The sequence below is a fragment of the Nuphar pumila genome, chromosome 7, assembly GCF_984573655.1.
Source record: "Nuphar pumila chromosome 7, dmNupPumi1.hap1.1, whole genome shotgun sequence".
Classification (NCBI taxonomy): domain Eukaryota; kingdom Viridiplantae; phylum Streptophyta; class Magnoliopsida; order Nymphaeales; family Nymphaeaceae; genus Nuphar; species Nuphar pumila.
In genome coordinates this window covers 98630187-98918544 of record NC_143255.1, presented here as the reverse complement: position 1 = coordinate 98918544, position 288358 = coordinate 98630187, and the positions used below count along the sequence as shown (strand labels likewise).

At 37.1% G+C, this 288358-nt stretch overlaps 5 protein-coding genes and 1 pseudogene across 5 annotated transcripts; 3 read left to right on the top strand and 3 right to left on the bottom strand.

Annotated features, from left to right (window-relative positions):
- Positions 1–61330: 61330 nt before the first annotated feature.
- LOC149832597 (pentatricopeptide repeat-containing protein At5g40410, mitochondrial pseudogene) lies at positions 61331–63640 on the bottom strand (annotated as a pseudogene).
- A 65700-nt stretch (positions 63641–129340) lies between these two features.
- On the top strand, positions 129341–131523 carry LOC149832596 (uncharacterized). Its single transcript, XM_090012521.1, has 2 exons — positions 129341–130730; positions 131070–131523. Exons 1-2 carry the CDS (start codon positions 129394–129396, stop codon positions 131383–131385), a joined length of 1653 nt encoding a protein of 550 aa, XP_089868647.1. The 5' UTR covers positions 129341–129393; the 3' UTR covers positions 131386–131523.
- Positions 131524–133203: 1680 nt separating this feature from the next.
- On the top strand, positions 133204–140321 carry LOC149832595 (uncharacterized). The gene is made up of 12 exons (XM_090014593.1): positions 133204–133613; positions 133798–134017; positions 134462–134662; positions 134918–134988; positions 135071–135233; positions 136414–137010; positions 137302–137682; positions 138246–138321; positions 138403–138466; positions 138702–138837; positions 139771–139884; positions 139981–140321. Exons 1-12 carry the CDS (start codon positions 133504–133506, stop codon positions 140044–140046), a joined length of 2199 nt encoding a protein of 732 aa, XP_089870719.1. The 5' UTR covers positions 133204–133503; the 3' UTR covers positions 140047–140321.
- A 2782-nt stretch (positions 140322–143103) lies between these two features.
- Positions 143104–174226, top strand: LOC149832594 (uncharacterized). The gene is made up of 3 exons (XM_090014599.1): positions 143104–143763; positions 143960–144079; positions 173920–174226. The coding sequence occupies exons 1-3, from the start codon at positions 143203–143205 to the stop codon at positions 173932–173934; spliced, it is 696 nt and encodes a 231-aa protein (XP_089870725.1). The 5' UTR covers positions 143104–143202; the 3' UTR covers positions 173935–174226.
- A 2334-nt stretch (positions 174227–176560) lies between these two features.
- On the bottom strand, positions 176561–179574 carry LOC149832593 (UPF0548 protein At2g17695-like). The gene is made up of 4 exons (XM_090012520.1): positions 179465–179574; positions 179179–179370; positions 178859–179075; positions 176561–176844 (listed from the first exon to the last, which is right to left on the bottom strand). Exons 1-4 carry the CDS (start codon positions 179521–179523, stop codon positions 176653–176655), a joined length of 660 nt encoding a protein of 219 aa, XP_089868646.1. The 5' UTR covers positions 179524–179574; the 3' UTR covers positions 176561–176652.
- Positions 179575–195359: 15785 nt separating this feature from the next.
- On the bottom strand, positions 195360–234609 carry ECH2 (enoyl-CoA hydratase 2). The gene is made up of 11 exons (XM_090014598.1): positions 234438–234609; positions 232618–232640; positions 232322–232427; positions 230591–230661; positions 230342–230414; positions 198405–198444; positions 198010–198082; positions 197779–197929; positions 196880–196950; positions 195822–195995; positions 195360–195702 (listed from the first exon to the last, which is right to left on the bottom strand). The coding sequence occupies exons 1-11, from the start codon at positions 234501–234503 to the stop codon at positions 195615–195617; spliced, it is 936 nt and encodes a 311-aa protein (XP_089870724.1). The 5' UTR covers positions 234504–234609; the 3' UTR covers positions 195360–195614.
- Between the last annotated feature and the right edge of the window lie 53749 nt (positions 234610–288358).

Here is a 288358-nt window from a genome sequence, read left to right as displayed (position 1 = left end):
TGAATCTGGGTCTCGTCCATATTCCGACTATGGCCATAAACATGGAGTCCACCGAGTTCGTCAACTCCCTAAGAGTTGGTGCACGTGCCATTTTTGTTCATCCATAGTGGTTTTCAAAGAAAAATGCATGATTCATACATCAGGGTATTGCAAAAATAAACTATATGCTATGCGCCCTAGTCTAAGCAACAAGATAAAATTTCTCATTAATGTAGAATTATTACAATTACAATTGAAATTGAAATTCCTAATCTAGCAAAAGAGAATTAACATCTACTAGAATTTTCCTGCAAAAGTGAGTTAGCACAAGGTACTAGGAATACAAGATATAGAGAGAGATTGAGAAATATCACATTGAAACTAAATGCATATGATCAGGCCTATGCCAATAAAGAAAGGCATATGCAATGCCAAAATGTTATGCTTATGTTAAATGAAGGATGCATGTGCATGTGCCTAAGGATGGTTGGTGATGCTGCCACAAATGCAGGGGATAATGTATGTTAATGGAGGTAATGAATACTGCAAATTTTGTGTGCAATTGATGCTGCGAGATACAATGATGTAAGGCATAATAGGTGTAACAGTGAGATGCTGAATGTAGAGACACAGGTGACGATGGTGAACAGATATACAATGGTAAGGTGAATATGTAATGTTGACATGTAATGAAGTGCTGGATTACAGGGGATAAATGTCCTAGGTGCAAAACTAAGTGTAGTTGAGGCATGGAACGAATGCTGCTAGACGGACTAGATTTTGGCAAGGCACAACCCCGACAATCTTAACAATCAACAACCAGGTGTCATTCCAACACAAACGAATTGTCCCCCTATAGATTTTACCATCATTAGTAATGATAAAATGAAAGCAAGATATATCTGCCAATTAACTTCAAAATGTCTTCTTGAACAAGTATTACACTAATTATAAGTAATACTTTGACTTATAACACAAAAATTTTCTTGAAAGTTTCTCAAGAGCACATCTCGGGCATAGGGTCTTCACAGCGAGTAAAAGTATCACAATGGAATCAGAAAATTTCGTAGTGACATAAATGTACATTTGATTTCAAATCAACAACCTATGTATCAAGACATCTACTGAAGCACCGGTAATACAAATAAAAGCAACAAGTTAGACAATAAAAAGTAAACAATATAACACAAAATAGTGTAGAGAAATATTGGCATGATATGGTAGACGAAAGAAGAAAAAAAGGAAAAAAAAACTTAAACCAAAATCAAATGCCTAGAATGTATGAGATGTAATGCTAATGACTAGTATGCAAAGGGATGAACACAATAGGTAATGAAAATCTAAGCATACATTCAATCATGTGAATCAAAATACAACAGACGATGTGGGCAACAATCTGCAATAAGCAAAGGCATCAATACTGGATCAGATAGGGATCTGAAAGCGTGAGGCAGTATGGCTCATATTCTGTTTCTCTGAATCTAGGCATGATGTTATGTTGTTGCTGCAAGTAAACCCGACAATGCTCAAATGATAGATATTATTAATATGCAATGATGATTGAACTAACACAATTTATATGAGATATAGTACAAAGAAATGATGAGGAACTGGAGATATTCAAGATAGAATGCGACAGATGATTTTACTCTGCCCGATATAGATAGTATGCCAGCGTGAACAAGTAAACAAGATGATGGCGATATATGTAACACGATGAATATTATAAATGTGATAAACATTACAGTGGTGAATACTGTGAACTGAAATATTGTGAAATGAGAGGTTATAAGAAGCAAAGTTAGAATTAATGCTGAATTTAGATATTGTGTCTAAGTTAATGGCACTATTTACTGTATGATAAATCCTTGCGGATATCGCTTGATGCAGTGAAATACGGATGCTTAACCAAAGCAATCTATGTATGCAGAAGAGTTAGACATCGCTGACATCAAACAGAAAACATATAAGAAGATAGGAGAAGGTATGTGAAAATGACAAAATTAACAAAGGGATTATAATGAAAGGGGATGCCACATGTGAACAGAAAATCAAATGAGATCTCATTCAATGCATTTGCAGAAAAATTAATGAAATTGATATTCCTTACAAAAGTAATTTTCAAATGCATAAATGGAATTAATGATATGCAATGTGGGATGACATAGACATGAGTCTGAAAAACAATGAGTGAAACGAAAATATCGTTCCATAGTGTTTATGATGCTGCGACAAATCAAGTAAAATGTCATGGAAGAGATGATAATTCAATCAAAACATGATATTCAAATGAACCGATGATGTCATTGCAAGGCATCATTGATCCTCAATGTATGAGACAACCATGGATGCAAACCACATCAACCAATGCAATGGATTTGCAATATATATGACAAAAGTATGATACCCAATTCCCCATAATTGCAGAAGTAGGTAACGAAATGATCATATGATGCAGTTATAGCAAAAAATGACAATAAATAGCAAAAGAAACGAGATTTTGCCTGTCAACTCTAATGAGATCATTAGAACCCGACTTCTCAGAGGATAAAAAAAAAAAAGAAGAGCAGCTCTTTACCTGATTACGCGAACTGGATATCTCGAGGATGCCGGTTCTGGGAAGTTTATTTGTTGAGAGAGACGATCTCAATGCCGAGGATCAATTGAGGGGAGATGATATTTCTTTCGTATGCTCTGCAGGTTCGATCGAGCTCTTTGGATGCTCTGTTGAAGGAGGGTGGAAGAAGGAAGCAATGAGGGGAGAAGGTCTGAGAAAAGGGCAGAATCCAGGAAGAAAAGAGGGATTCGAGAGATAGCGAGAGACCAAGAGAGAAAGTTGGAGCCTCTCCTCCTCGATCAAGAGGGGTCTTTTTAAAAGAAGGGATTCCTCCCTAAAAAAATCGGAGAATTTTGAAAGTTTTGATAATCCTAAAGCTGCCTTTTGAAAAATTTTAAAATGTCGCCATTTGGGAAAGGCCGACTCCTAGCTTTATTTTTTTTTTGTTTTACCTAAAGTTTAGGTAAAGTAGCTATTTTCGAGGAGGGGCTCAGATGTGGCACCATCTAGGACCACTTTTTAAATAAAGAGAAGATAATGAATAAAAGAAAAGATCTAATTCTGTGTGGTGCCACCCCACGATGGGCCCCACATCACTTTTTATTGGATAAAATAAAAAAAACGAAGCCTTAAAAGGTAAAAGGCAAAACCTCTTTTCAGAATTTTCATAAAACCTATATTAACTTGGCAAATAAGAAACAAAATTCGATCTAATTATGAAGATTCTTGAAAGAAGGTAGCCCCTCAGGGCATATTTGTAAAAAATGATTTTGAATTTAACAAAAGGGGTAAAATAAAAGGATTTCATGAAATTCAAAATCTCTAAATTTGAAGTTTCGTCCCCTTCTTCAGGCAGAGCTGGTCCAGCTAAAAAAATGATATTGAAAATTATCCAGATTGTTTTCTTGAGAAAATATTTTGAAACTCGGGGTCCTGAGGGTAAAATGAGAAAAGATAGCAATTTTGAAGACCCAGGGGTTGGAAATTGATTTCAAAAGAGTTTGAAATTCCAAAATGGATTGAGAATTTTAAAATCATGAGTTTCAGACCTCGAGATGACATGCTATGCAGTGAAATGATATGAATTGTTGTGCGATGATATAAAAAACATGTCTCAAAAAATGCAACTTTGAATAAGGAATTGGAGATTCCAGTTTCCTGTTATGAGTAAGACTTTGGAAATTCGTGACTGGAATTGAAGACTTGAGCAAAAATAGAGAAATTTTGAGAATCGTAGATGAAATTTTGACTTTTGCAGGGTCTAGGCTCAAAAAATGACCATTTTGCCCTCGAAAGATCTCGGAGGACAGGCTGTGATGATTGTATGGAAAGGTGAGTGAAAATTTGGGGTGTTTACAGATGCCCTTCTTTGCTACTAAGTCGGTTGAAAGCTGAGCTTAATGGCAAAGAAAAACACACCAAATTTTAGGCTATAAAAAAATGCCCCAATTAGAAGGATCCGACTGGGTGTGGAGGTACTAGCCTAGTGAAGATGGTAGATATGAAGTGGAGAATGAAGAGGAAAAGATTCACTCTATGGCAGTGAAGTTCAGGTTTTGACCTTAACCTAGATGTGGCAAAAATACCTCGTATGGAACGAAGCTCAAGTTTGACCCTTAACCTGATCGGAAAATGAAATACCTCATTAGAATGAGGCTCAGGTTTATACCCTTAACCTGATCGGGCAAAAATGAATGAAATCCTTGTAAGAAGAGACCATGATGGAACCTTCGGGCTTTGCACAATAAGTCCGATAGGGGTTTTGCAAAAGGAAGGAAAAGGATGACCCTAAAGCTTGAAAAGGGATTGATCTTGGGCATCTCATTTCTGAAACTAAATCAACTTTTGAAATTGGTGGCCTTTTGCTAGAGAATGATTGTTGGTTTGACCTCGAACCGAAATAGGACTGTCCATGGTTGAACAGTGGGGACACAGGGAAGTGTACGAATCTGAGAGCTCGTGCTCTCAAATTATAAAAAGAAGGGAAGGAATCTTGAAAACTCCCGTTAACAAGTCCTAAAGAGGGATTGAAATGGTGTCGGAATGTGCCAGACCGAGCCTCAAGCTCTCGTTTTCTGTCAGGATAGCTAGAAGTTGTTGCCAAAATGTTGAAAATTATTGTTGATTCAAAAATAATTGAAAATGATGCACGCTAGTGAGAAAATATTTCCTCTTTTCTACCTGAAGTATTACCTCCAATCGAGTTAACTTCGTAGAATCAATATTCGAATTCAAAGTGCTGGCGATTGGCTTTCTTCAAGGAAGCTATCAATTTCCTTGATATGAACATAAAAGAAGGAATTCTTATTGTGAAAGCGATTGGTAAAGCGATTGGTGAAAGAATATTGATAAAAGAATTTCACAAAATTTTAAAGAGGATTCTTGACATATTTGGCAGTCTGATATCCTGAGATTCTTTTCTCGTGATGATCTTTCTGCTCTCTTGAGTTTTTATTGGGGATCACATCATCTTTCATTTTGAAAATGTTCTGACTTTTCTCTCTCTTTTTTGGGGGGGGGAAGGGTACGTCACAAACTCCTTTAACTCAGAGATGCTCCGATCCTTCTTTGCCTCAGGGATTATCTTGACGGTATTGGCTCACTGGTTGGAAATTTCTTGGTGATAACAAAAATTAAATATCATTTAGGGTTTGTCGGGAGGCTCATCGCAGTCGCCTTCATCTTGATGGTGGTCTGAACTTTCCCTGGAAGGATCCATCACAAACTTATTCATCTTGGAGATGATCCAGATCTTCTTTGGCCCCGAGGGTCTAACTCGCATAATTCGTCTTCAACTTGATGACAATTGAGAGATCCCTTTTGCAGATATTTTAATTGCAGTTTAGGTGATTGGGGAGATATGAAAATTGAACGGGTTTTTTTTTATCACCCAGGATATTTCGGCTGCCTTATTTTCCAAGAATGATCTTTAAAAATGTGTCATTGACTACGATCAATATCGATCCCTTATGACTTTGCAACAACATTGAATTTTCTTTGCTGGCCATATCGAGAATTTATTCTTCATCCTTTTGGTTGGCCAATAAAAAAAAATTGAATTTTAAAGCTTTCTCCGCGGAGGCTTTGCTCTTTTGAAAGTAATGCTGAAGCTATTATGAGGTAAAGATTTTGTGCAATAAAGATTTTGAAATCAACAAGTATTTGACGACAAATTGGCAAAATGTTTCTGAAAATCTTTCGTGAAAGCCAGCATTTAGAGTTTGATTCGATGCTTTTATGACAAAATTCTCCTCTCCTTTTCCCAAAGGAGAAGATTCAAAAATAGGAAATAGAAATTACTCCTCTCTTCCCTAAAGTGGAGGTGCTTGCAAAATGAACTTTCAAAGAAAAATTAAGCTTTCGTCAAAGCTCCCTAATGTTAGGTTTCTCTTATGGAAAGGGGGGCTGATAGAAGTGAGGTCGATAATGTGGGTCATGAAAGAGCGAGTCCATCACACTCTCCTTAAAAGGAGGGTCTTTCATGACGAAATGACCTAGTATGAGAATTGGGGTGGTTGCAAGGAAAGCGAGCCTCCGTCGAGTCTCTCTCTATTAAAAAGGGTTCCTTGTGTGAAATTGGAAGATTGTTTTGCAAACGGTTCACAAAGACACGAGTCACTTCAAACTCTTTCTAAAAAGGGGCTATGTGAACAAAGAATGATAGCATGCGGAAAGAGCGAGCTCCCTCGAACTCTCCCTATAACAAGGGTCTTTCGCAAGAGAAAATGATTGAGATTGAATATTGGGTGACTAGAAGGTCGAAATTGGAAATGTATTAACCCTGAAGGTCGAAATTAAGAGTTGGGTGACCCGGAGGTTGAAATTTGAAATTGAAAATTGAGTGATTCGAAGGTCGAAATTGGAAATTGGATGATTGAGTGTCCCAAAGGTCAAAATTGAGAATTGAAAATTGAGTGACCTTAAGGTCGAAATTGAAAATTGGAAATTGGAAATTGGAAATTGGGTGATTGTAAATGGGGTGACCCGAAGGTCGAAATTGAAGAGTTAAATGACCCTAAGGTCGAAATTGGAATTTGGGTGACCCGAGGGTCGAAATTTGAAATTGAGAATTGATTGACCTGAAGGTCAAAATTGGAAATTGGTTGACCCAAAAGACGAAATTGGAGACTGTATTTTGATGAGAGGTTCGTGCGAAGACTAAACCTAAAAGATCGACCAATGCGACTGACGGGACCCTACCACGAGGGTTAGATTTTGGGAACATACTAGTACGAGCATTGGCTTTTGCAGACATACCAGCACAAGCACTAGAGCTCAGAAATGTATCAGTATGGGCATTGGATTTTGATTCAGTGCTAATGACTGTCTTTCAATTTTGAATAATAATTGGGGATTGTGATAGGACTAGTCGCCGAAATCTCAAGACTGACCAGGCAAATTAATATTAATGCAGTTGAATATAAATGGGTGAAAATTGATGCACATGGGTGCACAAGTGTATAAAATGAGAAGTTTTGTATATCCTGTCTGCAACTGGACATTTTGGGATAGAGACAACAATTTTAAAAATGCCCCAGTATAACCGGGAAAGAAAATTTTGATCATTATTGAAGCAAGTTGGAAAGTTACAAAAGAGTAGATGCTTTAAGTATAGAATTTTTTTAATTGTCGAGCATTTATTGGATCTGATAATTCTACTCCATCGGCATTGATGAGCCGATATGAATTATGGGGTAATGCTTCCTTGACGACATAGGGGCCTTCCCAATTTGGCGACCATTTGTCGTCGGGACGATGCTTGAGATAAGCCATTGATCGAAGCACTAGATCATTGATTCTGAATTTCCTTTCGATGACAGACTTCACGTATTGTCTGGCTATTCTTTGGCGATAGGATTATGCATGTTCTGCTGCTTTTATCCTTCTCTTATCGAGCAAATCAAGTTGTACTAGCCGCTGTTGCTGATACTGATCAAGTGGTAACTTCAAGAGTGATGCAAACTTCAGGGCAAGTTTCTGAACGTGTGGAGGCAATACCACTTCAGTTCCGTAGATAAGTTCTGGTGGAGTAGCATTAGTTGGAGTTCGAATGGTGGTTCTGTATGTCCACAATGTATCGTTGATCTTTTCATGCCAGTCGCGACCTGTTTCCAAAGTTCGCTCCAGGATTCGAGTCAGAATTTTATTGGTGGCTTTCACCTGACCATTCCTTTGAGGATAATAGGGAGCAGAGAAATGGTGATGGATTCTGAATTTCGAGCAGATTGTTCTCATTCTTGAAATGGCTGCCATTGTCCGACACGATATCGTGCAATATGCCGAAACAACACAGGATATTCTTGTGGTTGAAAGAAACCACATGTCGACCTTCTACTGTGCGTAGAGTAACAACTTCTACCCATTTGGTGAAGTATTTTGTTGCGGCAAGAAAATATTTGTGGTCGTTTGAAGCAGAAGGAGTGATGGAACCTATGACATCAAAGACACACATGGAAAATGGTCATGGAGAGACAACTGATTGCAGATATGTAGCTGACACATGGATAGCCGGTGCATGAATCTAGCATTGCACACAGTTCTTTACAAAGCGATAACAGTCTTGCTGCATAGTTTTCCAATAGTATCCTGCTCAAATGATTTGCTTGACAAGCGTTTGGTAGCCAACATGGCCACCACAAATGCCCTCATGTGCTTTACGCATGACTTCTTTGGCTTCTTCTTCGTCCAAACATCTGGAATACTCAGAACTGAACCCACGACGATAGAGAATATCAACAAGAATAAAATATCGAGCAGACGTACGCTGAATTAAACGCTGCTCTTTCTTTGAGAGTTCTGGAAGAAATTTGTCAGTTTCAATGAAATTCTTGATGTCATGATACCAGGGCTTCTTCTATTGCTCCGCCTAGTTTATCTGCTCTATTGGAAGGAAGGCAGGTTGATCAAGTCTACCAACTTCGAATGAACGACATGATTCTCCTTTTTTTGAATGTCATAATGGAGCCTAGATTGGCTAAGCTATCTGCAATCTGATTGAAGCCTCTCTTGATATGGAATATCTGAAATTCTTCAAAATTGTTGGCAAGAGCTGATACAATCTTCTGATAGGAAAGCAGTTTTTGATCCTTGACTTGCCATTCGGCTAGGACTTGATTGACGACGAGCAAAGAGTCGTCATAAGCATGTACTCTTTTGACATTCAAGTTTTGTAAAATCTTCAGGCCTTATATCAGAGCTTCATACTCAGCCATATTGTGGGTGCATGGAAAATCGAGTTTGAGAGAAAATAAAATCATCTCCTTCTCTGAAGCGATTAATAAGATCCTAATGCCTATTCCTGCCATGTTTTTGGAATCATCGAAGAATAAATTTCATACTGGTGAATGTTGAACATTACATATTTGTTCATCAAAGAAATCATCTTCGACTTTCACTTCTTCTGTCAAAGGAAAGTCAGCCAGTTGATCTGCGATAGCTTGGCCTTTGATTGATTGCTGAGAGATAAACTCTAAGTCATATTGCATCAGTAAGACTTGCCATTTGGCAATCCGTCCGCTGAGAAGTGGTTGCTCAAGAATATACTTGAGAGGATTTAATTTTGAAAGGATCTTAACTTCAGATGTCAGCAAGTAGTGCCTCAACTTCTGACACATCCAGACCAGGGCTAGGCAGGTCTTCTCTATTTGAGAGTATTTCTTCTCATAATCTATGAAAGTTTTACTCATGTAATAGATGGCATGCTCAATCAGGTTGCCTTCTTCATATTGTGCCAGGAATCTGCCGCAGGTGACTTGATTAACTGAAATATATAGCAAAAGGGGTTCTCCTAATTCTGGCGACTTTAGAACAGGAGGGTTGATGCAATACTTTTTGATACGATCAAATGATTGCTGACACTCTGGTCCCCATTTGAACTTCACTCCTTTTCTGAGTAAGTGATTGAAAGGCTCACATCTCATGGCCAAATTGGAAATAAATCTCCAAATTGATTGCATGTATCTCTGAAAGCTACGCAATTCTTTGAGATTAGTTGGGAGCAGCATGTCAATGATGGCCTTTGCCTTAGCGGGATCCACTTCTATCCCCTTTTTGCTGACCAAAAACCCAACAGTTTGCCTGACTTAACTCCGAAAATGCACTTCTGAGGGTTGAGTCTTAACTTGTAAAGAATGAGTCGTTTAAATACTTGATCAAGAGCTTCGATGTGATCTTCTTCCTCTTTGGATTTTACGAGGATATCATCGACATATTGTGAACACCCCAAAATTTCCAAAAAATCTAAAAATTTTCTTTTTGCCCCTGGGTCCATCTTCTGAATAATTGGGTCAATTTTTAAATCAAAATTTCTATTTATTTCTCGGATTCACTGGAATCTAGACTCAATTTTCATCTCTGACCCAATTTCTGATCCAAATCAGATATCCGGATTCGATTCTGATCCCAAATCTTCTATTCTTAAAAAAAAAAATCAATTTCTCCATATTTTCTCAGAGGTTTTCTCAATTCAGGGTCCAATCTCAATTTGAGATCCAAATTCTAAATGTTTGATCAAAATTCCTGGACCCAGATCCATTCCTAAAACCCAATTTCCAAATTTAACCCGTTATTTTCCAAAAACATCATTTTAGAAAATCTTGAATACTTTAAAATAATAATTTTACAAAAACCCTTCAAAAACTTCATTTGGGTCCCGCTTGCTAAAATTCTCATGCTTTCCTTATATTTTCGGTTTTTTTTTTCCAAAATTCAGAAAAAGAGTAGTTTTATCTACTTGTTGAAACCCTTCTTTAGCTAAAAACCCTATTTAAAATCTTTTCTAAAAACCTTTTATTGAAATTTCGAAAATGGCATGGGACCTCCATTATAAAATCCATAATGGATTTTCGTTATAAAAAGGAGCCGAAGGCTCCCTTCCTTCCTCACCGCATTTCACCCCTCCACTTCACGATTCTTCTTTTTTCATCTTCCTCTTCTTGTTTCTTCTCCTGGTTTTTCTCCATCGACTGAGGTAAGTCGACTCTACTACAGAAGCACCACCAAGGTAAGAAACCCCTCCCCCCTTTCATCTTTTATCTGTGAATTTCTCTGAATTTTAATGCATATTTAGAATCTGATTTCCTATATTTCCAGCTTCATCATCTACAATTTTGATTACTAGTGTTTATTTCTGTAGATTTTTTGATTTTTGGTTAAAACCTTTTCCTTACGTATCGATGATCGATGATGCCTTGTAATGGCATCGCCGATTTATCTAGATTTATTCTTTCCTTTCATATTCTTTGTTTCAATCTTGATTTTCTGGATTTTCTCCCATTAATGCACTCTCGAGGGAGTTGGATTGCATGTGCAACGTCAACCCCTCTCTCGTGCAACAACAAGAGGGACGATCCCGTTCTGACATTTTATTTTTCATGCTTTCCTTCATATTTCATTGTTTTATTTACAGTTTACACCATGTCATTTCTCCCCTTTTTCTTTCACAATTTTTCTCATTTTATTTGTTCATTAGAGGCAACCCTGCCTCATCTGTTACCCATCCGCTGTGTATTTCCTTCATTGCTAAATTTCATTGCCCATGGTCATTTTATCTTTGTTTCATTGCTCTAATTCAGCATCAATATTCTTACTTGATTTCCCCATCATTTTATTAATGATATTTCTGCTCAGCATCATTGCATTTCATATGCATATTTTTGTCTTTGTTGCCTTCTTACCAACGAAACTATCATCTTGATTTGATCTTATTCTCAGCATTTTATCAGTGTATTATTTTCCTTTTTCTTTTTTTTACCCTTATCTTTGTATCGGCATCAAGGTACCATCTGTATCAAGGTTTATTCTGCATATTCCCCTTCAACGTCCATTTTATTCGAATTATCATAAAATCTTTTAAGAGAGGAGTTAACGGAGCTTGCATCCTGTGATTATCCCTTGGAATGCTTTTAGCCTGAGAGATTTAAATCACACTTGTGGAATATTGTTCTCAAGATTCAGTTCAAAACCTTATCCTCCCCAACTATCACTGAATCATTCGAACAGAAGGTTCCCCTTTCCATTATCAATATGCATTTGTTGAAGGCAATTAAGGTTTTGAGCAAACTAGCTGTCGCTGAGCGTGACTGCGATGTCCACTCGAGGGAGCGAACCCACATATCTTCCTTTATATGATTCAAAAAGCTAAATGTCTGTGGCTGACCTTCCTGAGCATCCTCTTGTCAGCAGATCATTAATTCTGGTTGGTTGTGGAGCATATCATCAAGAAAGGAGAGCTAAACCATCAAACTTGTTTGTTTCAGGATTTGAACCAAGAAATTACGGGTATGGTGGACTGGTGACTGACAATCCACTAGAGGTATACTTGACTTCATTTCCAGCTAGATATAGCTTGTACATTCATTTTATTTGATTTCTGATTTTTGCATTGCTCCTCATTTGCATTCGTCCAATTCATAGGCATTCATTCGTGTCATTCCATTCACGCATCATCTAGTTTCATCAGATTCATCATACCAATTCTTGATTATCCATTTCCTGCATTTATGCTTCGTAAATACAGCATTAACATTTTATTTGAATTTGCTTTCTGATTCATATGCAATATACTGATCAAACGATCCAACTGGATTTAGTTGCCATAATAGATCTACTTTTGATAGTTGTCTGAATAATGGATTTGATCTGCTATGAGAATGAGCTCGAGTAAAAAAATCTAACTTACTGTGGAAAGCCCCTGTTGTGCCGCCTACAACAACTTCCAATCCCTTCATTCATTACAACAATCTTTGTTGTACCTTACCATCCATCTCTCCTGTACACTTCATCTCTCCAACATTGTTGAATGACAACCGAGGTCATGGCTCGATGGACTCATGTGAGATTTTACATTGCAACCTAATGGATGAGTCCCAGCCACAAGAGATTAATTCAGTTGTCGCCATCAAAATCGGTCTGCTAAAACTGATTTGCAGCTGGTAGCCCAGACTTTGTATAGCAGACAATTAGCATGTTAGGTCACAAGCTTTGTCCTTGCCACTTTGGCACCTCCATTATGAGCTCCCACTAGCTACACAACAACACTTTACTATTTTCATCCACTTACCTCCGTGCCACTGATGCTTCTATAGCAAAATTGTTATATGCACAACATTCCATCTTCATTCCTTCATTTCATTATCTCTATTGTACATACATTAGCACAACACTTGTGCACTGTGCATTTGCAGGCCAGTAAATGCATTTCAATTTGCATGGTTCCGTATAAATCTCAAGTGCCCTGCACTGATTTCCCTGCACTTTCACACAGTTACCTGTGCATGGATTCTGCATCCAGCAATACTCACTTCACTGCCCAGCCCTTGCCTGCTACACAGTGATTACATTCATCTGTAGCATCATTTGCACCACCTTCACTGCTTGCACAATACCCCACACCTACACAGCAACACCCATTGTGTTGCTCACACAGCAGCCCAGCCACCAACTTGCTGGTGCCTCTTATCCCCAATGTTATCTCTTGCAACGCTTAGCCCCCAATCTCAACATAACATTCATCGTTACATTATTGCAGCCACATACTTATGTGCTGCAATTTCACATCTATACACTACTGTTGCACCCATCTCGCTGTTATATCACCATCACTTATGCACTGGTGCCGCATACAGTGCCTTTCATGGCTTTAGGGTATATATATATTTAGCCTTCTCATTGAATCTCCACCCTAATTCGAGTTTATACACATGCTAGTCCCATTCATGCACTGTAGATCCATGTTTTCACATATTTCCATCTTAAATGCATGATCATAAGTAGCTTTTTCAATAGCATAAATATGGCATTTCATGCATGACCTAGGCATCCTCATATATATATATATATATATATATATATATATATATATATATATATATATATATATATATATATATATATATATATATATATATATATGTATGTATATATACACCCCCAACAACCCATGCATGGCATTTAGATGTGTAAACATTCTCTATTTAGATATATGCATTTCATCATTTATATCCTAGATGCAATATGATATCTCTTGCTATATGCATCTTTTTGTGCTAATTCTGTTTTGGCAGAAATGCATAGACAATTCAGACTCCTTTTCTAAGATTAAAGACTTCGATATTTTCAAATTTCCATTTCATAATGTAATAGCTAGATATTAATGAGAATTTTAATTTCAAGTATTAGAATAGAATGTATGAGCATTGTAAATATCATCAATTGTTTGTTTCATATTATTTTTCCCTTATTTCTCAAAAAATCATGAATGGAAACACGAATGGCACATGCACTATTTTATAAAAGGTGATTAAATCCTAAGTTGATGATTTGCATCAATGGCCATAGTCAAGGTGTGAACAAAACTTAGGATTTTCATCTTTTATGGAATAACACTGGATCTCCTTTCAAAAATCATCATATTTTTAAATATTTCCTTCCTTTATCAGAGTTTAACTAAAAATTAACTCAAAATGTATATCAATGGCCATAGTCAGGATATATTGAGAGTTAATTTCATTTTAAACTCTATAAAGGCACTAAAAATATGTTTTATTCTTCACTTGAATTTAAATACGATTATTATATGATACATTTTATGACCATAGTCAGAGATGTATTATAATTTCAATCTTATTTCAATTCATTTAAAGAATGTGATATGATTTTCAAAACAAAATTTCAAATTCTTTAATTCATTTCATATTTAGGATAGAATTATATCATATTTTCAAAATATTTTTTTCTAAAATCAAGTGATTTTGAGATATATTCTTCAAAAATCTTCTTCATCTCTCAGATCAATCTTCAATTCTCATTTATAAATTCAAAATCTTCTTTCTATTCTAAAAATCTATCTTACTTCGAAAATTCAAAACTTCAATTTCAAGGTCCAATTTGACTTTGAAATTTCAGATTCATTTTATATTCAAAATTTCAATTTCAAAGTCCCATTTGACTTTAAAAATTCAAAATTCATTTCTAGATTCAGAATTTAATTCCCATTTCAAATCAAATTTCAAAGTTCATCTCAAAATTCTCAAATTCATTCTTTAGAGTTCAAATTCAAATTCAAACTCAATATTCCAGATCACATTTCAAAATTCAATTCAACTTTGAAATCCCAGATTCATCAGCTGATTCCAAAAATCTGAATTTTAAACTAAGTCTATTCTCTTCAAATTCTCAAATTCCTTCTATAAATTTTCTGAGTTTAGATCTTCAAAAGTTCAATTTATTTTTGGAAATCAAGAATCAAAGCTTCTTAGGTTGGCTCTAAAAATCAATTTTGAAATTCAAAATCAAAAATCAAAATTCAATCTGGATTCTCAAATCCAAACCCATCATCAAGATTTATCTGGATTTCTTGAATCCAATTCCAATTTTCAAAGTTTCACCTTAGATTTTGGGTTTTCCAGATCCAATTCCATCTTGGATTCTAGACCCAAATTCCATCTCAGATTCCTGATTTCGGATCCCATTTCATCGTAAATTCCAGATTTCACACCCAATTCTAAATTCCAAATCCCATCTAGATTTCTTTCGCCTTTTATTCTAATTTCAAATTTTAAATCTAGAATTCCACTCTATTTTCAAATTTCATCTTGACTCTCAATTCTAGATCCATTTTTGAAGTCCATATTCCACTTTCAATTCTTATTTTCTAAATTCCCTTCTTCAAATTCAGGTTCATCTCAATCTTTGATTATTTCAAAACTCAAGATCTATGCTAAATCTTACGTTAGAAAATCTAACTTATCCAAAGTCCGTCTTCAATTTTCAAAAACCATTTCTTCATCATATTCTTCATAATTTTAAAATCACTTGGATAAAATTTCCAAAATTTCCTCAAAAGAGCATACATCTTTTTGCATTTACACAAGCATGATTCTTTGTGCATCCTTAGACTTAGAATAAATTCTTAGATAATATTTTAGCAAAGCAAAAGGCATAAATTCAATCCTTGGTTCGATTATCCCTGGTAAAGGCGCTAGGAACGGTCGAACCTCATACCGACGAGTGAGCCCCGTCTCCCTTTTCTCGCAAATATTTCAAAACGGAGGCGAGTAATCTTTTAAATCCTTTCAAAATTAAGGTCAAGTGAGATCTTCGCAAAAGAGTTCCTCTCTCTCTTTTTTTCTTTTCTCTTCTCTCTTCTTTTCCGTCTTTTATTTCTCCCTACAAAAAGGGAAAATATAGGTTAGAAAGGAAAAGAGAGAAGAATACAAGAGGAAAAATTTTGCGATGATCACAGAAGTGGCGACCGTGATGGGACTAGTCTTCGTCTGATCGAGTTTGTGCCTTTTGCTTTGCTTTGATATTGTCTAAATCTTTATTCTTCAAATGTCAGCTTCAGTTTCATGCAAACCTTAGGAGCCTAGACTCTGTCCTAGCTGACATAATGCATATAGGATTTAAGTATGGTTTGGTAGGACCATATTGAGGAGATTATTCCATGTTCACATTAGACTTAGGTCTGAAATACAACTCTTCTCAATTCTAGGGATTGAATGCAAACAATGTATGCAAGTGTGTGCTTCTCTTCATTTAACTTCTATCTCTTTAGGACTTGCATTAGAAACATCTGATTTCTTGCATGTTGAACATGTTTTCGAAAACATCCCTACCTATATTGTCCCGGTCTTCACGTTGCTGGGTTGTCTCACTGAACCATAGTTCAGGAGAGAGCCTCACAACTGGACCACTTATTTGGGTTAGCGCCCCCCTACCACGTACCTAAGGGCCATAGTCCGAGGTATATCGGTAGGTGCTCAAGGATGTTGGGAAGCCATTACCTTAGAACCAGAAAAATATTTTTATGTCACGTACTTCGAGCTTCGGCTTGAGTATATCGACATACCTTGATTGAAATCAGATGATCTGAACCATAGAGTTAGGATTAAGGTCCTACCAGCCTTCTCAAATGTTGCATTTAGAGTCAGCTTCTAGGGAGTGCTATTTTGTACATCATTGCTTGTATAATTTGATTCTTTTGTGGATGTTATCTTATAAATTCTTATTTACTTCATCTTTTCAAAACCCTGGATGTTTATTTCAAATTTTCCTTTATTTTCTTAAAATCCAGGATTTTGTATTCCTTATTTCTTTATTTTTTCACGAATTTTCTTAAAACCTAGACATTTTTTTAAGTTTTTACTCTATCTTTCAAAAGTCCAGGCATATTTTTCCTTTTTTCTTTTCTGATTTATTAAATTCTTTTGATCTTGCCTGCAATTTTTCAAAATATTCAGGTCTTGTCATCCATCTTCAAATATGTCTTCAAAATTCTATTTTCTCATCCAAGATCTCTTCTTATCAAGAGATCTCTTCTCAAATCTTTTTAATATTTCCTTTATCGTCTCTCTTTTTCGCAAAAAACTCCTCAAGTCTAAACCCTTCCTTTATTCCACAGAAAACATCGACATTTCATCATGGTTCAAACAAGAGCAGGAAGGAGGGCAACTCAGCAAGGTAATGATAGTGAAGTGGAAGAAATGAACTCTCCCAGATTGTCCCGAAGACATGATTTGGAAGAAGATGATGTTGACCCAACAATGTACAAGATATTTCAAAAGATGATGGCAAAAATGATGTCCGAACAAGCTGGGGTAGGTTCGAAGAAAACATCCTCTAAAAACAAGATCAAGAGAAAGCTAGTAAAGAAACATGTCAGGATCAACAAGAAGAAAATTCAGCAGGACAACACCTCTGAGGGTACAAAATCGACAGAGGAGGATTCCAAGGAAGAATAGTTTGTGTTCGTCCCAAGACATCTGCGACAACCCAAGAAGATGGCAGAAGAGCCTGAATCAGTAAACAATCCTAGAGATGGGGTCTCGACAGAAGATTTAATTCAAGAACTCACTAAGATGGTAAAGGATCTGCAAATCCGAGATAAGGGAAAGAGAGTATATATCAGGCAAGACTTCTACCTCGGTCTAGATGGGGACAACAACTTGGAAGTCCTCCCCAGAAAATTCATTAAATTTGATGAATCCGTCAACCCAAAGGCCCATCTTGCAATGTTCTTCTCAGAGTGTGCCAGATTCAGTGAAGACAACTGTGCTCTTTTCTTATGCTTTCCATGCAGTCTCGAAGGCATAGCAGCTAAGTGGTATGCAGAGCATGTCAACCCCGTCGAGCTGCGAGAATTTGACAAAGTTGTTAATCTGTTTGTGGAGAGATTCATGTTCAATACTGAGGCGCTGCCCACCCTCAATCACTTATATAATCTAAAGCAAGAAGATAAAGAAAAGGCCATAGATTTCATTCAGAGGTGGAGAGATACATGCAACAAAATGAGAATCCCCATCTCAGAGGAGCACGTGTTCCAAGTTATCCTGAACAATTCCTCTCAGCCTCTCAGGAGCCTTATTTTCACCTACCCGTCAAAATCATTCATTGAACTCATTGAACGAGCTGAATGACTCGAGATGGGAATGGATAACAGAGTCTATGATGGTATCACCCTAGCAAGGGGCAGTCAAGATGCGAAGAAGAAAGCCCATTTCACTCTTTCGACTAGTTCATCATCAGACAACAAGGGTAACAAGAATGATCATGACAACAATTCAGAAGGATTCAGAGGTCAAAAAGAGAAGTTTTTCAACAATAATAAGCCTTCCTAATCCAATCCTCAGCAGTGGGAAAAAGATCAGGAAAAACCAAAACGCAAGGACTGGAGTCCCGACCGCGAGTTCACCCCTTTGGAACTGACACTCGAAGAGGTTCTGGAATATATGCTCACGAAGAATATGATTCGTCTGCCAAAAGTTGCCGATCCTCCAGTAATCTTGGGCAAATTCAAGGAACAGTTCTGCAAGTTTCATCGAGCAGTGGGGCATGACACAGAGCACTGCTTTATTCTAAAAAATATCATTTAGGACTGCATCGATAAAAAACTTCTGATAAAGGACGAAGACGAAGAACAACCTGTCGTCCTGACCAAGCCTTTCCCAAATCATTCAAAAAACTGATGATGCTAGAGTCTTTCCGCTTTCCTCAATTTTTCTTTACCAACCACCTTGTAAGGGAAAGTCAGCCTGAGTCTTTTGTGACCTTTTGGTCAAGATGCTTGTAAATATTTCAGTCTTTGTTATCAGTTTTGCTTATAAATAAAATATCAATCTCCTTTCTATCTTTGATGTTCAATTCTTATATCTTTCGCCATATTGGGGCATCTCTTTAAAATTACATTTACATTTCAAAATCTTCTTTGCCATCAAATTCTTATTCTTTTCAGGATAAGGGACAATCCCAACATCATCCACGAGAGAAATGAAATTACCAATGAGAGTTTTTCAAAATTGTAAAAATTTTCTGCAAAATTTTCGTCATGATCACCAAAAGTTCAAAAATTTTGATCCAATCTTTTCCAAAATCAACCAGCGTGTTGATCCTCCTTTTCAAAATTGGTTTCAAACCATTGTTTTGAAAAAATCAACCCTCATGATTGATCTCTCTTCAAAATCAACCCTCGTGTTGATCCTTCTTCAAAGATCAGCTCTCGTGTTCTTCAAAATCAACCTCGCAATTGATCCTCTTTCTAAAAATGATTTTCTCATAAAACATTCTCATCTCATTTTAAAGATCCTACGTGCATGCATGATCAAACAAATTCTTTTCCTCAATCAACTCTTTTCATTTGTCAATTTTTTCAGTCTTATCAATTTTTATTCATCTTTATCGATTTTGTCAATTTTATTGATTCTTTATTTCAATTACCCTTTCAGGTTAAGGGATAAACCTGATGCCTTTTTACCATGAGGTATTTTTTTTTCCTTCTTATTTTCACTCAGGTTAAGGGATAAACCTAAATTTCCCTCTCAGGTTAAGGGATAAACCTGAACCTCGTCTTGCGAAGTCCTTTTTCCTTCAGAATAAGGGATAATCCTAAAGTCTTTCATCGTCTTCCGAATATCCTCAAATTTTTCACCAAATTTTACCAAATTTTACCAATTTTTACTAAAACTTTGTCAATCTTCGTCAATTCTTTAGTAATTCTTATCCTTTATCATTTTTTATCAATTTTATTGATTCTTTATCTTTTTTTTATCAATTCTTTTAATTCTTTATCAACCTTTTATCAATTTTGTCAAATTTGTCAATTCTATTCTTTTCTCATTCAGGATAAAGGATAATCCTGAGACTCCTCATAGGAGCAATAATGCTATCTATGAGAATTCTTTTGTAAAATAATTTTTCATCAATTTTCCTCGATTTTATAAATTTTTGTCAAACTTTTATTCCTTTTAAAATTTTCTCAAAATTCTTATTCATGTTCCCATTCAGGATAAGGGATAATCCTGAGACCACTCATAGGAGCTTGTGATCATCGCAAAATTTTTCCTCTCTTGTGGTTTCTCTCTCTTCCTTCTCTCTTCCTTTTCTAACCTCTATTCTCCTCCTTTTTGAAGGGAGTGGAATAAAAGAAAGAAAAGAAAGAGAGAAGAGAAAAGAAAGAAAGAAAGAAAGAGAGAGAAGAGGAACTATTTTGCGTGGTTTCACTTGACCTTGATTTGAAAATATTTAGAAAATCACTCGCCTCCGTTTTGAAAATATTGCGAGAAAAATGGAGAGACGGGATTCGCTCGTCGGTACGAGGTTCGACCGTTCTTGGCGCTTTTACCAGGGGTAATCGAACCAAGGATTGAATCTATGCATTTTGCTTTGCCTAAATATAATCTAAGAATTTATCCTAACTCTAAATACACAAAGAATCATACTTGTGCAATGCAAGGATGTATGCTCTTTTGAAAAGAATGTTTTGGAAATTTCCAAGTATTCTGAGATGAACTTGATAAGGGAGTGAAGAAATGATTGAATCTAACTTTAGAACTTGAGATAGATCAGAGAAGTTTTAACTCTTTGGAAGAATAAATCTTGACTTTGGAAAAAGAATAATTTAAAGCCGAGATAAAGGGGAAGGAAAGGAAAATTTTCAAGGTTTTTGAACTTGGATTTAGGAAAAGAGATAAGATAAAAAGTGGGATTGAATTTAAGATTTGAAATTTGGAATGGATCGGAGAAATCCAAATGGTATATAAATGAATTTAAGAAATCTAGACATGTTTTGTAAAGGGATCTGGAAATGAACTGAAATTGGATTTGAAAGTTGGATTTGAGAATAAAATTTGATTTGAAATCTGGAATTTAAATCCGAAGTTTGGATCTTAAGATGGATTTAGATCTGAAATCTAAGATCCAAAGTAGAATTGGATTGTGGATCCTAAAAAAATGGATTTGGATCTGAAGTCTAAGATCCGAAGTAGAATTGGGTTCTGGATCCTAAGATGGATTTGGATCTGAAGTCTGAGATCCAATGTAGGGTTGGACTCTGGATCCTAAGATGAATTTTGGATCTGAAATCTGAGATCCAAAAGTGGAATTGGAGTTTGGATCCTAAAGAGGAATTGGATCTGAAGTCTGAGATCCAATATGAGTGTTGAATCCTGGATCCTAAAAGGGATTTGGAGTTAAATTCAGAAGATGAATCAAGAATCTCAAAGTTTAAATCGAACTTTGATTTTGATTGGAGTTTTGAATATAAAATGAATTTGGAATTTCAAAGTCAATTTGAACTTTGAAATCGGATTTGAATTTGAATAAAAATGATTTTGAAATCTCAAAGTTAGATTGAACTTTGAGGTTGAAAATGAAATTGAATTTGAAAATGAAAAGGATGAATTGGATTGGATAAGGATTGAAGATAGATTTGAGAAAAGTATTTTCATTACTTGGAGTTTTGGAAAAGGAATTTTGAAAACATGATGCAGTTCTATCCTAAATGATGAATGTATTTGAAATTGGATTTTTGAAAAGCTATTCTATTCTTTAAATGAATTAAAATAAGATTAAAGATATAATACATCCTTGACTATGGTCATTGAATGTATTATATAATAATCTATATTTAAATTCAGGTGGAGAATGAAACACATTTGGTGCTTTTATAGAATTTAAAATGAAATTAACTCTCAATATACCCTGACTATGGCCATTGGTATATATTTTGAATTAATTTTAAGTTAAATTCTGATAAAAGGAGAAAATATTTAAGGAAATATGATGAATTTTGAAAATGGATCCAGTGTTAATTCGTAAAAGAAAAAAATCCTAAGTTTTGTTCACACCCTGACTATGGCCATTGATGTGGATCATCAACTTAGGATTGATTTACCTCTTACGAAATGGTGCACGTGCCATTCGTGTTTCACCAATGTGAGAATTTGAGAAATAAAGGAAAAATGCATGAAAATAAGCAATTTATGATATTTACAATGCTCATTCATTCTACCTAAAGCAGGAAATGTAAATTTTCATTCAAATCTAGCTATTACAATATGTAAAATCAAATTTACAACTTCAAATGAGAACTTTATCCACATATTTCCTGCAAAACAAACGGATTAGTAATGAAAAGAGAAGGAAAATCACATATATCATATGAATGTTAATGGTAAAATGCCAAGATATACATGGTGAAAAAGATGGGAAATGATATATATATATATATATATATATATATATATATATATATATATATGCATATATATTTATATATGCATATATGTATATATATATTATATATATAGAACATAAACAATATGAGAATTGGAGTTGGAAATGGGCACAGGTATTGTTGTAGGTAGTGGAGATGATGTGCAATAGACAACATGAGTGACTAAAGAAAATGTCGTGCAACTGATGTTGGCAGAGGTGTGGAGCTAGATGCTGCAGGGGAAATAGCAGGTAATGCCTAAAAGGGAAGGTGCTGTGAGGTTGATTGTGATTTACAACAATTAAACGTGAAGCTACAGCAACTCAGGGAGTTGCTGTAGATGCAGGAAAATCATCATAACGATGATTGTCTTGGCAGATTTAAGGAAGCTACAGCAGTGCTTAGCACTGCTGTGGCTGAATGGAAATGAAGGGATGTTTGACAGCAGGAAATATGACAGATGGTAAGGAGTAAAGGGGTGATAAGGCAAAAGGCAGAGCTGACTGATAGTGTTATTGGGGGGTTGTGTGTGTTGACAACAAGTATGTAAGATGCTGAAAAGGTGGGCTGTGGCATTTGGGAGCTAATCAGAGTGGGGAGGCTGCAGAACCAACTGATGCAACACGTTCACAGTGGGCAGACGCTAGGTTATGAAGTGTGTTCTAGGATATTCAAATTCAGCTGTATATCTGCAGCAGAGCACCTGCTCAGGATGATCCTTTTGCTATTAAAGCCCTGGACTCATCCATTACTGTCCATGGTAATGAATCGACAATGCCTTGCATGATTTATTACTTGAGAAAGTTTATACAACGATTTTCATGACTATCCATGAATCATGCCACAGGGAAGAGGAAGTTGTAGCTACCTTTTCAAATATGTCTTTCAAAGCTATTATCAGTTTCATTGGCAAAGAGGGGTGCCTTTCTTGGATCAATGACAAATATGAAAACATGTAATCCAATAAGTGAGCTAAAAACCATCATAAATGCACAGTGCCACCCAGGCACCCAAAAAAAAAATTGCCCAGCCATCATTGTTGCTATAACACCTCCTCCAATACCTCCAGTTGAACCAATAAGGCTCGAACACTAATGAGGACCTTACAAAAATTGATCTCTATCTATCTATTAAGGACATAAGGACAACTGCCTAATGGATATGTTATGGCCAAATACAGGTTATTTTGTATTTAGAGCAACTAACCTCAACGTGCTTAGTTCCCAAACAATCACAACTTCCTTCAAAATTGAGGAATGTTGATCTAATGCCATTGGCCATCATCTTTGCAACATGTTCAAGCCATTCGAACTATTCAACTAGTAAATTTCTTATTTCCCAAAATGAAAATTTGCAGTGCATATGATTGTGGTGAACCACTGTGACAGGTTGTAGGTGCATAGGTGCTGTGGAGGTAGATTGCTGAGAAGAGATATAGAATGTACAGGTGCAAGGCACCAGAGGTAACCTGCTGAGTAAAATCAAGCAAGGTTATACAGATGATGATGTAGAAAAGAGGAAAAAAAAAAAGGGGGGGGGGGGGGGGGGGGAACGCAGTAAGCAAAATGCATCGAGCTTAGGCACAGATAAAATGTGAAATCCTGTGAAGGATTGTTGTAGAGTGAATCCGATCTAATAATGGATTAGACCGGATGCCACAATGAAGGTCATTACATATATGATACAGATATTAATTGAATAATCATGATACAAAACAAGAAATTCAAATCAAAATAAGAATCATAGTTCAGAAAGAAAAGAAAAGGAATCACAAAGAGATAAAACAGGAAAATAAAATGACTATCAAAAGATGAAAAATAAGAAGCTGAGTTTTCGGAAATGTTATTGAACCATCCATCAATGATCGCAAACGAACCCAGCTGCTGAAGAAAAAAAAAATGAATCTCTGAACCTGCAGACAAAATCGAATCCTGATTTTCCTTGATTGCCATCAGCGCTGGTGGCTGTTTGATAATCCAGTGACGCAGAAAAAATTCTGTCTGGATATTTCCTCAGCATTCTCACGCATGTAAGGCAAAGAAATGTAGATATGGTGGGCAATGTGTGATATGTGGCCTTGATGACAAAGACCCCTGCCGTAATGGGAATTACTGTGCAGGTACAGGTGAAAGAATTTCCAGCAACCGAACTCGTAGTGCAGAACATACCAGGATGAACACATGTAACGAGATGAACCCATACTATGTAAACTCAAAATGATATATAGAAATAAAGAGATGATCTATAAAAAAAAAACGAGTAACACAATGGAACCTAATGGAATACTATGAATGAACTAAACTGACATTTGATGTTGTTGAATGCCAAAGACAGTGATAAAGTGGATAAAAACAAAGTATAAATCAGATGTTAATAGAATCAAACGCAGTTTAGATCTCAAAGGAGGAAGTATATAGCGAATTTCCTGCTAAAATTGTGCTCAATCCCAATGTGGGACATCAAATCGATGCACAGGTCCTGCACCTCCTCTTTAAATACTTCATCGTGTAGAGGTTTAGCAATGATAAGTTAGGCTTTTAGGTAGGCTACTTCTTAGTGATGAAGCCATAGCAGGATGCTGAAAGCCCAATAAATTGCAGATAATAGAATTTGCCATTAAAGGGAGGATCGAACACATGCCGAAACGAAAGATCAAAATAATAAAAAAAAATGGACAATTAATCGGAAAACCATATGATCCTGAGAAATCACTCAGGATAAATGAGAAAAGAGAGGAAAAAAAAAACTAAAAGAGAACTTAAATGCTAATCATGATCCTGAGGAAATATGAAGAGATGTTAACAAAACAAAAAAAATGTTGGGGTACGAGAGTTCCCTTTACTGTTGCAAAGGAGTGAATCGGTTCTGCTGCATACAGATCGATTGCACAATTTTGCTGAAAAGAAAAGGAAGTGAAGAAAAACGAGAACAACCGATGGATGAAACTTAGAAAAAGAAATTTCTATGAAGAATCGAAAAAGGGAGAGAAAAAAAATTCTTACCTGATATGAAGGAGGAAGGAGGAAGGAAAGGGATGGCACCGTGGAGAGGTGGGAGACAGATCCCTTCTTCACTCTGCGTGCTTTCCTTTTAAAGGGGAAGAGGAGCCTTCGAGAGAGGCTGTTGGTTGAAGATGAGGGGTTGAGGGAGAAGAAGGTGGTTTGAAGATGAAGGGTCGGCAAGTGAGAGGGAGGATGCGCGGGAAAGAGGTCGTTGCCTCTTTTCCAAATTTCCAAAAGAAGGCCCCCTTTGAAAGAATTTTTGTAAAAAGAGTGGTTCAAGAGAGGTTTTTGGCAAAAATTCAAATTTTCAAGTTTTAAAACCTTTTGTTTTTCCCAATTTTTTTGATTTTTGCATCATTTTCTATTTTTTGTAGTTTTGTAGTAGAAAACTAAGATTTAAAAAGAAAACTAAGTTTCAAACACTATTTTTTTTGTATTTTTTTGAGAAATATTTACAAAAGTATTTTTCTGAGAATTTCTGACCATTTCGGGGAAATTTCTTTAGAAGAATAGGTTTGGACCCAGGTTTTGAGAAAATGTTCAAGTTTTGACACTCGAATCGAGAAATATGATTTGATGGATCCAAACAGATGTCGGATGGACTGTTCGAGCTATTTAAAACTATTTTTGGTATTTTCTATAATTTTAGTTTAAAATTTGGACAACGAGGCTCAGATTTAGATCTGGACAATGGATCCAGACCCGAAATCAATTTAAACATATAAAATGAATTTAATTTCAATAAAGCTTGAGAAATATATTGGAATTTAGATTTAAAAGAGACTCAATTGCTCAAAAAATGATATTAGGGGCAAAAAGGGAATATTTAAAAGATTTTGAAAAATTTGGGGTGTTCACAGATGCCCCTCTTTGCTACTAAGCCGGTTGAAAGCCGAGCTTAGTGGCAAAGAAAACACTCCAAATTTTGAAAAATGCTCCAGTCAGCAGATCTGAACTGGGTGTGGAAGAATTTATTCAAAAGACATGATTTTTCAGGTTTAAAATTTTATCCTTGAATGGCTTGGGGGAGACAAAATCCTCGGAAATGATATGACTAAATAATAGAGATGAGGAAATCGTGATGGGATTTTGGGTGAAGATGCCGAAATGATGAAAGATAAGAATTTTGATCAAGTCTCATGGGTGAGACAAAATCAACTTTTCAGAATGACTCAGGTTTAGCCCTTAACCTGGATGGGATGGAGATATATCAAGATAAACTGAATGGGGAAAGGAATATGCGAGGACCTTGATGGGACATTTTTTTTGAAAAATGCCTTGCGAGATGAAGCTCGAGTAGGATCAAAGCATGAATTCCTCGATGGGAAGAACCATGATGGGACATTGAAGGAAACACCTCGTCAAAACGAGACTCAGGTTTAACCCAAACCTGAAAAAGGAAAATACCTCAAGGGGCGAGGTTCAGGCTTAACCCTTAACCTGAAGGGGACGACCATATGGAATCCTCGAGTGAAGAGACCATGATGGGATCTTCGGAGTTTGGACGAACAAATCCGAAAGGGGTTTGTGAAAGGAGAAAGGAAATGGGGTTCCCTAAAGCTTGAAAAAGGGATGAACTTGGACATCTCATTACTGAAATAGATTTTGAATTTAATGACCTCTCGCAGGAAGTACATGTTTTGCCCCTTAACCTGAGTGGGAACAACCATACGGGTTTCTCCAAACCGTGATGGGACAGGAGAGGTACTTCAGCTGAATGAGGCAACTCTTCTGGAATGTGAGAGATGGAAAATAAGGAGGTGTGAGGAAAAAACGAACAATGAATAAGGTAACAGGAGGCGAATCTTTCGATGGGGTGAAAGATGAATAAGGCGAACCCTTTATCAAGGAGACGAATCTCTTGACAAGGCAGAGGATGGAACGAGGCAAATCCTTTGAACAAGAGAAGGTAAAAGTGAAATATGAAGATGGCGACAAAGATGGCAATCCTTTTAGCAAGAAGAAGGTAAAATATGAAGATATGAAGATGGCAATAGTAAGGAGAAGGCGAAATGTGAAATATGAAGAAGACAATCTTTTTAACAAGGAGAAGGTAAAATGTAAGATATGAAGAAGGCAATGCTTTTAACAAGGAGAAGGCAAAATGTAAGATATATAGAAGGCAATCCTTTTAACAAGGAGAAGGCAAAATATAAAATATGAAGAAGGCAATCCTTTTAACAAGGAGAAGGCAAAATATAAAATATGAAAAAGGCAATCCTTTTATCAAGGAGAAGGCGAGTCTTTCGACAAAGCGAAAGATGGAGAAGGCAATCCTTTCATCAAGGAGAAGGTGAGTCTTTCGACAGAGCGAAAGACGACGAAGGCAATCCTTTCATCAAGGAGAAGGCGAGTCTTTCGACAGAGTGAAAGACGAAGAAGGCAATCCTTTTATCAAGGAGAAGGCGAGTCTCTCGACAAAGCGAAAGACGAAGAAGGCAATCCTTTAGTCAAGGAGAAGGCGAGTCTCTCGACAAAGCGAAAGACGAAGAAGGCAATCCTTTTATCAAGGAGAAGGCAAGTCTCTCGACAAAGCGAAAGACGGAGAAGGCAATCCTTTTATCAAGGAGAAGGCGAGTCTCTCAACAAAGCGAAAGACGGGGAAGGTGATCCTTTCAGAAAGGAGAAGGCGAGTATTTCGATCAAAGCGAAAGACGAGGGAGGCAATCCTTTTATCAAGGAGAAGGCGAGTCTCTCGACAAAGCGAAAGACAAGGAAGGCACCTCTTATGAAAGAGGGGAAGGCAACTCTTTCGACTACGCGAAAGAAAGAAAAAGGCAACACCCAGATATATCAATAACAGATGTCAAGTTCTCATTTCTCATCAGGAAAGCTGGAAAAATATTGCCAAATTGATAAAATTGTAGTTGTTTCAAGGTAATCTTAAGGTAAGCACTTTCAGAAGATGTTCCCTCTTCCACCTAGAGCATTACCCCCAACTAGGTTAACTCTATAGAATCCAGGATCAAAGTCAAATTTAGTTGTTGGTCTTCTTCAAGGATGCTATCAATTTCCTTGATATGAAAGGAGAGGAAATATTCTTAGCTTCATAAAAGCAAATAAATGAAAAGATATTGATAGAAGAATTTTACATAGGTAAAGAAGATTCTTTGCAGTTTGGGCAGTTTGATATCCTGGGCATTTTTTCCATGATGATCTTTTTGCACTCTTTTGAGTTATGGGGCTTTCTTGGGCTTTTACATCATCCTTCATTTTGGAGATGTCCTGACTTTTCTCTCTTTTTCGGGGAAGGGTACGTCACAAACTCCTTCATCTTGGAGATGTTCCGATCCTTCATTTATCTCAGGGATTATATATGATGGTATTGACTCAAAGGTATTTAGATGATAGCTGGAATCAAATATCTTTTAGGGTTTGTCGGTAGGTCCATCATATCCGCCTTCATCTCGACGGTGATCCGAACTTTCCCTGGAAGGATCCGTCACAAACTCCATCATCTTGGAGATGTTTCGAATCTTCTTTGGCCCCGGGGGTCTACTCGCTTAATTCGCCTTCATCTTGACGACAATTGAGAGATCCCTTTTGCGGATATTTGATTTGCAGCTTAGCTGACTTGAGGAGACATGAATTGGGTAGGTTCTTTTCTGACTGCCCAGGTTATTTCCACTGTCTTACTGCCAGAGAATAACCTTTAAGAATGTGCCATAGCTATGATCAATATCAGCTCATTTTATGACTCTTGAGCATCATTGAATATTTCCTTTACCAGTCATGTCGAAGATTTTTTTCTTCATTCTCTTGGTTGACCAACAGAAAATTTGGAGTTTGAGCCTTTCTTCACAGAAGTTTCACCCTTTTGGAAGGAATACTAAGGAGATTTGAGGAGATTCTTTATGTAATAAAAGTTTAAGATCAACAACTATTTTATGGCAAGTTGGCAATATATTCCTGAAATCCTTGATGATGAAGCCTTTGCTTAACATTGAATTTTGACATATCAGTGGGATTCTGGGGAAGAATCCAACGTGAGGCTGAATTCTGAAGGTAAATGTGAATTTAAAGTTTTGAAGGTAAGCTTGACATTAAACTGGATTTTGAAGGTAAGCTTTTGAAAGAGTATCCGAATCAGGACTCAGATTCTACAAGGAAAGCAGGGAAATTCGAGTAAAAACTCGAATTTTCAAAGGAAAACTAGGAGGTTCGAGTCGAGGCTCGAATCCCAAGGGAAAACTTGAAAATTCATTTATTGAAGGCAAGAAAACTCGAGATAAAACTCAAATTTTCGAAGGACAGCAGGAAGGTTCGAGTCAGGGCTCGAATCTCAAAGAAGACTTGAAAGGTTGAGAAGGGATAGAAATAGATGGAAGATTGACAGACTTTGAGGAAAATTGAGGAAAGATTGTGACCTGAGGACTAACTGATCGGTCAACCAGATACTAGCACGAGTGCTAAGTTTTATCTGTATGAGTATTGAATTTTTCAAAAAAAATGCCCCAGTGTAAGTACTGGGTTTTCTGATGGAGATTTGAAGAAAAAAGGGGACACCGACATTCTTTAAGATACTTGAGATTTGAGCAAGAATGATTGTCGGCGTTTTCAGGATTTTCCCTTATCTTGAAGGGGAAATGGAATAGACATTTGATGAGGATTTAGAAAAGAATGATTCAGGTTTACCCCTTAACTTGAAAGGGGAAAAAGAATAAAATTTATAAAAATGTAGAAGAAGAAAAGAAATTTATTTGAGAACTTATTTTGAAAAAGAATTCTCACAGGTAGCACTGTTGCTCCTATGAGGGGTTTCAGGATTATCCCTTATCCTGAATGAAAAAAATGATAGAATTTAAGAAAATTGTAATGAAGGGAAATTGATATAAATCTAGAAAATCAATAAAGATTGGCAAAACTTGTATTTATGAAAGAATCCTCATAGGTAGCATTGTGGCTCCTACGAGGGGTTTCAGGATTATCCCTTATCCTAAATGGGAACACCTCGGACAACGAGGGTCAGGTTTATCCCTTAACCTGAGCGAGAAAATAAGAATAAAGGAAATACCTCATGGGAAAGAGGCATCAGGTTTATCCCTTAACCTGAAGGGGTAGAAGATTTGATAAAATTTTAATGGAATTCGAGGAAATATTTGATAAACTTGATAAAATTGATATAAACTTGACAAAAATATGAATAAAATGAATGAAACTGATAAAAATATAAAATTTAACTGAACTTTTATAAGATTTAAGAGAAAAAGGAGTTTTTCTGATCCTGCCTGCATATGGGATCTTGAAAGGAAAATGTTCATTTAAAGATAAGTGAAAGATCATTTTGGGAAGAAAATCTACCATAAGAAGAATGATCAGTGCGAGAACTGATCCTTCAAATCAAACACGAGAGATCATCATGAGGGTCAAATTTTGAAGGCAATGGTTTTGAAAATCTAATTTTTGAAAAAGAAAATCAACAACAAAATTGATTTCTAAAAATAACAGTTTGAAACTGATAACAAGATCAATACAAGGGTTGATCTTTGAAGATAATGTTTAAAAATCAACCTTGGAAGATAAGATCAATCACAGGGATTGATCTTTGAATATAATGATTTAAAACCCATTTTTGGAAGATAAGATCAATGCAAGGATTGATCTTTGAATATGACGGTTCGAAAAACCAAACTTGGAAGACAAGACCAACACAGGGGTTGATCTTTGACTATAATGATTTAAAATCAATTTTTTGGAAGATGAGACCAATGCCAGGATTGATCTCTGAATATAACGTTTTGAAAAACCACTTTTTGGAAAATACGATCAACACAAGATTTGAGATCTATTTTGGAAGATAAGACCAACACAAGGGTTGATCCTTCAATGCAATGGTTCGAAAACCTATTTTTGAAAACATGATCAACACGAGAGTTGATTTTTGAACGAAGCTTGGACCGAAGAATATTTGAACTCTTTGGTCATAAGGAAGACTTTTTGAAATTTCATGATTTTTGAAAAGGCCCTCATAGGTAATATCATCTCTCTCATGAATGATGTCAAGATTAGTCCCGCATTCTGGAAAGAATAGGAATTTAAATGTGTTTTTAATAGAAGTCGATGAAGAGATTTTTGAAATATAGATTTTCAAAAGCAAATGCCCCTACGTAGCAGAGGAAGAAAGTATTGTGATATTAGAGATATAAAGGAAAATTGACATTTCATTGATGGGCAAAAACTGATAACAAAGGACTGAAATATTTACAAATACTTTGACCAAAAAGGTCACAAAAGGACTGGGCTGACTGGCCCCCTACAAGGTGACTGGCAAAAAAAAGGGGAGAAAAGTAGGAGAATTCTGGCATCTTCAGTCTTTTGAGTAGCCGGGGAGAGATTTGGTCATGACGGCTAGGTCATCTTCCTCTTCGTCTTCAACAAAGAGACTCTTGTCGACGCAATCCTGAACAATATTTTTGAAGACGAAGCAGTGATCGGTGTCATGCCCCACTGCTCGATGGAACTTGCAGAACTGATTTGTGAACCTTCCCATGACCGTGGGAGGATCCGCGACTTTCGGGAGTTTAACCAATCCTTTGGCCAGCATGAATTCAAGGGCTTCTTCGAGCGTTTGCTTCAGAGGAGTGAACTCACGATCATTACTCCAACCTTCGCGCTTTATCTTTTCCTTTTGCGGAAGGTTAGACTGAGACAACTTGTCATTCTGCTTGGAAGACTTTTCCCTTTGAGCTGCGCCATGGTTCTGACCATTTTTGTTGTCATTTATGTTTCTTCTGCTGTTATCATGATTATTGCCAGAGGTATCAGCTGCATGAGTGAACTGCACTTTCTTTTTCTGATCTTGGATATTTTTGGCAAGAGGCATGCCCTCGTAAAGCCCACTTTCTATTCCTGCCTCGAGCCATTCAGCTCGTTCAATTAATTTGATAAAGGATTTTGCAGGAGAAGCGGCAATGAGGCTTCTCAAGGGCTGAGAGAAATTGCTGAGGATTATTTGCAATGCATGTTCTTCTGGAATGGGAACTTTCATCTTGTTGCAGGTACTTCTCCACCTGTGGATGAACTCTCCTGCTTTTTTAATTTCATTCTGCTTTAGGTTGTAAAGGTGATTGAGCATAGGTGAAACCTCAGTATTGAATAGAAAGCGCTCAATGAACAAATTGACTACCTTATCGAACTCTCGTAGTTCGATAGGATTGATGTGGTCAGCATACCACCTGGCTGCTATACCTTCCAGACTGCAAGGAAAACAGATGAACATAGCCCTGTTGTCTTTTCTGAAACGACTGCACTCTGCATAAAATGTGGCCAAGTGGGCTTTAGGGTTGCCAGTCCCATCAAACTTGAGAAACTTGCGAGGAAGATTCTCGAGGTTATCATCCCCATCTAGACCATCGTAAAAATCTTCGCCGGTGTAGGTCTGCTTGCCCTTACCCTTGACTTGAATGTCCTTAATTGCTCGATTCATTTCCTTCATCTGTTTGCTCATCAGGTCCTTTGTTGGGGCCCCAGACTTGGGCTTGTTGACGGATTCAGGCTCTTCTGCAGCTATTTTTATGGATTGCCTTGGAGGATTCGTAGACAAACTGCTCTTCTTCTTCTGACTCTTTCTCGACTGACTTTGATTCCTCAGAAGCAGTGTCTGGCTGCACCTTCTTTCTGATGATTCTGACTTGCTTCTTTACAGGCTTCTTCCTCAGCTTGCTTTTAGGAACTGCCTCTTTCAGCTTGGCCTCGGCTTGCTGCGACATCATCCTTGCCATCATCTTTTGGAACATATCATACATAGTGGGGTCGATGTCATCTTTCTTGTTCTGACCCTGTCCCCTGACCGATTTAGGAGAGCTCATCTCTTCCGCCTCACTGTCGCTGAGTTGAGGAACTGTTTCTTTTTCCGCCCTTGTCGTAACCATTTTCGGATCTCAGTGATCTCTCTGTAGAGGAAAGAGGAGGTTTTCAGACCAGAGAAACTTTTTTGGAGAAGTTTTGACAAGAGGGAAGGATTTAAAATCTAAAAAGAATTGTATCCCATTACTAGGGATTGAGTCGCCACAAAATTTGCGACAATTGTGTTGCTTACTCTACGAGGGAGAGTAACCAACTAAAATATGAAAAGAAAATATTATTTTGAAAAGGATATCTGTGATCATCGCAAAATTTTTCCTCTCGTAATATTCTCTCTCTTCCTTCTCTTTTCCTTTCCAACCTCTTATTTTCCTCCTTTTTGAAGGGAGAAAGATAAAAGACAGAAAGAAAAGAGAGGAGAGAAAAGAAGAGAAAAGAAGGAGAGGAACCCTTTTGCGGGTCTCACTTGACCTTAATTTTGAAAATATTTTGAAAATAACTCGCCTCCGTTTTTGAAATATTTGCGGGAAAACTGGGAGACGGGATCCGCTCGTCGGTACGAGGTTCGACCGTTCCTGACGCCTTTACCAGGGGTAATCGAACCAAGGGTTGAATTTTATGCCTTTTGCTTTGCTAAGAAATTATCTAAGTATTTATCCTAAGTCTAAAAAATGCACAATGAATCATGCTTGTGCAAATGCAAAGATATATGCTCTTTTTGAAAGTATTTTGAAGAATTTCCAAGTGAATCAAATAAAGTGAAGAAATGTTTTCTAACTTAGAACTTAAGATTTGAAGTTCTAAGTTTTTAGAATACTCAGAGCTTAGGAAAAATGAATTTGGATCTTTGAGAGAAATGATCTTGAAACTGAAAGAAAGAAATTTTCAAAGTCATAAATGGACTTTGAATTTGGAAGTTTGAACTTGGATGAATATTTGGAATGGAATTGAATTCTAATTTTGAAGTTTTGAAATTAGAAGGAATTGAGGAATGGGATTTGGAACATTTGGAATTTCAAGATGAAATCCGAATCCAAATTCTGGATTCTGAATAGAGTTTTGAGTTGATTTTTGGATTTAGGATCTGAAATGGGAACTTGATTTGAATTTAGGAATGAAATGGAATTGGCTTCTGGAATTGAAGTGGAATTTAGATTTGGAATTTTGGGTGGAATTGAATTCAAGATTTGGAATCCATGAAGGTATTTGGGTCTGAAATCTGAGATCCAAGATAGGGTTGGATTCTGGATTCTAAGATGGAATTGGATCTGAAATCTAAGATCCAAAATAGAATTGGGTTCTGGATCCTAGAATGGATTTGGATCTGAAGTCTGAGATCCAAATGTAGGATTAGATTCTAGATCCTAAGAATTGGATTTTGGATCTGAATCTGAGACCCAAAGTAGGGTTGGATTCTGGATCCTAAGAATTGGAATTTGAACCTGAATCTGAGATCCAATGGTAGAATGAGGATCTGGATCCTAAATGAAATTTGGATCTGTGATTGGAGATCCAAAGTGAAATAAGGGTTTGGACCCTAAATGGAATTTGGATCTGTGATGGGAGATCCAGAGTAGAATAAGGATTTGAATCCTAAATGGAATTTTGGATCCGTGATTGGAGATCCAAAGTGGAATGGAGTTCTATACTTGGAAATATGGATCCAAGTTGAGACTAGGATTTGATTTTGGATTTGGGTTTTGAGAAGTCCAAAATAGGACTTTTAAAGATGATCTGGGTTTTTGAAGATCCAGATTTGAACTTGAGAAGGTTTGGGTTTTTGAGATTCAAAGTCAATCTCAACTCTGATTTAAAACTTTGAAAAAAACTGGATTTAGAATCAGAAGATAAATTTAGAAACTTCAAAGTTAAATTGAACTTTGAAATTGAGTTTTGAATTGAGTTTGGAAATTTGAAGTTTGAATATGAAATGATTTTGAAATTTCAAAGTCAAATTGGACTTTGAAATTGAGATAGGTTTGGAATTTGAAATAGAAAAGATGTTCAAAATCACTTGGGTTTTTGAAAGAATTTTGAAAAATATGATGCAATTCTACCCTATATGATGAATGAATTTGAATAAGTTTGAAATTGGACTTTAAAAAGCTATTTCATTCTTTAAATGAATTAAAATAAGATTGAAAATATAATGCATCCTTGACTATGGTCATTGAATGTATTATATGATAATCTATATTTAAATTCAAAAGAAGAATAAAATACATTTTTAGTGCTTTTATAGAATTTAAAATGAAATCAACCCTCAATATACCCTGACTATGGCCATTGGTATATATCTTGAGTTAATCCTAAGTTAAATTCTGATAAAAGAAAAAAATATTTTGAGAAAATATGATGGATTTTGAAAGTGGATCCAGTGTTATTTTATAAAAGATAAAAATGCTAAGTTTTGTCCACACCCTGACTATGGCCATTGATGTGGATCATCAACTTAGTATCAATTACCTCTTACGAAATGGTGCACGTGCCATTCGTGTTTCACCATTGTGAGAATTTGAGAAATGAAGGAAAAATGCATGAAAACAAGTAATTCAATGGTATTTACAATGCTCATTCATTTCTAATCTAAGACTGGAAATGTAGAGTTTTATTTATTTACAACAATTGGATTTGAGAACATCAAAAATATCTTCCTTATATTCCTACCAGAGAGAATATGCATAAAAGGGGATGAATGTAAATGACTATCCAAAGTCTTATACAAGATGCTTAGTTTATATTTGAAGGAGAAAGGCATATGGTCTACCCTATATTTATGAGAAAACACACATATATGTAGGAATATATCTCTGCACGTATATACAAAGAGAGAAGGAATTTACAGTGGTTCCTGTGAACCACTTGTAAAAGAATGATAAAAATATGATGATTATGATAGTTCAAGAATGAACTATCATAAAGAGAAGAGAAGAATTTACAGTGGTTCCTATGAACCACTTGTAAAAGAATGATAAAAATATGATGATTATGATAGTTCAAGAATGAACTATCATAAAAAGAAAAATTTACAGTGGGTCCTATGAACCACTTGTAAATGATAGCATAAAGATGATGGCTATGATAAACTGATGTGTCACGAGACAATGCCAAAAGAGCAATATAATTATATAACAAATGCAAGGGGATGGAAATGAATGCAAAGCTTGACAGGGGATGAAACGAATGCAACGAATGTGTATGTTACTAAAAAAAAAAATTGAAACACTATATGAGTGATGATGAATTAGATCATTATGCATACATGAATTAATCAAAATGAAAGTGTATAAGAAGTTAAATATAACACAGCACAGATAATGAACTTGAGCAACAAATAAAACACCCATGGGTATTGGACAATAAATACTCAAACCTGCAGGCAAATTCTTAGGAAATTGTGTAAATAAATCATCCTGAAATGCGCCAGGAATTTTCTCATCTAAGCAGCATTTGACTGCTGCCTTTGTCTGGCACAAAAAAAAATCCATTGTATTAATGCTGATGTGAAATTTGCCACTTGAAACACTCAAAAGTGATAGTGCTTTGATTTCCCTTAATGATATCCATGAGTTCCGACCATTTGAAATCAGAGATGAAACAAATACCTGAGGCTATGGTGAAATGCAGGATCATGAGATGTGGCGAGGGATAACCGATCATCAGAAAGCTGGAATGCCATTCGATGTGAATCAAGTATCTAACTTCAGACTGATTTTTATCTTTTTGCAGGAAAATAACCTTACACAACATATTGAAATGGTGTTGTCAAACAGAAATAATGGTTTCACAAGGAGTTAATATACATCCAGCAAGCCATGCATTTGCTGTTACTTTAGTCAATTCATCAAGATCCTTCCAACACAGCGGTTTGACAGATCTAGTCTGGGATGGTTCGCCAGCTAATCAACTATATCAAGCAACCAACCATGTAGCTAGTAATTTCATATTTTTCAACGAATAACAGAAAGTCCACATATAACTTGGACGAATCACCACAGATTAGCTAAACAAACACTATACAACATGAATTTAAGATTTCTTCAGTTAAGAACTTCAAATCACGTGTTCATCAAACCTGCAAATCCTACATGCCAACTTATAACAATACAAAAGGAGAGATGGATCGATGGTATATAAGTACAAGCTGTGAAAGTGGTGTGTGTGGGATGTGCTTAGTCAATAAGACAATAATCGTTATATGTGGATATTCACAAAGAAACAGGCAAAGGATATTAAATCTGCCACAGAACTCTATCACATGCAAGTAATTTAGAGGGAATGGTCCGGACTCAGATTCCAACTCATAAGTATACACCACTCAGGCTTTCTGTACACAGGTTGATGGTGAGCACCCAAGTAAATTTCTGCAGAGATTGGTGTTTCTGTGCCTAAGCATGGCACACATAAGCTGATCCACTTTTGCAGTCAGATGATTAGAACAACCAAGTAAATGTCATGTCATTCTGATTTAGGCTAAGCCAAGTTGGCTACCCAAATGAATTAGAACTTCAGGTATATACAGACTTATCCATTTCTATGTGTGCTTGAAATAGGGACAGTAAACATACTAGGCCTTGAGGTGGTAAGGTAATTCAAGAACTAAGGTTAAACCGTGATTGGCCTTCATAGCCATGATTTAGCAAAACATCTTAATAGTTTAAATAGCAGCCAACGAGCCCAACATTTAAATCTGGCAGGTGAACCCATGGATTTCCCCAATTATTAATAAACGAAATACCTAAACCCAGCATGTTGATCAATGAATCTCAATGACAGCCGATGTACCAACCAGTGAATCAATGGATTCCACCTATTGTCAGCAAAACACATACAAAAGCTAACAAATGAATCAATGAATTCAGACAGTTAATAAACCCAACACACGAAGCAGCAAATAGACCAACGGATCCTCTGAATAACAACTAATATATCAACCAGAAACATTTATACAGGAGTCGATGGTCAAAAGAACATGGAATTTGAAACTGTTTGCAAAAATAGAAACATGAACTTGAAATAATGCAGAACATAACCTATCCAACACCATTGTTTAATTCCAACGCATAATCAAGTCTGGTTGCTGGTATCTTTTCATGTTCAAACCAACAACATACAAAGAAAAGGAATGCCCAAACGCTGGATCGGATGGAGATCTAAAACAGGATGTATCACGGCTCTTGCTCTATTGAATCTAAGCATAATGTTGCATGGCTGCTGTAAACGAATCTGATGGTGCTAGTATAATCGATGTTTGCTGATGTGAATATCAATTAAAATTGCAGAAAGCAAATTGCATAAACAAACAAAAGCAGCAAAAAAAAAAGTAAAATAAAATAAAACCGATCGTGATCAAGATGAAATATGAAGGGGCATTAAATATGAATAATATGAACCGAGAAACAGATTGCAAGATCAGGAGAAAATGTTGGAACACAATGGTTCCATATAGCACATCTGTAACTCGATATCGCTATATGCAATTCGAGGTTACAGGCCATGCGTTAATGGGGCGATCGATCCAGAAAGCTCAAAATAAAATAAGAAGTGTTGGAATGATGCCATTCCGTTGATATTGCACAGGATGGATCAACCCTGCACAGATTGCAGGTCGATTCCCCCCTTTTCCTTTGTAATAAAAGGGAAGAAATAAAAATCATAATGGATAGATGTTGAAAACGAAGGGGAAAATGCTTTCCTGGAAAAGAAGAACAACCAGGGGGATGAGGTCGCTTACCTGTAGAGGAAGCGTCGTGGAGAGGGGTCGATGGCAGCCGCTTGCAGAAGAGGATACCAGAGAGGGGCATATAGAACTACAACGCTTTTAAACACGAACAAAATCAAAGAAAGAACGACTGGTTCAGCTTGTATTGTCGGAGCTGAAGATCTTGTAACCCTGCAGGGGTTTTGGATGAAAGGGGAGCCCGACTGTGAAACTCCTCTTAGAACCAGTGGAGAACAATAAGAAGATTGAGGCCTCCGTGCTTTCGGTCTTCGGCTATTTGGAAGGAGAAGCCTATGTAGTCTTGCTGCGGGGGTTTGCTTCTTTCAATCGAAGAGAACCAGTGGGAAGAACTTGATATAAAAGGAATCAAAGGAAAAGGGAGAAGAAGGAAGATGGTTGAAATGCAATCGATCAGAAGGAGATGGGGTGAAGGCGGATCGTGAATGAGAAGAGGCAATGGGGAAGGGTGATAACGGATCCCCGGAGAGAGAGCCCTGCGTGCTCTTTTAAGGGAAGGGAAGAGGATTCGAGAAGAAGGTCGTTGGAGATGAGCGGAGGAAGGAAGGGTTCGTGCGATGGAGGGTTTGGAGATGGAAACCGAGAAGGGGAGAGAGGCAAGAGTGAAAGAGAGGGGGGTGATTAGGGTTTGTTTTGTAAAAAAAAAATTGGTTTATTCCAAAAAGAGGCTCCCTAAAAAAAAAATCATAAACATGGCTTAAAACTGATTTTTTTAGCAAAATCGATTTAAAAAGCTTAAACTTATTCATTTTTCTTGAAATTTTCCATTTTTTGTATTTTTAAAAGAAATCCTAGAGTCTTACGAGAAACCAAAGGTCAAAAACTAATTTTTGGTGTTTTTGCAAAAATATTTACAAAAGAGAATTTTTCTGAAAATTTTAAAGCCATTTTGAGAAAATTTCTTCAGAAATGGGTTTGGATCCGGTTTTTGAGGAAATATGGATTTAAAATCCTAGATTCGGATCCGAAATTAATTTTGAATATACCAATGTGAAATTTAATTCAGAAAGACTGAAGAATGAGCTTTGAAACTGCTTTGATTTTCTCAAAAAATAGAGTTGGGGCAAAAGGGTCATTTTTTACAAAATTTTGAAAAGGAAATTTGAGGCCTCTTTTAGCTTGGCCTCGGCTTGCTCCGACATCATCCTTGCCATCATCTTTTGGAACATATCATACATAGTGGGGTCGATGTCATCTTTCTTGTTCTGACCCTGTCCCCTGACCGATTTAGGAGAGCTCATCTCTTCCGCCTCACTGTCGCTGAGTTGAGGAACTGTTTCTTTTTCCGCCCTTGTCGTAACCATTTTCGAATCTCAGTGATCTCTCTGTAGAGGAAAGAGGAGGTTTTCAGACCAGAGAAACTTTTTTGGAGAAGTTTTGACAAGAGGGAAGGATTTAAAATCTAAAAAGAATTGTATCCCATTACTAGGGATTGAGTCGCCACAGAATTTGCGACAATTGCGTTGCTTACTCTACGAGGGAGAGTAACCAACTAAAATATGAAAAGAAAATATTATTTTGAAAAGGATATCTCTTGACGGAAAGAGATTTTTATGAAAATATAAACAAGAATATAAAATCAGAAGAAAATAAGAGAATAAATGAAATTTTGAGGATAAATGGTAAAGATTTAAAATTTGAAGAACTTGCAGGCAGGATCAGAAGAATTTTTTGAAGATTTTTAGAAGGAGGAAAAGAAGAGAAGGAAAAATACACCTGGGTTTTAAAAACAAAGGAGAAATTTTGAAGAGATATACCCAGGTTTTTGGAAAATATAAGGAAGATATAAAATATCACACAATCATAGATATACAAGCAAGGATGCGCAAACAACACTCCCTAAAGCTGACTCTATATGCAATATTTGAAATGGCTTGTAGGACCTTAATCCTAACTCTAAGATTTATATCATCTATTTCCAATCAAGGTACGCCGATATACCCAAGCCGAAGCTCGAAGTACGTGGCATATAAGATATCTCTTCGGTTCTAAGGTAATGGCTTCCCAGCATCCTTGAGCACCTACCGATATACCTCGGACTATGGCCCTTAGGTACGTGGTAGGGGGCGCGAACCCAAATAAGTGGTCTAGTTGTGAGGCTCTCTCCCGAACTATGGTTCAGTGAGACAGCCCAGCAACGTGAAGATCGGGACAATATAGAGTTGGATTCTAGATCCTAAGATGGATTTGGATCTGAAGTCTGAGATCCAATGTAGGGTTGGACTCTGGATCATAAGATGGATTTTGGATCTGAAATCTGAGATCCAAAAGTGGAATTGGAGTTGGATCCTAAAGAGGAATTGGATCTGAAGTCTGAGATCCAATATGAGTGTTGAATCCTGGATCCTAAAAGGGATTTGGAGTTAAATTCAGAAGATGAATCAAGAATCTCAAAGTTTAAATCGAACTTTGATTTTGATTGGAGTTTTGAATATAAAATGAATTTGGAATTTCAAAGTCAATTTGAACTTTGAAATCGGATTTGAATTTGAATAAAAATGATTTTGAAATCTCAAAGTTAGATTGAACTTTGAGGTTGAAAATGAAATTGAATTTGAAAATGAAAAGGATGAATTGGATTGGATAAGGATTGAAGATAGATTTGAGAAAAGTATTTTCATTACTTGGAGTTTTGGAAAAGGAATTTTGAAAACATGATGCAGTTCTATCCTAAATGATGAATGTATTTGAAATTGGATTTTTGAAAAGCTATTCTATTCTTTAAATGAATTAAAATAAGATTAAAGATATAATACATCCTTGACTATGGTCATTGAATGTATTATATAATAATCTATATTTAAATTCAGGTGGAGAATGAAACACATTTGGTGCTTTTATAGAATTTAAAATGAAATTAACTCTCAATATACCCTGACTATGGCCATTGATATATATTTTGAATTAATTTTAAGTTAAATTCTGATAAAATGAGAAAATATTTAAGGAAATATGATGAATTTTGAAAATGGATCCAGTGTGGATCCAGTGTTATTTCGTAAAAGATAAAAATCCTAAGTTTTGTCCACACCCTGACTATGGCCATTGATGTGGATCATCAACTTAGGATTGATTTACCTCTTACGAAATGGTGCACGTGCCATTCGTGTTTCACCAATGTGAGAATTTGAGAAATAAAGGAAAAATGCATGAAAATAAGCAATTTATGATATTTACAATGCTCATTCATTCTACCTAAAGCAGGAAATGTAAATTTTTATTCAAATCTAGCTATTACAATATGTAAAATCAAATTTACAACTTCAAATGAGAACTTTATCCACATATTTCCTGCAAAACAAACGGATTAGTAATGGAAAGAGAAGGAAAATCACATATATCATATGGATGTTAATGGTAAAATGCCAAGATATACATGGTGAAAAAGATGGGAAATGATATATATATATATATATATATATTTTTATATTTATATATGCATATATGTATATATATATTATATATATAACATAAACAATATGAGAAATGGAGTTGGAAATGGGCACAGGTATTGTTGTAGGTAGTGGAGATGATGTGCAATAGACAACATGAGTGACTAAAGAAAATGTCGTGCAACTGATGTTGGCAGAGGTGTGGAGCTAGATGCTGCAGGGGAAATAGCAGGTAATGCCTAAAAGGGAAGGTGCTGTGAGGTTGATTGTGATTTACAACAATTAAACGTGAAGCTACAGCAACTCAGAGAGTTGCTGTAGATGCAGGAAAATCATCACAACGATGATTGTCTTGGCAGATTTAAGGAAGCTACAGCAGTGCTTAGCACTGCTGTGGCTGAATGGAAATGAAGGGATGTTTGACAGCAGGAAATATGACAGATGGTAAGGAGTAAAGGGGTGATAAGGCAAAAGGCAGCAGAGCTGACTGATAGTGTTATTGGGGGTTGTGTGTGTTGACAGCAAGTATGTAAGATGCTGAAAAGGTGGGCGGTGGCATTTGGGAGCTAATCAGAGTGGGGAGGCTGCAGAACCAACTGATGCAACACGTGCACAGTGGGCAGACGCTAGGTTATGAAGTGTGTTCTAGGATATTCAAATTCAGTTGTATATCTGCAGCAGAGCACCTGCTCAGGATGATCCTTTTGCTATTAAAGCCCTGGACTCATCCATTGCTGTCCATGGTAATGAATCGACAATGCCTTGCATGATTTATTACTTGAGAAAGTTTATACAACGATTTTCATGACTATCCATGAATCATGCCACAGGGAAGAGGAAGCTGTAGCTACCTTTTTAAATATGTCTTTCAAAGCTATTATCAGTTTCATTGGCAAAGAGGGGTGCCTTTCTTGGATCAATGACAAATATGAAAACAGGTAATCCAATAAGTGAGCTAAAAACCATCATAAATGCACAGTGCCACCCAGGCACCCAAAAAAAATTTCCCAGCCATCATTGTTGCTATAACACCTCCTCCAATACCTCCAGTTGAACCAATAAGGCTCGAACACTAATGAGGACCTTACAAAAATTGATCTCTATCTATCTATTAAGGACATAAGGACAACTGCCTAATGGATATGTTATGGCCAAATACAGGTTATTTTGTATTTAGAGCAACTAACCTCAACGTGCTTAGTTCCCAAACAATCACAACTTCCTTCAAAATTGAGGAATGTTGATCTAATGCCATTGGCCATCATCTTTGCAGCATGTTCAAGCCATTTGAACTATTCAGCTAGTAAATTTCTTATTTCCCAAAATGAAAATTTGCAGTGCATATGATTATGGTGAACCACTGTGACAGGTTGTAGGTGCATAGGTGCTGTGGAGGTAGATTGCTGAGAAGAGATATAGAATGTACAAGTGCAAGGCACCAGAGGTAACCTGCTGAGTAAAATCAAGCAAGGTTATACAAATGATGATGTAGAAAAGAGGGAAAAAAAAAGGGGGGGGGAACGTAGTAAGCAAAATGCATCGAGCTTAGGCACAGATAAAATGTGAAATCCTGTGAAGGATTGTTGTAGAGTGAATCCGATCTAATAATGGATTAGACTGGATGCCACAATGAAGGTCATTACATATATGATACAGATATTAATTGAATAATCATGATACAAAACAAGAAATTCAAATCAAAATAAGAATCATAGTTCAGAAAGAAAAGAAAAGGAATCACAAAGAGATAAAACAGGAAAATAAAATGACTATCAAAAGATGAAAAATAAGAAGCTGAGTTTTCAGAAATGTTACTGAACCATCCATCAATGATCGCAAACGAACCCAGTTGCTGAAGAAAAAAAAATGAATCTCTGAACCTGCAGACAAAATTGAATCCTGATTTTCCTTGATTGCCATCAGCGCTGGTGGCTGTTTGATAATCCAGTGACGCAGAAAAAATTCTGTCTAGATATTTCCTCAGCATTCTCACGCATGTAAGGCAAAGAAATGTAGATATGGTGGGCAATGTGTGATATGTGGCCTTGATGACAAAGACCCCTGCCGTAATGGGAATTACTGTGCAGGTACAGGTGAAAGAATTTCCAGCAACCGAACTCATAGTGCAGAACATACCAGGATGAACACATGTAACGAGATGAACCCATACTATGTAAACTCAAAACGATATATAGAAATAAAGAGACGATCTATAAAAAAAAAAACGAGTAACACAATGGAACCTAATGGAATACTATGAATGAACTAAACTGACATTTGATGTTGTTGAATGCCAAAGACAGTGATAAAGTGGATAAAAACAAAGTATAAATCAGATGTTAATAGAATCAAACACAGTTTAGATCTCAAAGGAGGAAGTATATAGCGAATTTCCTGCTAAAATTGTGCTCAATCCCAATGTGAGACATCAAATCGATGCACAGGTCCTGCACCTCCTCTTTAAATACTTCATCGTGTAGAGGTTTAGCAATGATAAGTTAGGCTTTTAGGTAGGCTACTTCTTAGTGATGAAGCCATAGCAGGATGCTGAAAGCCCAATAAATTGCAGATAATAGAATTTTCCATTAAAGGGAGGATCGAACACATGCCGAAACGAAAGATCAAAATAATAAAAAAAAATGGACAATTAATCGGAAAACCATATGATCCTGAGAAATCACTCAGGATAAATGAGAAAAGAGAGGGAAAAAAAAAACTAAAAGAGAACTTAAATGCTAATCATGATCCTGAGGAAATATGAAGAGATGTTAACAAAACAAAAAAAATGTTGGGGTACGAGAGTTTCCTTTACTGTTGCAAAGGAGTAAATCGGTTCTGCTACATACAGATCGATTGCACAATTTTGCTGAAAAGAAAAGGAAGTGAAGAAAAACGAGAACAACCGATGGATGAAACTTAGAAAAAGAAATTTCTATGAAGAATCGAAAAAGGGAGAGAAAAAAAATTCTTACCTGATATGAAGGAGGAAGGAGGAAGGAAAGGGATGGCGCCGTGGAGAGGTGGGAGACGGATCCCTTCTTCACTCTGCGTGCTTTCCTTTTAAAGGGGAAGAGGAGCCTTCGAGAGAGGCTGTTGGTTGAAGATGAGGGGTTGAGGGAGAAGAAGTTGGTTTGAAGATGAAGGGTCGGCAAGTGAGAGGGAGGATGCGCGGGAAAGAGGACATTGCCACTTTTCCAAATTTCCAAAAGAAGGCCCCCTTTGAAAGATTTTTTGTAAAAAGAGTGGTTCAAGAGAGGTTTTTGGCAAAAAATTCAATTTTTCAAGTTTTAAAACCTTTTGCTTTTTCCATTTTTTTCGATTTTTGCATCATTTTCCATTTTTTGTAGTTTTATAGTAGAAAACTAAGATTTAAAAAGAAAACTAAGTTTCAAACACTACTTTTTTTGTATTTTTCTAAGAAATATTTACAAAAGTATTTTTCTGAGAATTTCTGACCATTTTGGGGAAATTTCTTCAGAAGAATAGGTTTGGACCCAGGTTTTGAGAAAATGTTCAAGTTTTGACACTCGAATCGAGAAATATGATTTGATGGATCCAAACAGATGTCGGATGGACTGTCCGAGCTATTTAAAACTATTTTTGCTATTTTCTGTAATTTTAGTTTAAAATTTGGACAACGAGGCTCAGATTTGGATCTGGACAATGGATCCAGACCCGAAATCAATTTAAACATATAAAATAAATTTAATTTCAATAAAGCTTGAGAAATATATTGGAATTTAGATTTAAAAGAGACTCAATTGCTCAAAAAAATGATATCAGGGGCAAAAAGGGAATATTTAAAAGATTTTGAAAAATTTTGGGTGTTCATAGAGCTACAATGCTACCTATGAGAATTCTTTTACAAAACAATTTTCCTCAATTTCCTTAATTTTTCTTTTCATTTTTATCAAAACTTTCATCAATTTCTATCTCTTTTCATCAATCCTTCTCAAATTTTATTCTTCTCCGTTCAGGATAAGGGGTTAATCCTAAAAACTAGACCACATACAGCTAAATATAATGGTCCATTCAGCCCACGAGTTGAACCCTCCTTTCTTAAATTGTGATCTTTAGGTTGAACCCCTATGGAATCAATAGTTCGTAGGTCGAACCCCTGTCAAACCAATATGGCTCACTGGTTGAATCCCTTTGTGAACCAGAATTTCTTCTTAACCTAGTCGATCTTTAGGTTGAACTCCTACCGATCCGCAGTCCTTAGGTTGAACCCCTTTAGGACCCTTTCCTTCAGTTGATCTTTAAGTTGAACCCCTACTAATCCGCGATCTTTAGGTTAAACTCCTACAGGTCCGCAGTCCTTAGGTTGAACTCCTTTAGGACAATTCCTTCAGTCGATCTTTAGGTTGAACCCCTATTGATCCGCAATCCTGAGGTTGAACCCCTTTAGGACCCTTTCCTTCAGTCGATCTTTAGGTTGAACCCCTACTGATCCGCGATCTTCAGGTTGAACTCCTACTGATCCACAGTCTTTAGGTTGAACCCCTTTAGGACCATTCCTTCAGTCGATCTTTAAGTTGAACTCCTACTTATCAGCGATCTTTAGGTTGAACTCCTACTTATTCACAGTACTCATTTTTAACCCCTTTAGGACCATTCCTTCAGTCGATCTTTAGGTTGAATTGCTACTAATCAAAGCCCTTAGGTTGAACTCCTTTTGGACCAATTTTCCTTTAACAAGTCAATTTGTAGGTTGAATTCCTACTGATCTATATTCTTCTGCGGTTCTCAGGTTGAACTCCTATCGAACCAAATTCATTTCCTCAAAAATCTCATCTGTAGGTTGAATTCCTACTGATCTATATTCTTTTGTGGTTCTCAGGTTGAACTCCTATCGAACCAAATTCATTTCTTCAAAAAATTCCATCCGTAGGTTGAATTCCTACTGATCTATATTCTTTTGCGGTTCTTAGGTTGAATTCCTACTGATCTATATTCTTTTGCGGTTCTTAGGTTGAATTCCTATTGAACCAAATTCATTCTTCAACATTTCAATTTGTAGGTTGAGTTCCTACTGATCTATATTCTTTTGCGGTTCTTAGGTTGAATTCCTATTGAACCAAATTCATTCTTCAACATTTCAATCTGTAGGTTGAATTCCTACTGATCTATATTCTTTTGTGGTTCTCAGGTTGAACTCCTATCGAACTAAATTCATTTCTTCAAAAAATCCGATCTGTAGGTTGAATTCCTACTGATCTATATTCTTTTGCGGTTCTTAGGTTGAATTCTTATTGAACCAAATTCATTCTTCAACATTTCAATCTGTAGGTTGAATTCCTACTGATCTATATTCTTTTGCGGTTCTTAGATTGAATTCCTATTGAACCAAATTCATTCTTCAACATTTCAATCTGTAGGTTGAATTCCTATTGATCTATATTCTTCTGCGGTTCTTAGGTTGAACTCCTATCGAACCAAATTCATTTCCTCAAAAATCTCATATGTAGGTTGAATTCCTACTGATCTATATTCTTTTGCGGTTCTCAGGTTGAACTCCTATCGAACCAAATTCATTTCTTCAAAAAATTACATCCGTAGGTTGAATTCTTACTGATCTATATTCTTTTGTTGTTCTTAGGTTGAATTCCTATTGAACCAAATTCATTCTTCAACATTTCAATCTTAGGTTGAATTCCTATTGATCTATATTCTTTTACGATTCTCAAGTTGAACGAGTTTTTAAAAGGAGATTTTAGAAAAGATTTTCAGGGTCTCTTTTTTTATTCTGAAGAAATATAAGGGATATCAAAAGAAGGAAAATATACGCCTGGATTTTCTAAAATAGAGAGAAATTTTGGAAGGAATATCTGGGGTTTTGAAAATGTAAGGAAATACCAGAAATAAACAAGGGTTACAAGAGAACATCCACATTAAAAAGCAAAACTATACAAGAAATGATGCGCAGAACAACACTCCCTAGAAGCGGACTCTAATATGCAAATTTTGAAAGAGCTTATAGGACCTTAATCCTAACTCTAAGGTTTAGATCATCTGAATCCAATCAAGATATGCCGATATACCCAAGCCAAAGCTCAAAGTACGTGGCATAAGAAATATCTTTGGTTCTAGGGTAATGGTTTTCTAATATCCTTGAGCGCCTACCGATATACTTTGGACTATGGCCCTTAGTATGTGGCAGGGGGTATTAGCCCAAATAAGTGGCTCAGTTGTGAGGTTTTTTCCCAAACTATAGTTCAGTGAGAAAGCCCAACAACGTGAAGACCGAGACAATATCGGTAGGGATGTTTTAAAAAATATGATCAACATGCAAGAAATCAGATGTCTCTAATGCAAAGTTCTAAAGAGATAGGATTTTGAAAATCATAAAGAAGCATAAACATGTACACATTGTTTGCATTCAATCCCTAGATTTGAAGAGAGTTGTATTTCAGATCTAAGTCTAAGTGAACATGAATAAATCTCCTCAATTTGGTCCTATCAAACCATGCTTAAGCATATATGTATTATGTCAGTTGGGTCAGAGTCTAGGCTCATAATCTTTGCATGAAAAATGAAGCTGACATTTATGGAATACTGACTTAGTCAAATTTTAAACAAGGCAAAGGCATAAATTTGACCAGACAAAGATGGATCCCATAACGTTCGCCACTTCTGTGATCGTTGCAAAAAAATTCTCTTTTTCCTTTTTTGGAAAAGAAAGAAGAAAACTCTCGTAAGGTCTCACTTGACCTTTTTGAAAAAGACTTTAAAATAATTACTCACTTCCGTTTTGAAATTTGCAGAAAAAAAAATGGAGAAACGGGGCTCGCTCGTCGGTATGAGGTTCAATCGTTCCTAGCGCCTTTACCAGGGGTAATTAAACCAAAGATCGATTTTATGCCTTTACTTTCCCTAAATTTGTCTAAGAAATTATTCTAAATCCTAAATGCACACAAAATCATGCTTGTGATATGATTTTAAACTTGAAAATATGTATGTTTTTGGAAATATTTCAGAAATTTGGATTTTCCAAGTGATTTTGAAATAGATTTTGAAAATATCCTTTAGGAAGTGATTTAGAAATTGAACTTGAATTGGAAAATTGAAATTTAAATTTAAATTTTTTAACTTGGAATTGAAGTGAATTTGAGATTGAAAATGAAATTAGGAATCTGAAATTTTAAAGTTAAAAAGTTGAAATTGCAAATGAATTCAAAAGTTGAAATCGAATTTTGGTATTAAGAGTTTAAAATTTGAAATTTAAAATATGAATTGAAAATGAAATTTGAAACCGAAAATGGAATTAGAAGATAGTGAAAATGGAAAATAAAAGACTGAATTTGGAGTTTGAAATTGATAAGCTGGAATTTGAAATTTGAGTTTGTTTCTAAAATGGAACTTGAAATCGGATTTTGAAATGGAAATCAGAATTTGAAATTGAAATTTTGAATTGATTTTGAAATTTCAATTGATGTTTGAAATAAGAATTGAATTTAGAAATTGAACTTTGAAATCAGAATTGAAATTGAAGATTGAATTGAAAATTAAAATCGAAATTGAAATTTGAGTATAAAATTGAAATTAGAATTAAAACTTAATGTTGAATTGAAAATCAAAATTGAATCTGGAATTAATCTCAAACTTTGAATTTGTTTTAAAAAATGGAAATTCAAAATTGAATTTGGAATCGAAATTGGAAATTCAAAATTGAATTTGGAATCAAAATTGGAAATTTGAAATGGAAATTGAAGTTAATTTTGAAATCTGAAATAAAAATTTAGAATTGAAAATGGAATTGAATTTAAAAATAAAATTAAAATTGATAATCAGAATTAAAATGGAATTTAGAATTTGAAATTCAAATTCAAGGTTGAATTTAAAATTTTGAATATTAATTTGAAATTAAAAAGGAATTTGAAATTAAAATAGAATTTGAATTAGAAATTGGAATTTTGAAAATGAATTGAAATAAATTTTGATAATTACTTAGAAATTTGAAAATAATTTGAATAATTTAAAAGAAAAATATAAAATAATGATGTAATTCTATCTTAAATGATGAATGCATTAAAAGAATTTATTTGAAATTGGAATTAAAAATAAATTTCATCCTTTAATAGAATTAGAAACAAGATTAAATTTTAATGTATTCATGACTATGGTCACAAACATATTCTAACTTAATCTTTATTTAAATTCTAATAAAGAATAAAATAATTTTTGTGCCTTTATAGAATTAAAACAAGATTAAATTTTCATATATTCATTACTATGGCTACAAATATATATTGAATTAATTTTTATTTTGAATTCTAATAACATAAGAAAATATATTTTTGAAAATATGATGATTTTGAAATTGACTTAAGAGTGTAAGCCAATTTTTGTATTTTAATAAAAAATAATAATTTTAAGTATTATTCATATTCCGACTATGGCCATAAATACGAACTTTACTTAGTTTTATTTATCCTCTATTAAAGGGTGCACGTGTCATTCATGTTTTTCCATTTTATATTTGAAAAAAAAATGAAACAAGGTAATCATGAAATTAAACTAAATGCTCATTCATTCCTAAACTAAGCACAAAGTAAAAATTCTCATTAAGTATTTAATTATAACCCGTGAATTGAATACAATAATTGATAATGGAAATAACAAAGAAAATAAAATACCTACAAAATTGAGCAAACATATTAGTAATAAATGTAGGCTTAGTCGCATTTTCCTTCAATATTGGAAAATTAAAGAAAATCAACCAAAATAAGCCTTTCAAGCTCCAAAATAAAGAAAATTAAGCAAAATAAAATAAATGATGTATTAAAATGCTCATAATTATTATAAAGACCCTAGATTTATCTTAAAAACCATTTAAGATTGAAGATTTTTGAGAAATTATGGAAGAAAAAATCGAAATTGAAGCCTTTAGTAAGTAAAAAGAATGGAACTTTGCAAAAGTAAAATTCTACAGAAAACCAGTCAGGATATTTTGGCTTAAATGAAGTCAAAAATAGCTCAAATTGATCCCATGGATTTATGACACATCAAAAAAACTTTCTCTTTTTTATAGATTGTGCAAATTCTCTTTGAATCTCCAGATATTAATCAAGCATTGAGACTTAAGTTTTAGAAAACAGGAATTTGAGAAAAGTAAGCAGGCTTCTATAATATAGATATTTCAGAGGCCATATGAATTCAAATTGTACCAAATTTGTGGGATAAGTTTTCTAATATGATTAGGAAACTTTTCCAAGTTACAGAATGAGAAAATCAGTTTTGGTTTAGAAATGGTGACTTCGAAAAGTCACTATTCTATTTCAGGAAAATGAACCTGTTACAGAACTTAAAGTTCTGCAACCAGTTCTGATTTTTAATAGAATTAAAATAAAAAATTAGCATAAAAATTTATAAAAATTTACAAGGATAAACTAGACACATAAAGGAAGAAAACTTTTTTTACAGATCTGAAAAATGATCTCCCATTAAAAAGATATGACTCAGACAAAATGCGTTAAAATCTTAGTAACTCAAATGATACAAAATGATAGGGTTCTGGTTTTTAACCAAAACCAGACAAGAAATGACCATAGAAAAAGCTAAAAATAAACTAGATTTAATCACGAAGATACCGCTTTTTATGAATCATAAATATAATTTTCGGTTAAGAAGATACGCCTCTGTCAAGTTAGTCCTAATTCGAGTAGCGATTTACGCAAATCGCACAACGATTTGCTGAATAATATAATAAATCGCAATAGTGATTTGCTGAAGACACTGTAAATCACAATAACGATTTACTAAAGATATTGTAAATCGCAATAGCAATTTACTGAAGAAAATTATAAATCATACAATGATTTATTGAAAGACATTGTTGTGATCATCGCAAAATTGTTCCTCTCTTTGTGGTTTCTCTCTCTTCCTTCTCTTTTCATTTTTAACCTCTATTTTCCTCCTTTTTGAAGGGAGAAAAATAAAAGAGAGAAAAAAAGAGAGAAGAGAAAAGAAGAAGAAAAAAGAGAAGGAGAAATTTTTTTGCGGGGTCTCACTTGACCTTAATTTGAAAATATTTAAGAAAATTACTCGGCTCCGTTTTGAAATATTGCAGGAAAAATGGAGAGACGGAATTCGCTCGTCGATACGAGGTTCGACCGTTCCTGGCGCCTTTACCAGGCGTAATCGAGCCAAGGATCGAATTTATGCCTTTTTGCTTTGCCTAAATATTATCTAAGGATTTATCCTAAAGTCTAAATGCATAAAGAATCATGCTTGTGCAATGCAAAGATCTATGCTCTTTTTGAAAATGATTTTGGAAATCTCCAAGTGTTCTGAGATGAACTTGATAATGGAATGAAGAAATGATCAAATCTAACTTAAAACTTAAGATAGATCAGGGATTTGAAGTTCTAAGTTTTTGAAATAATCAGAGCTGGGAAAATAAATCTTTTGAACTCAGAGAGAATGATTTGAAGATGAGAGAAAGGGGAAAAGGAAGGAAATTTCAAAGTCAGAAAATGGACTTTGAACTTAGATTTAGGAGAAGAGATAAAATTTGAAATGGAATTGAATTTAAAATTCTGGCATCTTCAGTCTTCTGAGTAGCCCGGGAGAGGCTTGGTCATGACGGCTAGCTCGTCTTCCTCTTCGTCTTCAACAAAGAGACTTTTGTCGACTCAATCCTGAACAATATTTTTGAAGACGAAGCAGTGATCGGTGTCATGCCCCACTGCCTGATGGAACTTGCAGAACTAATTCATGAACCTTCCCATAACTGTGTGAGGATTTGTGACTTTTGGTAGTTTCACCAACCCTTTGGTAAGCATGAATTCAAGGGCTTCTTCGAGCGTTTGCTTCAGAGGAGTGAACTCACGATCATTACTCCAACCTTCGCGCTTTATCTTTTCTTTTTGCGGAAAGTTAGACTGAGACGACTTGTCATTCTGCTTGGAAGACTTCTATCTTTGAGTTGCGTCGTGGTTCTGGCCATTCTTGCTGTCATTTTTGTTTCTTCTGCTGCTGTCATGACCATTGCCAGAGGTATCAGCTGCATGAGTGAACTGCACTTTCTTTTTCGGGTCTTGGATGCTTTTGGTCAGAGGCATGCCCTCATAAAGCCCGCTTTCTATTCCTACCTCGAGCCATTCGGCTCGCTTAATCAATTTGATAAAGGATTTTGCTGGAGAAGTGGCAATGAGGCTTCTCAGGGGCTGAGAGAAATTGCGGAGGATTATTTGCAACGCATGCTCCTCTGGAATGAGAACTTTCATCTTGTTGCAGGTGCTTCTCCACCTGTGGATGAATTCTCCTGCTCTTTCAGTCTCATTCTGCTTTAAGTTGTAAAGGTGATTGAGCGTAGGGGAAGCCTCAGTATTGAATAGGAAGCGCTCAATGAACAAATTGACTACCTTATCGAACTCTCGTAGTTCGATAGGATTGATGTGGTCAGCATACCACCTGGCCGCTACACCCTCTAGACTGCGGGGAAAACAGATGAACAAAGCCCTGTTATCCTTTCTGAATCGGCAACATTCTGCATAAAAGGTGGCTAAGTGGGCTTTAGGGTTGTCAGTCCCGTCAAATTTGAGAAACTTGTGAGGAAGATTCTCCAGGTTATCATCCCCATCTAGGCCATCGTAAAAATCCTCGCCAGTGTAGGTCTGCTTGCCCTTACCCTTGGCTTGAATGTCTTTGATTGCTCGATTCATCTCCTTCATCTGCTTGCTCATCGGGTCCTCTGCTGGAATCCCAGACTTGGGCTTGTTGACGGATTCGGGCACTTTTGCAGCGAACTGTCTCGGAGGATTCTATTTGTAGACAATCTGCTCTTCCTCTTGTGATTCTTCCTCGACTGACTTTGATTCCTCAGAAGTAGTGTCTGACTGAACCTTTTTCTGATGATTCTGACTTGCTTTTTTACAGGCTTCTTCCTCAGCTTGCTTTTAGGAATTGCCTCTTTCAGCTTGGCCTCGGCTTGTTTCGACATCATCCTCGCCATCATCTTTTTGAACATACCATACATAGCGGGGTCAATGTCGTCTCCTTTGTTCTGACCCTATCCTCTGACCGTCTTAGGAGAGTTCATCCCTTCTGCCTCACTGTCGCTGTGTTGAGGAACTGTTTCTTTTCCAGCTCTTGTCTGAACCATTTTCGGATATCAGCGTACTCTGTAGAGGAAAGTGGAGGTTTTTTAGACCGAAGAAACTTTTGGAGAAGTTTTGACAAGAGGAAGGATTAGGTTGAAATCTGTTTAAAAATTGTATCCCATTACTAGGGATTGAGTCGCCATAAAATTTGTGACAATTGCGTTGTCTACTCTACGAGGGAGAGTACCCAACTAAAACACGAAAAAAATGCTTATTTTGAAAAGGATATCTCTTGACGGAAAGAGATTTCATTTATGAAAAATATAAACAAGAAAAATAAAATAAAAGCAGAAGAAAAATAAGAGGAAAAAATGAAATTTGAGAATAAATGGTAAAGATTTAAAATTTTGAAGAACTTGCAGGTAGGATCAGAAGAATTTTGAAAAAATTTAGAAGAAGAGAAGGGAAAATACACCTGGGTTTCAAAAACAAATAGGAAATTTTGAATAATATATACCCTGGGTTTTGGAGAATATAAGGAAGATAAAATATCAAACAATCACAGATATACAAACAAGGATGTACAAACAACATTCCCTAAAGTTGACTCTATATGCAATATTTGAAATGGCTTGTAGGACCTTAATCCTAACTCTAAGATTTAGACCATCTGATTCCAATCAAGGTATGCTGATATACTCAAGCTGAAGCTCGAAGTACGTGGCATAAAAATATCTCTCTGGTTCCACACGTGTTGGTTGATGGAGGTAGCAACCTCAATATTTGCCCAAAAATAACTACAAAAGCATTAGGTCTGAAAGAAGAAGAATACTTGACAGACCCAATTACCATATATGGCTTTGACAATCATGGTCAAACAATAAGAGGAAAAGTTTTTCTGGAGGTCTTCATCAACTATTCAGTTCATAACATTCTCTTCTACATGGTCAATGTATCGTCTACATACAATCTCTTGCTTGGACGTACCTGGATTCACAATACCAATGTCATTTCCTTAACTCTTCATCAATATATTAAGTGGTCGAGAGGAGGAACAATTACTACCATCATGGGTGAAGACCCCAAAGAAAGGTTGTCGTAGCCAATGATTCCTCGTCCAACATTTACAACAGATTTTCCCAGCATCAAGGAGAGTGACGAAATTAATCTCAGTGAAAGTTTAAAAATACTCAAACTAAAAGGGGTACAGTGGCGGAAAGTATTGCAGTAATGGTCCAATGGCAAGGGCCATATTTTTTCAAGTTGGGAGGATGTCTTGACTATCATCCTTTCAAAGATCATCCCCTATTTCCTCAGTTTTTTAAAGCTAAAAAAGGATTTGATCTTTTGCTAAAGCATGGATACCAGCCTTTCAGAGGTATGGGTAAGAATGAAGATGGCAGAGTAGAGCCAATCATCCCTGCTCAACACTCAACCAATGCAGGGTTGGGATTCACAGGTCGAGGATCCAACAAGGAAACCATATTCGTCAAAGGGGCAAAATGAGAAAGATAAATGCCAAAGTTTTTTTGCTTTCTTCCTTTATTCCAGTTACCTTGTAGGGACAAGATTGCCCCAGTCTTTGTGTCATTTTGTCAGACCCTGTAAATATTCAGTCACTGTTATCAGTTTTACTCATCAATGAAAGAATGATGTTCTCTTCATATTTTGATGCCACATTTCTCTTATCTCTATGTCATATTCTTTCCTTTCCAATAAATTTTAGTTTTGTGGTTTCTCTTAAAAACCCCTCTTTTCATTTTTAGGATTGCTAAAACATGCCTCCCAAATCAATGAGAAGGCTCATTCTCAATCCAAGATTTTCTCTAAATAAATCAAAACCAACCAGGATCCATAAGATAAAGGCAAGAGCAAAGGTCAGCAAAGCAGCAGAACAGACTGAAGAACCAACAAAATTTGACTCGATTATTCAAGAATTGTCAAAATTTGCTCATATTCAGAAGCAGGATGAACCATCATCTTTGGTGCAGGATTCGACCGAGAATGTTAATATTGGTTTCAGCCTAAATGAAGATGAGAAGGCAAAGCTCATCCATTTTCTCAAACAACACCAAGAAGTCTTTGCATTGACTTATAAGGATACGCCAGGCTTGAATCCCAAACTAGTTGAGTATCGCCTCATGTTAAAATTTGATTCTAAGCCAATCAAGCAAAAACTAAAGAAATTAGATCCCCGAATTGAGCAGCAAGTCAAGGAAGGACTTGAAGATTTATTAAAAGCAGGTTCATTCAAACTATTGATTATCTAGATTGGTTGGCAAACATTGTAACAATTCCTAAAAAGAATGACAAAGTCTGAATCTGCATTAATTTCAGAGATTTTAATAAAGCTACCTCAAAGGATGATTATCCACTCCCCAAATATTGATCTTTTAATCGACAGCATGGCAGGTCATGCCATGCTTTCTTTTATGGATGGATATTCTGGTTACAATCAGATCAAATTGTCTGCTCATGACTGCTCAAAAACCTCTTTCACCACACCTTGGGGTACTTTTTGCTACACAATCATGTCATTCAAGCTCAAAAATGTCGAGGCAACTTATCATAGAGCGATGGTCATTATTTTTCATGATCAAATGCATAAGATCATGGATACCTATGTGGATGACATTATGGTCAAATCCAAAGAAAGGGAGGATCATCTTGATGCTCTTTGTCAAGTTTTTGAAAGATATATTTTGTACAAATTGAGACTCAACCCTCATAAATATGTTTTCGGGGTAGAGTCGGGTAAGTTACTTGACTTCATAATCACCAAGAAAGGGATAGAGGTAGATCTCGCTAAAGCAAGAGCCATCATCGATATGCCACCTTCAACCAATCTCAAGCAACTGCGAAGCCTCTAGGGGCATATTCAGTCCATTCGTCGGTTCATATCCAATTTGGCAATGAGATATGAACCTTTCAATCATCTGCTCAGAAAAAGAGTGAAATTCGAATGGAGACCGAAGTGCCAACATTCATTTGAGTGCATCAAGCAATATCTCCTTAATCCACCAATTCTGAAGCCATCAGAATTGGGAAAGTCACTCATGTTATATATCTCTGTCAATCAAGTGTCTTACCCTCATACACCTCAACAAAATGGGATTGTTGAATGAAAGCATCGCTATATTGTCGAGAGTGCAATGAGCATGATGCATGATAGTAACCTTCCAGTTACTTTCTGGGTAGAGGCGTTCCATTTAGCAGTTCATATCATAAATCGATTGCCCATGAATATCCTAGAAAACAAATCACACTACTTTTCTTTACATGGTGTTTATCCAAATTATCATGATTTGCGAGTATTCGGGTGCGTATGTTATGTTCATATTGACAGATCAATGCGACACAAGTTTCAGGATAAGGCCTTGAAGTGCACATTTGTGGGGTATGCTGATGATTATAAAGGGTACAGATGTTATGATCCCGTGAGCAAGCGTATCAAAATATTCAGGAATATTGTATTTAACAAATTGAATTTTGACTACAATGCTAACACTCTTCTTGGAATTGAAGTTTATCATCTCTGGTTGAACTCTAATATCTTTTCTAGTATTGATGATGTTTGTCCTTTAGAATGTAATCAAAGAGATGAGGGGAACATGTCTGATGCTACATAAAGAACTTAGGAAAGTGTCATTTTCGATCCTCTCTTGCCTTCTAAAAGATATAAAGGCATTGTTTACTCTCGACATGAGAATGGAATTCTCCCTAATTTTGATCAGGAGATGCATTCTTTTGTTCCCAGAAGATCCACTCGACCTCGACATCTTATTGATAGATGGGTAAGTTATGATAATTTCACTATGGATTTTCAACTCTTGTTAACCTCTTTAAGTAAGGAAGATCAACCCACAATATCAAGCCGCAAATTCTAAGTGATGGATTGAAGCTATGAATGAAGAAATGGAGGTTCTTTATGAATGTGGCACTTGGGAGATTGTTCCTAGACCACATGATCGAAATGTTGTTGGGTCCAAGTGGGTGTATAAAATAAAGTATAAGTCAGACGGTACTATTGAGCGATATAAGGCTAGACTGGTTGCCAAGAGATTCACCCAGGAGCAAGAACAAGATTATGATGAGACCTTCAGTCCAGTTGTGAAAATGGGTATTATTTGCATCATCCTATCATTGGCTATTGAGCATCAGTGGATTATTAGTCAACTGGATGTAAAAAATGCATTTCTACATGAAACTCTTAAGGAGGAAGTGTACATGGAGCAGCCCACTGGGTATGCAAAAGGGAGCTCCAAAGAATATGTGTGTCGATTAAAGAGAGCTATATATGGTTTGAAGCAAGCCTCTAGATCTTGGTTTGACAGTTTTTCTCTTGAAAGAGAGAAATAAGGTTTTAGTCGATCTCTTCTTGATCATTTTCTTTTCATATTCAAATGTAAAGACACAGTTACCTTGTTATTGATATATGTAGATGACATAATCATTACAGGTAACTCCAATGAACATATTTAGCGGGTCAAAGAACTCCTAAACCACAGGTTCAAGATGAAGGACCTCAGTAAACTGCGATATTTTCTTGGAGTAGAAGTTGACAGAACTATTGAAGGCATGACACTTACCCAGCATAAGTATACTATTGATGTTCTCAACAAGGCGGGTATGAAAGATTGCAAGCCTCTGAGCACGCCCAGTGTACTTCATCAGAAACTCAGTTCCCAAGATGGAGATTTATATGAGGATCCTACAGGATATCTCAGGATAGTAGGGATGCTTCAATATCTCACCTTTACTCGCCCTGACATTGTCTATTCAGTCAATCAGGTATCTCAGTTCATGCATGAACCGCGTATTGGACATATAAGAGTTGTTAAACGCATTCTTCAATATTTGAAGAAAACTATTGAGGATGGTCTTTTGTACAGAAAGAGTATGAGTGAACATCATATGCATGAACTTTTTGTTTACACAGATGCAGATTGGGCGGGAGATCCAGATGAGCGTAGGTCAGCCTCAGGATAATGTATTTTCGTTAGCAAAAATCTTGTCTCTTGGAGCAGTAGAAAACAAAGGGTTATTGCCAGGTCGAGCACAAAAACTGAATATAGATCAATGGCAGCTGCTACAACTGAAGTAACATGAATCAGACATCTGTTAACAGAAAGTAAGAGAATCGATATCTAAATGTATTCTCTTATGCGACAATCAAAGTACCATCAACATGTCATTCAATCTCATCTACCACAGACATGCCAAGCATATTGAAATTGATCAACATTTTGTAAGACAGAAAATCGAAAAAAAGAAAATTGAACTAGAATTTGTTCGTATTGATCAAGTTGCTGACTTGTTTACCAAAGGGCTTATCAAGGACAAATTCTGGATGTTGAAAGGCAAGTTGTTCATGGTTCAAAACCATGTACAACTTGAAGAAGGATGACAAGAAGCCATCATTCATGATTGGGTTTAGATCTTATCCAAACCCAATTCGAGTTCATCTAATCACATATTTAAGCACATGTTCATTAAAGCCATTAATGACATATTGTAAATTACCTTTGTTGTGTGATGGGTATTTTCATACCCTAATAATTGTAACAACGTGTATTTAATGAGAAGCCCAATACTGCAGCCTCCAATTGAGGATTATGCAGTAGCTCTCATGTATTCTCCTTTCTTTGCTTATTCTTGTGTATGAGACAGAATTTTATCATATATATATATATATATATATATATATATATATATATATATATATATATATATATATATATATATATATATATATAATGTGAGTATGAACATTCAATCCAAAAGTCTCACGAAAACTTGTCGCTGTTCACGGTAGTTTCCAACTTGAGGGGAAAATCATAGGCTGCAAAGAGATTTTTACCAACCAAAAAGGTCGTAGCAGAGACTTCGACAATAAGTGGATCACGAAGCAATAAAGGTCTTGGTTCTTCTCAGATACCTAACAAAGCCATGGTACAACAAATGTTTTGCAGTAGGATCCTTACAGTTGAACCGACTTTCACCAAATAGAAAACCAGTGACATATCATACAAAAAATTTGCAAAAATGACGTAAAATCTTTGGTTACTCGCAGATGATTCGAACTAAAAGCTGTTCTTAGATTCCTAGCACAATCAACTGGCAGACAGCACGCCAGATCAACATGCTTGACGCCATTCATCAATCAGAAGAGACAACAAAACAATGATATTTGGTATCATGAATCATGTAACTGACTTGGCTCTTTAAACAGATGCAGAACGATATCAAATGCATCAGCAACAATCAATCTGTTGATCTTTATGGCCATTGTCTACAAGTGGCTTATCATCAGCGGAGTCCAACAAGGAAAAAACACAACTCAGGTATGTCGCCAGATAATCGAACTGTCAAGCATGTTAGATTATATGAATTGGGTTACCAGCAGTCTCCATATGACCAAAAGACACCTAACAGAAATGTGGAGGCACTAGCAATATCTTGCAACAATGATATTGACAATAGCTTCACTGCATACTTCTGATTCTGAGGCTTTTAGTTGGTTCAGCAAAGATGTATGAAGACCAGAAACGAGAGGCAAGTCTTCACTATAACTAGATTATATCCTTCTCAATTATCAATATAATTAAGCATAAACTGTGTTGGGGTCATAGCCAGCCGGTTGCTTCTTCCTTATAAGGACCTCCAGCTTTGCAATACCTCCTTTGCCAGCAGAAATGTAAAATTACCTTCCATAATTCATATCAAGTTTCTCCTAAGATACCCTGTATAACCAATCACAGAAAAAATTGATGATCCTTCTCATGGAAACAGTGGCCTTTACCAAGGAGGAAATCCCTAACAGTAGGTTCAAACTTTTTAGCCTCATGACCACTGCATTCTATGAATCCTTGTCTAATCACAGATACAACTGAAACAAGTTTTTGTTGGATGCTTTGCATAATTAACAGGAAGAAAGCATTATTGGTCCACAGATTTTGAGGCAAATGACAGAATAACTGTGGTGTCATAATTGCTGTCCTTGATGTACATGATAAGTGCATTCTTCTTTAGCTGCTTCAACTCATTGTCAGTCATGGCAGAACAAGGATACCAATAATGTTAATGATGTTTGTGATCTTATCATTTATCTAGGTTTTGAAGGAAAGAACCTCTATCAAGTAGGCTCTCCTTCACTAGGGCTCAACGATCCTGGTACCCTGTAGTAGGATTATTTGGACTAAAAAGGGTTTCAGGTACACTCGGGATGCTAGCTAGCGGGTTGCAGCTCGCTTTCAAATTAGAGAACCCTGTAACTATGTGTCGACCAATATCACTTCTCAAATAATGTTTTGATTGACAGATTTTACCAATAATCTCCGCATGAACAGGACCCATTTTCAAAATGATGGAACCGCTTGCAGTCTCTAACAATGATCAACTGTTTTTCTAACATTGATATGAACTTCGCTGCATTATGACAGTCACCGCAGATCCGGAGGTTTTTGGTTATCATAATAGGAACTCCAGCAGGGGTTGTCAAAAGACCAAATACAATGGCTAGTTTCTCGCTATGACTATACAGCATATCCTCTTTCAATTCTTCATCAATATCATGAAGCACAAACTCTGTCTTTGGCACATAGCCTGCTTGTATCATCTTCTTAGTAAGAACTTCTAATCTTGCATATATTTTTGCAGACTCAGGATGAGACCTATCGCCCACTGAAAACGTATGGATCTTGTTGTTGGATTCGATAAAACTATATCCAGGGTTCTTCTTCAGCCCTCTTTCCTTCATCAAGGTTCTCACTTTTGATGAATCTTTCCACTGACCAGCTGCAGAATATATATTTGACAAGACAACATAGTTTCCAGGGTCCAACGGGTCAAGCATAAACAGTTTTTCTGCTGCCAATCTTCCTAGCTCCGTATCATGGTAGATCCTACAAGCACCAAGCAATGCCCCCCATATAGCTGCATTAGGTTCAACATACATGCTCTTAATCAGCTCATGTGCTTCATTCAAATGCCCTGACCGACCAAGAAGATCAACCATGCATGAATAATGATCCACCCTTGGTTCGATCCCATAATCACTCGACATTCTATCAAAGTATCGTTTACCTTCCTCTACAAGCCCAGAATGACTGCACGCACTAAGAACATGAGTAAAGCAAACATGATCTGGCCTTATGCCCTCATTTAATATTTCCTCAAAAAGATGGATGGTTTCACTTCCGCATCCATGAACTGCATATGCTGAAAGCATGGCAGTCCACGCTATTATATCTGGATCTGTCATTTGATTAAAAACGGAGATTGACAGATGCAAACTTCCAGATTTTGCATATGCATCTATAAGTGCAGTACTAACAAGCATGTCAACTTCAAATCCATCTCTTATAATATATCCGTGGACGGTGTTTGCTAATTTTGGCACTGCCAATTGTGCACATGCCTGAAGCACGCTCACAACAGTGACACAGTCAGGCGATGCCACATCCCTTCTTCTCATCATGATGAACAAACCAACTGCATCGTCTGCGAGCCCATTTTGATTGCAAGCGACTATAATTGAGTTCCACGATACGACATTCTTTGTTTGCATCATCTCAAACAAATGGTGAGACAAGTCCGCAAACCCACATTTTCCATACATCGACACAACGGAGTTCATAACATTGATATGAGAATTCAAGCCAACTTTGATACTGTAACCATGTAAGCTCATACCAGCAAGCACAGCTTTCAATTCCGACAAAGCCGGAAGGATCGAAACTAGTGTTGCCTCATTGGGTTTCAACATTGTCATCTCCCTCATCCTCCGAAACAAAACGAGCCCCTCATGGTAAAGCCCACTGTTTACGCACCCTGCAAGAACCACATTCCATGAGACCAGATCCTTGTTCGGCATCTCTTCGAACAATCTAATGGAAACATCAACAGCCCCACATTTCATATACATGTCTAGAATTGCAGTTTCAACGAAAGCATCTACCTCAAATCCTGACGTTACGATGTAATCATGCACCGCTCTTCCCCGTTCAAGATCTCTCAGACAAGCACAGACATGAAGAACCTTGGCCATAGCAACTCTCGTGCTCTCCACCCCAGCCTCCACCATGCGCCAGAACATCTCCAAGCTAGTCCTGTAGCACCCACTCCGAGCGTACTCCACAATCAGCGAGTTCCACGACCTGGGGTTTCTCTCAGGCATTTCATCGAACACTTTCCGCGCATCGTCGACGCAACAAAGTCTCACATACATCGAAATCATGGAAGCACCAACAGACGTATCCGATCGAAACCCATATTTTATCACTTCGCAATGCACTTGTTTACCATGCCCCAGGCTCACGCACGACTTGGGCAGCACAGAAAAAGCGTAGGCATCCGGTTTTACGGCGGAAGAGCGCATTCTGCGATAGAGTTGCAATGATTCGAGGAGGTAACCAGCATTGCTCAGCTCTCTGATCATGCTGTTGTATGAGAAGAGAGAGACGGGGTCGATGTGATCGAGCAAGAGGCGGACGTACACTGAGAATCCATGGGTGGTGCAGATGGTGATGAATTCGACGACGTTGAAATGATGGTGGGCTTCTCCTGAGACGAGCAAACGAGCGTGGAGTTGCTTGCATTGCGATATGGTGGTGGGGACGACACGAGCATGCATCCGTTGTGATCGTTGCAGCAGGGAGAGAGAGAGAGAGAGAGAGAGATGGTGTCTTGTTCTCTTGCCAGTGGGAGTTTGAGTAATTTGTTCTTAAGGAATTATTTACCCGTCCGTTAACGCCGAACTTTCACAAGAAACCATTTATTTTCCTCAAGTGAGAAATTGGTTTGCAGGGTGCGTATGAGATAGGGATAGATATGGTTCCTCTCTCTCAAAAACTTGTGTTAACCTCCCTTGTTGCAAATATCTAATTTTCTCGGCAATAATTTCAAAAATCTTATTTTTATCAAAAAACGGTTGGAAAATATTGATATATATGAAAATACAATAAACATAAGATGGTATAAAAATATTCCCAAAACATCGTTTATTGCATTAAGAACTGATTAAAATCGAGCTCCTTGCAGAGTACCCGTATACGCGCCATGTCATACTCGGACGGTGGCTCCTTGGGGAACGAGATTGTAAATGGTTTTTCGTTTAGCTTTACACTTTTTCAATAAAAAGAAAGAAAAATAAAGCAAAAAAGAAAAAGAGTTGTCTTTCCTTGCTTAAAAATAAATAAAAAAATATTATTTTTTCCAATTTTAAGTCTTTAAGTTTTAAGTTTGGTGGCCTATTCCAATAAAGAAGTGAACTCTCATCTATTGCTAACAACGCTATACCTGGAAAAAATTGGTAGGATAAGCTAGTACACTTAATCTTGTGTTGAAAGGTTGAAAACCCAATGGTATAGTTGTATAACTCGTAAGGTTCTGTCTAACCCCAGCTTGCCTTTAAAAAAAACTCATTAAAAACACATTATTTTTTAAAAAACATTGCCCTTTTGAAAATATCACGTTATTTTTGTGTATAATAGTAGCCATTGGAAATATAGTTTAAAATCACACTTGAAATTTCCAGGGTCCTACCCATTTTGCCTACTGCGGCACCATGTGCAAAAATATTGCCCATATAAAAGAGGCAACTGCAAAAATATTGCCTATAGGGTTTTGCCAGACCCTATAAGGAGGCTGAATGCAGCGGCAAACAATGAACAGCCAGGAAAACACAACAATTTATTAGGAAAAGTGTGATCTCTTATGTGTAGAAAGCATGCAGGAGGATCATCTATTGGTGGTGCCCTCACCCTACTTCCAAAGCATACTCCAATTCTTCTGGTCCTCTTCCCACCCCATGAGTGTCCCTTCCTTGTCTGGGTACCAACATGTAGAAAGGGTCCCATAAGCTATCCCAAGGGCGGATGAGCTGGACCCAATCAAGATGGCGATGAAGGAAACCCAAAGAGGCACATCCCATACATGGTTTGTCTTGAGATGGTCAAGTAGGTAGACCAAGCCACCTCTGTCTCCATTGGTGCCCCTATATAGAACAGGATACGACCAATCATCTTTGTTGTCCCGGTGGCTGTTGCTGCTGCTGGTGGTGGTGGGAGGAGGATACTTGTTCTCTCTGCAAGTTGGCCAAAGCCTTTGCTTGCCGCATTGGCTTGGAGGACGCTGGTGGTATTGCAACGATGTTACCCATATGTTCAGCTTGCTGCTACAAAGTATGGAAGGAAAAGTTGGCTTCCTTGGGTGACCATCCTTTCTTGAATCAACTGCTGCCCATTGCATGGAAGGGAGTGAGTGCACTGTGTCACAAGCAAAAAGTCACCCTTTGTTTCATTGTGTAGAGAGAAAGCTTGGCTGACTCTTTGTATCATGATAACATGCAACTCTCTTTTGTGAAAGCGCAAAAGCTTTGGGGCGATGAGCTAAGTACGCCTTGGAGAAAGACTAAGTGAATGAGAGTTGTACATATCCCATGCATGTCACAACAAAAGTGTTTGTAGCCAAGCCGAGCAAGTCGATAGCAGGGCAATATTTGTCACGGGCTTAGAAGCGAAGGCCCCCGCGACATAGCTTCGGGTAATCGTAAACACCGAAGACAGGTCTTTTTAAGCGCACAAGCAACTTACAACACACGTGTATGAGCAGAAGCAAGAGTACGCGCATGCACAATTACAAAAAGAGCAAAGAGGCAATGATGCAAAAAGCTTCTTTATAGATACTTGAAAGCAAAAGAGGGGGAGAGAGGGTCCGAATACACGGAGTTCTTAAGCTGTAAGGCCTTGTGGGGCACTCGAGAGTGCCAAAGAGGTATATACATCAGAGCAAAAAGGTGAAAAACATGGTGGTCTGGAACACGCTTCTCCGCCTAAGTTGGCATTGTCCTCGATGTCAATTGTTCATGGTAGTCTTCTACAAGTTGTCGAAGCTGAAACATGTTGTTGGCCTTCTCCCAAGTGACTTCACATTCTGGCAATCCCTTCCACTGCACTAGGTACTTTTTTATTTCCTCTAGATAGTTGTTGGAATGGTTGAGGATCATTTATGATTCTCTGCCTGGTACACTGACCGTTGAGGCTGTCTGCTGCATGATCAGAGCACGTTGAGGCATGCTCCATTGAGGATCTCTTTCATCTTTATGTAACAGCTTTAGGTTACATATGTGGAATACCGAATGCACTTGAAAGTTTACAGGCAAGTCCAACCGGTAAGCCAAGTTTCTCACACGTTTGATAATAGTGAAGGAACCATCATACTTGCGAATAAGGCCTCGGTGGTGGCCCCAAAAGATAGTTGTGCGATCGGGAAAGAGCTTAGCCAACACCTTGTCTCCAACACAAAATTCTACTGAACGACGCTTTTCATCCACTCATTTCTTCATGAACTTGGTCGCCTTGTTTAGGTATGCCTTCGCCAACTTTGTCTGATCTTGTCAGTTCTTGACGAACTGATATGCATGAGGTGTTTTGCCACGTCCTCGCGTAGCAAGGGAGTGCGGAGTCTGCGGCTGTTGTCCGATTGCAACTTCAAATGGACTGTGGTCGGATGACTCGCTCTTTTGGAGGTTGTAGTAGAATTGAGTTGCATCAAGTAAATCAACCCAATCCCTTTGGTTGGCACTGACAAAGTGTCGCAGGTATTCCTCCAGCATACCATTAATTCTCTCTGTTTGTCCATCGGTTTGGGAGTGAAAACTTATGCTAAAATGCAAGTTTGTCCCCATTAAGCGAAACACTTCTAGCCAAAACTTGTCAGTGAAGCGTGCATCACGATCGCTGACAATGCTCTCTAGAATTTCCCAATGCTTGATTACATTTCACATGAACAACTTCGCAGTATCTGCAGCTGAGCAGGTGGCAGGGTTAAGCATGAAGACAACATACTTCGAGAACCTATCCACAACCACATAGATCAAACTGCATCCTTGTGCTTTCGGGAAGCTCACAATGAAATCCATGGTTATGCACTCCCACGGACGACTTGGCAATGGTAAAGGCTCCAGTAGTCCACCGAGTCTCTGATTGATGGGTTCGTCTTGTTGACAAATCACGCAAGTCCGCACATAAGCATCTACATCATCGTGCATCTGTGGCCAGTAGAATGCACGTTCTAACAATGTCAAGGTCCTTTGTTGCCTTGGGTGACCCACCTAGGTAGTATCGTGTCACTCGTGCATCAAACGCCTCTTCAAGGTATCCTGCCGCAGAATATATAGACGGTCGCCCACAGCACGAAGCAAATCATCCTCTAGCCAAAATCTTTGTGTCTTCCCTTCCTTCACCAATGCGACCAATTGTTGAGCCATCGTGTCACTTTTTGAAGCTTCTCGCACCTGTTCGAGAAGATCGCTTGTCAGTTGGCTCACACTGTTGTCTCAAGCGAGCAAAGCTGCGAGTTCTACCTTCCAACTCAAGGTGTCGACCATAATATTGGTCCTACCTGGCTTATACTCAAGGACCTTATCGAATTCTACCAAGAAATATTGTCGGCACGCTTTCCTTGGACTCAGCTTCTTCTGAGTCTGGAAGTAGTTTATCGCAGTGTTGTCAGTGCGCACAACGAATTATGATCCCAAAAGATAGTGTCTCCATATGTGGAGACAATACACGATCACCAACATCTCGTGCTCATGCACAGTGTATCGATGCTCAGTGTTGTTCAACTTTCTGCTTTCAAATGTGATGGGATGTCCTTCTTGGAGCAACACCCCTCCAATAGCAAAATCAGATGCGTCAGTCTGCATTTTAAATGGCTGCCGACAATCAGGCAACTTTAGTACTGGTTCCTTTGTTAGGGCATGTTTCAACCCATCAAAAGCCTTTTGGCAGGCATCAGACCATAGCCATGGTATGTCTTTTTTCAACAGATCAGTGAGCGTCGTAGCAATCTACGAGTACTACTTAATGAAGCGTCGATAATAATTTGAAAGCCCCAAGAAGGAGCGTAACTCAGGAGCCTTAGAAGGCGGCTCCCATGCTTGAATAGCCTCAATCTTCTTGTGGTCTATTTTTAAAGTACCTCCTTTCACAATATGGCCAAGAAAGTAGACTTTCTTTTGTCCGAATAGGCACTTTTTTCGCTTGACATACAGCTCATGGTCCTTCAGAGTCTGAAACACAATCTGAAGGTGTTGAACATGTTGCTCCTTTGAATCATTGTACACCACTATGTCATCCAGGTACACGATGACAAACTTGTCAAGGTGCAGGTAGAAGATCTTATTCATTAAGGCTGAAAGGGTAGCGGGTGTGTTCGTCAAGCCGAAGGGCATGACAAGGAATTTGAATGCCCCATATTGCGTTACGCAGGTAGTTTTTGTGTAACACCAAAATGAGATACATAGATGTACAATTCATTTTTTTACAAAATGTCTCTCAAAAGATGGGACATTCCCCCAAATAACTGTCAGAATCGCGAGAAGTTTTAGAAGTATGGGATCCAATCCTCGCAGCACATCGATCGTCATCGCACCACCTATCAATCACATGTATCTCCATAAAACGGAGTCAGTACTCTTGCGAGTTGGTGATAAACAATCCACAACTATCCATTTTATGAAAAACAGAAGCAGTAACAGCATGGTACATAACTATCAACAATGGCTAATCACAAGTAAATCTAACATAATGGAACAGTAAGAAACATTTGCAAAATTTAACAAGTGCAACTATAAGCCAGAGACAATAAGCAGAAAAAATACATCTTTAACAATATGATAAAAAATAATCAGTAAGAACATCATCAAGTGACTGACATTTTCATGAAATTATAGTTAACCTTCAAATACAACACGAAACAGCTCAACAATTATAACTATGAGCAGAGAGATATGACTTTAATTATAGAGTTATCACAAGGCAATGAGTGACAACTTCATGTAACAAGCATGCAACTGGATTCATAACCAATGTAATTACATAATTAAGCAATTGAACAGTTAAGCAATTAAACAATTAAATAATCAAGCGGTTGAGCAGGTAAGCCATTGAGCAATTACTATGATAGAAACATCCCGTTCATGAGTCAGCGGGTAGTACATTAATTTAATTTCTCCATCCTGATTACCCCTTTTGGGTATGCGAAGGAACCTCGCATTCTGCGAGAATCATCGACGGTGTCTGTTATTTTAACTTATGTGAATGTGCAACCAGGAGATTTCTCTTTGTTAGGCCTAACTAGCAGCATTCTCTTCTTCTAAGGTACTTAAGTCCATCTAGCCTTGTGTTCCCCATAGGGCAACACGATTAACATGATGAGGTCACACTCGTACATTGTCGTGCTCTAGCACGACACAACTAAGTAGAACACTTCGCCAGTGAAGGCGACATCAGTCGATCATCATTCAGGGGTGTATGACATTATGCACATGTAAGTTCAACTCACGAAGTGGGTCCATCGCCCACACATAACTCACCACGGAGTTTCATATTTCATCAAGACCATTATGCCCCTACAATGTGCCCCAAGTTCCCTTTGCATTTTCAGGATGAATCAAGTGTCAAATGTGTGTCATGTGTCAAGTGTAATCACACACGAATCTGTTTCATCGCGGCTAACAAACATCATTAAAGGTATGACACTGGATTTGCAAACATGCTCAATTCAACTAGTTTAGTTCAGTGACATGATATGCCAAAGGTGCATGTGAACTTTCGATATTGGTCTTAATTCGATTGAGCACTCCCTTATAGTGTGCATTCATACTCAAACTCTTAGGCACAATTGCCTTCATAAGTCGAAAGTCGGCTCAACTAGGAGTCAAAACTAAGTTTTGTCGTACGAGGATTCATTGCAACCATTCCCCTTGGGTATATATATATATATATATATATATATATATATATATATATATATATATATATATATATATATATATATATATATATTCACATGCATATAGTTTCCTAAATCGGGAAGTGCAATATAAATATTTTTGGTTGATTATGTGAGAAATCTTATGAGTCGACTTTGCTGAAACATTGGGAATTGGATAGTTATGCTAAACAGAAACTTATCGATTAAGGTGGTTCAATAAGAGCTAGTCAGCCAAGCTCTTTACCCTAAACCCTTCACGAAAGATTCTGCATAGGTACATATTACATATATACACATGTCAATTCGGGCAGACCACCTTTTCTGGTATGGTTTTCCCATGGACCACATTATGATTGGGTGTGTCTGTCGGTTGAATAACGAGTATGCAGAAGAAGACCGCAGTGCCCTACATCACCATAAACAACGAGGGTGTGGTAAGTAAATCGCTGCAACAGGCTTGCTGCCAAACATTTTAAGGATGATGTCCAACACAACATTCTAGTGTTGAAACGAAGGCCAAACATGCACCAGGATGCGGGAAAGACATAAGTTGTGCTCAAAGCGCTGCCAGCTATGTTCAGAAAATTGGGTATTCACAGTAGTAGGTTTGTTGTCAAGCACAACAAGAGATTGGCTGCAATACCACCTAGTACTGTAGGGTTTCGCAGCACCTAAGGTGGTGACACGAAGTGCTAGTCTGCAGGGGAAAAAACAGCACCTAAGGTGTTGTCACCTAGGAGCCATCCATGTGGGGATTGTGGTTGGTGAAGGGGACCGACCAAGGGTCCGATTCCCTAACTAAAGAACACACTGACATATGTCGGTTGGGCCTAAGTGGGGGTTCGGAGAAACTATTGGACAACTCGGGCTATCTCAACCAAGAACCAAATAGGGCAGTTGCACAGACTACACCCCATTCAACTTAGCCGAATGGGTGCGCCAGCAAGGCAGCAGCCCTCCGGCCTGCAACTCGGCTCTAACTCCCTCGGACAGGTAGGTGCAAAGAGCTGCAACAGCACGCCCAGACCAGGGATGCCTCTGCAACACCCAGCGATGCCTCTGCAACACCCAGGTTGCCAACAGAATAGGCCCGAGGTTGCTGCCAGAATAAGACATAACATGGGTCTGTCAATGCTAGGGGTGAGGGAGACGATAAGGGCTGCTGGGAGGGTAGCAGCTGATCCATTGCTGCTCCGGGGAACCGAACACCCAGAACGCAGGGTGTCCAGGCACTAAACTGCAAGCTAGACCCTCAACTGGTCCCTGTGACCATCTGCATGACCGGTCTCGACCGAGCATGGTCCAGAACTGGTCTTGCGTACAAGGCTACATTGAGGTGGTTCGGGTGCGCTGGCATGAACTGGTCTGATCTGAATCAGACCGGTCCATGCCTAATAAGGCATGGCTACAGAAAATTGTAGCAAGTCTATAATCCCGATTGGAAGGGGTTGGTGTAAACACCCCAAATTTTCACTCACCTCCCCGACATTTCCACCAAGCATCATCATCCATCCTCTGAGATCACTGGAGGGCAAAATGATCATTTTCTGAGGCTGGAACTTGCAAAATCCCAAATTTCATCTGCAACTCTCAAAATTTTCCTATTTTAGCTCAGATGTTCAAAGTTTTATCCCTGATAGGAGACGGGAATCTCCAAATCCTGGTTCAAGATTACATTTCATAAGACATGTCATTGCATATCATTGCATGAGCATTTCATATCACTGCACTGCACAGCATATCATTTCGAGGTCCAGAAATCTCAATTTCAAAAATTTTTAATTCAGATTCGAATTTTAACTCTTTTTAAAATCGATTTCAAAACCCTGGGTCTTTAAAATTGTCAATTCTTCCCATTTTACCCCCAGAACTTTGAATTTCAAAAGATTTTCTTAAGTAAACGAACTGGATAGTTTTCAATATGGATTTTAGCTTTGAACTCTATAATTTTATCCCAGATTTTGCCCTCTTGTCAGCAATTTCAACTATCATTCTTTTGCAAAATCGCCCTACAGGGGCCACCTCTTTTCAAAATTTCTGTAATTAGGTCAAGTATTTCTTATTTACCAGTTAGTATAGGTTTTTATGAAAATTTCAAAAAAGAGGTTTTACAGTCTTGCGTTTATTTCAATAAAAAAGCAATGTGGGGTCCACTCTGAAGTGATGCCACACAGCCTTTCCTTTTGAAAAACTCGAATTTTGAAAAGCCCAAAAATATAAGAGCCTTGTCCCAGAGGTGGCGCCACGTGTCATTTTCTCTCTCCTTCCATCCTCTGACATGTGATAGTGTGGGGCCTCTTTAAGATGGCGCCACATGTCTTTAGCCACCTTCTTTATTCCATGCCACGTGTCAATGTCCACCACCTACATCCCTTGCCATGTGTCATGCTGATGCCACCCTGAGCTGCCACATGTCATGCTCTGCTTTTTCTAGAAAAAGTGGAATTGTCTCCCCCTGAGGTGGCGCCATCTGAGGTGTTCTCTCCTGCAGTGGACACATGTCACTCTCTGCTCTTCTTAGAAAAAGCAAGTGACACATGTCACTCTCTGCTCTTCTCAGAAAAAGCAAGTGACACATGTCTCTCTCTGCTTTTCTCAGAAAAAGCAAGTGACACATGTCACCCTTTTGCTCTTCTCAGAAAAAGCAAGGGACACATGTCTCTCTCTACTTTTCTCAGAAAAAGCAAGTAACACATGTCACCCTTTTGCTCTTCTCAGAAAAGGCAAGGGACACATGTCTCTCTCTGCTTTTCTCAGAAAAAGCAAGGGACACATGTCATGCTTTGCCTCCTTCAGAAAAAACAACAATTCAAATATTTAAACCCCAGGCTGAGGTGGCGCAAATCCTGAAATTTACTTTTTCCATCTGAGCTGAGATGGCGCCACATGTCCCTTGTTCCTCCCTCCTGCCACATGGCATTGTGAGGCCACCTTGAGGTGGCGCCACATGGCCACCCTCCATTCTTCCAGAGCCCACCCAATTTGAAATTCAAATTCCCCCTGAGGTGGCGCCATCTGGAGAGCCTCCTCCAGCAAGCTGACATTTGTCAGGTGTGGAACCATCTTGAACTGCCACATGTCCAGATCTTCTTTCGTCAGAAAAAGTAGAAGAATCTCTCCTCTAAGGTGGCGTCATTTCTGAAAAGACCTTTTCTCAAAAATAGCTCTGCAACCTGCTTTTAGGAAAAGTAGAATTCAAACTTCTCTGAGGTGGCGTCTTCTGCTTCCCCAGCTCCTGCCTTCTGATACATGGCAGTGTGGAGCCACCTTGAGGTGGTGCCACATGTATGTCCCTGTTTCCTCTAGAAAAAGCAAAATTTCAAACATTCAAACTCTCTCTGAGGTGGCGCCATCTGAGTCCTCTGCCTTTCCTTCTGACACATGTCAGTGTGGAGCCACTCTGAGGTGGCGCCACATGGCAGTCTCTCCTTCTTCCAGAAAAGCAAAGCTTTGAAATTCAAACTCCAATGAAGCACCCTCTGAGGTGGCGCCATATGGGAAGCTCTTGCACAGAAAATCAAGCAAACCTCAATTTTGAAAATTTTCAAACTCTGTTGAGGTGTCTCACTCACAAAATTCGTATTTTATTTATTTCGAAATTCCAAATGGCATGCCCTGAGATGGTGCCACATGGAAGGCTAAGATTTACTCTATTTGAATTTCAAAATCCTTCAGAAAAGCTATAAATACCCTAGCCCACGCCCACTCAGGGGGAGGCTTCTTCTCTTTTGAATCTAAATTTCAACCTAAGTTCTGAACTCCATTCTTTTTCTTCTGAGTCCATGCCCTTTTTTATCCCACCTGAAGGTCCAGAGATACCAGAAGAACACAAGGTAGGCTCCTATCTCAGTCGATTCTATTGAAATGATGTTTCTATTTTGATTCACATACTGAATCACATAAATTTTTCGTTTTGCAGAAAGGGTTCGTCCGGAAGATGGATTGAACCATTCCCATAGAATGACATGTATTAAAATAATAAAGCTTCCTTGATGATTTTCTAGCATTCATGCATTTAGTTAGATTTAATTCATATTTTATTTCGTTAATTTAGCATGTTTTAGAAGTTAATTAGGTTTAACTCAGTGTTTATTTCAATTCTGTCTAGTTTCTGTAATTCTCTGTTTTTGTCAGTCAGTCCACTCATTATTTCATGTGTTTATTTTTCTCTAAAAATATCAAAAAAATCATATTATGTGCCCTTAGACGTCCCTAATAATCTGCAAAAAAATCAGAATCATTTGAATTTGTTTACTATGTTCAAAGTTTAAAATGCTAAGTCAGGTTTTGTGACCTAGGAAACGTTTTGAATATTTGGTCCCGACTTGTAAAATCTAGATCTCCATCATGTGAGATCCGATTTAGGATCCGAAAAATGCCCCGAACTAGGAATGGAGTCTAATATTTAATTTGATTTTGCAGATTTTTATGATTTTTTTCACTGTCTGACAAAAATCCGAGAGTTCGGGACACGTGTCAGAGCCTGATTTGAGTCTCTGAGACTCTGGATCGAATTACCTCGATGAGTTCTCTCTAGATATAGCTCTAAATCCGAATCTATAAAAAGTGAATGTCCTGAATGTTCTCTGTTTGATTCTGAAATTTTGCAATTTTTAGGACAGTTTTCATGTCCGTTTCGTATTTTTCATTTCGGTCTCTTGTTTTAGCATTTACATCTGTTCTTCTGAGTTATGCATATCATGTTGTATTTTTATTTCTCATCCAATTGATCAAATGCCGAATCCATACAAATGAAAGTTGTTCATATCATGTCAGTAGTTCCCCATTTAATTTTTGGAAGTTTTGATGGTCAGTTATTATTTTTTAACCATTTTCACATCAGATTATGTTGATTTTAGTCCCGTCAGAACCAAATCCCTGTTACAGAACTCACCGTAGTTCAAATTCAGAAGCTGTAAAAGCCAAAGATGTTTATTTTCATGTCCTTTAGCAGCATGCAAAATATCAGACATTTCTACAGTGAAATTTTGCATTGTTGCGTTAAATACTACATTTAGTTCGTGCTCGTATGCGAAATTTGCCTATTTTAGGATTTTCTTTGAAATTTTGCATCTAGGCCATGTCTTTTCATGCATTTTATCATTTTAGGTTGTTTCTAAGGGTATAGGGGTGCTCCCTACTGAATTTGGCATGATTTAGAATTCATTTGATGATCGGTTTAGTCGTATCATCAAAACACAGCCCCGCGGGACCTTGATCTGGGCGAAAAAACAAGCGAAATTCGTTATTTTGGCCAAGTTTCAAACTCAAATTCTGATTTTTACAGTCCTAATATGTTTAGCAGCATGTCATCACGTCTCATCATGCATTTTATCATCATTTGGTTCAATTCAAATTTCAAAATCTCAAATTTTACCAAAATTCCTTCAAATAACCCTGATTTTAAAGGTATAACTTCAATATTAGGGGTATTTTGGTCATTTTGACCCTAATTCCGAATTTCAAACTATTTATTGCTGAATTTTCTTGCATTTACATCATTTCAAATATCAAGGAAGTGTGAAAATAGGGTTTATATCCAACTAAGTCCAATAATTTCAGAATATTATTGGAAAATCTTGGAAAAACCCACATATTTGAGCTAACCCCATTTCAAGTTTGGCAGGGATATTCAAAGGAAGGAGATGAAGTCTGTAATTATCTTTATTTCTTTAGTGATGTAATAATGTAAATTTTGGAATAAGAGGTTTAATTTTCTGCTTAGACTAGGATGCATATCATATAGTTTGAATTCATGCAATATCTTGATTATGTGATTCATGCATTTTATTTCAAAAACACTATGGATGTACATGAATGGCACGTGCACTAACTCTTAGAGAGTTGATGAACTCGGTGGAGTCCATATTTACGGCCCTAGTCGAAATATGGACGAGACCCAAATTCAGCATCTTTCTATTAGTCACACTGAACCTACACTCTTAGGCTATCTTCCAAAAATCATTGCATATTTTCAATGTTTACAAAATCTTTTAAAATTAACTAAGTAAATTACAAACATATTTACGGCCCTAGTCAGAATATGTGGTAATCTCACCTTAGTTTAATTCTAAATTTGCATACTTTCCTGAAAAGAAGCTTTTATAAAAAGACATTCATTCATTCAGGATAGTTCACATCATGAAATCATGTGCATCTCTGTAAAATTTTCATTTCAAGAAAGTCGATTTCTCAAGATGCTTTGAAAAGGTTTTCAAAGATGTGTTTTTCCCAAGCTAAGTTTTCCTTGATTTTCCCAGAAAATGTTTCTTATCTTAGAATTCATTTCCAAATTTTCAAAGGAAACTTTCCATCATTTTCTAGAGTCAAAATTGATTTCCAATTTCTCAAGGCTAAGATTTTCTAAATTTTAAGTTCTTAAGATTCAATTTTCCTTTTTCAAAGATTTTCCAATGAATTTCAATCATTTTCCAAAGAAAATTCTCAAAGTTAGAGTTTTCCTGATAAGCATTTTCTCTTCAAGTGCTTGCCTTTTCTCGAGAATTATTTCTACTTTCTCAGGATTTTCATCCATTCATGATTTTCTCAAATCTTCATAAATTTTCTTGAGATTTTAAGTCCTTTTATCAGAGTTTCCTAAGAGATTGATTTCCATCTTTTTCCTGAGAAATATTTTCCAACTCCAAAGCATTTTCTGAGCATACATCATGTTTTCCAACTTGCATTTTACAAAATTTCATAGCACATGCCTGAATTCTCTATGCATTTAGGATAGAACACGATTTTGATAATTCAGCTAAGTCAAGCACACTTTTTGGTCCTTGGTTTGATTACCCCTGTTAAAGGCGGCAAGAACGGTCAAACCTCGTACCGACAGGTCGAGCCCCATCCCATGGATTTTCTCGCTATTTTCAAAAACGGAGGCGAGTATTTCAAAACAAATTTTCAAAATTCTGGTCAAGTTTGACTCGCGGAAGGTTTTCCCTCTCTCCCATAGGGAAGGAAAAAAAAATTGCGACGATAACAGGTTTGGCGACCGTGATGGGACCTGTTCTCGTCTGATCAAAAAGTGTGCCTGACTTACTTCAACTATCAAAATTGTGTTCTAAAAATGTTAGCTCTTTTGCTTTCTGATATCATGCAAACCTAGGAGCCTAGATTCTGACCTAGCTGACATTGACTGCATATAGACTAGGCATGGTTTGGTAGGACTATATTGAGGAGATAGTTTCATGCTCACATAGACTTAGGTCTAAACACAACTCTCCTCAATTTAGGATCTGAATGCAAACAATGTATGCTTCTACAAAAGTTTTCAAAAATCTATCTCTCTAGGACTTAGAGCCCTCTATTTCTTGCATGTGTTCATTTTTTCAAACCCCCTTACCTATCTTTACCCGGTCTTCATGTTGCTGGGCTCTCTTCCAGAACCCTAGTTCGGGACAGAGCCTCACAACTGGGCCACTTATTTGGGTTGACGCCCCCTAGCACGTACCGCGGGCCACAGTCCGAAGTATATCGGTAGGCGCTCAAGGATGTTGGAAAACCTTACCTTAGAACCAGAGTTGAAATTTTATGCCACGTATTTCGGGTCTCAACTCGAGTATATCAGCATAACTGGATTGGACAAAAATGATCTGAGCCTAGAGTTAGGGTTAGGGTCCTACAGTTGTTTTTCAAAATGATACATCTAGAGTCAACCTTTTAGGGGGTGTTGTATGTGCATAAGTGTTTGTGCAGGATGTGACTGTTTGTATTACCTTTATTTCTCTCATATTTTCCCTAAAATATTTTTCCAAGTATCCATATTCTTATCTTTTCCTTTTATTTTCTCAAACCCTGGATGATTTTCTCAAATATCCAATTTCTTTCAAAACTCCAGGTGATTTTCCATTCTCCCGTTCTACTGGATCTCGGATTTCCAGCCTTAGTCTGATCCTGCAAGCAGATTTTTGAAATTTCAAATTTTGCTCATATCTTTAAAAACTTTTTTTTGGTATATCTTCCAAATTTTATCCAAAAATTTTGTTTGTCATCTCCTTCCAAGATTGCCAAACTGATCTCATCATTTGTCTTTCCCTCAAGGTTGTTGCTTTCAAAATTCTTTTTTTCATCATGCTAAACATCCCATTTTGTTCTGCAGAAGGCATTGGCATGGTTGTGTGATTCAGACGAGATCAAAGACCGCGTTACTTCGGTATATTAGTTACAGGCAGTGAGTAAGAAATGGATCTCATAAAGTCTGTCAAAGAGGGAGCTCAGACCGACAAGGATGAGATCGATCCCGCTATATATCGGTTGTTCAAAAAAATGATGATTGAGATATTATCCGAGCAAGCTGAAGCCAATTTCGGAAAAGTTCCTGTTAAAGAAGAGGCATCTATCACCATCCCTATAAGCATCATTGGCGACCACAACATCGCAAAAAGTTTTAAACCCAGCAACAACAAAAACAGAGGCAATCAAAGGAGCAATTTAGAAGAGTCTAAGGATCAGAAAGGAAAGTATTCTAGAATCCAGGATAGACCTTTTCAATCCATCCCTTAGCAAAAGGAAAAAAATTAAGGAAAACCAAAGCGCGGAAACTGGAGCGGTGATCGAGATTTCACTCCTATAGAAGAGCCACTCGACGAAGTCCTTGAATACATGTTGATCAAGGGATTAGTCAGGCTCCCAAAATCCACGGATCCTCCCCCCATCATGGGAAGATTCGCAAACCAGTTCTGCAAATTCCATCGGGCGGTAGTGCATGCCACTGATCGTTGTTTCGTCTTAAAAAACATTGTGCAAGACTACATTGATAAGAACCTCTTTGTTGAAGACAAAGAAGAAGAACATCCAGTAGCCCTAACCAAGCAAGTTCAGTCCAATTCCTAGAAAGAAGTCAAAGAAGTCAGCACTCAACAGAAATCAAGCAATCTGAAGAAAATAAAGCATGATGGTCGGGGTTATGATCGCGAGTTTACTCCTTTAGGTTAGCCAATCGAAGAAATTTTCGGATATCTGCTCATGAAGAATATGATCAAACTTCCAAGGGTTGTGGATCCTTTTGTCACCATGGGAAAATGGAAAGATTGTTTCTGCAAATTTCATCGGACAATGGGGCACGATACTGAACGATGCTTCATTCTCAAAAATATTGTACAGGACTACATCGATAAAGAGCTTTTGGTGCTGGAAGAAAGAGAGGGACGAGTTGTAGTCCTAACCAAGCCTTTCCCATATCACTCAGAAGAATGACAATGCCAATGCCATTACCCCTCTCATTTCTGTCATTTTTACTTTTTGTCAGGACGACATAATCCTAGTTTGTTTTCCTTTTCAAGTTGTCATCTCTTTTAATACAGCAATAAAATCATCAACTTTCCTCATTTAACTTTGATGTTCTTCTTTTGTCGTTATGTTTCTTCAAAAGTGCCTTCTTTATTATTCTCTCTTCCCCATTACACTGGGGCATCTTTTTGAAAATTTATTTTCAAACATTCTGTATGCAGGCAAGATCAAATAAAATCTCTCACCATTCATTTGCACTTCATTTGCATTTCATGTGCATTTGCATTAATTATGCACCCAATTCATTTCTCATTTAGGATAAGGGATAAATCCTCAGACTATGAATGATTTCTCATCCTATTCCCTATCTTGAGTTTACAATCTCTATTGATTTTTTTCTCAAAATTCGTGAGATATAATCCTCTTTCCAAAATCTAGTCCCCGCACTGGCAATTTGCAAAATTTTGATCCTCTAAGCGGGTTCTCCTCTGAAGATCTGAATTCTGATTCAGACTTCTTTTTCTTTCAAACCCAACTCTCAGGTTGGTCCATTTTTCTTTTAGAAATTCGAGTTCCGACTCAGATTTCTTATTTTTCAAAATCCAATTTTCAAGTTGGTCTATACTTTTCTTTGAAGATCCGAGTTTCGACTAGGGTTTTTCTTTAAATTATTCTTTCTTTGAAGATCCGAGTTCCGACTCGGGTTTTCCTTTAAATTATTTTTCCTCGAAGATCCGAGTTCTGACTCAGGTTTTCCTTTAAATTATTTTTTTCTTTGAAGATCCGAGTTCCGACTCGGGTTTTCCTTCAAATCATTTTTTTCCTTTGAAGATCCGAGTTCCGACTCGGGTTTTCCTTTAAATTATTTTTCCTTGAAGATCCGAGTTCCGACTCGGGTTTTCTTTCAAATTATTTTTCCTTTGAAGATCCGAGTTCCGACTCGGGTTTTCCTTTAAATTATTTTTTTCTTTAAAGATCCGAGTTCCGACATGGGTTTTTCTTCAAATCATTTTTTTCCTTTGAAGATTCGAGTTTTGACTCAGGTTTTCCTTTAAATTATTTTTCCTCGAAGATCCGAATTCTGACTCGGGTTTTCCTTTAAATTATTTTCTTTAAAGATCCGAGTTCCGACTCGGGTTTTCCTTCAAATCATTTTTTTCCTTTGAAGATCCGAGTTCCGACTCGGGTTTTCCTTTAAATTATTTTTCCTCGAAGAACCGAGTTCTGACTCGGGTTTTCTTCTAAATTATTTTTTTTTTCTTTGGAAATCCGAGTTCCGACTCGGGTTTTTCTTCAAATTATTTTCTTTGAAAAATCGAGTTTCGACTCGGGTTTTCTTTCAAATTATTTTCCTTTGAAGATCCGAGTTCCGACTCGGGTTTTCTTTCAAATTATTTTCTTTGAAAAACCGAGTTCCGACTCGGGTTTTTTTTCAAATCATTTTTCCTTTGAAGATCCGAGTTCTGACTCGGGTTTTCCTTTAAATTATTTTTTTCTTTGAAGATCCGAGTTCCGACTCGGGTTTTCCTCTAAATTATTTTTTTCCTTTAGAGATCCGAGTTCCGAATCGGGTTTTCTTTCAAATTATTTTCTTTAAAAAACCGAGTTTCGACTTGGGTTTTCTTTCAAATTTTTTTTCCTTTGGAGATCCGAGTTCCAACTCGGGTTTTCTTTCAAACTATTTTCTTTGAAAAATCGAGTTTTGACTCAGGTTTTCTTTCAAATTATTTTCCTTTGAAGATCCCAGTTCCGACTCGGGTTTTCTTTCAAATTATTTTCTTTGAAAAACCGAGTTCCGACTCGGGTTTTCTTTCAAATTATTTTTCTTTGAAAAATCGAGTTCTGACTCGGGTTTTTCTTTAAATTATTTTTTCTTTGAAGATCCGAGTTCTGACTCGGGTTTTCCTTCAAATTATTTTTTATCTGAAGATTCGAGTTCCGACTCGGGTTTTCCTTTAAATCATTTTTCATTTGAAGATCCGAGTTCTGACTCGGGTTTTCCTTTAAATTATTTTTTCTTTGAAGATCCTACTTCGGACTCGGGTCTTTTCTCAAATTATCTTTCCTTTGTTGATCCAAGTTTTGACTTGTGATCTCTTTATCTTATTCGAGCTCTGATTCGAGCTCTTCATTTTTCTTTGTTGATCCGAGTTCCGACTCGTGATCTCTTTACTTTATTCGAGCTCTGACCCGAGCTCTTCATTCTCCTTTATAGATCTGGGTTGCGACTCGTGATCTCTTTACCTTATTTGAGCTCTAACTTGAGCCATTTATTCTCCTGTGTTGATTCAAGTCATTTCGACCCTCGGGCCATGCAATTCTTTAATTTTGACCTCCAGGTCACCCAATTTCCAATTTTTCAAATTCAATTTTCAATTTTGACCTTTGGGTCACTCAATTCTCAATTTCAACCTCCTGGTCGCCCAATTTTCATACTCTCAATTTTCAATTTCCAATTTTGACCTTCGGGTCACACAATTTTGACCTTCGGGTCACACAATTTTGACCTTCAGGTCACACAATTTTGACCTTTTGGGTCAACCAATTCTCAATTTCGACCGTTAGGTTATCCAATTTCGACCTCTGGGTCACCCAATTTCCAACAATCAATTTCCCAATTTCCAATTTTGACCTTTGGGTCAATCAATCCCAATATCCAATTTCAATCATTTCCTCTTGCGAGAGACCCTTTTTTATAGGGAGAGTTCGGGGGAGCTTGTTCTTTTCGCATGCTATCCAATTCGTTCACTTAGCCCCTTTTCAGGGAGAGTTTGAAGGGACTCGTGTCTTTGTGAACCGTTTGCAAAACATTTTCCAATTTCACACAAGGAACCCTTTTATAGGGAGAGACTCGACAAAGACTCGCCTTCCTTGTGGCCACCCCAATTTTCATAATAGACCACTTCGTCATGAAGGACTCTCTTTTCTAGGAGAGTGTGATGGACTCATTCCTTTATGACCCAATTCACCGACCTCACTACTATCGGCCCCCTTTCCATAAGTGAAGCCTAATATTAGAGAGCTTTGACGAAAGCTTAATTTCTCTTAAAAAGTTCATTTTGCAAACACCTCCTCTTCAGGGAATAGAGGAGTAATTTTCATTTCTCATTCAAGTAAGGGCTAAGCCTGAGTCTCTCTTTTTGAGGAAAAAGAGAGGAGAATTTTCGTCATGGATGTATTGAGTCGGACCTCAAATGCTCTCTTTCACCAGGGATTTCAAGAAAATTTTGTCAATCTGTCAATCAATTACTTGTTTATTTCAGAATCTTCATTGCACAAATCCTTACCTCCAAGTACCTTCAACATTACTTCCAAAAGAGACAAAGCTTCTGCGAAAAGAGATTCAAAATCCAAATTCTTTCTATTGGCCAACCAAAAGGATGAAGGATAAATCCTCTATATGGCTAGAAAAGAAGATTCAATGTTATTGCAAAGCCACAAATGATTGATATTGATCGCAGTTATGGCACATCTCTAAAGATTATTCTTGTAAAGATGAGGCAGCAGAAATATCCTGAGCGCTAGAAAAAGAGAGAATTCACACAAGCCCTGTCTCCTCAAAATCACCTAAGCTGCAATTAAATATCTGCAAAAGGGATCTCTCAATTGTCGTCAAGATGAAGGCGAATTAAGCGAGTAGACCCCCGGGGCCAAAAAAGATTAGAAACATCTCCAAGATGACAGAGTTTGTGACAGATCCTTCCAGGTAAAGTCCAAAGCACTGTCGAGATGAAGGCAGATGCGATGAACCTCCCGACAATCCTTAAAAGTATTTAATTTCAGCTATCATCCAAAGATCTCAAGTCAATGAGTCAATATCATCAACATGACCTTGGAGGCAAAGAAGGATCGAAACATCTCCAAGTTGACGGAGTTTGTGACGTACCCTTTTCAAAAAGAGAGAGAGAGGGAGGAAAAAGAAAGAAAGAAAAGTCAAGACATCTCCAAAATGAAGGAAAATGTAACCGAAGCCCAAAAGAGCCCAAAAAGAGTGCAGAAAGATTATCATGAGAGAAGCTCCCAGGATATCAAACTGCCACATCTATCAAGAATCTTCTTTAAATTTGTGAAATTATATTATCAATATCCTTCCATCAATTGCTTTCATGATATTAAATTCTCTCTTTCCTGTTCATATCAAGGAAATTGATAGCTTTCTTGAAGAAGGTCAATTGCAAGTAATTTGGATTCCAAATCTTGATTCTATGAAGTCAATCTCGTTTGGAGGTAATACTTCAGGCAGAAAAGAAGGAATATTTTTTCAACAATGTGGACCATTTTCAAATACTTTGAATCAACAACAAAAGTCTCAACATTTTTGACAATATTTTCTAGCTATCCTGACGTGAAGTGAGAGCTTGATGTACGTTTTCGATACATTTTGACACCAATCCCTCTTAAGGACTTGATTACGGGAGTTTTCAAGATTCCTTCCCTTCTTTTTATAATTTGAGAGCGTGAGCTCTCAGATTCGCACACTTCTCTGTGTCCCCACTGTCCAACCATAGACAGTCCCATTTCGGTTCGAGGTCGAACCACCAATCATTTTTTTGCAAAAGGTCAATTCAAAAGCTAATTTAGTCTCAGAAATGAGGAGCCCAAGATCAATCCCTTTTCAAGCTTTAGGGACCCCATTTTCCTTCCTTTTACAAAAACCCTGTCGGATTTATTGTGCAAAATCCGAAGGTTCCATCATGGTCTCTTCTTTCGAGGACTCCATCCATTTTCCACCCGATCAAGTTAAGGGTACAAACCTGAGCCTCTTTTGATAAGGTATTCCATTTTCTGCCTGATCAGGATAAGGGTACAAACCTGAGCCTCCTTTGATGAGGTATTTCATTTTCCGCCCAATCAGGATAAGGGTACAAACCTGAGTCTCATTTCAATGAGATATTTCATACCCCAAGCAGGTTAAGGGTCAAACCTGAGCCTCTCCCCAAGCGAAGCATCTTCTGTCTCATTCAGGTTAACGGCAAAAACCAGAACTTCACTCTCGTAGAGTGAATCTTTCATCATTCTCCATTTCATATCTACCATCTTCATCAGGGCTAATTTCCTCACACCCAGTCAGATCCTTCTAATTGGGGCATTTTTTTATAGCCCAAATTTGGTGTGTTTTTCTTTGTCACTAAGCTCGGCCACAAGCCGGCTTAGTAGCAAAGAGGGGCATCTGTAAACACCCCAAATTTTCACTCACCTCCCCGACATTTCCACCAAACATCATCATCCATCCTCTGAGATCACTGGAGGGCAAAATGATCATTTTCTGAGCCTGGAACTTGCAAAAGCCCAAATTTCATCTGCAACTCTCAAAATTTCCCTATTTTAGCTCAGATGTTCAAAGTTTTATCCCTGATAGGAGACGGGAATCTCCAAATCTTGATTCAAGATTATATTTCATAAGATATGTCATTGTATATCATTGCATGAGCATTTCATATCACTGCACTGCACAGCATATCATTTCGAGGTCCAGAAATCTCAATTTCAAAAATTTTCAATCCAAATTCGAATTTCAACTCTTTTCAAAATCGATTTCAAACCCCTGGGTCTTCAAAATTGTCAATTCTTCCCATTTTACCCCCAGGACTCTGAATTTCAAAAGATTTTCTCAGGAAAACGATCTGGATAGTTTTCAATATGAATTTTAGCTTTGAACTCTACAATTTTATCCCAGATTTTGCCCTCTTGTCAGCAATTTCAACTATCATTCTTTTGCAAAATCGCCCAACAGGGACACCTCTTTTCAAAAAATTTGTAATTAGGCCAAGTATTTCTTATTTACCAGTTAGTATAGGTTTTTATGAAAATTTCAAAAAAGAGGTTTTGTTGTCTTGCGTTTATTTCAATAAAGAAGCAATGTGGGGTCCACCCTGAAGTGGTGCCACACGACCTTTCCTTTTGAAAAACTTGAATTTTGAAAAGCCCAAAAATATATGAGCCTTGTCACAGAGGTGGCGCCACATGTCATTTTCTCTCTCCTTCCATCCTCTCACATGTGACAGTGTGGGGCCTCTTTAAGATGGCGCCACATGTATTTAGCCACCTTCTTTATTCCATGCCACGTGTCAATGTCCACCACCTTCATCCCTTGCCATGTGTCATGTTGATGCCACCCTAAGCTGCCACATGTCATGCTTTGCTTTTTCTAGAAAAAGTGGAATTGTCTCCCCCTGAGGTGGCGTCATCTGAGGTGTTCTCTTCTGTAGTGGACACATGACACTCTCTGCTCTTCTCAGAAAAAACAAGTGACACATGTCTCTCTCTGCTTTTCTCAGAAAAAGCAAGTGACACATGTCATTCTCTTCTCTTCTCAAAAAAAGCAAGTGACACATGTCTCTCTCTGCTTTTCTCAGAAAAAGCAAGTGACACATGTCACCCTTTTTCTCTTCTCAGAAAAAGCAAGGGACACATGTCTCTCTCTGCTTTTCTCAGAAAAAGCAAGTGACACATGTCACCCTTTTGCTCTTCTCAGAAAAGGCAAGGGACACATGTCTCTCTCTGCTTTTCTCAGAAAAAGCAAGGGACACATGTCACTCTTTGCCTCCTTCAGAAAAAACAATAATTCAAATATTTAAACCACAGGCTGAGGTGGCGTAAATCCTGAACTTTATTTTTTCCATCTGGGCTGAGATGGCGCCACATGTCCCTTGTTCCTCCCTCCTGCCACATGGAATTGTGAAGCCACCCTGAGGTGGCGCCACATGGTCACCCTCCATTCTTCCAGAGCCCACCCAATTTGAAATTCAAATTCCCTCTGAGGTGGCGCCATCTGGAGAGCCTCCTCCAGCAAGCTGACATTTGTCAGGTGTGGAACCATCCTGAACTGCCACATGTTCAGATCTCCTTTCGTCAGAAAAAGTAGAAAAATCTTTCCTCTAAGGTGGCATCATTTTTTAAAAGACCTTTCCTCAAAAATAGCTCTGCAGTCTGCTTTTAGGAAAAGTAGAATTCAAACTCCTCTGAGGTGGCGTCTTCTGCTTCTCCAGCTCCAGCCTTCTGACACATGGCAGTGTGGAGCCACCCTGAGATGGTGCCACATGTCTATCCCTGCTTCCTCCAGAAAAAGCAAAAATTCAAACATTCAAACTCTCTTTGAGGTGGCACCATCTGAGTCCTCTGCCTTTCTTTCTGACACATGTCAATGTGGAGCCACTCTGAGGTGGCGCCACATGGCAGTCTGTGATCATCGCAAAAAAAAATTCTCTAGTAATATTCTCTTTTTCTTTCTCTTTTCCTTTCCAACCTCTATTTCCTCATTTTTGAAGAGAGAAAATAAAAGATAGAAAGAAAGAGAAAAGAAAAAAGAAAAGAAAGGAAGAGAAGAGGAACTCTTTTGCGGGGTCTCACTTGACCTTAATTTTGAAGATATTTTAGAAAATAACTCACCTCCGTTTTGAAAATATTTATGGGAAAACTGGGAGACGGGATTCGCTCGTCGGTACGAGGTTCGACCGTTCCTGGCGCCTTTACCAGGGGTAATCAAACCAAGGGTCGAATTCATGCCTTTTGCTTTGCTAAGAAGTTATCTAAGAATCTATTCTAAGTCTAAATGCACAAAGAATCATGCTTGTGCAATGCAAAGATGTATGCTCTCTTTTGAAAATGATTTGAAATTTTCCAAGTTTTTCTGAGATGAATCTTGATAAGAGAGTTAAGAAATGGTTTCTAACTTAGAGTTTTAAGATTTAAAGTTCTAAGTTTTTGGAATAATCAGAGTTTGGAAGAATAAATCTTTGAATTTGAAAAGAATGTAGATGAGATAAAAAGGGAGAAGAAAGGAAATCTCAAAGTCATGAATGGTCTTTGAGTTTAGCATTTTGAATCAGGATAGAGATGAAATTTGGAAAGTAATTTTGGATTTCAGTTGTAAAGCTTTGAGATTAAAATCAGTTTTGAGAAATCAAAATAGAATTGAGGAATAGAATTGGTTTTTGGATTCAAGGTAAACTTGGAATGGAATTCATATTTGGAAATAGAATTTGATTTGAAATTTAGAGTTCAGAATGGAATTTTGAATCAAAAGTTTGGATTCCAAATAGAGTTAAAAAATCCAAGATGAGATTAAAGTTTGGATTTAGAATCCTAAATGGGAATTGGATCTAAAATCTAAGATCTAAGATAGAATTGGATTTTGGATCCTAAAATGGGTTTTAGATCTGAATCTGAGATCCAAGATGAAGTTGGTTTCTGGATCCTGGAAATGGATTTTGGATCTGAAGTCTGAGATCCAATATGGAATTTGATTCTGAATCCTAACTAGAATTTGGACCTGAAGTCTGAGATCCAAGGTGAAATTGGATTCTGGATGCTAAAAATGGAATTGGATCTGAATTCTGAGATCAAAGTGAAATTGGATTTTGGATCCTAAAATGGAATTGGATATGAAGGCTGAGATCCAAAAAGTAGAGTTTGTACTTGGAAATCTGGATCCAAGTTGGTATTAAGATCTAACTTGAAGATAAGAAAACAAACTTGATTTTGAAATCAGAAGATGAATCAGAGGTTTCAAAGTTGAACTTTGAAAGATAAAATTTTGAGATATCTGAATTGATTTTGAATTTGAATTTGAATTTTCAAAATGAATCTTGGAATTTCAAAGTTGATTTGAGAATGGAATTTTGAATATACACATGAATTTCAAAATTGGATTTTTGTATTTGAAGCTTGAATTTGGATTTTAGAGAATGAATCAAGAATTTCAAAGTTAAATTGAACTTTGAATTTGATTTCAAAGCCAAAATTTGGACTTTGAAGATGAGATAGAATTGACGAATTGAAATAGAAATTGAAGAAAAGATATTCACAATCACTTGGGTTTTTTTAAAAAGAGAATTTTGAAAATATGATGCAATTCTATCCTAAATGATGAATGAATTTTAAAAGATTTGAAATTGGATTTGAAAATCTTATTTCATTATTTAAATAAATTAAAATAAGATTAATGATATAATACACTCCTGACTATGGTCATTGAATGTATTATATAATAATCATATCTAAATTCAAATAAAGAATAAAATACATTTTGGTGCTTTTATAGAGTTTAAAATGAAATTAACTCTCAATATATTCTGACTATGGCCATTGATATATGTATTGAATCAATTTTAAATTAAACTCTGATAAAAGAGAAAAAATATTTAAAGAAGACATGATGAATTTTGAAAAAGGGTTTAGTGTGGATCCAGTGTTATTTTATAAAAGATAAAAATGCTAAGTTTTGTTTACATCCTGACTATGGCCATTGATGTAAATCATCAACTTAGGATTAATTACCTCTTATGAAATGGTGCATGTGCCATTCGTGTTGCCATTTGTGAGAATTTGAGAAATAAAGGCAAAAAGCATGAAAACAAATAATTTATGATATTTACAATGCTTTTTCATTCTATCTAAAACAAGAAATGTAAATTCTCATTTAAGATCTAACTATTACATCATTTGAATTGAATCTAAGAAATGTCAAGGCTTCAAAGAAGAGATCCTGCAAAACAAGAGTTAGCCTAAACAAGAGGCAATATATCACAAGAGATGTCATAATGGGAACTTAAGACAGCATGATGTATATGCTTAAACAACATACATATATATGTTATTTAGTGTAATGCAGTCACACCCATTGAACTGATGTATAAGGGAAAGGTGACATTATGCATATACAACAGGTGGTTTTGTAAATGAAAATGCAAGTGGCTATGATATATTGCATGATATGGGCTATTTATGCCTAAGTGGAGGCTATGAATGCCTCGAATGCATAAATGGTTAGGTGAAGTACTTATACAAGTGCCACCATTAGAATAGGGATATGCTGGGAGTATGTGGAAGATGAAGTGTGTGTGGCTGTTGTACTGCTATGAACATTAAAAGGATGAGACACAACAGTGCCAGCAGTGCATTGGCACTGCTGTGAGTATGAGAAAGGCCACAGCAGTGCCAAACACTGTTGTAGGTGTGGGATATATATTTTGTTGATCACGTGTGGTGGAAATGTGTATAGGTGGTGGGATACAGGTAGATAAATGAATGTCTGGATGTGTTATGCACATGTAATGAACAACATGATGGGAAGGGGTGGTTGTTGTTTGTGATGGCTCTAGCAGTGAGAAAAGCATAGGGATTGCTCCTATGTGTTGGAGCTGTAGCAGTGAGGTGGTTGTATGATTGTGGACAACTTTATAATGGGAGTTGGTGACATCGGAAGATGGCTAACAAATGAAGGTTGGGCCATCCAGGTGATGTAGATGGCCGGCAAGATTTTGGGAAAAAGTGAAGCTGCTGGGAGTGTGTACTGAAGGTCACTTTTGTATTGACAGGAGATTCAGGATAGACTGAGAAGAGGTTATAGGAGTTATGGATTGAGGGTCCATTGAAACACATAGAGGATGACCGGGTTGATGCGACGATTTTGGCTTTTCAATGGATTTGTCCAGCGGAAACTTGTTTTCATCAAAGACATCTCTAGATATAATAAATTTATGGAACTGTGGCTCATGACATATTTATCCATGATGATTATTATTGTATCCCAAGTGCACGTGTGGCTTAGGGTGGCACAGGGTGTGTTGAGAGTGGGTTGTAGGTGTTTGAATAAATGAAGCCTACAGGGGCTGTGTAACCGTGTGGTTGCAGGAGATGTAACCAGCATAAGCTATGGCGATTGAGTGTGAAGGTGCTTGCGTAGTGCTTTACCACATTTTCTGTTGCTAGCTACCCCTGGACAACTTAGGAAGGTAAGAAAGCCTTATGTCAGACTCATATGGTCACAGGATTTTCCCATACCACCCCATCAAGGGGGATATATACTACCAAACATATACAACATGTAATGTTATGAATACCACACTGAGACCAAACTGCAACATAATAAAAAATAAGACAGGGGATGGTGCCTTCCTTGAGGCCGAGTTTCAAAGGACCTGCAACATAAACCACAATCATTTTCAAAGAAAAAAAATTCTAAGGGAAACAATGATGAAAAAGGAGATCATTTAACTCACCTGGAACCTTGACCCACCTAATTATCACTCAAGCCAAATTCAGAAACATGTGGAAAGATGTCCTTTTGACTTGGAGGGAAACATCTTTTGATCCTAATGAACCACTGCTTTTAGCATGTCAAAGTGCTTATAGCAAGTGCTTTTCAGGGCATAAATGGTTGTATAGGTGGATGTGGACCTATCAGTGTTGTATGGTGGAGACGTATAGGGAATGTGAGTAGCATGATTTGCAGCAGGTAGATGCCACAGGTGATGGTGAGGAAATATAATAGAAGTGTTGTGGGGGTATGAGTTGAAATATAACTAACGGCAATATGGATGGAGTGAAAAGATCAACAATAATTTGACATATGTAATAAAGAATGCTACTAGATGAAGGGTACTAACAGGCATGTGAAGCACAAAGGACAATGAGCAAGATATTGTTGTGTATGAGGGTGGCAAGGGGTTGAGGCAGCATGTACCTAGTGCTTATTTAAAAGATACAGGGAATGAAGTGTGTGTGGGCTGATAATGGTAAATGTGGTAAGTGGAAGATGGTACAGATAATATTAAAAGAGAAAAAAAAATATCATGAAGATTAAATAAAATGAAATGTGATGCAGCAGTGAACTTTATGTGAAGATACTGAGTTATTGTTTCCAATAATAACACAACTTCTAAGCCATTGCATCAATCAATTGAATCTTCCAAAAAAAATGGGATGTGATAAGATCTATACAGGCTATCCTATCACCCGTTATATCTATTGCCTGTGGAGTGTACAGGAATTTGAGGATTCTCCAGGTCCATCAGTCCTACAATCTCTTGTTTAGTTGGGTGATCAACCATGAGATTGCAAATTCGACTTTCTATTGATCTCTGATGTGTCCGCCCCTTTACATATTTTGCATTTGCATACCAATGAATCGACATATCTTTGGAGATTCCATCCAGATTATTTTAGTTGTCACTTGTCTTCAACCTGGATGAGAAATCATGTTTGCCCTTCCTCACTCAAGGACAGCCCCTCCAGATTATTTTGGACATTAGTTATATAATTCAGTATGGAGCTCACCCATTCTCTAGAGTTCAAACAAAATATGTTGGAGAAGTACAAAAACTTAAAACGACATTGTTGTTTATCTTAGATGCAAGGGATCTTGAACTAACAACATCGAACTTATTGCAGGTAAGGTTCCTGCAATCAATGAAATATCAAAAGAGGGCTGCTGGAGGCAGTCCAACTGGCTGAAACGATCATGGTAAGATCTCCAAACTTTTGATAATGATACAATCATGTAGGTCAAATGGCCATGAGCAGAAACCCATAAGTTCTTAGGCATTTTTCCTTCAGAAATTATCAATCCCGAAATCAATGAGCATTGGGATCTTTGTTGCTCCAAAGAATTCCCACTAAGAGAGATCTTTATTAGGTTATGTGTTGTCTTTTCACTTTTTTTTTCTTGCCAAAATAGTTAGCCTCTTCAAGCCCACTTTGAATTGCATAATGATGAGAGGTGGAGGATGCTATGAAATAATGCACACATATCATGAAAAATCACCGTCAATGCAGGAGCAAAATAAGGGGAGGGGGGAGGGCCTCACCAGGAAGTCTACAATATAGCGAACATGAATTATAAAAAAAATAACAAATGAGTAAATAAACAGTTTAGCCGAATGGGATAAGAAACTAACAGATTGCTGAGTGGGGATCAGTAGATGATCAAAAACTTAGATGAAAATCAAACGTTACAGGAAAAATGAAATAGAAAGGGGAGGATAATAATACAGGGTATAAATTGAAACCATGATCGTTATATGCAAAAACCACTAAAATAACACAAATAGAGGGAAAACCGAGGGAAGAAAATAGAAAATAGATAAAAAAAAATGTTGGAATTCGATTATTCCTGATAATGTGGCACACGGATGGACCGATCTTGGCATAAGCAAGTCGATACCATTAGAAGTGCCTTGTTGGGTCGATGAATAAAAGAAAGAAAAAAACTATAGAAAATTGGAGATAGCAGAGAGAGAGGGCTTACTGTGTTCTGCAAAAGTCTTAAAGGATGGGGAGATCGACCTTCTGGTTTCACTTACAGATGTTGCTTGATGATGGGTTTGATCGGTGTTGATAACAGCTCAGAAAGAGGAAACTCGATGAAAGTATATTGTAATGGATGCCTCCAGGAAGAAAAACTGATGGATGCTCGATGAGAAGAGATATCGATCAAAAAACCGAATGCGTGAACGTAGATGCCTTTCGAGAAGCGGTGGAAGCTCCTTCTTAAAGGGAAGTAGCTTCCACCGCGAAGGTTCATTGCAGATGTGGGGTGAAGAACAGGCAGGTCGTTGCAGATCGGACGATGGAGAGAGGAGGGGGAAACGCGCAGGAAGGAGTCTGTTGGAAATCTTCCCTTTTTCAAAAAGGAGGTCCCCTTTTTAATAAATTTTTATAAAAATGGTTCAAGATGAGGTTTTCGGCAAAATAGCTTTAAAAGCTTTGAGAATCATTTGTTTTTCTTATAGCTTTTCCCAATTTTTTGGGTTTTTATGTTATTTTTCATTTTTTTTGCCTTTTTAGAATAAAATCCTAAAGTTTTAAGAGAAACCAAGATTAAAAACTAATTTTTTTGTATTTTTTTTCAAAATATTTACAAAAGAGAGTTTTTCTGAGAATTCAAAACTATTTCTCTAAAACAATCTTCAGAAAGCAAATTTGGATCCAAAAATTTGAGGTGATATTCGAGATTTGGACCTCGAATCGAGAAAATATAAAATAATGGATCCAAATGGGTGTCGAATGAGCTATTTGAGCCATTCGGAAAATGTTTTTGGTATTTTATAACTTCGATTTGTAAATTGAGTAACAAGGCTCAAATTTGGACCTTGAACAGCGGGTTCAGCTCCGAAATCGAGTTTGAATGTATCAATATGGATTTTAATCCAGAAAAACTGAAGAATGACTAAAATTTAGCTTTGAAATTGCTTTAATTTTCTTAAAAAATGGGGTCAGGGGCAAAAAGGTCCTTTTTACAAACCTTTGAAAAATTTGGGGTGTTCACAGATGCCCCTCTTTGCTACTAAGTCGGTTGAAAGCCGAGCCTAGTGGCAAAGATAACACTCCAAATTTTGAAAATGCTCCCGTCAGCAGATCTGAACTCGGTGCGGAAGAATTATTTTGAAAATATGGCTTCTTAGGCTTAAAACCTTATCCTGAATGGTTTTTGAGGAGACGAAATCCTCGAATATGACATATCTGAATAATAGAGGATGAAGAAATCGTGATGGGGACTTCGGGTGAACATCCCGAAATGGTGGAGTAAGAATTTTGATCAAGTCTCATGGGTGAGACAAGATACGCTTTTTGGAATGATTCAGGTTTTGCCCTTAACCTAGATGGGACGAAGATGTATCAAAATGAATTGCATGAGGAAAGGAATGTATGAGAACCTTGATGGGACATTTTTTTGGAAAAATGCCTCGTGAGATGAAGCTCAAGTAAAATCCTTTCTGAATGGATATACAAAGCATGGATTCCTCGATGAGAAGAGCCATGATGGGACTGGAAGAAAAACATTTTGTCAAAATGAGGAATCTCGTCGAAACGAGACTCAGGTTTAACCCAAATCTGAAAAGGGAAATCTACCATATGGATTTCTCAAATGGAGAAGTCATAATGGGACCTTCGGAATTTGGACGAACAAATCCGAAAGGGGTTTCGCGAAAAGGAGGAGAATGGGGTTCCCTAAAGCTTGGAAAAAGGGGATGATTTTGGGCATCTCATTGCTGAGACTGAAATAGCTTTTGAAATTAATGGCCTCTTGCAGAACATTCAGGTTTTGACCTTTAACCTGAGTGGGAACTACCATACGGAACCTTCAGATGAAGAAACCATGATGGGAGAGGAAGAGATACTTCCTCTGAAGGAGGCAACTCTTCTGGAAATATAAACAACACTAGGTTGCATCAAAATGGATATTGAATGTTTATTTCATTCTTGGAATAGCTAGAAGATCTTGCCAATAAGATAAAATTATAGTTGATTCAAAACGCTTGAAAATGTGCACGTATGTGAAGATATTCCCTCTTTTACCTAGAGTATTCCCTCCATCGGGGTTAACTCCTCAGTTTTAAGAGTCAAATTCAAAATTTTAGCGCTGATGATTTTTTTTTTCAAGGAAGCTATTCATTTCCCTGATATGAGAAGAGAAGAAATATTCTTAATTTCATAAAAGCAAGTAGTGAAGAGATATTGATAAAAGAACTTTGCATGAGAAAAGATGACATCTGGGAACTTTGGCAGTCTAATCTCTGGGTGCTTTCCCATGATGATCCTATTGCACTCTTCTTGAGTCATTGAACTTTCTCGGGTTTTAACATCATCCTTCATTTGGATGTATCCTGACTTTTCTCTCTTTTTCAGGGAAGGGTACATCACAAACTCCATCATCTTGGAGATGTTCTGATCCTTCTTTTATCTCAAGGATTCTATTGATGATATTGGCTCAAAAAGTCTTTAGATGGTAGCAGAAATCAAATATCTTTTAGGGTTTGTCGATAGGTTCATCACACTCGCCTTCATCTCGATGGTGATCTGAACTTTCTCTGGAAGGATCCTTCACAAACTCCTTCATCTCGGAGATGATCCAAATCTTCTTTGGCCCCGGGGGTCTAGCTCGCATATTCGTCTCCATCTTGACGACAGTTGAGAGATCCCTTTTGCAGATATTTGATTGCAACTTTAAATGAATGAGAAGATAAGGATTGAGTGGATTCTTTTATGGTTCAAGACATTCCCACTGCCTGACTGCCAGATAGCCGTCTTTAAACATGCGCCATAGCCAAGATCAATACCAATTCGCTTCTGGCTTTTTCAACATCATTGAAGATCTCTTTCACTAATCATATCGAGGACATTTCTTACATCCTTTTGGTTGATCAACATGAAAAGATTTGAATTTAACCTCTTTTTCGCAAAAAGTTTCACCTTTTTTGGAAAGAATACTAGAGGTAATCTGAGGAAATTCTTTTGTGTAATTAGATTTTTAGAATCAACAAATGCTTTTAGCAAATTGGCAAAGTTTTCACGGATTCTTTGTGAAATAATCACTCAATATAGATTTTGATGAAACATTTAGCTGTAAAAAGAAATGGTGTAAGAATCAGACTTTAGAAATCTTTGACTGATAAAATACATTAGGTTTTGGAAATCCCGACCAGTTATAAGAAACTGGATTTTGATAATCCCGACCAGTGAAAACACTGGATTTCAAATCCTGACCAGTTATGAAAACTGGATTTGAAAATCCCGACCAGTGAAAACACTGGATTTGAAAATCCCGACCAGTTATAAAAACTGGATTTGAAAATCTCGACCAGTTATAAAAACTGGATTTGAAAATCCTCACCAGTTATAAAAACTGGATTTGAAAATCCCGACCAGTTATAAACACTGGATTTGAAAATCCCGACCAGTGAAAAACACTGGATTTAAAAATCCTGACCAGTTATAAAAACTGGATTTGAAAATCCCAACCAGTGAAAAACACTGGATTTGAAAATCCCGACCAGTTATAAAAACTGGATTTGAAAATCCCGACCAGTGAAAAACACTGGATTTGAAAATCCCGACCAATGAAAAACACTGGATTTGAGAATGAAGGATTTAATCTGATGGTTTGAAAGTGATTGAATTTGGGAGATTATAACCCGAGGGTTGAGAAATTGATAAGATTTTGAAGATATCGGAACCAAAGGTTGAGAAACTAATAGAATTTAAGAGATTGAAGATCTTGAAGGTTTGGGAATGATAGAATTGGGGAGTCGCATCCTAAGGGTTTGATCTTTTGGAATACACGACCAGCGGGAGCTGGATCCTTTGGAATACATGACCAACGAGATGCTGGATCCTTTGGAAATACATGACCAGCGAGATGCTGGATCCTTTGGAAATACATGACCAACGAGTGTTGGGTCTTTTGGAAATACATGACCAACGAGTGTTGGATCCTTTGGAAATACATGACCAACTGGTATTGGATCTTTTGGAAATATATGACCAGCGAGATGCTGGATCCTTTGGAAATACATGACCAACGAGATGCTGGAACGTTTGAAATACATGAAATTCAGAATTTTGAGTCAGAATTTGATTTGTTAGAAGGAAAAGCTCTGATCAGAAGGCTGAATTTAGGAAGTTATCAATGCGACGACTGGATTTTCCAAACGAGCTCAATATATGATTTAAAATTTTAAGAAATAACCAGTGCGAGAACTGGGTTTTGAAGATGAGCTAGATCTTCAAAACGAATTTAGAAGGTAAAGATTCTTGGTGAGAATTAATGGACCATCAGAGCTTAATTGCATGCGGTCGACTTCCAGGATTTGTACCCTTATCCTAAACAGGGGAAATAACAAAAAGAATACCTCATTGACAGGAGGCATCAGGTTTATCCCTTAACCTGAAAGGGTATTTTTAAAGATAAAGGTAGATGGAATTTTAATAAGATTGACGAAAATTTGTTTAAAACTTGATATAAATGAGCAATAGCTTGATGAAAGTTTGATAAAACCCAAAAGTGAATCAAATGAAATAAAAATAAAAATACCAAGATCAATTAAGAATTAATAAAATTTGAGGAAAAGAGCTTTTGTCTAATTCTGCCTGCATATGATGGAAGAAGATGATTATAGATCAAAATAAAATGCCCCAGTATCATGGAGAAGAATATAAGAATTGATAGAAGATCATTGTTTTATTGAAATGACTCTTTGAATAGTACAAAAGGCTTTAAAATGAAAATTCTAAGTATAATCATTTGTTTTTCTTATAGCTTTTCTCAATTTTTTGGTTTTTTATGTTATTTTTCATTTTTTTTTGCCTTTTTAGAATAAAATCCTAAATTTTTATGAGAAACCAAGATTAAAAACTATTTTTTTTGTATTTTTGCAAAATATTTACAAAAGAGAGTTTTTCTGAGAATTCAAAACTATTTCTCTGAAAAAAAATTCAGAAAGCAAATTTGGATCCGAAAATTTGAGGTGATATTCGAGATTTGGACCTCAAATCGAGAAAATATAAAATAATGGATCCAAATGGGTGTCGAATGAGCTATTTGAGCCATTCAGAAAATGTTTTTGGTATTTTATAACTTCGATTTGTAAATTGAGTAACAAGGCTCAAATTTGGACCTTGAACACCGGGTTCGGCTCCGAAATCGAGTTTGAATGTATCAATATGGATTTTAATCTAGAAAATCTAAAGAATGACTGAAATTTAGCTTTGAAATTGCTTTGATTTTCTCAAAAAATGGGGTCAGGGGCAAAAAGGTTCTTTTTACAAACCTTTGAAAAAATTGGGGTGTTCACACAATCTCTCCTTCTAGAAAAGCAAAGCTTTGAAATTCAAACTCCAATGAAGCACCCTCTGAGGTGGCGCCATATGGGAAGCTCCTGCACAGAAAATCAAGCAAACCTCAATTTTAAAAAATTTCAAACTCTGCTGAGGTGTCTCACTCACAAAATTCGTATTTTATTTATTTCAAAATTTCAAATGGCATGCCCTGAGATGGAACCACATGGAAGGCTCAAATTTACTCTGTTTGAATTTCAAAATCCTTCAGAAAAGCTATAAATACCCTAGCCCACGCCCACTCAGGGGGAGGCTTCTTCTCTTTTGAATCTAAATTTCAACCTAAGTTCTGAACTCCATTCTTTTTCTTCTGAGTCCACACCCTTTTTTATCCCACCTGAAGGTCCAGAGACACCAGAAGAATACAAGGTAGGCTCATATCCCAGTTGATTCTATTGAAACAATGTTTCTATTTTGATTCACATACTGAATCACATAAATTTTTCATTTTGAAGAAAGGGTTCGTCCGAAAGATGGATTGAACCATTCCCATAGAACGACATATATTAAAATAAGCATGCTTCCTTGAAGATTTTCTAGCATTCATGCATTTAGTTAGATTTAATTCATATTTTATTTTGTTAATTTAGTATGTTTTAGAAGTTAATTAGGTTTAACTCAGTGTTTATTTCAATTCTGTCTAGTTTCTGTAATTCTTTGTTTTTGTCAGTCAGTCCACTCATTATTTTAGGTGTTTATTTTTCTTTAAAAATATCAAAAAAATCGTATTACGTGCCCTTAGACGTCCCTAATAATCTGCAAAAAAATCGGAATCATTTGAATTCGTTTACTGTGTTCAAAGTTTAAAATGCTAAGTCGGGTTTTGTGACAAGGGAAACATTCTGAATATTTGGTCCCGACTTGTAAAATCGAGATCTCCATCATGTGAGATCCGATTTAGGATCCGAAAAATGCCCTGAACTAGGGATGGAGTCTAATATTTAATCTGATTTTTGCAGGTTTTTGTGATTTTTTTCACTGTCTGAAAAAAATCTGATAGTTCGGGACACGTGTCAAAGCCTGATTTGAGTCTTTGAGACTCTGGATCGAATTACCTCGATGAGTTCTCTCTAGATATAGCTCTAAATCCGAATCTATAAAAAGTGAATGTTCTGAATGTTCTCTGTTTGATTCTGAAATTTTGCAATTTTTAGGACAGTTTTCATGTTCGTTTCGTATTTTTCATTTTGGTCTCTTGTTTTAGCATTTACATCTGTTCTTCTGAGTTATGCATATCATGTCATATTTTTATTTCTCATCCAGTTGATCAAATGCCGAATCCATACAAATGAAAGTTGTTCATATCATGTCAGTAGTTCCCCATTTAATTTTCGGAAGTTTTAATGGTCAGTTATTATTTTTTAACCATTTTCACATCAGATCATGTTGATTTTAGTCCCGTCAGAACCAAATCCCTGTTACAGAACTCACCGTAGTTCAAATACCAAAGTTGTAAAAGCCAAAGATGTTCATTTTTATGTCCTTTAGCAGCATGCAAAATATCAGACATTTCTACGGTGGAATTTAGTTCCTGCCCGTATGCGAAATTTGCCTATTTTAGGATTTTCTTTGAAATTTTACATCTAGGCCATGTCTTTTCATGCATTTTATCATTCTAGGTTGTTTCTAAGGGTATAGGGGTGCTCCCTACCGAATTTGGCATGATTTGGAATTCATTTGATGATCAGTTTAGTCGTATCATCAAAACACAGCCCCGCGGGACCCTGATCCGGGCAAAAAAACAAGCAAAATTCGTTATTTTGGCCAAGTTTCAAACTCAAATTCTGATTTTTACAGTCCTAATATGTTTAGCAGCATGTCATCACGTCTCATCATGCATTTCATCATCATTTGGTTCAATTCAAATGTCAAAATCTCAAATTTTACCAAAATTCCTTCAAATAACCCTGATTTTAAAGGTATAACTTCAATATTATGGGTATTTTGGTCATTTTGACCCTAATTCTGAATTTCAAACTATTTATTGCTGAATTTTCTTGCATTTACATCATTCCAAATATCAAGGAAGTGTGAAAATAGGGTTTATATCCAACTAAGTCCAATAATTTCAGAATATTATTGGAAAATCTTGGAAAAACTCACATATTTGAGCTTACCCCATTTCAAGTTTGGCAGGGATATTCAAAGGAAGGAGCTGAAGTATGCAATTATCTTTATTTCTTTAGTGATGTAATAATGTAAATTTTGGAATAAGAGGTTTAATTTTCTGCTTAGACTATGATGTATATCATATAGTTTGAATTCATGCAATATCCTCATTATGTGATTCATGCATTTTATTTCAAAAGCACTATAGATGTACACGAATGGCACGTGCACCAACTCTTAGGGAGTTGATGAACTCGGTGGAGTCCATATTTATGGCCCTAGTCGGAATATGGACGAGGCCCAGATTCAGCATCTTTCTATTAGTCACACCGAGCCTACACTCTTAGGCTATCTTCCAAAATTCATTGCATATTTTCAATGTTTACAAAATCTTTTAGAATTAACTAAGTAAATTACAAACATATTTATGGCCCTAGTCGGAATATGTGGTAATCTCACCTTAGTTTAATTCTAAATTTGCATACTTTCCTGAAAAGAAGCTTTTATAAAAAGATATTCATTCATTCAGGATAGTTCACATCATGAAATCATGTGCATCTCTGTAAAATTTTCATTTCAAGAAAGTCGATTTCTCAAGATGCTCTGAAAAGGTTTTCAAAGATGTGTTTTTCCCAAGATAAGTTTTCCCTGATTTTCTCAGAAAATGTTTCTTATCTTAGAATTCATTTCCAAATTTTCAAAGGAAATTTTCCATCATTTTCCAGAGTCAAAATCGATTTCCAATTTCTCAAGGCTAAGATTTTCTGAATTTCAAGTTCCTAAGATTCGATTTTCCTTCTCCAAAGATTTTTTAATGAATTTCAATCATTTTCCAAAGAAAATTCTCAAAGTTAGAGTTTTCCTGATAAGCATTTTCTCTTCAAGTGCTTGCCTTTTCTCGAGAATTATTTCTACTTTCCCAGGATTTTCATTCATTCATGATTTTCCCAAATCTTCATAAATTTTCTTGAGATTTTAAGTCCTTTTGTCAGAGTTTCCTAAGAGATTGATTTCCATCTTTTTCCTGAGAAATATTTTCCAACTCCAAAGCATTTTCTGAGCATACATCATGTTTTCCAACTTGCAGTTTACGAAATTTCATAGCACATGCCTGAATTCTCTATGCATTTAGGATAGAACACGATTTTGATAATTCAGCTAATTCAAGCACACTTTTGGTCCTTGGTTCGATTACCCCTGTTAAAGGCGGCAGGAACGGTCAAACCTCGTACCGACAGGTCGAGCCCCATCCCATGGATTTTCCTGCTATTTTCAAAAACGGAGGCGAGTATTTCAAAACAATTTTCAAAATTCTGGTCAAGTTTGACTTGCGGAAGGTTTTCCCTCTCTCCCGCAGGGAAGGAAAAAAAATTGCGACGATAACAGTTGGGCCTGTTGCTGTGAAAGGACAATATCCCGGGTCCCCGACCCAAGGTCGACAGCAGCTCGGGTGTGCCCAAGTGCGAGGTATTGAGACTAAAAAAAGAGAAAAATCGTGATTGGGTTGGCCCAGACCATGTTGCACAATAAGAAGAAGGAGAAACGAGGGTGCCGACTAGGTCTAGCCCAGGGTATGACTGCAGCCCCTCGGCCAAAGCCGACCCAACTTGTTGGGTGGGTACTGCAAGCCTTACCCAACACGGCAGACTTGCGGATGCCCAGAACTACATGGAAACACATACCCATAGTTGCTGCCATGGATTGGCAGCACCGGTTAGGTCATTCTAAGAGGGAGGGTTAACCAAGCCAGAACTAAGGCCACCGAACCATGGAGGTTTGGCCCATGTTCACCGTGAAGGGCACCACTACCGCAAGGAAACAATATTCAACCATACGGTTTGCAGCAAAAGACATAAAAAGGAAAATGTGGTGCCATGTGTGCGTGAGCATATTTTGTGCATCAAAGGCATAAGCTAAGAGAACAAACTTGGTATGAAAACAACATCTAATCTGGCCATTTTTCACACATGGCATAGCTTACCATGGGAGGATGGCCTTCATGGAGCGGTACACAGTTTTCACAAAGAAAGAGAGCCATGGAGAACAAGTTTCTCACATTGTGATTGTTTCCGGAATGATGGAGAGGATCTCCTCTTGCTTGGGCATGTAGGGAGGAGTCCCATGTGGTACCCAACCCTACACACTAGCAAGAAAGAGAGGAGAAGGGGGGAGGCACGGTCGGCTAAAGTGAAAGAGTCCCACGGTTTGGTGAGAGTGAGAGAGAGAGAGAGAATTGCCCCCTCTTTTTTCTCTCTCCTCCTTCTCAAAAGACTTTATAGGCTAGGGCTTAACAATGGACGACTAAGATTAAGGGTTCAAGATGGATGGATGGGCTTGAACTCACACCCTTCTAGGCAAAGGCAAACTTGAAATTCTTCAAGTTTGCCTCCCATGCCCCCTATGGGCTTCTAGCATTCAAATCTTTTTGAACCTTATTTCAAAATTGCCACCGCCTCTCCCTTGGGCGGTTTTTCAAAACTTCAAATCATTTCATCATTTTTTTTTGTGGTCACTTCAAAATGGTGTGGGTTGCACTCTAGAGTGCGCCCATGCCCCTAGGCTGACGTTGGCTCTATGCCAATGTTTAAGAAATTTAAAAAAAAAACTCCTAATTTTTCATTAAATTCCATTTTGGCTTTGCTTTCCAAAAATCTATATTCTTTTGAGATTATACTTAGGGTTTATAATTCATCTTTTTAAATTCTTATAAATCTCAAGCATTTCTAAAAACTCATTCAATGTAACAATGTCTGTAATGAAAGGCCCTATAAAATTCTTGGTGGTTTGATTCAAATGAACATATGCAATTTTGAATAAAATTTATGAACTCGATGTAAAAATTCAATACGATATATATATATTCATTCCAGGGTTTCGTATATATATATATATATATATATATATATATACATAAATCTATATAAGTATAAATTTTTTTTTTGAAATTCCATCATATATTTAACTTCCTCGAAAAATTCATGGGTCTTACATTTTGGCTCATCCCCTTCTGCAACTCTAACTTGCCAGTAGTCAGATCTTAAGACCAACTTAGAGAAGACCTTTGCCTTTCCAAGTTGATCAAACAAGTCCGTGATCAAAGAAAGTGGGTACTTGTTCTTCACCATCATTTTGTTTAGTGCCCTATAGTTGACGCACAACTGCTTGGACCCATCGTGCTTTGCTTAAAACAGCATGGGCGCTCCAAAGGGAGCTTTGGATGGTTGGATGATCCCCGCTTCGAGCATATCATCCAATCGTTTTCGTAATTCCTGCAGGTCAGGAATTGCCATGCAATAAGGAGTCATTGCGGGTGGTTATGCACCTATTACTAGTTCAATCTGATGGTCTACCTCATGCCTCAAAGGTAGCTTCTTCAATATTTTGGCGGGCATAACATCGCCAAACTTCTTCAATACTGACGCTAAGGCCTCTGGGACATCTGCGGCTTCTTCTACCTTGCCCATAGCACGGATTGTGACAAGAAAAGTCTCATCACCGCTTTTCATGCCTCTCTTCAACTGGAGTGCAGACACCAAGCGCTCATAGGGCTTCCCTGATATTGCAGTAACCATGCAAAGCTGATTCTCACTCTCAAAGCTGACAACGTTGAGGTGGGGCATCAACATTGCCTTGTTGCTTCTTAAGAATTTCATCCCGAGGATGACTTTGAATTATCCATAGGTGCAACTGATAATGCGATCCTTCCCGGCCAATTGTGGATCCGCACAGGTGCATCACGAGCAACACTATAGATGAACTTCGCCTCCAAATTAACCTCTTTTATGCGGCTCTCCTTCTATTTCCATTGTAATCCCAATCATTCTGCTTCTTTACATGAAATAAAATTATAAACTTGGCAATGATTTGAACTTTCCCTGGAAGGATACGTCACACACTCCAACTCGGAGGTGATTTGAATCTTCTTTCTCCCTGGGGGTCTAACTCGCATACCAGTCTTCAACTTGACAATAGTTGAGAGATCCCTTTTGCAGATAATCAATTATACTTGTTGGATTCTTAATTGCTCAACTTTTAAAATGCACCATCGCTATGATCAATATTATTTCACTTTTGGCTTTTCAACATCATTGAATATTTTTTTGCTAATCATACCAAAGATATTTGTTTCATCCTTTTGGTTGATTAACAGAAAAAAAATTGAATTTTATCCTTCTTCACAAAAAGCTTCACCTTTTTTTTGGAAAGAATACTAGAGGTAATATGAGGTGATTCTTTTGTGCTGTGAAATGTTGGAATCAACAATCAATTTCAGTAAACTGGCAAAATGTCTGGGAATCCTTTATGAAACAATTACTCCACATCGAATCTGATGGGACTTTGGGTTAAAATTATGGAAGTTAGAGTTTGGAAATTCCGACCAGTGAAAAGTGGATTTTGAAATACTGACCAGCGAGAGTTGAAACCTATGAAATAATGACCAACGAAAGCTGGAACCTTTGAAATAATGACCAGCGAATGCTGAGACCTTCGAAATACATGACCAGCGAGAGCTAAAACCTTTGAAATACATGACCAGCGAGAGCTGGAACCTTTGAAATACATGACCAGCGAGAGCTGGATCCTTTGAAATACATGACCAGCGAGAGCTGGATCCTTTAAAATACATGACCAGCGAGAGTTGAAACCTTTGAAATAATGACCAGCGAAAGTTGGAACCTTTGAAATAATGACCAGCGAAAGCTGAAACCTTTAAAATAATGACCAGCGAGAGCTGGAACCTTTGAAATACATGACCAGCGAGAGTTGAAACATTTAAAATACATGATCAGCGAGAGCTGAAACCTTTGAAATAATGATCAGCGAAAGCTGAAACCTTTGAAATAATGACCAGCGGAAGCTGGAACTTTTGAAATGATGACCAGCGAAAGCTGAGATTTTTGAAATAATGACCAGCGAAAGCTGGAACTATTGAAATAATGACCAGCGGAAGCTAGAACCTTTGAAATAATGACTAGCGGAAGCTGGGACTTTTGAAATAATAACCAGCGAAAGCTTGAACCTTTGAAATAATGACTAGCGGAAGCTGAGACTTTTGAAATAATGACCAGCGAAAGTTGTAACCTTTAAAATAATGACCAGCGAGAGCTGAAACCTTTGAAATGATGACCAGCAGAAGCTGGGACTTTTGAAATAATGACCAGCGAAAGCTGAAACCTTTAAAATAATGACCAGCGGAAACTGAAACCTTTGACATGATGACCAGCAGAAGCTGGAACCTTTGAAATGATGACCAGTGAAAGCTGGAACCTTTGAAATGATGACCAACAAAAGCTGGAACTTTTGAAATGATGACCAGCGGAAGCTGGGACTTTTGAAATAATGACCAGCAAGAGTTGGGACTTTTGAAATAATGACCAACGGAAGCTGAAACCTTTGAAATGATGACCAGCGAAAGCTGAAACCTTTAAAAAGAGTCCAATTTAGAAGTAGTTGGATTTAGGATGACTGACATTTGTCAAGATTATAACCCGAAGGTTTGATTGTAAAATGGGTTGACCTGAAGACCTGAACATGATTGATTAAGCTAAGATCTTAATGAAAAACCTTACGAGCAAAGTTTTAACTCTGAGGTCATATTTTTTAGGAAGAAATTGGTTCAATGATTAATATATAACAAGACTTGATAGTGAAAAACACTCTCAAACTTGTATGTCCACAGGATATTATGGGTGAAGATAATGTTTCAGGATTACCCCTTACCCTGAATGGGGGAGAAAGAAGCTGGTAGAAATTGGTGGTGAAAAGATCCTCTCAATCTTGTATATTCACAGGATGTTATAAGCAAAATTAATGTTTCAAGATTACCCCTTACTCTGAATGGGAATGAAAGAAATACCTCATTAGAATGAAACTCAGATTTATCCCTTAACATGAAAGGGAATGAAAAGAAGGAATTTGAAAGGAATTGATGATATAAGAATTGATTTGATTTTGCCTGCATATGATAATAGTAAAAAAAATGCCCGAGTGTGTGGGAGAATAATGTAATGAGAAGGAATAAAAGATCTTTGTTATTGAAAAAGGTTGTTTAAAGAATATAAAGGATATAATTGATTTTTTTAGGTATAAAACTTCTTCAAATGTAAAGCATTGATAGGATCTGATAATTTCACCCCGTCTGCATTGATCAAACGATATGCATTACAAGGAAGTGCTTCTTTGACCATGTAGGGACCTTCTCAATTGGGTGACCATCACGCGGGTGATGCTTAAGATGAGTTGTTGATCTAAGAACCAGATCATTAACTCAAAATCTTCTTTCAATGATTGACTTAGCATACTGTCGGGCTACCCTTTGACAGTAAGATTGAGCATGTTCAGCTGCCTTGAGCCTTCTTTTATCCAGCAGTTCAAGTTGTAACAATCTCTATTGTTGATATTGATCAAGTGACAATTCTAAAAGTGAAGCAATTTTAAGAGGAGGTTTTTGAATGTAAAGAGATAAAACTACCTCAGTCCCATAAATGAGCTCTGAAGGAGTAGCATTGGTCGGGGTCCAAATGGTAGTTCGGTATGCCCATAGTGCGTTATGAATTTTCTCATGACAATCATGACTTGTTTTCACAGTCCTTTCCAAAATATGAATCAGAATTTTGTTGGTAGCTTCTGCCTGACCATTTCCTAGAGGATAATAAGGAGCTGAAAAGTGATGGTGAATTCTGAATTTTGAGCAGAAGACTTTCATCCTCTCATTCTTAAAATGACCACCATTATTTGATACAATGTCATGTGGTATGCCGAAGCGGCAGAGAATATTTTTGTGAATAAAAGAAACCACATGAAGGCCTTCTACTGTACGCAGTGTGACAACTTCGACTCATTTAGTAAAATATTTTGTGGCAGCAAGAAAATATTTATGGCCATTAGAAGCAGGAGAAGTAATTGGACCCACCATGTTGAAAGCCCACATAGAAAATGGCCAAGGAGATACAACTGATTGCAAATATGCGGCCAGTGCATGAATAGAAGGTGTGTGCATTTGGCATTTGACGCATTTCTTCATAAAGTGATAGCAGTCTTGCTGCATAGTTTTCCAATAATATCCTGCTCGGATGATTTTCTTGACAAGAGTTTGATAACCAACAAGGCCACCGCAAATACCTTTATGTGCTTCTTGAATAATTTTCATGGCTTCGTCTTTGTCTAAGCATTTGGCATACTCAGCACTGAATCCATGGTGATAGAGAACATCGGTGAGAATGAAATATCGGGTAGACATGCACTGAATTGCTCGTTGTTCCCTTCTTGGTATTTCTAACAAAAAATCATCAGTTTCAATAAAATTCTTGATATCTTGGTACCAAGGCTTCTTCTTTTGCTCAACCTGGTTTATTTGCACAGATAAAATGAAGACAGGTTAATCAAGTCTTTCAACCTCAAAAGAACGACATGATTCACTGTCTTTAAAGGATAAAATGGAGCCCAAACTGGCTAAGCTATCAGCTATTTGGTTGTATTCTCTCTTGATATGATTGAGTTGAAACTCTTCGAAGTTGTCCACGAGAGCTAAGACAATCTTCTGGTAAGGGATCAATTCTTGATCTTTTACTTGCCACTCAGTGTTAACCTGACTGACGACAAGAAGTGAATCACCAAATGCATGTACTCTTTTGACATTGAAGTTTTGCAAAATTTTGAGTCATTGTATTAGGGCTTTATACTCGGCCATGTTGTGAGTACATCACAAACCAAGTTTGAGAGAATAAGGGATTATTTCTTTTTTTGGTGTAATCAATAATATTTTGATCCATGTGCCAGACATATTCTTAGAGCCATCGAAGAATAGGTTTCAAACTGGGAACTATTAAACATTGTAGATGTGATCATCAGGAAAATCATCTTCTGTCTTGATCTCTTCTGTCAGGGAAAAATCTGCTAACTGATCTGCAATAGCTTGGCCTTTTATTGACTTTTGAGAAACATACTCTAAGTCATACTGCATTAAAAGGACTTGCCATTTAGCAATTCACCAGTGAGAAATGGTTGTTCAAGAATATATTTGAGAGGATTGAGCTTTGATAAAATTTTGACTTCTGATGCCAATAAATAGTGTCTTAGCTTCTGACACATCCATACCAGAGCTAGGCATGTCTTTTTCATTTCAGAATACTTTTTTTCATAATCGATAAAAGTTTTGCTCATATAGTAAATGGCATGTTCTATTCGACTGCCTTCTTCATATTGCGCCAAAAATCCACCGCAAGCTACTTAATTGATTGAAATATACAACAAGAGCAGCTTTCCCAATTCTGGTGGTTTCAGAACAGGTGGATTAAGGAGATACTGTTTGATGCAACCAAATGAAAGCTGACATTCTGATCTCCATTCAAATTTTACTCTTTTTCTCAACAGATGATTGAAAGGTTCACATCTTATTGCCAAATTGGAGATGAACCATCGAATAGACTGGATACGCCCCTGAAGGCTTCACAGCTCTTTGAGATTGTTGGGAGGTGGTATATCAATGATTGCTTTTGATTTAGCAGGATCCACCTCTATTCCTTTCTTGCTGATCATGAAGCTAAATAGTTTACCTGACTTCACTCTGAAGACACATTTCTGAGAGTTAAGCCTTAGTTTATACAGAATAAGTGTTTCAAATACTTGAGCAAGGGCATCAAGATGATTCTCTTCTTCTTTAGATTTTACCAAGATATCATCCACGTAAACATTCATATTCTTGTGCATTTGATCATGAAAACTGATTGTCATTGCTCTCTGATAAGTTGCTCTGGAATTTTTTAGTCTAAACAGCATGACTATAGCAAAAGGTTCCTCACGGTATAGTGAAAGAGGTTTTTGATTGATCACGAGCGACCAATTTGATTTGATTATAGCCTGAATATACATCCATAAAAGAAAATATGGCATGACCTGCCGTGCTATCAATTAAGAGATCAATATTGGGGAGCAGATAATCATCTTTTGGGGTAGTCTTATTGAGATCTCTGAAGTCAATACAGATTCGGACTTTGTCATTCTTTTTGGAAACATCCACGATATTTGCCAACCAATCTGGATAATCAATGGTTCGGATAAATCCTATATTTAGCAAATCTTCAAGTCCTTACTTGACTTGTTGCTCAACTCGAGGATCCAATTTCCTTAACTTCTGCTTGATTGGCCTAGAATCCGTTTTTAACTTGAGACGATGCTTAACCAATTTTGGATCCAACCCTAGCATATCCTCGTAAGTCCAGGCAAACACTTCTTGGTGTCGCTTAAGAAAATGGATAAGTTTTTCTTTCTCATATGCACTTAGGCCTGAGGCAATTTTGAGGATTTTTGAGTTATTTTCAAAACCAATGTTGATATCCTCTATTGAATCCTAAACCAAAGACGATGGTTCATCTTGATTTTGAATATGAGCAAATTCTGAAAATTCTTGAATAGTTGAATTAAACTCTGTTGGCTCCTCATCTTGATCTGTTGCTTTATTGATTTTCATTCTTGCCTTTATCTTATGAATTCTTGTTGGCTTGGAATTGTTTTGATAAAATTTGGGATTGAGGATGAGTCTTTTTATGGATTTGGAGATCATGGTTTGACAATTCTGAAAATGCAAAGAAAAGATTTTTAAGAAAAAAATTGGTAAACCTCAAAATAGCCTTTTGTACGAAAGCAAAGAATAATGGCATAGACAGAATATAAGCAAGAATTACGATCACTAAGGCATGAAGAAAAGATCAATTTTTTATTGATTGAGTGAAATGAACAACAATGATTGAGTATTTATAAAATTTGACAAAGAACATCAAAGATCGGGACTGTGTTGCCCTTACAAGATGACTAACAAGGAAAGGAAAGAAAACAGGAAAACTATGGCATTATCCTTCTCATTTTGTTCCTTGCATGAATACAGTTCTCTTGTCGAATGCTTCACCTATGAATCCTAATCCTGAATTAGATGAATGTGGAATGGGAATGATTGGCTCCACAATGCCATCTTCATTTTTTCCCATGCCTCGGAAAGGTTGGTAACCATGTTTCAGCAGAAGATCAAATCCCTTTTTTACTTTGGAAAATTGAGGAAATAAGGGATGATATTTAAAAGGATGATAATCAACACATCCTCCCAACTTGAAAAATTGTGGTCCTTGCCATTGAATTGTTGTTGTAACATTTTCTACTAGTAGAACCTCTTTCAGCTTCAACATTTCTAGACTTTTGCTAAGGTTAATTTCATCGCTTTCCCTAATACTGAGAATGTCTGTTGTAAATGTTAGGCGGAAAATCATAGGCTGTGGTAATCTTTCCTCAGGATCTTCACCCAAAATTATGGTGATCATTCTCCCTCTAGACCATTTTATACATTGATGGAGTGTTGATGGAGCAACATTGGCATTGTGGATCCATGTTCGTCCCAACAGAAGATTATATGTTGGTGGTACATTGACAACATGGAATAATACTGTGTGCACCAAATAATTGATAAAAAATTTCAAGAAGATCTTCCCCTTTGTTGTTTGCCCATGTTTATCGAAACCATAAATGGTGATTGGGTCTGGTGAGTATTCCTCTTCTTTCAATCTTAAGGCCTTCGCAGTGATCTCTGGGTAAATGTTGAGGTTGCTACCTCCGTCAACAAGCACATATGGCATAGTCATGCCTTTAGTCATCACTATGATGTATAATACATTATTGTGAAAAGTATGAGGTTTTGGCAAATCCTCATCAGAAAAAATGATAGGCTCATTGGTCATCGCCTGATTCACTATTTGGGCCATATCATCTGGAGTAGTGCTCGACTTTACTTTTATCTTTCTTAACAGATCATTTAGCATCTCTTGATGTTTTGGGGAATCATGAGTCAATTCAAAGATTGAGACATTGAAAAGTGCTTTAATCGGCTTCTGGAGGAGGTTAGCTTGCTCTTTTGCTGCTTTAGAAGTTTCTGCTTTCTTTGTAGGGATTTGCTTTTTGATGAATTTCATGGGAAAAGTAGGGATTTTCTCAGTTTCAGCTGGTGAACTCATTTGGTTCAAAATCGAGATGATATCCATCTTTTTGGGAGTAAGTTGGGCTCGGTGAAGAACCATCACATGATGCTGAAGACTGATATCCTCATTGGAGCATGAACATATGTGACTTTGTGGTAAGAAAGGATATTCTGAAATAGCTATTGCTAAATAATTTGGGAACGGGGTTGACAATATTTCTAATTTGTTTTCCTCTTTATCTTCCACGAGGATATTCTTATCAATGCAGTCATGTATCAAATGCTTGAGGATAAAACAATGTTTTGTATCATGGCCCGTTACTCTGTGAAACTTACAGAACTATTCTTTGAATCTTCCCATGATTACAGGAGGATCTGCGATCTTAGGAAGTTTGACCATCCCTTAAGCTAACATATATTCCAGGACTTTCTCTAAGGGTTGATCCAAAGGAGTAAATATGTGATCCTTACTCCAATTGATGTGTTTGGGCTTTTCTTGAAGATCCCCTTTTTGTTGAGGGTCGGATGGAAGAGATTTATCATTGTTTTTAAAGAACTTTCCTTTCTGACCTCTGTTTTGATCAAATTTAAGGGCATTGTTGTTGCCATTCTTGTTGCTTTTATTACCCTGATTGTTTCTTGAAGTGTCAGCTGAGAAAATAAAGTGTGTCTTCTTCTTCTGATCTTGGGTATTCTTGATAAGAGTAATATATTCGTATACCCCATTTTTCATTCCTATTTCGATCCACTCGACTCGCTCTGTCAACTTAATGAATGATTTTAATGGAGAAGTAGAAATGAGACTTATTAATGGCTGCAACAAATTATTGAGAATAATTTAGAGGGCATGTTCTTCTGAGATGGGATTTCTCATCCTATTGCAAGTACTTCTTCATCTATGAATGAAATCTCTGGCCTTTTCATTATTCTCATGCTTGAGATTGCATAAATGATTAAGTGTTGGTAAGGCTTCTGTGTTGAACAAGAATCGCTCAATGAATAGATTGACAACCTTGTCAAAGTCTCGCAATTCAATGGGGTTTATATGTTCAGCGTACCATTTGGAAGTTGTGCCTTCCAAACTACGAGGAAAACAAAGGAAAAGAGCAATGTTATCTTTCCTGTATCTGGCACATTCTGCAAAGAATATTACAAGGTGGGCCTTGGGATCATCGGATCCATCAAACTTAATGAATTTTCTAGGGATATTTTCCAAGCTATCATCCCCATCCAATCCAACTTAGAAATCCTCCCTGATATATACTTTCTTCCCTTTATCTTGAGCTTGTAAATCTTTAACTATCCTGGTCATTTCCTTTAATTGTTCCTAGACTGGATCTTCAATTGGTTGCTCTCTATGTTTACTGAAAAACTCATTTTCTTGAACATGTCCTTGAGTGTAAGAAGATATTTCTCGCTCATTTTCTGAAATTTCTTCCGCTGAGTAAGATTCTTCTGAGGTATCATCATTTTGAATCTTTTTCTTGGCAATCTTGACATGTTTCTTGATTACCTTTCCCTTTTTCTTTTTATTTGGGATCTTTTCAGCTTTTATTTCATCTTGCTCAGCCAACATCTTTCACATCATCTTCGAAAACAACTTATACATTGTCGGGTCAATATCATCATTATCTGTTTGATTTTGTCCTCTGGTTGATGTCAGTGTGCTCATTTTTCCTGCACTGTCTGAAATGTGCTGGGGTGATATTGTTCCTTTTCCAGTTCTTGTTTGAACCATTAGAAAATGCCAAAGTTTTCCTATAGAATAAAGAAAGATTAAACTGCTAAAGATGATTTTTAGAATATAAGAATTGAGTAGAGGAAAACTCAAAGATTTGGTTGATAATTCAGGAAGATTATCCCATTACCAAAGATTGGGTCGTTACAAGAACTGTAACCATTGCATCATTACTTTCATAACAACTTGAAATGTGCCTTGTTACCTAGGCGAGGTCATCAACCATGATAAAGATATTGAAGAGTAAGAAATTGCATGAATATTTGGAAAAGAAATATCTCGTTATCAGGGATGAGGTTGCCATAAGAATTATCATCATTGCATTGTTTATATAAGAAATTTTTTGAAAAAGACATTAGGAAGACATTAATAGATGGCAACGATAAAAATTGAAGACAAAATCACTAACAAAGAGAGGGTGGGCAGACAGTTTGCCACCACTCTTGATAATCTGAAGAGTGGTGAAAGAATCACAAGTGTATTTGGCTGCATGGTATACATCAGACCACTGGTTTGATTATAGATCAAAATTTGGCATAATACCCATTGGAAGATGAGTATTTACATGAGTCTGTCATTGTGAGAACTGTCTGAGGCACCTCTTTGACTGATAATCAACGCAAAAGAATGGACCAAGTAATCTGTAGTGTTTGCCACGTGCATAAGTATAATGGGGAAGTAATTTCTGTCGGTTGAAGAAATCTCAAACGATCTCTTTCTGATGCAAACTCTCAAGTAATGCTCAATATTGGATGTTGGGCAGTGGTGCTTTGCCATTATATCTGAATGAACTGTCCTTTGAAGGTACATGTCAAAGAAACCATGACTGCAAGGCATAGATGCATCCTCCTACTAACATGGTCTCTCCAAGAGCAAAATGAGTCAATTCTCGATAGAGAAAAGCTAAAGCGGTCATAGAAATTGAAAGTTGACGAGTTTGTTTGTTTCCTCATCTTCGCAGAAGTTGAACAACCCGGATATCAACATAATTTTGACCATCTTGAAAGAAAGTCAATCCTACTGTGCAAAGAACCATGACATGTTGGATTCTTTCTCTAGTTGCTCTTGACAAAGTGTCAACTTCTTTGTATGCCCCGTGATGATGATATAATTTGAATATGTCAACATATTAGCAACCATCTGACTCAATCAATGGCCAAGATCGTCGCCCAATCATTCTGACTAAGGCATTTTTTATATCTAACCCCTTGATGTTGATCAAAAATTGTTGTTCAATAGAATCATCGGGTTGACCAGCTGGTTCTGGTAATCCCATAATGTCATTGAATTCATCCATCAGCACGGTCATTTCTCTCCATGAGAACTAGAATATAGAAGTACGAGGATTCCATCGCTCTGCTAAAGCTTGAATGAGGTTCTCATTGATTGTTTGTTTCCCAACTGCTGATGCCATTTTCAATCCACATTCATCCAAGTGGTTCGAGAACATATGCGAGAAGTTGGTATACCAAGAATAATACCAATGTGGGAAGAATGGAATTATGTGAAGGGCCCGACGATCTGGGTATCCTTCCCTTATCTGATAGGAGACATGATCCTTGGGAGAAATGGTATCAAGTGAAATGGATGTCATCTGGATGAAATTGGAGAAGACAAAAATAGAAAGGATTAGGAAATGCAGGACTTTATTGAAATAAAAGGTAGATCTTTGAATATCTCAAGATCCAGAGGAAAGGAAAAGACACCTGGAGTTTTTAAAAGGAGATTTTTTAGAAAAGATTTTCAAGGTTCTTGAGATTGATTCTGAAGAAATATAAGAAATATCAAAAGAAAGAAAATATACTCCTGGATTTTTGAAAAATAGAAAACATTTTGGAAGGGGTATCCAGGGTTTTGAAAATATAGAGAAATATCAGAAATAAACGAGAGTTACAAGATAACATCTACATTAACAAGCAAAACTATACAAGAAATGATGTGCAGAACAACATTCCCTAGAAGTTGACTCTAATATGCAAATTTTGAAATAGCTTGTAGGACCTTAATCCTAACTCTAAGGTTTTAATTATCTGATTCCAATCAAGATTTGCTAATATACTCAAGCCAAAACTCAAAATACATGGCATAGAAATTTCTTTGGTTCTAAGGTAATGGTTTTCCAACATCCTTGAGCATCTGCCGATATACTTTGGACTATGGCCTTTAGTACGTGGCAGAGGGTATTAGCCCAAATAAGTGGCCCAGTTGTGAGGCTTTTTCTCAAACAATTGTTCAGTGAGAAAGCGTAGCAATGTGAAGACCGGGACAATATAGGTGAGAATGCTTTGAAAATATGATTCAAGCATGCAGAAAATCAAATAATTCTAATGCAAAGTCCTAAGGAAATAGAATTTTGAAAATCATAAAGAAGCACAGACTTGCATACATTGTTTGCATTCAATCCCTAGATTGAGAAGGGTTGTATTTTAGACCTAAGTCTAAGTGAACATGAATAAATCTCTTCAATTTGGTCCTACTAAACCATACTTAATCCTATATGCATTAATGTCAGCTGTGTTTGATTCTTGGTCTTTAAGGCTGCATGAAAATGAAGCTGACATTTAAAGAATAACAACTCAGTCAAATTTAGACAAGTCAAAGGCATTAATTTAATCAAATAAAAGATGAGTCCCATCACGATCGCCAAATCTGTTATCCATGCAAAAAATTCTCTTGAGCGGGATCTTTTCGCATTTCAAACGTTTCTCTTTTTGAAAATAAAAATTAGCATGCCTCCGTTTTTTAAAAAGATGGGAAATAGGGACTCGCTCGTCAGTACGAGGTTCGACCATTCCTGGCGCCTTTACCAGGGGTAGTCGAACCAAGGATCGAATCAATGCCTTTTGCTTTGCCTAAATTTGACTAAAGAATTATTTTAAATTCCTAAATGCATATTGAATCATGTTTGTGCTATGAACTTTGAAAATGATGGTTTAAAATATCATGCATGCTTTCAAATCATTTTGATTTGAAAATATTTAGAAAATATTTCAAAATTATAATTCTAAATAAATTTCAAAATTGGATTTGAAAATACACTTTGAAAAGTGTTTTGAAATGACTTTAGAAAATTATTTGGAATAAAATTTGAAATGGAAATTGAAATAAGAATTCATTTTGGATTTGAAATTAGAATTGATATTGAAATCGAGATTTGAACATTGAAATTTGAGTTTAGATTTTGAAATTGAAATCTAACTTTGAAATTGGGAGTGAATTTGGAAACCTAAATTTGGAATTGAAATTAGAATTTGAATTTAAAATTAAAATTAAATTTGGAATTTAAAAATGAATTTAGAAATTGAGATTTTGGAATTTAAAAGTAAACTTTGAAATTGGATTTCGAAAATGAAATTAGAATTTGAAATCAAACTTGAAATTTGAAATTGAAATTGAATTGAAATTGAAATTCAGGATTTTGAGATTGAAAATAATTGAAATAAACTTGGAAAACATCTTGGAAATGTTTTGAAAATATTTCAAATTTAGGAATATTTTGAAATTGGAATTTGAAATTGGACTTTTGAAAATACTTTGAAATGGGAATTGATTTTCAAAAACAAACTAAAATTTATTTTGAAAAGTAATTTGAAAATGAATTTCACTCCAAGCAGAAGTTCTAGACTTTTAAGCTTGAGTCAAGAGAGGTATATTAATCATATACTCAAGAAGTTTAGAATGTGTTATTGCAAGCTTGTTAGAACACATGTGGTAAAAGGTATCTGTAAAACCTGTAAATTTTTGATATTTTACGAGAAATAACATTGAATTAAGGCTAAAACTATTATTTGAGATTAAGATGAGAATTAATTTATAATTAAAACATTTATTAGGATTCAGAATAAATTTTCAGTAGAAAATTTATTCTAAATTCGGGTTTCAATTTTTAATCGGGTTTGGATTTGAATTCAGATTTAATAAATATGTCTCAAATATTATAATTAGATTTGAGTTTGATTCAAATATAAATTAAGACTTAATTGAATGTTAATTCAAGTTTAAAAAATATAATAAATTATATTTTTGAATCTATGATTTTAAATTTAGTTTAGAAGTAATACTTGTGAGACTTCAGGATATTTCTAATAAATAAATAATAACTTTTATGAGAAAAAGTATAAAAATATAAATTAGCCTAAGAGAAATTATAAGAAATATTGTATGAAAACTTAAAGTTGATTCGAGTTTATTTTTATGAAATTTGCATTCAGAATTGAATTTATGAAAAAGATCAGAATTTAATAAAATAACTAGTAAATTTCACCAAAATAAAGTCGAATAGGATTTCAGATAAATTTAGGATAACTTGATATGTATGTAATGTAAATTCAATAAATTTGAATTTAGTTTTATGAGTTTAAAATCTAATCTACAAAAAAATAAAATGAAACACTCAAAATGACAGTGGTCCTGCCGAGCCTGGTAGAGATCGCTTTTGAAGTTCATTTATGAGAAAACATCATTTTTAAAAAATAAATTAAACAGTCTAAACAATGATAATTTGCGTTGAGTGTAGAGTATGTAGGACTTAAACAAAATTTTTTAAGTGTAAGAAACACCCCTACACGCCCAAGGGTCTCATCAACCCTATCGAGTTTCAAATTTTTTTAAAAACATTTTTAAAAAATTCGAATTAACTTCTTAAGGAATATTTAAAATAAATAATTTAAATACATAAAATTTTGAAATTTTATAGATGAAATCTATTTACATTTAAGCTTAATTCATAATTGAATTTTAATTTAATTTGGCATAAAATTAGAATTGAATCATAAATAAAAAAATTATATGGGTTTAGACCATAAATTAGGTAGTGGATTTAACTAATGATATTTAAATCAAACCCAATTAAGTTAGATATAATCCATAACATTTAGATCAATTTAAGGATAGATTAGATTGAATATAACTCAAGATATTTTAAATCATATATCATTGGATTGGACTTATAGGGTTAGACGCTTCAAAAAATGTCACAAACATTTTGTCTGGTAAGTAGTTTATCTATTAAATCAGAGTTGGCCTTGATGTTCCTCATTTTGAGGACATCAAAATCGACTATTTACACACCCAAATTGGTGTTGATTTGAGCATTTTATCATTGAGTGAAATTCTTGCCTAATAGTAGGTCGAAAATTAACATTTTTCAATATTGGCTAAATTGTTTTACCAATTTGTGTGCGTATGATTAAATTTAAGACTACCACAATGATTTACACTTTGAGAGCTATCAAATTGACTACTTAAACATCAAATTCTGATAAGTCTTTGTGTCTGTAGGCCTCTCGAAAGGTTACCATGTCACTAAAGCCCAAGTCATGGTAAGAAGTTCTCACTTATCTTTTATAGGTTAAGTAATTTCAAAATCTAATAATGTAAGACTCATAATTTATTTATTTATGTTATTAATAAATAAAATTAATAGATATTAACCTCTTATATTAGAGATATGACTCTTACCTAAACTTATCCATAAGTAGAAGCCCTTATGAGGAGGATTAACATGGTTAGTTCTCTCTCCCTCTCCTATTCTCATTAGAGTTCTCTAATCTTTCTTTTTCTTTCATCTTTTTCTTGGACATTTTTCAGCAGTCATTAAAGTTTCTTTAAGGTTTAAGATGGTTGACGAAGGCCGATCTACGTTTGAGAACCTGATTAAGGTAGGTACACCAATCGCGTAGACACCAATTTTTCCAAACGCATAAAATATGCGTGGGATGATTTTCAGATCTAAATCAATGATAGATCAGACCTTAAAACACCCTCTAAGGTTAATTTTCAATCTAGATGATACATTTTTATGGATCTATGTTATCAAAGAACAAAAAAAAAGTGGTTTTTGAAATAGGATGATTTACGGGCTTATAAAGAAAAAAAATGATTTGGGAAAAGTTTCTTTAATATTCTTTGTTAGATCTTATTGTTACAGCATGATTAATATGTTAATCTTTGTTTATATTGATGAAATATAGGTTTTATATGATCTAAAAATTTGTTGTATGCTTAAATCCATGTTCTTGTATACAAAAGATCGTTTTAAAGAAGGTTTTGGCAAAAACGTTTTTAGGGCTTTATTGTTTTTTATAAAGAAAGATGATATGAGTATGTATGATGAATTATTTTATATTTATCATGATTAAACAATACGTTAATGTATAAAGAATCCATGTTTGCATGAATGGTTAGGGTTTATTATGGATCTTGCATAGATGCAATCTTATTCAAGTTATTTCTTGATGGTTTTAAGATTCTTGGATGTTGCATGTTATTGTTTTAGCAAGATAAGCATGGATTTGAGCAAATAAATATATTATAAAGATGCAAACATGTTTAGAACATTAAAAACTGTGATATGCATGGATCTTTACCACGAATTTTATTCTTTCTTGATGGATCTTGCATGATTTGGATCTTAGTTTTCTGTCCTCATTTTTTATTCTGACCTGTTTTAAAAAAAATTAGTAACTTCTTAAAAATAAAGTTAACAAATTAAAATAAAATATTGAAGTGTTTTACACACCCAGGGCTTGAATTTAGAGTCTTGAATTGTCTCATTTGAAGCAGTAGTGAGGCCAAAACGTCCTTTGCAACAAATCACTGGTTTTTTGCCCTGTCTGAAGGACTGTTCTGACCAATAATTTTGTTGATTCTAAAGACCTAACTAAGACTGGCCAAAATAAATTGAAAATAAATTGGGTGAAAGGTCATAGTTATAAGAAAATCCTATAAAAAGGGTTTTGTAAAAAGATTTTTCTTTAAAACTGGAGAAATTTTCTAAACCGGGATAAATTTTTGCAAATGACAGGAACTGGCTTATTTTTTTCATGAATAGGGTTTAGTCTAAAAAATTTCATGACTTATTCACAAAAAAAAATTAGGTTTGATTTTTGAACTATTTTCGTAAGACATAGAGGTATTGCCAAAGAAATTGAGAAAGTATAATTTGGTTGTTGTGATTTTCAGTGGGTTTTCAAAAAATGGGTTAACAGGGATCCGAATTTACACATGATGACATGTATGAATGTTAAAATGTATTTTACATTATGCAGCATGGTTATGGATGTTTATCTTAAAATTTGAGTTGATATGCATGCAAACTGAATGCATTTCATGTTATTATTGATTTGTAACCATTCATATGATATGCATATTAATGAACATTGAATATCATAAGGCATGATTAATGTAAAGTGAATTATTATAAATATTGTTGCATATTTAAGCATGATCATAAATTGCATGTGGTTCTAGCATTTATTTATGCATGTAAGCATATGATATAGTGATAATGATATGTGTTATGAGCATGTGTATGTGGCTCGGGTGTGAGCCAGGGTTTGGTGAAACCTATGGGTGCATGTGGTGCACCAGAGACATAAAGGATATCCATGCACATAATCGCTTCGTGGAGGTCGTGCCCACACTATTAACTGTAGGAACTAGATGGGTCAAAATTAGACTTGCTTATGGAATCTCTAGTGGGGAGATTGAGTTGGTGAGCCCGAGTGCGTGTGCGATGTGCACATGTAATTTAATTTATGGGCTTAATAATTAAATAACAACCATGACCCATTCAGAGTAAGTCCTTTGGATTGTAACCTGCTTTAGAGAGAGTGAGGGTACACACGACCGGGTGACCATTGAGTTGTTTTGGAGAGCTGCGACATCTTCTTGATCTCTGTCTCCTATCGTAGGGGGGGGGGGGGGCTCGAACTACCATGTGTCCTAGGTGGTAGATCTAAAATCTCTGAAAAGTAGGAATCGATTTTTCACTGCACCACTAGGAGTTTCTCTCGGTTAAGGACCACTCCAGTGAGACCTCGGTGAGAGGTTAGTAGGTTCTTTTAGTTCAATGAGGTTAATAAAATACATGGCATAATATACCCCGCATTGGATGGGTTGAATCAAAATTAGGAACCCAAATGTGTAGCATCGAGTTTGAGAAAAAATGACACATAAAAAATCAGAAAGGAATCATTGTAATATTTTAGTTGTGCATAAATTGTTATTTTATTGGAATAATGCATTGTAGCATATTTATTCTTGTAATATGAATACAAGCATGATTAGTTATGTAATTGTGAATTATGGTTAATTCTGATATTGTGAGGTTGCATGATGTAGATGTTATCAAAAAATATGTCAATGCCTATTTATGTGATTAGAATATTTGTGTTCACATGTTTTGGTGATTACCTACTGAGGTTGTGGACTTATGCCTCTATTTATAAAATTTTAGGTAATGAATAGGCCGATGGATGATGACGGTAGGCTCGGGGTGACGCCAAGAGGGTTATAATTCTTTATGGCTTTGAGAGCACTTAATATTTTGATATTTGTTTATTTGATTAAGTCTTGTTAACTCTAATAAAGTTTGAGACTAGTATTTGATTTATTAAATGCATGGTTTAATTTAATTGTTCTAGTTTCATACATGTGTGTGGTGTCTGTAACCCACCCAAGGCTTGAACCATATTTAAAAAGAGTTTTCAATGTATTTTTAAAAAAAATGATAATTTAAGGATTTTGTCATTTGGATGCTTTAATTTTGAACTTGGTTTTATAGATCTTTTAAACGTCGGTGCATGCGCTGGCTCACTCCCTATATCTTATTTCGATTAAGGCAAGGTCAATGATGAAATACTGGGTTTAATAATTTCTTATATGTAATGGTTCAATCAGATTCATTGACGGTAGTTCCGTACTGAATCTGGTACTAGGAGGCTAAGACACGCTCGTGCTTACGCTCAGACGGGTTGTCTAGTACTTTGTACGGTTGGAACAAGTATGATGATGAGTACATTGCATTATTACAAAAAAAAATCTATAAATTTTTTGTTTCAAAAATTGGCTCAAGTGACATGGTAATTTTGAATTTATCAGATTTGATAATTTGATATCAAATTTTGAGGGAAAAAATCTTTTTTTAGGGAGAATAATGTAATACTCATAAATTTTTTATAGTTATTAAACAAATAAATGATAAACCCAAAGGTATTCAGAACTATGTCGATAGATAACCATAGTTAAATTTTGAGGATAAAATTTTTTTAAGGAAAGAAGAATGCAAAACCCATATTTTTTTATATATTATGAGAAATAACATAGAATTAAGGCTAAAAATATTATTTGAGTTTAAGATGAGAATTAATTTATAATTTGAACATTTATTAGGATTTAAAATAAATTTTCAGTGGAAAATTTATTATGAATCCGAGTTTCGATTTTTAATCAGGTTTGAATTTGAATTCAGATTTAATAAATATGACTCAAATATTATAATTAGATTTGAGTTTGATTCAAATATAAATTAAGACTTAATCGAATGTTAATTCAAGTTTGAAGAATACAATAAATTGCATTTTTAAACCTATGATTTTAAATTTAGTTCATAAGTAATACCTATGAGTCTTTAGGATATTTCAAATAAATAAATGATAACTTTTATGAGAAAGAAGTATAAAAATATAAATTAGCCTAAGAGGATTTATAAGAAATATCATATGAAAACTTAAAGTTGATTTGAGTTTATTTTTATGAAATTTGCATTCAGAATTGAATTTATGAAAAATATCAGAATTTAATAAAATAATTAATAAATTTTACCAAAATAAAGTTGAATAGGATTTTAGACGAATTTAGGATAATTCAATATGTATGTAATGTAAATTCAATAAATTTGAATTTAGTTTTATGAGTTTGAAATCTAATCTATAAAAAAATAAAATAAAACTCTTAAAATGACACTAGTCCTGCCGACCCTGGTAGAGGTCGCTTTCAAAGTTTGTTTTATGAGAAAACAACACTTTTAGAAAATAAATTAAACAGTCTAGACAATGATAATTTGTGTTAAGTATAGAGTATGTAGGACTTAAACAAAATTTTTTAAGTGTTAAACAAAATTTTCTAACTCATCGACCCTATTGAGTTTTAATTTTTTTTAGAAATTATTTCTGAAAATTTGAATTAACCTTTTAAGAAATATTTAAATACATAAAGATTCAAAATTTTATAGATGAAATCTATTTATATTTAAGCATAATTTAGAATTAAATTTTAATTTAATTAGGCATGAAATTAAAATTTAATCATAAATAAAAAAATCTATATGGATTTGAACCTTAAATTAGATAGTGAATTTAACTAATGATATTTGAATCAAATTCAATTAAGTTGGATATGATCCATAATATTTAGATCAATTTAGGGGTAGATTAGATTAGATATAACTCAGGATATTTTAAATCATATATCATTGCATTGGACCCATAGGGTCGGATACTTTGAAAAATGTTATTATTGTTTTGATAGAAATTTGGCTGATAAGTGGATTATCTATTAAATCTGAGTTGACTTTAACGTTTTTCATTTCGAGGGCATTGAAATTGACTATTTACACTCCCAAATTAGTGTTGATTTGAGTATTTTATTATTGATTGAAGTTCATGCCTAATAGTAGGTAAAAAATTAACGTTTTTCAATGTCGACTAATTTTTTTATCGATATGTGTGTGTATCTTTAAATCTAAGACCACCATGATGATCTACATTTCGAGGAATATCAAATCGATTATTTAAACGGTGAATTTTGATAAGTCTTTGGGTCTGCATGCCTCTCTTCCGAAAGGTTATCATGTCACTAGAGCCCAACTAGAGTACGAAGTCCCTACTTTTCTTTTCTAGTTTAAGTAATTTTAAAATCTAATGAATTAGGACACCTAATTTATTTATTTATTTTATTAACAAAATATATTAATAGATATTAAACTCTTATATTTGAGATGAGACTCTTACCTAAAGTCATCTATAAATAGAGACCCTCTTAAGGGAGATTAACATGGTTAGTTATCTCTCTTTCTCCTATTCTTCTTCGTTTTCTTTCTTTCTTTCTTTCTTCTTTGAGCTTTTCCAGCAACCATTGAAGCTTTTCTAAGGTTTGAAGATGGGAGACGAAAGCCAATTTGTGGTAAAAGAATGAGTTACGCACGTAGGATCATTTTTTTACCAAGAAGGTAGGGAGTTATATACTCTACACATATTCCAGGATTTGTGGGTATGAATACCTTCGATTTTTCATGAGTACAGACCCTAAATCATGTCTCCCACACGTGGCTTTGGTTTAGGGTTGTCGGATCATGTGGTTGGAAGAGGTTTTTGAAATAAAAACCCTCTACAAATCGTTTTCCATCAAACCGATTTCTTCAAAAAATAAAATTATAAAAATTGTACAAGATCCATGGTAGCTGATTGTTTTTTCAAATATTTTGATTTGAGTAAGTAGATTATAATAATATTAATGTTCTATAAAAATTTGAAGAATTTTTATGGTTATTTTTCTAAGAAAATATGTGTTTTACAATTCGGGTTTCTTAGAATTTTTTTTGTATCGTATTTTTGGCCTGACACCCGACTGGTAAATCGCTCGTATCTCCCTTGTTAAGAGGAGTTTTAATGAGCAATTTATTGTGTTGAAAGTATAACAAAATTTTGCATCTATTATAAAATTTTGAGTTCATTTTATGAAATGAGCATGAATTTGTGATAGTCGGAACAAAAAAGTGTAGGTTTGCACCAAAACGTTTATAACTCTCTTATACAGATGAGTTTTTACGAATAGTTTATGGCATCAGAAAGCTAACCAAATTTACTATGATCTAGAAAATTTTAAAGTTTGTTTACTATATAGAAACATTTTTATTGACTCTATAAGAGTCGAACAAAGTTGGGTTTTTTGCAGAATCTGAGATTTGGTTCAAAAACCGACCCTCAATATAGGGTTTTGGTCATTCTTGTTAAAAAAAGATGATTCGAGTACAAAAGGTAGATTATTTTATGTCTAGCATGATTAACAACATGTTAATGTACAAAGAATCCTTGTTTCCATAATTGTTTAGGGTTTATTATAATTCTTGCATAGATATAATCTTATTCAAATTATTTTTTGATGATTTTATGATTCGTGGATGTCATATGTTATTATTTTAGCAAGAGTATGAGCAAATATTCATTGTATGATAATATAAACATATTTAGATCATCAAAAATCATGATTAGTTTGGATCTTTACCTTGAGCTTTGTTCTTTCCTGATGAATCTTGCATGAATTTGAATCTTGTTATTTTCCGTCTTTATTTTTTATCCCAACCTATTTTAGAAAAAAATGATATCTCAATGTTAATAAAGACAATAAATTCAAATAATAATTCTGGAGTGTTCTACACATTCAAGTCTTGAATTTAGGGTCTTATTTTGCTTTGTTTGGGTCAGTATTGAGGCTGAAATGTCCCTTGCAACAGAGCATAGATTTTCTACCCTGTCTATAGGACTGTTCTGACCCACGATTTTGAGGGCTATAAAGACCCAACAAAGACTGATCAAAATAAATCAAGAAAAATCTGGGTGAATTTTAATATACAATGGTTTTGTGAAAAGATTTATCTGAAAGTCTAGAAAAATTCCCCAAATCGGGAAATAATTTTTGCAGCAAATAGGGACTGTCTTATATTTTTTCTGAGCAAGGTTTAATCCCAGAATTTTCTTGGTTTTAATATAACGATTTTTTCAGTTCTTTTTCTTGGATTGCCTTTCTGAGACATATGTGTATTTACAGAAAAATTGAGAAAGTGAAATTGGCTTCCTGTAATTCATGGTTTATTTTCCAAAACTGGGTTGACAGAACATTGAAACTGCAATTTGTGATAGATGTGATTTCTTATTGAAATTGATGTTATGCATGCAAAATTTTGGAACCTTATGAGAATGGTTATGTATATGTGCACATAATTATTGGGCAAGATGTATGAATAGATGATTATATACCTATTTAAAACTTGCAATTTGTGGTCCTAAAATGGGTGAATCAACTTTCATAAATTTGGTTATGATACTTCATGAAAGAAATTAATGCAAATAAGTGAAACCATAATACTAAATCATTGGCTTACTAAGAGAGGGTAAGCGGTACAGAGCTGGCTTCATGAAAACTTGTTGAGAACGAAAGACTGCTTCTTTTTCCACCCACAAAGAGAGGGGAAACCTCTGCATAGATTGCAGCGTAGAGGATATAGAACTCACGAGAAAAATATAATTCATCTGGATAAGTATTGTTGGGAGTCTCTCTCGCTCTTGTCATCCCGCATACAGACTGGTGAAAGTATACCTGGCCAGGCCAAAATCACTCTTGTATGAAAACACTTTTGCGCTATGGTCCTTCACCAGGTAAAAATGATGCATTTGGATACTGAAACCTAATTGTATGTGCATTAGATGGCCATAACATGTATCATATAATAAAGAAAAGATAATCAAAGATAAGGATTGATTTATGCATAAGGACTTCTGCATTGATAAGTTCATACATTTTTAATTGTTCATGCATTTTACTTGAATGAATGATTAATAAATATTATTTTTTGTAATTTTCTGCTTACTTGAGATATTTGCAATACTTGTTAAACATTGTCATATTTGAATTGTAAATGCATGAAAGTCTGAAGAGATTCTTGTGTATGAATTCTAGATTTACTTGTTTAGTATAGCTCGGCCCTACTGAGGCATGTTTGTTTGACCCTATGAATTTATAATGTTTTTCAAGAGGTGATTGAGTTTACATGCAATAGCGGGAGGTTGCGACAAAGACTGAGTCACACCTTTCTCAAACCTCCGTAGTTAATGAATAAGGGCATATTAGTTGCTTAGGACTCTAATATATAAATTAATTTAATTATTGATTTTTATTATTAATGATGGACATGTGAAATTGTTTATTTCAATTATGGATGTTTAAATTTCTAAGTTCAAATGCATGTTTCAATATGAATGTAAACGAATTGTAGCACGCCAAGTTTTACTCTCGATTGATTTTACTCTACTACAATTTTATAAAGAGATTTAAATGTATAAAACAATTCATGATTTTGGGGACTTAAAATTTGAGGTGTGACGGTATCAAATTAAGTAAGAATGATTATCCAGGTGAAGGGCAAGAAATGTTGAATGTTCCTTATGCACAAGCTATTGGAAGCTTGGTATATACTATGTTATGCACGAGGTCTAATATCAACTTTGTTATTTGCCTCGTTAGTCACTACCAGATTAATCATAGTTGGCCTCACTGGCAAGCAGTGAAGATAATATTTTGATATTTAAAAGGGACTATAAACTTGAAATTGTGTTTTCAAGATGATGCTTTAGAACTTATTGGATATTCTGATCTGACTTTGCTGGCAGCAGAGATGATAGTAATTCTACTTCTGGATATGTTTTTCTTCTTGAAGGAATAGTTTCTTGGTCATGCAATAAATAAGGTTGCGTAACTTAGTATACTCAGGAAGCAAAGTATGTTGGAGTATGTTGCCTGCAATCCTGCTACTACATTTGCTATTTGGATGAGCCACTTCATTAACAATTTGAAGTAGGATATAACCAATGGGCCAATTCAACTTTATTGTGATAATCAAACTGCTATCTCTCTTATGAAAAGTGAAGTTAATAATTTTAAAAGTAAACATATGATGATAAAATATCATTATATTCATGACATAATTAAAAAGAATGAAATTAGAGTCAATTACTTACTTACATATAATATGATTGTTAATCCCTTAACAAAAAGGATGTCAGAAGAGATGTTTTCAAAACATGTATCCTATATGAGATTAAGATATGTCTAATGAAACATCTAGCTGGATGAGTAACAAAAGAAATAATTAATTTCATGAACCCTGATGCAAGTGAAATACTTTAATAGTAGGAGGTAAAATCTTGCATCATAATGTGATTCACATAGCCAAGTGGGAGATATTGGTCACAAATGACCATGAATGACCATGTTCATGCATGGATTCATGCATTAAGGAGAAAGGCTTACTCTCTCTCCAATGCATGAACTGACCTGTAATGTGCCTATCCAAATGAGGCACATTCGAATATGCCTCATTTGGATAGACATGCAAAGCGGTTACCCCTTCCTTTAAGGAGGAAAATTCAAAGTATCCCGATTTTGCTGAGCAAGTACTACGCATGGGAGGCGCAGTGTTTCAGCATCTCTCCTTTATTAAGGAGTGATTTTCATTCAATATGAATCAAAAAGAAAGGAAAAAATATTGAAGAGAAAACCCCTTGAAGAAGCCCTTCTGCTCATCTCTACTCCCCCGCTCTTGTCTCTCTCTTCATCTGCGCTCTAGAGGGTTTGTCGATCCATTCATATTTGTAGATCATTTTTTTTTTAAAATATCATGATATTGATGTTTTTATGAGCTATATCTTGGGAAAAATACCTTTTTTATTGTTTATATATCATCTTATTTTATTTTTTATCAATATTATGTAGGGATGCAAACTGATTGAATATGGTTGGATATTCGATCTCAGTCAAGCATTTTTTTTGGACATGGTTTCTTTAAGTAAGATCTAATGTATATTTGGACTAGATTTGGATCTATTCAGTCAGATTATTTTCAAACTCAAGTCAAATTTAGATTAGCATTTTATGCCAGTTCTCGAATTGATTCTATTCAAAATTCGACCAATTATCCTCCTACAACATTGCTGCCAACCGTGTGCAGATCTATTTGAACTATATCTAGATCCAAACAAGGGCAGTTTCCCTCATGTTTTATCGTCATAAACAAACATTGAGCTTGAAGTGTTCAAACTTGGTTCATTCTTGTGGTAAGTGTGGCTGAATTCAACTGGATTGTTTATAGAAAAAAATACATTGTTTTAGAGCCGAAAGAAATATGATTATGAGAGAAGTAATAAGATTTTACAAAAAAACATTTTCTATAAATCAAATAGTTCAAGCATATGTTTTACTTGAATTTTTTTTAGAACTTAACGAGTTCGTACAAATCAGGCTTTACTTTTTTTTTTAAAGGCAAGTTGGGGTTAGGCAAACCCCTACCGGTTATACATATATACCATTGGGTTTTGAACATGCAACATTCGAACTCAAGGTGACGTCTCCTACTAGGCAAGCTGGGGTAGAGTACTTATTGTTTATATTCAGCTTCCCTAGCCTATTTTACCAGTTTGGATGATCCTAGGAGAAAACAGGGCCATGCTCATGAAATGGGGAATGGATCGGGGATTGTAGTTAAAATCAAAACCCATGTGGGGATGAAGGCAATGATGAACTTACTCTTGCTCCTGCCTTGTCTGGTTCCTTATTTTCGTTAAAGAAATTACTATTATACTTTTATATATATATATTATAAAATCTTATATATATTCCTAACCTTAACATAAAACCCTTTTATGAATTCCTCTTTTCCTTCCTCTAATGAGTCGCTCGAGCTCCTATTTCTTTCATCTCCTTCTTTTAACGACAGAAGGCAAAGAGCAACAACGACAGAAGCATCGAGAACATGAGGCTCCACCCCACCTCACCGAAGATGAAGGACATGAAACAAGGAATGAACCAATGATGGAGGTTAAAATTAAAACCCATGCGAGGATGAATGCATGGATGGAGGGCAAAATTTTGGGACGGGGCAGATGGAGAGACCTTACCCCTCACCCCCACCCCCACCCCGGTCCGGTGCTATAAACCGCACATGGGTTGAGCCTGTTATTTTGTTTTTCATTTAAAGAAGCCTATGTCACAAAGATTCAAGGACATGAGTTCAGCTTGAAAATTCCAATTATATGACAAGAGGACACGAAACATTTTTTTTATTTTTAATCAATAAACAAACTTTTTTGATATTTTAATAATAAAGATGCATTTTTATTGAAAAATATTAAAATGTTATTAAAAATACTAAAACAATATTTGTGCGTTCCTGTGTCCGTGCCATCGTGTCATCTGGTGTCACCAGGGATACACGCACCCAAATGGCGTGTCCCTGTGATATATGGGAATCGTGCATCGGGATAAGCGTGAGTGGGGCCCCCTCACACTTCAACTACTTTGCTTATATGCAATATGACAATAACTGGTAATATGCTCCGCATGTTCCATAACCCCGTAGTCCGACACAGTTGCACCAGAGAAACTGGTTTTGTTGCCTCCTCCACTTAAACCCTAACTCTAAAACTCTTTTTTGAGGGTTCACATACCCTATAGAAAGAAATAAGAGGGGTTTGGGAAAAGAATGGAGGTGGAGGAGCAGGCGGAGGGTCCCTCAACGACAACAACCCCAGAGCCCCAACCCAAGAAGCTAAAGATGTCCTCCACCACCACCACCGAAGATGAAGCGGAGGAGAGCGCCACTACCACCACCACCACCACCACCACCAAGCGGACTCGGTTAAAGCGTCGAAAGATCGCGTTGTTTTTGGCCTATTGCGGCGTTGGCTACCAAGGGATGCAGCGGAACCCTGGGGCCAAGACCATCGAGGGCGACCTCGAGCTCGCCCTCCTCAGGGCCGGCGCCATCGCCGAGCCGGACTACGGCTACCCTCGCAAGGTGGACTGGATGCGTTCCGCCCGCACTGATAAGGGCGTCAGCGCCGTCTGCCAGGTCGTCTCCGGCCGCTTCTTCGTCGACCCTCCTGGCCTGATCGAACGCCTCAACTCCCACCTCCCTCCGCTGATCGTCGCTCTTGGGTACAAGCGTGTTACCGCCTCCTTTAATGCCAAGAAATTCTGCGACCGCCGGCGGTACGTCTACCTTCTTCCCGTCTTCGCCCTCGACCCCACCGCGCACCCCGATCGGGAGAGCGTGATGGCGAGCGAGGGCTCCGACAACGCTCTCACCAAGTGTTTGGAGTGCTCCGAGCGAGGGAGGAAGGTGGTTGGGGTTATGGGCGGGCGCCGGAGCGAGAAGAGTTCGAAGGAGGGTGATGGGATTTTGGTAGGTACTGGTGGAGTTGATGAAAACAGAGAGATTTGCCTTTCTGAAATGGTTTTGGAATCCTGGGAAGCCGTAGAAGATGGAATGTCTGCAACTCCAGAAGAAGAGCTGGAGAAAACTAGGGTTCCTGAAGTCTTAGTGGGAGAGTTCGATTCCGATCTTGCGAAAACATCCGGTGAGGCGGATTCTGCAGAAAAGGAGACGGAAGTTGGAGAATTTTCTTGCTCGGAAGGGATAGTAAAAATTAGTGGTTCTTTGGACTCTGGAGAAGAAGATAAAGCTGAGGTTTTACCTGTGCTCGAACAGAGAGAAAATATGAATACTGTTGATGTCGAAGAACAGGGAACCGAGGTTAATGGAGATCAACAGCAGGCTGAATGCATCGAGAAGGAAGATGGACGGGGCAGTGCCTTCTGTTATGGTCAGAAGGAAAAGGAGAGGTTCAATGGTATCCTAAGGATGTATGTTGGTACTCATAATTTTCATAATCTAACAACGCGAACGAAGGCAGAAGATCCATCTGCTAATCGCTACATTGTGTCATTTGAAGCCAACGACGTTGTCGGCATTGATGGTATTAATTTTGTGAAATGTGTAGTCGTGGGGCAGAGCTTCATGCTGCATCAGATTCGCAAGATGATCGGGCTTGCTGTTGCAGTCATGCGAGGCTGTGCTCCAGAGTCGTTGATAACAACAGCTTTGAGGAGGTAGACTTCTGTTTGAATTCCAAATTTCATTCATTTTTTTGTGTGATCCGATTTTGGTCTCTTCCTGGTTTTACCATTTTAATTATGCTTTTTAGTCAGTTGTTTTCTTTGAGAAATTAGTGAAATTGGTACTTACAGGAAATGTTAAAGTTTCTTGTCCTTATTCCAGTGCTGCTGAAGCTTTCTGTTAGCAAATTTATTAAAGAGAGCAGATAGAGAAATGGATACTTTCGCTTAGCTATTCATGGATGCTATAGAGCTGATGACACCTTTTCATGATATTTTCTTATTTTCAACTGTGAATAATGTTGCTCTTTCATTTGCCTTTGGTATCATCAGGGATGTGAATATCAATGTTCCCACAGCCCCTGAGCTGGGTCTTTTTCTGGATGAATGTCTGTATACTTCATATAATCAGAAGTGGAGAGATTCTCATGAGGAGTTGTCTTTGGAGGGATATGCTGAACAGGTGGAAGAATTCAAAATGAAGCACATATATGCTCACATTGCGTCAACTGAACGTAAAGAAGGAGTTGTAGCACTTTGGCTTCACTCTCTAAACCATCGTAATTATCCTGATTTCCGAACGGAACATCCCAGTGTAGACAGTGATACTGAAGTAGGCATGCAATGTAAAAATGGTGCCACCGGGTGAATTAGTCTGATATGATTGGCTGCCATGTCCCATAAGTTTTGTTATTTCCAATTTTTCCTTCCCAAATGTGGATGGTATAAAAAGCTGCTGTTTTTTTTAGCAGGGAACGTATTCATCTTGTATTATTTATAAATGCTCACATTCTATTAACAGGAATCTTTTTTTTTTTTTGAATGCTACACATTGCCAGGAATTGTTGCAAAGATGATGAGAATCAAAATAGCAACCTCAAGTTCAGTTTATATCAGACTGTGCAATTGGTTATGTTGTATCTTATTAGGGACAGAATTTCACAATCCACCAATCCTGTATTAAAAAAAGTTTATGATACTATGTTGTATTCTTATTTTGCATTGGATGTTAACTGAGTGTAATGCATACTGTAGGTACAACACAGAAGTAGGCTAGTTATTGAAATTCACCCTGATCACACATTTTATAAATATTTTCCTTGCCAACATATGCACAAGAGCATTTTGATGGTACTCATCACTGACGCTACATCTAGAAACCTGGACCCCCTTTTGCACTCAGGCAGGACGCAGAAAGGCCTTCATAGACATTTGGGTGAGATATTAATTGCATTAAAATGTAAAAATGGAGGGGGTGGATTTAGTGGTGCATAATTTGTAACCCTTGTTCCATTCCTTCCCTTAGAACCGTATTTGAGAGTTTTTGTGAAACTCCTTGGCCCCAAACTTGAGAGGTTTGAGATCTTAGGATCTTTGAGATAGATGTATTTTGGAGGTCGTAATGATCTTAGATCTTCTGATCCGTGCCATATCTGGCTTCAAGAGTCGAGATTAAAGGCATTGTCCTACGTTGGTGGAAGTAAGAATGCAGTGAGAAGTAGACAAAAGAGGTTGAGCCTGTGTCGCCCAGCCCGGAAATAGAGCCCAGCCCGTCTGATCCTTTCATTTCTGCAAGCAGGGGGATCCTGTCCAGAAGACCGGCCTCCAAGGCCGGCCTAACCCATCCCTCTGTCTTACAACCTGGATTCTCAGAATCACATTAGCCTCTCCCATTTCCTTAATGTTGACATTATCAAAAGTATTGTCCTTTTTTTCTTCCCAAGCAATTGAAATCCCTCGTGATGTCGGTCTGTGGGAAACGCAAATTTCCATACCTTGGATTCTCTGCTCACAAATCTCATTCTTGGGGGGCATCTCAGGTATAGGAAAATATCATGATATTTTGAAAAAAAACCTAGTGTTTCAGTGGTTATTGCCATGTATATTTTGGACCTCAATTCAATCTTATATCATCAGATCTTATCTGAATTCAGATTCATATTGGGATTCACTGCACACAATTCAGATTTAGATATGGCAGAAACTGATCTGGTCCATTTCTGATCCGTCAGCAATCCCATTCATATCATGTCCCTATTGAGTCCAGACCATTGTCACCCGATTAACTAAAGGCCACCTCATAGCCAGATCTTGTTAGATTCAAATTTAAATCTGAAATACAAACAATAGATCCTAATGCGAATAAGATCTGGTGAGGTGAGGTTGAATCTGAATCTGAAATACATATGACGACACTAGGTTCATAAAAAAAGCAAGCTATTTGCATGTAAAAACACAATGCAACCCGATGGAATTTTGATTCGGATCAATTTCAAATTTGACTTAAATTACTGATCCAAATCTGAGTCGAATCCCAAAGTAATTTGATTGAACAGATTCTAATTCAATCCTAATGCACATTTAATTTTACTTAAAAAACTCAAATCTCAAAATAACACGTCGGACTCGATACTAGGTGGGCTTGCATAATGGGATAACCCCGAGTGATTCGAACCCGAGACCTCTCGGGTGCGATAGTACGATCTCATTGGACCCCTACAATGGCGACGCGCTTAGCTCATGGGAACGCAAAGATAGCGAGAGAGAGTAGGTCTTTTTTCAATCACCAGAAGTTCGAATCTCTGAGTAACTTCGTCGCTCCCACATTGACGTTAACTCGCCGTTTCCGCCTGCCCTTCCGAACTACGCGACCCTTTCTTCCACCCTCTTTGCGACTATATAATAGTCTCTCTCTCTCTCTCTCGCACCCCTTGCTATAAATACGCCGGCAAACTCCCAAGGGCGCATCGTTGTCTCGTGTAAGAAAATGGGTTCCCTCTCGTTCGCGGAGTCTCCGCTTCAATACCCACCTGCCAGAAGAGACGAATCCGTCGTCGATGATTACCACGGCGTTTTGATTCCCGACCCATATCGTTGGTACGTGTTGCTTTCTCCTCCTTCGTCTTCTTTTTATCTGTTGGTGGTGGTGAATATTTGCTTCTGGGGATGTCATTTTTGGGGGGTTTGGGATTTGGGGTATTGAGATTCGGGGATTGTGGGAGTTGTGTGGTTTGATGGGGGAGGTTGTTGTTTGATTGTGGTTTTGGGGGTTGGTTTGAAGGTTGGAGGATCCTGATGCGGAGGAAGTCAAGGAATTCGTTGATAAGCAGGTGGCCTTAACCGATTCCGTGCTGCAAGATTGCGAAACGATGGAGAAGCTCCGCGAACAGATTACGACTCTCTTCGACCATCCCCGATTCGAAACGCCTTTCAGGAAGGGGAACAAGTACTTCTACTCCCACAATTCTGGCCTCCAGGCACAAAACGTGCTCTACGTTCAGGTCTCTCTCTCTCTCTCTCTCTCTCTCTCTCTCTCTCACACACACACACACACACACACACATTCATATACTCGTAGCTCGTATTGAAAATTTAATCTCTTTTTTTCCTTTCTTGTGTTTGGATTCGTGGAATTGGGTAGAATTGGAATCCGATACTATCAAAGTTCTCTCTTTCCCTTTTTTTAATGGAAGAATTTTGATGGAATGGGAGTCCAACTCGACCAAAGTCTTGGATTTTTTTTTTGTGTGTGTGGGGGGGGGGGGGGGGGGGTATTGGAAATCGGAAATATGGGTATTAGGCCTTAGGACCTGCAGCATTGTCGGACACTGGCCTTGGTTCTATAATTGAAAAGGGAGGACCGTTTGCTGTTATATATTTTTACGAGAATCATTGCTATAGTGTTGAGAACATTCATGATTTGTTTTTTCATCTCTGTATTTTAGGATGATTTAGAGGGAGAGGCTGAGGTTTTACTTGATCCTAATGTTCTTAGCGAGGATGGGACAGTTTCCCTGAGCATGTCCTCAATCAGTGAGGATGCAAAGTTTCTTGCTTATGGGCTTAGTTCAAGTGGCAGCGATTGGGTGACCATCAAAGTAATGCGTATTGAGGATAAGTGTGTACTGCCTGATACTCTATCATGGGTATGTATATGGTCGACTCATCACTTTGCTTTGATCTTCAATGTTAGAATGAAATTGGTAGGATGTGAGGACTGGATTATCTGATTCACCTGCAACTCTTTTAGTTTCTTATTCTAGTGAAAATGTTTAATATTTGATGCATTGTGAAATCCGCTTCCGAGAAAGATTGTAGGAAAGAAATCAAATGTTGTGTTAATAATCTGGAGCTAAAATAACAAAAATTAGTTTTTCTGGTGATCTCTTTGCTCTTTATAGGTTAAGTTTTCATCAATTAGCTGGACCCATGATGGCAAAGGCTTTTTCTATGGTCGCTATCCGGCACCCAAGTATGTGAACTTTGGTATATGAATTTCTTCTCCTTTGTTTTGGTCATGCTCATTGCATTTGGTTTCTTGATGCTTCAAATAGGGAAGGGGGAGACATAGATGCTGGGACTGAGACAAACATAAATCTTAACCATGAGCTATATTACCACATTTTGGGCACTGATCAGTCTGAAGATATTTTATGCTGGAAGGATCCTGAGAACCCTAAATTTATTTTTGAATCGCAAGTCACTGAGGATGGAAAGGTAGGAAACTCATTTCTGCTGGCCTTGTACATTTTTGTGAGAAACATGTGCTATTGATTTTATATCATGTTTCATTGCTGTTGATTTTTAGATATTTATATGTTGAAATGTTGTGAGTCAATCCTGAATGTTCATTAAGCATAAGTGGCATGATGTTTTTATCTGTTTCTTTTGGCATTCATAAGCATAGAGACTATAGTGGGCAGTGGGTTTAAAACATACAATTTGCTGTGGTTTATCTTTCCTTTTGGTTCATGTAAATATTGATTTACCTATCAGGAAATCCTTTTATCTAGGTAGGGGGCCTAAAGGCAAGGTGATTCGAAGTACTTGGTCTCTTCTTCTTTAGCCTTTTTTTTATCTTTCTTCCTAGATACATCCTATTTGATTTTTGAATAAAGTGCTACTCTGCCATTCTTTTCCATTTTTTTTTCAGTCTGGCTCATAATTTACTATCCTGGAGTTGGTAGTTGATGTTTTTGTTGTTCATATAGAGTCAACCCATCTTTTCTGTCTAATCATTGGGCTTTTCTTTTTTCTGTTGCTGTAGGCAAAACATTATTGAACAGCTAGCACTGTCAACTACTTGTTAATGTTACAGAAAGAAAGGAACCAGATGAGAATATGGAAAGATAACTAGGGATCTTAATCATGAAAGGTATACTAAGGGTGAATAACAAAGTGACATGTTGAAAGACAATGATACTAAAAATAGACAGGAGTAACCTATATGTGAAAATGGGGACTGAAGTAGAAAAGAAGATTCTAATAGAGCAGATTGACAGGCCAGGAAATGAGATATGGACATAGGAAAGGATAAAAAGGGAAAAAATATTTGTTTCAGTTTGGATTTAACACACACGTGCACACCAGATGCACTTAAAAATGAGATTTTTTTATAACAAAAATGTGAAAGAGTATTTAAGTACATAGATTATGATAATATTATTTGTGCCTTAATTTAACGGTTTATTCTTTCCTAAGGCAGATTGTTCCAGCATTTTGCTTATGGTCCATGCTATTAAGTTCAACATGCTTGAGATAGAAAATTTGCATGTTTGCAATCTTTCCTGGTCAGAGCTTGTTGGTGATGATTTGTTTGTTGTACTTGTTATTGATTCTGAAGATGGATAAGTTGATTGAGTCTGACAAACTTATTAAGCTTATACGACATTTGCAGTATGTTCTTCTATATATTGAGGAGGGCTGTGACCCAGTCAACAAACTTTACTACTATGACTTGTCTTTGCTTCCCCAAGGGTTAGAAGGGTTGCGAGGAGGGAAGGATATGCTTCCATTTGTTAAGCTTGTTGACAACTTTGAAGCACGTTATGAAGCTGTGGCAAATGATGATAGCCTTTTTATCTTTCGGACCAACAAGGAAGCCCCAAAGTACAAGTTGGTCCAGGTTGACCTCAATGAGCCAAGTTCATGGACTGATGTAGTGGAAGAACCTGAAAAAGATGTGCTGGAATCAGCTATAGCTGTTAACATGACCCAACTTTTGGTGAGTTACCTGAGTGATGTGAAGTATGTTCTGCAGTTAAGGGAATTGAGAACAGGAAAGCTGCTTCATAATTTGCCAATAGACATAGGCTCAGTTGATGGCATCTCTGGCAGGCGTGAAGACAGTGAAGTATTTATTGGATTTACAAGCTTCCTTACACCAGGGATTATTTACCAATGTCACTTAAAAGATCATGGTGTCCCTGAGATGAAGATATTCAAGGAGATAATTGTTCCTGGCTTTGATCGCACAGCCTTCCAAGTTAATCAGGTAAGCATCTCTCGGTGAGTCCGGTCTCATTATAAGCATCTGCCTTTTATTGATGAAGATGCATAGCATGTTACATTCTAATGATCACTTCCAGTATAGAGCACTGATTATTTTAATATCTTTTAATAAAGCATCGAAGACTTGAAGTTTAACTTGTGAATACAACTTCTTGTATCTAGATGGTTCAGCGTCAACCTTCCCTTGTTTTCTCATTACTGGGTGTTGAACTCTTGCATGTCAATGTATTATCTGTTTTGTGATTCTTTACATCAACTGCTTTTGTTTGATCAGGTGTTCTTTTCAAGCAAGGATGGTACGAAGATACCTATGTTCATTGTGGCAAGAAAAAATATTACCATGGATGGTTCCCATCCATTGTTGCTGTATGGTTATGGTGGCTTCAACATTAGCATCACACCGTCATTTAGTGTCAGCCGGATCGTACTTACAAGGAATCTTGGTGTGGTCTTGTGCATAGCTAACATACGTGGTGGTGGAGAGTATGGAGAAGAATGGCACAAGGCTGGTTCCCTTGGAAACAAGCAAAATTGCTTTGATGATTTCATTTCTGCTGCTGAATTCCTTGTGTCTGCTGGTTACACACAGCCAAAACATCTATGCATTGAAGGTGGGAGCAATGGCGGGCTTCTAGTTGCTGCATGTATAAATCAGGTATGTACTTTTACTTTTTTCAGATGCTATATATATATATATATATCAAAGTGAAGAGAGTTTTAGGAAAAAACCTTAAATATTAGAAACTTTTAAATCCTTCCCTATCTGTTTGATTGGGTTGATTCTTGGTCTCTTTCTCCTTGATATGGTGATGATGATGATGCATCATAAGCAAAAAACAAGACTTAAATCCCTAGTAATTACCAGACCCTTTTTGAGCCATTCTTTCTGATTGTGGCCTAAATTGCCCATTCTCTCTCATGTTGTATGTGAATGTGTGCTTCCACTTAATACATGCCTTGGTGCCCATGTTTATGAATTGTTCAATATTCATGATCATTCTTCACAAGACTCTCTTGGCGTGCAAGGCATTTCACGTACTGAATGGATCACTACAACACATTACGACATGATTTAGAGAATATTGAACTACAACCAGACACATAATTATTAAACTTAATATATCTAACTGTCTCATTTCATCAATAGGCACTTGCGCATGATGAGTATTTCCTGTTGTATAATCTGTTAAGTGATGATTTAATTTTCCATTGGAGCAGAGACCTGACCTTTTTGGATGTGCTTTGGCTCATGTTGGCGTGATGGACATGTTACGTTTTCACAAGTTTACTATTGGTTAGTATTCTCCTTTGTCATGATAAGAGATTCATTAATATGTATCCTTATATTTAACTTGGTTTATTTTTTCTAATGCAGGGCATGCTTGGACATCTGACTATGGTTGCTCAGAGAAGAAGGAAGAATTTGAATGGCTAATTAAGTGAGATAACCCTTTATAATTTTATCTACGGTTGTGTATACATCTGCTGTGCACTTAGTCCATTTCCCCCCTTTTTTGAGAAAAAACCATGAGTAGTTTTTATTTTTGGGGTCTAATTGATTCTTTTACATTTTATATGCATCAAATTGTTAGGTGACATCTTTTTTGAATATCAGCTCCTTGATAGTTAGTTACTTGACTTTCAATTTAGGATTAAGGTCTTCTATTTTATCAGGTACTCACCCCTTCATAATGTGAAGCGGCCATGGGAGCGATTTGGTGATCAGCAATCCCAGTATCCACCTACCATGTTGTTGACTGCTGACCATGATGATAGGGTTGTGCCACTGCATTCTTTGAAACTGCTAGCTGTAAGTATTTCAATGTAAATTGTTATGGCAAAAAAGTATCTCACTATCAATTATATCCGAGGCTTCATGCATCATCCCGACTCTGGGCATTTTAGTGCTAATAAATATATCGTTTGCTCTTAGAAAATAAGTAGCTTGCTCATGATGTTGATGATTAATGCATGAAACCACCATATCATGTTAAACCTTTAGAGCTATAAATTTGTGATGAACTTGTAACATCCACACGGCAGTGTAAGTCAACATGATAAATGCACAGATTGCAAATGTATGCTTCCTTTTTTGTGTTCTTTTTTTTGAATATTTGATTCAAAATTGTTTTAAGAAGTTACATAGGTTTTAGTTGTTAATATTCTTTTACCTTGAATCAATCAAGTTTACCACATCTAATTGTGTATGATTTGGGGTGATGCAAGTTTTGTATATTTCAACCATTTGGTCTTTTAGTAATTGAACAGAATTACGTCTTGCTGAGATGCCAAATGTCCCAAAAGTCAATTAATCTGCTCTTACATAAAGTATATCTACTTCAGTTAGATCAATATTGTAACTGTAATATATTGCGGTGAGAGAAAAAGTTGCAGCTTAATAGCCAGAATTACCTTTTATTATTTCTGCTGGTAGCTATTGTGTCGGTGATGCTCTCCTTTGTAAGGTGGGCGAGCTCATAAAACCTTGGGGGCATTTTGCAACCTGGTTTCTGTAAACCCTGAAAGCCTGGTTTTGTTGTGGGGGACAATCTGTTATCCTAATTTTGTGATTTATTTTTATTTTCACAAAATTAAGTGTTTGTTTGGGTGACACCCAATATTTTTGCTGCTTTGGTCACTGTCCTCATGCAGTTGCACGTGTTTGCTACTCATTTTTGTGGATATTAACCCGTACTCTATATTATAGCTTTGTTCATGATTATTTCGCTCTCTTCAACTTCAGACTATGCAATATGAACTTTTCACAAGCTTGGAGAAGAGCCCACAGACCAACCCCATTATTGGCCGGATTGATCGAAAATCTGGACATGGAGCTGGTCGTCCTACGAAAAAAATGGTAACAAGCAAATTGCTTATATGCGTGGCTCATGCATTTTTTTTATTATAGGTGGTCGTTTGGCTGACCCTGTTTCTGTTGCTTGTTTCTTTGCAGATAGATGAAGCTGCTGATAGGTACAGTTTCATGGCTAAAATGTTGGGAGCATCTTGGGCTGACTAAATTGGAAAATCCTAACTATGCCGGATAAAAGAGGGATTGCTAGCCAACATGGGGTTGTATGTTGAAACCGATTGCCAGAATCTAAAGATGTTTTTTTTTTTCTAGTGATCAACAAATCTGTAAAAGAACCTTATCTGTGATTCATTTTTCAATCTTTTGTGTGATAGCAAGGTCTATATTCTCGTTATTTATTTGAGATGGAATAGCATTCAGGCTCTTGTATGTTCCAAAAGGCTGAACAGGTGGACAATAAAAGAAGTTGCAGATATCAGCTATGAGATGTTAGTGCTTAATTGTGTTGGTATTTCCTTCCTTTCTTGCTACAGACCATGGTCACAATATATCAATGATCTCATAGAAATGTTGTTTTCTTTGATACTTTAAAAGACAATTTTTTTTTTCAAAAGTTTTATAGCAGTTTCTTGAAAAAAAGTTTGTCATTCACTTGTTTTTTCTCAGTGGTTTGCTAACTATGAGTGGCTTCTAGTTCCCTGGGAGTTATCCCTCAGCTTGCCCATAAAAAACCTCTAAATAAAAAGACTAAAAAAAGAGAAGAATAGGAAAAAAAAACTGTAGTCATATGCTGGCTGTCTTAAATTCTTAGCTCTTAACCGAAGGATCTCGTATTCCAATCCATTTTGAGGGAAACCCTAAAGAATACATAGGGAAGAAAACAACAAACGGTTAAAACAAAACAAAAGTGTAGACAGGAATTAACAAAATATTTGAAGCGCTTGCTTAAGAAATATTTACTTTTACTGGTTGCAATAGAAAAGTGCAGTGCTTTCTTTCAAAGTAGGGCAACTACTTTCCTGTTTGCCCATAGAATATGATGATTATGGCGTTGATTTGAAAAGCATAGGTATGTACAACCGGCTGCTTCCACTTAAAATCTATTATATTTTATTTCTCTGAAAAAAAAATCTCTATACAACTGGAAGCACGAATAAAGATATTCAAGGTGATATATATATATATATATATATATATATATATATATATAATATTTGGTGCCTTTAAAGACTCTAAAAATCACAGGTTCAAGCCTTATCAACTCAACAGAAAGGTTTGTTTGCTAAGGATCAAGGCTTTGGATGGTGTGTGTTATTTTTTGTTAAAAAATATAATTTTTTGACTCATGAAATTTTAGTGCATTGTAGACAGTTCATTTTTTGAAGCCTTTAAAAAACCTGCTTGCTACAATCATATGATTCAAAACTCATTTTTCACTACACATTGTAAATCACATTCAAAAGATTTAATTTACCAAAAAACTGAAGCGTATGATTTTCAGTTAATAGTTTCAAATAATTTGGTGTCTTTCAAGGCACCAAATATTAACCTTTTATATATATATATATATATATATATATATATATATATATATAGAGAGAGAGAGAGAGAGAGAGAGAGAGAGAGAGAGAGAGAGAGAGAGTAGGTGCTTATCAAAGTTGAGCCTACCGCGAGTGACCGAAGGTTTTGAGGGTGTCTTGCAAAACTGACTCTGCAAATGCATTTGACATTGTCAATTTGTTAAAAATGACACTTAAATATTGGTTTTAATAAAAAACTTAAATTTATTTATCTTAAATATTTATAAAAACTGCCTTTCAAAAAACAATATTTTATAAAAGTTATAGACCATCGATTTTTAAACCTTGTAAAAACTTACTCATGTGCCAAAATTAGACGATCCAAAAGTCCAACTATTATAAAATTAAGTATATAGAACATATCTATATAAGATTCAATATTCCAATGCATCTATCTAGTTTAATTTATCACAATGACCAAAACTCTGTTTTCTTTTAGGTTAAATAACTAAAACTTCGTTTAAATCACTTTTTTCAATAAGACTTTAAAAATAAACAAAGCAGAAACTCTGCTGTTAAAGAAAATGATATATATATATATATATATATATATATATATATATATATATATATATATATATATATATATATATAGTTAAGGCTAGGGTTAGGCCGCCCCTTCCTTACATTTCATCAAAAGATGGGTTCTAATTAGAGGCTTGTCTTTCCAATAAGGATAAGGATCAGAACCAAGCACTGCCATACGAGCTAGCATTTTTTGGAATGACATTGAACTTTTTAGTCACACAAACTATGTCGAAGTTTTTGAAAACAATATAGGGAGTCAAGAATGGAATTTGCAATTAACCCTCAACATGGTCATTTTTTTTTGTTCAACAGAGAAAGCTGGGGTTACATTTTTTTTGTTTAAAATGTAACCTTGATATTTTCTTGCTATGCTGAGCGGAGGGAGACATATCCTGTTCTACATGGTTTATTGGATCATTTGAGATTCATATTTTTTAGTTTGAATATTTTTTATTTTGGATCATTGTAATATCTAAAATTTTGATTCATATCACAGTTTAGTAGAACTAAATTTTTTTTTTCCGACTTGGTGCTAATTTAAATAGAAAATCTGAGTCATCTGAAATTGTAGCAGACAATCAAGATCAGAGAGTTGAGATGGGATAATTTATTGTTACTTAAGTTTTCTGTTTTTTTTTTCTTAAATAAAATTAAATAATTTTAGATAATTGTAGTTTTGGGTAGCCATCTGGCAACATGGTTTACGTTAGTAACCCACTAGACAAACCTACTGAAATATTTTTCAACGAGGGGAAACCCAGCATCCTCATCAGCCACCGAAGAGCTATAAGACGATCAATATTACTGATAACTTGGGGAATCTGCTCATGTAAGACATAAAAACAACTTAATATGAGTTGGTTGGGTACATAATAAGCTCGGGTTTGAGTCGGTTCGGATACGAAGCGAGTTTGGGTTTGATTTGATTTAATTATAAAACGAATTCGAGTTTGAGTCGGTTCGGTTTTACATTATATGAAACCATTTGGGTCGAGTTGGGTCAGGTCCAAGCGGGTTTGGGTTTTCATTTATAATAATCATGATTCGACATGTTTTTATACAGGTCTATTTTTTTTAATCCGACCCGAACTCATGGGCAGTGGACCCCACGTAGCTAGAGCTGGTATAAAATGCGTTTGCGTGCAGCTGTGTTTCTTGATATGACCAGAATAAGATCTCCTTCTCACCCTTCTCTCTCTCTGAGTCCGTCTGAGTTGAGATTAGAAGAGGAAGGAGGGGAGGGGGAGCAGCGGAAATGCCGAAGAAGATCAGCGTGAACAGCAAGGCCGAGGCCTCCAGGGCCCGGAAGAGCGCGGCCGAGGACGAGAGGAAGGTGAAGGAGTCGCGCGACAGGGAGGACGAGTACTGGCGGGAGGCCGGCGAGGGCCAGAAGTCCCGCGCCTCCAAGAAGAAGGAGGAGGAGGCGGAGAAGCGCGCGGAGGCGGCAGCCCGCAAGGCCGAGGCCCGCCGCCTCGCCGAGCTCGAGGAGAAGGAGCTGGAGAAGGCGGGCAAGAAGCCCGACAAGAAGTCGATGAGGGTTTCGATCCCCGTCCCCAAGGTCACCGGGGCGGAGCTCGAGCGGCAGCGCGAGGAGGAGCGCCACCGCATCCTCCTCCACGCCGAGGAAGCAAAGAAGCGACAGAGCCGGACGGCCGAAGAGGAGGAGTATGAGAGGATGGTGCTCGTTCAGAACACCAATCGGGACGATGCCCTCATTGAGGCCCACTCGGTTGAAGACGCCCTTGCCAAGATGACCGTCGAGCAGCCGCTGCCCGTCGATCGGCACCCAGAACGGAGGCTCAAAGCTTCCTTCAAGGTACTCGATCGGTTTGTTGCATCGTTTCCTTTTTCTTCTTCGCTTTGACCTGGATTCGTTGATTTATGAGAAGGAAGCCCTGAAACCCTTAGATATTGTAGTAGTTCAATTGCATGGGATCATTTCCTTTCTTATTTCTTTTCCCTTTTCTTTTCTTTTTTTGACAAATCATGTTCCTATTGTGATTATATGGTAGACTTTCGAGGAAGCCGAGCTTGCTAAATTGAAGGAGGAGAAGCCAGGCCTGACGCATACTCAGTACAAGGACATGATCTGGAAGTTGTGGAAGAAATCACCTGATAATCCTCTTAACCAGGTATGTGGATGGCGCCGAATGTGGAGATTGGTAGTATGGTTGTTTGTTCTTTTCATTTATTGCCCTTGTTATTCTATTGTTCGTTTAAGTTACAACCTTGAGGGCCGCCATTGTTTACACATTTTTGGATATTAATTCCAATATTCATGTAACTGCACCCAAACATGTTCGAAAGATAAGAGGTTCCCTATATAAGATAACAAGATGAAAAAGGAATAGAAGGATGCCACGATTCGTGTATAGGATGGTGAGAAGACGTGGCAAATATACTGAACAACATCATGTAGATAACAGAGGACCAGGCTTCTAATAAAAAAGAATGAATTTCGAATCTATCATGTGAACCGGAAATATAAACATCTACTCTTGATGTAGATCTACTTGTAAACAGTTGGCAATCTAGGTCCGCTGGAGTACTAGTGAATATTCTTTTTGCCTTGTTGGAAACTGGAATTTTGCTAGCAAATTCTGTGGAGAAATGGATAGAAACAATGGTTTTGTGGATAAGAAAGCGTGAAGTCATCAAATCTAAAAGAAGTTTAGGATGGAGAAGGTTGGAAGGGAGTTCATGCATTGTGTCCTTCCAGAATAGAACGATGTGAGTGGTGATCAGTTTATGCAAGACTGAGCAGATGGATTTTAATGTGTATGCTGAGAGAACAAATAGTAGCAAGAATACATTTGCATCTGGTATGTATTGCAATTGTGGCATGAATACAATCACAATTGTAAATGCAACTCTACAATACAAGAACAATACAAATGTATCTCAAACATATCTTTCTAGACGTATGTTTTACAAAACTTGTCTAACTCATGTGGCCTAAGCATTTTATGAGTGCTAGCTACATTATTTTTGTGACCCGTGAATCTGGTTTTGGTTTCTCTCTTTGCCAAGGAGAGGCTTGAAGCATAATGGAATTACAGATTGCTTATTAGTGTAGTAGAGAAAGGGACATGGGAAATGTTTGAGTATATAGTACCAACTATCTAGTCAAAAGCACTAGTCGGTAAACCCCTAAAAGGCCTAGTCAAGGACTATGCGGGACTAGTTAGCCTAGTTGGGACCCAACAACAAACAACAACAACAACTACGCCTTCATCCCAAAACAATTGGGGTCGGCGATATGAACCAAAAAAGAAAATCATTCTGAGTCTTTCACATGAATCCTTCTCCTCCAATCATTTCTATCCAATGCCATGTCCTCGGTGAGGTTCAAAGCATTCATATCCTTTCCTATCACCTCCATCCATGTCTTCCTAGGCCTACCCCGACCTCTTTTAACTAATATATTTTCCCATTTCTCCATCCTTCTAACTGGAGCATCATTAGGCCTTCGCCGAATATGTCCAAACCACCGTAAACGATTCTCTCTCATCTTATTTTCAATGGGTGCAACGCCTACCTTCTTACGTATATCCTCGTTCCGAATCTTATCTTTTATTGTATTTCCACACATCCATCTTAGCATACACATCTCAGCTACACTCATTTTTTGAATATGATGTCTCTTGGCAGCCCAACATTCTGTACCATATAGTAAAGCGGGCCTAATAGTCGTCCTATAAAACTTTCCCTTCAACCGCAATGGCATTCTACGATCGCACAATACTCCAGTTGCACTTTTCCATTTCATCCACCCAACCTTTATCCTATGATTTACATCTCCATCAATTTCTCCATACTTTTGAATGATAGATCCCAAATATTTGAAACAATCATCCACCGGTATTTCTTGCTCACCAAGCTTCACTACACTCCCATCACTACTTCGTTGCTTACTAAACCGACATTCCATGTATTCTGTCTTACTCTTACTCAACTTAAAACCTCTTGCTTCCAATGTCTGTCTCCATAATTCTAACTGAGCATTAACCCCAGCTCTAGACTCATCAATCAAAACAATATCATCAGCAAACAACATACACCACGACACATTTTCTTGAATTGATCTCGTAAGCTCATCCATCACTATAGCAAATAGGAAAGGGCTTAAAGCAGATCCTTGATGTAACCCAACCGTTATAGGAAAATTGGTTGTCACCCCTCCACAAGTGCGGACATTGGTTACTACTCCTTCATACATATCCTTAATTATACTAATGTACTTGAGAGAAACACCTTTCTTCATCATTGTCCACCAGAGAACGTCCCTAGGTACTCTATCGTATGCCTTCTCCAAATCAATAAAAACCATATGCAAATCTTTGTTCCTCTCTCTATTTCTATCAATAAGTTGTCTAAGAAGATGTATAACTTCCATAGTTGATCTTCCAGGCATAAAACCAAATTGATTCTCCGATATCATGACAATCTTCCTCAACCTAGATTCAATCACCCTCTCCCAAAGTTTCATAGTATGACTCATGAGTTTTATACCACGATAGTTTGTGCAATCTTGTATATCACCCTTATTCTTATATAGAGGCACCAAAGTACTCTTCCTCCACTCATTAGGCATCTTATTTGTCCGCCAAATCTTGTTAAAAAGATTTGTCAACCATTCTAAACCTTTCTCTCCCAAGCATTTCCTAGTTGGGACCCAAAAAAGGGAAAAAATAAAAAATCACAAAAAGTTAAAATAAATGTTGCAAACAATAGAAATCTGTTTGTCAATGAATATTATCACAGAAAATTAACAATAAAACATGAACACTATTCACAAAAATATGTATCACAGAAATTAGTTTAGCATAGAAATATATATAGGTTCTTGGTCTCTTTTTCTCTCGGTCAAAGGAAGCATTGGGGGGTGAGAGGAGAGCGAGGAGGGGAGACAAGACGAAAGAGAAGAGGGAGAAAGAGAGGAGGGGTAGGAAGAGGAAGAAGAAGAGACAGATGCTACAGCAGTTGCATCAAAAGAAGTAGATGTTGCAGCAATAGCAGAAGAAGCAGAAGCAGACATGCAGCTGCAGCAGCAACAACAGAAGAAGAAGAAGTGGACATGAGAGAGAGAGAGAGCTTATAATCTCAAAACAATACAAGCAGAAAACAGGAAGAAGGAAAAATGAAAGAATGTGAGAGAAAAGGGAAAAAACATTACAAGAAGTCCTCATAACATACACAAAAGCAGGAGAGCGGTGGGGATCATATCCTTAAGAGAACTCAAAGTCTTAAATTGTTCCATCACAATTCTGATCAGGTTATCATGCAATTGGATACCTTTCTAAACCGTTCTATGAGTTGTTCACGTGCAATCCACTTCAACTAGTGATGCAACTTTTTATGAAAGTATTTTAAAAGATATTTTTCAATAAAACTCATTTGTACAAACCGTGTATCAAATTTCAAATTCTGGTTCACACTATTGGTGAAATCCAGGTCGAACACAAGGAACGTGAAAACAACTTTTGTACCCCACACAAATGCAATCTTTATTGCCCTTAAATGAAAAGTAAAATAAAATGTGCTACCCTCTGCAGAGGGCTTAAAGATAAAAAAAGGCATTATTATAACCCAACTTAAAATAAATGCCCTGTGGTCCTAAAAAATAAAAATAACGAAAACTAAAATCTGTAGGGCCTTATTCTCTTGTTATCTAGCCACTCTTGTTCGCTTGGGTGCTATTGTGGAATCAAGGGCTTAAGGGTTCCATTCTCAAGAAGCCTTACCTGCAAAATACAAAAAACACAAACAAAATACAAAACAAAAGCAGAGAACTATTTCTAAAAACAAATGTTAGTTATAACAAACTAAATCTAACAAACTAACTACAATGTAACAAACTAGAAGATTCTAACTAACTACAAAACAAATTAAAACAAACTCTAACTAACTAAATATCAAACAAATCAAAACAAGTCTAGACTAACTAGTTATGAAATACTAATTTAACAACTAACTAAGAAAAACGTTAAAACAAATTACTAACCAATAACGGAAAGCAATAAAATAACGTAAATTCTGATCTACACTACAACAAACAACAACAACAACAACAACTATGCCTTCATCCCAAAACAATTGGGGTCGGCAATATGAACCAAAAAAGAAAATCATTTCTATCCAATGCCATGTCCTCGGTGAGGTTCAAAGCATTCATATCCTTTCCTATCATCTCCATCCAAGTCTTCTTAGGCCTATCCCGACCTCTTTTAATTAATATATTTTCTCATTTCTCCATCATTCTAAATGGAGCATCATTAGGCCTTCGCCGAATATGTCCAAACCACCGTAAACGATTCTCTCTTATCTTATTTTCAATGGATGCAACGCCTACCTTCTTACGTATCTACTCGTTTTGAATCTTATCTTTTATTGTATTTCCACACATCCATTTAAGCATATGCATCTCAGCTACACTCATTTTTTGAATATGATGTCTCTTGGCAGCCTAACATTCCGTACTATACAGTAAAGAGGGCCTAATTGTCGCCCTATAAAACTTTTCCTTCAACCGCAATGGCATTCTACGATCGCACAACACTCCAGTTGCACTTTTCCATTTCATCCACCCAACCTTTATCCTATGATTTACATCTCCATCAATTTCTCCATACTTTTGAATGATAGATCCCAAATATTTGAACCAGTCTTCCACCGGTATTTCTTGCTCACCAAGCTTCACTACACTCCCATCACTACTTCGTTGTTTACTAAACTGACATTCCATATATTCTGTCTTACTCTTACTCAACTTAAAACCTCTTGCTTCCAATGTTTGTCTCCATAATTCTAACCTAGCATTAACCCCAGCTCTAGACTCATCAATCAAAACAATATCATCAGCAAACAACATACACCACGACAAATTCTGATCTACACTACTTGACCAAAATTAATTAAAAGTAACACAGGTTTAACTAACTATCAATATAGTATTGAATTACTCGGCTAACTAGTTACCTCTGAAAACAATATGATCTAATCTACTTACAGTGTATGCCTAACTAATTAATGAAAAAAAAACTGCGACTAGCGTCAATCACGCTGAACTGCGTTAGTACAAAAAAAAACGTCACAACATGAAATGTTGTACCAGCCCGTGCCTAATATGCATGCTTAATGTGAATAATCAGAAATCTGCATTGATCTTCACGATCAAGAGATCACTATAGTCTGCGTTATCAATCTGATTAGATTGATGGCAAGCTGTAGCTTGTGATGCACAAGTCACGCACACACACATGGTTTGATGTTCATGTTAAGATGCAAAAAGAAAAAAAAGTAGACTGCATGATCAGAAAATCACGCAGGTCATTTTCTTGCTGCAACCCAATAAAAACCTTGTAAACAGGCAAGTTCACGCACGCTGCTACACGCTCACGTCCACACAGGTTTGCATGATAAAAAAAGCACGCCGATCAGTTTTGCTGTTGACGTTTTCACGCTATGCGTGATCTAATCAAAACAGAAAATCACAAAGACAATGAAACACCTGACAAATAACAATCTACTCTTTATCTATTGCAGAAAATTAAATTTTAATCTACACTAAATAAAGCAATCAAGCAGAAAACAATTTACGCTAGATGCTATATTAAACTAAAAACTCTTTTATGTATCTAATAAATCTGAAATAAATCTAACCTAAATGCTAGTCAAATAACGAGATGGGGGAGAAGAAGCAAACCTTGCAACCGCTTCCGATGGAGGGGTTGAGAAAGAGATGTGGTCATTCCCGTGGTTGAACACATGCTCCGACGATAGGGTAAGACGCACTGGCAATAACAAGGATCAGAAGTAGGATGGAAATCGAGGAGGTAGAAAGGAAGAGACGAGGAAGAACTGATGATAGAACGAAAAGAGAGAGAGAAAGAGAAGAGAAGGAGGTTGGCATTTTTTCCAATGGGAGGACGCCAACCCCTTCTAAAAAATTATTATTTATAATGTTAATCCTAGGTTAAAAACTATTTTACTAAAACTCTATCTAAGTTTTCAAAATTTCTAAAACTACCTTTTCTCAAAAACGTGTTTTCAAAAGGAAGACTCCTAAAAGAAATAAAATTCTAAAAAAATCGTGGAGGTGAACTCTATTTGTGCGATGTTTCTTCTTTTTTAAAATAAACCAATGCCATGGAAAACATTGATAATTATGGGTATTTAATCTATTTTTGCGACAAATCATGCATAAAAACATGAGTCTAATATGCATAAAATTGTGCATGATCAAATTCCCCCATGCTAATTGTTTGCTAGTCTTCGAGCAAACTGACCCTTTGCAGAAATAAAAACATGTAAATCAAAACCTAACTCATTTTCGTAGGAATTACGGTTGCATTTAGCGTATGCAACAAGCCCTTTAAACCCTTGGGTTACTCCAGTGGACGAGTAAGGTCTTGTGAGGGTTTGCAGTGATGCTACCCACAAACATCTTTATTATGTATACATTAAGATTCAAATTCAAGAAGCATTAGGCAGTTAAGAAGTTCGTCTAAACAAATATTTAATGCCATTATACTTTCACTACGTGTTTAAAGCCTTTACATGCCACCATAAAAGAATTTTTTTTCTTTACTTTTCTAAAATTCTGCAATCATTTATGCTTTATTCTTAAAAAATCAAGTACACTCGCGCCATTGCTTATTTATCCTCACTTATATGTTTTCTGCACAGGTTTTCATAATTATTTCTAAGCACTAAACTTTGTCTTTATGCTCTTGATTTTCTTTCTTTTGCTTTTTCAATTTTCGACACTTTTTCTTCTTTCAGTTGAGCACTATATTAAACTTTCAGGTTTTTGTGACCCATGTAACGAGCTTTGGGTCAGTGACTCGCAGACCAGACGACCTTAGGGCACTAGATACAAAATATCCCTCGGACTTAATTGCTCGAGTCACTAGACCTTCTATTTTTATGGTTTTACGTATAGTTTTCTTCTTGTCATGTGCAATATCAACATTTCTTAGGCTCTCTATAAAGTTCATATAATAGGCTTTCGGGCTAGTGGCTCCCAAACCCAGTGTTGTGAAAAGCGTTGAGGCGTAGCGATGCGCTCCACCAAAAACCGAGGCGAGGCATAAGCCTCGAGGCGTAAAGCGTATGTTAAAAAATATATATATATATATATACATATACTTATATATATATACATCCGTATATATATAAGTATATGTATACATATATGTATATATATATATATACATATTCTATTCTATTGAAATACCCGATAGGGGTATTCTTGTAATTCAGTCAATGTACCTTTTTATTTTTATTTTTTTATCTTTTTTCTTTTTCCCTTTTACTTTTTCCTTTTTTTGTTTTTTATTTTCTTTCTTTAGGATAACCACAAGGGGCCCCACTCTTGTAGTCGTTGGGGCCCCAACGGTCAGATTTCTGACCGTTGGAGCTCCCAACGACTACAAGGGAGCCCCCTTGTAGTCTCTTCCTTAGTGCCTCCCTCCTCTATAAATAGAGGAGGTGTTCTCCTTCTTATGTATGGGTTTTATACCTCTCTCTTCCTTTCTTCAATAATATCCAACTTATGACTTTAAGTCATTTCCATATTTGAGAGTTTTTGTGTGTGCACATTCGGTGTTTGTGTTCTTGGCTCTAGTGGTCACTCTTAAAGAGTGACACTTGCTCTATTGGTGCTTTCGCCTCTTTTCATTACAGCGTAAGCCTCAAATATTTTTTTTGGAAATTTTAAAAAATTTATAAAAAATATCTAAAAATATAAATAAAGAAAGAAATGCTTTATTGATGAAATAACAACTAATAAGAAATAGAAAATCTCAAATAAGTACTAAAAAATATAAGATTAACATATAAAAGTAGCTAAAAACTGATTATATAACTAGAAAATATATGAGATTAACAAAAAAAAGTTAAAATTTACTAAGAAACTGATTACATAACTGAAATAACTGGAAAATATATGAGATTAACCTACAAAAGTTAAAATATATGAGATTATTCAAAAAAATATGAGATTAACATATAAAAGTAACTAAAAAACTGATTACATAACTGGAAAATATATGAGATTAACCAACAAAAGATAAAATATATTAAGAAACTGATTACATAATTGGAAAATATATGAGATTAACCAACAAAAGTTAAAATATATGAGATTATTCTAAAAATCTGAGATTAACATATAAAAGTAACTAAAAAACTGATTACGTCACTGGAAAATATATGAGATTAACCAAAAAAAGTTAAAATATACTAAGAAACTGATTACCTGAAATAATTGGAAAATATATAAGATTAACCTACAAAGGTTAAAATATATGAGATTATTCTAAAAAATGTGAGATTAACATATAAAAGTAACTAAAAACTGATTGCATAACTGAAAAATATATGAGATTAACCAACAAAAGTTAAAATATACTAAGAAACTGATTACATAATAATTGGAAAATATATAAGATTAACCAACAAAAGTTAAAATATATGAGATTATTCTAAAAAATATGAGATTAACATATAAAATTAACTAAAAAACTGATTACATAACTGAAAAATATATGTGATTAACCAACAAAAGTTAAAATATATTAATTAACTAATTACATGACTGAAATAACTGAAAAATATACGAGATTAACCAACAAAAGTTAAAATATAGTAATATACTAATAAACTTATTACATAACTGAAATAATTAAAAAATATATGAGATTAACCTACAAAAACTTTGTTGATTATGTCTCAGAAATCTTGTTGTAAAAAAAAAATTGCCTCAGGCTTGCGCCTTGAGGCACAGAGGACCGCACCTCAAGGCGAGGCACTCCTTTTACTTATATATATATATATATATACATCCGTATATATATAAGTATATGTATACATATATGTATATATATATACATATTCTATTCTATTGAAATACCCGATAGGGGTATTCTTGTAATTCAGTCAATGTACCTTTTTATTTTTCTTTTTTTATCTTTTTTCTTTTTCCCTTTTACTTTTTCCTTTTTTGTTTTTTATTTTCTTTCTTTAGGATAACCACAAGGGGCCCCACTCTTGTAGTCGTTGGGGCCCCAACGGTCAGATTTCTGACCGTTGGAGCTCCCAACGACTACAAGGGAGCCCCCTTGTAGTCTCTTCCTTAGTGCCTCCCTCCTCTATAAATAGAGGAGGTGTTCTCCTTCTTATGTATGGGTTTTATACCTCTCTCTTCCTTCAATAATATCCAACTTATGACTTTAAGTCATTTCCATATTTGAGAGTTTTTGTGTGTGCACATTCGGTGTTTGTGTTCTTGGCTCTAGTGGTCACTCTTAAAGAGTGACATTTGCTCTATTGGTGCTTCCGCCTCTTTTCATTACATGGTATTAGAGCTCGGTTGGTGATTGGCCTTTTCTTTGGAACGTGTAACTCATTTTTTTGAAGAAAGGAAGGACTTGTTGGTGCCGATGGAACGTGACTCTAAAGCGGAGCTTTCTTTTAAGCTAAATGGGTCCAACTATCTCATGTGGGCCTCCACTATGGAAAATCATCTTAGAGGTAAGAAACTTTGGGGTTTTGTTATGGGAACTACTCCCGAACCCTCTCTTGTTCTCACCAAAATCGAAAATGAAGTTGAAAAGGCTTTAGATGGCGATGAGCGCATCAAAGCTATTAATGATCATCAATCCAAAATTGAGGATTGGGAAAGTAACCATGCCAAAATCTTGGCATGGTTTATGAACAATGTTGACCTTAAAAATTGTGCTAATATAGCCAAATTTAGAAGGGCCAATGAGGCTTGGTTTTTCCTTAAGGGTATGTATACCCAAAAGGATCTTGCTCGACAATTTTTTTGTCAAGAAAAAATCCGTTTCACCAAACAAATGGACATGAGTGTCCGGGACTATTTTAGCTCTTTAACTCCCCTTTGGGATGAACTTGCTCTTCTTGAGCCTAAGTGGGTGGATCCGGAAGATATTGAATTAAGGAGGGAACAAATTGAAAAAGAACATTTCTTTCAATTTCTTCATGGTCTTCGCCCGGAGTTTGAACAAGTAAGGGCATCTCTTCTCCATAGAAGCAAAGCCTTACCTATTGAAGATGCCCTCGCCGAGATATGTCAAGAAGAAACTCGACTTGGCTTAAGCATCAAGAGTGATGAAGTTTTGGCCGTTACTAGGCCCGGATCAAATGTTAAAGCATATAGACCTCCCCATTTTAACAAAAATAATAATGGGCCTAGAAGGGGAATAATATGCCATTATTGTAATGAACCAGGTCACATTAGACCGGCTTGTCCAAAACTCAAAGGAAAGGTTGCCGCGGTTGGTGAAACTTCTCCGAAGAAGGAAGAAAGCACCAAAGAAGAAGATATCAAAGAAACTCTAAATCACATCTCCGAAGTTCTCTAACATCTTCTCAAGACTTCTCCTTCAACATCCGGGGCCGCCATTGCCTACTCTTCATCTCCTCCAGGTATGTGGATACTAGACTCCGGTGCTTCTTTTCATATGACATCTCATAAAAATTCTCTTTCAAATATTTTTTCCGAACCTATATCTTCTTGTGTGTCAACGGCCGATGGTACATCACTAAAAATTGAAAGTATTGGATCACTTGATTTTAATTTTTTTTTTGTTCTTAAAGTAACAATCGTTCCTAAAATAAATTTAAATCTTTTTTCCGTATCTCAAATCACCGATCATGGATGCCAAGTCTCTTTCTCACCTAAGGATTGCATCGTGCAGGATCTTCAGTCAGGGAAGCTGATTGGGCAAGGCCATAGAAGGGGTGACCTCTACTTTATGGATTTTTTGACTCTTCCATCTAAGTCATCATGCAATCTTGTAAAAGACAAAAGTATTGGAATATGGCATGAGAGACTTGGCCATCCAAATTTTGTAAAAATGTCTCTTTTTCCGTTTTTGAACAATACTTGTAAAGACAATCACATGACTTGTAAAGATTGCATTTTTGGGAAATCTAAAGCTATTCCATTTCCACAAAGAAGTTACTTTACCACTCGGCCATTTGAACTTATTCATTCCGATGTACGGGGACCTTCCCCTATTTTGTCTAAAGGAGGTTTTTTGTATTATGTGGTATTTATTGATGATTTTACTCGATTCACGTGGATTTACTTCCTAAGTCGCAAATCCGAAGTTTTCTCCTTCTTTAAAGAATTTCATGCAATGGTCAAAAACAAATTTTTGGGAAATCTATCTATTCTTAGATCCGATTCGGGAGGCGAATATATGTCCAATGATTTTCAAAACTATTTGAAAGAAAATGGAATTTTCCACCAACGTTCTTGCCCTAACACTCCGCAACAAAATGGACTTGTGGAAAGAAAGCATAGGCACATAATAGAGACTACAAGAACATTATTAATCTCAAGAAACATTCCAAAATCCTTTTGGGCGGAAGCGGTTCTAACCTCTACATATCTTATCAATAGAACTCCTTCGTCCTCTCTGAAAAATCTCTCTCCATTTGAAAAACTTTACAATATGTCTCCCGATTATAAAAGACTAAGAATTTTTGGATGTAAATGTTTTGCTTTAACTCACAAGAATGATAAACTTTCCCCTAGGGCTATTGAATGTATTTTTTTAGGATATGGCGAAAAACAAAAAGGGTATCGATGTTTTGACATACTTAAAAACAAGCTTTATATCTCTAAAGATGTCACATTCCTTGAAGAGGAAAGTGGTTTTTTGCACCAACCGAATGAAAATATTGATTATTCATTCTTATTTGACTTATTGCCTAAAGAAAACATCATAAATGATCATATTGATCCTAATGAATCCCTTAGTGAAGATCTTGTTGAACATCCAAGCGATGATCAAAACTTAGAAGAAAATGTTTCAAGACAAATTCAAGTCTACTCTAGAAGGAATGAAAGGAATCCTCCTTGTGCCCTTGAAAAATTTTCCCAAAATGAGTCCATCGAAGAGACCTCTCAAAGAAGATCAAATCGAATTTCCAAAATACCAAATAGATTTGTTTCTTATGATTCCTTTTCGCCTAACTTTCGAGCATGCCTACTTGCTCTTCACTCTTTTCATGAACCATCTCATTACAATGATGCTAAGCAATATGCTCATTGGAATGAAGCTATGCAACTTGAACTTAATGCTCTTAAAAGGGCACAAACTTGGGAAATCATTGATCCTCCCAATGGCAAGAAACCCATTGGATGTAGATGGGTTTTTAAAGTAAAAACTAAGAGTGATGGTTCATTGGAAAGATATAAGGCTAGGTTGGTAGCCAAGGGATATGCCCAAGAGTATGGGGTAGATTATGATGAAACCTTTGCCCCCGTTGCTCGAATGACTAGTGTTCGAGCCATTATTGCTATAGCCGCAGTTAAAAAGTGGCCAATCTTTCAACTTGATGTCAAAAATGCCTTTTTTAATGGTAATTTAAATGAAGAAGTGTATATGGAACCGCCTCCAGGTATGGATTTAAATGGAAAAATTTTGAAATTAAAAAAGGCTTTATATGGTCTTAAGCAAGCACCTAAAGCTTGGTATGATAGGTTTAGTAACGTATTAATAAATTTAGGATTTTCTTCTTGTTATACTGACACTGCTTTTTTTGTTAAAAGGACATGTGACTCCATTATTATGCTTCTGCTGTATGTTGATGATATGATCATTACTGGGAATGACAAAAAGGGAGTAAATGATGTAAAGTCCATGTTAAAAGAAACTTTTGATATGTCTGACCTTGGTTATTTGAGATATTTTTTAGGGATTGAAGTGGCTTATTCCCCGCGAGGATACATCTTATCTCAGATGAAATTAGCTGCAGAAATTTGTGCCAAATCAGGAATATCTGATGAAAAGAAAGTTGAGACTCCCGAAGTCATTAATGCAAAACTGAGACTTGAAGATGGTGTTCTTCTTGAAGATCCAACCCCCTACCGTCAATTAATCAGATCTCTCACCTATCTATCCATTACACGTCCAGACATAGCTCATGCGGTTCATGCAGTAAGCCAATTTCAGCATGCACCTACTTCGATTCATATGACAGCCGTATTGAGAATCGTCAGATATATCAAAAATACTATATCAAAGGGACTCTTCTTATCCTCTTCCTCTCTTGACTTAACTGCTTTTACTGATGCTGACTGGGGAGGAAATCCCAATGATCGTATCTCAATAACGGGTCTTTGTATTTTTTTAGGTGAATCCCTCATTTCGTAGAGATGCAAGAAGCAGCAGAAGGTTTCACTGTCATCCACTGAAGCTGAATATCAGGCCATGGCAATGACAACTATGGAAATCGTATGGCTCAAAAGTCTCCTTGCTGACATGGGCGTCCCCATTTCCACTCTCATCAAGCTCTGCTGTGACAACAAAAATACGATTTACATTGCTAGTAATCACACCTTTCATGAGCGGACCAAGCATATTGAAATGGACTGCCATTATGTTCGGGACGAATACCTCAGAGGGACTATCTCATTACCATATGTTACTTCAGAGCATCAACTAGCTGACTTCTTCACCAAGGCGCTCCCAACTCCACGATTCATGTTTCTCCTTAGCAAACTTTCGGTCTTCTCCCCGTAAAGTTTGAGGGGGCGTGTTAAAATATATATATATATATATATATACATATACTTATATATATATATATACATCCGTATATATATAAGTATGTGTATACATATATGTATATATATATACATATTCTATTCTATTGAAATACCCGATAGGGGTATTCTTGTAATTCAGTCAATGTACCTTTTTATTTTTATTTTTTTATCTTTTTTCTTTTTCCCTTTTACTTTTTCCTTTTTTTGTTTTTTATTTTCTTTCTTTAGGATAACCACAAGGGGCCCCACTCTTGTAGTCGTTGGGGCCCCAACGGTCAGATTTCTGACCGTTGGAGCTCCCAACGACTACAAGGGAGCCCCCTTGTAGTCTCTTCCTTAGTGCCTCCCTCCTCTATAAATAGAGGAGGTGTTCTCCTTCTTATGTATGGGTTTTATACCTCTCTCTTCCTTTCTTCAATAATATCCAACTTATGACTTTAAGTCATTTCCATATTTGAGAGTTTTTGTGTGTGCACATTCGGTGTTTGTGTTCTTGGCTCTAGTGGTCACTCTTAAAGAGTGACACTTGCTCTATTGGTGCTTTCGCCTCTTTTCATTACAGCGTAAGCCTCAAATATTTTTTTTGGAAATTTTAAAAAATTTATAAAAAATATCTAAAAATATAAATAAAGAAAGAAATGCTTTATTGATGAAATAACAACTAATAAGAAATAGAAAATCTCAAATAAGTACTAAAAAATATAAGATTAACATATAAAAGTAGCTAAAAACTGATTATATAACTAGAAAATATATGAGATTAACAAAAAAAAGTTAAAATTTACTAAGAAACTGATTACATAACTGAAATAACTGGAAAATATATGAGATTAACCTACAAAAGTTAAAATATATGAGATTATTCAAAAAAATATGAGATTAACATATAAAAGTAACTAAAAAACTGATTACATAACTGGAAAATATATGAGATTAACCAACAAAAGATAAAATATATTAAGAAACTGATTACATAATTGGAAAATATATGAGATTAACCAACAAAAGTTAAAATATATGAGATTATTCTAAAAATCTGAGATTAACATATAAAAGTAACTAAAAAACTGATTACGTCACTGGAAAATATATGAGATTAACCAAAAAAAGTTAAAATATACTAAGAAACTGATTACCTGAAATAATTGGAAAATATATAAGATTAACCTACAAAGGTTAAAATATATGAGATTATTCTAAAAAATGTGAGATTAACATATAAAAGTAACTAAAAACTGATTGCATAACTGAAAAATATATGAGATTAACCAACAAAAGTTAAAATATACTAAGAAACTGATTACATAATAATTGGAAAATATATAAGATTAACCAACAAAAGTTAAAATATATGAGATTATTCTAAAAAATATGAGATTAACATATAAAATTAACTAAAAAACTGATTACATAACTGAAAAATATATGTGATTAACCAACAAAAGTTAAAATATATTAATTAACTAATTACATGACTGAAATAACTGAAAAATATACGAGATTAACCAACAAAAGTTAAAATATAGTAATATACTAATAAACTTATTACATAACTGAAATAATTAAAAAATATATGAGATTAACCTACAAAAACTTTGTTGATTATGTCTCAGAAATCTTGTTGTAAAAAAAAAATTGCCTCAGGCTTGCGCCTTGAGGCACAGAGGACCGCACCTCAAGGCGAGGCACGCCTTTTGCGCCTCAAGGCGCGTTTTTGATAACAGTGCCCAAACCAGATGGCTTTAGGGCACCAGGTGTAAACACCCCTCAACCTCTACTTGCTCGAACCAAATAGGCCACATATATTGACTTAGACAAGGAAGTGATTTCTTTCATTGTCCCTTTCAACATGAGAATCTAACACTTGAACTTGTGTCTGAGCCTAGCTACTAGGGAATAACGAAGACATCAAGCAACTAAACGTATGCTCTTTTTCTCTTTTTAAGCTCGTATTTTTTTATGTTGTTCCTTTGCTTAGTTTTTCAAAAATAAAGTTGTGCATATTCATACTTATGGTTCAAAATAAACTCTAAGACGCATCTACTATCATTTCTTTGAAATCTACATAAATGACTCAATTTTTCTAGATTAATGTCAGAAATTTTTTTCCTATGGTTTAAAAATTCTCTAAAACGTTAGATTATTTAAAGCATTCATATAAGGTTAAAACTCATTTCTTAAAAGCCTGATTTTTATGAGTTTTCATCATTGCAGATACATGGACAAAAAAATTTTGGGTGCAACTACACCCTCCCCTATGCTTGAATGACACTATCCTCAATGGCACTTCCCCATGCTTAGATGCAACTAAATGAATGCATATTAAAAAACAAAAGACTCACAAGCTATGTCACATGGGTGCGGGTACGGGGTGCGGCACTTTCAAAAACCTTGGGTGCGGGGGTGCGGCAAAATAAATAAATCAATATATATATATATATATATATATATATATATTTAAGTTTTATCAGTTATCCGTTAAAAAAAAATATGATTTAATAAGCCACTCACAATTTCAGAGTCTGAATTAGTTCATACTTACACATGCATGGCTTAATCTTTGAGACAAGCATATGACTACTGGCAGGATCAACCAGGTAGCATCCTTCGTAAACGTTTCAACATTGGCTCGAAGGTCGCGCAACTGCGAAGCGTCATCCGTCGATTCCAACATTGAAAATATGAGTGCAGGAAGGAGAGCTGTTTCAACTTCCCACCTGAGCCAAACATACCGAACATCCGAAAGCCCACCTAGCGGCAAGGGAACCAACAACGACAGAATGCTGCAGTGTGGCCTGCCAAACTGCATGTCCAAGCCCTCTGACAAGATGCACAAGGAACCTTGCAGTTGAGCCGTTAGCACCGAGTAGGGACACGATTTCGCCGTGGCAAAAGGAAAGCAAACACAGAGACCCCAAAAAGCACAAGTTGTGCGCACGAAGACCCCGATGTTCTAAGAGGGAGAGTGGGAAGACAGAGAGGAGAAGATGAGAGTAGAGGGAGTCAAAGAGGAGAGGAGGAGAGCAGAGGGAGTCGGGGGCATACCTGGAGCAGTCGGCGGCGGTAGAGCGGAGAGCATAATTGTTATCTTCACATAACGCATAATTCGTTTTGCTGCTTCCATGTGACTGTGCCGAGGAGACTACATAAAATGAAAGACTTGGTTGGTATCAAATACCAAGCTAAGCCTCGTAAAGGTGAGATAATGGAGATGAGATAAGAGAGGGTCCTTAGGGTCATTATCTACCAACTTAATGCTGACTGGTAGGAGTAGGAATTGGTTTACATTTTGCCATCCCAAAGCGAGAAAGGATGTCTAGAGCATATTTTCGCTGAGATAGAACAAGAGAACGACTTGTGTGATAAAAAATACCTCAAGGGATCCAAGTCTTTCATATGGAACCACTTATCGAGCATAGATTTCACCTTCGTAATTCTGGTTGCATCAGTGCCTGTAATAACAAGATCATCCACATAGACAAGAATGATGGTAATGTTAAGTTGATCTGAATGTACAAATAAGGAATAATCACATTGGCTTCAAACAAAACTAAATGATCGAACAAAAATACTAAAAGTCTCAAACCACGCACGAGAGGCTTGATTCAGACAATAGATGGCCTTCCGTAAGCGAAGAACCGTGGTCTTGGGATCAGCCTCAGGATACCCAGGGGGTGTTCCATAAACACTTCTTCATGTAATGCATAATGTAGAAACACATTCTTTCCATCCATCTGACTAAGGTTTCATCCATATATAGTGGCTAGAGAGAGAAGAACCACACGAATAGTACCCATGCACACAACAGGACTAAATGTCTCATCAAAATTTAGGCCATGTTCTTGAGTATACCCTTTTGTCAAGAGTCTTGTCTTGTACCGCTTAATGCTGCTATCAACCTTATATTTAATTTTGTAGACCCACCAACATCCAACAATATTCTTATCGATAGGTCTGAGCACTACCAAAGTATCACACTCATGAAGCGCTGAAATTTCGTCGGTCATGGCTTCAATCCACTTAGGATGATGCCGAGCTTTATGATAAAATTTGGGTTCTTGACCAGAGTCGGTAGCAAAAACATGAAACTCAGCAGAGAAAGAACTATAGCTTACCCAACGCTTTAGTAGATGTCTAACTCGAGCAGACCGTCTAGGCCGATCGGAATGAGAGACATGTCCTGGCTCATCTGCAGCAATGGATGGAGATTCTGATAATATAGGAGGTATGACAACAAGGGGAGTCAGATCAACAATATCTTCCTTGGGAGCATTATGATGACCTGTGATGTGTGTGCGGATAAAAAGTGAAAGGAGCACGTTGCTGTGAGGAATCTGATGTTTCCCTCAAGTTCGTTGCAACAACATGATCAATACATGGGGCTGATAATGAAGGTTTTGGTTGCCCAGCTGATGTTGGCTGATCTGGGCATGATGTGACTGTTGTTGGCCAGAAAATCGATGACTGTTCGTGTGAGTTGACTCAGCTAATGCAGTTGTCATTGTTGGGAGTATCAAACTCATTCTCATGAAATATAACATGTGAAATAATCAATTTACATAATGAGATTATAACACCGGTATCCTTTATAAGTTTCATCTTATCCAACAAACTTGCACACTTGGGCCTTAGGTGAAAATTTATTTCTCAACGAATCGTGAATATGCACGAAACACTTACTCCCAAAGGTCCTTAAGAGAGAGTAATCAGGTTGCTGCCCATGAATCATAAAGAAAAGAGAGTATCCTCCAAGAGGAGTAAGTGGCATACTGTTGATAAAAAAGGTAGTTGTGTCGAAGGCCTCAGTCCACAAACTCAGCTGAATTTTAGACTCCTCCATAAGAGTGAGTGTTGTTTCAGATATGTGCCAGTGCTTTCTCTTAGTTACCCCATTCTGCTGAGAGGTTCGTTCGTGGACAAGACAACTCACGTTCGATCCCATGATCATCAAGATAATTAGAAAAGGCCACAAACACAAGCTCACCACCATCACCACTACAAAAACACAATATTTTGTGAGAAAACTGATTTTCAACAAGGGTTTTGAACTTTTGAAAGACAGAGAATACTTGATCTTTATATTTCAAAAAATAGATCCAAGTATAATAAGAAAAATCATCCATGAAAATTACATAGAAACAAGATTTAAACAAGGACATCACGAGTGGAGGACCCTAAACATTAGAGTGTATCAACTCAAGAGGAAGAGAAGCTCTTTTATTAGAAATACCAAACAAGAGCTCATGGCATAAAACGAACATTGTTCTTATTCTTTAAAGGAATAAGCTCTTTATTACATAAAATCTCAAGAAATACAGAATTACAATGACCTAATATCTTGTGCCACAATAACACATCATTATTAAGGACAACTTCATCTGACACTAGAATCTGAGATCGACCAATAAGAGCTTCATTGAGGACATACAACCTCCACATCTTTTTCATTCAACGAGCTTCTGCTTCGTGTGAATGTTCTTCATAGAAACAAAAGAAGAAGAAAAGGAAATACAAGAGTTAGATTGATCAGAAAGTTGAGACACAGAAACAAGATTTCACCTAATATTTGGAATAAGAAAGGTATTAAAAAGATAAAAAGGACCATGAGGAGTGTGGATGGTGGCGGTTCCAGTGTACGTACTGGAATGGGCTTTTCCATCACTAGTGACTGTTTTTGTAACGCCCCGAAATTTAACCCAAATTTTTTTAGAGGATTTTTTTTTTGTAACAGCGGAAACAATTAATACTATGAGGTTAAGCATTCCAGAACATTACAATAGAGAGCAAGCAACAACATTTATTTTAGTCTAAATAAATAATGACATTAGAGTTTCAAATAACATAAATAATAATAAATTAAAAATTAATCTGAGATTGTCCCAGGAACACAATAAATCAAGCATCTCGATCGAAGCCTCATCCTGCAACCGCTCATAAACTCTATTCTTCACCTGAAAAATGGTAAATTGATTGGAATTAGACTACAACTGTCTAAGTAGGAAATACTGTAATTTTTCTTGCAGGTATATCATGTGTCAAGTATGTGATGTGGGTGCCGTGTGTGATTTTCAGCATATACAAGAACAAGTAAATAATTTACACTATGACAACAACAATTTATGAAAACTAACTAACAGGTAACAACATTAACAGAATTTAGACATCTCATAACCATAAATTTTATTGCATGCTAAAAGTAAATGCTCACATGTCAAAATTAATTGTTTATGTGTATAATTGTAAATATGTTACTACCTACTCAGATGTAATACCTAAGATGATCTAATTCAAATGTTTATCTTTAATTATCCCGCGGGCCAAGGCAACCATTTCATAAAAGAACATTTGGGGGTTCATTATTCATCGGTGTTTTATTAACCTGAATATTCTAACTGAAACTGTAAATCCTAAGAAAGCAGTCAGTGACCGAGAGAACCTCCCAAAGGCCCAAAACCAAAACATGATGCATCCCTAACTTCTGCAGAAGAACAAAGAACTACCACCTAGGACACATTGGTAGTCCGGGTCCCCCAACTCCGAGAACTGGGGACCAACGAGTCATTATCGCTCGAAACAAGAAACACATGTTCTCGGAGTTTCGTACCACCTACCCTCTTCAAGGTAAGCCCGAATCTGAGTGGGTTGCTCTCTTATTAATTTACATTTCTCGATGTACAGGGGCGTTTCCCTAAATTTTATTTCTTACTACCATAGTAGTAGATCTTCAACTCTCGTTATATTACAAAGGTATACAATCCAAACTTTTTTCTATTTGATTTCACAGACCCATTCAGAGTGCTTCGGTACCTTTAAACCGTCAAGCACACAAGCCCCAGTACCTTTAAACCAGTCAGACATGGATATTTAAGTTTAAGTTTCATATTTGTTTGAGGTCTACAAACTCGAGAGATCTACTCGCGATTCTCAAGTACCAAACTTGGTATTTTCATGTCAATGTTAACCCAAAACTTTAACCATTCAATTATGCGGACCCACCCAGGGTGCTCTGGTACCTTTAAACCAATCAAGCACGAATGCTCCGATACCTTTAAATCAGTCAGGCCCAAAAAAATTCAATTTAAGTTTCTCACCGGTGTTATTGATATTTTGCACAAGTTTAACAGCCAAACACAAAGTGACTTGCACTAGCTGCTCCTACCAGGCAAGCTAAGCCCCCAATGATTTATCACATGTAAACCAAAACGAAAAGCCATAGGATTTGTGCATACATCCGCATTGATTGATCAGGTGAGAGAAAACACAATACATTTACAGAATTCGGGCACACTTAATATCTGAATTTATCACATGAAATCAAACGAAGATCACAGGGTTTAAGCATGCATTAACCAAATTACATGTACAAAATTCAAACATGATCAGTATCTGGATTTAAGCATGCATCTACATTTATAAATCAATTAACAAAATGTCACAAAGCATAGACAGCTGCCATTATGTCATTTCTATGTTGCCATTAAAATTTAACCATCTTCCATTACTAGTATGATGCACATGTCAAGATTTTTCTACAAGTGTTCTATGGATAATTCACATCTTACCCATGGAAATGGATGCAAACATGTTCATGTGTGATGCATACAAACGTTATCGATATTAGACATTTGGTGTGCACCGTGAACACCTACTATATGTATATTTTCTCACTTGTAATGGTTCAACCTTACTGTTTAATTTGCAACCCACTTATTATGAAAGCTACCAGGACAGTTCCATGATGGCAACCAAGAAATCAAAACTGATTCATTGTGCTGGGTTTTATTCTTATTGTGTCACGGAATCAAGGTAAATGCACACATAAGTTTGTGTGTGTAGGTGTGTGTACAGTAATATGCATAACAAAATTGAGTCATGAACTAGGTGTCTGAGTTTGATACAGGCAGGCAAAGTAGCACCAAGTCATCCCAGGTTGTTGGCAAGATGAATCATTATAAATGTGAGTGGACCAACACCAAGCAGAGCATTGTAACATTCAATAACTGAATTTCTCAATAGTTTCTAAGAAGTGTTATTGGAACTGAAATAGGGAATTTAAAATTGTTAAACAATAAGAGTTATTAGGTGGATTTTTTTTCTCAACAATGAGTGCCAATAGCCAACAGGAATCCACCAAGTGGAGACTGATAGTACAAAAAAAATTCAGATTTTTGCCCGGTAACCCTGAGATACCTCTTCACCAATATTTTTGAAAAATTTCAGGGAAATAAACGTGTGGTTTATAAATAGCAATATACACCCCTACACCTATCAGAACTGAGACAATACCATGACCGAACTTCCCTGCTAAGCATACCAAGAAAAAAAAACAACTTGATCAATTTAGTCAAATTTTCAACGACCCTCACAACAGGGCAAGTAAAACCACAAGAGTTCTCCACATATTTTGGGAAAAGGTAGTGTAGAGGGTATTTATCACTCATTTTTTTTTTGCAGAGTGAATGACTCATTGAAGTATAGGCCAGATGGTTCATCTAGTCCATCAATACGAATAGTGAACTGGGACTAAGACCTGATAAGCAACTGTTACAAGTAATCATAAATTTCGAAAGACAAACAACAATTTCTTAAAACAATGAAGAACCGACAATAGATATTCGCCCCCTCTGAAGTATGATTATTACCTAAGCTAATCATTCCAATGAATTTGTGCAAACATGAAAACAGAGAATGAATTGCTAGGTAAGTTGGTAGAGTTAGTAGATGTTATGTGTAGGTGAAAGATTGATATTTTATGTCTACAAGAGACCAAATGGGTAGGTGAGAAAGCAAAAGTGATAGAACCTTGGGGATATAAGATTTGATATACAAGGATAAATAGGAATAAGAATGGAGTAGGGATTGTTATGAGTCGTGAGTTTATAGATAATGCAGTTGAAGTCCGTAAGAAGGGTGATAGGATTTTACTTATTAAATTAGTATTAGGTACGGATATTATTAATATTATTAGTGTTTATGCACCTCAAGTAGGTTTAGATGATTCCATTAAGCCTCAATTTTGGGAAGATTTAGATGGAGTAATACAAGGGATATCTTATGGAGAAAGGATTTTTATCGGCGGTGACCTTAATGGGCATGTAGGCATTAGTAGGGATGGATTTGAGAGTATCCATGGAGGCTATGGTATAGGAGAAAGAAACGAAAGTGGAAAAATGATTTTAGATTTTGGTTTGTCCTATGATATGATCTTAGCAAACACTTGGTTTAGGAAGAGGGAGTCTCACCTAGTAACATTTAAAAGTGGGGTTAATACGAGTCAGATAGATTTTTTCCTACTTAGAAAGAGAGATAGGGGTTGTTGCATCGATTGTAAGGTTATACCTGGAGAAAGTGTAACTACACAACATAGAGTCTTAATTTTAGATCTTAGAATTAGACAATGCCGCAAAAGGGATGGACATAGGATAGATTCTAGAATTAAGTGGTGGGCACTGAAAGGAGCTAAACAAGGAATGTTTGTAGAGCAGGTAGTTAAGGAAGTTGATTGGTGTCTCGAGGAGGATTCAGAATCAATGTGGAATAAGATAGAGGGTGACATGAGAAAGATGGCTAAGATGGTATTGGGTGAGTCTAAAGGCGGTGCACCGATAGGTAAGGATAAATCGTGGTGGAACGAGGATGTCAAATTAGCTATTAAGGTTAAAAGAGAGTGTTATAAAAATCTAAGTAAGAGTCGTGATAATGAGAATTTGGAGAAGTATATGATAGCAAAAAAGGAAGCTAAAAAAGTAGTTCGAAATGCGAGGGATAAGGTATATAAGGAGACAAGTTGGATACCAAAGAGGGCGAGAAGGATATTTATAGGCTTGCAAAGATGAGAGATAGGAAATCGAGGGATCTGGGTATGGTTAGATGTATCAAAGATGAAACACAAAGGGTTTTAGTCAAAGATGAGGAGATTAAGGAGAGATGGAAAGATTATTTTGATAAGCTATTTAATGAAAGTCATGCTCAGGATCTTGGAGACTTCTCCATTCCTTTTCATGAGATGAATCGTGACTTCATGCGCAAGATTCAAAAGAAAGAAATTACAGAGGCTTTGAAGAAAATGAAATCAAGAAGGGCAGTTGGCCCATATGGTATACCTATTGAGGCTTGAAAATGCTTGGGAGAGAAAGGTTTAGAATGGTTGACAAATCTTTTTAACAAGATTTGACGGACAAATAAGATGCCTAATGAGTGGAGGAAGAGTACTTTGGTGCCTCTATATAAGAATAAGGGTGATATACAAGATTGCACAAACTATCGTGGTATAAAACTCATGAGTCATAATATGAAACTTTGGGAGAGTGATTGAGTCTAGGTTGAGGAAGGTTGTCATGATATTGAAGAATCAATTTGGTTTTATGCTTGGAAGATCAACTATGGAAGTTATACATCTTCTTAGACAACTTATTGAGAGAAATAGAGAGAGGAACAAAGATTTGCATATGGTTTTTGTTGATTTGGAGAAGGCATACGATAGAGTACATAGGGACGTTCTCTGGTGGACAATGATGAAGAAAGGTGTTTTTCTCAAGTACATTAGTATAATTAAAGATATGTATGAAGGAATAGTAACCAATGTCCGCACTTGTGGAGGGGTGACAACCAATTTTCCTATAACGGTTGGGTTACATCAAGGATCTGCTTTAACCCCTTTCCTATTTGCTATAGTGATGGATGAGCTTACGAGATCAATTCAAGAAAATGTGCCGTGGTGTATGTTGTTTGCTGATGATATTGTTTTGATTGATGAGTCTAGAGCTGGGGTTAATGCTAAGTTAGAATTATGGAGATAGACATTTGAAGCAAGAGGTTTTAAGTTGAGTAAGAGTAAGACAAAATACATGGAATGTCAGTTTAGTAAGCAACGAAGTAGTGATGGGAGTGTAGTGAAGCTTGGTAGCAAGAAATACCAGTGGATGATTGTTTCAAATATTTGGGATCTATCATTCAAAAGTATTGAGAAATTGATGGAGATGTAAATCATAGGATAAAGGTTGGGTGGATGAAATGGAAAAGTGCAACTGGAGTGTTGTGCGATCGTAGAATGTCATTGCGATTGAAGGGAAAGTTTTATAGGACGACTATTAGGCCCGCTTTACTATATGGTACGGAATGTTGGGCTACCAAGAGACATCATATTCAAAAAATGAGTGTAGCTGAGATGCGTATGCTGAGATGGATGTGTGGAAACACAATAAAAGATAAGATTCAGAATGAGGAGATACGTAAGAAGGTAGGCGTTGCACCCATTGAAAATAAGATGAGAGAGAATCGTTTACGGTGGTTTGAACATATTCGGCGAAGGCCTAATGATGCTCCAGTTAGAAGGATGGAGAAATGTGAAGATATATTAGTTAAAAGAGGTCGGGGTAGGCCTAGGAAGACATGGATGGAGGTGATAGGAAAGGATATGAATGCTTTGAACCTCACCGAGGACATGGCATTGGATAGAAATGATTGGAGGAGAAGGATTCATGTGGAAGACCTAGAATGATTTTCTTTTTTGGTTCATATCGCCGACCCCAATTGTTTTGGGATGAAGGCGTAATTGTTGTTGTTATGAAAACAGAGAATAACTAGTGTTTACCCATCCCCACCCTCGGAAGTTCGAAATTGAAACCCCTTAGCATAATCAAAACCCTCTTTTCATTAAGGATTTGCGGAAACCCCACACAACATGCTCAACATGCGGTACACCTGAAGAAGAAAAACAATAAACCTACCTCTTTCGGCATGATGGTGGCTGCCGCCGCGAGGGGAGAGGTCCGCCGGCTTTGACTGCTCCGCCGCCGTGAAGGGCTTCGAGAGGGAGAGCGAGAAGGGACACAACTCCCCCCCCCCCCGTTTTTTTTTTCTTTCCCCTATCGACTGCGTTAGGGTTCTCTCAGAACCCTAATGCCCCTTTTATCGGGTAGGGCCCTTTTTTCTGTATTTGTCGCACCAGTGGGGGTGCGGTCTGGTGCGAGCTCGGTTTGACCTGGTCCGTGACCCACGATCCTTCCGTTGTTTGGGTCTACGGTTTGGACCCATATGGATCCATATATTTATTTATAATTATCATTATTATTATGTTTTTATTATTATTATTATTAATATATTTTTTTTATTTACACCCCAATTGGGTACGGTTTAGGTTTGGCCACTGGGACCCGTGACCCAAATCTTTAATGAATCCACCCAGTTGGGCAAATTGGATCTATCTGAGGATTCAAATTATTACAAGCTTTAAAATACTATATTCTTAATACATTTGGTTTATTCTTCGATACGATCTTGTGGGTCTTTCATAGGTTAATATGGATCCATTTACGTTATCCAAAAATTGACATAACTTATTATGGATCTAGGATCCATTGTGCTTCGTAAATCCCTTTAATAAATCCGGATCCAGGAATCCGAAGTTTTGATCATACTCTGATTTGGAACTATGGATCCAACTAAATGTACATTGATTCTTACGGTTTCGATACAAGGATCCAGATTAATATTGAAGTTCCGATGTCGAAGATCCAAATGTAATATTGTGGATCCGAACATCACCTAGGCTATACCAATCTCACTAAAGTGTTGTAGGCCCAATATAGATTTTTTCTTATTAATAAATCGATCTAAACCTCGTGGATCCACTCAATTCATCCCGGATCCAATATCACACTTGATCATGATACTGAGGATCCAGTAACAGAGATCCGATCCATTTGACCGAAATCTTTTACCAAATATCCAATTAAAATGTTCGTGATCCGTTAGCTAAGATTCAAATGAAATATTGAAGATCCAAATAGGATATCTGAGATTCAAGTACGAATAAACAATTAAAACAATAAAATATCCTTGTATCAGCTTAATGACTTAAATTTTAAGTTTATTTATCTGGTAAAATTCACGGGTATTACAATTTTTTCATTACCATGATAAGGAATGAGATTTGTGAGTTTACCTGTGACGTGATATGCAACTCCCGAATCTAAAAACCAAGCACTTGATTGAGAGTTCTAAGATGTCGAAGTGGCTGACGAAGTGGGCTGATCCGAATTGATAGGCCATGTTGGATTGGCTGGATTTATGGGCTGCTGATTATGTTTGGGTGCCCACGATATACCATAGGGATTTTCAGTGCCATGCATGCCAATTTGAGAAAAGGATGCGCTCAATGAGTCCATGTCATGATTATGTGATTGAGGAAAAGAAGAACCTGAACCAGCAGTTGCATTGAATATAGCTGGTCGTGTGCCTCTTTCTCCATTCATATTGCTGGCCTGTAGTGTAACTGGCGAAACCGGGCTGGATAGGTAACTGTTGGAGGACGGTATGTGGGAATATACCTCCAATAACAATTGGAGTATGAATGTCCCCGCTTTCCATACATCTGGCATGTGATATTCTGACGATTTTTGCTTGTATCGGTAGCATTAGGATTAGGAAGAAGCCCTGTGTTTCTGTTATCATATTGATTTCGGCCTCGTCCACGATTTGAGGTGGCAGCCATCATTACCTCATGATTTGGATTAGAATCCTCTTTGCCACGAAGATTCTGACTGCACACATCTTCATCTGTTATGGGGCTGTGATATATTTCACTCGATCAAGAAAATCTGCCACACTACTATTTCTTCTCTTCAATAATCCAAATTCAGACTTGAGATGATATACCTTAGGAGTAGAAATCTGCTCATACCATTTGTGCAATACATCCCAAAGCTCTTTTGTTGTCACCCTTGTTGGAGTGTGCAAAAAAACTTGTCTAGAGAGACTCACCATGATGAACACTACAACCATCTGATCACTTTTAAACCATGCAATATATGCCGGGTTTTTGACATAGATAATCTGATCAAAGTCACCATCTTTTGTTGTCTCTTTTTTCTTTGATTTTTCTTTGTTGGCTGGCACGAATTCCAAGGAGGCAACAATGGATCCATTGAGGTGTCCCATCAGGTCATGACTGCAGATGAAGGGGATAATCTGCTTTTTCCAAGTTATGAATTTGGTTTCATCCAACTTATCAGTCACAAGTTGGTTGAGAAAGGAGGAAGTGAGTGTCTGAGAAGAAGAAGACATTGAAACAAGAGGAGAGAAGGTAATGCGATAATGAAAACAAACAAAACTGAATATGAATATGATAAAGGTCCAACCAAAACAAAGTTTGTGAAATAACAAAGCTGATCCTAGTTTTTTTTTTGTATCGTTGGATTCTGAAAGTTGTATGTAGTCTGATGACTACTCGATATTTTCAAATGTTAAAGGAGACTTTGTTGGGTCCAAAAATTGATTTGGGTTTAAGAAAGGAAAAACATGAAATAGAAGGAAGGTGGGTATTCACGCTGAGATTTGTAGATTCAGATCTGAAATAAAAGTTGATGTAATGAATTAGGTAGAGGAAAAGAAAAAGAGTATGATTAACGATTAAATCAACTTGAAATAAATGAAGATTTAGAGACATCAAATCAGATCTGATTGAATCAGACCAGATTTGATGTTACTGGAATATAGTTATGAAGAGAAAAGGGTCTGGTCTGACTGTGATCAGATCTGATTTAGCAAAGGGGCAAGAAAAATGATGAGATCTAATCTAGTATGATTAGATCGATTTTGAAAAAGGGAGAGATAAGGAGATCTGATCCGACGTGACCAGATTTGGAATTAAAAAAAAGGAAGAAGAAGAAAATCATGACCTAATGGCTGTGCCTCAACCCGCTCTGATACCATGTGAAGATTGCTGTGTCCCTTGGTTTGTGTGTCCTGCTGCACAAAGAAAATAGAGAAGAAAGAAAAGAATAGGAGATGAGCTGAGGTTGTGCCCTAGCTGGGACACCTCTCTTGAATATATATTAAGTGAGAAAAATACATGACAAAATGCAATAATACCCTTTTGGTATGAACTGATTTACAACACAGAGAAATACCCATAATACCCTCATGTGTATTTCTAACACTTAGGCCTGCATAAAGGGTCTGCAACGAGATTATTTTTCACTGAATTTGTGGAAGCTCTAGTCTGACCATGCTGTTGCTTGGCTTGGCTAATGGACACTTTGAGTTTTGTCACACTTCTTTGAAGTCCAGAGTGGATGAGAGATTTGTCTAAGTCTTATCAACATGTTCTTACTTGGCATTGGGGACTTATTGGACATAACTCTAATTATTTTCTTGCATGTTTTTATTGGATATTAGAGTTAAATAACTCATTCATAGTTGCCAGACCAAGGGTTGAGTTAATCTGACCTGCAGAAAGGAGGGTATCAATCAACCCAACTCTTTAATAATCACAGTGCTCAACTTTCACTGAATCTAAGATTGCTAAAGGCCAGAGTTTGGGCTTGCTGTCAAAAGTGCGTGGCCTAAATGTTGGTTCTTTCACCGAATGACAAGCACATACTTTCTGGTTAACTAAATTTAGGAGCTAATTAATATGTTTTTGTAATGGAATGAGAGGGATCAATAATTTCTACAAGCTGTCTACTTCAGGAAAGTAGAATATAGTGGTGGAATCTGGAGATGCTCAAGCAGTGTACCTTTAGTTGTCATTTACAACAGGAATGACTAGAGGAGGCCTTCTGTTGCAGAAGAAAGTGAGCTGGGTATATGTGTGCTTTACTAGGCTATTTGCTGATAGAGCAGAATCTATGTGATTAAGCTATTCCATAATCTCGTACATGGAAAGTGTTAGAGATATTAGCAGGTCTTAACATTTTTTTCTAAAGGAACCCCTGAAAAGTATTTACTGATATAAGCTGCACAGCATGCTGCTAACCTTCTATATTGGAATCTGAATGCATTTGCTAAAAAGAGGAGTGTATACTTGATTTTTCCACTTAATTGGTTGAAGGTATCAAATTGGGATTTGCATTTGACCATTGTGATCTAAGATAAGCTAAAACTGCAGCGCTGTAGACTACTTGTTTTAATCATCCCATGTTGAAATAGGCCTTTAGCAACAAGAAAAAGACTAGCTATATGTATTTCTTTTCATTTCCAACATTTTGAACAAGAAAATGTGGAATTTGTTTCACTCGGAGATATTAGAGAAAACATGATTTGGAATTTTGGATACTGATCCAAGTCTCAGACCTGTTCTAAGGTTGCTTCGATCATGGATATGCATGGCATGTCTACTATTTCCCTTGACCAATTTTTTCTTCTCGTTGACAACTTGCACTTGGAATGGTAATTAAAAATTTAGGGTTTTGGTTGGATAACGTTTCTTGGTCATTTGTGTTGTAATTTCAGTTTGAATGTACTATAAGCCCACCACTTATTTGGCACAAACACTACTACGAAATTGATGCTGAACTCCATGCAATCATAATGCTTCTTCAGGATGTTTCTCCTGCCTTAATGCTGACAGATAATACTCGCTACTTTTGCTATTTGCAGATTTCAGGTGATTGATGATGTTACAGGCAGAGTTGAATGCTCCACTTTGCTTGATAATGAGATTAGAGTTCTACCGACTCTCTGTAAAATATATCTATTACTTGGTTGAGAACCATGGAGAGGAGTATTCCTCAGGAAAGCTAGTTGATTCTCTTCGTTTGATGTTTTTTTTTGGGTGGCTTGTCTGCATGCTTTGAGGTATCTGTGGTAATAAAAAGTCTAGCGGATTAGTGTAACATGTGAGCATTGAGAGCCATGATCACTGCAGATGCTTATTAATATAGCTTTTGCGTTTGATTACAGAAAATTATCTAAAGTGCATATAAATCTTGTGATTCGTTTATTCAATGCATGGATCTTGTACGAAGCATATGTTGTAAGATGTGATGTTGAACATGTTCTGTTATTTTTTGTTCATGGACAGGGAAACCACCCTTGGGATAAGAGACCTAGTTGCGCTGGCTAAGCCTGCCATATTTATGGTCGCTATCCCGATGATGGCGCACCCCTTATCCCCAGAGATTTGTCAAGCTTCGGCCGAGCAACGGCTTATCCTTTGCCCTCATTAATGCAAAAGGCTAATGCTCATGTGAATGAAACCCTGACCACCCGTAAGGCCCCCTCCACTACACCAAACCCCTTGGGCTTTAACATGTTCCGTTATTCCTAGAATAGTGTGTTATTAAGTATAGCGTGGTCTCATACTGACAGCTTTACAAACTAGGGGATATTTTTTGTACTTGTCAAAAAACTGGAGATTGTGAATAGAAAAGCGTTGATAACTTGACGCTTGGTCCTCGTGAGGATGTGAGGACTTGTTTTTCATGTTCACATCAGTGAGGGAGTTATTTTCCTTGTCATCACGATAATCATCAGCATCATTGTATTTTCTGGATGATTGAGAACATGAAAGTTTTAGTAATAATAAAGTTAATGAGCTTTGCTACTTGGAGAACATTATCATAAATGTTATTGTTTTCGGAAGTTGCAAGTTCTAGTATGCAGTTTAAATCCAAGAAGAGCAATCTGATTGTACTGGAATTATACAGAGTTTTCTCTTGTTTGAATCCCTGAAGGATACTTGATAAATAATTCAAAGGAATAATATGCTTGATGCCAGCCTATCGAAAATAATGTGCTAACAAAATGTATAAAAGATATAAAACGTTGTGGTTCTCGTGTGAAAATCACAAGTTTTGGAGAGTTTTATCAAAGAGAAAGATTACTTACAACTTCCGGCCTGCAGCCCAAAATGATCTTCCCGGCCAAATTTTCTGACTTCAAATTCAGGACTTAAGCTTTGAAACTTATTGAGCATGATTTTTCTTTCATGTAAATCCTACGAGCCTGACAATGCATTAGGATGAAAGGAGAGGGCTGTTCTAAGAATATCAACAGATCGAGTTTAGGTCAGATTGGGTATGTAGATTTTCATCCAAATGTGAGCCTGAACGGAATCTGAATTCGATGGGTGATCTGACTCAATTACATAATGATAACATGTCTGATTAGCTAATTAGATCTGGATTCAGTTTTTTAATCTGATTAGGCAAGATTCAATTATGTCAGATTCAGTAATGCCAATATCTGAACGGAGCAACAGACTTAATCACTAATGGAAGCAGAGCAAGATTGCAAGAAAGATAGTGGTAAATGAAATAGTTAAACACAAAAATGGCTTTATATGCTTAAACTCAGTTTTTTTTTACATGGAGAAATCAGACACTTTAAAACTACAACTGGGCATAACTTTTTTTTTATCGAGGGGAAACCCCAGTTCAGGTGGTGGTAGGGGTGGGCAACAGGCCGAGCAGCCCGATGGGCCAAGCCAACCCAGCCCACCATAGGTTGGGTTTGGGCCAAGATTTTAGGCCCGAGCCCGTTAGGTACCATGCTGAAACTGAGTCCCTTGGGTACTAGGCTGAAACTGGGTCCCTTGGGTACCATGCCGAAACCTGGCCTGTTATATATGTGGGCCGGGCTCGGGCCAACCCAATGGTCCTGAGTCATTTATTAATTTTTTTAATATAAAAATTAAAAAAATTAACTATTGCATAGTAACTTGGTAACTATTATTATTTAGCTAATTAGTTTCATTAATTTTCTTAAAACTAGAAAAATAATTAGTTGGGTACATGAGAAGTTGGAAACTTATTAATTATTATTATTTACAAATGAATTTGGGTTGGGTCAGGCAGTTGCGCCAATGGGCCGGGCCATGAGCTGCTCTTCAAACCTGAGCCCGTTAAGAAACAGGCCAAAACCTGGCCCGTTAGTAAATGAGCCGGGCCACACTTAAAGCCCTGGGGGCCAAGCTCTAAACAGGTCCGGCCTGGGCCGGCCCGATGCCCGCCCCTAGTTGTGGCATCATCGTTGGGACATCTCTACCCCTAAATTGAAGTGTATCATATTGTTTGATCTCTGAGACATGAGCTGAAAATTCTGGTGGGGATGAATCTGCTGAAAATTGAAAAATGTAGGTTCCATTGTCATTTATTTTCCCTTGGGAAAGAGTGTGTGGACAAGTTTTAGTTGTATTCATATTACCATTTTGAAATTTTACAATCCAACATTTCTTGGCTCAAAGTGATAACATATGCAATGAAAGTGGTATTCAAGCCTGAGAAGATAGAGATGAAAATAAACATAAAATACATTCTCAGATATATTCAAAATGCATAGTCAGATGCATTCCATCACAAGAACAAAAGTAAGCTCAATATTACAATTACATTAGGCAGGTTCTTGGGATTTGACATGCCGTAGAAGTGCCTGCATTGACTGTTGGGCAAAGTACTTTTGTCGAAAACGGACATAGGCATATCCAACAAAAGATAAAAAATGTGCAGGCTTCGATATCGAAAGTATTTCATACCACACTTTGTTGTCCTCATCTAGCTCAACTGAAAACCGCTCTTCCCCAGCCTGCTCGATAACAAACGCATTAAAGCATGAATTAAGTCATAATGGGATGTATTTGTTTCCCACATCAGAGAAAAAAAATGGAGAAAAACAAAGGCTAAAGAGATCAACTCCAGAAATCAAATAACACTAAATAGTACTATTTTAATACAAGATTTATCACAGAAACATAGAAGAAGCTCACATATAAATGCACCAAGGCGCACCAACCACATTTAGAGCCAAATTGAAGAATTAGCAGAGGGTCTAACAGATACAATCATGTTGGATAATGCACGTGCATGCAGAGAGAGAGAGAGAGAGAGAGAGAGAGAGCAAATTCCATGTATCTGTAATTCTGTATCATAATACTTCATCTTTTTATCAGGATCAATAATTACTTGAAATAAATTTCAATATGCAAATTGTCTCAATCTTTGAGATTTCACTCACAGGATTCAAGGGCCTAAAGAGAAGTCTCAGCTACAGAAAACCTTAGCTATGTAGAAATTGGATGATGGACCATCTGTCATTGAAAACCCTTCACTGAATTTCACCAAGGAATAATATTATCGATGGCTGGTATCTTTGTCAATTGTAAAATTAAAAGACCAGAGGACAGACAATGATATAGGTGCAAGCTTGTAGACAAATCCCTGAGAAGCATCAAAACAAATTAAGCAAACATGGATCAACCAAGACAACAGAATGACAGTCTGATGTGGTCGTTGTGTGGATGTACCTTTAAGGTCCAGGAAGATAAGAAGAGCCACGAAACAAGGACAAGTCACACAGGCACCATGGAAGTTCTTGCAAATATTTGGGCATTATTTTGTTTCTTCAGTTCTTGACACCACAAGTTTAATTTCAATGTGCCTCCTTGAGCAGAGGCTTAGTGTTCAAATACAAACAAGCCCTTACAAGTACCAGTTTCTAAGGACAAGTCACATCCTGCTTCTTAGTCTATCATTTCTTTCTACATCTAAAAGTATATCCATGATTTTGTATCCTAGCACACTAGGCCTCCTTAAGAGAATCCACTATACAATTACTTTGGGACACCAAAATCAACCAACTCAACAGCAAGGAAATGAAGAGTTAGTATCCTCGATATACTCCCACCAGGTGTGTGGGTGCCTTTAACCGATGGGCTCTGTAAGGGCTTGGGTGTCAGAGACCCTACCTGGAGATTACCCACTTCGGCAGGGAACTTCGTCATCAAAATATCAACTACTTATCCTACGTATTTCTGTCAACTTTTATCTTCTTCTATTATGACTCCTTATTACAACAGTATCGCCCACACATAATTAAGGTACATAAATTTCTCACCCTATTTTCACAGCGAGGTTTGATAAAATGCACCATTTTAATACATCAATTTGATGGTAGTTCATTAAAGTTCTTGAATCATGTCCTTGGTAATTATTTAAAGAGCTGAATGGGTTTACAAATTTGCAAATCTTTGTCTTCCTCCAAGATGAAGCTGGTTGTGCTGTCATGTGAATCTCACATGGAGGTCTTCATAAAGATTTGCATAATCGAGTTTGTTAATGAGGTGAAAATGTTATTATTTTATTCAACAAGTTTGAACCCATTAACAGCCATGATTGCTTTATACCAGTCTGCGGATTCACTTGGCTTGAACTTTAAGTTACAAATGCACTGTGATCGAACCAGCTTCATTCTTAAAGGGAGACATGCCAATCCCTAGTTTCTATCTTCTGGAAGGCTACCATTCCGCTCATTGTAAATGCATGTTTTATGGTTTATGAAAATAGAAGGAAGCCTCGTATTATCCTCATAGTCTGATCTGTATCGTACGAATCATTTGATTAATTGATTGGAGAGAAAAGAAGAAGAATGCAACTCCTTTCCTCAAAATAAATTTCATGACCCAACATGATGTAATTCTTTAATAAGCCGCAAAATGCACTCTATACATCGTCAATTCTGCAGTATCTTTGATCCTCAGGAGATAGAGAGTAAATATAAAGGAATTAACTAATCAAAGGAGAAGAAGAACAACAACAATTACCAACAAATGGCCTCGAAGGGTTCCGCTCCCGAACGAGAAGGAAGCCTTCATATTCCTTCCAATGGCGCCATCTTTGACGGAATTCCGGTCGCTCACATAAACTATCTGAAGAGGCAGCAGAGCCCAAGGGACAAACTCCTTCACACAGACGCAGAACCTCTCACCAACACTGACGGGAGTGTTGGGATCCACGAACGCCCAGTCCAAGCCGAAGTGCCTATTCCACCACCACCACCCATTCCCATTTTCAATGCTTCTACGAAAATGGCGCAAAAGGAAAAAAAAAAAAGGCCCCTGGCCATATGGGTGGGCGTGCTTACTTCCATGCTTGGAGAGCTTGCTTTCCTTGTTGGTAGGTCTGTTGTCCGGAGCCGAGCATGACGCGGCCACGGTTGACGAAGAAACCCTCTCGATCGGAGCCATCGAGCAACGACGACGACGACGATGGATTGGGATCGGAATCGGAAGAAGTTGCGCCACGGCGTTTGGGGTCGTAGTTGAAATCTCCCGCTCTGATGACAAAATGAAGAATTGGAAAGAGAGAGAGAGAGAGAGAGAGAGAGAGAGAGAGAGAGAGAGAGAGAGAGAGAGAGAGAGAGTTTTTACTGATTAACGCAGGCGGACTGGTGGTGAGGCAACGGCCGGTGCCAACAAAGGAAAACCATCTCTCCAGCAGGAGCAGCAACAGCAAACAACGGGAGGGTGTTGTGTGTTATCTCCCGAAGAAGAGGGGTTTGCTACAGTGCGTGTTTGGGGGTTGGGGTGGCAATCGGGTCGGGTCGGGTCGGCGGGTAAGAATACCTCAACACGAACACGACCCGTTTATTAAACGGGTTGGATGTGGCAAACACGACCCATTTATTAAACGGGTAACCCGACACGACACGGTTAACCCGTTTAATAAACGGGTCGGGTCGACACGACACGATTACACGACACGGCGCCCAGTTTATTAAACGGGTTGGCCGGTCTGAGTTAGGGTTAGATAAGTTAATATATATATAAACGAGTCGGCGAGTTGACGGGTTCATGTAAACGGGTTGACCTGCCCGCCTAACCCGTTTATTAAACGGGTCAAACGGGTTGGCGGGTTGGCATACCCCTAACACGAACATGACCTGTTTCATAAACGGGTTAGGTGGGTCGACCCGTTTACGACACGAACCCGTTTAAGCCAAACCCTAACTCGGCTAAGAAGCGGGTTGGCGGGTCGGGTCAGATTTTGCCACCCCTAGTTTGGGGGTCCGAATGAGAGCCACCTATATAAGCACGTGGGGCTCGTATCACCGTGTGTCGGCATCCCTTAGCATCAGAGTTCGGTGCGATTGCAAAGACTTAAGTATTTTTTCTTGCCATTTTCATCATGAAACGATAGTTAAAAAAAAATGACAAAAATATCTTCCATCTAAAAAGGGGAGGATGATCTTAACTCTTCAAAAAGTCCAAACATTTTGTTTTTGCCATAAGCAGTAAACTCCTATATTGCCAGCGAATCACTCTTTGACCATGCACCATCTGTTGTAACATGAGCTCTCTTTGACGACACACCCTTTACTATTGTCTGCTGTCGTCGAAGCACCCTTTGTCGTCATCTCGAGTCCAGGTTCCCGCCTTGGCTTTTAGCTTGTGTTACAACACATTGTCGTCTTCTTGTTCCTGCCTTGTGTTACAAAACATTCTCGGGTTCGTTCATACCTCATGGAGATAACTATAAATCGATCAACTGGTTCGATCATTGGTGGGCGTCATAAGAGCATTTGTCGATCATCTTTTTTTACAGTCTTCTTTTCTTCTTCGTTTTCGTTAGGCAATATAGAAAAAAGCAATGACACACAAACATTCCAACAAGTGCCATTAAGGCGTCGTGAGTACCTTTCCATGTCATCATGCTATTGTTAAAGAACATATGTCATCATGAGTACCATTAAGACATTGTTTTGTTATTGCAGGTGGATGTTATCTTTTTGATGGTTGGAAAATTAAACATATTTATAAGACGCTGAGACATGTTGACAAGAATGGTTGTTTACAGATACGAGGAAGGGCCTCTACCCCATCTGGTATCATCCATTCACTTAGTATATGCAATGTAACGAAAATCGTGGTTGCAGTAACATATTACCGATTTGTGAGATATTGTTTTATTTGTTAATATCGATTTGTAAGCTATTATGTTGAATTTCCATATCGATTTGTAATATATTATGCGATATGGATATCGATTTGTAAGATATTATCATGTCAATTTGTAAGCTATTATGTTGAATTGTCGTATCGATTTGTAATATATTATGCGATATGTATATCAATTTGTAAGATATTATATATTTTTTAGTATCGATTTGTAAAATATTTGTAGTATGATTTGAAAACGTGTGCGTGCAAAAATACATTGTTGTGCGCTTACGGTGGCGATTTGCATATTCAAATTGCTGCTCATTTAGCGATTTCTATTGAAATCGCTTCACAACGTTGTAGATATAATTAAATCGTTGTCATGTGAATCACTATCATCAACACACATATGCGTTAAATCGTTTCTTTTATTGGCATGGTAAATAACAACTCGATGCATAGTATAAGCAGATAACAAATCATTGTTGTTTTTATACTGTGATTCATTCAATCGTTTCTTTGACTTGCTTAACCTTATCGGTATCTGTTGTTATATGTATCTTGAATAAATCATAGTAAATGTATGTGCTGGCTAACGCAAATTGATATCTTGCTTATGATAGTGGTGAACTTATCATCTGGTTACAGTGAAGATGATGTATCACAATCATTGAAAAGTTATGAAGAAGTGAATATTTGTACTAATGACCCACCTAAAGAAGTGAACATGTGCACTAATGATGCACATGATAAGAAGGGTGCAGACATTGGATTCACTCTTGACTTGAATATTCTAGTAGAAGAAATGCAATTTGATATTGAGATAGACGATCATGACAGTACACTTGATAAATATGCAGGCACTGAGAATCTATATGATAGTACACTTGACTCTGTTCTCGTAGAAGGAATGCAGTTTAATAATGAGGAAGCTGCATATAAATTTTACAATAATTATGCCTTAAAACTTGGCTTCAGTGTTAAAAGATATTCTTGGTCAAAAAATCCACAGGGTGTCGTGGTGAGAAAGACATATGTTTGTTCTAAGGAAGGTTGGAAGAAGTCAAGTAAAAATCCAACAAGGAGCAAGCTAGATTAAAGATGTGGATGCTCAGTGAGAATGGTGTTAAAAAGACTTCTGAATGAAAAATATGTAGTTTTTACTCTAATCAGTGATCATAACTATGAATTAACAGCTTCATTTATGACTCTTATGTTAAGGTCATATCATAAAGTAACTGAAGCGCATGTTGAAATATCTTATAGCGTCGGCATTGCACCAAGGAAGACATACAATTTATTCGCGCACATAGATGGTGGTTGTGAGAATATGTCATTCACACCTATGAATCTAAGAAATCACTTGAGAAGGAAGGGGAAAGATAACATGAAGAATGAAAAAATATGTTCTTTGATTGATTACTTATAGAAGAAATCAAACAATGACCCTAGTTTCTTTAGTGCAATGCAACTGAATGAAGATGGATATGATGTGAATATATTTTGGGCAGATGCAAAGTCAAGAGTAGATTATGAATGCTTCAATGATGTGCTTGTTTTTTATACGACAGTGAAAATTAATACTGAACAATGGTCATTTGTGCAGTTTGTCAGAGTAAACCATCACTCATAGAGTTGTATATTAGGTGACACTTTTTTGTATGACCAGACCAAGAAAAGCTTTGAGTAGTTGTTCAGAGTATTTACACAGACAATAAATGGGAAGCAACCTAAAGTTGTACTTACAGATGATGATCACACAATTGCGGCTAAAGTGTCTCATGTATGGCTAGATGCACATCATCGCCTATGTTTGTGGCATATCTTTTAAAATACAGTAAAGAACATAGGACACATATTTAATCAAAAGACATGGTTTGACAAAAAGTTTATAAGGTGTATACTTGAGAGCGTAAATGATGTCACCTTTATGTCTGATTGGAAGAAAATGATTCAGATGTACAACCTTGAAGACTATATATGATTATAAAATTTATATGCAAACAAAGAGAAGTGAGCATTGGCATATGAAAGACAATACTTTTGTGCAGGTATGATAAGCACACAAAGAGCTGAATCTATGCATGCTACACCGAAAAAAAACCTTGTATTCATGTTTAACAATGTTTTGCTTCATAGAATAATATAAATTATTTGTAGACAGTCTTAGACAGAATGAGCCTGAACAAGATGTGAGATGCTTCGATATACGCCCTGTAACTTTGGGCATGAAAATATCGATACGACCTGCAAATCTGTATACACTAACTGTATTTGAATGGATTAAAAAGAAGGTTATACAGGTCATGAATTGCAACATAGAAAAATATGTGCAAATCTAGAATATGCACAAATACCATATTGTATGGGAGGGCGAAGGGCATCCCAAAAACAAGAAGCATATGTTACATACAATGTTGACAACAGAACAATTGAATGTACGTGCAAAATATATGAATTCAAAGGTATTTTATGTCGCCGTGCATTAAAGGCACTTAATCAAGAGAAGATACAAGAAATACCTGAGTCATATTTAATGCAAAGATGGATGAGACAAGCAAAGATTGAACTGCTGAATACAGATAATGTCAGTCAATCTGGTGTTGATGAGAAGTGTCATATAGCATTTCGTTACCAATAATTATGTAGATCACTTATGCATGTTGCAGATTTGGCATCGAAAAGTGAAGGAGTCTATGTATGCATGAGAAAAGTATCAAGGGAGTTACTTGAAAATATGCAGTTAATTCACCATCAGTCTGTTGCAGCTCATGAAGACCAGTCCAAGAAAATGAGAGCGAATAACGAAGATGAAAATCATGCTTCCCTTGACACTCATGAGAAGTTGTGCCGAAGCGTAAATATCATCTTTAACAAGTCAGGAGTCAACGTTGTAGATTATGATATAAAAATTCACCTAACCAAGGGTATAAAAAAAAACTTGCCTCTAATCGCAGTCGGAGGAGGACAAAAGGTGTACTAGAATTGGTTAGCAAGAAAATGTCTAAGAAACAACTAACCCCTAAGCAAAAGCAACCAAGCCATTCGCATGAACATGTATATAATACATTATATTGCTTCCTATATAAATTGCATTATGTGCATCTTATCAATATCTAACTTATGTAATTTTCAACATACAACAATACCTTACAGACGTACACTACAACATTGAAACCTTCAATCCTCTCGACCAGTTTGAGTGGAACAATACCATCAGTTTTACAAGTCTTTTGGTATGTAATCAATGTTGAGAGGATGTTTGCATTTCTTGTGAAACTTAATATAGTGTCTTATATTGTTCTGTTTCATGACAGGCTCAGTTCAATTCGAAAGTAAGTTATGGAACACAAGAATCACATATGAATTATGTTTAATAATGTATCCTTCATATATATAAATCATTGTAATATGTATCCTTAGTTTTGTAAATAAATTGTTTTAGATGTAAAAAGTTGTTGCATTTACTACATGTGCATGATCGTTGTTAAATCGATGTAGTTTAATTTTTATACCATTAGTAAATCGCCTCTATGGTGATATATTTGGTATATAAATCGTTATACCATGTAGTGTCCTATCGTGATTTACACAAGCTAATATTTTTTATAAATGAATGTGGTTGTAAATCATGTAGATTTGTAGTTAAGAAGTTACCGCGACAACAATATGTCTTTGTGAACAAAATCAATTGTATTTAAGAAGTTAACACGATTTGTATTGTTGAAGTTACCTCGATTTGTACTTTACTAATTCTAAATGGGACATCCATTTAAACCATTGAAGCAGTTATTGTGTAAATCATGATAGGAAATATCGTTGACATAGACCTAGCCCATAAACGCAAATCGTGATAGCACATAGCCTTCATATGTACAAATCGTTTCAATCTTTTATCAATCATTATGTAAATTGCGATAGGAAGATCGTAAAAGTAGATCATAATTTCTATTGTACACAATGCTAATCACGTTTACATTTTTTATTTATAAAGGCCGAACATTATAATGATTTGTAGTGTACTACGTCTAAACATCATGTCAATTTGTTTATTGTTTTTCCTTTCCATCTTTTGTGAATCAGTCATTATGTAAATCACGATACGATATATTGTTCATATAGACAAAGCTGCTTAAATACAAATCGAGGTAATTTACAACCATATTCATTTCCAAAAAATAATAGTATTTAGTTACAATACATCATGACCAATTGTTTGACTTATTTAAAATAAATGAACATCATCATCTGCGACAACGATATGTCTTTGTTTGTCTTTGTGAACGATAACGATATGTAATATCGCAATTTACTCATATCGGTTTGCAACTGTTACTCAAATATTGTGAACGAAACAGTGAAATCAATTTACAACTATTACTTAAATCGGTTTCAAGTTGTAAATCCTATTGTGAACGAAATAGTGAAATCGATTTTTAATTTAGTAAGTCTAAAACTATCGTGATAGAACATATCATTCACATAGACAAAGCTCATAAACGCAAATCGCGATAAGACAAATCATTTCCGCTTTATGTCCCCGACTCTATAGTTTATGATAAAATACTTTTATAAAAAAAAGTCGCAATCTCTTATAGAAAGAACTATATATTTATTGAATGTTATGTTACAACAAAAAAATATAATTGGTTGCAACCCAATCGATATCAAGCAAATCGTGATAGCACGTAGCCTTCATATGTATAAATCATTTCAGCCTTTTATTAATCATTGTGTAAATCGCGATAGAAAGACAGCTCATAAAAGTAAATCATAATTTCTGCAGTATACAACCCTAAATGCTTCGTTGATTTTTTTTATGAAGGCCGAATATTACAACGATTTATTCAGTGGCACTTGTGTGTTACGCTTATTAAAAAAAATATACATTTATAGAATGTCACGTTACAAAAAAGAATTATAGAATTACAAAAAATAATTATCGGGATAAAAAAATCACATAATATTTATTCAGTTGCACTTGACAACTCATATGGACTATGACATACAAATCATCTCTTTCTTTTCTTTGGTAGACTTTCTTTCCTCAGTGGCCTCTTGATTCCCTCGATCTTATTAAAACCACTCATAATCATCTCTACCAGTGTACCATATTATGACCGCATTTGTCTCTCCAAATTCCTCACCTACTTTCGTAACTCCTTATTCTCCCTCTCCAACATCTCCAACCTTATGACGGAGACTACCTTATTTTTTGTGAGCTATGTTCGCTCCTCATCGTATATTGTAACTGAGGGAATCATTGTTGTAGTCAGAGGAAAACAATAGATGTTTTTTCTAATGAGTGATTTGTATTAAAATGATTTACACTAATGAATGCTACATATTACAATGATTTACAATAATGAATGCTAAATGCTAAAACGATAACGCTTTGTACTAATGAAGATAAAATCTTGCAATGATCATTACTTAAGAATGCTAAAGATTACAATGATTTACACTAATAAAAGTTAAATGCTAAAGTGATAACGATTTATACTAAGGAATACAAAATCCTAAAATGCTCATTACTTAAGAATGTTAAATATTAGAATGATTTATACTACTGAATGCTAATGCAATAATGATTTGTACTAACGAAGACAAAATCCTGCAGCGATGATTACTTAAGAATGCCAAACATTTCGACTATTTATACTAATGAATGATAAATGTTGAAACGATTGTAAATGATTTTAAACCATTTACCTCATTTAATTGCGATGATTACCGCCTGTGTATAACTGTTTAGTTATACAATGCCGGTCCCAAGCCCGGATAAAGGAGGAGGGTTGCGGTAGGCCAGTGACAGCCAGCATAAAAACTTAGTCACACCCTATGAATATGAATCAATATGAGAATTTCGTTGGAGTGTTCCCTACTGAGCAACGCGTTGTACTCTATAGGCCCGGAGGCAGTGATAAATGGGCAAGGGTTGCTAGGTCGTCACCCAGAAGCGACGCATCACACCGACGCCCAGGTGTGGTGTCGAATAGGCAAGGGTTCCCTCACTTTGTTGGACGGGTGGGGTAAAGAAGATAGTTCAAGACCATAAAATTAGGTTAGCCACTTGGAACATAGGGTCTTTAACTGGTAAGTTAATAGAGTTAGTAGATGTTATGTGTAGGAGAAAGATGAATATTTTATGTCTACAAGAGACCAAATGGGTAGGTGAGAAAGCAAAAGTGATAGAACCTTGAGGATATAAGATTTGGTATACAGGAATAAATAAGAATAGGAATGGAGTAGGGATTGTTATTAGTCGTGAGTTTATGGATGATGTAGTTGAGGTCCGTAGGAAGGGTGATAGGATTTTACTTATTAAATTAATATTAGATACAAATATTATTAATAATATTAGTGTTTATGCACCTCAAGTAGGTTTAGATGATTCCATTAAGCGTCAATTTTGAAAAGATTTAGATGGTAGTACAAGGGATATCTTATGGAGAAAAGCTTTTCATCGACGGTGACCTTAATGGACATGTAGGCATTAGTAGGGATGGATTTGAGAGTATTCATGGAGGATATGGTATAGGAGAAAGAAACAAAAGTGGAGAAAGGATTTTAGATTTTGGTTTGTCCTATGATATGATCTTAGCAAACACTTGGTTTAGGAAGAGGGAGTCTCACCTAGTAACATTTAAAAGTGGGGTTAATACGAGTTAGATGGACTTTTTCCTACTTAGAAAGAGAGATAGGGGTTGTTGCATCGATTGTAAAGTTATACCGAGAGAAAGTATAGTTGCACAACATAGAGTCTTAATTTTAGATCTTAGAATTAGAAAATGCCGCAAAAGGGATAGACATAGGATAGATCCTAGAATTAAGTGGTGGGCACTGAAAGGAGCTAAACAAGGAATGTTTGTAGAGCAGGTAGTTAAGGAAGTTGATTGGTGTCTCGATAAGGATTCAGAATCAATGTGGAATAAGATAGCGGGTGGCATGAGAAAGGTGGCTAAGGAGGTATTGGGTGAGTCTAAAAGCAGTGCACCACTAAGTAAGGATACATCGTGGTGGAACGAGGATGTCAAATTAGCTATTAAGGTTAAAAGAGAGTGTTATAGAAATCTAAGTAAGAGTCATGATAATGAGAATTTGGAGAAGTATATGATAGCAAAGAATGAAGCTAAAAAAGTAGTTCGAAACGCGAGGGATAAGGTATATAAGGAGACAAGTTGGATACCAAAGAGGGTGAGAAGGATATTTATAGGCTTGCAAAGATGAGAGATAGGAAATCGAGGCATCTGGGTATGGTTAGATGTATCAAAGATGAAACGCAAAGGGTTTTAGTCAAAGATGAGGAGATTAAGGAGAGATAGAAAGATTATTTTGATAAGCTATTTAATGAAAGTCATGCTCAGGATCTTGGAGACTTCTCCATTCCTTTTCATGAGATGAATCATGACTTCATGCGCAAGATTCAAAAGAAAGAAATTGCAGAGGCTTTGAAGAAAATGAAATCAAGAAGGGCAGTTGGCCCAGATGGTATACCTATCGAGGCTTGGAAATGCTTGGGAGAGAAAGGTTTATAATGGTTGACAAATCTTTTTAACAAGATTTGGCGGACAAATAAGATGCCTAATGAGTGGAGGAAGAGTACTTTGGTGCCTCTATATAAGAATAAGGGTGATATACAAGATTGCACAAACTATCGTGGTATAAAACTCATGAGTCATACTATGAAACTTTGGGAGAGAGTGATTGAGTCTAGGTTGAGGAAGGTTGTCATGATATCAGAGAATCAATTTGGTTTTATGCCTGGAAGATCAACTATGGAAGCTATACATCTTCTTAGACAACTTATTGAGAGAAATAGAGAGAGGAACAAAGATTTGCATATGTTTTTTATTGATTTGGAGAAGGCATACGATAGAGTACCTAGGGACGTTCTCTGGTGGACAATGATGAAGAAAGGTGTTTCTCTCAAGTACATTAGTATAATTAAAGATATGTATGAAGGAGTAGTAACCAATGTCCGCACTTGTGGAGGGGTGACAACCAATTTTCCTATAACGGTTGGGTTACATCAAGGATCTGCTTTTAGCCCTTTCCTATTTGCTTTAGTGATGGATGAGCTTACGAGATCAATTCAAGAAAATGTGCCGTGGTGTATGTTGTTTGCTGATGATATTGCTTTGATTGATGAGTCTAGAGCTGGGGTTAATGATAAGTTAGAATTATGGAGACAGACATTGGAAGCAAGAGGTTTTAAGTTGAGTAAGAGTAAGACAAAATACATGGAAGGTCTGTTTAGTAAGCAACGAAGTAGTGATGGGAGTATAGTGAAACTTGGTGAGCAAGAAATACCGGTGGATGATTGTTTCAAATATTTGGGATCTATCATTCAAAAGTATGGAGAAATTGATGGAGATGTAAATCATAGGATAAAGGTTGGGTGGATGAAATGGAAAAGTGCAACTGGAGTGTTGTGCGATCGTAGAATGTCATTGCGGTTGAAGGGAAAGTTTTATAGAATGACTATTAGGCCTGCTTTACTATATGGTACGGAATGTTGGGCTGCCAAGACACATCATATTCAAAAAATGAGTGTAGCGGAGATGCATATGCTTAGATGGATGTGTGGAAATACAATAAAAGATAAGATTCAAAACGAGGAGATACGTAAGAAGGTAGGCGTTGCATCCTTTGAAAATAAGATGAGAGAGAATCGTTTACGGTGGTTTGGACATATTCGGCGAAGGCCTAATGATGCTCCAATTAGAAGGATGAAGAAATGAGAAAATATATTAGTTAAAAGTGGTCGGGGTAGGCCTAAGAAGACTTGGATAGAGATGATAGGAAAGGATATGAATGCTTTGAACCTCATCGAGGATATGGCATTGGATATAAATGATTGGAGGAGAAGGATTCATGTGGAAAACCCAGAATGATTTTCTTTTTTGGTTCATATAGCTGACCCCAATTGTTTTGGGATGAAGGCGTAATTATTGTTGTTGTTGTTGTAATTGCAGACCATCTAAAATAAACTTAGCATTATCCTCCTTGACATTTATTCTAGCCCACTGATCGATCTTTGAAAAACCACAAATCACAAAGCTATACTGAAGACACAAAATGACAATATGCTCCCATGCCCAAGACTACAAAATCAATATATTAGTAAGACTATAACTTTCAACGATCTTAGTCTATAACTACCAAATATGTAATAAGCAATTACATGGACAAATGGCCAAAACCCTGCGACGGTTTTTGTACCCTTACTCGCATGGTAAAGTTGATTGTACAAGTGTGCGAGCATAGCAGCACCTCATGCATAGTTGTCGACTTCATCTAAGTCTTCCAAGAACTGCAACTACAGGTAACTTAACCTCGAACTAGACAAATCTAAAAGTAAAGTCCAAAAAAATAAAGAAGGAAGTCGCGCAACTCTTGGTCAGCTCTTTCAGATGCACATGTAGTGGACCGACCTTCCCATTTATTACGGAAAGAAGAAACTTTCATCTATGTGAAATTGCTTCCACCAGAAATATTTTAACCTCCGTCCTCCATCAACATTCCTATAAGGGTTGTGCACTTGTTCCTTGCATTATAGTTTGAATCCCATAATAGGACAACACTTCCATGGCACTTAAGACCCGTAATCTGCATCACATCTTCTAGGGTCTTGGTGATCTCAAAAGAATTAAACTGGAATGTGTTCATCTTATGATTCCACTTATTTACCAAGTGGGTCATGGTGTTCCAGCACGTTTCAAAATAATGCTGATCCAGAAGGTTGCCGAAATGCATATTTCGTAATCGATCATTCTGATATTCACTCAGTTGTACATACCATGACAGAACTACAAGCCACTGACACCGCTCTCTGAGCTTTTCACCTGGTGCTCTACTTCTCTTCTAACCTCCCTGTAACACAAAATAGCATATTATTCATATCAAATCAAAATTAGTCTCATTTATACTTTTACACATCGTTGTATACAGTAATCACTATATATAATAATCGTTGCACACTCGCTATCATAATAATCGCTATACATAGTAATCGTTATACATAATAATATCTATCACAGTAAATCGTTCACAGTAATCACTATCACAGTAATCGCTATACATAGTAATCACTATTATAGTAATCAATTTATATAATAATACCTATCATAGTAAATCATTCACAGTAATGACTATCACAGTAATCGCTATACATAGTAATCATTATCACAGTAATCGTTGTACATAATAATACTTATCACAATAAATTATTCATGGTAATTACTATATATAGTAATCGCTATTATAGTAATCATTATCACAGTAATCGCTATACATAGTAATTGCTATCACAGTAATCGTTATACATAGTAATCGCTATCACAGTAATCGCTATACATAATAATACATATAACAATAAAGCATGACAGAAAGAAGCAATTTATGTACCTTGGTCACACATTTCTCATCTTCATCCTCTCTCTCCATCCTCTGCCTTTCTTGTTGCTCCATTATTCTCTCCTCCTCCTCCATCCTCTGCCTTTCTTGTTCCTCATTCATTCTCTCCTTCTCTTTCTCTCCTCCTCTGCCTTTCTTGTTGCTCCTTCGCTTTGTCGCTTCACTCCTCTACTTTTCTACTTCTTCCTTCCTTCGCTCCTTCGGCTCCCTCCTCTGCTTTTTTACTTCTTCCTTTTTTTCTCTTTCTTTCTCTTCCTCCTACTTTTTCCTTTCACTTTCTTTCTCTTCCTCCTCCTGCTTCTTTCTTTCTTTTTCTTTATCTTCCCCATCTTCCTTCTCCTTCCTTTGCCTTTCCTTTTCTTCCTCGTCCTCCTTCTTTTTCCTTTTCCTTTCATTTTCTTCCTCGTCTGACTTCTTCTTCCTTTGCCTTTCATTCTCTTTCTCGTCCTCCTTCTCCTTCTTTTGCCTTTCATTTTTTTTCTCGTCCTCCTTCTCCTTCCTTTGCCTTTCCTTCTCTTCCTCATTCTCCTCCTTCTCCTTCTTTTGCCTTTCCTTCTCTTCCTCATTCTGATGCTTTTTTCCTTTGCCTTTTCTCTTCCATCTTCATCATTTGCCTTTCCTTCTCTTCATCCTTCTCCTTCTTCTTCTTCAATTGTCTTTCCTTCTCTTTCTCCTCTTTATTCTTTCTTTGTCTTTCACTCTCCTCTTCCTCCTCCTCCTTCATTTGCCTTTTTATTCTCTTCCTCCTTCCTTTGGCTTTCCCTCTCCTCCTCCTCCTTCTTTATTTGTCTTTTCTTTCTTTACTTTTCATTCTCCTCCTCCTCCTTCTTCCTTTATTTTTCATTCTCCTTCTCCTTCTTCCTTTGCTTTTCTTTCTCTTCGTCATCCTTTTTCTTCTTCATCATCTTTAGTTCTTCCCCATCCTTCTTCCTTTGCTCTTCAGCCTCAATATTTGATGGATAATGCTCTGCATTATACAATTCCAATGCTTTGTCCTTGTCTTTATCATTCTCAATTTTCATTATATTTTGGTACCTTTCATAACGCTCATATATATGGGACTGACGAATAATTTCTCTAATAGTCATCTCATCGAACGGCGGGGGCTTTATTGTCTTACGAGCTTTAGTCATTACTAACCTACACAATACATAAATTTAACTGCATCATTATATGTTACAACCGCCTCTTCAAGTATATAATATTACAAATTATCTCATTTGTTAAACAATCACCAACATTACAAATCATCACAATATTTGGCTTCATAAGTAAATATCATTGTAAGATTTAGCAAACTTAAGTATAAATTGAGGTAACTTCATAAATACACATCACCATTGCTTTAAATGTATAAATCGTTGTTGCTTCAAACTTACAAATCATTGTAGAAATCGCAACATTTATAAGTACATATCGTTGTAATGTTTGGGCTTTATAAGTAAACATTGTTGTACCATTTAGCAAACTTAAGTACAAATCGTGGTAACTTCATAAATCATAAATACACATCACTACTGCTTCAAACATATAAATTATTGTTGCATCGAACGTACAAATGGCTACTGCATTAAATGTATAAATCATTGTTGTATTCCAACGTATAAATCATTATAGAAATTTAACCTTCATAAGTACATATCGTTGTAATGTTTGGCCTTCATAAGAACAAATCGTGCTAACTGTTTTTCGACGCCCAGAAGGTGGATAAGTACAAATCAATTTATTTTAGTATGAAAATAGGTGTTATTTATCATGAATAGTATAACCACTTGTAAGATTTAGCATTCAGATTTACAAATCGATTTGTTTACATAACGAAACTTTAAACGAAACTCACTGAAACGCCATGAATTTTGGTAATCCAATAGTGGGGGAGAAACACCCAAAAGGTAGATGCAGCCGATGGTGAAAACGATGCCCCCACAACGGCAGTAGACGACGACAAAGGATGCTCCAGCGGCAGCAGACGACGACAAAGGGTGCTTCGGCAGCAACAGACGATGGTAAATGGTGCGTCGTCAGAGGGAGCTCCTGTTACAGCAGATGGTGCAAACGTTTACTGCTTAGGGTAAAAATGAAATGTTTGGACTTTAAAGAGTTAACATCATCCTCCCTTTTCTGCATGAAGGACATTTTTATCCTTTTCTGGAACCAACCTTTCACTTTTCTAAATGGAGGATCTCGAACCGTCGTTTCACTTTTCTAGATGAACGTTTTTGTCCTTTTCTCGAACCGTCGTTTCATTGCAAGAATGGCAAGAAAGAGTACTTAAGTCTTTGCAACCACACCGGACTCCCACGCTAAGTGATGCCGACACACACGGGGATACGAACCCCACGTGCTTATATACGTGGCACTCGTTCGGACCCCCGAACACAGAACATTTGCTACAGTGCATCTTCGGGGGGGGGGGGGGGGGGGAGAACATATAATCTGCTCCGGCAAACAACCACGCTTTGCTTGCTGAGAGCAGATTATGTCATATTGTATATAACACTATTGTCGGTTATATTCAGTTCCCACCGCACATGGGTGGACCACGTGCACCCAGATGTGCGGTGGATATTGAATATCAGCAATAAATTGGTTGTGTGCAATATGACCTGATCTGCACTCGGTGGGACTGGGCCGACTGGCCCTTTCTTTGAGGGTGCAATCACATTGCACAAATTTAATGTGCCGCTGCATTTGAGTGTCTTTCATCTGTCACGGTTCACAAGTTTGTATCTGGGAAGATTGTGGGCGTTTAGGTGCAGCAGCACACTAAATTTGTGCAATGTGACCACACTTACTCTGTCGTATCAAGCAGAAAATAGTGGATATGGATCAGTTTGGTCGGCTCACAGTTGCATTTTTTGGATTTATAACCCGAAAAAATAGCACCCGGCATGAAGACTGTCATCGTGTCGGCAGCCTAAAACTCTGAGGCTAGGAACCTTCACAGCTGCATTTGTAATTAATATTCAGAGTTAGCTCACAGAGAAGTTTGTACTTGATGTTTTCAGAAAATGTAATCAAAGTATCAAACACTAAAAACAAACCTGTCCCAAATAAATCCCAAATTTTGTTTCCAAACATGAGAAAGTAAGAAAGTGTGAACAAAAGAAGGATGAACACACAATGCAAAGTTAGTTACCTGGTTCGGCTGGTGAAGCCTACATCCACGGGCTCTCAAAATTTTCTCTTCTTCTCTCACCAATTACAGAGGAAGAGGTTCCTTAAATAAAGATTAATCTTTACAACTAGGAGAGCCATTATCTCATCTCATTTCCTCTTTTCTTTTCCTGAGATTTAAGAAGGATTACAACTGTATGAGATCAGAGATCGACAGCTTGGGCTCTAGATGAGATTAGACACCGGATCTGGGTCAGATCTGAAATTCATCTCATATTCGATTAAATCTTTCAAAAATCGTATAAAACTGTAATTTAGTAATAGTTTTGCGATGATGAATTATTGATATATGCTAATGCAGTAGTGTGGATAGATCATTGATTGCTCTAAATATGGTTGACAACAAAAACCACTAATGAAACATGAGTCATAACCTTCAGTATGTATATCCTTACATGCGCATTATTTAAGAAGATTCCTCTCTCTCTCTCTCTCTCTCTCTCTCTCTCTCTCTCTCTCTCTCTCTCTCTCTCTCTCTCACACACACACACACACACACACAAAACAACAAATTATTTCTCATGCAAATTCAGTTATTATTTCGCTTGACCTAGTTTATTATCCAATCAGGCCAACCGATATCCAGACCGTTTGCATCTTCCACAAACGTATGTACGATTTAAAATACTAAATAAAAATGTTCTGTTTTAAATGAACTTGTAGGAGTCTGCCTAACCCCAGCTGGGCTATCCAAAATAAAAGAAAGAAAATCATTGGACATAGTTGGAGGTAGTGTGGACGGCTTTACAGCATTCCAACGACCATATCCGTATCCAAATCCAATTGGGTACCACATCACAAAACCAATCCATTTCCATCATGCTTTATAGTACGACGATGCATATCCTTAAAATGGTATGATTTGGATAAATATTCAACGCACAACACATGCTTTATAGTAAGACGATGCATATCCTTAAAATGGTATGATTTGGATAAATATTCAACGCACAACACACACACACACACACACACACAGAGATTTGTTACTTATTGAAGTTCTCAAGTAAGAAGATTGAGAACTTTTTCACATAAAATGTGGAATTCACATGGCCGAAGGTAAATGGTTTAACAGCACAAAACCAGAAAGCACTATCCGGTTCCTTTCCTTCACCTTAATGCGGTACAACACCCTGAAAAACATCAAAAGAATTATTAGCAGTTTGATGTGAAGAAGATAACAGGATATCCATAAACAAAGATGGATAATGCAGGTAAGTACTGACGAAGAGGAAATAGTTACATTTCATACCTTGTTCCTTCTAGCCACATCTCTGTGATCAAGGTCTCCCCAGGATAGACATGCAAGAGGAAGCGTCCCATTAGGCTCTTCACCAGATTTGGCTCACCACCACAGCAACATTTGATGACTGCACGAACTGCAAATCCTAACGTGCACAAGCCATGCAATATTGGGCGAGAGAACCTTGAAAGACATTTTTTTTAGATATGTTGCCACAAAAAAGTATTCAAGATAAATAAAATTTTTTTGGGGGGGACACCCAATATGGCAAGGATGTTAACCTGAAAAAAAACTTGGTGCAACAACATTGGAACTTTCGCTATAAACATGCCAAGTACATAACAAACATGCGCATGCAGACACACAAACAAGCAAGCATGCACATACAAACACACGCTACAGGAAAAAAAATTGTCATCAATATGCCTGTGGATATTATTCACATGAAATTTTATTCAGCTAAGGGCCTGTTTGTTTTGTTTTCATAATAGGGACACCCTCTCATGGGAAGTGGCATGCCTTTCTAAAAAGTTTTGCCAGCATCGCTCTCGCATGAAAATTCTATCATAAGAGGGGAGGGGTAAGGAGTTTTAATCTGAAAAGAGGAAGGTGGTGAGCACTCCAATGACTTTGAAATTAATCATAAAAATTAGAACTTATATGTTGTTGGAGAATATCTCATGGTCATAACAATACATAAATGCAGTAGATGAGTATTAAACAAGTTTAGGCTACTAAAGTACAAGAATAGGTATATAAGTGCAGTAGATGAGTATTAAACATGCTTGATACTACTAAAGTACAATAGGCAATGAATCGATAAAACATTGAACAAACAAGGATCCAATTTTAGTGTTCAACAGAGCTGCACATTCTTACATGAAAGATAAATGTTTGTGTTCTTCAAGCATATGTTTTTTTTTAAATAATAGAGCCTCTATAACAAACAAGGCTATGTTCAAAAGGATTTTAAATGCAACATGTGACCAAATAGAAATCAACATTACTGTATGTCACTATTTAGGAATACATAAAGGTAAAACAATGAGCATAGTGTTAATACTTACCCTGCAATATTCGCAACCACGGGATCTGAATGCAAAGGGTTATAATCACCAGATAGGCGATATAATAATGCCTGCATTTATCATTTTAAAAGATTTTCTTACTTGAAAAAGGTAGTAAATATGAAGAAACTAATGGTATAAAATGAAAGAAAGGCAACAGTAGAAGACATTAAACAAATAGCTTCAAAATAATTTTTCATATTGGTTTGTGAAAGGATCTATTCAAGGTTCTCAATGCCCATAACACTCAAATGAGTCATGATATGCATTTTACAACATTAATGTAAACAGTAAAGGTTACAGTCACTTGTTATAGAAAACCAGAATGAAATTTTCGTAAATTTTAGAGAGAACCATTTTATGTTCCCCAAGTACAATCCCTCATAGGCCATCCCTTAAAGTAAAACAACTCAAATTAGAAACTAAAAAAAGGTAGAAAAAAATGAAATTGTCCTTTGGTAGATATCGTTAACCAACTCCCAGTTTTTCCCTGAATATTTCATCATGGCTAGGTTTTTCTTGATATCATCATATCGAGTTATATTTGCAGTAAGTAGTTCACACCAGGATTGAATAAGAAAAGTGAATGGTTGTCGCACTATCTTAACCAAGGGTGTTGAATCTGAATCCCATTGGGGCAACTGTAGGTTGACTACCAAAGAAAAAAAGAAAACAAAATTTGACACTGTTACAATAGTATAAATTGGAAATAGAGGCATCTGAAAGCAAATTGTCAAGCAAGGACAAGGGACATAAAGGGGCAAATATATTATTAAAACATTGAAAAAAAACAGAATTTTTCCAAACTAATGTAGTTTACAAACAAATGGAATTCTTCCTAAACACAGAATGTTGTAAATGAACTTAATATAAGGCAAAACATTGTACATTTCATATACCTGAGATAACTGTGTGCATTCCTCCTGGACTGCAAATGGTGTAGATTCAGGAAACCTAATTGAAAAATCCGTGCTGGATTCATGTCGGGAATAAGTGTACAAAGATGATGATTTTGAGAAACCACCAGCACCACGTAAATAAAGAGTATTCCTGCACCATGAAGGTTATCAATAATAGATTGTGGGATTTGTATAACCTAAATTTTGTCCCATGTGGCAAGGATATCTGACCGGTTCATGCAAAGAGCTTCACCAGACTCACTGTTGTAACTGGTGGTCTCAATCTCAATAACAGCCGCCTTTCCTGAAAAAAAAAAGGTAATCTCTGATCATAAAATTTATTTTGCATAAAATATAAAAGATGAATTGAAACATAAATAGAAATTATATCACATGACTTGGTCATAGCAATGCATGCAAAAGAAATTCCTGCTTTGAATTACATCAAATGAAAACAATATTATAAAAGCACAAACATATAGCACAAGAGCAGAAAAGCAACCATAAAAACCTTTTCAACTTTCTCCCAATTTGTTTGGAAAAATAAATGTCAAGAGTCCTGATGCTTTACCCAACAAATAGTCACTTAAAATTTTGATATGGACACCTTCAATGACAAGGCATACCTTTGTCATGTAGGCCGGAAATAACAGATTCATTTCGTACCTGAACAAAGAAACAGTAGCATAAGACCTAGAAGCTATAATAAAATTAAATGAAATGTATGTAGCATATGTGCCATAGCTGCAAAGTTGTAATGTCAATATGCAACAGATTGTGCACCTAAATTGAATCAAGCATCTAAGAATTGTTCCCTACAAAAAAAAATCCTTTTTTCTCAAACCACACCTAGTAAATAGTGTTAAAATATATATATATATATATCCCATAATACCCGACCAAGGGTATTTCTGTAATTCTGCCCAATAGGGGCATTTTAGTCTTTTCCATGTTTTTCTTCTTTTTCCCTTTATTATTTTTCTTTTTCTTTTTCTATTTTTATTGTACATGCATTAAATGCATGTTGCATTGGGGGTCCCAACCAAGAGTCGGACCCCAAACGGTCACAAATGTGACCGTTCCCCCCAATGCCCACTCCTCTCTCTCTCTCTCTCTCTCTCTCTCTCTCTCTCTCTCTCTCTCTCTCTCTCTCTTGCCTATAAATAAAGGGGTAGACCCCTTTGCATTGTAAGGCTTCTTGAAGCTTATTTCTTGCTTTTATAACATTTTTATGTTGGCAAGCCATTGTTGGTTTTTGTGTATGTCCATTGTGGACTTGGTCTTTGCATTCTATGTGTGAATGTATAGGACATTGTGTTTATTTTCGCGTATTTCATTACATGGTTTCAGAGCAAGGTTTATGCTCTTGATTCTTGCTATAGCTAGTTGATTAGTTATAGTTTGCATATTGGATTTCTCTTTCTTGGTTTGTCATCCTTTCTTGAGTTATAATGAAAGAAGAACAAAAGATCGATCTCTCCTTCAAACTTAATGGTACCAACTGCATGATATAGGCCGCCGCCATGGAGAACAACCTCAAGGGTAAAAAATTTGGGGATATGTTATGGGCACTATTCCGGAACCACAACTCCAACTCACAAAGATGGACGGTGATCAAGAAAAAGCACTTGAAGGAAATGCTCACATGAAGCCATTGAAGATCACCAATCTAAAGTTGAATATTGGGAAAGCAAACATGCAAAGATTCTTGCATGATTCATGAACAATGTAAAGCTCAAAATTTGCTCCAACATTGCAAAATTTTGAATGGCAAACGAAGCATGGTTCTTTACGAAAGATATGTATACTTAAAAGGACCTTGCTAGACAATTTTTCCTCCAAAAGAAAATTTGTACCCTTAAGCAAGGGAAAATGGGTGTAAGAGATTACCTTAGCACCCTTGGACCCTTATGGGATGATCTATCTCTGCTAGAACCAAAATGGGTTTCTAGTGAAGATGTTGAACTATAGAGAGAACAAATAGAAAAAGAACATTTTTTCCAATTTTTACATGGGCTTAGGCCCGAATATTAACAAGTTAGATCTTTTCTACTTCATAGATCTAAGCCTCTTCCGTTGGAAGAGGCCATAGCTGAGATATGCCAAGAAGAAACTCGTCTTTGCATGATTAAAGGAGGAGATGGAGTTTTGGCTGTGTCTAAACCTGGCAATCATGTGAAAGCTTACAAACCTCCACACTTTGGAAGGCAAAATAACTATAATGGCAACTATAGAAAAGTCATTTGCCATCATTGCCAAGAACCGGGTCACATAAGTCCTAATTATGAGGAATCGAAAGAGCTTCACTCCATAGCTCAACCTTTACAGGAAACAGAGAAAAGAAAAAAAGGAGAGGCACAATAGCTGGGGCGGCTGAACTGCGCACACCACCGAGCCCTAATATATTTATAGCAAAACAATTTTACAATAGAGACTAAAAATATGTAAACACAAGGACCATATTACAAGAATGTCATTAATAATCGTCAACTTTATAATAACGAAGGATAGACGTGCGTATGGATCTGAATCCAATCTAGATCCATACACATGCTCTATTTTAACAGCCTCCCTCAAGTTGTACATGGTTTTGGAGCATGTACAACTTGCTCTTCAATAACCAAAATTGACGTGAAGTTAACCCTTTGGTAAACAAGTCTGCCACTTGATCTTCTGTTCGAACATGATGTAGTTCTTTCTCTTTCATCTCGACTTTCTACCGTATAAAATGTTGATTAATCTCAATGTGCTTTGTTCTGCTATGTTTAACAGGGTTACACGCAATGTTTATTGCGCTTTGATTGTCGCATAGAAGAAATGATCGAGTAATTGTCTCCCCAAGATCACTCAATAAGTGTCTAATCCATGTAACTTCTGTCGTGCCTGCAGCCATGGACTTGTATTCAGCCTTTGTACTCGATCATGCCACTGCCTTTTGTTTTCTACTGCTCCAAGACACTAAATTGTGTCCAATATATACACAATATCCAGAGACAGATCGTCTCTCATCTGGGTCCCCTGCTCAGTCTACGTCAGTATAAGTTATGAGTTCATGTCCTTTATGTAGGTTATCATTCTTGCGATAAACAAGCATGTCTCCTATAGTTCCTTTTAAATAGCGTAGAATGTGCTTCACTGCTTTCATATGACCTTCCGTTGGAGCATGCATAAACTGGGACACCTGATTGACAACATAAACTATATCAGGTCTGGTAAAGGTCAAATATTGCAGCATCCCCACGAGGCTTCTATACGTTGTAGGGTTGACACAAAGATGTAATACACTCGGAGTGTTGACTGGTTTGCAATTCGTCATCCCGGCTCTTTCGAGAAGATCAAGAGTGCAGTTTTGTTGCATGAGTGTCAATGTGTCTTTTTGTCTGTCAACTTCCAAATCAAGGAAGTACCTCAACTCCCCTAAATCTTTCATCTTGAAAGTTTTCATTAAAAATTGCTTCACGTCTTGCACATGATTATCTGAGCTCCCAGTGATCACAATGTCATCAACATATATAAGAAGAAGAGTAACGATGTCTGTCTTTTGGTAAAATAAAAAGTGAGTGATCCAGAGAGTATCTTCTAAAACCATAGCCTTGAATTTGCATAGAAAAACTTTCAAAGCAAGAATGAGATGCTTGTTTCAACCCATACAGAGATTTCCTTAGTTTGCACACCCAGGCAATAGGATCCTTCTCGGCATACCTAGGAGGTTGCTCCATATATACTTCCTCCTTTAAAGTTCCATGCAAAAGTGCATTTTTAACATCCATCTGACTAAGCCTCCATCCTCGGTCGACTGCTAGGGATATGATGACACGAATTGTACATGTTGAGAGTAAGATGTTTTAGTAAATAAGTTTTTCTAAACTAGAGGTTATTTGAATCTGATTCTTTAACGAGGGACCTGGGTGTAATTTTGCTCCTTGGACTATCTCTATTTAATATAGAGATTAGCCCTAATTGAGCGTAAGAAGTTCAATTATTCTTCAGTCGTCTCTCTCTCTCTCTCTCTCTCTCTCTCTCTCTCTCTCTGTTGCTGCGCATCTCACCTTACCTTCAACATGGTATCAGAGCCGCGTCCCCTCCTGGGATACAATTTCCGATCGTGGGTCGTGTAATGCTGTTGTGGCTGATCGTGGAAAACTGCAGCAAGCTGCATCAAGTGTCGTGAAACGTGGAAAGTGGCTGATCGTGGAAGCACTCAGATCGTGGCTGATCGTGGAAGCACTCAGATCGTGGGTGGTGTGATGTTGCTGATCTGATTTGATTCTTTGTGTTGTCGACACAGATTTTTACATGATAAAAAAAACTGATCGTTGCAAATTGATTGGATGCTGCGGGCTTCAAAACAAATGATCTTTGACATGTGGATGGTGGAGAAGTTCAGATCGAGTGAAGATCTGATGCAAAGAAGTCGCGAAATCAAATCAAGTGGGGGTCGATTCAGTTGAAGGCTGTGAAGAATCAGATACAGTAGAGATCTGATCCATTATCCTTGGGAGCGTGATCTCGTGCCCTGCGTCAAGTTCGAGTGATTACAGAAAAGGTGTGATCGATCTTTGTTTCGAAATAAGTAATACAGATCTGATAACAGATCTGAGATCTGACAAATGTCATGAATCAGATCTAATGGTTATGGTGAATATCTATATACATTTTGATAAGTACGAGTGCTGAGCAAAAGTCGTGAAACTGATTTTATTTCAGCTGTCGTGATTTATATGGCTGGGAGCAGATGTCGTGAGTTAAAAAAAAATTGTTTTGCTCATGTTATCGTTGGTTGTGCTCAGATTCTATTTAGCAAGCAGTTGGGTGTTGTGTCGTGATCTTTTTGATTCAGCAGGCTTGAAAGAAGTCTCTGCGTGCTCATAGTATTGTTGGTCGTGCATCTAGTTGTTGTGTCGTGATCCTTTTGACTCAGCTGACATTTGAAAACATGTTAAAACATTTTTTTTTTGGAATCAGCAGGCGTGATTCCCTGCTGTGTTGAAAAATATTCTGTTTGTGGGAACCTTGTCTTTTGAAGTGGGATTCTGTGTTGGGTGCTGCTATTGGTTGTCGTAGTGGCGGATGTGTGATGGTAACACATTCTAAGTCGTGTTGGATGTGTGATCTTGATTTACAACCTATAGTCATCCTAGGTTGAGGTGGAAGGTTTTGGTCAAGTTTCTTTAAAATTATATTTGAAGTTTGGATCTGAACAGTCGAAGGTCGTGTTTCTCAGATTTCATTGGTGAAGTCAAAACTTGATATAGTCGGGCTTGTTGTTGATTGTGGGTATGCGCGTGTGGTTGCTCCTGCATTTTGTAAATCAAGTCCATTAGTTTATATTATGGCTCAAGTGGTTAAATCAGATGCAGATTCCTCCAATGATTGTGTAACTCTTAGCAGGGCTGAATATGATGAGCTCCTTGCTTTACGATCATCCAATTCGAAGTCTTCTGTTGCGGAGGTTGTGTGCTCGGCAGGTGATGGCCTATCTGCTCAAGGTGGTAGGTGGGTCATTCATTCTGGAGCCTCTGGTCACTTGTGCGGAAACTCGAGCAACTTTTTGAGTTTAAAACCTGTGACAGGTCAAAAAGGGGTACGTCTTGCTGATGGCAGCTCTTCCCCAATTGTAGGGCAGGGAAACATGTCTATTACCCCTACTCTTCAATTGTCGCATGTTCTTTATGCTCCTTCGTTTCTACAGAATTTATTATCCGTCAGTCGAATGACAAAAGAGTTGAATTGTAGAGTGGTTTTTGATCCTATGGGATGCACCTTTCAGGACTTACTGACGGGGAGAAGGATTGGTGGTGGCTATGAGGAAGGTGGCTTGTATTACCTACACCAACCAGAGGTTTCGGCCTATTCTGCTGTTACATCATCCTCAAGTCCTCTATTGTGGCATCATCGTTTGGGTCACCTTCCAGTGACAAAACTTCGTCGTGTCATTCCTCATATACCTCCCTCAGTTTCTTTTCAGTGTAAAACATGTCAATTAGGAAAACATTGTCGAAGCTCTTTTCCCTCTAGTCAGAGTCCATCACGTCAAGGATTGTTTGATCTTCTTCATGTAGATATGTGGGGTCCGAGTAGGATTCCGAATAGGTCTCAATGTCGTTATTATCTAGTTATTGTCGATGACTTATCGAGACTATCGTGGGTGTTCCTGTTAAAAGATCGGTCTCAAGGTCCTCTCATTCTTAAATATTTAATTGCAGAGATAAAAACTCAATTTGACATATGTGTTAAAATTGTTCGCACTGATAATGCTCTTGAGTTCAAATCCAAAGACTTACTTCAATTCTACTCTGTTAATGGGATTCAACCTCAATTTACATGTACCCATACCTCCCAGCAAAATGGGGTGGCTGAGAGGAAACATAGACAAATCCTTAATGTTGCTCGGTGTCTTATGATTCAATCCAATATGCCTGCTACATACTGGGGCGATGTGGTTTTGACAGTCGGGTTTCTTATAAATCGCATGCCGTCAAGTTCTGTAGAAGACCAGATCCCAATTCAAATTCTCCATCCAGAGGCTCCTCTCTTTCCTATCCCCCCTAAAGTTTTTGGATGTGTGTGTTTTGTGCATAAGCTGGGTCCTGGTCGAGATAAACTTGCTGCGCAGTCTATTAAATGTGTTTTCCTTGGGTATCCTAAGAACCAAAAAGGATATCGTTGCTATGACCCTATATCTCATAAAGAGTATGTCAGTGCGGACGTTACCTTCTTTGAGTCTATTCCTTATTTTTCGAGTACTACTCCAAGGTTAGATAGTCAGGGTGATGTTTTTCCTCTGCCAATTCCCCCTTTTCCTTTAGAGTCATTCACTTCAAAGCCTGTGGCTCCATCCTCTGGGGAGTCTCGATACAGAAACCCTCCTATAGTGTATACTCACAGGTTACCACCTACCTCCATGCCCCCATTATCTCCTTCTCCTGAGGCAAGTATCTCTGAGCATACTGAAGTTTCTGCTATTGATGAGGATCTTCCTATTGCTCTGCGAAAAGGGAAAAGACAGTGCACTCTTCATCCCATTTCTCAGTTTGTTTCTGAAGTTAATCTTGGGGCGTCTATGAAGAATTTTATCTCGACTTTGTCTGCCTCCTCTGTTCCGCTTCATCACAGTCAGGCTCTATTCGACCCCAAATGGATGCAGGCTATGAAGGATGAGATGGATGTCCTATGTTCTAGGGGCACTTGGGATTTGGTGGATCCTCCAACTGATGCAGATATTGTTGGCTGCAAATGGGTATATACCATTAAATACAACTCAGATGGGTCAATTGAACAGTACAAAGCCCGGTTGGTTGCAAAAGAGTATACTCAGACTTATGGTGTTGACTTTTTTGAAACTTTATCCACAGTTGCTCGTCTTGGCACTATTCGTCTTGTTCTTTCTATTGTTGTGCACCATGGATGGCCCTTGTTTCAGTTGGATGTCAAGAATGACTTTTTGTATGGGGATTTACATGAAACTGTCTACATGCAACAACCCCTAGGCTTCGAGGTTCAGGGGGAGTGTAAGAAGGTGTGCAAGTTGAAGAAGGCTATTTATGGCCTGAAGCAGAGTCCAAGGGCATGGTTTCACAAATTATTTGAGGTAATGTCGAGTTTTGGCTTTGTCAGGTCAGCTTCAGATCACTCCTTGTTCATCAAGAAAACCAGTGCTGGAATTGTTGTTATGGTGGTATATGTCGATGACATCATATTAACAAGGAGCAGTGCCCAAGATATTTCTACCACAAAAGATCATCTTCAGAAACACTTTGTTACTAAAGATCTTGGTCACCTTCGATATTTTCTGGGTATCGAAGCTGCAAGAAACAAAGAGGGCTTAGTGTTGTCTCAAAGAAAGTATGTGTTGGACTTATTAAAAGAGACTGGAATACTAGGAGTCAAGCCAGCTAATATTCCAATGGATCCCAAAACTCACATGTTCGATGAGAAGTCTGAGTATGTGGACAGTGCTAGCTTTAGATCCTTGGTGGGTAAGTTACTATATGTGACTGTTACTAGACCTGACATTTCATTAGCTGTGAGTAAAATCAGTCAGTTCATGGACAAACCTACAAAAGTTCACTGGGATGCAGCTATGATGGTTATTCGGTACTTAAAGGCATCTCCTGGTAAAGGTCTGTTGTTTAAACGAAATTCATCTTTGGACGTTGTTGCTTACACTGACGTGTATTATGCAAGATCTGTTGAAGATAGGAAGTCAACATCTGGATTTTGTGTGTTTGTGGGAGGAAATCTTGTTACCTGGAGGAGTAAGAAACAAACCGTTGTAGCCAGGTCGAGTGCTGAATCTGAATACCGAGCAATGGCCCAGACTGCAGCTGAGATTATGTGGATAAAATCAGTCTTGACCGAGCTTCAGGAGAAAGTATCCCTACATATGTTGATGATGTGTGACAATAGGGCTGCTACATATATTGCCAACAATCCAGTGTTTCATGAAAGGACTAAACATATTGAAGTTGACTGTCACTATGTTCGCGACTTGGTTCAGGCTTGGGTATATCTGCACCGATCATGTATCTTCCGAAGATCAAGTAGCTGATGTTTTTACCAAAGCCCTGGCGAGACCAAATTTCTCAAAGTGTTGTGACAAGCTGAGCATGATTGATATCTATGCTCCAGCTTGAGGGGGAGTGTTGAGACTAAGATGTTTTAGTAAATAAGTTTTTCTAAACTAGAGGTTATTTGAATCTTATTCTTTAATGAGGGACCTGGGTGTAATTTTGTTCCTTGGACTATCTCTATTTAATATAGAGATTAGCCCTAATTGAGCGTAAGAAGTTCGATTATTCTCCAGCCGTCTCTCTCTCTCTCTCTCTCTCTCTCTCTCTCTCTCTCTCTCTCTTTCTTTCTCTCTACCTCGGTTGTTGCGCATCTCACCTTACCTTCAACAGTACCCATTTTGACTACCGAACTAAAAGTTTCATCGTAATCTTCACCATATTGTTGTGTGAATCCCCGAGCAACAAGTCGCGCCTTATAACTGTCAATACTTCCTTCGGGCTTATACTTTGTTTTGTAGACCCATTTTGAGCCAACTACATTCTTTTCTTCTGTCCGAGGTACTTTTTCCCAAGTCTGGCACTCATAAAGTGCTTCCATTTCTTCGTTCATAGCCTCAATCCAATGACGGGATTGAAGAGCTTGATTAAAACAAGTGGGTTCATCCTGTTTTGTGAGTTGCGACATAAATAATTGAAAATCAAGAGAAAAGGTTTCATAACTCACCCATCGTTGAATAGGATGCCTAATGCATGACGGCCTTTGAACCGAATCATTAGCGATGCTTTCCACATTCCTCGGCCCTGTATTTTTGTCCCTTCTAGTGTATACATGTCCAGAGAAGTGTTCAACTGGGGGTGGCTCAACAGGAGATGGTTCAATATGCATTTGTGAGTCATCCAACTCTCTACTCAAGCCGAAGGAAGGACAATTCGCCTGACATGTTTCTCCTGTATTAGCAAAAAGGTTTGCACTCATCCATGGATCATATACTTCTACTTTTCGAGATGACAATTCTTCGGTGTCATTGATCTGAAAATTTTGTTCATCAAAAACAACATTCCTGGAGGTCCTAATACGTTTTGTAGTAGGGTTATAGCATCGATTAGGGGTGGCAATTTCTGACACGACCCGCCAACCCGCCTCTTAGGCGGGTTCGGGTTGGGCTTAAGCCAACCCGTTTAATAAACGGGTCGACCCGCGTAACCCGTTTATTAAACAGGTCGGGTTCGGGTTGGGGGTATGCCAACCCGCCAACCCGGCTGACCCGTTTAATAAACGGGTTAGGCGGGTGGGTCAACCCGCCAACCCGTCTGCCAACCCGTCTGCCAACCCGACCCGCCAACCCGTCTGCCAACCCGCCAACCCGACCCGCCAACCCGTCTGCCGACCCGCCAACCTGACTACCTGCCAACCCGATCCATCAACCCACCAACCCGACCCGCGAACCTGAAAACCCGTTTACCCGACCAAACCCATTTATTAAATGGGTTGGCGGGTCGTGTCGGGTTACCCGTTTATTAAACGGGTCGGGTTCGTGTTTGCCACAGCTGACCCGTTTAATAAACGGGTTCGGGTTGAGGTATGCTGACACGCCAACCGGCCAACCCGACCCGATTGCCACCCCTAGCATCGATAGCCTTTGTATTCATCCGCATACCCAACAAATATGCACTTAGCGGCCTTGTCCTGAAACTTATTTCGCAAAGATGAATCAATATGTACATAACATACACAACCAAAAACATGCAGCTCATCATAAGAGGGATGTTGCCCAAATAAAGTATAATAGGGAGATTTTCGATCCAGAAGTACCATAGGAAAACGATTTATGACATGAACAGATGTGTGAAAAACTTCTCTCTAGAGACTAATGGGCACATTGCTATCATGTAACATGCTCATCACACTCTCGACAATATGCCTGTGTTTCCTCTTTGAAACCCCATTTTGTTGAGGGGTATGAGGGTAAGAAACTTGTCGACTTATTCCTTTATCCCGAAGAAAGGCAATAAACTCGTTCGATGAATACTCCCCCCACCATCACATTGTAAATGCACAATATAACAGGAAAACTTTGTTTTGATCATCAAATGGAATTCCCGAAATATTTGGAAAACTTCATGCTTATGTTTCAAGAAATATATCCAAGTATATCAAGAATAAGAATCAATAAATATAACATAGTAACGACTTCCAGAGAGAGAAAAAATAAGTGCGGGTCCCCAAACATCGGAACAAATAATCTCAAATGGCTTTGAAGCCCTTTTATTAATAATATGAAACGAAAGAACATGACTTTTGCAGAGTTCACATGAGGAACATTTTTTATTCTCTAAAAATGAACATAAACTAGACTATGGAAGAAGACCATCAGATACAAGATTTTCAACGAAGCCCTGACTACAATATCCCAAGCGACTGTGCCAAATATCTGGCTTATTACAATGAGATGAATTAAAAACTTCCAATGAAGGGAAAAACAAAGACTCTGAAGGTGAAGACACTGAAGGTAGCTTAGATGGCTTCAACTGGAGAACTGGGACTAAAGGCGAAGACACTAAGGGAATCTCCTTGAAGACGTACATGTTTTCTTGTCGCTCCCCCTTAGCAAACGTCTCATCTGTTCGTAGATCCTTAACATAAACAGAAGAGAGAGTAAATTCGACGGAAGAATTCATATTGTCAACAAGTTTAGCTACAGAGATAATGTTCTTTTTAATATTAGGAGCAAGGAGGACATTGGACAAGTGAAGTGAGGATGTTTACATAGGGATATGTGCACTACCAGTATGACTAATGGAGTGATCAATTCCATCTCCCGTAACTATACTACCTTTTTCAAAATAAGACAATAAGTGAGATAACTTACCCGTATTACCCGTGACATGGGTGGCAGCACCGGAATCAACATACCACTCGCCTTGCTCATTTTACTTGATCGTCATCTGTGACAATGCTGATAACAAAAGTTGTTGCATATCTGTAGATGGCGCTTTCGTGCCCACAGTAGAAGCTTTATTTTCAATTTTGTTTATTTTTCCTTTATTCTGCAGATTAAACCAACAATCAGCTTTTACATGTCCTCTTTTGTTACATAAAAAACAAGTGGGCACTCTCCTTTGATTCCTTGCATTAAAAACACCCAAAATATTAAGTGTAGGCAAGATACCACGTTCTCTATGCCCAAAATGGCCTCGGCCTCTGCCTCCTTGATGTCCTGCATTCTCTCGTCCAAAACCTATAGAAGTCTCCATAGCCAAAACTGAATGAGAACGAGCTGATTCATTTCCTTCTGCCCTTTGTTTCATAATCATCTCATGCTGAAGAAGTTTCGTTTGAAGGTCGTCAAAATTGGGCAAGTGGGGGAGACATGTCAAAGTGGTGGTAAACATGTCAAAGTCAGAGCCCAACCCATTAACAGTCAACTGATCAGTAATACTCTTCAAGCGGCCTATGTATTCCATAATTGTCATGGAACCTTTCTTCAAACTTTGAAACTCATTCTTTAAGTACATAACTCGGGCTTCTGATATCTGAGAGTATGTCTGAGATAGCTTACTTCATAAGTCTGCCGCAGTGCAATCATCTGAAAGAGTAGCCAACACTTCTTGAGAGAGTGTTGACGTAATATAAGCAACCAAAGATTGATCCCGCTTTCTCCAAACTGTATACTCTGGATTCTTAATAGATTTGGTAATTGCATCACCCTTCTCATCCTTGGTTTCCTGCAAAATAAACCGTGGTGGTACAGGAACAGAACCATCCAGATGTTCATCGAGATCCTGACTCCGTATAAACGGAAGTATTTGTCTCTTCCATGTTAAGAAATTAGAATGAGTAAGTTTTTCTGTAACGAACTGATTTAAGAAACTTGCAGAGGGACTCGATGACGAGTACAAATCCATATCAATGAAAACCTTTTTTTTTTAAACAAGAACATAGTCTGTTTCAGTCTGCCTATAGATGTTGCACAAAAAACACTAATTCACTGCTGATTGAAAAGGATGAAGAAAAACAATACAAAATTGAGAAAAATTGATACGATGATGAATGCTAGACTATGACAGTGATATTTAGAACAAAGTGATACGAATCATCCAGCAATGCAAGGAGTCAAGGAGTACTCACAGCACACAAACTTAGGAAAGTATCAAGTTTATAAGGAAAACCATAGAAAGTGTAGTTGACATTGATAAGAAGATGCAGTTGTTGACAAAAGAAAGGTGCTATTGAAGAGGGAGATACAGCCGATCGAGAAGTCGTTGACACAGATGATGATATTGATACTGAAGGCGAAGGAGACGTTGATGTTGAAGGAGGCAGTCGATATTGAAGAAGAAGGAGAAGTAGCAAATGGTGAAGGATGTTGAAGGAGACGTTGATATCAACGTTGATGTTGAGGAAGGAAACAGTCGATGTTGAAGAAGGAGAAGTCGCAGACAGACTTGAATGTTGGAGTCTTCACGGCCGGTGTTCTTGATGTTGAATAAGGAGGCAATCGATATTGAAGAAGAAGGAGAAGTTGCAGACAGACTTGAATGTTGAAGGAGTCTTCACGGCTGGTGTTCTGCAACCTGGGCTCTGATACCATATGAGGAATCGAAAGAGCTTCACTCCACGGCTCAACCTATACAGGAAACAGAGAAAAGAAAAAAAGGAGAGGCACAATAGCTGGGGCGGCTGAACTGCGCACACCACCAAGCCCTAATATATTTATAGCAAAACGATTTTACGATAGAGACTAAAATACGTAAACACAAGAACCATATTACAAGAATGCTATTAATGAATCACCAACTTTATAATAACGAAGGATAGATGTGCGTATGGATCTGGATCCAATCCAGATCCATACACATGCTCTATTTTAACACTAATTGCCCTAAGTTAAATGAAGCTCTCAAAAGTAAGGTTGCTTCCGTTGAAGAAACTACTCAAAAGAAGGAGGAACCCATCAAAGGGAAGGATTCCTACTCTCTTGCTCAACTATCGGAGGCACTTCAAATTCTACTCAAATCACCATCAACTTTGGGTGTCGTCATCGCTTCATCTTCTCCTCTAGGTATGTCATCTTGGATCCTTGATTACGGAGCATCCTTTCATATGACACCTCTTGAGAATGGGCTATCCGACTTATGTAATAACTCAAAAACCTCTTACGTTTCAACCGCTGATGGTACATCTTTACAAGTCAAAAGTTTTGGAACGTTAAGTTTTTTCAAAGATTTCTTTGTGCCAAATGTGATGGTGGTACCTCAGCTTAATTTAAATCTTCTCTCTATTTCTCAATTATGTGATCATGGATGTGAAATCTCCTTCTCAACTAAGGGTTGCTCTATACAGGATCTCTGATCCGGGAAGCAGATTGGGCAAGGCCATAGGAGGGAAGATCTCTATTACATGAGCAACTTGAAAATTCCAACCAACTCTTTTTGTAACCATGTCCAAGATAAAAATATTGAAACTTGGCACCAAAAACTTGGACATCCAAGTTTCTCAAAAATGTACTACTTTCCCTTTGGAAAAAAAAATTGTAATGAGAAACATTTTGTTTGCAAGAGTTGCATTTTTGGGAAAATGAAATCTACTCATTTTCCAAATAGAACCTTTGTGTCCAAAAGGCCATTTGAGTTAGTTCATTCGGACGTATGGGGCCCTTCTTCGGTCATATCGAAAGGAGGATACTCCCATTATATTACATTCATTGATGACTACACTAGATATGCATAAATTTATTTTTTCAACCTAAAATCCGATGTCTTTGTCTTTTTTAAGAAATTTCATATGATAGTCAAAAATCAATTTTTAAGTAATATCTCTATTCTAAAATCCGATTCGGTGGAGAGTACCTATCAAATGAATTTCAAAATTATTTAGAATCAAATGGAATTTGTCATAAAAAATCCTATCCTAGAACTCCTCAACAAAATGGTCTAACCGAAAGAAAGCATAGACACATTTTGGAAAACATTAGAACACTTCTTGTTTCCAAAGAAATTCCAAAAAGCTATTGGGCCGAAGCCGCTTTAACATAAACTTATTTGATAAATAAAATGATATTTTCATCCTTACAAAATACATCTCCATATGAAAAACTATTTGAAAGAACACCCGATTTTAATAGATTAAGAATTTTTTAGTGCAAATGCTTTCTTCTTTCACATAAAAGAGATAAATTATCTCCTAAAGCTATTGAATGTGTTTTCTTAGGATATCGAGAAAATAAAAAAGGTTTTAGATGCTTCGACCTCAAAAGCAACAAACTATATGTTTCTAAAAATGTAACCTTCCTAGAAAATGAAAATGGTTTTGAGAAAACAAAAGATATTGATGAAAGCGAATATGCCTTCTTATTTGATCTTCTTCCTCAAGAAGATGTGACTCCTCAAGAAGAGGTAATTTCTAATGATTTGTTGAATGACCAAGAGGATATTCCTCTTAACAATGTTGAAAATGAAAGTGATGTCATTGAAAGTAGACCAATTCAAACCTATGTTAGGCGTGGTCAACAAGTTCCTATAAGTGCCTTAGAAAAATACTTTCAAGGTTCCAACATAGAAGAAAACTCTTTAAGAAGATTCAGTTGAATCTCTAATCCTCCTAATAGGTTTGTTTCCTATGAGTCTCTAACACCAAAATATAGGGCGTGTCTAATTGCATTACACTCTATGTCACATGGGTGCGGGTGCGGGTGCGGGGATGCAGTACTTCCAAAAAAACCGAGTGCGGGGGTGCAGAAAAAAAAAAAAAAAAAATATATATATATATATATATATATATATATATATAGTCCAAAAGTTGGACATAAATGACCCTAGGTGCATTGACTGCACCCAGGGTCAGGTTGACCGACACGGGTGCGGCACCTAGTTAGAGAATCCCTGTGACATATAGGGCAAAAAAAATCTTGGCAATTTTTTTTTTAAGTCTGAAAATTGGACCAAAATGACCCTGGGTACGGTCAACGCACCCAGGGTCGGGTTGACCGCACTCGGTGCCGCATCCGCACCCACGTCGCGTCGCGTCGACGGGGGTGCGACACCCTGCTAGCCGAATCCCTGTGACATAGGTTACACTCTTTTCATTAACCATCTCATTATAATGAAGCAAAAAATATTTCTCAGTGGGTTGAAGCCATGAACTTAGAACTTAGTGCTCTTGAAAAGGCAAAAACTTGGGAAATAACCTCATTACCCACTAGAAAGAAATCTATTGGATGTAGATGTGTCTTCAAAATCAAAACTAAAAGTGATGGGTCATTAAAACGATATAAAGCTTGGTTGGTAGTCAAAGAATACGCTCAAGAATATGACATTGACTATAAAGAAACTTTCACTCTCGTAGCTAGAATGACTAGTGTTAGGACTTTTATTGCAGTTGCTTCAGTTAAAAAAATGACCTATTTATCAATTAGATGTTAAGAATGCATTCCTAAATGGTGAATTAAATGAAGAAGTCTAAATGGATCCTCCACCAAGAGTATGTATTGGTAAAGATAAAATTCTCAAACTTAACAAAAGCATTATATGGATTGAAACAAGCTCCAAAGGCTTGGCATGATAGATTTAACAATGTAATGACAAGTTTAAACTTTCGTTCATGTTATACTGGCACTGCTTTGTTTGTGAAAAGTGCAGGGTCCTCAGTAGTTATTCTACTGCTTTATGTTGATGATATGATCATCACTGAAAGTGATGAGCAAGAAATTAATGATATTAAGAAAGTTTTAAAAGAAATTTTTGACATGTCTGATCTTGGTTTCTTAAGATATTTTTCAGGTATTCAAGTAGCATATTCTCCACGAGGGTACATTCTCTCTCAGATGAAACTTGTTGCTGACATTTGTTCAAAGTCTGGCACTTCAGATGACAAAAAAATAGAAACTCCTGAAGTTATCAATGCAAAGTTGAGATTGGAAGATAGAACTCTTCTCGAAGATCCCACTCCCTACCGCCAATTCGCTGGGTCTCTGACATACTTATCCATCACTCGGCCAGACATAGCTCATGCAGTTCACTCAGTCAGTCAGTTTCAACATGCACCTACCACCGTACACATGAGTGCAGTCTTAAGAATCATCAGATACATTAAAAATACTATAACTAAGGGATTTTTTCTTTCATTTTCTTCATCAACTGATGCTGATTGGGGAGAAAATCCCAATGATAGAATCTCAACTACTGGTTTCTGTGTATTCTTAGGTGACTCTATGATTTTCTGGAGATACAAAAAGCAGCACAAAGTATCGTTGTCCTCAACAGAAGCGGAATATCGTGCAATGACTACTACAACCATGGAGCTTGTGTGGCTTAGAAGTCTCCTCAGTGATATGGGCATAATCATCTCTACACCTTCGAAGATGTGTTGTGACAATAAAAGTGTCATTTACATCGCAAGCAACCACACCTTCCATGAGCATACTAAACATATTGAGATGGAATGTCACTATGTTCGTGATGAATATCTAAGAGAGACTATAGCTTTGTCGTATGTTACATCTGAGTATCAGTTGGCAGACTTCTTCACCAAAGCTCTTGATGTTCCTCGTTTTATGTTCCTTCTCAACAAGCTTTCGATCATGTCCCCGTAAAGCTTGCCCGACCAAGGGTATTTCTGTAATTTTGTCTAATAGGGGCATTTTAGTCTTTTCATGTTTTTCTTCTTTTTCTTTTTCCCTTTATTATTTTTATTTTTTTCTATTTTTATTGTGCATGCATTAAATGCATGTTGCATTGGGGGGCCCAACAACTCCTTGTTGGGGCCCCCAATGCCCACTCCTCCCTTTTTCTCCCACTCTCTCTCTCACTCTCTTGCCTATAAATAAAGGGGTAGACCCCTTTGCATTGTAAGGCTTCTTGAAGCCCATTTCTTGCTTTTATAACATTTTTATGTTTGCAAGCCATTGTTGGCTTTTGTGTATGTCTATTGTGGACTTGATCTTTGCATTCTATGTGTGAATGTCCATTATAGGACATTGTGTTTATTTCCGCATATTTCATTACAAATAGTGCCTTGCACTTTTATATAGTAATTAGTTTACCCTTAGAAAAGACATTTACCATAAGAACTCATCATGGTAATGAAGAATTTCTTAGAAGCGATCATTTTTGGTGAACTTATTAACATCCAATAGAAGTGGTGGACGTCAACAATAGCTCTGCATATATAAAGTGTTACCATGAATTGGGTAGTATCGAGTTGAATCCTACCTAGCCCTGCGTTTTCAAGTAGTTCAGACTATATAAATGCATTTGTCATAGTTTATTTAGAACCAACTACCTTCATGCCTAGGGATTTAGATGTGAAGATTCATTTTCTTGAATTTGATGGAATCCAGAATATCTATACCTCTAGGAGTCAATCTACTATGTGTATGCATGCATACATAAACACATGCATGAGCATGCATAAACGTATGGGCATACACAAACACATGCATGTACATCGATACACACGTGTGTGCATGCATGTGTAGGGTTGCAAACGGATTGGATCTCGGATCCCAAAATACATTGGGAAGTCTGATCCGGGACAGCCAAATTTTGCAAATTTGGCTTCCTGAATCCAACCTGTTTGCAACCCTATGCATGCGTATGAATGTGTGTGTGGATGGGTGGGGGTGGGGGTGGGGGGTGGGCTGTGGGCCATGTGGCGCAGGGGAGACAAAAACTTATGCTCCTAATATATTTTAAAATGACATGGTGATTGGATACATCAATAGCCACCAACTATGGTCATTTAGTAATTTTATAAACAAAACAAGTAAATGTCTTCCAAACTCTAGCCAATAGATGTGCCAAAATTTTCATAAAATTACAAAAAAACCCATCATGATGACAACTAAAACATAAAAATGACAATAGTTTAAAATATTAATGGAAGTGGAATACCAGTAGTCATTCAAGTTACAATGTGGCATCTTGTATTTTATTGTATCAAGGTTGTTTTTGTAATTCAAGTCACCATCTCAATATAAAAGGAAGAGGAATAGTTGCTACTCTATTTGTCTCTCTTCTTCACCATCTTATTTTCTGTTGTGGTACCCAAGCTTTACACATCAAGGTTGGGATTGCTGGCCTTCAATAATCTTTTGATTATTCTTTTCCTTTTTTTTTCATATACTTGAGTTTGAACCTTGTTTTGTAGAGTAGCAAGGATCAACACACACCATGTTGAGATCAACTACCAAGCTGAGTACCTATGGCCTCTTCACTGTTGAAATTTGTTTGTTGAGGCATTGGGACAATATAACATGCACTCTATACTATATTTTGATAACTAAAAATAGTGTGGTTGCTATATGGCTTAATCTAGTCAAGCATAACAAAACAAAGGTATAGATCTGAAAAAGCACTTTGTTCAGGAAAGCATCGAGGGTCAAGAATGAGAGACCAGATTTGCGTTTGGCGAGATTCAGATTTCATATTTATTTACTAAACTGTCTACTTGAGGGGGACTATTAGTCCTGACATCAAAGGCATACTTATCATTATTGATAAACCTAGCCATGCCACTATTTTCTATAATATCGAGACTAGCAGGGAATATTATAAACCTGTAACACAATTGGGTCTTTTAAGAAGTACTTACAGGGTGACGCCATTTGCATGACAGATTGTAATTAAGTTTTGTTTTGTATGTATTTTCTTTACCCTGATTGCTTTTGTTATAAAGTTGTTATAAACACATCCTAGTATGACACCCCAATAGAGAGAAACTTGTGGGGATAAGGGCTGAGTACACATCTCATCTTATTATTCATCTTCTACTTTTTTTCTGGCTAATACCATAAACTATATGGTATCAGAGACAGAAATATGATCTTTTTTTTGTCCTTCACCTTTTTTTATTCCTTCCAGACTTTTTTCTTATTTTCTCCTCCATTTTCTTTTCCACTGCCGAAGCATCAGATCTTATCAGATCTGAGTACACCTAGCATCTTGTTGCCTTTCCTCATTACTTTTCTTTCCTTCATATTCTCTCTTTCATTTGCACCTTCTTCTTCCTATTTTTCCTTTTTCATTCTCACAAAACTTTGCTGCTGGAACACAAGATTTGATCAGGTCTTGTATGTTTTCAGCCACAATATTGCCATTTGGTCTTCTTTTGACTTCCATCTCAATCTCCCTCTTATTATTCCTTTTTTTTTTAAATTCCTCATTTCCTCATTCATTTTCTGTTTTCCCTCTACCAGATTATCAGACGTGCCTAGGTCTGAGACTTGTTCAGTTTTGTTCCTTTATTTTCCTGCAGCCTTCATTCTTTCTCTCACTTTTCAGTCCCTCATTATCAAATATTCAGATCTGACTAAAGTTCAGCAAAAAGAATCTTCTCCATTGTGAGATCAGTTTGTCGAACAGCCCCAAAAGATATATGGATCTTATTCATTTAATATTAATGTGAACAACATGCTAGCGGAATTTCATGTTAAAATTGAATTTAAGATTGAATCCAACCTCAATGTTATTATCTGGTTAAGTGCTCCATCTTGGCATGCTGTAATTTTTTTAATCAACTATAAAAAAATGGTAGAAAAAAAGAGGAGAGAGAGGAGGGGGTGCGGGAATGGAAGTATCAAGCTTGTAAAAACGTATCGGTGTCCATATCGGCCAGCCCCAAAATAAGATATGTATTGTATAATATTCTAAAAAATAATATCTTTGACTACAAAATAAAAAACTACAAAAACAAAAAAAAAAGGAAAATTTATAAAAAATTTATAATGCAAAAAACAATGAAATTAGCTACAAAGTAAAATCACAATATCACATATCAAACAATTATAAATCACATAAAACATTGATCATCCAATAATCAAGATAGTATGTTACGAATGACATGCATATCTCACAAGATACAAAGGTGTACCGTGTATCATATCAGATTCAATGAAGAACTATGTTGCCACCACATGGTACCTTGAGTGCCCTACCCGTGTCAACACGGGTACTGGTACCTGGACATGGCATTTGCCATGTCCTATATTATATTATGTATTATATTTTCAATATATAATATATATTTTAGATATATAATATATATTTTCAGTATATTTTAGATATATAATATATATTTTTCAGTATATATTTAACCATGTCCCCGTACCCATATTTTTTTAAATTGCCGTACCCGTATCCGCACCCATAACCAGATGACAAGGATGAAGAATGAAGAGAGAAATCAATGGAGGGAGAACACTAAGAGGAAACTTCATTAGCAATAACGAAGAAGTTACAACTATATGAGGGAGCCGATTCCCCTACTCACATAAAGACAAAAATAGTTGATTTTATAAGATAGATTGTAAAAGTACAAGTATACCCCTATAAATAATAAAATGTACAAAAGAATAAGGGTAGCACACTAATTGTGATACATGTATTACATTTCTCAACACTGCCCCTCAAACTTGAGATGATGCAAAAGAAATCACCCCAAGTTTGGAAAAGAATGATTAGAAATGTAATGGAGCAAAACTTTCGATAAGCACATATGCAATTTTCTATTTAGAGCTCACATGCTCAATAAAAATGATCCCATCTTCATACGCACTCTAAGTAAAGTAATAATCTATCTCAATATGTTTTTTTTTCTCACGAGACATGTTGCTATCTCTATTAATGGAAGCTTTGCAACCTCTCCTCAAAGGTTCCTCCACAACGGGTGTCGTCGTCTCCATTTCATCACCCTCTGGCATGACTCCTTGGTTCCTTGATTCCGGTGCTTCATTTAATATGACCTATAATGGTTTCATATTTGCCAATCATAATGTTGATTCAAGTAGGAAAAATGTTTTTACTGCAGATGGAACCTCTCTTGATATTAAAGGAATTAAAATTTTTGAAAAATCTTTGAATTTTTGTATTCAAAAAATAAAAATTATTCCAAAACTCAATTTATACTTTCGGTTTCTCAAATCACCGACCAAGGTTGTAGTGTCTCCTTCACATCTGACCAATGCTCAATACAGGATCTCCAGTCAGAAAAGCAAATTATGAAAGGCTATAGAGAATGAGATCTCCTACTACATGGATCGGCTAATCATTAAAAAAAAAACTTTTTGTCTCAATATACAAAAATTGAATTTGATTTTGTGGCATCAAAGACTAGGTCATCCTAGTATTACTAAATTGTTAAATGTATCTCATTTGAAAAATTTTTGCAATGAAAAAATCCAATGTAGCAATTGTATACTTGCCAAGATGAAATCCATTCCTTATCAAGAGAGGACCTTTTTTGCTTCAAAACCACTTGAACTAATGCACCTTGATGTTTGGGGCCCAGGCCCGACAAAGTCTAAAGGTGGATAAATATATTATATCATTTTTGTGGATGACTATACTCGTTATACCTGGATTTACTTAGGAACAAAAATAAAGTTTTTGAAAACTTCAAAACTTTTCACAAATTGGTTACAAATTTGCTCAAAACAAACATATTCATCTTTCATTCTAATTCAAGGGGAGAATACATAAATGATTTCAAAAGTTATTTAGAATCCAATGAAATCTTACACCAAAGGTCTTGTACAAACACAACCCAACAAAATGGATTAGCCAAAAAAGAATATAGACATATAGTAGAAACTGCAAGGACTTTGCTCATCTCCAATAGTGCTCCTAAACATTTTTTAGTTGAGGCAACCCTTTCTGCAGTTTACCTGATAAATCGACTTCCATTATCCAAACTTCAAATGTAACTCCATATGAAAAACTCTTTTAAATTTCTCCTGATTTTTTTAGACAAAGAACATTTGGATGTAAGCGTTTTGTGTTTGAAAAGAAGTCGTTATCCACGATTGGGTTTGGATCTCGAATCCAGACCCAACTCGAGTTTATTTATTGCACATGCTCATTAATGGTCTTTTGTAATTTAACCTGTTGTGCAATGGGTATTTTTGTACCCTAATACTTACATCTGCATATACTTAATGATAAGCTACGAACTGTTGACCTTGATTAGGGATTTTTGCATCAGCCACGTTCTCTCTCTCCATTTTGTGTTGTTGCTTATGGATCAATGAAGGAACCCATGATTTCTATCATGGTATCAGAGCAACAGATCCAATCTTGAAGATCAGTTCCTCTTACGAGCATCAAGTAAAACTTTTTTGTCTTCTTCTAAGGTACATGTCCCCTTTCTTATTGTTTTTATCGATTTCCCTCTTTATTCCTTTTGTCTTCAAATCTACCATATATCCGAGATCTCATTCTTTCTCTTGTCCCCTTATTGTTTTTATTGATTTCCCTCTTTATTCTTTTTGTCTTTAAATTAAACCATATATCTTGATTTCCCTCTTTATTCAAGCCAACATGTTTCTCTTACTTCCAAAATCCAGTACTTGGATTTGTTCACGTTGTCATATTTTCCTTCTCTGGTTCAATATTTTCCTTCTCTCTGATTCTCTGTTTGCCTACTATTCTTCCTTTCACATTGTTGCACGTGATATTACCTAACAACAGCTAAAATAATCATGCAAGATCAGATTTTGATCTATACGTGATTTCAAGAGTTGAAGAGGATCACGTCAAACTCATTTGCAAATTGATGTCAGATCAGATTCTGATCTGTACTGCTTGTCTATTTCCTCATAATTCTGAAAAGAAAACACGTTATATTTAAAAGTAATATACTTCTTACTGATTGAATTTTATTCAGAACAGATTCTTTACTGCACAGTTCTGATTTTCTGCCTCAGGTTTACCAGTTAAAAAAAAAAAAAGAGGCAGCAGAATTCTCTGATATTAAATCTTTGTTCAGATTCTTATTAGAATTCAATAGTAAAACCTTGCCCTAAAGTCTTTTTCTTATTTCTTCTTCCTTCTTGTTTTCAGTTTCAATAGAATATGGACTCATTCCCTCACTCTCAATCTCGTCTTTCCTCAAACTTTCTTAGTCAATTAGTGTCTAAGAAACTGAATAATTCCAATTTACTAACTTGAAAGCGACAAATCATACCATTCATAAGAAGTCAGGACCTTTCTGGACATATGGATGGTTTTGTCCATGTTCCTTCAGAATTCATACCACAAGAAGAAAAGAATGCTGAGGAAGATTCTTTTATTATCTATGTTAGAAATCTAGAGTACGTATCCTGGATGAAGCGAGATCAAGCATTAGTTGCCTATATCACTTCTACATTGTCACAGGAAGTGCTTGTGGCAATTCCAGATGACTGCTCAGCAATGCAATTATGACATCGATTGGTTCAGATATATTCTCAAGTTTCTTAGGCCAGAGTATTATTTTTAAAGGAGTTTCAAATGTTGAGGAAGGACTTCATGACTATCATGGAGTACTTGAACAAGATGAAGACTATTACAGATCAATTGGCCATCGTGGGATGCGCAGTTAGTGACAAAGATATGGTGCAACAAACTCTGAGTGGGTTGGGATCTGATTACCATATGATGGTTACTTCCTTATTGTGTTTGTCATATTTACCTACATTTGAAGATCTTTGTGCCAAGCTTTTACAGTATGAGATGACCTTGAAGGGATTTTCTGAAGATATTCATGCTCACGTTGGAGCACACGATATTCTTACCACGGGACTTGCCTATGGGCGAGGACGTGGTAAGTATGACTTTCGGGAAAGGGGGGGTCAAGAAAGGAATGGACTAGGAAGTCGTGAAATATTACCTATACCCAATATTCCACCTAATTCGCAGAGACAAAGACCAATACCCACCTGTTTTCTATGCAATAAAAAGGAGCATATCAAAGCTAATTGTTGGTTTAATCCTTAAAATAGAGGCAAACAACCAGAGACAAGAAAGGGGTCAGATAAATTGAAGAATAGTGGCGAAGTCAAGGAGTTATTATTATCTGTCTTAGCTTAATTGAATTTAAAACAAAATGATCAAGGCACTTGGTATGTTGATTCTGGTGCAGCCACTCATGTCACTGGTGATGCTAGTAAGCTCCTAACTCTTGTTCCTTATGTTGGTAGAAATAGTATAGTCACTGGAGATGGATCTCAGCATTATATTTCTCACATTAGAAACTCTGTCATTCCTATGTTTAATTCTTCTCTTGCTCTTTCAAATGTCATTTATACTCCTAATATCAAGAAAAATATTGTTTATGTTTAAAATGTCATTCAAATGTCATCTCATGTACATGACATTAATGCTTCAGTTGAGTTTACTCTTTTTTCTGTTCATGTCAAGAACCTTCATACGAAGAAAACGTTCGTTGAAGGAAAACAAGGGAATATGTGTGTGTTCCAAAAGAATCCTTCTACACGTGCTCAACTTGTTGATTCCACCTTGAAGCTCACATCATCATCCTCTTCAGTTCCTCCTGAGAGTGTTTTTAGCTTTTCTGAATATATTGAGCTGAATCTTTGGCATGGTCGTCTGGGTCATTGTAGTAGTCGTTTTATTGAAAAGCTTGTTTCTAGCAGTCTTATTCCCAAGTCCAGTCTAAATTTAAATGTCAATGATAAAAAATGTTCTAGTTGTCTTCAATGTAAGAGTCATGTTCTTCCATTTCATTCTATTAATAAAAGAGCTTCAAGACCATTTAAAATTTATTTGTTCTGATGTTTGGGGTCCAGCTCCCGTTCCGTCCATGTCTGGAATCAAATATTATCTCATTTTTGTTGATAGTTATTCTCGGTATACATGGATTTTCTTTATGAAATGTAAATCTGAAACCTTCCAGTTATTTCAGAATTTTCATTCTTTTGTTCAAAATCAATTCTCTGATAATATCATTTGTTTTCAATGTGACGGAGGGGGTGAATTCTCCTCAAATGACTTTATTAATTTTTTTCAGCCAAATGGAATAAGCAGGTGTCTTGCCCTCATACACCTCAACAGAATGAGATTGCTTAACGAAAGCATCGCCATATAAAAAAGAGTGCAATGAGCATGATGCATGATAGTAACCTTCCTGTTACCTTCTGGGCAGAGGTTTTTCATTCAGCGGTTCATAACATAAACCGATTGCCCATGAATATCTTGAAAAATAAATCACCCTATTTTTCTTTACATGGTGTTCATCCAAATTATCATGATCTACGGGTATTCGGGTGTGTATGTTATGTTCATGTTGACAGTTCAATGTGGCACAAGTTTCAGAATAAGGCCTTAAAGTGCAGATTTGTGGGGTATGCTGACGTTATAAAGGGTACATATGCTATGATCCCGTGAGTAAGTGTATCAAAATATCCATGAATGTTGTATTTGATGAATTGAATTTTGACCACAATGCTAACACTTCTCATGAAATTGAAGTTTATAACCCCTGGTTGAACTTTGATATCTTTTCTAGTGTTGATGTTTGTCCTTCAGAATGCAATCAAAGAGATGAGAAAAACATGTTTGATGATGCACAAAGGATTCAGAAAAGTGTCATTTCAAAACCACTCTTGGCCCCCAAAAGGTATAAAGGCATTGTTTACTCTCGACGTGAGAAAGAGACCCTTCCCAACTCTGATCAGGAGATGAATTCTTCTTTTGTTTTTGTTCCATCCTTTGTTCCCAGAAGATCTACTCGACCTAGACATCCTATTGATAGATACGTAGGTTAGTTATGAGAATTTCACCATGGATTTCCAACTCTTCTTAACCTCTTTAGGTAAGAAAGATCAGCCCACAACATTTTATCAAACAACAAATTTTAAAAGATGGATTAAAGCTATGAACGAAGAAATGGAGGCTCTTCATGAATGTGGCACTTAAGAAATTGTTCTCATATCATATGATCGAAATGTGGTTGGGTCTAAGTGGGTGTATAAAATAAAGTATAAACTGGATGACACTATTGAGCGATATAAGGCTAGACTGGTTGCCAAGGGCTTCACTCAGGAACAAGGACAAGACTATGATGAGACCTTTAGTCTGGTTGTGAAAATGGGCACTATTCGAATCATATTATCATTGGCTATTGAGCATCAGTGGACTATCAGTCAATTGGATGTGAAAAATGCTTTTTTACATGAAACTCTGAAGGAGGAAGTGTATATGAAGCAACCCATTGGGTACGCAGAAGGGAACTCCAAAGAATATGTGTAGGTTAAAAAGATCTATATATGGTTTGAAGCAGGCTTCTCGATCTTGGTTTGACAGTTTTTCTCTTGAAATAGAGAAATATGGATTTAGTCGGTCTCTTCTTGATCATTCTCTTTTCATATTCAAATATAAAGATACAGTTACCCTGTTATTAATATATGTAGATGACATCATCATTACAGGTAACTCTAATGAACATATTGAGCAGGTCAAAGAACTCCTGAACCACAAGTTCAAGATGAAGGATCTTGGTAAACTACGATATTTTCTTGGATTAGAAGTTGATAGAACTATTGAATACATGACACTTACCCAACATAAGTATACTATTGATGTTCTCAGCAAGGCAGGTATGAAAGATTGCAAGCCTCTAAGCACGCCTAGTGTACTTCATCAGAAACTTAGTTCTCAAGATGGAGATTTGTACGAGGACCCTACAGGATATCGCAGGATAGTAGGGATGCTCCAATATCTCACCTTTACTCGCCCTGATATTGTTTATTCAGTCAATCAGGTATCTCAGTTCAGGCATGAACCACGTATTGGGCATATGAAAGTTGTTAAACACATTCTTCGATATTTAAAGGGAACTGTTGGGAATGGTCTTTTGTACAGAAAGAGTATGAATGGATGTCACATGCATGAACTTCTTGTTTACACAGATGCAGACTGGACAAGAGATACAGATGAACGTAGGTCAGTCTCAGGATATTGTGTTTTCGTTGGCCTAAATCTAGTCTCTTGGAGCAGTACAAAACAAAGGGCTATTCCCAGGTCGAGCACAGAAGCTGAATATAAATCAATGTCAGCTGCTACTGCCGAAGTAACATGGATTAGACACATGTTGACAGAAGTAGGAGAATTGATATATAAATGTCCTCTCTTATGTAATAATCAAAGTGCCATAAACATGTCATTTAATCCTATCTACCAGAGTTGTGCCAAGCATATTGAAATTGATCAACATTTTGTAAGACAAAAGGTCGAAGAGAAGGAAATTGAACCTGAATTCGTAAGTCGTTATCCACGATTGAGTTTGGATCTTGGATCCAGACCCAACTCAAGTTTATTTATTGCACATGCTCATTAATGGTCTTTTATAATTTAACCTGTTTTGCAATGGGTATTTTCATACCCTAATACTTAGATTTGCATATACTTAATGATAAGCTACAGACTGTTGACCCTGATTAGGGATTTTTGCAGCAACCACGTTCTCTCTCTCCATTTTGTGTTGTTAATTGTGGATGAATGAAGAAACACATGATTTCTATCAGTGTTAACTAACAAAAATGACAAGTTATCTCCAAGATCCATCCCCTGTATATTTCTTGGGTATGGTGAGAGTAAAAAAGATCAAATTGATGACAATGAATCTCAAATACATACTCAATGTGGACATCAAGATCAGTCTTAGATTATTTAATATAAAAGAAGACAAGAAAACTACCAACCAACTGCTTTAGAAAAATATTCCAACCTAGAAGCCCAAGAAACTAGAAATGCTAGGCACTCTGAACGACAACATAAGGGACATGATAGATTTGTGACATATGAGTCATTTGCCCCTCAATACAGAGCCTGTCTAGCAAAAAAATTCTCTTATTTCGAACCAACCTCATATAATCAAGCTAAAAACTATCCAGAAATGTCATGTGTGAAGAAATAAATGCATTAGAAAAATCTAAAACCTGAGAAGTAACCAACTTACCACCTGGGAAGAAATCAATAGGATGTAGATGAGTCTTCAAGGTTAAAATTAAGAGTGATGGAATATTGGAAAGACATAAAGCCATACTAGTAGTCAAATTGTACTCACAAGAATATGGGATAGATTATGATGAAACCTTTGCCCATATTGCTAGAATGATAATTGTTAGAACACTTGTAATTGTGGCTGCTATTAGAAAATTATTTATCTACCAAATGGATGTCAAAAATGTCTTCCTTAATAGAGAATTAAAGGAAAAAGTGTATATGGATCCACCACCTGGGTATGATATTTCGAAAAGAAAGGTTTTTCATCTTAAAAAGGCCTTGTATGGTTTCAAACAAGCACTGAAGGTTTGGTATGATTGTTTTAGTTCTGCTATGACTAGTCTGGGATATTTTTCATGTTACACTGATACCGCTTTATTTGTTAAGAAATCTATTGAAGGTATTACAATTTTGCTCCTTTACGTTGATAACATGATCACAATAGAAGGAGATAAATAGAGAGTAAATCATATTAAGCATGTACTTAAATAGAATTTTAAAATGACTGTTTTGTATTTTCTTAGATTTTTTCAGGGGATTGAAGTTGCTTATTCTCCTCGAGGATATTTGTTAACTCAATCTAAATTCGCTACTGAGATTATTGACAAGTCTGGCTTGACTGACGAGAAGATAGTAGATACGCCTGAAATTATCAACTCAAAGATGAAGATTGATGATAAAACTCCATTAGACGATCCCACATCATATCGACAGATGATCGCTGCCTTGACATACTTAACCATCACTAGACCAGACATCTCTCATGTAGTTCACAATGCTAGTCAATTTCAGCACTCTCCTACCTAAGTTTACATGAGTGTTGTTATGCATATTGTTAAATATTTAATAAATTTTGTTAACAAAGGATTATGGTTGTTTTCCTCCTTCCCTCTTGAATTAGTTGCATATTCTGACTTTGACTAAGGAGATCCCAATGATAAAAGTTCAACCATTGGTTTTTGTATTTTTATAGGAGACTCACTGGTGTCCTGAAAATGCAAAAAACAACAAAAGGTGTCTTTGTTATCCACATAAACCGAGTATCGGGCTATGTCCACCACAACATCAGAAATTGTTTGGTTGAGGAGCTTGCTGGCAAACATGGGAGTAGCATCAACCACACTATCGAAGTTATGTTGTGATAACAAAACTGCCATATACATTGTTGGAAATCATACCTTTCATGAGCACACTAAACACATTGAGATGGACTATCATTATGTCATAGAAGAATTTTTGAAAAAGACGATTTCACTATCACATGTTATATTTGAATATTAGTTTGCAGACTTCTTCATTAAAGCTCTTCCTTCAACTCGGTTTCATTTTTTGTTAGGCAAACTTTCGGTATATACATAAGAGTATTTTCGTCATTTTGTAAATATAAGGGCATTGTGGTCATTGTACACTTTTCTTATTTTTATTTTTATTTTTATTTTTGTAAATCCTAGATTAGGATTGGGCTTAATGGTCATTTGACCATAGAGCCGTTGGGATCTCCCTAACGGCTAGATTTCTAGCCGTTGGGAAGGCCCCAACAACTACCTCTTAGTTCCTTTGTGTACATAAAGGGGTTCAAACTCCATATCTTGTAGGGCTTTTGCTTAGAGCTTTTCCTCAATAACATTCAATACTTTTATGCCTGTTGTATGCCCATAAGTGGCTGATTTGTGTGGTTTACTTATATCCATAAATGACATTTTGAACTTATTTGTATTTCAATACAGAGATAACCAATGGGATGCAACAAAACTCCTTCAAATCCATAAAAATCACTCTCAAACTGCACCCAACAGATTCTCTACTTAAAAATGACTTGAATACACTTGTTTTTTAGGATTGAAAAACTCATAATGGCCAGATTATACAATCTAGCCACAAGAACACTCACTATACAGAAATTCTTCCAAAAATCACTAAAAATCCAAATGGAGGCAGATGATTGCGATTCTTGATTCCAGAGACTTCTAAAATCAAGATCTAAAAAAAACCTTGCCTCAAACACTTGAAATCAGATAAGTTGTACAGAGCCTACTGATGTCAGCTCCTTTGCACAAACCCCAAGACAGCAAGAATGGAGTCTCCTCATGCTTTAGAATAATGCCTCCATCCTCCTCTTTTCAATCCAATAAGACTCTGATACCATATCAGATTCAATAAAGAATGAAGAGAGAAATCAATGGAGGAAGAACACTAAGAGGAAACTTCATTAGCAATTACAAGAAGTCACAACTATATGAAGGAGCTGATTTCCATACTCCTCAGTCCTCACATATAAAGAAAAATAGTTGACTTTACAATATAGAATATAAAAGTACAGGTATACCCCTATAAATAATAAATTTTACAAAAGAAGAGAGGTAGCACACTAACTATGATACATGTATTACGTTTCTCAACATATCATACGTCTTGTACCATGGTGTATTATACAATATAGAGGGTGTATCATAAAATACAGATACGATATCCACCCAATATCGAGATATAGGTGTGCATCATATCAAGTTGCTTGATAGTTAATGATATGTACCATAGTGCACCTTACAATATGTTATGATCTATGTCACAGGGATTCGGCTAGCAGGGTGCCGCACCAGCATCGACGCGACTCGACGCGGGTGCGGCACCGGGTGCGGTCAACCCGATCCTGGGTGCGTTGACCGCACCCAGGATCATTTAGGTCCATTTTTTTTTGGATTTTTTTTTTTAAAAAAAATTGCCCTATGAAATGGGCTGCGGAATTTTTTAAAAAAAATTATGCTGACAGCTTGCTGCTGCTGCTCTTGTTTTATAAAGGGGCACTTTTAAAACCATCTAAAATTGAAGAGCCTTTTCAATCCAGATCCTTCTTTTTCGTAAAGGATTTTCTCTCTCCATAATAAATGATAATGATGGTGGTAGCCTTGCTGGCTATTAGTATTCACTGTTCTCCTGACGAGATGGGTGCTCTAGCTGTAGCATTGTGTAGACCTCTCTTTTCCACATGTCCAATCCAATAAATTTCTTTTAGCTGTCGTGCAGCTGTATATAAAATGAAATTTGAAGAATCCTATGGTGTGGCAGTGGAGTCGTAGGCCTCATGAAGACTCTTCCTCCAACAAACCACATCAAACCATGTGCTTATATTTTTTTTCGTGAAGACCAGGGAGTTTCAAACATGATTGAATCATGACAGTCAGCAGAACGCAGCAGGCTGGGTCGATCAGATTGCCAATCCTTTCGTTTCATCAATTTTGTTCCGTTGCCTCAAAGTACACAACAAGCAGAACGTGGGTAACGAGTCTTCAAACAAACACACCAGCAAAAAAAATTGGACCCCCGACCCGCGTCGGGGGAACCCCCGACCCCCTTATATATATATATATATATATATATATATATATATATATATATATATATATATATATATATATATATATATATATATATATATATATATATATATATATATTACATTTTTGCCCGTGCCGCACCCCCGCACCCGGGTTTTTTGGAAGTGCCGAATCCCCGCACTCGCACCCATGTGACATAGGTTATGATACTTACAGCACTGAACACCTACATCTACATGATCCTCATATTTTACAAATGATTCTTCATCAAGGACCCTCTTTATGTTAATCTTTATGTTATCCCAAGTTCAAGTCTTCATGCAGGCACCACCTTTTGCAAGCAATCCTTGGGGGTCGAGAGGAGCACCCATAGAGCTTTACACCACCAAGATGGCATGATAAGACCAGCGCAACCAGGTCTCTAACCCTGGATATAGTTTCTCTATGTAATAAACAATATATATATAAATATATACAAGAATTCTGCATTAGCAGGCTTTCCACCCTCAGCAGAATCATAATTAACTTTTCCCAAGGTCAACAATAAACTGAAAGATGATAATCATTTCACGTGAAGGGGAATCCTTGATGCCTTATATAAGACATTTAAGAGTAACTGGTCATACTAATGGTTCTATGAAGGTTCCATTACCCATGATTTCACATGGAAAAATAAAGGGATTCAACTCAAGAAATAAACTTGTGATCCCAAATCCTCTTTATGATGAGTGGCTACTTCAAGATCAAGGATAGGTCAGTTGGATCAATTCAACCCCTTTAGAGGAAATTTAGCCCCAGGTGGTTGGCCTACCAGATAAGGGCATCGTGATCCATGCAAGAGATCCACTCACTTTCACATGCTAAAATTCTACTCCCAAGTTAAATTTATTTATAACCTATGACTATAACAAAATTTTCCACATGGTAAAGTCTTACGTGGCAACTTGTAGGCAAAGGCTTGTAAATCTCTAGATATTGTTGGCCATGCAATAGAAGAGCTGGATTAAACCTGGTTCAATCATCACAGAACAAAGATCATGCAGTTTGAATTAATGGAATATGTACAATTAGTATAAAAGACTCTGCTGTCTATAATGACATTTGGAACTTGTACCAAGTTTTTTTGCCTAACGTAATATGGAGAACAGTTTCAAAGATCACTTTTCTCATGTAACATGCACTTACTGAAGACCTGGCAATTGCCGAAGCTGATCAAATAGTTGATGTGGAAATAGAACAGCAAACGTTGGTAAAACCTGCAAATTAATGCAACTCGTTGAACATGTATGAAGGTAAAGGTGATAGTTGAAGAAAACCTACTATAAGTGTGATGTGGAACAAAAAAATGGTTGTATCCAGAAATTTGAAAAGCAAGTGCACTTTTCCTTAAATAACTGCAATCTCGCAGGATTCGAGATAGCTTGAAAGTGGAGCCCTGATTCTAATAGCATTTATATGCCATTTACAAAAATCATCAATACAATAAGATGATCACAAGCTCCATCAGACAGTACATAGGTACAATATGTACAAATCTCCATTCTTTCACTTCAAATTGAAGGTGTGACACATGCAAGGATATTATGCTTTCTTGTGTTTTTTAGCAAATATACTTGCAAATAATTTTTTTATCAGGTGTCTTATACATATTTGATACAAGTACAACTCTCTCCTCAAACCACATTTAACAGAAGTTTTTGGTCATTCAAGATGCTTTTCAGGAAGAAAAATCCCAACATCGAGCAAAAGAAATATGGTTTTGTTCATTTTATCATTGCCATATGCAAGAATCTTCAGCAAATGCTTGCCGTTTTTGTTTAACAATCAATGACCATGTAACATTCAGTAGTAGTTCAACAAATTTGCGACTAGAAGGAATTCCCAAGATTGTCACATTTTTATATAATCATGTCCATGCAACATAAATTTTTAATTATCACAGAGTTAAAAGAGTGAAAGTTGGGTGACTGCACCACTAACACCTGTTACGCAAGGTTGAGGCTATCAGATGTTAAACAATCACACAATTATGTCCACCCAATATAACCAACAGGGGCTCCGCGTGGTTGGTAGGAGCTGTCAGTGCACGTCTCTTTGTGGTGGGAAGTTGCAGGTTCAAAACCCAGCGGTACGTTGAATAATAACTAGTGGGGGGTCTGCCTAACCCCAGCTTGCCTTTCAAAAAAAAAATGTCCATCCAATATAAAATTTTAATTATTGTAGAGTTAAGAGAGCAAAAGTTGGGTCAGTGCACCACTAACACCTCTTATGCAAGGTAAAGGTGATCACTGGTCAGATGTTAAATTTCCAATATTGCTTTGATCAGCAGTTAAATATGTGCAGTCATTTAATAACTATCTTAAGGAGTTTCTTCAACATTGGAAACTCAGGGAATATTTCCCTTCAATGTTGCATTTATTAGTTAAGCCATTACTCCTTTGCTCTTTCAACCAGTCAAGGAGATATTTGCATCTTAACAGAGCATGCTTCTCCTTGACTGGCTACACCAACACCAAGAAAGCATTGAAACATCATCTGTTGATTACATCAGACTTAAGGCACGTTTTCTTACCTGAGAAAGTGAAAATTGTCTGCCATTGCCTCAGAATAGTGCAGGATGACCAATGAATGCCAACTTTTGGAAAAGAGAAAAAACATGCATAGAATTCCCAAAGATATACATAATTTTTTCTTTTCAACTAAACAGATGAAATATATATCATTAAGGATTTGAAAAAGAATCACAAAATCCCATCAACCGACTGACAGAACCATCCCCCACTTATAACCTGAATAGAGGTTATAGTCAAGTATAAGATTTATATCCATCCTTGTAGTTTAAACAAGTAATAATGACTAATTTGTCTACAAAACTTGTCTTCTGAAAGTTAAGATTGATTCAGAACCTTTAGGTACCTTGATAAATGATTGCCCCAAATTATGATAGACATAATTCAATTCTTTCTCATCCAAAGCATTTCTCATGCATGCTCCAACACCAAGGGCATAAAGTGCCACATCCCTTCTCAAATAGAAGGAAAAAAGTTAGACCAAATACACAACATCTTTGCAATAAATATACATAAAGTAGGTGGAAGAATAAGTTAATCTTTCTCCAACAAGACAGGCGGAAGGATTAGCTCATAGTGTTCCTAAATCCTAAGTATAACGAGAACAAAATACTTGGAGAGGAAATTTCCTTGAACTTTTACCTTTCTGAGTAAGTGAAATCTCCCTTCAGTATGCCCCATCATTGTTGTTCCATTGATGTCAAAACAATAAATGACCAGTCAGTATGTCAACACATTAGATCTTTTAAAATGTTATGCAGAACACTACGTTTCTACAATTTTCTGTAAGCAAAGCAACCCATGAGAATGAAGAAATAATAACAAAGACAAGAATAATGACAGAGAAAAAATAATAATAAAACATAATAGAGAACAAAAAACTCTTGTATGTTCATTAAGTGATCAAATAATATGCTACTGAAGGCAGTGCCACAGTATATAAAAACTAGCAGATGCACAAAGTTCCCAACCCTACCATTATGAAGAACGAAGTTGGATCAAGCATCTATGACTTTATATTATTGAAGTTAGCAAGTCAAAGGTTGCTAGAAAGTACAAAACAAAACAACGCAATCTCTGACGTATTCTGAAAATGTTTACTAAAGACACTAAGGGCCTGTTTGGAATCTCGGCGCTGGGATGGGTGTTTATGCATTTGGTGGTCCCGAGGTAAAATCTTGGTGAAACTACCTTGGTGGTCCTGTTTGGAATCTCTGCGCTGGGATGGATGTTTATGCATTTGGGATGGGAAGTGAGACACTTTCTCCTTTGTATTTACACTAAATCAAATGTATAAACTCCATAAACGCCCATCCCAGCTACAGATTCCAAACAGGCCCTAAACCCTTTAACAAAAGCTTAAGGTTTAAGGCTTGATCTGCACCTTCAATGTTCTCATGTCCAGCTAAATCCTTTGGATAACATGGGATTGCCGAAACTACTTCTCATATGGATGATGTCAGCAGTGAACTCAGATGACAGCTCTGAAAGACTTTGATAAAGGATGTCGCTCCCACAATCACTTGGTGAAAGTGAAATTTAATAACATAAATATTATCAGGAGATACCAAACTGTTGCTCGCTACCATCTTCAGACAAAAAAAAAATGTTTCAACGAAATTGTCACCTATTATTGTGATCAGAGAAGCAAGATTTCGTGATAAAAGAGTAAATGACCAATTCCCCTCATAAATGTTGAGGAAGATCATAAATAAAATATCATATTAAACATCTGTAGGCACCCAAAATTTGAGCCAATAAGAACCACTCACTTCTGTTAGAGAAGAAGATATTTGTCTATATTGGACATGAAATTTAACGCAAGAACCATCTCGAAAACTCCCGGACATGCATCAGTTATGTCTAAGAAGCATCAAAAGTCCAGCCAACACCAGCTTCTTGTCATTCAATGGCATTATCACCAGGTTATTGAACAATTATAAACCTTAAAGAGGGGGCACAACCATCCACTCATACTATCACTAGACTAATGAACAATTATAAAAAATTGAGAGGAGGGACAACCTTTCATGTTCCAAAGGAAGCACACCGGAATGAACAACAACTGTCTAGATTGTCTACTAGTTTCAACTTCGAAAACTTTTGCCAATAAATTCACTATGGGTGTCGAGCAGATGCATAACCTCAACAATATTACAGAAGAATAATCTAGAATAGCTGATCCAGGACACGTAATCACAACACATTCACAACCACTCCACCCCAAACCAAAAGAAAGGCAAGAAAGAAGCGATCATCTTATGCACACCCATCATAATTACACAGTCCCACTGAAAAACAAAAAAATATGGCATGCCCAACTGCAAAAAAACATTCGAAACACCAACAAAAAATTTTGCAACTCTAAATCCAATTATTGGTGCACCACATACAGTAGCATGAATAATGGGTCAAGTTAATCATTCAACGATAAAAGGAAGGCTTAGAATTATAAACAAGACCTCGGGGAATTTGTGGGAGATGAGCAATTCCGGGTCGATGGTGTGATGATCGGAGGTTCCCGCCATTTCTGCTCCCAACCCACCTCGGAGAAGTTTCTTTCCCTAATTCTTTGGGTCTCTGTATAACTTGAAAGGTAGCGTGAAAGTAACTAAACTCCCGTTTTCTTGGCTCTGATAAAGTCATCAAATCAGTCAGTCTTGAGGGCCGAAATAAGAAGCGGGTGCGGGAAGCAAACCGTGAAGCGTGAAGCGACATTGACTGTGCTGGCTCTGACTATCATATCATAAGTTTCGGCTTGCGCAAGGGTGACTCCTGCCTAGCGGCCTAAGCCCCATCCCACTACATCAAACATTGTTGGGGCGAGAGGTTTAGACTTCAGAACAATGTGGTAGGAATTACCGAGGGCCTTAGCTTGTCTGGCAGGAGCAGTTACGGTATGTTTGATGTCCAGGGTTGGACAAAATGAACAAAAAAAATGGAACAGAGTGGTTATGTTGATTCCGTATCAACTGTTTCAAGTTTTGTTTGAACCGTACTCAGATATTATGTTTTAAATGTCCGTTTTTTGTTGACTATTTGCGGATAACTTGGACAGTCATAGATAATGGGTCAAATTACTTGGTTTTGAATTGTATGACCCAATTACAAAATGATATCTAAAATCATGAATTTTTGCCCTGAATATGCATTTGAAATTGGATTTTTATCTCAAATATAGATTTTTGCCTCGAATTGGATTTTTGTCCCGAATCTAGTTTTTTGCTCTGAATATGGATCTCAAATTGGATTTTTGCCATAATATGAATTTTTGCCCCAAATATGAATCTTGAATTGAATTTTTTCCCCGAATAAAGATTTTTACCTTGAATATGAATCTCAAATTAGATTTTTGCCCCGAATATGAATCTCAAATTGGATTTTGCCTCGAATACAGATATCAAATTATGGTGATCCGAATATAGACATCAAATTGTACGAGACTCTCTCTCTCTCTCAACGTGATACTAACACATTAAAAACACATTTTCAACTTTTTAATATTGTTAATGTTATCCATAAGTTTATATATTTTTTATTGTTTTATATATACTGATATCCTCTCAACATGTTCTCCATATAACTAAAATTTAAAAATATTGCAAGACTTTTCTCACTTCCAACACTTCAAATTCGCTCCACCAGCATAAGTAGTAATCATGAATACCGACATTGTGGGCATAAGAAGGCAAAATGGATTGTTTTAGATTTTACCAGTGCTTATTGGCCCCCATGCATAAAATATTGTAATTTATCACAATATTTTCAAGGGCAACAAAATATCACATTTTCATCCCAAAAAACATGATGTTTTCAAAATATCACATTTACATCATATACTAGCACAACAAAAATAGCTTTTAGGTATTTTAATATTATCTATGTTTTTCGAGTTTATATGCATATGTACCAATATTTTCCAAAGATTTTTTTCTTAAAAAAAACAAAAAAAAAATCATAATTATTCTAAATTTTATCAATATTTTTTTTTCTATTTTGTTTGAAAGGCAAGCTCGGGTTAGGCAGATCCCTACCAGATATCTCTTAAGCTGCATGTGGCAAAGGGATTAGAATGGCCTTCAGCTTGGCACAGGAACCCCCTTACCACATGGGATACCACCTCGATTTTTGTTGATATTTTCTTGCAAGAACAAGATTTGCACTAAAATCAACAAGGGAGCACTGAATGAGTTGAACCTAACCACATTAGTTTTTGGAGACTCAATTGGACAATGTAATCTAGATTGTGGATTGCTCAAATTCTAGTCATCAAAGGCAGAAAATGTGTCACTATTTTCATCTAAATGAAAACGTTAGTTGCACATGCACATGCATGCGCTTGCATGCGCGCGCTCACACACACAAATAGTAGCCAATCTGACCATCACAACCAACCTCTACCACCACAAACCACATACATGAAGTTGGTGTCGCGTTAACCATGTGAGTATTAACAAAATTAGTGAGACCATAAATGTATTAGCGAAATCAGTAAGAGATGAATAAATAAATTATGGCTATAGAATTCACAGAGATTAGAGAAATGAATTTACAGGCTCAGAAGCCTGATTCAAGTCTAAAAGAGAAAGATTTCACTTCTTTGTAATTCTTTCTCCAATAATCGGTTCCACTTGGTGATTCTAAGTTCCGAGGTTGGTTGATCTTTTCTTTTGCGTTTGCTTGTGATGAGTTGTTGGATAAGACCTTGTGCTTTCGACATAAAAACATATCAAGTATTTGCTTAGAGGTCGGTTGCTCTGAAATATGGACTTGCAAGGTATCTGGATGTTCCACATATGGTAAGAATGCTTCATCTACCTAAAAATGGTATACAAAATGGTTCACATACTCACAACAGACGATGTATGCATAGAAAATTCAGTTTAAGAGACCATTCAGTGAGGATAAAATGTGTAAGTGTAAGACCCGCAATTTTTCAGTTCAAACTCTGAATAAATTCTTAAGGCATTTTCAACTGAAAAATAGTGTTTTCACCGTAAAGCGAATCTAATCAATTCTTGCGAGCCAGATATACTTAGGATATTCGTCGCTTTGCGAATATATGCTCAAACACTCTGAAAGTCATAACTTTCTAGCTGAACGAAATCAAGAGATTTCTACGAGCCAACTTTCTTAGTTACGTCAATACGAAGGGAATGATATACTCAGATTTTTTCAGAAAAAAATCACCGAAAACTTGACTTTTTGCGAGACCCGCGAAAATATTTGTGGAACCCACAAAGATATTCCTCAAAAATATTCTAGAATATTCTAGAATGTTCTGGAATATTCTCAAGATGTTTCTAGAACCTTCCAGAGAATATTCTATGAAATATTCCTTTTGGATAAACATGAAAATGAATTTCTAGAAAAGCCAAGGGTAAATGGGTCAAAATTAAACTTGGGGCTCAAGTTTCATTGTCTATAAATAGTAGACCTCCCCCCCCCCCTTTAGAAAAAATCGCCAACCCCTCTCTCTCTCCTCCTTTCTGAACCTCCCCTACCTAGCCTAGTCCACCTGACCTGGTCTGAGCCTGCCAAATCTAGTCCTAGCCTGTCTAACCTGGTCCTAACTCACCTGACTTGGTCCAAACCCAGTTGACTTGACTTGAACCTGGTTTGGTTTGAAGTCAAAGTCAAGGTCCTTTTTCGTCCAGACTCTGGTTTGGTTTTCTGAACTCAGACTTAGCCTGCTTGGGCTAAGACCGAACCTGCTGAACTTAGTTGACTTGGACCGAACCCAGTTTGGTTCAAACCACTTAGGTTGAGCAGTTTGACCTGCTTTACCTCTTTCCCAACTAGGTCGACCTCATCTAACCTAGCCTAACCTCTTGATGGAAGGATTGAACCTCGTTTGAAGCGTTGGAACGTTCAAGAGTCGTTTCTTCCGTAATTTTAAGTAAGTTCGCTTCGCTGATCTATCTCTTTCAAGTATTTACTTGTTTGTATATAGCATATACTTTCTGAAGTAGTATCTGACCCTAGTTCTTGGTTGAACCCTTTGGGATGCTTCGGTGTTCAACCACTCGCCTCGTAACTATCATCGGATATATATTTTGAATACGAAGTATATATGTTTTTAAAAGTGGTATCTTACCCTAGTTCTTGGTTGAGCTCTTTGAGACACTTTGGTGTTCACCCGCTCGCCTCAAAACTCTCGTTGGATGCCAAACTTTGTGTATATCGACTGGTGACTGCCGTCGCGTCTTATATCGCCAAGGTCTTGTAATTTACCTTTGTTGTCTCGTCGTATGATGTCAAGGCTCCCTATTTTCTGCAATTTTTGATTAATGCACTTCTGATTATGCATTTACATTACGTCGTCGAGTTGAAAGACGTCAAGGCTCCTGCTTTCAGCAAATATATATGTAGAATATTTCGTTCAGTTACACACACTGAACAATATGTATATGCATTTCCTCAACGTCACCGATGTATAAAGCAAAGGCTTCTGCTTATACTAAATATATGATGCGTAAATGAGCGTTCAATTGGAGATCAACTCCAAATCGCCAATGCAATTCACTTACCGCTCCTCGTTCAAGATTTTGCTTGACGAATGAAGCCCCTATTGTGAAGGCTTCATTTTTTGGCAAAATGCTATTTTCGTAAATACTAAGTCATTTACATGTGGTCTGGCTATGACCCAAGGTTCCAAACAACCTTGATGAATACAAGGTATGCACAATGATGCACATCTAATTCCCAAGTTAAGAGTAGCGATTTCTTATCAAAGAAGGGAGATGTCACTGAAATGGATAAAAGAAACGCACGCTTTCTCCGTCACAGAGAGAAAGTACTGCAGAAATTTCTGAAGAAGCTAAAGGTAGCTCAGAAAGAACGTAGCAGGATAGTTCGTCATATAGCGGAGTTCTATCTGGTTTATGAAATACTTTCTACAATATAGAAAGAATTGTCGCACCACTGCCGATAGAGCAGGGGAGGTGCTGACGAAATGGTTGGCAGAAGAGCTGCCGGAACCGGTTAAATGACATGATGATGTCAATTGTTGGAACAATGTCAGAATGGGTCGTCTCTCAAATACCTGTAAGGGCACCTTGCTCGTAAGGGCCACTGAGCCGGAGTAGAGGTTGCGCCTTGACTAGGTTTGAACTTGTTGCGTGAAAATACGCTGAGCAGCCGATCTATTTAGATTGAGTCATATGCATGCTCATTGAAAACAGTTACACAACTAGACTCGTAAGGGCTGTAGAGCCAGAGTGTGTTGTTTCCACCTGGAAGAGGTGTGATGCACGTGATGGCCGTAGTGTCGAGAACGGTGTTAAGCATACTTATGAATAAGACTTAAGGTCGCACATACTTTGCGGTTGATGATCGTGTTAGGGGTATCCCCCTCGATTGATGACCGTGTTTGGGGTATACTGAATGGGGTCGGGTACATATTCCCGTAGTGCTGAGGCACGGGATGCCTAAATGACATGCAATATCTGACCAAGTAATCGTAAGACTGACAGACCCCTTCAGAAATTATGCTCACTGTGAAATGACAGTGATGGTACAGCCTTGAGTGACATGTATTTTACTTTGGATCTGATAGAGTCCACGATGGCCTCAGTCACTCATGGGTTTTGGGGTCGTGGTTATTCTTAAGATCTAAGGATTGAACCCAACTACTGCAAGTAGAGGATGCATCCGAATATGGGCCTAGTAGGACTCTCCCGGTTGAAACACACCGCCCTACTATGGATAGGGTCAACAGGACTCTGGGTATCTAAAATATATAGAATAATCAACCTCCAAAACGTCGAGTTGATGCCCGGACAATGCTTCACCCGCGTACCAAGGGTGAAAGAGTTTAAATATCGAAACAATGCATTAGCTCTAGGTTCAGCGATGCTTGAATATATTAGTGGATGAACACTGTTGAGTCAGTCCTGCATAACCTTTGTGAATATATCATGATCGGTATACGACTGAACCGACTGGATAAAGACTCGTGTTGTACCTGCACGACTAAGCAAAGATCGAGGAGCTGTCCTTAGATGCGTAGGATACAGATATGTCAAGTATGAAGACTTGAGCTAGACATCCTTTTGAGACTCGGAAGAGGTCAAGGCTAAGTCGTGGAGACTTAAGCAGATGTTCTTGGTTGAGCCCTTTGAGACACTTCGATGTTCACCCGCTCGCCTCATAACTCTCGTTGGATGCCAAACTTTGTGTATATCGACTGGTGACTGCCGTCGTGTCTTATATCGCCAAGGTCTAGTAATTTACCTTTGTCGTCTCGTCGTATGATGTCAAGGCTCCCTGCTTTCTGCAAATTTTGATTAATGCACTTCTGATTATGCATTTACATTACGTCGTCGCGTTGAAAGACGTCAAGGCTTCTGCTTTCTGCAAATATATATGTAGAATATTTCGTTCAGTTACACACACTAAACAATATGTATATGCATTTCCTCAACGTCACCGATGTATAAAGCAAAGGCTTCTGCTTATACTAAATATATGATGCGTAAATGAGCGTTCAATTGGAGATCAACTCCAAATCGCCAATGCAATTCACTTACCGCTCCTCGTTCAAGATTTTGCTTGACGAATGAAGCCCCTATTGTGAAGGCTTCATTTTTTGGCAAAATGCTATTTTCGTAAATACTAAGTCATTTACATGTGGTCTGGCTATGACCCAAGGTTCCAAACAACCTTGATGAATACAAGGTATGCACAATGATGCACATCTAATTCCCAAGTTAAGAGTAGCGATTTCTTATCAAAGAAGGGAGATGTCACTGAAATGGATAAAAGAAATACACACTTTCTCCGTCATAAAGAGAAAGTACTGCAGAAATTTCTGAAGAAGCTAAAGGTAGCTCAGAAAGAACGTAGCAGGATAGTCCGTCATATAACGGAGTTCTACCTGGTTTATGAAATGCTTTCTATAATGTAAAAAGGATTGTCGCACCACTGCCGATAGAGTAGGGGAGGTGCTGACGAAATGGCTGGCAGAAGAGCTGCTGGAACCGGTTAAACGGCATGATGATGTCCATTGTTGGAACAATGCCATAATGGGTCGTCTCCCAAATACCTGTAAGGGCACCTTGCTCGTAAGGGCCGCTGAGCCGGAGTAGAGGTTGCGCCTTGACTAGGTTTGGACTCGTTGCGTGAAAATACGCTGAGCAACCGATCTATTTAGATTAAGTCATATGCATGCTCATTGAAAACAGTTACACAACCAGACTCGTAAGGGCTGTAGAGCCAGAGTGTGTTGTTTCCACCCGGAAGAGGTGTGATGCTCGTGATGGCCGCAGTGTCGAGAGCGGTGTTAAGCATACTTATGAATAAGACTTAATGTCGCACATATCTTGCGGTTGATGATCGTGTTAGGGGTATCCCCCTCGGTTGATGATCGTGTTTGAGGTATACTGAATGGGGTCAGGTACATATTCCCGTAGTGCTGAGGCACGGGATGCCTAAATGACATGCAATATCTGACCAAGTAATCGTAAGACTGACAGACCCTTTCAGAAATTATGTTCACTGTAAATGACAGTGATGGTACAGCCTTGAGCGACATGTATTTTACTTTGGATCTGATAGAGTCCACGATTGCCTCAGTCACTCATGGGTTTTGGGGTCGTGATTATCCTTAAGATCTAAGGATTAAACCCAACTACTGCAAGTAGAGGATGCATCCGAATATGGGCCTAGTAGGACTCTCCTGGTTGAAACACACCGCACTACTATGGATAGGGTCAACAGGCCTCTGGGTATCTAAAATATATAGAATAATCAACCCCCAAAACGTCGAGTTGATGCCCGGACAATGCTTCGCCCGCGTACCAAGGGTGGAAGAGGTTAAATATCGAAACAATGCATTAGCTCTAGGTTCAACGATGCTTGAATGTATGAGTGAATGGACATTGTTGAGTCAGTCCTGCATAACCTTTGTGAATATGTCATGATCGGTATACGACTGCACCGACTGGATAAAGACTCGTGTTGTACCCGCACGACTAAGCAAAGCTCGAGGAGCTGTCCTTAGATGCGTGGAATACATATATGTCAAGTATGAAGACTTGAGCTAGACATCTTTTTGAGACTCGGAAGAGGTCAAGGCTAAGTCGTGGAGACTTAAGCAGATGTTCTTGGTTAAGCCCTTTGAGACACTTCGATATTCACCCGCTCGCCTCAAAACTCTCGTTGGATGCCAAACTTCGTGTATATCGACTGGTGACTGTTGTCGCGTCTTATATCGCCAAGGCCTTGTAATTTACCTTTGTCGTCTCGTCGTATGATGCCAAAGCTCCATGCTTTCTGCAATTTTTGATTAATGCACTTCTGATTATGCATTTACATTATGTCGTCGCATTGAAAGACATTAAGGCTCCTGCTTTCTGCAAATATATATGTAGAATATTTCATTCAGTTACACACCCTGAATAATGTGTATATGCATTTCCTCAACGTCGCGGATGTATAAAGCAAAGGCTTCTGCTTATACTAAATATATGACGCGTAAATGAGCGTTCAATTGGAGATCAACTCCAAATCGCCAATGCAATTCACTTACCGCTCCTCGTTCAAGATTTTGCTTGACGAATGAAGTCCCTATTGGAAAGACTTCGCTTTTTGGCAAAATGCTATTTTCGTAAATACTAAGTCATTTACATGTGGTCTGGCTATGACCCAAGGTTCCAAACAACCTTGATGAATACAAGGCATGCATAACGATGCATATCTATTTCCCAAGTTAAGAGTAGCAATTTCTTATCAAAGAAGGGAGATGTCATTGAAATGGATAAAAGAAACGCACGCTTTCTCCGTCATAGAGAGAAAGTACTACAGAAATTTCTGAAAAAGCTAAAGGTAGCTCAGAAAGAACGTAGCAGGATAGTCCATCATATAGCGGAGTTCTACCTGGTTTATGAAATGCTTTCTACAATGTAGAAAGGATCGTCGCACCACTGCCGATAGAGCAGGAGAGGTGTTGACGAAATGGTTGGCAGAAGAGCTGCCGGAACTGGTTAAACGGCATGATGATGTCCATTGTTGGAACAATGCCAGAATGGGTCGTCTATCAAATACCTGTAAGAGCACCTTGGTCGTAAGGGCCGCTGAGCCGAAGTAGAGGTTGCGCCTTGACTAGGTTTGGACTCGTTGCGTGAAAATACGCTGAGCAACCGATCTATTTAGATTGAGTCATATGCATGCTCATTGAAAACAGTTACACAACCAGACTCGTAAGGGCTGTAGAGCCAGAGTGTGTTGTTTCCACCCGGAAGAGGTGTGATGCTCGTGATGGCCGCAGTGTCGAGAGCGGTGTTAAGCATGCTTATGAATAAGACTTAAGGTCGCACATACTTTGCGGTTGATGATCGTGTTAGGGGTATCCCCCTCGATTGATGACCGTGTTTGGGGTATACTGAATGGGGTCGGGTACATATTCCCGTAGTGCTGAGGCACGTGATGCCTAAATGACATGCAATATCTGACCAAGTAATCGTAAGACTGTCAGACCCCTTCAGAAATTATGCTCACTGTGAAATGACAGTGATGATACAGCCTTGAGCGACATGTATTTTACTTTGGATCTGATAGAGTCCACGATGGCCTCAGTCACTCATGGGTTTTGGGGTCGTGGTTATCCTTAAGATCTAAGGATTGAACTCAACTACTGCAAGTAGAGGATGCATCCAAATATGGGCCTAGTAGGACTCTCCCGGTTGAAACACACCGCCCTACTATGGATAGGGCCAACAGGCCTCTGGGGTATCTAAAATATATAGAATAATCAACCCCCAAAATGTCGAGTTGATGCCCGGACAATGCTTCGCCCGTGTACCAAGGGTGGAATAGGTTAAATATCGAAACAATGCATTAGCTCTAGGTTCAGCGATGCTTGAATGTATGAGTGGATGGACATTGTTGAGTCAGTCCTGCATAACCTTTGTGAATATGTCATAATCGGTATATGACTGGACCGACTGTATAAAGACTCGTGTTGTACCCGCACGACTAAGCAAAGTTCGAGGAGCTGTCCTTAGATGCGTGGGATACAGATATGTCAAGTATGAAGACTTGAGCTAGACATCCTTTTGAGACCCGGAAAAGGTCAAGGCTAAGTCGTGAAGACTTAAACAGATGTTCTTGGTTGAGCCCTTTGAGACACTTCGATATTCACCCGCTCGCCTCATAACTCTCGTTGGATGCCAAACTTCATGTATATCGACTGGTGACTGCTGTCGCATCTTATATCGTCAAGGCCTTGTAATTTACCTTTGTCGTCTCGTCGTATGACGCCAAGGCTCCCTGCTTTCTGCAATTTTTGATTAATGCACTTTTGATTATGCATTTACATTACGTCGTCGTATTGAAAGACGTCAATGCTCCTGCTTTCTGCAAATATATATGTAGAATATTTCATTCAGTTACACACCCTGAACAATATGTATATGCATTTCCTCAACGTCGCTGATGTATAAAGAAAAGGCTTCTGCTTATACTAAATATATGACGCATAAATGAGCGCTCAATTGGAGATCAACTCCAAATCGCCAATGCAATTCACTTACCGCTCCTCGTTCAAGATTTTGCTTGATGAATGAAGTCCCTATTGAAAAGGCTTCACTTTTTGGCAAAATGCTATTTTCGTAAATACTAAGTCATTTACATGTGGCCTGACTATGACCCAAGGTTCCAAACAACCTTGATGGATACAAGGTGTGCATAACAGTGCACATCTATTTCCCAAGTTAAGAGTAGCGATTTCTCATCAAAGAAAGGAGATGTCGCTGAAATGGATAAAAGAAACACACGCTTTCTCCGTCACAGAGAGAAAGTACTGGAGAAATTTCTGAAGAAGCTAAAGGTAGCTCAGAAAGAACGTAGCAGGATGGTCCGTCATATAGCGGAGTTTTACCTGGTTTATAAAATGCTTTCTACAATATAGAAAGGATCGTCACACCACTGCCGATAGAGCAGGGGAGGTGCTGACGAAATGGTTGGCAGAAGAGCTGCCAAAACCGGTTAAACGGCATGATGATGTTCATTGTTGGAACAATGCCAGAATGGGTCGTCTCTCAAATACCTGTAAGGGCACCTTGCTCGTAAGGGCTGCTGAGCTGGAGTAGAGGTTGCGCCTTGACTAGGTTTGGACTCATTGCGTGAAAATACGCTGAGCAGCCGATCTATTTAGATTGAATCATATGCATGCTCATTGAGAACGGTTACACAACCAGACTCGTAAGGGTTGTAGAGCCAGAGTGTGTTGTTTCCACCCGGAAGAGGTGTGATGCTCGTGATGGCCACAGTGCCGAGAGCGGTGTTAAGCATGCTTATGAATAAGACTTAAGGTCGCACATACCCTGCAGTTGATGATCGTGTTAGGGGTATCCCCCTCGGTTAATGATCGTATTTGGGGCATAATGAATGGGGTCGGGTACATATTCTCGTAGTGCTGAGGGACGGGATGCCTAAATGACATGCAATATTTGACCAAGTAATCGTAAGACTGACAGACCCCTTCAGAAATTATGCTCACTGTGAAATGACAGTGATGGTACAACCTTGAGCGACATGTATTTTACTTTGGATCTGATAGAGTCCACGATGGCCTCAGTCACTCATGGGTTTTGGGGTCGTGGTTATCCTTAAGATCTAAGGATTGAACCCAACTACTGCAAGTAGATGATGCATCTGAATATGGGCCTAGTCGGACTCTCCCGGTTGAAACACACCGCCCTACTATGGATAGGGTCAACAGGCCTCTGGGGTATCTAAAATATATAGAATAATCAACCCCCAAAACGTTGAGTTGATGCCCGAACAATGCTTCGCCCGCGTACCAAGGGTGGAAGAGGTTAAATATCGAAACAATGCATTAGCTCTAGGTTGAGCGATGCTTGAATGTATGAGTGGATGGACATTGTTGAGTCTGTCCTGCATAACCTTTGTGAATGTGTCATGATCGGTATACGACTGGACAAAGACTCGTGTTGTACCTGCACGACTAAGCGAAGCTCGAGAAGTTGTCCTTAGATGCGTGAGATACAGATATGTCAAGTATGAAGACTTGAGCTAGACATCCTTTTGAGACCCGGAAGAGGTCAAGGCTAAGTCGTTGAGACTTAAGCAGATGTTCAACACATAGCCTTGAGGAGGCTCTTGCGATATACGCCAAGTCTTGGAGGCTTGAGCATCATTATTGCGAACTGCGACCGTGAGTAGTCAACATATGTATTTGAGTTGAATGGTTATTTGATTGCTTGCTTACCAGACCATCAGTGGTTCTGACCCCGTTTTATGGGAATTTCAGGTGTTGAACCTGTATTACAATCTGCGGAGCAAGGTAGTATCGAGTTCTAGGATTTCTCTAGACAGTGTTGTACTGCTTCCTTTTATTGAACCTATACTGCTTTTCCAAGCAGTGATGTAATAAACATGTGGTTTTCGATAAAATAGAATACTTTGGTGGTCAATGAGTTGCTTGGCCACATACCTGTGATGTGCTCAAAGTTTTCTAAAATCGATGACTCATTATCGTCTGATTCTGCTGCTAAAAGCTTTTTTAAGTTCCGCTGCAAAAAAAAAAAGAAATTCATGAAAATTTTAATTTAGCTTTGTTTTAAAAATCCGGGGCGTTAAAGAATTAGTATTAGAGCATGTGTCTGAGAAACCTAGTTCAAGATCCATTGTGTTTTGCGATATCGCACTGTAAGTATAAATTTTATACTTTTTCGGATATGAGTGCATCTGTGTAAATAAATAAATGACTCCTACAACGAGGAGAACCATGTCGAGCGAGGAGCCTCCTACACAGGGGTTCCTGTTAGAGACACTCAACAGGCTTGTGTCTGCCATTCGTGAATCAAGGCAAGAACCAGGCCCGCCTTGCAACGAGAACCTTGGAGGAATAACTTATGAAAAGTTCTTCAAACTCGACCCACCAGTTTTCATTGGCAGTGCCGATCGAGAGCTTGTAGAAAGCTATATTGGGAAAACAGAGCGTGCATTCCTAGTACTGGGTGTATCAGAAGAGAAAAAGACAAACTTTGACACATATAGGTTGAAGGATAATACACAAAAGTGGTGGGACACCACTAAGATCATCCAGTTCTCTCAGCTTGAAGTCATCCCTTGGGATGATTTTCGGAGAACTTTCTTAGATAACTATTTTCCATTGCACTCAAGAAACAAGAAGAAGATGGAGTTTCTGGAACTAGAACAGGATGGTATGAGTCTCATCGACTATAATACCAAGTTTCAGAACCTTGAGTGGTACTGCTTACGGTTATTTGATACGAACCAAAAGAGGGTCGATAAATATATCAACGAATTTCGGGAAAGGCTATGGTTTCGTGCGATAACTAGCATGCCCCAGACATTCCAAGTTGTTGTGGCGGCAACTTCAAAGATTAGCGCAGACTGGAAGCTATCCAAAGGGGTCGTAGGAAAGAGACTGGTAACAAGTAATGGGAACAACAAGAGGATGTTCCCCAGTGGCCAGGAATCACGACAACCTTTTTATAAAAGGGATTTTCAAGAGCAGAACATTACACCACAGGCCGAGCGTCCATTACAAATGGTAGAAGCCAATCAGCTCTACCAACAACCTAATTTTTGGTGCCCGAGGTGTAGCTCAGATCACCCTGGAGGGGTTTGTCCTCACGATAGAGGAGGTTACCTATATTGCAGCAAACCAGGGCATCGTATAAGTGAATGTCGCAAGAAGGCCTCAGATCTTCAATGAAAAAATATGGGATTTGGAGGACCCTCTCAACAAACACAACAACAACGACTGCCACTACTCAGGGCAGAGCAAAAACCTGTGGCAGGTTGTGTCTATGCAGTGACAGCCAAACAACTCACAGATAATGATTGTATCAAGGAATCTGAATACCTTGATAGATAGAGTTATAATGGGTAAAAAGCGATCAAAATGTAAGATCCAATGAATGCTTGGGGCAAAAGGCTCATGACAATATGTACGGTCATCTGGGTCGATATGTATCCTTACTCAAGTAATTTTTTGAATTTGTCAATGAAATCTTAAGTGCTTATGCCCAAAATTGATGGCTATAGACCCATGATTGAGAAATTAAGTTTACATAATTAGAACGCTAAAAGTCACTTAATAAAATAAACCATCAAGGAATCATTCCCAAAAAGAGAGTCCTGTGAGGTTTTACATATTCAAGATCAGATAGTCTAGACAGGGTGAGCGTGTGAGGGTATACAGCTCCGTGTGAGTGTATATGTTCCAAAACCAGTAGCTTGGCTAGTATGATTTTGTGAGGGTGTATGTAAACACCCCAAAATTTCCTCCTCATTCAGTATTCATCCATTTCATGTGTCATTGCATGAATTCAGCATACCTTTTCATCGCATTGCATGTCATTGCATCCCATTTTCGAGATCCAGCACTTCTGTTTTTAAGATATTTAATCCAGATTCGGGTTTTAAAACTTTTCTTTCAAAAACAATTTTAAAACCTGGGTTTTTAATCAACATTATGTCAATTGCCAACCCCCAGGACCTTATATTTTGAAATATTTTCTCAGAAAACAATCTGGATTCATTTCAAACTCAATTTCAATTGATTTTAATTCTCAGATGAGGCCCATTTAGGTGGTGTCGCTTCTGGATTCCTTCATTTATCAAAAATCTCAAAAATTTTAGAGTCCTAGTTGGATCAGGACTCTATATTTTCATCAGTTTGAATCTTTTTGAACCTTTTTAAAACATCATTCTGATTTTGAACCAGTTATGGTCCTATCCCTTGTCTATTTCCTCCATTTTGGCCAAAATCTTAGAGTTCTAGTTGGATCAAAACTCTTTTTTCAGAGTCCTAGTCGGATCAAAACTCTAATTTTCACTACCTTCTTACATGTCTTTGAAGAAAACCTTTCAAAATCTTCTATTTTGGCCAAAATTTCAGAGTCCTAGTTGGACCAGGACTCTTCTTCAAGAGTCCAGTCCGATCAGGACTCTTCTTCTGAGTTTCAATTGGATTGAGACTCTAATCTTTTACAGCTATTTTATCCATTTTCAATCAAATCTTTCAAAATGAGTCAGAAACTCAGATTTTCAGTCAAAACAGGACTCTGTTCAGAGAGTCCTAGTTGGATCAAGACTCTGATCCTGATTTCAATTTTGAGATAAATCTTTCAGAAATCTTTCAATATACCAAAACTATTACACTTTTATCAAAGAATTTCAAAATTCTGAGATTTTATCTCAGAGTCCTAATCAAATCAAGACTCTACCCCAGAGTCCTGATCGAAGTAGGACTCTATCCAAATTTGGTTTTCATACTTCATTTTCACTGGTTTTCAAAAGCTTTGCCCAAATTTCATTATTTGCTTATCAGAAAACCAAAATTCTTAGAGTTCTGATCGAATCAGGACTCTTTCTCAGAATCCTAATCAGATCAGGACTCTGAACCAAAACTTCGATTTTATCTTGTTTTTAACTGTTTTTCAAAATTCTCTCATTTGTTTTCTCAGAAAATCCAAAAATTGGAGAGTCCTAGTTCAATTAGGACTCTGTCCCTAGAGTCTCAGTTGAATCAGAACTCTGTTTTATTTCAATATTTATTGCTTTCTCTGTTTTCACAAGTTCTTTCAACTGTTTTTCAGAAAATACCAAAAAAAATCTAGAGTTTTAGTCCGATCAGGACTCTGTCCCGGAGTCCTAGTCCAGTTAGGAGTCTGTTTTTATTCCATTTTCATTTATTTCCATTTGTTTCTAATTTTTGGTCATTTTGTAGAGTCCAGTTAATTCAGGACTTTATTTCAGAGTTCGGTCGAGTTAGGAATCTCACCCTGACTGTGTTTTCTACCGCATTTCACCATTTTCTGATAAATTCTTTTAAAAATTCTTTCACTTGGCTTTTAAAATCCAAAATCTCAGAGTCCTAAGAGTTCAGGACTCTAACTCGGAGTTTCAGTTCGCTTGAGACTCTGTTTTCAAAAATCTTGAATTTCAATTATTGATTTTAACCCCTTTTCAAAGCTGTTTTCAGTGTTTATTTCAAAATTTTCAAAAATCGATGTGGGCCTACTCAACTGGAACCATATTCAGGGAAGTTCTGACCCAGTTGGAACTCTATGTCATTTCAAAACTTTTGATTTCAAGTTTACTTTTGAAAATCTTTTGAAAATTCTCTCAATTTCAAGCTTTAAAATCGTTTTTGAAAATTCAAGTGGGGCGCACTCAAGGTGGCGCCACATTTGTAAAAGTCAGGGTTAGACTAGGATTAGTCAATGTCCTACCTAGGTTAGATGTCTAGGTGAGTCAAAATCAATTTTAAAAATCCATTTTATTTAAGTTTTAAACCATTGGTTTTTAAAGGTTTTAAATTCAAGTTTTAAAAACCAAATGTGGGTCCATACTAGGTGGTGCCGCATTTGGACTTTTTAGGGTTTAATTAGGTGTTAATTAGAGATTAATTAGAGTCAATTTAGGTTAGAATTCTTCAAAAAAATAGTCCTCCCCATGTGGTTTATCAAAAACAATTAAAAAGAGTCCAAAAAAATCAAAACTCTTCCTAAACAAATAAAAAAAAATCTATAAATAGGGGACCTAAAGGGGGTCAAAGAGAGCTCTTTTTCTCTCAATTTTTCGTGGCTTCTCTCTCCTCTCCAGCACCTCCACCTTCCTCCATTGCAGCTGCAGCCCAAGGTGAGTTATTTAATATTATTTTATTATTTTTTATTAGTTTTTTTATGATTTTTCAATAGATTTCACCATGGAAACTCTTGTGTTCATGGATTTAACCATGGATTTCATCCAAGAACCCCAAAATCAATTCAAGAAGATGATATAACTCTATTCCATGCTGTTTTTCATGATTTTAATCCATTAGAATCGTTTATTGCATTATTTTTTATATTATTAACCGATAAAACATGTGATTTACCCTTTTAATGGGTTAAATCCATGCTTTTAAAGGTAACATCAAATTCCAGTCATTGATTCCCTGCATTTTATTTATTTATTTGTTTATCCATGTTTATTACACGTTTTCCAGCATAGAAATAATTTTTATTTTACTGTTTTAGTGTTTATTTTATTATTTTTCATTAGTTAATGCATGTTTTCTCAAGTTTCTTAGATTTCTGTGTTTTTAGTTTAGAACAGAAAAGAGCATTTTGTTTCGGATTGAAATATTCACTGTTAATTATTGATTTTTTTATATGTGATACATGCATATATAAATAAACTACTGTAAAAAATTAGAGTATTTGGGATTCAGGAACCGTGTCAGAAAAATCATACATCAAATCAAGTTTTTAAAGCTTTAAAATCGTTGTTAAAATCAGGAATGTAACTTGCTGTGATGATATTTTTCTCATATTATATCCGATTTGAGATCTGTAAAATGCCATGGATTTATATTGATTAGATTTATCTACTGTAAAATTTTGAGATTTTTTGATATCTGTTTAGTATTTTGCCTCTGACAGAAAGTGTGATTTTAAATTTAAAACTCGTTAGGGTTTACCAAAACCCTAACCAGACTTGTGTTGTTCATAAATCTCAAACCACAAATCCGATTCATGATATATAAAAAGTGAGTATTATTATTTTTTTGTCTAATATTTACTTCTAAAATTTCAGAAATTTTTGATTAAGTTTGCAATTTATGTCTGTATTTTCAATCTGAAGTAGCTGTTTTAACCCCTGTTAGGTTTGTTAGATTTTAGTTTAGATTGCCGGAAGGGTTTCTCCCTAACCGAGGATGCTTTTTCCAATCTGTAAATTGGGAAATCTCTGTTTTGCTTCCTAGTTTATCTTTGTAAAAACTCAGAATTTTTAATAGAGGATTGACCCCTAATTCGGGTCCTAGACTAAAACTGGTTGGTGAACTAGGTCAAAAATAGTATATTTTAAGGACTTAATGCAATTTTTGGATTAATTCAATGTCAAAAAATTATTTTTATAATTCAAATCCGGCATTAGAGTTATAACAAGTGCAGGTACCAAATTTGATGAATTTTGGAATCTGATTGATGGCTGAATTAAGCAAATTGCAAAACAGGGTACCCGAAGAATCCTGAAATACTGCCAAAATCAGTTTTTGTGATATTCTTGGATTTTTGTGCATAAGCATGTATTTTTAGGGTTTAATAATATTTATAATCATATTAGGGTGTTTCATGTTTGATTTTGTATTTATTTCAATCATAAATCCCAAGTTTTTACCAAAATCTATTTCAAAAAACCCTGATTTCAAGGCCATAGTCTTGCTATCAGGGGCAATTTGGTCATTTGACCTCAAATTCGAAATTCTAAACCCTAATTTCCATATTTTTAATCATGTCACATCATATTTAGTTTGATTTATCTTCATTTGAATTTCAAAACTTGCATTTTATAAAATATCTTTCTGAAAACCCTAATTTCAAGGCCATAGTCTTGCTATCAGGGGTATTTTGGTCATTTTGACCCCAATTTCAAAATTTCATATCTTATCTTCCTTATTTATTCAATCTTATTTCATATTTCATCATTTTTATTTAAGGGAATCATGGCAAAAAGGCTTATGTCTAGCAAAATCTAGTAATTTCTAGATATTACTGGATAAACCTAAGAAAGCCAACATATTTTCATTAACCAGTGTTTCTAGTTTTGCAGGGACATTGAAGACTTTATTTTCAGTCATTTAAAATCAATAGTGATGTAAATTAAATTAAATTTAGAATAAGAATTTAAATTTCAGCTTAGACTAGGATTGCATTGCATATAGTTTAATTCTGCAAATATTAAATGTCTGGTGAATGTATCATTCATGCACATTTTTATCAATTTACTATGGTCTACACTAATGGAACATACACTAGCTCTTATGAAGTTGACAAACTTGGTGTAATTTGTATTTATGGCCATAGTCAGAATACGAATGATACCCAGATTTGTAATCTTCGTATTAGCCACATTCAGCCTACACTCTTAGGCTAACTTCAAAATGCACTGCATTTCTCAAAATACAAAAAAAAAATTCATCAATTCCTCAAAATCAAGTCTTTCAAATTCATATTCATTCAAGCATTTGCAAATTTCAATTTCAATTAAAAAAATCAATTTTCTCAAAAATTTCCTAAGTCTTATTCAAAAATCGATTTTCTCAAAATATTGATTTGCCAATGATATTTCAAGTATTTTCCAAGTTCCAAATTCGATTTTTCTAAGTTATATTTTCAATTTCAAAGTCCTAATTCAAAGAAATCAAGTTTTTCCAAGTTATTTAAAATTCCTCAGAATCGATTTTCACAAAATCCTTATATTTCTTCAGAAATCGATTTTTACTTTCTCAAATACAGTATCTCAATCATGATTCACGATTTTTAAAGAGTTTATTTTCCAAATATTTTCCAATCTTTGAAGCAAAACATCATGTTTTCAAATATGCATTTTCAGAAATTCATAGCACATGCCTGATTCTTTGTGCATTTAGGAAATAGAACATGATTTAGACAAGTTGAGCAAAGTTAAGCATACAATTGATTCTTGGTTCAATTACCCTTGGTAAAGGCACCAGGAATGGTTGAACCTCGTACCGACATGCGAGTCCCATTCTTCGGAATTATCCCGCATTTTAAAACGGAGGCGAGTTATTTTCAAAAACTTTTTCAAAGGACAGTTTGACTCGCTAAAGTAAAAATTTTGCGATGATAACAGTGTACTGATCCAATATCAGGTAAGTCTGACGAGGGCAAACCTGTGAGGAGGTACGTTTCCAATACCAGGTAGTCTGACAGGGAACTTGTTCCAAAATGGTTAAATCCTAGTAAGAATGATATGTGTGTATGAAATAGTTACACAAGATGACTATGTTAATAGCCGGTTGGAAGCAGATTGATTCAACAAAACTGCCGTTGTTGTAGCGTAATTTGAATTCAGATATAAGAAGCATACCTCATTGATCATGAATCATGATATGAGGTTATAATTGGAATGAATACAATGTTGAACAAGTGAATAACATTATGAATCTAACATGTGAGAGAAATATCCCGAATTACGCACATTGTACTCTTAATTGAATTTCATGAACGAAATTCCTTTAAGGGGGTAATGATGTAAGACCCACAAATTTTCAGTTCAAACTCTGAATAAATTCTTGAGGCATTTTCAAGTGAAAAATAGTGTTTTCACCGTAAAGCGAATCTAATCGATTCCTGCGAGCCAAATATACTTAGGATATTGGTCGTTTTGCGAATATATGCTCAAACACTTTGGAAGTCATAACTTTCTACCTCGACGAAATCAAGAGATTTCTACGAGCCAACTTTCTTAGTTACGTCAATATGCAAGGAATGACGTACTTATATTTTTTCGAAAAAAATTGTCGAAAACTCAACTTTTTACGGGACTCGCAAACATATTTGTGGGACCCACAAAAATATTCCTTAGAAAATATTCTAGAATGTTCTAGAATATTCTCAGGATGTTTTGAGAACCTTCTAGGGAATATTTCAAGGAATATCCCTTTTGGATAAACATGAAAAGGAATTTCTGGAAAAACCAAGGGTAAATGGGTCAAAATGAAACTTGGGGCTCAAGTTTCATTGTCTATAAATAGTAGACCCCCCCCCCTCTTTAGAAAAAATCGCCAACTCCTCTCTCTCTCCTCCTTTCTGAACCTCCCTTACCTAGCCTAGCCCACCTGACCTGGTCTGAGCCTGCCTGATTTGATCTTAGTCTGACTGACCTGGTCCAAACCCAGTTGACTTGACTTGAACCTAGTTTGGTTTGAAGTCCAAGTCAAGGTCCTTTTTGGTCCAGACTCTGGTTTGGTTTTTTGAACCCAGACTTAACCTGGTTGGGCTAAGACCGAACCTGCTGAACCCAGTTGACTAGGACCGAACCCATTTTGGTTCAACCCACTTAGGTTGAGCAACTTGACCTGCTTTACCTCTTTCCCAACTAGGTCGACCTTATCTGACCTAGCCTGACCTCTCGACGAAAGGATCAAACCTCGTTTGAAGCGTTGGAGCGTTCAGGAGTCGTTTCTTCCATAATTTGAGGTAAGTTTGCTTCGTTGATCCATCTCTTTCAAGTATTTACTTGTTTGTATATAGCATATACTATCTAAAGTAGTATCTGACCCTAGTTCTTGGTTGAGCTCTTTGGGACGCTTCGTTGTTCAACCACTCGCCTCGTAACTATCATCGGATATATATGTTGAATATGCAGTATATGTGTTTTTAAAAGTGGTATCATACCCTAGTTTTTGGTTGAGCGCTTTAAGACACTTCGATGTTCACCCGCTCGCCTCATAACTCTCGTTGGATGCCAAACTTCGTGTATATCGACTGGTGACTGCCGTCGCATCTTATATCGCCAAGGTCTTGTAATTTACCTTTATTGTCTCGTCGTATGATGTCAAGGCTCCCTATTTTCTGCAATTTTTGATTAATGCACTTCTGATTATGCATTTACATTACGTCGTCGCATTGAAAGACGTCAAGGCTCCTGCTTTCTGCAAATATATATGTAGAATATTTCGTTCAGTTACACACCCTGAACAATATGTATATGCATTTCCTCAACGTCGCCGATGTATAAAGCAAAGACTTCTGCTTATACTAAATATATGATGCGTAAATGAGCGTTCAATTGGAGATCAACTCCAAATCGCCAATGCAATTCACTTACCGCTCCTCGTTCAAGATTTTGCTTGACGAATGAAGCCCCTATTGGAAAGGCTTCGTTTTTTGGCAAAATGCTCTTTTTGTAAATACTAAGTCATTTACATGTGGCCTGGCTATGACCCAAAGTTCCAAACAACCTTGATGAATACAAGGTATGCACAATGATGCACATCTATTTCCCAAGTTAAGAGTAGCGATTTCTCATCAAAGAAGGGAGATGTCACTGAAATGGATAAAAGAAACGCACGCTTTCTCCGTCACAGAGAGAAAGTACTGCGGAAATTTCTGAAAAAGCTAAATGTAGCTCAGAAAGAATGTAGCAAAATAGTCCGTCATATAGCGGAGTTTTACCTGGTTTATGAAATGCTTTCTACAATGTAGAAAGGATCGTCACACCACTGCCGATAGAGCAGGGGAGGTGCTGGCAAAATAGTTGGCATAAGAGCTGTCGAAATCGGTTAAACGACATGATGATGTCCATTGTTGGAACAATGCCTGAATGGGTCGTCTCTTAAATATCTGTAAGGGCACCTTATTCGTAAGGGCCGCTGAGCCGGAGTAGAGGTTGCGCCTTGACTAGGTTTGGACTCGTTGAGTGAAAATACGCTGAGCAGCCGATCTATTTAGATCGAGTCATATGCATGCTCATTGAGAACGGTTACACAACCAGACTCATAAGGGCTGTAGAGTCAGAGTGTGTTGTTTCCACCCGGAAGATATGAGATACTCGTGATGGCCGCAGTGCCGAGAGCGGTGTTAAGCATGCTTATGAAGAAGACTTAAGGTCGCACATACCCTGCGGTTGATGATCATGTTAGGGGTATCCCCCTCGGTTGATGACTGTGTTTGGGGCATACTGAATGGGGTTGGGTACATATTCCCGTAGTGCTGATGCACGAGATGCCTAAATGGCATGCAATATCTGACCAAGTAATCGTAAGACTGACACACTCCTTTAGAAATTATGCTCACTGTGAAATGACAGTGATGGTACAACCTTGAGCGACATGTATTTTACTTTGGATCTGATAGAGTCAACGATGGCCTCAGACATTCATGGGTTTTGGGGTTGTAGTTATCCTTAAGATCTAAGGATTGAACCCAACTACTGCAAGTATAGGATGCATCCGAATATGGGCCTAGTAGGACTCTCCCGGTTGAAACACACCGCCCTACTATGGATAGGGTCAGTAGACCTCTGGGGTATCTAAAATATATAGAATAATCAACCCCCAAAATGTCGAGTTGATGCCCGGACAATGCTTCGCCCGCGTACCAAGGGTAGAAGAGGTTAAATATCGAAACAATGCATTAGCTCTAGGTTCAACGATGCTTCAATGTATGAGTGGATGAACATTGTTGAGTCAGTCCTGCATAACCTTTGTGAATGTGTCATGATCGGTATACGACTTGACCGACTGGACAAAGACCCGTGTTATACCCGCACCACTAAGCGAAGCTCGAGGAGTTGTGCTTAGATGCGTGGGATACATATGTGACAAGTATGAAGACTTGAGCTAGACATCCTTTTGAGACCCGGAAGAGGTCAAGGCTAAGTCGTGGAGACTTAAGCAAATGTTGAACACATAGCCCTGAGGAGGCTCTTGCGATATACGCCAAGTCTTGGAGGCTTGAGCGTCGTTATTGCGAACTGCAACCCTGAGTAATCAACGTATGCATTTGAGTTGAATGGTTATATGATTACTTGCTTAACAGACCATCAGTGGTTCTGACCTCATTTTATGGGGATTTCAGGTGTTGAACCTGCATTGCAATATGCGGAGCAAGGCGGTATCGAGTTCAAGGATTTCTCTAGACGGTGTTGTACTGCTTCCTTTTATTGAACCTATACTGCTTTTCCAAGCAGTGATGTAATAAACATGTGGTTTTCGATAAAATAGAATACTTTGGTGGTCAATGAGTTGCTTGGCCACATACCTGTAATATGCTCAAAGTTTTCTAAAACCGATGACTCATTATCGCCTGATTCTGCTGCTAAAAGCTTTTTTAAGTTCCGCTGCAAAAAAAAAAAATTCATGAAAAATTTTAATTTAGCTTTGTTTTAAAAATTCGGGGCGTTAAAGAATATGTATTAGAGCATGTGTCTGAGAAACCTAGTTCAAGATCCATTGTGTTTTGCGATATCGCACTCTAAGTATAAATTTTATACTTTTTCGGATATGAGTGCGTCTGTGTAAATAAATAAATGACTCCTATGACGAGGAGAACCATGTCGAGCGAGGAGCCTCCTACACAGAGGTTCCTGTTAGAGACACTCAACAGGCTTGTGTCTGCCATTCATGAATCAAGGCAAGAACTAGGCCCGCCTTGCAACGAAAACCTTGGAGGAATAACTTATGAAAAGTTCTTCAAACTCGACCCACCAGTTTTCATTGGCAGTGCCGATCCAGAGCTTGTAGAAAGCTATATTGGGAAAACAGAGCGTGCATTCCTAGTACTGGGTGTACCAGAAGAGAAAAAGACAAACTTTGGCACATATAGGTTGAAGGATAATACACAAAAGTGGTGGGACACCACTAAGATCATCCAGTTCTCTCAGCTTGAAGTCATCCCTTGGGATGATTTTCGGAGAACTTTCTTGGATAACTATTTTTCATTGCACTCAAGAAACAAGGAGAAGATGGAGTTTCTGGAACTAGAACAGGATGATATGAGTCTCATCGACTATAATACCAAGTTTCAGAACCTTGAGTGGTACTGCTTACGGTTATTTGATACGGACCAAAAGAGGGTCGATAAATATATCAACGAATTTCGGGAAAGGCTATGGTTTCGTGCGATAACTAGCATGCCCGAGACATTCCAAGTTATTGTGGCGGCAGCTTCAAAGATTAGCGCAGACTGGGAGCTATCTAAAGGGGTCGTAGGAAAGAGACTGGTAACAAGTAATGGGAACAAAAAGAGGATGTTCCCCGGTGGCCAGGAATCACGACAACCTTTTTATAAAAGGGATTTTCAAGAGCAGAACATTACACCACAGACCGAGCGTCTGTTACAAATGGTAGAAGCCAATCAGCCCTACCAACAACCTAATTTTTGGTGCCCGAGGTGTAGCTCAGATCACCCTGGAGGGGATTGTCCTCGCGATAGAGGAGGTTACCTATATTGCGGCAAACCAGGGCATCGTATAAGTGAATGTCGCAAGAAGGCCTCAGATCTTCAATGAAAAAATATGGGATTTGGAAGACCTTCTCAACAAATACAACAACAACGACTACCACTACTCAGGGCAGAGCAGAAACCTGTGGCAGGTCATGTCTATGCAGTGACAGCCGAACAACTCACAGATAATGATTGTATCAAGGAATTTGAATACCTTGATAGATAGAGTTGTAATGGGTAAAAAGCGATTAAAAGGCAAGATCCAATGAATGCTTGAGGCAAAAGGCTCATGACCTTGTGTACGATCATCTGTGTCGATATGTATCCTTACTCTCTTAAGTAATTTTTTGAATTTGTCAATGAAATCTTAAGTGCTTATGCCCAAAATTGATGGCTATAGACCCATGATTGAGAAATTAAGTTTGCATAATTAGAACACTAAAAGTCACTTAATAAAATAAACTATCGAGGAATCATTCCCAAAAAAAGAGTCATGTGAGGTTTTACATATTCAAGATCAGATAATCTAGACAGGGTGAGCCTGTGAGGGTATACAGCTCCGTGCGAGTGTATATGTTCCAAAACCAGTAGCTTGTCTAGTATGATTCTGTGAGAGTGTACTGATCCAATATCAGGTAAGTCTGACGAGGGCGAACCTATGAGGAGGTATGTTTCCAATACCAGGTAGTCTGACAGGGAACTTGTTCCAAAATGGTTAAATCCTAGTAAGAATGATTTGTGTGTATGAAATAGTTACACAAGATGGCTATGTTGATAGCCGGTTAGAAGCAGATTGATTCAACAAAACTGCCGTTATTGTTGCGTAATTTGAATTCAGATATAAGAAGCATACCTCATTGATCATGAATCATGATATGAGGTTATAATTGGAATGATTACAATGTTGAACCAGTGAATAACATTATGAATCTAACATGTGGGAGAAATATCCCGAATTACGCACATTGTACTCTTAACTGAATTTCATGAACGAAATTCCTTTAAGGGGGTAATGATGTAAGACCCACAATTTTTCAGTTCAAACTCTGAATAAATTCTTGAGGCATTTTCAAGTGAAAAATAGTGTTTTCACCGTAAAGCGAATCTAATCGATTCCTGCGAGCCAAATATACTTAGGATATTTGTCGTTTTGCGAATATATGCTCAAACACTTTGGAAGTCATAACTTCTTACCTGAAAGAAATCAAGAGATTTCTATGAGTCAACTTTCTTAGTTACGTCAATACGCAGGGAATGATGTACTTATATTTTTTCGAAAAAAATTTGTCGAAAACTCAACTTTTTACGAGACCCGCAAAAATATTTGTGGGACCCATAAAAATATTCCTTAGAAAATATTCTAGAATATTCTGAGGATGTTTCGAGAACCTTCTAGGGAATATTCCATGGAATATCCCTTTTGGATAAACATGAATAGGAATTTCTGGAAAAGCCAAGGGTAAATGGGTCAAAATGAAACTTGGGGCTCAAGTTTCATTGTTTATAAATAGTAGGACCCCCCCCCTTTAGAAAAAATCGCCAACCCCTCTCTCTCTCCTCCTTTCTGAACCTCTCCTACCTAGCCTAGCCCACCTGACCTGGTCTGAGCCTGCTTCATTTGATTTTAGTCTGACGGACCTGGTCCAAACCCAGCTGACTTGACTTGAACCTGGTTTGGTTTGAAGTCCAAGTGAAGGTCCTTTTTGGTCCAGACTCTGGTTTGGTTTTCTGAACCCAGACTTAGCCTGGTTGGGCTAAGACCGAACCTGCTGAACCCAGTTGCCTTGGACCGAACCCATTTTGGTTCAACCCACTTAGGTTGAGCAGCTTGACCTGCTTTACCTCTTTCCCAACTAGGTCGACCTCATCTGACCTAGCCTGACCTCTCGACAAAAGGATCAAACCTCGTTTGAAGCATTGGAGCGTTCAAGAGTCGTTTCTTCCATAATTTGAGGTAAGTTTGCTTCGTTGATCCATCTCTTTCAAGTATTTACTTGTTTGTATATAGCATATACTTTCTAAAGTAGTATCTGACCCTAGTTCTTGGTTGAGCTCTTTGGGACGCTTCGATGTTCAACCGCTCGCCTCGTAACTATCATCGGATATATATGTTGAATACGCAGTATATGTGTTTTTAAAAGTGGTATCTTACCCTAGTTCTTGGTTGAGCATTTTGAGACACTTCGGTGTTCACCCGTTCGCCTCGTAACTCTCATTGGATGCCAAACTTCGTGTATATCGTCTGGTGACTGTCGTCGTGTCTTATATCGCCACGGTCTTATAATTTACCTTTGTCGTCGCGTCGTATGATGCCAAGGCTCCATACTTTCTGCAATTTTTGATTAATGCACTTTCAATTATGCATTTACTTTACGTCGTCGCGTTGAAAGACGTCAAGGCTCGTGCTTTGTGCAAATATATATGCAGAATATTTTGTTCAGTTACACACCCTGAACAATATGTATATGCATTTTCTTTATGCTGCCGCTGTATAAAGCAAAGGCTTCTGCTTATACTAAATATATCACGCGTAAATGAGAGTTCAATTGGAGATCAACTCCAAATCGCCAATGCGATTCACTTACCGCTCCTCGTTCAAGATTTTGCTTGACGAATGAAGCCCCTATTGGAAAGGCTTCGCTTTTTGGCAAAATGCTCTTTTCGTAAATACTAAGTCATTTAGATGTGGTCTGGCTATGATCCAAAGTTTCAAACAACCTTGACGGATACAAGGTATGCTCAACGGTGCACATCTATTTCCCAAGTTAAGAGTAGCGATTTCTCATCAAAGAAGGGAGATGTCGCTGAAATGGATAAAAGAAACGCACGCTTTTTTCGTCACAGAGAGAAAGTACTGCAGAAATTTCTGAAGAAGCTAAAGGTAGCTCAGAAAGAATGTAGCAGGATAGTTCATCATATAGCGGAGTTCTACCTGGTTTATGAAATGCTTTCTACAATATAGAAAGAATCGTCGCACCACTGTCGATAGAGCAGGGGAGGTGCTAACGAAATGGTTGGCAGAAGAGCTGCCGGAACCGGTTAAATGACATGATGATGTCAATTGTTGGAACAATGCCAGAATGGGTTGTCTCTCAAATACCTGTAAGGGCACCTTGCTCGTAAGGGCCGCTGAGCTGGAGTAGAGGTTGCGCCTTGACTAGGTTTGGACTTGTTGCGTGAAATACACCGAGCAGTTGATCTATTTAGATCGAGTCATATGCATGTTCATTGAGAACAGTTGTACAACCAGACTCGTAAGGGCCGTAGAGTCAGAGTGTGTTGTTTCCACCCGGAAGATATGTGATACTCGTGATGGCCGCAGTGCCGAGAGCGGTGTTAAGCATGCTTATGAATAAGACTTAAGGTCGCACATACTCCGCGGCTGATGATCGTGTTAGGGGTATCCCCCTCGGTTAATGATCGTGTTTGGGGCATAATGAATGGGGTCGGATACATATTCTCGTAGTGCTGAGGCACGGGATGCCTAAATGACATGCAATATTTGACCAAGTAATCGTAAGACTGACAGACCCCTTCAGAAATTATGCTCACTGTGAAATGACAGTGATGGTACAACCTTGAGCGACATGTATTTTACTTTGGATCTGATAGAGTCCACGATGGCCTCAGTCACTCATGGGTTTTGGGGTCGTGGTTATCCTTAAGATCTAAGGATTGAACCCAACTACTGCAAGTAGATGATGCATCTGAATATGGGCCTAGTCGGACTCTCCCGGTTGAAACACACCGCCCTACTATGGATAGGGTCAACAGGCCTCTGAGGTATCTAAAATATATAGAATAATCAACCCCCAAAACGTTGAGTTGATGCCCGAACAATGCTTCGCCCGCGTACCAAGGGTGGAAGAGGTTAAATATCGAAACAATGCATTAGCTCTAGGTTGAGCGATGCTTGAATGTATGAGTGGATGGACATTGTTGAGTCAGTCCTGCATAACCTTTGTGAATGTGTCATGATCGGTATACGACTGGACCGACTGGACAAAGACTCGTGTTGTACCCGCACGACTAAGCGAAGCTCGAGAAGCTGTCCTTAGATGCGTGGGATACAGATATGTCAAGTATGAAGACTTGAGCTAGACATCCTTTTGAGACCCGGAAGAGGTCAAGGCTAAGTCGTGGAAACTTAAGCAGATGTTCAACACATAGCCCTGAGGAGGCTCTTGCGATATACACCAAGTCTTGGAGGCTTGAGCGTCATTATTGCGAACTGCGACCGTGAGTAGTCAACGTATGTATTTGAGTTGAATGGTTATATGATTGCTTGCTTACCAGACCATCAGTGGTTCTGACCCCGTTTTATGAGAATTTCAGGTGTTGAACCTGTATTGCAATCTGCGGAGCAAGGCGGTATCAAGTTCAAGGATTTCTCTAGACAATGTTGTACTGCTTCCTTTTATTGAACCTATACTGCTTTTCCAAGCAATGATGTAATAAACATGTGGTTTTCGATAAAATAGAATACTTTGGTGGTCAATGAGTTGCTTGGCCACATACCTGTAATGTGCTCAGATTTTTCTAAAACTAACGACTCATTATCGTCTGATTCCGCTGCTAAAAGCTTTTTTAAGTTCCGCTGCAAAAAAAAAAAGAAATTCATGAATTTTTTTACTTAGCTTTGTATTGGAAATCTAGGGCGTTACAGTAAGCTTTTAAAGCTTCTCGAATGTAAGTCAACAATACCTCAGAGTTAATGTTTAAATGCCTATCAATTACATTTGCTTCTTGTCCAATCCGAGCAGGACTTGAACCAACCTCACATAGATTATTTTTAGTGGCATCAAAATTGTGCAAGACTGTTAAAATGAAGATCTCCACGTTCACCTGTGCAGGAAAGAAGGAACGAGATATTGAGAGAAGAGGCTGCAGGGAAAACTCTTTAAAAGGAATTTAACGTGTATTCTTTTGTATTAGGTTTTGAGTATATAAGTAATACATAATTTTAGGGTACAAAAATACCCTCTAACAACAAGCTTAATTACAACACTTTTATAATTTGGATCTTGACCTGATCTAATACAGGAGTCGGGTCTGGTCTTGCACAGACCCAACTTGGGTCCAAGACCCAATAACGACTTATTTTCAGCCTCCCTCAAGTTGTGCATGGTCATGGACCATGAACAACTTGCCTTTCAAAAACCAAAATATGTCATTTGTCAGCCCTATGGTGAAAATATCGGCAACTTGCTCTTCAGTTCATACAAACATAGGCTCAATCTCCTTTTCTTCAACCTTTTTCCTGACAAAATGTTGATATGTCTCAATATGCTTTGCTCGACTATGATGGATGAGATTAAAAGGCATATTGATGACACTTTGATTATCACACAACAGAAGTGATCAAGCAATTAGTTCTCCCATCTCTGTTAGGATATGTCTTATCCATGTAGCCTCAGCAGTGGCAGCAACCATCGATTTGTATTCAGCCTGAGTACTCGACCTAGCAACCTTCTTTTGCTTTCTACTACTCCAAGAGACCATGCTCGATCCAATGAAGCTACAATAACCAGATACTGACCGTTGTTCATCTGGGTCACCCGCCCAATCAACATCAACATAAATAATGATTTCATGGCCACTTGGATTTAATTCGCTTTTCTTGTACACCAGCCCATCACCAATTGTACCCTTCAAATAACGAAGTATTCACTTAACAGCCTCCATGTGCGGTGTATGAGGTCCATGCATAAATTGAGATACATTATTAACCGAATACATTATGTTAGGTCTAGTAAAGGTCAGGTATTGCAGCATTCCAACTATGCTGCAATACCTAGTGGGATCTCCATATAAATCCCCTTCTTTAGAACTCAATTTCTGATGGATGATACTTGGAGTTTCCAATGGCTTACAATCTTTCATGTCTGACCTACTAAGAATATCCATCGTGCATTTGTGTTGAGTAAGAGTAAGTGTATCACACATCTTATCAACTTCCACCCCAAGAAAATATCGCAGTTCTCTCAGATCTTTCATTTTGAATCTCTAATTTAATTTCTTTACTTTTTCAATATGATTTTCGCAGTTCCCTGTGATAATGATATCATCTACATATATCAATAGAAGAGTGGTGACCTCTCATTCATTGTGGATGAATAATGAGTGACCTAGAAGAGATCGAGAGAAATCGTGCTTCTATATTTCTAGCAAAAAAATCTCAAACCAGGACCGAGAAGCTTGTTTCAATCCATAGAGTGCTCTTTTCAGCTTGCATACATATTGATTGGCATCTTGTTCTGCATACCCAGTGGGTTGTTCTATATAGACTTCCTCTTTTAGGTCCCCATGTAAAAAGACATTTTTTACATCTAACTGGCTCAATGTCCATCCATGTTCAATGGCTAGACTCAACACAATACGAATGGTCCCCATCTTAACGATAGGACTGAAAGTTTCATCAAAGTCATGTCCTTGTTCTTGTGTGAATCCTTTGGCTACAAGTCTAGCTTTATACCTTTTAATGCTCTCATATGGTTTATATTTTATCTTGTACACCCACTTCGACCCAACCACATTTCTATTTAGTGGTCTAGGCACAACCTCCCATGTACCACATTCATGTAAAGCTTCCATTTCTTCATTCATTGCTTCGATCCATCTTCTAGAGCTCGCAACTTGATAAAATGTGAGAGGCTCATCCTTTTTATTTATAGACGTTAGGAACAGTTGAAAATCCAATGAAAATTTTTTATAGCTTACCCACTTGCCAAGCGAATGTCGGGTCCATGAGGATCTTCTGATGTCCAACATCTGTGGAGCGGGAGTAGAAGGACTCATATCTATGCAAGGAATGGATGAGGGCTCTTTCTCTCGTTGGGTGTATACCACTACAAGAAATATGTGGATTAGCGACGGTCGCAATCCGTCGCCAATCCGTTGCTGTAGAGTTTAGCGATGGATTAACGATGGCTAACTTTCATCACAAATTTCTAGTCGCTAATTAGCGATAGAACATATCTGTTGCTACTTCCATCGCTAAATTGCGATAAATTAACGAATGCTATGATTCATCGTAAGGTCATCGTTAATCTGCAGATATTTGGGTTTGCGACAGATATGATTCTGTCGCTATTATAGCGGCGAAATTGGGACAGATTAAAATCGGTTGCACAACATCAGTCGATTCAGTTTTGCGCTGGTTAAATATCCGTTCTTGATTCGTCGCTAAATTAGAGGTTGATACTAATTAGCAACAAATAAAATTCATCGCTAATCCATCGCAAAAATTTTAAAAAAAATAAAAAAATTTGTTTAAAATATAAATATCGAGAAAAAAAAATTCTCGTGATACAATTTATATATCCTGTGTATAAAAAATAAAGTACACATAAAAAATATAGATACAAAGCAACTAAAACAATTTATCGATCCACTATAATCCTCGCCAAGTTCTAATTATTTACAAGTGAACATTTACAAAGAGTTTCTTTTGAAACAACAAGAAGGTACAACAAATTCAACATATGAATCTAATCATCGCCAAGATTCTATGCATCATCTTCTTCATTGTCTCGATTTTCTCCTTCAGCTCCTCTATGTTGATTAGCTCCAGCATCCTACAAGAGAAAATAAAGGTTAGTATTGATAAACAAAATATAATGAAATAAATTATATGCAATGCACTTAAGCTAAGGCAATCAAAGTAACATGAATGAATTACACATAAACTAGCTAGCAATAAACTGAAGGACATTAACAGAATTTAGATACGTGTTCTAAGACTAACAAAAAAAAAATTCATAGTGATTCAATCATGCAAATATGTGTTCTAAGGTTGTCAAAAAAATATCATAGTGATTCAAGCATGCATATATGTGTTCTAAGGTAGTGAAAAAACTTTCATAGTGATGAAATCATGTTTATATGTGTTCTAATGTAGTAAAAAAAACTTTGATATTGATGAAATCATGCATATATATGTTATAAGGCAGTCAAAAACTTTTATAGTGATGAAATTTTGCTCATATGTGATGAAATCATGCATATACTAGCTTGAAATCTAACGACATGAAACTTTCATACCTGACAGGCACCTGCAGACGAAGTTCTCCTGTCCCCAAAAAAGTTGCACAACTCATTACGGATAATGTCAAAAATTGCTTTATGTAAATAGACATGCATTGTGTCCTTAACAAGCTGGCGGACACCATCCTAAGAATTAGGTGGGTCAGTCGGATGCTTGGAGTTGATGCTAGTGGGAGAACTCTGAGAGCCGTGACTGGAGGAGGCAACGACTCGTGAAGTGTTCATATTACTCCCAAACCCAAACACACGACCCTTTTTGGGCTCACCTATTGCAGTCACCCATGTTGTAGGATCAAAAGGCGGATGCTGAGTGAAGTTATCGCCATAACGCTCTACCATCTGTTGCTCGTATGACTCCTACAAAATAATGATTACAGTGTGGATTAATAATTAAGAATTATAATATTTATGATAACTTGTATATTATAATGTTTATTAATACAATAAATACATACCATTGTCGTTCTCGCCTTCTCTGATACGAACTCTCTAGTGGTCTTACGTTTATGTGTTTCAACAAACACATCCTTGTATGGCACAATGTCTCCTTTTTCTGCTTCCTGCGAAGTTAAATGATAAAAAAAATATTTAACAGGTATGCAACAATACTTATAAATTTGACAATATATATATTGATGAGTAATCATTTTCTTCAGGTGGCACCCAAAAGTCCTACATCCACCTGTGTGTAGATGGGCATCAGGCATCTTCGCTCAGTTTTGTGTAACTTTCATTGAGCGATTTTGAAATTCATGCCCCGCCCACTTGTCGCACATTGTATCTCAAAAATCTAACCTGATAGTAAGAGGGCCATGGCCCTTCCACTATAGTGGATCATTTATCCCGCTAGATGCTTTTCTTGTTGCAGTCTTCATATTGTGCAGCATGTCTGCAAATCGACTGACAGCCACCTTCTTTCACACCTTCATCGCGTCCTGCTCCTCCATCGTAGTCGCGAAGTGATTCGAAGCCTACAAATAATTTTAGAAAGTTAGTAGACATGACTATAATAAAAAATTAAATGTGAAACATATTAACTATGAGAAACGATTGTATACCATGAATGAGGACTACAATTTGTTCAACACATTTTTTGGGTAATCTTTTCATTGAGCGACCAGTCCTAGTAGATGTTACACTAGTGACTGCCTAATCTCTCGTATTACATCTTGTAGCTCAAACCTCACATTGCACATGAATTGGTACACATTAACTATCAATATACAATATTTATAAGATAAGTGAAAATAAAATACTTACGGTCGATTATCGATATACACTATTTGAATGAGTTATCGTGTGTCAGACTGAGAAGACCCTACATCCGACATTGTCTCGAGACGTGTATGAATAGTTACTGTAGGTGGGTCATGTGTAGGTGAAACATCATCTATAGAAAAATGAGTTAGAAATTCACACAATGCGCATTTAAACTAATCAAGTATACAATTAGTTAAATGATATACCTATCGAAGCAGCCCGTGAAGATGAAAGCTGAGATTGGCTACCACTAGGTGCTCGACCACTGTGACCTCCATGAACCATATTCTAACAAAAAAAATGTCATGCAATACATTCAAATATTGCAATACCTTCAAATCATTCAAATCATTGCAATACATTTCAATACATCCAAATCATTCAAATCATTCACATCAAATATTGCAATACATTAAAGCATAAGATATGACATCACTTGCTAATCATGGATAACTTATCATTAACTTGCAATACAATTGGATCAGTTACATAACTCTATATCTTCATGGATACATAATCAAATCGAAAATAACTTTATGCAAGACATTTAAATATTATAATATATTCAAATCATTGTAATACATTCAAATCATTGTAATACATTCAAATCATAACTCTATACCTAATGAAGATACATAATCAAATAAAAAATAACTTCATACAATACATTGAAACATTGCAATACATTGAAACATTGCAATACATTCAAATTATTTAAGTCATTGCAATACATTCAATACATTCAAATCATTCACATCAAATATTATAATACATTAAAACATAAGATATGACATAACTTGCTAATCATGGATAACTTATCCTTAGCTTCCAATACAATTGGATCAATTACACAACTCTATATCTTCATGGATACATAATCAAATAAAAAATAACTTCATGAAAGACATTCAAATATTGCAATACATTAAAATAATTCAAATCATTGCAATACATTCAAATCATAACTTTATACCTAACGAAGATACATAATCAAATAAAAAATAACTTTATGCAATACATTCAAACATTGCAATACCTTCAAATCATTCAAGTCATTGCAATACATTTCAATATATTCAAATCATTCACATCAGATATTGCAATACATTAAAATATAAGATATGACATAACTTACTAATCATGGATAACTTATTCTTAACTTGCAATACAATTGAATCAGTTACACAACTCTATATCTTCCTGGATACATAATCAAATAAAAAATAACTTCATGCAAGACATACAAATATTGCAATACATTCAAATTATAACTCTATACCTAACGAAGATACATAATCAAATAAAAAATAACTTCATGCAATACATTCAAACATTGCAATACCTTCAAATTATTTAAGTCATTGCAATACATTTCAATATATTCAAATAATTCATATCAAATAGAGGTATGTATTACAAGATGCATTTCACTAGCTCGAGAATGGTTCCTTATCACTTGTTTGACTTTCATATTCTTTCTCCCCCTCCTCTTCGTCATCATCTTTTTCTTTTTCTTCTTCATTGGGCGCCCATCCACTTGGTATATCATCTAGATCACATTCTTCCATGCATGTGCCATCGGACAATGGAGATATGACATACATACCATGTGCGACATCGTGACCATAAGAGAAGTCATACATATTATCTGATTGATAGTAATCACTCTCTTCAGTTAACTTGAATTCTTGTAACTGATCATACTCGGGGTATAGTTTAGACTTCACCTTGCAAACTGCCCACCATTCATTTCTATCTGACTTCCTTGTACTCGGATATGAAGTATAATAAACTTGTTGAGCTTGCGAGGCTAATATGAATGGTTCATATGTTTCAAAGATTGATTTATGATTCACCTCCACAATGCCTGAGGCTTTGTCGACTCTTGTTGTTATGGGATCAAACCAATGACACTTGAATAAAGCTACCCTATTATTTATGCCTAAGTAAGTCAACTCTATTATTTCTTCTATAACGCCATAGTAGTCATGTTTATTTTTACCGTAGCTGCTACCCTTGACACACACGCCACTATTCATCATTGACTTGTTTACACCATAGTCTTTTGTATGAAATTGATAACCATTTACGATGTACCCATTGTAACATTGCACAACTTTGGTCAGATCATTTTGTAAATCACATATTCCTTGATCTTTAACATCAACATGGCGGACCTACAAGCATAAAAAATGTATGTGATCACGATCAATTAAGTAACATATTATTGTTTACATGAAAAGAATGTATGTTATCATCCTTATCAACACTTTCAACCATGCCACAAACTTATTTTCACGTTCTTTTTGTACTTCTGCATCAGTGAGATGTGGGAGTTCTCTTCGCAACTCCAGATCAAATCATTTACACTTAACAAATACTTATATTACTGAATGATGTACGCATGTATAGAACTTAGTGTTACATATTCAGTATAATTACTAGATGTATGGGTCGATCGCTAAGCAATTAAAAAGGGTATAGATTTGTGTTGCGTCTTGCTCTCGATCTTTTAAAAGTCTTGACCGACAACTGCCAAAGGCATGCCCAAGTGGTTGAAATATCAACAGTTTGTCAGCTACAGTAAATTGTTCTTCATCATCATTATGAGGTGAGCATATGTAACGTGTTGAAATGTGAGGTTCAAAGTACATAGATGAGAAATTTGAAATCTCTTCTAATGTGTACGCCTCACAAATAGAGCCCTCTACTCTTGCTTTATTCTTAACCTTTTTTTTTTAGGTCAAACAAGCATCTATCAATAATATACATCTTGGATTACAATAAATTTTTCAATAGCAATGAAGAGAAAAATATTATATATATATATATATATATATATATATATATATATATATATATACCTTTCAAATGGGTACATCCATCGATATTGCAAAGGACCACCAACCCTTAGTTCATATGACAAATGTATGATCACATGTTTCATAACATCGAAAAATGCTGGCGGAAATATCTTCTCTAGCTGACAAATAGTAATGATGACAGAATTCTCAAGATTCTTTACCTCAGATACTACGACTTTCGATGCGCACAATGTTCTAAAAATCTACTCAACTCGGATAATACCCCCAATATAGGTTTGTCTAACATATCATGGAATGCTAGGGGTATCAACCGCTGCATAATGACATGACAATCATAGCTCTTCAACCCATATAATTGTCCCTCGTCTATCTTCACAATCCGAGCAATGTTAGAGACATATCCATCTGAAAATCTCAACTGTCTCAACCATTGACATACTTCTTTATTTGATCTGGTCCAAGCACGTACCTTGCCTTTGGTTTTAGTACTTTGCCATTGTACTCTTTGAGTTCCAATTCTGGTCTTTTACATATTACTTTTAAATTCATATGGGCCTTCAGATTATCTTTCGTTTTCCCTCTGACATTCATTACCGTATTGAACACATTATCAAATACATTTTTCTTCATATGCATCAAATCCAAATTATGTCGTATTAATAAGGTCGGCCAATATGGTAGTTCCTAAAATATAGATTTCTTTGTCCAATTGTGATCCTTCTCAAATCCAAGGAAGGGCGTCGGGCTACAGGCATCTGTCAGTCCATATGAAAAGTATCGTAATCTTCTTAAAATCTCTGGACAACCTTGTAGGTGAATCTTTCATTTCAGTTGTGCTTACTTGAAACACATTCTTTTATCGTCGGAACGAATGGTCGTTGGGTAAAAATCGACAGTGATAATCAAACCAACACGACTTCTTTCTATGCTTCAATCTAAAAGATTTTGTATTCTCCATGCAGTACAAACATGCCAACCTCTCATATGTGCTCCAACCAGATAACATACCATATGCAAGAAAGCCACTGATTGTTCATAGAACAACAACCATCATATTAAAGTTTTGTTTTTTGTGGGCATCGCACGTGAGAACACTGTCATCCCACAGTATTTTCAGTTCATCAATCAATGACCTTAAATATACATCAAAATTTTAGCCCAAAGAGGTCGAACTAGGGATCAATAGAGACAAAAAAAGATTTTGACGCTTCAAACAGAAGCTTAGAGGAAGGTTGTATGAGGTGACAAATACTAGCCAACATGAGTATGGAATTGATCTACCCCCAAATGGATTAAATTCATCTGTACATAAACTGAGCCTAACATTTCTCACTTCTATTGCAAAGGTCTGATGAGTACGATCAAAGTGCTTTCAAGTCAATGGGATACGTGATCTTGTCTTCATGATGTCAAATTTTATTTGCATGTCATCTCATGTGTTTAGCTGTCCTCGAAAACATATACAATCGTTGCAATCTATGGGTGAGAGGAAAGTAACTGAGCGACTTGTATGACACTTCTTTTGACCTCATGCTAACATTGCCTCTTGTCTTTAGCTTGAACCGAGAATACCCACATGACGGGCATGATCTGCTATTTTTCTGATCTTTGAAATACAACATGCAGTGATTTGAATAAACATCTATCTTTTGATACCCCATACCTAGAGCGTTGACCATAACCTTCGCACGATAGAAATTTTATGGCAAATTTTTATCTTTGGGCAACATACTCTTCACAATAGAGCACAGACGGTCAAAACATGATTGACTCAAATTAAACTCGGACTTCAAATTCAGTAGTTGAAGAACTGCAGACAAGATAGTGTGACTCTCGCAACCATTTCAAAGTGGTTCATCAGCATCTCTAAGTAAATCATAAAATCTACTAGCTGCATCGTTTGCTAATTCTTCCTCTACTCCAGTTGGTGCATCAATAGAATCCATAGTAGAACTCAGTTCTGATCTTGCGGCATCAAATATCAAATCCATATATGGATTATCGTGCACCACATCCACTCATGCATCAAAATTGTTCCTAAATTCTTTACCATGAAGCATCCAATTTTGATAATCACTCACAAAACCCTTCCTGTATAAGTGATGTTTAACGCCATGAGGTTCTACAAATCGATTGTTCTTATACATCGTGCAGAGGCACCTAATCTGACCTGTGAGATCCACTGTACTGACACTTGCCGTTGCAAATTCAATAAAACTGTCAACACTATCCATATATTTAAGTGATATCTCGTTGTCAACTATCCTACGATACATCCATTCACGGTTTGCAGTCATTTTGTCCTATGATGTTACAAATATTATCCTAACCAGTTAAAAGAGAATCATAAGAATGTTATAATGAAGGTCTGACACAGTTGTTTTATCAGAGACGTCTTTGTTATCACATAACAACGTTTTGGTTTTTCTGAAAGAATCCGAGTTCATTCATGCACATCAATAACCCGAAATAACTTAAGATCAAATAAGATGACTTTTAACATAAAACACTTCAAAGCATGTATTCGCACCTCTCCAATGATTCAATATAACCTAGCAACGATAAATCATGAACAATCGCAAACAAATACGAATAAAAGTAGCAAAGGACAAGAATGAAGAATCGATGAAGATATTCAGGTTGGAATCGATAATGGCCATCGTTGGGAAGCAACCGACGCCACAAGATGAACCACAAATAGTAGGGATGGATTACCAACCACCACAAACAAGTTTGGTACAGCCACCACGAATGTAACCTCTCACAAGGTGATACACGGTTTCACCTTCTTCTCCAAGCAACCTTCCACCAAACATCCACACTCAAAAGCTTTTTTCAAGCACAATCCACACCAAAAACTTGTTTTTTCCTCTCTCTAGAACCAGTCGTACAACAAAAATGAAAATAAAGAAGCCCCCCAATCCCTTGGACAACCTCCCCTAATTAAGGGTTTTGCTTGCTTGGGAAGGACCACATTAAAGAGGCCATGAGCCTTCCCAAGCCTTACGGCAAAAACGAGTGTGCCAGCCTTATTTTTTCCAAGAGCCATTAACTCCATCAACAGTCCAAATTGACTTTACACTGGTCAACATACATTCAAATGAGGTCCAAGATGGACCACATTAAAGTGACACTACCTAGGACCCTCCTCATAAAGACGGATCAAGATCCGGATCCAAATAGGTTGCAAATTGGATCCTGCACCAACACCAAGAGAGAAGCGAATTTGCGAAAAAAAAACTACCCTTGGACCCCATACACCCTCTAGTACCACAAAAAGATCCTACAGTGTACAAGAACTATCCGGATCCGTAGAATCCAGCTTTTAAAAAGAATTTACATAAAATAACTATTGCTAAAACAAAGTCCAAAATATGATTCCTCAACGGAATCAAGACAATAAAAGGAGCACGACAAACATTGGCTAACTGAGAGATCCACAAGGACCAGGGACGTCCTACAAGCGTGTGGATCACCTTGGGTAGCGATGTCCGGAATAGGTCTGGATATTTGGATTTGGATCCAAATCCGCTTTTGTCTCTCGATGCTCTGCATCATTCCCCCCTAGGTCGAAAGGCTTCGTCCTTGGAGCATGTATCTGCTCAAGCGTCACTCCATAATCCCTGCACAAGTTCAAAATATAATCAGCGTAGGCACTGTTCAAGGCAAATAGAAGTGAAGTAAACATGGCAAGAGATTCAATATTGGAATGACAAAAATATTTGATGCAATGCAATGCAATATGCTCTATAAAATGTAATTCAGACAAATACAAAGCAGAACAATGAAATTGAATCTCAAAAGCATCTAAGACATTATATTTAATAACCTTACCTTGCATCAACGCTCTGCAGATAATACCAAAATTTGGGTCAGAAACATATATCAATTGACTATATAGCATGTGATTCAAAATTGCAAATTTTACGCTATTGGTTTGAAAATCACATGATGAGTCACAAGCAACATAAAGTAATAACATACCAAATGTACTATCAGGATTTATCAAAGAGACAAAATCAACATTATCCATTAAACCCTGGTGGTCATAAACAATATTTGGGGTTTTTATGCCAACTAGACCTATTGCGTCATGACTAAAATGAGACTCTAAATTCAACTCCGCAGAAGGAGTTTCAACATCTAAGTGCTCATTGACACACCTGTCTTGTTGATTCTTATCAATAAAATCTACCTTTTTGATAGTTGACTCAACAATGGATATATTAATGAGACTTGTCGGAACAATGTCGACAATCATGTTAGATGCCACGCAGGGGTAAACCGTAACATCCATCGGTTCACTATGAGAGTTTTTAAAAATGTTGGGTTCATTGACAAGGATGTCCACAAACTCACTAAGGCTTCGATTGAGCCTTTCAATTTCGACATTAGCCTCGACAATAGGGTTATTAATGACAAGTGTGAAGTCATCAATGACATCCTCAGACACAAACGCTTCTTCATCTTTGATGTCTTCATCAACATCGTCATAGAGTGGATTATCAAAGATGAAGTTGTTCTCAAACCAGCTTGGACAACCTTCAGTATTCTCCATGAATAAAGGGTTATCAGAAATGATGTGAGACAACTCTTCATGATCTTCTATGTCAGAAAGTGAAGAAAGGTCGGACAATTCATCGGACTCTCTAACAAGGATGGGTCTTGCATTCATCTCTTCAAAGACTGGATCAGAAATGAATGCACTCATAGAAACATCCTTAATTTCAGGTGAGGTTTCCTTCTTGATTTCTTCATCGAATATCAGTCCACCAACCATTTCACGAAAAGGCTCCTCGGGAGGATCCTTTGAGAAAATAACACGAGTGCGATTAATTTCTTCGCACTGGGACTCTTCTTTGCTATAGCAATCCTCATTTTCCATTATGACTTCTTCGAATTGTTAAGATCCTAAGTCAGAAGAATTAGAACTTTCTTTATCCTCGCAACTCACACACGAGATTTCCTCAAACCTAACCCTAGAATTATCAGTTTTAAATGAGGTGGGGTTGAGTTGGGGCCTAAAGGATGAGACGGGCATACGAGGGCTCTGCCTTAATTTTCTCTGTGAAAAATTTACATAATGGACCTTCAGATTTGGAGCACTAGACTCCCAATCGGATCTCCTGGGCAGATCCATCTTTCTACCCGCATACGGGTACTGATGTGAGTTAGACCCAAGAACGGAGTCAGACCACCCATATGCCCTCAAGGATCAAAGCTGATCCGATCTGTGATAAAGCTCTTCCTCTAATTCCAGTTCGCAAAGCTTCAATTTTATCCCAGCAATTCGCATTTGCTCAGCACGAAGTTGACTTTATAGATTTTGAGCTTTCTTATCTTGTTATGACTCAAATTCTTCATCAGAGTCATAACAATATATCTTACGCGTTCCTTGTGAATCGCACTGACTTTGCTCGGATGCTCTCTCTCGCTCTTTAGTAAAATCTTTCATCCTACGACTTAGATCTTCGATTTTACACCACAGAGTTTGAGTTCCATATATACCTAAGGTCATGAATGTCCTTTTCAGAGATATACTCGCTTCGACTCCTATAGCTTTTTCGCCTAGACACGACGCATGGATCCTAAAAAAAAAATATGGACTCCCCACAACACTGGAAATCATGTAGGATTGGAAAATCCGGCAACCCTCGCTCTTATACCAAAATGATGCAATGCTACGGTGAACTCTGTACACACCGATCCAGGATCCAAACGGATCCAAATGCATGCGGAAGCTTATACAATGTAGAGTCCGAACAAAACTCTGTAAAATAGATTTTTGGGAAATGTGCACTCTGTTTTGACAAAGGTGGTCCAAATAAAAGTTGTGTGCAACTCACACAGCTTTCCAACGAATCTAGTCACATCAGATTTGGAGTAGAAACGTTCGATCCACAGACTTGACACTGGGACTATTAAACAAGTCCAACACAGATTATCAAAATTCAGGGGGCAGACTGTTAAAAGAGATGTTTGACCCTTCAAACATTGAAGTTTGCAAAAACTCACAACTGAAGAAATGAAGGTCAAATTCAGACCTTTTCAAAACACTAAAGTTCACATTTTTTTGATGTTTCTACAATCCTCTACAAATTTTTGAATATCCAGAATGATATAAAAAATTATTGTTGCAGGAAATAACATTCAAGTATTCAATGACAACACAAATTGATATTTTCGAAATACAAAGACAATTATTCAATAAAATCACCAAACATGAAAGATGTGGGTTTCGATTTTAGCTTTTTACAGAATAAAAAATTTCTAATTTTCATATAGAGAATCTTTAGATGATGGCGAAATACCAAACACTACTAGGAGTGTTCTGAATCAAATTAATCACAGTGGGTCACTGTCAGTCTGAGATTTTGACAGCAATTTTTAGGGCATCAAATGACCAAATCATGAAATAGTTTTAACTAAAAAGTTGTAGAAAATTGTTTCAGCTTTCCATAAAGCTAAAGAACATGAAAATCCGTTCAGAAACGAGTCCAACACAGCTATTTTATCAAAGATATTTCTGTTATCATGTAACAACGTTTTGGTTTTTCTGAAAGAATCCAAGTTCATTCATGCACATCAATAACCCGAAATAACTTAAGATCAAATGTGCTGACTTTTAACATAAAACACTTCAAAGCATGTATTCCCAACTCTTCAATTATTCAATACAACCTAGCAACGATAAATCATGAACAATCGCAAACAAATACGAATAAAAGTAACAAAGGATAAGAATGAAGAACCGATGAAGATGTTCAGGTTGGAATCGACAATGGCCATCGTTGGGAAGCAACCGACGCCACAAGATGAACCACGAATAGTAAGGATGGATTATCAACCACCACGAATAAGTTTGGTGCAACCACCACGATTGTAACCTCTCACAAGGTGATACACGGTTTCACCTTCTTCTCCAAGCAACCTTCCACCAAACATCCACACTCAAAAGCTTTTCTCAAGCACAAACCACACCAAAAATTTGATTTTTCCTCTCTCTAGAACCGGCTACACAGCAAAAACGAAAATGAAGAAGCCACCCAACCCCTTGGACAACCTCTCCTAATTAAGGGCTTTGCTTACTTGGGAAGGGCCACATTAAAGAGGTCATGGGCCTTCCCAAGCCTTACGCCAAAAATGAGTGTGCCAGACTCATTCTTGCCAAGACCCATTAACTCCATCAACAATCCAAATTGACTTTGGACTGGTCAACATAAATTCAAATGAGGTCCAAGATGGACCACACTAAAGTGGCGCCACCTAGGACCCTCCTCATGAAGACGGATCAAGATTCAGATCCAAATAGGCTATGAATTGGATCTTGCAACAACACCAAGAGAGAAGCGAATTTGCGAAAAAAAACTACCCTTGGACCCCATACACCCTCTAGTACCACAAAAAGATCCTATAGGGTACCAGAACTATCCGGATCCACAGAATTCGGCTCCTAAAAAAAATAAAAAAAATACATAAAATAATTATTGCTAAAACAATGCCCAAAATATGATTCCTCAACAGAATCAAGACAATAAAAGGAGCACGACGAACATCGGCTAACTGAGAGATCCACAAGTACCAGGGACGTCCTCCAAGCATGTGGATCGCCTTGGGTAGCGATGTCCGGAATGGGTCTGGATATTTGGATTTAGATCCAAATCCACTTCTGTCTCTCGATGCTCTACATCACTTACTTAGACAAGTTCATGGTAGTCTACCTGGATGATATTGTGATCTACAACAGCAATACAGAGGAACATGTCAGGCACTTGCAAACAGTGTTTCACGCACTAAAGGAGAATGACCTCTGTATCAAACAAGAAAAGTGTCTCTTCAAGCAGAAGGAGATCAACTTTCTTGGCCACGTTGTGGGGCATGGTGTGTTGCGTATGGATGGGCAAAAGATAAGGGCCATCCAGGAATAGGTTTTGTCAAGTAAAGTCCCAGAGTTGCGGTTATTTCTTGGTTTGGCAAACTACTATCGGTGTTTTATTGAAGGTTGTTCTCTCATTGATGTGCCCCTCACAAATTCATTAAAGAAGAATTCGGTATGACTTTGGATAGGAGCGTGCCAAGATGCTTTCAATGGCTTGAAGAAAGCCTTAGTGAGGAAGTCAGTAATATGACTGTCTGATCACTTAAAACCCTTTGAGGTCCACACAGATGCATCAGACTTTGCCATCAGTAGAGTTATTATATAGAAGGGTCATCTGATTACATACGAAAGTCGTAAGCTAAATGATGCAGAGAGGCGTTACATAGTGCATGAACGTGAGATGACAACCATCGTGTATTGCCTCAGGAATTGGCGGCACTATCTTCTAGATGCCCAGTTCATCGTCAAGACAGACATTATGGTCATGAGCTAGTTTCAGACACAGAAGAAGTTGATGCCTAAGCAAGCTCGGTGGTAGATGTGTTTTGCTGAGTTCCACTTTGCTTTGGAGTACAAGGTTGGAAAGACCAATGTTGTGGCGAGTATTTTGAGCCGCAGGGCTGAATTGGCAACTGCATGTGCAGAGCCTTCAGAAGTGCATTTAGAGGGTGCATTGTTGAGCCACATCCGTGAAGATATGCAGCAAGATTCGCTAGCACAACACCTTGTTTCTCTAGCACAGGTAGGGAAGACTCGATGATTTTGGCTACAGGATGACCTCCTCGTGACAAAAGAGGGACGCATCTTTGTACCACGACAGGGAAGCCTCCACCAAGAACTGTTTAAAGAGTGCCATGATACACTATGAGTTGGTCATCATGGTTAGGGGCGGGCCGTAACACTCTTTAAAAATGGCTACTATTGGCCACAGATGAGAGACGATGTGGAGGGGTATGTGCGAACATGCCTCATCTGCAAGCAAGATAAGGGGATAAACCAGAAGGTTGTCGGTCTCCTTGAGCCTCTAACAATTCCATAACGTCCTTGAGATAGCATTTCTATGGACTTCATTATTAGTCGGTCAAAGGTAGAGGGCCTTAGTTCTATTTTGGTTATGGTGAATCGTTTATCAAAGTATCCTAGCTTCTAAGGAGTACCCTGTAGAGAAGACTACAGAGTTGTTTGTAATGCATATGGTGAAGCATTGGGGCATAGTAAAGAGCATTGTGAGTGATCGTGATACCCATTTCACGAGCAAGTTTTGGCATGAGGTATTTTGGCTACTTGGCTATGATTTGCTGTTTTCAACAAGCTTTCATACGCAGACAGATGGGAAAATAGAGCGCATCAACGAGATAATTGAGTAGTATCTTAGACACTTTGTTAGTACCAATCAGAAAAATTGGGTAAAGCTCCTTGACGTGGCACATTTTTGTTACAACCTACAGAAGAGCGAGTCTTCAGGCCACAACCTGTTTGAGATAGCCACGGGGCAGCAACCACTGACCTCGCATACTCTTGTCGTGCAAGAAAAAGGATGGTCATCGTTCGCCTATTAGTTTGTTTGAGACTAACACGAGCAGAATGAGTTGGCAAAGGCATTCCTACACAAGGCGGCAAAGAGAATGAAGAAGTGGGCAAACAAGCATCGTCGGCCCGCTGGGTTCCAAGTTGGGGACCGAGTGTTGGTGAAGTTATATCTAGGTCGCACAGGCATCTTCCGCGGATAGCACCGCAGACAACTCAAAAAGTATAAAAGACCCTTCACCATCACAAAGAAAGTGGGCAAGTTGGTGTACAAGTTGGAGTTTCTCCTAGGCTTCAAGGTGCACCCAGTATTCCACGTGTGCAACTTCAAGCAGTTCTATCCAGACAATGAAGATCTGAAACACAGTGTGCCACAACGCACTCCCATCATGCATAGGGCCTCGGCAGCACACCGGGTCAAGAAGCACTTCAGTCAGATCCTTCGCCACGAGGTCAACTACTTGAATGAAATAAAGAAATACTTAGTGCAGTGGAAGAAAACAACGAAACCTACGTGGGAGCCAGCTTTTCGGATGAACAACTGCTACCCGACCGAAGTCAGGGCTTACCATGAAACAGATGGCACTGAGGATGGCACATGATTTGAAGGGGAGCGCATGTTCCCTTGTGACTTACATTATAAAGTTGTGTTTAGAGTCTGTTTTGCTTTTGTTGAGTCTGATGTAAGTTGCCTGGTTCAGATGAATCAATACCTCGAAGGGGCAACTCGTATACTTAAACTGTAAATTGCCTGTGGGCAAAATTATGAATGAATCAAATGCGTTGAGCTTTTTTTTGTTTACCCTCGTTGTGATTGCTTCTTGTGATTGCAATTCTTCTCCCTCTATTCTCTCTTGCTCTCTTGAACTCTGATTACAAGCTTTCGCGATTGGCAAGCGAGCGACAAGTAGGCTTGCGACGGTGAGGAAGGACCATTGCGCCGTGCTGGCCTATTAAAGGAAATAGGCTCGTAACACCAACCATGAAATATCCTCACTCGACCAAACAACTCGTGCAAAGTGAAAAACATCTGATTGAATAGCATAAATCATGCTATGAATGCCTATTTTTTCATTGAAGAGTTTGTTGTTTCTTTCCTTCCATATTTGCCACCCAACTGAATTTAGCCAATAGCTCCAACCCCACTGCCATTTCTTGGAGAAATTCACAAATGGAGGGTCTAGAATCAGCATTCTGAAGCATGATGACTAGTTCAGTTGTAGGTTAAGGTTCTGCCAGGATGCTTTAAACAGTGATTAAAAAAAACAAGGAAAAAAACAAAATAAATGCTCGGAAACTTCCAAATCTTTTTCACACAAACATCGATTGACAAGATGAACACCCCATTTCTGTATGCTATCAAAGGTGTTAACATGACCAGCCAGCAGAAGCCACACCAAAAACTGAGTCAGAGGTGAAGGCCCCACACCCCAAACAACACCTTTAGGAAACCAATCCATTTCAATGTCCATGCAAGCCAAGTGGCATGAGGCGACTGTAAATTTGCCATTAGGTGTTAGCAACCATTTGAAAGCTCTGCTAATATCAGAAGGAATCATGAATGATAAAAAGGATTGAAAAGATTTAGCAACAACCTTCCAAATGGGGGAGCCCTTCTTCCAGGAATGATTTGCTTTCCAATGAATGGGAGAACCGACCAGATTGTATTTACACTTCAAGAATTCAGACCAAGAAGCTCCCCCATTCACCAAACGCCACCACCACTGACAGAGGAGGGCAACATTAAACAATGACAACCTTTCAATGCCTAAACCATCACATTGTATTGGGCGCGAGTCCCCTTTCCAATTTACGAAAACCTTAGCAGGACTCTTTCCACCTCATAGAAAGTTTGAGAAAATCTTGTTCAATCAGGATTCAAACCTTACTGGCAGATGAAAAAAGGCAATATGATACAATGTTAAGCTGTTGAGAATGTGGTGAACAAGACCCTCACTGGCTTAGAGAGAGACATTCCATGTTATTCGTCGACTCATTGTTCAGTGGTTATCGATATTATTGGATAACACAAAAGAGTTTCTATCCATTATCGATATTATCAAATAATGCAGCAACGTTATTATCCACACGATATCCTTTGTGATACAACCACCAATTGTATCCATTCCCTAATAGACTCTATAGAATATTGTACTCTTCTCCTATTTATAATTTATAGATGTATGTTGAATGTAAGACATATAGAGAAAACATAATTACCGTTTTTTGCTCCATCGTTTCCTCTGCTATCATTTTCCTTTTCTATCATGGTATCAGAGCATGTATTATCTCAATCATTTTTTGTATATCCTATTCAGCGTTTACATCGATTCAGATAAATTTGATCCTCTTCATCAGAAGCTCAAAGATCTGCGCTCATTTAGATCGACATCAAGCTCGGTTCAGTCCTCTTTATCAGACGTTCAAAGTCTGTTACCGTTGCAGGCATACTTCCTGCATTGACAAAGGATTGTTGATCTTGAGTTGCTCTCTCGCACCATATATGCTAATTCGGCTAGATTTCCACATTTTTTTCCTTTTCTATCACATGTCAAGAATCAATTCTTGAATGATTTTTCTCTTCCAAAACTACCCACAAATCTTGCGTATGGCATTGGTGCGGGATTTTAAGTCCCAAGAAGTCTAAAGGAAATGTCAATTGCCTATACCTGAATAAAATTTTCATGTAGAAAATGATTGTATACTACAAAATGATATATTTTCAAAAATACCCCATAATTTATTAAATTCACCAAATAGACAATTCTATGGGTTCTTATTTTTTTTGGACTTTTTTACCCTTCTGATGTGCGAACCTCACAAAATTTGCAACCCCCATGCAAAATTTTTCAAAAATCTGCAAAACAACTTCTATTCTCATATAAACCCATATTTTTATAGTTATTGAAAAGTTGAGATACAAATCTCAAACTTTCCTGTTTTGAGTTAAAACCAAAAATCCCTCTATGGTTCTCGCTTCTGAGATTTAAAGTTGAAACATAAAACTGTTCTGCAGACGGTTATAATCGAACGGTCTGTGTTTTAGAAAGCATTTCTTTTCAACGGTTCATCAAATGGGTCGAGAAGAAGATTGTGCTCCTTTCCTTTACTGATCTTCGACCGATCGGATTACTTGAAACTCCTGGGGTTAGAGCGATTCTCTTCAGTCAAAGGGGAAGAACAAAGGAAGAAATGGGGAAGAAGAAGGGTCGAGAAGAGGAGGAAGAGAGGTAATGGCGGGGTGATAACGAATCCTCCCGAGAGTGGAAAAGGATGCTGCATGAAGAAAGGTGCGGGGGTGAAGAGCGATGATCGTTTAGGGTTTCTTGAATCCCCTTTTAAGGAGGAACAGGGAAGGTTTGGGAGGAAATCCGTTGAGGATCAAGGGTAGAGGATGAAGATGGTTCGGAGATGGAGGGAGGTCGAGAGAGTAAACCCTCCGAGAAGAGGGTTTCGTGCAGAAGAGAATGGGAAGAGAGAGAGAGTGGAGAGAGAACGGAAGGGGGGCGGCTATCCTTCCCCCTTTTTTTCTTTACGAAGGAAAAACCCTAAAACCTACTTTGCAAAGGACCCCCTTCGGTTTTCAAAATTTTTACGAAAAAGGGGCTTCCGAGGTTTTTAGCAAAAAAGAAAAATCGATTTTTTTATACTCATTTGGTTTTCTCATAATTTTCTCAATTTTTTTGGTTTTTTGTGTTATCTTTTCAATTTTTTTTGTATTTTTAGAATAAAATCCTAAACTCTGTGAGAAAATAAAGATTAAAACTAATTTTTTGTGTTTTTGCGAAAATATTTACAAAAGGGAATTTTTCTGAGAATTTAAAAACTATTTTGAGAAAATTTCTTCAGAAACGGGTTTTTGATCCAGATTTTGAGGAAATATGGATTTAAAGTGCTGGATTCAGATCCAGAGTTGATTTTGAATATATCAATATGGATTTTAATTCAGAGAATCTGAAGAAATGACTTGATTTTCTCAGAAAATGGGTTTAGGGGCAAAAAGGGTCATTTTTACAAAATTTTGAAAAATTTGGGGTGTTCACACATCTTGATCTTCCTATGTTTTTTTTTTGTTTCTCTAAATTCTTGGTACAAGCGTCCAAAAATGACTTATAATCACTAAGATATGCATATTTTTGTTTATTCATCTCTTATTTTAGGAACATTCTCAAGGTTATATCTCAACATCCGTTCGTTGTTTTTCAGTGAATAAAATATTATTAAAATATATTTTCATATAGAATCTATATTTTTTTATTTTTTGGATTTCTTCATTTTTTAAGTAAAAAATCAACCATAATATAAAGTATCGCTGATGAAGTGTTGTCGATGTGTGTTTTGTCAAAAATAATTGTCGAAAACAAAACATCACATTAATGTGACTAATTCCGCACGTTGAAAAGAAATTTTGCATCATTGCATGTGAAATTTCATGAATTTCATAAATATTGCAGAAATTTTGCAATCTATTTAAAAATTTCACAACCAACAATGCAAAACTCTTGACGAACTTTACAAGTAGTGTCACCATTTTTGTACTATAGATGCAAAAATCACGAAAAATTCATACGAGGGTTGCAAAATTCATTTTTCATGTAAAATTTATTATTTGCATCCTTCATTCATTGGAGATTTGCTGAAAAAATAATTGGAAAGAAAGCCTAAATTCAAAATTTGCAAAAATAGGGCATCCAAATGCAAAAAAAAGGTTAAGAAACAAATAATCATTCTTTCGCAAAATGAAGTCGCTCATACATTGCCTTCATTACGTTCCTTTACAAGATGAATATTCTCATACATTGCATTCATTATATTCTTTTACAAAGTGAAGTCGCTCATACATTCCATTCATTCAATTATTTTACAAAATTAAGTCGTTCATACATTGCATTCATTCAATTCTTTCATAAAATGAAGTCGCTTATACATTGCATTCATTCTATTCTTTCATAAAAATGTTGTTTTTCATTACCTTTTTTATGAAAAAAAAAATAAAGCATGTGTCGTAGCTCCATCTCTTGAGCCTCAAGAATTATGTATATCATCACATCCTGGATATGAAGAAAATACATTATACCATCTTTGATTCTACATGTTGTGTTGTTCTTTTAATTTTTTTCATCTCACTCATACTATATGATCGAATGAACGTTAGCTGTAAAATAAGTTGACTCTACATCATCATCGTCGTTTAATACATTTTTTCAGCTATCAAAGTTCGTTAGAGCATATGCCTTTTGCATTATCATCCTTTCTCTACGACATGAATGCAATTAAGGTCTTTAATGGCATGAAAAGGTCTTTTCATTCTAGAGGGAAAATCAAACACAAAAAGGTTGTCATTTCTTTATTTTAAATTTTTTTTTTTAAAACCACTTAACGGCGAAACATCGTTAGCTGGTTTAAGCGGAAATGACGTGGCACCATCTTGGATCCTTGTATTTTGGACTCCACTATGCTTTCTCATCATTCATTTATTTAATTTATTCCTGGTTGACTCCAGTCCGAGTAAATCCACAATCTAGTACATTAGGCCTGTCTCGCTCTACACAACAATTATCGCCCTAACCTACTACCAGGGCCATTGATGGATCAGATCTATATCATGTGTCTGATCCAACCTTAATTTTCCACGTACGGGCATAAAAGCACTGAACTGAACCGTTATCCATGCCAATCTGAACCGGACCTGAATAATATGTGGGTCAAGATTGAGCTGTGGTTTATTTTGGACATAAGAATCATAGCCCACAAATTTTGCATACAATCGAAGTGAGATGTGTATTGTAACCACTCTTTTATATGGGCCATCACGGGTTAGCTCTCATCTTCTTTAACAATCATGACCCAATCTCATGTCCAAACCAGTCCACTTCTTACTTGGGTGCATTATCCAGGGGCTAGGCCCAATCTGTGCCTTGACCTCCTGAAAGCCCAGCCTAGCCTTTGTCAATTTTAAGTTGCGTTTGGATGACATCTAAAACCTGGTTGTTGGTGTTAAACCCAGTTTGTACACTGTTTAGGTGACATAAACTGGGTTTACAAAACCTGGTTTTTCCCGTTTGTCAAGATCAGTCAGGGGGTGTGTCTGTCCGCCACCCCTTCAACACTCACCTTTCAAAACTTGGTTCAGCACCTTTTTTTGTCCGGCCGAAAAATGGTACTCTGAAACATTTTTTATATTATGTTATTTGATCGTTATTATACCGTTTAAGCAAATTTTTTCATTATTTGCTTCATTTTTGCATTTTATTTTTTTTTGTGTGATCTGAATCTTTTTGGTAAAACGGCTCAGTTGGGAAACCAACTCCTACAACATTGTTTGTTTGTTTTACAGAGAAAGCTGGGGTTAGGTAAAACATACTATTTGAGGTCCGAACTTATAACGTTCCAATACAAAGTGACGTGCACTAAGGGTATGTTTGATGCACCGTTTTCAGCATGATTTGGACGAAAATCTCGCTCGGAACAACGATTTTCAACCGCGTCCTTCTACATGTGGTATTTTTGTTCCACCCTCCCCCTTGTTACTGAAGTAATAGAAACGAGAGAAACAAAATTTTCTCGACGGGTGCACCTCTCTCACCCGACGCTCTCTCCCCATCAATGCATCTCTCCCTCTCTCATGTGCATGTCTCTCTCCCTCATGGCGGTGGAGGCGAGGCGGAAGATGACGACCTTTCTTCTGCAAGAAACACGAGAGAGAGAGAGAGAGAGAGAGAGAGAGAGAGAGAGAGAGAGAGAGAGAGAGATCTAAGGGGATGGGGAGGATGAGGGGAATCAGCGTCTCACTCTCTCTTCTCTTTCTGATCTCTTCTCTCTCATACGCCTTCATTCCAGCAAATACAAAAAGGCATGAGCTGCAATGAAAAGGGGGCTGGTTGCCTTTGAAAGAAACATCAAAACCGTGAAGAAGAAGGGGTGATCCTCTCTTTCTTCATGATTCAGCCCCTTGTGTGCGATATCTTCTTTGGAGGAGACATCACTCGGGGGAACGACCGAACGAGACCTAGGATTTGGTTCCTTCGTGTGTTGTTGAGGTTGAGAACGTAAGAAGCCCTCTTGGCCAGCACCGATCTTGCTGGAGCTAAATCTGTTTTGTAACTCTCTCTCTCTTTGAATGAAGTGTATGATTGATGTAACATTAACTTGCTGTGTGAATGTTTGATTGTGGGTTATTTTATTTGCTGAATATAAGGGACTGACCTTTATGTTTATTATTCTTATACGCTGAGTTAAATTCCTGAAACTCAATGTTAAGATGAATTATTTTTGTTTTACGAACTTTTCATGTTGTTGAATATGCCTATAAAATCTGTTTGAGCTCGTTTGAGAGGTGTCCACCAACCATTTGGTGAAATGCCTCTAAGACATTGCTGAACTTATTTACAATTCCTTTTAGGTATGAAGTCTAATTTGTGCCCATTTGTTCTTGCACAATAATTTGTTTTATATTTTTTGTTTCTACAATTTTTCTATTCTTTGATTCGCTTACGTCTGTTTAAGTTTTGTTTCATTTATTTTATTTAGTTCTGTTTTTTAATTAACCATTATTCTTATTAGTTTCAATTGTAGCAAGGCTATGTTTGAGGTTATCTAAATGGAAAATGTGTTGTCTTGTCATCAAATGCAAAGTTGCAATGAGGTTCTCTGATCAATGGTGATGATTATGAATGCAAACATAGAAATATTAAATGGGTTAGATTAGACTTACATCATCTTGCAAGTAAGACTTGTTCAAGCAGTTTGTGCTTTTTGGAATGTGTCTCTGGATGGCTGGATTTCAAATTCTAGTGTTAATGGCCTCATTTGTCAAGTCTAAAGACAAACATGGGATCTTTCCTTTTTCTTGTGGTTTTAGCTTCATATGTATGCATTCTGCTGTGGGAGAGAAGAGGAACTTACAAAGGTTGTGAGTGGTGTAAATCACATCCTACATTTCCTTTTTTCTTTTTTCTTTTTTCTTTTGATTTATTATTTAATGTTTTTAATCTTAATGATCTAGAATTGTTGTTCAAGGATTTTTACTTAGAATGATAATCATATTTATGCTTTATTGCTTTAGATTAAGAATTTTGAATATAAATACTCATATGCACATGATG

Coding starts and splice junctions, on each gene's coding strand:
- LOC149832595 (XM_090014593.1), top strand. CDS start 133,504: ATGGGTTCCCTCTCGTTCGCGGAGTCTCCGCTTCAATACCCACCTGCC. Junction 134,018..134,461: donor AAAACGTGCTCTACGTTCAG/GTCTCTCTCTCT, acceptor TCTGTATTTTAG/GATGATTTAGAGGGAGAGGC. Junction 134,663..134,917: donor TGCCTGATACTCTATCATGG/GTATGTATATGG, acceptor TGCTCTTTATAG/GTTAAGTTTTCATCAATTAG.
- ECH2 (XM_090014598.1), bottom strand. CDS start 234,503: ATGGCGGGAACCTCCGATCATCACACCATCGACCCGGAATTGCTCATC. Junction 197,930..198,009: donor GAAGCTCTTTGCATGAACCG/GTCAGATATCCT, acceptor TTCATGGTGCAG/GAATACTCTTTATTTACGTG. Junction 195,703..195,821: donor ATGTGGCTAGAAGGAACAAG/GTATGAAATGTA, acceptor GATGTTTTTCAG/GGTGTTGTACCGCATTAAGG.
- LOC149832593 (XM_090012520.1), bottom strand. CDS start 179,523: ATGGTTTTCCTTTGTTGGCACCGGCCGTTGCCTCACCACCAGTCCGCC. Junction 179,371..179,464: donor CAGTCCGCCTGCGTTAATCA/GTAAAAACTCTC, acceptor TTTTGTCATCAG/AGCGGGAGATTTCAACTACG. Junction 176,845..178,858: donor CCCTTCGAGGCCATTTGTTG/GTAATTGTTGTT, acceptor GTTATCGAGCAG/GCTGGGGAAGAGCGGTTTTC.
- LOC149832596 (XM_090012521.1), top strand. CDS start 129,394: ATGTCCTCCACCACCACCACCGAAGATGAAGCGGAGGAGAGCGCCACT. Junction 130,731..131,069: donor ATAACAACAGCTTTGAGGAG/GTAGACTTCTGT, acceptor TGGTATCATCAG/GGATGTGAATATCAATGTTC.
- LOC149832594 (XM_090014599.1), top strand. CDS start 143,203: ATGCCGAAGAAGATCAGCGTGAACAGCAAGGCCGAGGCCTCCAGGGCC. Junction 143,764..143,959: donor GGCTCAAAGCTTCCTTCAAG/GTACTCGATCGG, acceptor ATTATATGGTAG/ACTTTCGAGGAAGCCGAGCT.